At 37.6% G+C, this 288,358-nt stretch overlaps 12 protein-coding genes and 2 long non-coding RNA genes across 22 annotated transcripts in view; 7 read left to right on the forward strand and 7 right to left on the reverse strand.

Annotated features, from left to right (window-relative positions):
- Nucleotides 1–67,261: 67,261 nt before the first annotated feature.
- LOC311277630 (olfactory receptor 1J21-like) lies at nucleotides 67,262–70,190 on the reverse strand (the record flags this gene model as incomplete). The annotated part of the gene is made up of 2 exons (XM_084388000.1): nucleotides 67,262–68,324; nucleotides 70,099–70,190. 2 exons carry the CDS (start codon nucleotides 70,188–70,190, stop codon nucleotides 67,343–67,345), a joined length of 1,074 nt encoding a protein of 357 aa, XP_084244126.1. The 3' UTR covers nucleotides 67,262–67,342.
- Nucleotides 70,191–92,104: 21,914 nt separating this feature from the next.
- On the reverse strand, nucleotides 92,105–104,804 carry LOC311277235 (neuronal acetylcholine receptor subunit alpha-10). The gene is made up of 5 exons (XM_084387484.1): nucleotides 104,339–104,804; nucleotides 100,374–100,519; nucleotides 98,585–98,739; nucleotides 97,249–97,781; nucleotides 92,105–93,445 (listed from the first exon to the last, which is right to left on the reverse strand). Exons 1-5 carry the CDS (start codon nucleotides 104,397–104,399, stop codon nucleotides 92,751–92,753), a joined length of 1,590 nt encoding a protein of 529 aa, XP_084243610.1. The 5' UTR covers nucleotides 104,400–104,804; the 3' UTR covers nucleotides 92,105–92,750.
- Nucleotides 104,805–105,150: 346 nt separating this feature from the next.
- Nucleotides 105,151–126,406, reverse strand: nup98 (nucleoporin 98 and 96 precursor). 4 transcript variants are annotated; one of them, XM_084387472.1, is made up of 33 exons: nucleotides 126,190–126,406; nucleotides 124,524–124,630; nucleotides 124,330–124,428; nucleotides 123,603–123,785; nucleotides 123,335–123,474; nucleotides 123,057–123,164; nucleotides 122,702–122,885; nucleotides 122,427–122,623; nucleotides 122,178–122,312; nucleotides 121,928–122,060; nucleotides 121,682–121,774; nucleotides 121,442–121,585; nucleotides 120,731–120,864; nucleotides 119,923–120,110; nucleotides 119,708–119,827; nucleotides 119,325–119,608; nucleotides 119,117–119,230; nucleotides 118,873–119,011; nucleotides 116,795–116,972; nucleotides 116,518–116,670; nucleotides 115,353–115,577; nucleotides 115,143–115,269; nucleotides 114,124–114,541; nucleotides 113,798–114,030; nucleotides 113,206–113,475; nucleotides 112,964–113,121; nucleotides 111,428–111,568; nucleotides 109,966–110,120; nucleotides 109,634–109,855; nucleotides 107,897–108,138; nucleotides 106,707–106,861; nucleotides 106,522–106,633; nucleotides 105,151–106,327 (listed from the first exon to the last, which is right to left on the reverse strand). In XM_084387472.1, exons 2-33 carry the CDS (start codon nucleotides 124,600–124,602, stop codon nucleotides 106,125–106,127), a joined length of 5,466 nt encoding a protein of 1,821 aa, XP_084243598.1. In that variant the 5' UTR covers nucleotides 124,603–124,630; nucleotides 126,190–126,406; the 3' UTR covers nucleotides 105,151–106,124. The 4 variants fall into 4 exon arrangements, with proteins under 4 accessions (XP_084243598.1, XP_084243601.1, XP_084243599.1 ...); XM_084387475.1 differs by having other exon boundaries at nucleotides 122,190–122,309; nucleotides 126,190–126,372; XM_084387473.1 differs by having other exon boundaries at nucleotides 122,178–122,309; nucleotides 126,190–126,372.
- Nucleotides 126,407–128,846: 2,440 nt separating this feature from the next.
- On the forward strand, nucleotides 128,847–129,695 carry LOC311277252. 2 transcript variants are annotated; one of them, XR_014625189.1, is made up of 4 exons: nucleotides 128,847–128,941; nucleotides 129,136–129,164; nucleotides 129,354–129,382; nucleotides 129,577–129,695. It is a non-coding gene; the product is annotated as an uncharacterized lncRNA (long non-coding RNA). The 2 variants fall into 2 exon arrangements; XR_014625190.1 differs by having other exon boundaries at nucleotides 128,874–129,382.
- A 1,397-nt stretch (nucleotides 129,696–131,092) lies between these two features.
- Nucleotides 131,093–135,424, reverse strand: nsrp1 (nuclear speckle splicing regulatory protein 1). The gene is made up of 7 exons (XM_084387487.1): nucleotides 135,243–135,424; nucleotides 134,350–134,437; nucleotides 134,209–134,265; nucleotides 133,988–134,116; nucleotides 133,275–133,482; nucleotides 133,093–133,195; nucleotides 131,093–132,139 (listed from the first exon to the last, which is right to left on the reverse strand). Exons 1-7 carry the CDS (start codon nucleotides 135,260–135,262, stop codon nucleotides 131,299–131,301), a joined length of 1,446 nt encoding a protein of 481 aa, XP_084243613.1. The 5' UTR covers nucleotides 135,263–135,424; the 3' UTR covers nucleotides 131,093–131,298.
- Nucleotides 135,425–137,391: 1,967 nt separating this feature from the next.
- ssh2b (slingshot protein phosphatase 2b) lies at nucleotides 137,392–169,784 on the forward strand. 2 transcript variants are annotated; one of them, XM_084387477.1, is made up of 15 exons: nucleotides 137,392–137,594; nucleotides 142,077–142,120; nucleotides 157,573–157,691; nucleotides 157,785–157,849; nucleotides 158,587–158,708; nucleotides 158,796–158,861; nucleotides 158,962–159,027; nucleotides 159,688–159,882; nucleotides 160,564–160,657; nucleotides 160,772–160,900; nucleotides 160,987–161,033; nucleotides 161,195–161,341; nucleotides 162,340–162,540; nucleotides 164,129–165,005; nucleotides 166,408–169,784. In XM_084387477.1, the coding sequence occupies exons 1-15, from the start codon at nucleotides 137,532–137,534 to the stop codon at nucleotides 167,704–167,706; spliced, it is 3,534 nt and encodes a 1,177-aa protein (XP_084243603.1). In that variant the 5' UTR covers nucleotides 137,392–137,531; the 3' UTR covers nucleotides 167,707–169,784. The 2 variants fall into 2 exon arrangements, with proteins under 2 accessions (XP_084243603.1, XP_084243602.1); XM_084387476.1 differs by lacking the exons at nucleotides 137,392–137,594; nucleotides 142,077–142,120 and adding an exon at nucleotides 149,981–150,321.
- Nucleotides 169,785–172,246: 2,462 nt separating this feature from the next.
- On the forward strand, nucleotides 172,247–189,627 carry coro6 (coronin 6). Its single transcript, XM_084387488.1, has 11 exons — nucleotides 172,247–172,437; nucleotides 175,465–175,664; nucleotides 179,784–179,906; nucleotides 182,235–182,364; nucleotides 182,697–182,875; nucleotides 183,863–183,982; nucleotides 185,271–185,375; nucleotides 185,450–185,595; nucleotides 186,430–186,487; nucleotides 186,614–186,841; nucleotides 187,697–189,627. The coding sequence occupies exons 2-11, from the start codon at nucleotides 175,467–175,469 to the stop codon at nucleotides 187,817–187,819; spliced, it is 1,410 nt and encodes a 469-aa protein (XP_084243614.1). The 5' UTR covers nucleotides 172,247–172,437; nucleotides 175,465–175,466; the 3' UTR covers nucleotides 187,820–189,627.
- Nucleotides 189,628–190,092: 465 nt separating this feature from the next.
- Nucleotides 190,093–194,965, forward strand: LOC311277236 (protein ABHD15). Of its 2 annotated transcripts, XM_084387486.1 has the most exons (3): nucleotides 190,093–190,192; nucleotides 190,344–191,172; nucleotides 192,550–194,965. In XM_084387486.1, exons 2-3 carry the CDS (start codon nucleotides 190,373–190,375, stop codon nucleotides 193,217–193,219), a joined length of 1,470 nt encoding a protein of 489 aa, XP_084243612.1. In that variant the 5' UTR covers nucleotides 190,093–190,192; nucleotides 190,344–190,372; the 3' UTR covers nucleotides 193,220–194,965. The 2 variants fall into 2 exon arrangements, with proteins under 2 accessions (XP_084243612.1, XP_084243611.1); XM_084387485.1 differs by lacking the exon at nucleotides 190,093–190,192 and having other exon boundaries at nucleotides 190,241–191,172.
- On the reverse strand, nucleotides 193,699–229,099 carry taok1b (TAO kinase 1b). Of its 3 annotated transcripts, none has more exons than XM_084387478.1 (20): nucleotides 228,502–229,099; nucleotides 208,333–208,564; nucleotides 208,153–208,224; nucleotides 206,717–206,818; nucleotides 206,548–206,593; nucleotides 205,294–205,390; nucleotides 204,646–204,759; nucleotides 204,477–204,568; nucleotides 204,291–204,384; nucleotides 203,647–203,728; nucleotides 203,358–203,525; nucleotides 202,021–202,221; nucleotides 201,760–201,897; nucleotides 201,232–201,468; nucleotides 200,735–200,863; nucleotides 199,513–199,716; nucleotides 199,146–199,385; nucleotides 198,088–198,300; nucleotides 197,755–197,937; nucleotides 193,699–197,061 (listed from the first exon to the last, which is right to left on the reverse strand). In XM_084387478.1, exons 2-20 carry the CDS (start codon nucleotides 208,462–208,464, stop codon nucleotides 196,546–196,548), a joined length of 3,060 nt encoding a protein of 1,019 aa, XP_084243604.1. In that variant the 5' UTR covers nucleotides 208,465–208,564; nucleotides 228,502–229,099; the 3' UTR covers nucleotides 193,699–196,545. The 3 variants fall into 3 exon arrangements, with proteins under 3 accessions (XP_084243604.1, XP_084243605.1, XP_084243606.1); XM_084387479.1 differs by lacking the exon at nucleotides 228,502–229,099 and adding an exon at nucleotides 227,427–227,633; XM_084387480.1 differs by lacking the exon at nucleotides 228,502–229,099 and adding an exon at nucleotides 212,697–212,712.
- Nucleotides 229,100–235,002: 5,903 nt separating this feature from the next.
- On the forward strand, nucleotides 235,003–243,644 carry pdk3b (pyruvate dehydrogenase kinase, isozyme 3b). The gene is made up of 11 exons (XM_084387881.1): nucleotides 235,003–235,309; nucleotides 236,216–236,357; nucleotides 239,627–239,698; nucleotides 240,461–240,645; nucleotides 240,752–240,841; nucleotides 240,916–240,993; nucleotides 241,097–241,173; nucleotides 242,302–242,403; nucleotides 242,512–242,625; nucleotides 242,706–242,819; nucleotides 242,920–243,644. Exons 1-11 carry the CDS (start codon nucleotides 235,207–235,209, stop codon nucleotides 243,061–243,063), a joined length of 1,221 nt encoding a protein of 406 aa, XP_084244007.1. The 5' UTR covers nucleotides 235,003–235,206; the 3' UTR covers nucleotides 243,064–243,644.
- A 4,270-nt stretch (nucleotides 243,645–247,914) lies between these two features.
- On the reverse strand, nucleotides 247,915–254,806 carry pcyt1bb (phosphate cytidylyltransferase 1B, choline b). The gene is made up of 8 exons (XM_084387051.1): nucleotides 254,590–254,806; nucleotides 253,381–253,480; nucleotides 253,159–253,275; nucleotides 250,593–250,744; nucleotides 249,267–249,345; nucleotides 249,035–249,177; nucleotides 248,605–248,793; nucleotides 247,915–248,341 (listed from the first exon to the last, which is right to left on the reverse strand). The coding sequence occupies exons 1-8, from the start codon at nucleotides 254,689–254,691 to the stop codon at nucleotides 248,174–248,176; spliced, it is 1,050 nt and encodes a 349-aa protein (XP_084243177.1). The 5' UTR covers nucleotides 254,692–254,806; the 3' UTR covers nucleotides 247,915–248,173.
- LOC311276974 lies at nucleotides 248,233–261,877 on the forward strand. The gene is made up of 8 exons (XR_014625149.1): nucleotides 248,233–248,375; nucleotides 248,600–248,831; nucleotides 249,290–249,374; nucleotides 250,608–250,764; nucleotides 260,677–260,754; nucleotides 261,139–261,240; nucleotides 261,455–261,570; nucleotides 261,655–261,877. It is a non-coding gene; the product is annotated as an uncharacterized lncRNA (long non-coding RNA).
- Nucleotides 261,878–282,534: 20,657 nt separating this feature from the next.
- On the reverse strand, nucleotides 282,535–285,920 carry arxb (aristaless related homeobox b). Its single transcript, XM_084387754.1, has 5 exons — nucleotides 285,730–285,920; nucleotides 284,670–285,156; nucleotides 284,188–284,233; nucleotides 282,895–283,190; nucleotides 282,535–282,812 (listed from the first exon to the last, which is right to left on the reverse strand). The coding sequence occupies exons 1-5, from the start codon at nucleotides 285,848–285,850 to the stop codon at nucleotides 282,572–282,574; spliced, it is 1,191 nt and encodes a 396-aa protein (XP_084243880.1). The 5' UTR covers nucleotides 285,851–285,920; the 3' UTR covers nucleotides 282,535–282,571.
- A 625-nt stretch (nucleotides 285,921–286,545) lies between these two features.
- spag16 (sperm associated antigen 16) overlaps nucleotides 286,546–288,358 on the forward strand; it is a 2,576-nt gene continuing 763 nt past the window's right edge. Inside the window, exon 1 of the mRNA XM_084386408.1 lies at nucleotides 286,546–288,358. This exon is cut by the window's right edge and continues 763 nt beyond it. Within this exon, the coding sequence (XP_084242534.1) occupies nucleotides 286,844–288,358 (1,515 nt within the window). The 5' untranslated portion in view covers nucleotides 286,546–286,843.

Consider the following 288,358-nt stretch of genomic DNA (forward strand, 5'->3'; position numbering starts at 1 on the left):
TATAAAAACTCCATAGTAACCATCTATGATAACTACCAACCACCTAGTAACACCATATCAACCGCCCTGAATACCATAGCAACCCCCCAGAACACCCTAGCAACCGCCTAGCAACCACCCAAAAGACCCTAGCAACCAGCCAGAACACCGTAGCAACCACCCAAAAGACCCTAGCAACCACCCAAAAGACCCTAGCAACCGCCTAGCAACCACCCAAAAGACCCTAGCAACCACCCAAAAGACCCTAGCAACCGCCTAGCAACCACCCAAAAGACCCTAGCAACCACCCAAAAGACCCTAGCAACCACCCAGAACACCCTGGCCACCACCTAGCAACCACCCAGAATACCTTAGCAACGCCTAGCAACACCATAGCAACCACCCATAACACCCTAGCAACTGCCTAGCAACCACCCAGAACACCCTAGCAACCACCCAAAATACCCTAGCAACCGCCTAGCAACCACCCAAAACCGCCTAGCAACCACCCAAAACACCCTAGCAACCGCTTAGCAACCACCCAAAATACCCTAGCAACCACCCAAAAGACCCTAGCAACCACCCAAAATATCCTAGCAACCACCCAGAACACCCTAGCAACCGCCTAGCAACCACACAAAAGACCCTGGCAACCGCCTAGCAACCACCCAAAACAGCCTAGCAACCACCCAAAACACCCTAGCAACCGCCTAGCAACCACCCAGAATACCTTAGCAACCGCCTAGCAACACCATAGCGACCACCCATAACATCCTAACAACCGCCTAGCAAAAAACTTTCCGGTCCAAACTTTCTCAAGCCAACTTAAAGTTTGTCTCGACGAACTTTCGCATCTAGTTATTATTATTCTTCTGACCCTAAAAAAATCTATATCAAACTCGTCCTAGAGCTTTAACCCTACATACTCCAAACTCGGCTCAGACACTCAAACTGATCTGACTCGGTATGCTATATCTTTTCAGACTGATCGGACTTACGGTTTTCCTAAAAATGACGATCAAAACTCGAAAAAACTCATTCAAAAACTCCATTGACTTACATTGGGGAGTTCTAAAAAATTCAAACCGACAAAAATTTAAATCTAAACACCTTGAAGACTAAACCAAACTGCCGTTCTATATACTATATGAGCCATTGAGACTCATTTAAACTAATAAACTCTAAACTATAAACACTTATAAACTAATTAACTTATAAACTCATGAATTCATAAACTTATGAACTCTTAAACTCATAAATTAATAAACTCTGAACTCTTAATCTCATTTAAACTTATAAACTCTAAACTGATTTAAACTTATAAACTCAAAACTCAAGAACTCATACACTTATAAACTCATCAATTTATACACTTATAAACTCTAAACTCAGACACACACACTGAGTTTATGAGTGAGTGTGTGAGCGAGTTAGTGGGTGTGTGTGTGTGTGTGTGTTTGTGTGTTTGTTTGTGTGTGTGTGTGTGTGTGTGTGTGTCTATCTAACTTATTTATCTATCTGTCAAACTTCAAACTACTGTAAACTACTGTAAACTTCAAACCACTATAAACTTGTTAAGTTTAAATCTTCCAGCTCCCAAGCAACTCCATAGCAACCAAACTCGAGTACCCTAGCAACCGTTTTGTAAGACCTATATATCTGTATCAGAACATCGTATAGAGATGAGGTTTGGCTCTTTTGACTCATGCTAGCAAACATCACTTCCAACAAACTACACATGCTAGCAGTGAATAGCTACATGCTAATAGTGATTAGTTAAGTGTTAAATCATGCCAAGATCATGCTAAGAACTCTATAAAAACTCCATAGTAACCATCTCTGACAACTACCAGCCACCTAGTAACACCATATCAACCACCCTGAATACCTTAGCAACCGCCTAGCAACACCTAGCAACCACCCATAACACCCTAGCAACCACCTAGCAACCACCCAAAAGACCCTAGCAACCACCTAGCAACCACCCAAAATATCCTAGCAACCACCCAAAAGACCCTAGCAACCACTAAAAATATCCTAGCAACCACCCAAAATACCCTAGCAACCGCCTAGCAACCACCCAAAAGACCCTAGCAACCACCGAAAATATCCTAGCAACCACCCAAAAGACCCTAGCAACTACCCAAAATATCCTAGCAACCGCCTAGCAACTACCCAAAAGACCCTAGCAACCACCCAGAACACCCTACCAACCGCCTAGCAACCACCCAGAACACCCTAGCAACCACCCAAAAGACCCTAGCAACCACCCAAAATATCCTAGCAACCACCCAAAAGACCTAGCAACCGCCTAGCAACCACCCAAAAGACCCTAGCAACCGCCTAGCAACCACCCAAAAGACCCTAGCAACCACCCAAAATACCCTAGCAACCACCCAAAACACCCTAACAACCGCCTAGCAACCACCCAAAACACCCTAGCAACCACCCAAAATATCCTAGCAACCACCCAAAACACCCTAGCAATCGCCTACCAACCACCCAAAAGACCCTAGCAACCACCCAAAATATCCTAGCAACCACCCAAAACACCCTAGCAACCGCCTAGCAACCACCCAAAAGACCCTAGCAACCACCCAAAACATCCTAGCAACCACCCAAAACACCCTAGCAACCGCCTAGCAACCACCCAAAAGACCCTAGCAACCGCCTAGCAACCACCCAAAAGACCCTAGCAACCACCTAAAATATCCTAGCAACCACCCAAAAGACCCTAGCAACCGCCTAGCAACCACCCAAAAGACCCTAGCAACCACCTAAAATACCCTAGCAACCGCCTAGCAACCACCCAAAAGACCCTAGCAACCACCCAAAAAATCCTAGCAACCGCCTAGCAACCACCCAAAAGACCCTAGCAACCATCAGAAATATCCTAGCAACCACCCAGAAAACCCTAGCAACTGCCTAGCAACCACCTAAAATATCCTAGCAACCACCCAAAAGACCCTAGCAACCGCCTAGCAACCACCCAAAAGATCCTAGCAACCACCTAAAATACCCTAGCAACCGCCTAGCAACCACCCAAAAGACCCTAGCAACCACCCAAAAAATCCTAGCAACCGCCTAGCAACCACCCAAAAGACCCTAGCAACCATCAGAAATATCCTAGCAACCGCCTAGCAACCACCCAAAACAGCCTAGCAACCACCCAGAAAACCCTAGCAACTGCCTAGCAACCACCCAAAAGACCTTAGCAACCACCCAGGACACCCTAGCAACCACCTAGCAACCACCCAAAATATCCTAGCAACCACCTAAAATACCCTAGCAACCGCCTAGCAACCACCCAAAAGACCCTAGCAACCACCCAAAATATCCTAGCAACCGCCTAGCAACCACCTAGAACACCCTAGTAACCACCCAAAATACCCTAGCAACACCCTAGCAACCACCCAAAACATCCTAGTAACCACTCATAACACCCTAGCAACCGCCTAGCAACCACCCAGAACACCCTAGCAACCGCCCAAAATACCCTAGCAACACCATAGCATCCACCCATAACATCCTAGCAACCACCTAGCAAAAAAGTTTCTGCTCCAAACTTTCTCAAGCCAACTTAAAGTTTGTCTCGACGAACTTTCGCATCTAGTTATTATTATTATTCTTCTTACTAAAAAATCTGACTCAAACTCCTCCTAGAGCTTTAACTCTACATACTCCAAAATCGGCTCAGACACTCAAACAGATCTGACTCGGTGTGCTCTATCTTTTCAGACTGATCGGACTTACGGTTTTCCTAAAAATGACGATCAAAACTCGGAAAAACTCCCATTGACTTAACATTGGGCATTCTAAAAAAATTCAAATCCAAACCGACGTTTTCACACACACAGACACAAAGGGCCTGACACCCCTGCGTTTCTCTCCCTCTCTCTCTCCCTCAGAGGATTTATATTATCGAGCAGCCAATAAGTAATGGCCTAAAATCTCCATAGCAACCACCCAGGACACCCTAGCAACCACCTAGCAACCACCCAGAACACCCTAGCAACCACCTAAAATACCCTAGCAACCGCCTAGCAACCACCCAAAAAGACCCTAGCAACCACCCAAAATATCCTAGCAACCGCCTAGCAACCACCCAGACCATCCTAGCAACCACCCAGAACACCCTAGCAACCACCCAGAATACCTTAGCAACCGCCTAGCAACACCATAGCAACCACCCAGAACACCCTAGCAACTGCCTAGCAACCACCCAGAACACCCTAGCAACCACCCAAAATACCCTAGCAACTGCCTAGCAACCACCCAAAAGCCCCTAGCAACCACCGAAAATACCCTAGCAACCGCCTAGCAACCACCCAAAAGACCCTAGCAACCATCAGAAATATCCTAGCAACCGCCTAGCAACTACCCAGAATATCCTAGCAACCACCCAAAAGACCCTAGCAACGCCTAGCAACCACCCAGAACACCCTAGCAACCACCCAAAAGACCCTAGCAACCGCCCAAAAGACCCTAGCAACCGCCTAGCAACCACCCAAAACACCCTAGCAACCGCCCAAAAGACCCTAGCAACCGCCTAGCAACCACCCAAAACACCCTAGCAACCGCCTAGCAACCACCCAAAAGACCCTAGCAACCACCCAAAATATCCTAGCAACCGCCTAGCAACCACCCAAAAGACCCTAGCAACCACCCAAAAGACCCTAGCAACCGCCTAGCAACCACCCAAAAGACCCTAGCAACCGCCTAGCAACCACCCAAAAGACCCTAGCAACCACCCAAAATATCCTAGCAACCGCCTAGCAACCACCCAAAACACCCTAGCAACCACCCAAAACACCCTAGCAACTACCCAAAACACCCAAAACACCCTAGCAACCACCCAAAACACCGTAGCAACCACCCAAAACACTTTAGCAACCACCCAGAATACCCTAGCAACCACCCAAAAACCCTAGCAACCGCCTAGCAACCACCCAAAAGACCCTAGCAACCGCCTAGCAACCACCCAAAACACCCTAGCAACCACCCAGAATACCCTAGCAACCCCCTAGCAACCACCCAAAAGACCCTAGCAACCGCCTAGCAACACCATAGCGACCACCCATAACATCCTAGCAACCGCCTAGCAAAAAAACGTTCTGGTCCAAACTTTCTCAAGCCAACTTAAAGTTTGTCTCGACGAACTTTCGCATCTAGTTATTAAGTTGGCTTGAGAGAGCCAACATATTGAAATCCTATTTAAACTTATTATTATTATTATTCTTCTTACTAAAAAATCTGACTCAAACTCGTCCTAGAGCTTTAACTCTACATACTCCAAAATCGGCTCAGACACTCAAACTGATCTGACCAAGTGTGCTATATCTTTTCAGACTGATCGGACTTACGGTTTTCCTACAAATGACGATCAAAACTCGGAAAAACTCCCATTGACTTAACATTGGGCATTCTAAAAAAATTCAAACTCACCAACCGACAAAAATTTAAATCTAAATCCCTTGAAAACTAATTCAAACTGCCATTCTATATATATTAGCCAATGAAACTCATTTAAACTAATAAACTCTAATCTCATACACTTATAAACTAATTAACTTAAATTTAATAACTAATTAACTAATAAACTCATGAATTCATAGACTTATGAACTCTTAAACTCATAAATTAATAAATTCTGAACTCTAAACTCATTTAAACTTATAAACTCTAAACTCAAAAACTTGTACACTTATAAACTCTAAACTCATAAACTCTGAGTGTGTGTGTGTGTGTGTGTGTGTGTGTGTGTGTGTGTGTGTGTGTGTCTGAGTGAGTGTGAGTGTGTGTGTGTGTGTGTGTGTGTGTGTGTGTGTGTGTGTGTGTGTTTGTTTGTTTGTATCTATCTAACTTATTTATATATCTATCATAAACTTCAAACTACTTTAAACTACTTTAAACTTCAAACCAATTTAAACTTCTTAAGTTTAAAGCTCCCAGCTCCCAAGCAACTCCATAGCAACCAAACTTGAGTACCCTAGCAACCGTTTTGCAAGACCTATATCTCTGTATCAGAACATCGTATAGAGATGAGGTTTGGCTCTTTTGACTCATGCTAGCAAACAGCACTTCTAACATGCTACATATGCTAGCAGTGAATAGCTACATGCTAATAGCGATTAGTTAAGTGTTAAATCATGCCAAGATCATGCTAAGAACTCTATAAAAACTCCATAGTAACCATCTGTGACAACTACCAACCACCTAGTAACACCATATCAACCGCCCTGAATACCATAGCAACCCCCCAGAACACCCTAGCAACCGCCTAGCAACCACCCAAAAGACCCTAGCAACCACCCAGAACACCGTAGCAACCACCCAAAAGACCCTAGCAACCACCCAAAAGACCCTAGCAACCACCTAGCAACCACCCAAAAGACCCTAGCAACCACCCAAAACACCCTAGCAACCACCCAAAAGACCCTAGCAACCACCAGAAATATCCTATCAACCGCCTAGCAACCACCCAAAAGACCCTAGCAACCACCAGAAATATCCTAGCAACCGCCTAGCAACCACCCAGAATATCCTAGCAACCACCCAAAACAGCCTAGCAACCACCCAGAACACCCTAGCAACCGCCTAGCAACCACCCAAAAGACCCTAGCAACCGCCTAGCAACCACCCAGAACACCCTAGCAACCACCCAAAAGACCCTAGCAACCACCCAAAAGACCCTAGCAACCGCCTAGCAACCACCCAAAACACCCTAGCAACACCATAGCAACCACCCAGAACACCCTAGCAACTGCCTAGCAACCACCCAGAACACCCTAGCAACCACCCAAAATACCCTAGCAACTGCCTAGCAACCACCTAAAAGACCCTAGCAACCACCCAAAATATCCTAGCAACCGCCTAGAAACCACCCAGAATACCCTAGCAACCACCCAAAATATCCTAGCAACCGCCTAGCAACCACCCAGAACACCCTAGCAACCACCCAAAAGACCCTAGCAACCACCCAAAATATCCTAGCAACCGCCTAGCAACCACCCAGAACACCCTAGCAACCACCTAAAATACCCTAGCAACCACCTAGCAACCACCCAGAACACCATAGTAACCACCCAAAATACCCTAGCAACCACCCAAAACATCCTAGTAACCACTCATAACACCCTAGCAACCGCCTAGCAACCACCCAGAACACCCTAGCAACCGCCCAAAATACCCTAGCAACACCATAGCAACCACCCATAACATCCTAGCAACCGCCCAGCAAAAAAACGTTCTCCTCCAAACTTTCTCAAGCCAACTTAAAGTTTGTCTCGACGAACTTTCGCATCTAGTTATTATTATTCTTCTTACTAAAAAATCTGACTCAAACTCCTCCTAGAGCTTTAACTCTACATACTCCAAAATCGGCTCAGACACTCAAACAGATCTGACTCGGTGTGCTCTATCTTTTCAGACTGATCGGACTTACGGTTTTCCTAAAAATGACGATCAAAACTCGGAAAAACTCCCATTGACTTAACATTGGGCATTCTAAAAAAATTCAAACTCACCAACCGACAAAAATTTAAATCTAAATCCCTTGAAAACTAATTCAAACTGCCATTCTATATATATTAGCCAATGAAACTCATTTAAACTAATAAACTCTAATCTCATACACTTATAAACTAATTAACTTAAATTTAATAACTAATTAACTAATAAACTCATGAATTCATAGACTTATGAACTCTTAAACTCATAAATTAATAAATTCTGAACTCTAAACTCATTTAAACTTATAAACTCTAAACTCAAAAACTTGTACACTTATAAACTCTAAACTCATAAACTCTGAGTGTGTGTGTGTGTGTGTGTCTGAGTGAGTGTGTGAGCGAGGTAGTCTGTGTGTGTGTGTGTGTGTGTGTGTGTGTGTGTGTGTGTGTGTGTGTGTGTGTGTGTGTGTGTGTGTGTGTGTTTGTTTGTATCTATCTAACTTATTTATATATCTATCATAAACTTCAAACTACTTTAAACTACTTTAAACTTCAAACCAATTTAAACTTCTTAAGTTTAAAGCTCCCAGCTCCCAAGCAACTCCATAGCAACCAAACTTGAGTACCCTAGCAACCGTTTTGCAAGACCTATATCTCTGTATCAGAACATCGTATAGAGATGAGGTTTGGCTCTTTTGACTCATGCTAGCAAACAGCACTTCCAACATGCTACATATGCTAGCAGTGAATAGCTACATGCTAATAGCGATTAGTTAAGTGTTAAATCATGCCAAGATCATGCTAAGAACTCTATAAAAACTCCATAGTAACCATCTGTGATAACTACCAACCACCTAGTAACACCATATCAACCGCCCTGAATACCATAGCAACCCCCCAGAACACCCTAGCAACCGCCTAGCAACCACCCAAAAGACCCTAGCAACCACCCAGAACACCGTAGCAACCACCCAAAAGACCCTAGCAACCACCCAAAAGACCCTAGCAACCGCCTAGCAACCACCCAAAAGACCCTAGCAACCACCCAAAAGACCCTAGCAACCGCCTAGCAACCACCCAAAAGACCCTAGCAACCACCCAAAAGACCCTAGCAACCACCCAAAAGACCCTAGCAACCACCCAGAATACCCTAGCAACCACCCAAAACAGCCTAGCAACCACCCAGAACACCCTGGCCACCACCTAGCAACCACCCAGAATACCTTAGCAACGCCTAGCAACACCATAGCAACCACCCATAACACCCTAGCAACTCCCTAGCAACCACCCAGAACACCCTAGCAACCACCCAAAATACCCTAGCAACCGCCTAGCAACCACCCAAAACCGCCTAGCAACCACCCAAAACACCCTAGCAACCGCCTAGCAACCACCCAAAATACCCTAGCAACCACCCAAAAGACCCTAGCAACCACCCAAAATATCCTAGCAACCACCCAGAACACCCTAGCAACCGCCTAGCAACCACACAAAAGACCCTGGCAACCGCCTAGCAACCACCCAAAACACCCTAGCAACCACCCAAAACACCCTAGCAACCACCCAAAATACCCTAGCAACCGCCTAGCAACCACCCAGAATACCGTAGCAACCGCCTAGCAACACCATAGCGACCACCCATAACATCCTAACAACCGCCTAGCAAAAAACGTTCCGGTCCAAACTTTCTCAAGCCAACTTAAAGTTTGTCTCGACGAACTTTCGCATCTAGTTAAGTTGGCTTGAGAGAGCCAACATATTGAAATCCTATTTAAACTTATTATTATTATTATTCTTCTTACTAAAAAATCTGACTCAAACTCGTCCTAGAGCTTTAACTCTACATACTCCAAAATCGGCTCAGACACTCAAACTGATCTGACCAAGTGTGCTATATCTTTTCAGACTGATCGGACTTACGGTTTTCCTACAAATGACGATCAAAACTCGGAAAAACTCCCATTGACTTAACATTGGGCATTCTAAAAAAATTCAAACTCACCAACCGACAAAAATTTAAATCTAAATCCCTTGAAAACTAATTCAAACTGCCATTCTATATATATTAGCCAATGAAACTCATTTAAACTAATAAACTCTAATCTCATACACTTATAAACTAATTAACTTAAATTTAATAACTAATTAACTAATAAACTCATGAATTCATAGACTTATGAACTCTTAAACTCATAAATTAATAAATTCTGAACTCTAAACTCATTTAAACTTATAAACTCTAAACTCAAAAACTTGTACACTTATAAACTCTAAACTCATAAACTCTGAGTGTGTGTGTGTGTGTGTGTGTGTGTGTGTGTGTGTCTGAGTGAGTGTGAGTGTGTGTGTGTGTGTGTGTGTGTTTGTTTGTTTGTATCTATCTAACTTATTTATATATCTATCATAAACTTCAAACTACTTTAAACTACTTTAAACTTCAAACCAATTTAAACTTCTTAAGTTTAAAGCTCCCAGCTCCCAAGCAACTCCATAGCAACCAAACTTGAGTACCCTAGCAACCGTTTTGCAAGACCTATATCTCTGTATCAGAACATCGTATAGAGATGAGGTTTGGCTCTTTTGACTCATGCTAGCAAACAGCACTTCCAACATGCTACATATGCTAGCAGTGAATAGCTACATGCTAATAGCGATTAGTTAAGTGTTAAATCATGCCAAGATCATGCTAAGAACTCTATAAAAACTCCATAGTAACCATTTGTGATAACTACCAACCACCTAGTAACACCATATCAACCGCCCTGAATACCATAGCAACCCCCCAGAACACCCTAGCAACCGCCTAGCAACCACCCAAAAGACCCTAGCAACCACCCAGAACACCGTAGCAACCACCCAAAAGACCCTAGCAACCGCCTAGCAACCACCCAAAAGACCCTAGCAACCACCCAAAAGACCCTAGCAACCACCCAGAATACCCTAGCAACCACCCAAAACAGCCTAGCAACCACCCAGAACACCCTGGCCACCACCTAGCAACCACCCAGAATACCTTAGCAACGCCTAGCAACACCATAGCAACCACCCATAACACCCTAGCAACTGCCTAGCAACCACCCAGAACACCCTAGCAACCACCCAAAATACCCTAGCAACCGCCTAGCAACCACCCAAAACCGCCTAGCAACCACCCAAAACACCCTAGCAACCGCCTAGCAACCACCCAAAATACCCTAGCAACCACCCAAAAGACCCTAGCAACCACCCAAAATATCCTAGCAACCACCCAGAACACCCTAGCAACCGCCTAGCAACCACACAAAAGACCCTGGCAACCGCCTAGCAACCACCCAAAACACCCTAGCAACCACCCAAAACACCCTAGCAACCACTCAAAATACCCTAGCAACCGCCTAGCAACCACCCAGAATACCTTAGCAACCGCCTAGCAACACCATAGCGACCACCCATAACATCCTAACAACCGCCTAGCAAAAAACTTTCCGGTCCAAACTTTCTCAAGCCAACTTAAAGTTTGTCTCGACGAACTTTCGCATCTAGTTATTATTATTATTCTGACCCTAAAAATTTACAACTCAAACTCCTCCTAGAGCTTTAACTCTACATACTCCAAACTCGGCTCAGACACTCAAACTGATCTGACTCGGTGTGCTCTATCTTTTCAGACTGATCGGACTTACGGTTTTCCTACAAATGACGATCAAAACTCGAAAAAACTCATTCAAAAACTCCCATTGACTTACATTGGGGAGTTCTAAAAAATTCAAACCGACAAAAATTTAAATCTAAACACCTTGAAGACTAAACCAAACTGCCGTTCTATATACTATATGAGCCATTGAGACTCATTTAAACTAATAAACTCTAAACTATAAACACTTATAAACTAATTAACTTATAAACTCATGAATTCATAGACTTATAACTCTTAAACTCATAAATTAATAAACTCTGAACTCTTAAACTCATTTAAACTTATAAACTCTGAACTCTTAAACTCATTTAAACTTATAAACTCTAAACTCAAAAACTCTTACACTTATAAACTCATCAATTTATACACTTATAAACTCCAAACTCATAAACTCTGAGTGTGTGTGTCTGAGTGAGTGTGTGAGCGAGTTAGTGTGTGTGTGTGTGTGTGTGTGTGTGTGTATGTGTGTGTGTGTGTGTGTGTGTGTGTGTGTGTCTGTCTATCTATCCAACTTATTTATCTATCTGTCATAAACTTCAAACTACTTTAAACTTCAAACCACTTTAAACTTCTTAAGTTTAAAGCTTCCAGCAACCAAACAACTCCATAGCAACCAAACTCGAGTACCCTAGCAACCGTTTTGTAAGACCTATATCTCTGTATCAGAACATCGCATAGAGATGAGGTTTGGCTCTTTTGACTCATGCTAGCAAACAGCACTTCCAACATGCTACACATGCTAGCAGTGAATAGCTACATGCTAATAGTGATTAGTTAAGTGTTAAATCATGCCAAGATCATGCTAAGAACTCTATAGAAACTCCATAGCAACCATCTGTGACAACTACCAGCCACCTAGTAACACCATATCAACCGCCCTGAATACCTTAACAACCGCCTAGCAACACCATAGCAACCACCAGAACACCCTAGCAAACGCCTAGCAACCCCCTAGCAACACCATAACAACCACCCAGAACACCCTAGCAACCGCCTAGCAACACCATAGCAACCACCCAGAATACCCTAGCAACACCATAGCAACCACCCAGAATACCCTAGCAACCGCCTAGCAACACCCTAGCAACCACCCAGAATACCTTAGCAACCGCCTAGCAACACCCTAGCAACCACTCAGAACACCCTAGCAACCGCCTAGCAACCACCCAGAATACTCTAGCAACCACCCAGAATACCCTAGCAACCACCTAGCAACCACCCAAAAGACCCTAGCAACCACCTAGCAACCACCCAAAATATCCTAGCAACCACCCAAAACACCCTAGCAACCGCCTAGAAACCACCCAAAAGACCCTAGCAACCACCCAAAATATCCTAGCAACCACCCAAAACACCCTAGCAACCACCCAAAAGACCCTAGCAACCACCGAAAATATCCTAGCAACCACCCAAAACACCCTAGCAACCGCCTAGCAACCACCCAAAAGACCCTAGCAACCACCCAGAACACCCTAGCAACCGCCTAGCAACCACCCAGAACACCCTAGCAACCACCCAAAATACCCTAGCAACCACCCAAAAGACCCTAGCAACCACCCAAAATATCCTAGCAACCACCCAAAACACCCTAGCAACCGCCTAGCAACCACCCAAAAGACCCTAGCAACCACCAAAAATATCCTAGCAACCACCCAAAATACCCTAGCAACCGCCTAGCAACCACCCAAAAGACCCTAGCAACCACCCAAAATATCCTAGCAACCGCCTAGCAACCACCCAAAAGACCCTAGCAACCACCCAGGACACCCTAGCAACCACCTAGCAACCACCCAGAACACCCTAGCAACCGCCCAAAATACCCTAGCAACACCAAAGCAACCACCCATAACATCTTAGCAACCGCCTAGCAAAAAACTTTCTGCTCCAAACTTTCTCAAGCCAACTTAAAGTTTGTCTCAACGAACTTTCGCATCTAGTTAAGTTGGCTTGAGAAAGCCAACTTACTGAAATCCTATTTAAACTTATTATTATTCTTCTTCTTATTCTTCTGACCCAAAATTTATCAACTCTAACTCCTCCTAGAGCTTTAACTCTACAAACTCCAAACTCGGGTCAGACTTTCAGACTGTTCTGACTTGGTGTGCTATATCTTTTCAGACTGATTTGACTTTCAGTTTTCTTAAAAATTAATATTAAAAACCATAAAAATCCCATAGACTTACATGGTAGACTGCTCAAATTGAGCCAAGACTACGGTGGCCCATTAGTGTACAAGCCAAAAACTCAAATCTAAACTCCCTGAAGCCCTAGACTCAATTAAACTACCATTCAATGACCTAATAAACTTCTATCTATCTATCTATCTATCTATCTATCTATCTATCTATCTATCTATCTATCTAACTTATCTTTCTAACTAACTTATCTTTCTATCTATCTTTCTAACTAACTTATCTATCTTTCTTTCTTACTAATCTATCTATCTTTCTAACTAACTTATCTATCTATCTTTCTTTCTAACTAATCTATCTTTCTTTCTAACTAACTAATCTATCTTTCTTTCTTTCTTACTAATCTATCTATCTTTTTAACTAACTTATCTATCTTTCTTTCTAATCTATCTATCTTTCTAACTAACTTATCTATCTTCCTTACTAATCTATCTATCTTTCTAACTAACTTATCTATCTATCTATCTATCTATCTATCTATCTATCTATCTATCTATCTATCTATCTATCTATCTATCTATCTATCTATTTTCAAACCTTATCTATCTATCTATCTATCTATCTATCTATCTATCTATCTATCTATCTATCTATCTATCTATCTATTTTCAAACCTTATCTATCTATCTATCTATCTATCTATCTATCTATCTATCTATCTATCTATCTATCTTTTTAACTTATCTATCTATCTATCTATCTATCTATCTATCTATCTATCTATCTATCTATCTATCTATTTAACTAATCTATCTATCTATCTATCTATCTATCTATCTATCTATCTATCTTTTTAACTTATCTATCTATCTATCTATCTATCTATCTATCTATCTATCTATTTAACTAATCTATCTATCTATCTATCTATCTATCTATCTATCTATCTATCTATCTTTTTAACTTATCTATCTATCTATCTATCTATCTATCTATCTATCTATCTATCTATCTATCTATCTATCTATCTATCTATCTATCTATCTATTTAACTAATCTATCTATCTATCTATCTATCTATCTATCTATCTATCTATCTATCTATCTATCTATCTATCTATCTTTTTAACTCTATCTATCTATCTATCTATCTATCTATCTATCTATCTATCTATCTTCAAACATTATCTATCTATCTATCTATCTATCTTCAAACCTTATCTATCTATCTATCTATCTATCTACAAACCTTATCTATCTATCTATGCTACAATCAGTAAATCATACTTGAACATGGTAAATCATGGTATACTATAGTAAATCATAGTAAACTATCGTAAATCGTGGTAAATCATGGTAAACTATGGTAAATCATGGTAAACTATGATAAATCATGTTAGAATCAGTAAATCATACTTGAACATGGTAAATCATGGTATACTATAGTAAATCATGGTAAACTATGCTAAATCATGCTAAACTATGGTAAATCATGCTAGAATCAGTAAATCATACTTGAACGTGGTAAATCGTGGTATACTATAGTAAATCATGGTAAACTATGGTAAATCGTGGTAAATCATGGTAAATTATGGTAAATCATGGTAATCTATGATAAATCATGCTAGAATCAGTAAATCATACTTGAACATGGTAAATCATGGTATACTATAGTAAATCATGGTAAACTATGGTAAATCGTGGTAAATCATGGTAAACTATGGTAAATCATGGTAAACTATGATAAATCATGCTAGAATCAGTAAATCATACTTGAACATGGTAAATCATGGTATACTATAGTAAATCATGGTAAACTATGGTAAATCGTGGTAAATCATGGTAAACTATGGTAAATCATGGTAAACTATGGTAAATCGTGGTAAATCATGGTAAACTATGGTAAATCATGGTAAACTATGCTAAATCATGCTAGAATCAGTAAATCATACTTGAACATGGTAAATCATGGTATACTATAGTAAATCATGGTAAACTATGGTAAATTGTGGTAAATCATGGTATACTATAGTAAATCATGGTAAACTATGGTAAATCATGGTAAACCATGCTAGCAACATGGTAAAAAAATTCTAGCATCATGCTAGCAACATGATTATCATGCTAGCATGGTAAACTATGGTAAATCATGGTAAACTATGGTAAATCGTGGTAAACTATGGTAAATCATGCTAGAATCATAGTAAATCATACTTGAACATGGTAAATCATGGTATACTATAGTAAATAATGGTAAACTATGGTAAATCATGGTAAATCATGGTAAACCATGGTAAACTATGGTAAATCATGCTAAACTGTGGTAAATCATGCTAGAATCAGTAAATTATACTTGAACATGTTAAATCATGGTATACTATAGTAAATCATGGTAAACTATTGTAAATCGTGGTAAATCATGGTAAACTATGGTAAATCATGCTAGAATCAGTAAATTATACTTGAACATGGCAAATCGTGGTATACTATAGTAAATCATGGTATACTATAGTAAATCGTGGTAAATCATGGTAAACTATGGTAAATCATGCTAGAATCAATAAATCATACATAGATCTATCTATCTATCTATCTATCTATCTATCTATCTATCTATTATCTATCTATCTATCTATCTATCTATCTATCTATCTTTTGAACTTATCTATCTATCTATCTATCTATCTATCTATCTATCTATCTATCTATCTATCTATCTATCTATCTTTTGAACTTATCTATCTATCTATCTATCTATCTATCTATCTATCTTTTGAACTTATCTATCTATCTATCTATCTATCTGACTTATCTAACTTTTCTTTCTTTCTACCTAATCTTTCTTTCTTTCTTTCTTTCTTTCTTTCTTTCTTTCTTTCTTTCTTTCTTTCTTTCTAACTTTTCTTTCTTTCTACCTAATCTTTCTTTCGTTCTTTCTTTCTTTATACCTAATCTTTCTTTCGTTCTTTCTTTCTTTATACCTAATCTTTCTTTCTTTCTTTCTTTCTTTCTTTCTTTCTTTCTTTCTTTCTTTCTTTCTATTTCTTTCTATGCTAGAATCAGTAAATCATACTTGAACATGGTAAATCATGGTATACTATAGTAAATCATGGTAAACTATGGTAAATCGTGGTAAATCATGGTATACTATAGTAAATCATGGTAAACTATGGTAAATCATGGTAAACCATGCTAGCAACATGGTAAAAAAATTCTAGCATCATGCTAGCAACATGATAATCATGCTAGCATGGTAAACTATGGTAAATCATGGTAAACTATGGTAAATCGTGGTAAACTATGGTAAATCATGCTAGAATCATAGTAAATCATACTTGAACATGGTAAATCATGGTATACTATAGTAAATAATGGTAAACTATGGTAAATCATGGTAAATCATGGTAAATCATGGTAAACTATGGTAAATCATGCTAAACTGTGGTAAATCATGCTAGAATCAGTCAATTATACTTGAACATGGCAAATCGTGGTATACTATAGTAAATCATGGTATACTATAGTAAATCGTGGTAAATCATGGTAAACTATGGTAAATCATGCTAGAATCAATAAATCATACTTGAACATGGTAAATCATGGTATACTATAGTAAATCATGGTAAACTATTGTAAATCGTGGTAAATCATGGTAAACTATGGTAAATCATGCTAGAATCAATAAATCATACTTGAACATGGTAAATCATGGTATACTATAGTAAATTATGGTAAACTATGGTAAATCATGGTAAATCATGGTAAACTATGGTAAATCATGGTAAACTATGGTAAATCATGCTTGAATCAGTAAATCATCTATCTTTCTTTCTTTCTTTCTTTCTTTCTTTCTTTCTTTCAACTAATCAATCTTTCTTTTTCTTTCTTTCTCTCTTTCTTTCTTTCTCTCTTTCTTTCTCCTTCTTTCTTACTAATTAATCTTTCTTTCTTTCTTTCTTTCTTTATTTCTTTCTTTAAACATTTTCTTTCTTTCTTTCTATCTCTTTAAACCTTTTCTTTCTATCTATCTATCTATCTATCTATCTATCTATCTATCTATCTATCTATCTATCTATCTATCTATCTATCTTTTGAACTTATCTATCTATCTATCTATCTATCTATCTATCTATCTATCTATCTATCTATCTATCTATCTATCTATCTTTTGAACTTATCTATCTATCTATCTATCTATCTATCTATCTATCTATCTATCTATCTGACTGACTTATCTAACTTTTCTTTCTTTCTACCTAATCTTTCTTTCGTTCTTTCTTTCTTTATACCTAATCTTTCTTTCTTTCTTTCTTTCTTTCTTTCTTTCTTTCTTTCTTTCTTTCTTTCTTTCTTTCTTTCTTTCTAACTTTTCTTTCTTTCTACCTAATCTTTCTTTCGTTCTTTCTTTCTTTATACCTAATCTTTCTTTCTTTCTTTCTTTCTTTCTTTCTTTCTTTCTAGCTAATCTTTCTTTCTTTCTTTCTTTCATTCTTTCTTTCTACCTAATCTTTCTTTCTTTCTTACAATCTTTCTTTCTTTCTTTCTTTCTACCTAATCTTTCTTTCTTTCTTACAATCTTTCTTTCTTTCTTTTTTTCTTTCTAGCTAATCTTTCTTTCTTTTTTCTTTCATTCTTTCTTTCTAGCTAATCTTTCTTTCTTTTTTCTTTCATTCTTTCTTTCTACCTAATCTTTCTTTCTTTCTTTCTTTCTTTCTTTCTTTCTTTATACCTAATCTTTTTCTTTCTTTCTTTATACCTTATATTTTTTTCTTTCTTTCTTTCTTTCTTTCTTTCTTTCTTTCTTTCTTTCTTTCTTTCTTTCTTTCTACCTAATCTTTCTTTCTTTCTTTCTTTATACCTAATCTTTCTTTCTTTCTTTATACCTAATCTTTCTTTCTTTCTTTCTTTCTTTCTAACTAATCTTTCTTTCTTTCTTTCTTTCTTTCTAACTAATCTTTCTTCTTTCTTTCTTTCTTTCTTTCTTTCTTTCTTTCTTTCTTTCTTTCTTTCTTTCTTTCTTTCTAACTTTTCTTTCTTTCTACCTAATCTTTCTTTCTTTCTTTCTTTATACCTAATCTTTCTTTCTTTCTAACTAATCTTTCTTTCTTTTTTCTTTCTTTCTAACTAATCTTTCTTTCTTTCTTTCTTTCTTTCTTTCTTTCTTTCTTTATACCTAATCTTTCTTTCTTTCTTTATACCTAATCTTTCTTTCTTTCTTTCTTTCTTTCTTTCTTTCTTTCTTTATACCTAATCTTTCTTTCTTTCTTTCTTTCTTTCTTTCTTTCTTTCTTTCTTTCTTTCTTTATACCTAATCTTTCTTTCTTTCTTTATACCTAATCTTTCTTTCTTTCTTTCTTTCTTTCTTTCTTTCTTTCTTTATACCTAATCTTTCTTTCTTTCTTTCTTTCTTTCTTTCTTTCTTTCTTTCTTTCTTTCTAACTAATCTTTCTTCTTTCTTTCTTTCTTTCTTTCTTTCTTTCTTTCTTTCTTTCTTTCTTTCTTTCTTTCTTTCTAACTTTTCTTTCTTTCTACCTAATCTTTCTTTCTACCTAATCTTTCTTTATACCTAATCTTACTTTCTTTCTTTCTTTCTAACTAATCTTTTCTTTTTTCTTTCTTTCTACCTAATCTTTCTTTCGTTCTTTCTTTCTTTATACCTAATCTTTCTTTCTTTCTTTCTTTCTAACTAATCTTTCTTTCTTTTTTCTTTCATTCTTTCTTTCTACCTAATCTTTCTTTCTTTCTTACAATCTTTCTTTCTTTCTTTCTTTCTAGCTAATCTTTCTTTCTTTTTTCTTTCATTCTTTCTTTCTACCTAATCTTTCTTTCTTTCTTACAATCTTTCTTTCTTTCTTTTTTTCTTTCTAGCTAATCTTTCTTTCTTTTTTCTTTCATTCTTTCTTTCTAGCTAATCTTTCTTTCTTTTTTCTTTCATTCTTTCTTTCTACCTAATCTTTCTTTCTTTCTTTCTTTCTTTCTTTCTTTCTTTCTTTCTTTCTTTCTTTATACCTAATCTTTTTCTTTCTTTCTTTATACCTTATATTTTTTTCTTTCTTTCTTTCTTTCTTTCTTTCTTTCTTTCTTTCTTTCTTTCTTTATACCTAATCTTTCTTTCTTTCTTTCTTTATACCTAATCTTTCTTTCTTTCTTTCTTTCTTTCTAACTAATCTTTCTTTCTTTCTTTCTTTCTTTCTTTCTTTCTTTCTTTATACCTAATCTTTCTTTCTTTCTTTCTTTCTTTCTTTCTAACTAATCTTTCTTCTTTCTTTCTTTCTTTCTTTCTTTCTTTCTTTCTTTCTTTCTTTCTTTCTAACTTTTCTTTCTTTCTACCTAATCTTTCTTTCTTTATACCTAATCTTACTTTCTTTCTTTCTTTCTAACTAATCTTTCTTTCTTTTTTCTTTCTTTCTAACTAATCTTTCTTTTTTCTTTCTCTTTCTTTCTTTCTTTCTTTCTTTCTAACTTTTCTTTCTTTCTAACTATTCTTTCTTTCTAACTATTCTTTCTTTCTAACTAATTTATCAATCAAAATTTAAACTACTTTAAACTTCAAACTACTTCAAACTTCAAACTACTTCAAACTTCAAACTACTTCTAACTACTTTAAACTTCTAACTACTTTTAACTTCTTCAAACTCTCTGGTCCGGCTTTCTCAAGCCAACTTAAAGTTTGTCTCAACAAACTTTTTTTTCTAGTTATTCTTCTTCTTCTTATTCTTCTGACCCAAAATTTATCAACTCTAACTCCTCCTAGAGCTTTAACTCTACAAACTCCAAACTCGGGTCAGACTTTCAGACTGTTCTGACTTGGTGTGCTATATCTTTTCAGACTGATTTGACTTTCAGTTTTCTTAAAAATTAATATTAAAAACCATAAAAATCCCATAGACTTACATGGCAGACTGCTCAAATTGAGCCAAGACTACGGTGGCCCATTAGTGTACAAGCCAAAAACTCAAATCTAAACTCCCTGAAGCCCTAGACTCAATTAAACTACCATTCAATGACCTAATAAACTTCTATCTATCTATCTATCTATCTATCTATCTATCTATCTATCTATCTATCTATCTATCTAACTTATCTTTCTAACTGACTTATCTTTCTATCTATCTTTCTAACTAACTTATCTATCTTTCTTTCTTACTAATCTATCTATCTTTCTAACTAACTTATCTATCTATCTTTCTTTCTAACTAATCTATCTTTCTTTCTAACTAACTAATCTATCTTTCTTTCTTTCTTACTAATCTATCTATCTTTTTAACTAACTTATCTATCTTTCTTTCTAATCTATCTATCTTTCTAACTAACTTATCTATCTTCCTTACTAATCTATCTATCTTTCTAACTAACTTATCTATCTATCTATCTATCTATCTATCTATATATCTATCTATCTATTTTCAAACCTTATCTATCTATCTATCTATCTATCTATCTATCTATCTTTTTAACTTATCTATCTATCTATCTATCTATCTATCTATCTATCTATCTATTTAACTATCTATTTAACTAATCTATCTATCTATCTATCTATCTATCTATCTATCTATCTATCTATCTTTTTAACTTATCTATCTATCTATCTATCTATCTATCTATCTATCTATCTATCTATCTATCTATCTATCTATCTATCTATCTATCTATCTTTTTAACTAATCTATCTATCTATCTTTTTAACTTATCTATCTATCTATCTATCTATCTATCTATCTATCTATCTATCTATCTATCTATCTTTTTAACTCTATCTATCTATCTATCTATCTATCTATCTATCTATCTATCTATCTATCTATCTATCTATCTATCTATCTATCTTCAAACCTTATCTATCTATCTATCTATCTATCTATCTATCTACAAACCTTATCTATCTATCTATGCTACAATCACTAAATCATACTTGAACATGGTAAATCATGGTATACTATAGTAAATCATAGTAAACTATGGTAAATCGTGGTAAATCATGGTAAACTATGATAAATCATGTTAGAATCAGTAAATCATACTTGAACATGGTAAATCATGGTATACTATAGTAAATCATGGTAAACTATGGTAAATCGTGGTAAATCATGGTAAACTATGCTAAATCATGGTAATCTATGATAAATCATGCTAGAATCAGTAAATCATACTTGAACATGGTAAATCATGGTATACTATAGTAAATCATGGTAAACTATGGTAAATCGTGGTAAATCATGGTAAACTATGGTAAATCATGGTAAACTATGCTAAATCATGCTAGAATCAGTAAATCATACTTGAACATGGTAAATCATGGTATACTATAGTAAATCATGGTAAACTATGGTAAATTGTGGTAAATCATGGTATACTATAGTAAATCATGGTAAACTATGGTAAATCATGGTAAACCATGCTAGCAACATGGTAAAAAAATTCTAGCATCATGCTAGCAACATGATAATCATGCTAGCATGGTAAACTATGGTAAATCATGGTAAACTATGGTAAATCGTGGTAAACTATGGTAAATCATGCTAGAATCATAGTAAATCATACTTGAACATGGTAAATCATGGTATACTATAGTAAATAATGGTAAACTATGGTAAATCATGGTAAATCATGGTAAACTATGGTAAATCATGCTAAACTGTGGTAAATCATGCTAGAATCAGTAAATTATACTTGAACATGGCAAATCGTGGTATACTATAGTAAATCATGGTATACTATAGTAAATCGTGGTAAATCATGGTAAACTATGGTAAATCATGCTAGAATCAATAAATCATACTTGAACATGGTAAATCATGGTATACTACAGTAAATCATGGTAAACTATTGTAAATCGTGGTAAATCATGGTAAACTATGGTAAATCATGCTAGAATCAGTAAATTATACTTGAACATGGCAAATCGTGGTATACTATAGTAAATCATGGTATACTATAGTAAATCGTGGTAAATCATGGTAAACTATGGTAAATCATGCTAGAATCAATAAATCATACATAGATCTATCTATCTATCTATCTATCTATCTATCTATCTATTATCTATCTATCTATCTTTTGAACTTATCTATCTATCTATCTATCTATCTTTTGAACTTATCTATCTATCTATCTATCTATCTATCTATCTATCTATCTATCTATCTATCTATCTATGTATCTATCTATCTATCTATCTATCTTTTGAACTTATCTATCTATCTATCTATCTATCTATCTATCTATCTGACTTATCTAACTTTTCTTTCTTTCTACCTAATCTTTCTTTCTTTCTTTCTTTCTTTCTTTCTTTCTTTCTTTCTTTCTTTCTTTCTTTCTTTCTAACTTTTCTTTCTTTCTACCTAATCTTTCTTTCGTTCTTTCTTTCTTTATACCTAATCTTTCTTTCTTTCTTTCTTTCTTTCTTTCTTTCTTTCTTTCTTTCTTTCTTTCTTTCTTTCTTTCTTTCTATTTCTTTCTATGCTAGAATCAGTAAATCATACTTGAACATGGTAAATCATGGTATACTATAGTAAATCATGGTAAACTATGGTAAATTGTGGTAAATCATGGTATACTATAGTAAATCATGGTAAACTATGGTAAACCATGCTAGCAACATGGTAAAAAAATTCTAGCATCATGCTAGCAACATGATAATCATGCTAGCATGGTAAACTATGGCAAATCATGGTAAACTATGGTAAATCGTGGTAAACTATGGTAAATCATGCTAGAATCATAGTAAATCATACTTGAACATGGTAAATCATGGTATACTATAGTAAATAATGGTAAACTATGGTAAATCATGGTAAATCATGGTAAATCATGGTAAACTATGGTAAATCATGCTAAACTGTGGTAAATCATGCTAGAATCAGTAAATTATACTTGAACATGGCAAATCGTGGTATACTATAGTAAATCATGGTATACTATAGTAAATCGTGGTAAATCATGGTAAACTATGGTAAATCATGCTAGAATCAATAAATCATACTTGAACATGGTAAATCATGGTATACTATAGTAAATCATGGTAAACTATTGTAAATCGTGGTAAATCATGGTAAACTATGGTAAATCATGCTAGAATCAATAAATCATACTTGAACATGGTAAATCATGGTATACTATAGTAAATCATGGTAAACTATGGTATATCGTGGTAAATCATGGTAAACTATGGTAAATCATGCTAGAATCAGTAAATTATACTTGAACATGGTAAATCGTGGTATACTATAGTAAATCATGGTAAACTATGGTAAATCGTGGTAAATCATGGTAAACTATGCTAAATCATGCTAGAATCAGTAAATCATACTTGAACATGGTAAATCATGGTATACTATAGTAAATCATGGTAAACTATGGAAAATCGTGGTAAATCATGGTATACTATAGTAAATCATGGTAAACTATGGTAAATCGTGGTAAATCATGGTAAACTATGGTAAATCATGGTAAACCATGCTAGCAACATGGTAAAAAAATTCTAGCATCATGCTAGCATGGTAAACTATGGTAAATCATGGTAAACTATGGTAAATCGTGGTAAAATATGGTAAATCATGCTAGAATCATAGTAAATCATACTTGAACATGGTAAATCTTGGTATACTATAGTAAATAATGGTAAACTATGGTAAATCATGGTAAATCATGGTAAACTATGGTAAATCATGCTAAACTATGGTAAATCATGCTAGAATCAGTAAATTATACTTGAACATGGCAAATCGTGGTATACTATAGTAAATCATGGTAAACTATAGTAAATCGTGGTAAATCATGGTAAACTATGGTAAATCATGCTAGAATCAATAAATCATACTTGAACATGGTAAATCGTGGTATACTATAGTAAATCATGGTAAACTATGGTAAATCGTGGTAAATCATGGTAAACTATGCTAAATCATGCTAGAATCAGTAAATCATACTTGAACATGGTAAATCATGGTATACTATAGTAAATCATGGTAAACTATGGAAAATCGTGGTAAATCATGGTATACTATAGTAAATCATGGTAAACTATGGTAAATCGTGGTAAATCATGGTAAACTATGGTAAATCATGGTAAACCATGCTAGCAACATGGTAAAAAAATTCTAGCATCATGCTAGCATGGTAAACTATGGTAAATCATGGTAAACTATGGTAAATCGTGGTAAAATATGGTAAATCATGCTAGAATCATAGTAAATCATACTTGAACATGGTAAATCTTGGTATACTATAGTAAATAATGGTAAACTATGGTAAATCATGGTAAATCATGGTAAACTATGGTAAATCATGCTAAACTATGGTAAATCATGCTAGAATCAGTAAATTATACTTGAACATGGCAAATCGTGGTATACTATAGTAAATCATGGTAAACTATAGTAAATCGTGGTAAATCATGGTAAACTATGGTAAATCATGCTAGAATCAATAAATCATACTTGAACATGGTAAATCATGGTATACTATAGTAAATCATGGTAAACTATGGTAAATCGTGGTAAATCATGGTAAACTATGGTAAATCATGCTAGAATCAGTAAATTATACTTGAACATGGTAAATCGTGGTATACTATAGTAAATCATGGTAAACTATGGAAAATGATGGTAATCTATGACAAATCATGCTAGAATCAGTAAATCATACTTGAACATGGTAAATCATGGTATACTATAGTAAATTATGGTAAACTATGGTAAATCATGGTAAATCATGGTAAACTATGGTAAATCATGGTAAACTATGGTAAATCATGCTTGAATCTATTATCTATCTATCTATCTTTTGAACTTATCTATCTATCTATCTTTTGAACTTATCTATCTATCTATCTATCTATCTATCTATCTATCTTTTGAACTTATCTATCTATCTATCTATCTATCTATCTATCTATCTATCTATCTATCTATCTGACTGACTTATCTAACTTTTCTTTCTTTCTACCTAATCTTTCTTTCGTTCTTTCTTTCTTTATACCTAATCTTTCTTTCTTTCTTTCTTTCTTTCTTTCTTTCTTTCTTTCTTTCTTTCTAACTTTTCTTTCTTTCTACCTAATCTTTCTTTCGTTCTTTCTTTCTTTATACCTAATCTTTCTTTCTTTCTTTCTTTCTTTCTTTCTTTCTTTCTTTCTTTCTAGCTAATCTTTCTTTCTTTTTTCTTTCATTCTTTCTTTCTACCTAATCTTTCTTTCTTTCTTACAATCTTTCTTTCTTTCTTTCTAGCTAATCTTTCTTTCTTTTTTCTTTCATTCTTTCTTTCTACCTAATCTTTCTTTCTTTCTTACAATCTTTCTTTCTTTCTTTTTTTCTTTCTAGCTAATCTTTCTTTCTTTTTTCTTTCATTCTTTCTTTCTAGCTAATCTTTCTTTCTTTTTTCTTTCATTCTTTCTTTCTACCTAATCTTTCTTTCTTTCTTTCTTTCTTTCTTTATACCTAATCTTTTTCTTTCTTTCTTTATACCTTATATTTTTTTTTCTTTCTTTCTTTCTTTCTTTCTTTCTTTCTTTCTTTCTTTCTTTCTTTCTTTCTTTCTTTATACCTAATCTTTCTTTCTTTCTTTCTTTCTTTCTTTCTTTCTTTCTTTCTTTCTTTCTTTATACCTAATCTTTCTTTCTTTCTTTATACCTAATCTTTCTTTCTTTCTTTCTTTATACCTAATCTTTCTTTCTTTCTTTCTTTCTAACTAATCTTTCTTCTTTCTTTCTTTCTTTCTTTCTTTCTTTCTTTCTTTCTTTCTTTATACCTTATATTTCTTTCTTTCTTTCTTTCTTTCTTTCTTTCTTTCTTTCTTTATACCTAATCTTTCTTTCTTTCTTTCTTTCTTTCTTTCTTTCTTTCTTTCTTTCTTTCTTTATACCTAATCTTTCTTTCTTTCTTTATACCTAATCTTTCTTTCTTTCTTTCTAACTAATCTTTTCTTTTTTCTTTCTTTCTACCTAATCTTTCTTTCGTTCTTTCTTTCTTTATACCTAATCTTTCTTTCTTTCTTTCTAACTAATCTTTCTTTCTTTTTTCTTTCTTTCTAACTAATCTTTCTTTCTTTCTTTCTTTCTTTCTTTCTTTCTTTCTTTATACCTAATCTTTCTTTCTTTCTAACTAATCTTTCTTTCTTTTTTCTTTCTTTCTAACTAATCTTTCTTTCTTTCTTTCTTTCTTTCTTTCTTTCTTTCTTTCTTTCTTTCTTTCTTTCTTTCTTTATACCTAATCTTTCTTTCTTTCTTTATACGTAATCTTTCTTTCTTTCTTTCTTTCTTTATACCTAATCTTTCTTTCTTTCTTTCTTTCTTTCTTTCTTTCTAACTAATCTTTCTTTCTTTCTTTCTTTCTTTCTTTCTTTCTTTCTTTCTTTCTTTCTTTCTTTCTTTCTTTCTAACTTTTCTTTCTTTCTACCTAATCTTTCTTTCGTTCTTTCTTTCTTTATACCTAATCTTACTTTCTTTCTTTCTTTCTAACTAATCTTTTCTTTTTTCTTTCTTTCTACCTAATCTTTCTTTCGTTCTTTCTTTCTTTATACCTAATCTTTCTTTCTTTCTTTCTAACTAATCTTTCTTTCTTTTTTCTTTCTTTCTAACTAATCTTTCTTTTTTCTTTCTCTTTCTTTCTTTCTTTCTTTCTAACTTTTCTTTCTTTCTAACTATTCTTTCTTTCTAACTATTCTTTCTTTCTAACTAATTTATCAATCAAAATTTAAACTACTTTAAACTTCAAACTACTTCAAACTTCAAACTACTTCAAACTTCAAACTACTTCTAACTACTTTAAACTTCTAACTACTTTTAACTTCTTCAAACTCTCTGGTCCGGCTTTCTCAAGCCAACTTAAAGTTTGTCTCAACAAACTTTTTTTTCTAGTTCTTCTTCTTATTCTTCTGACCCAAAATTTATCAACTCTAACTCCTCCTAGAGCTTTAACTCTACAAACTCCAAACTCGGGTCAGACTTTCAGACTGTTCTGACTTGGTGTGCTATATCTTTTTCAGACTGATTTGACTTTCAGTTTTCTTAAAAATGAATATTAAAAACCATAAAAATCCCATAGACTTACATGGCAGACTGCTCAAATTGAGCCAAGACTACGGTGGCCCATTAGTGTACAAGCCAAAAACTCAAATCTAAACTCCCTGAAGCCCTAGACTCAATTAAACTACCATTCAATGACCTAATAAACTTCTATCTATCTATCTATCTATCTATCTATCTATCTATCTATCTATCTATCTATCTAACTTATCTTTCTAACTAACTTATCTTTCTATCTATCTTTCTAACTAACTTATCTATCTTTCTTTCTTACTAATCTATCTATCTTTCTAACTAACTTATCTATCTATCTTTCTTTCTAACTAATCTATCTTTCTTTCTAACTAACTAATCTATCTTTCTTTCTTTCTTACTAATCTATCTATCTTTTTAACTAACTTATCTATCTTTCTTTCTAATCTATCTATCTTTCTAACTAACTTATCTATCTTCCTTACTAATCTATCTATCTTTCTAACTAACTTATCTATCTATCTATCTATCTATCTATCTATCTATCTATCTATCTATCTATTTTCAAACCTTATCTATCTATCTATCTATCGATCTATCTATCTATCTATCTATCTATCTTTTTAACTTATCTATCTATCTATCTATCTATCTATCTATTTAACTAATCTATCTATCTATCTATCTATCTATCTATCTATCTATCTATCTATCTATCTATCTATCTATCTATCTTTTTAACTTATCTATCTATCTATCTATCTATCTATCTATCTATCTATCTATAAACATTATCTATCTATCTATCTATCTATCTATCTATCTATCTATCTATCTATCTATCTATCTATCTATCTATCTCTATGCTACAATCAGTAAATCATACTTGAACATGGTAAATCATGGTATACTATAGTAAATCATAGTAAACTATGGTAAATCGTGGTAAATCATGGTAAACTATGGTAAATCATGGTAAACTATGATAAATCATGTTAGAATCAGTAAATCATACTTGAACATGGTAAATCATGGTATACTATAGTAAATCATGGTAAACTATGGTAAATCGTGGTAAATCATGGTAAACTATGCTAAATCATGCTAAACTATGGTAAATCATGCTAGAATCAGTAAATCATACTTGAACATGGTAAATCGTGGTATACTATAGTAAATCATGGTAAACTATGGTAAATCGTGGTAAATCATGGTAAACTATGGTAAATCATGGTAATCTATGATAAATCATGCTAGAATCAGTAAATCATACTTGAACATGGTAAATCATGGTATACTATAGTAAATCATGGTAAACTATGGTAAATCGTGGTAAATCATGGTAAACTATGGTAAATCATGGTAAACTATGATAAATCATGCTAGAATCAGTAAATCATACTTGAACATGGTAAATCATGGTATACTATAGTAAATCATGGTAAACTATGGTAAATCGTGGTAAATGATGGTAAACTATGGTAAATCATGGTAATCTATGATAAATCATGCTAGAATCAGTAAATCATACTTGAACATGGTAAATCATGGTATACTATAGTAAATCATGGTAAACTATGGTAAATCGTGGTAAATGATGGTAAACTATGGTAAATCATGGTAATCTATGATAAATCATGCTAGAATCAGTAAATCATACTTGAACATGGTAAATCATGGTATACTATAGTAAATCATGGTAAACTATGGTAAATCGTGGTAAATCATGGTAAACTATGGTAAATCATGGTAAACTATGCTAAATCATGCTAGAATCAGTAAATCATACTTGAACATGGTAAATCATGGTATACTATAGTAAATCATGGTAAACTATGGTAAATCGTGGTAAATCATGGTATACTATAGTAAATCATGGTAAACTATGGTAAATCATGGTAAACCATGCTAGCAACATGGTAAAAAAATTCTAGCATCATGCTAGCAACATGATAATCATGCTAGCATGGTAAACTATGGTAAATCATGGTAAACTATGGTAAATCGTGTTAAACTATGGTAAATCATGCTAGAATCATAGTAAATCATACTTGAACATGGTAAATCATGGTATACTATAGTAAATAATGGTAAACTATGGTAAATCATGGTAAATCATGGTAAATCATGGTAAACTATGGTAAATCATGCTAAACTGTGGTAAATCATGCTAGAATCAGTAAATTATACTTGAACATGGCAAATCGTGGTATACTATAGTAAATCATGGTATACTATAGTAAATCGTGGTAAATCATGGTAAACTATGGTAAATCATGCTAGAATCAATAAATCATACTTGAACATGGTAAATCATGGTATACTATAGTAAATCATGGTAAACTATTGTAAATCGTGGTAAATCATGGTAAACTATGGTAAATCATGCTAGAATCAATAAATCACTTGAACATGGTAAATCATGGTATACTATAGTAAATCATGGTAAACTATGGTATATCGTGGTAAATCATGGTAAACTATGGTAAATCATGCTAGAATCAGTAAATTATACTTGAACATGGTAAATCGTGGTATACTATAGTAAATCATGGTAAACTATGGTAAATCGTGGTAAATCATGGTAAACTATGCTAAATCATGCTAGAATCAGTAAATCATACTTGAACATGGTAAATCATGGTATACTATAGTAAATCATGGTAAACTATGGAAAATCGTGGTAAATCATGGTATACTATAGTAAATCATGGTAAACTATGGTAAATCGTGGTAAATCATGGTAAACTATGGTAAATCATGGTAAACCATGCTAGCAACATGGTAAAAAAATTCTAGCAGCATGCTAGCAACATGATAATCATGGTAATCTATGGTAAATCGTGGTAAAATATGGTAAATCATGCTAGAATCATAGTAAATCATACTTGAACATGGTAAATCTTGGTATACTATAGTAAATAATGGTAAACTATGGTAAATCATGGTAAATCATGGTAAACTATGGTAAATCATGCTAAACTATGGTAAATCATGCTAGAATCAGTAAATTATACTTGAACATGGCTAATCGTGGTATACTATAGTAAATCATGGTAAACTATAGTAAATCGTGGTAAATCATGGTAAACTATGGTAAATCATGCTAGAATCAATAAATCATACTTGAACATGGTAAATCATGGTATACTATAGTAAATCATGGTAAACTATGGTAAATCGTGGTAAATCATGGTAAACTATGGTAAATCATGCTAGAATCAGTAAATTATACTTGAACATGGTAAATCGTGGTATACTATAGTAAATCATGGTAAACTATGGAAAATGATGGTAATCTATGACAAATCATGCTAGAATCAGTAAATCATACTTGAACATGGTAAATCATGGTATACTATAGTAAATTATGGTAAACTATGGTAAATCATGGTAAACTATGGTAAATCATGGTAAACTATGGTAAATCATGCTTGAATCAGTAAATCATCTATCTATCTTTCTTTCTTTCTTTCTTTCTTTCTTTCTTTCAACTAATCAATCTTTCTTTTTCTTTCTTTCTCTCTTTCTTTCTTTCTCTCTTTCTTTCTCCTTCTTTCTTACTAATTAATCTTTCTTTCTTTCTTTCTTTCTTTCTTTCTTTCTTTAAACATTTTCTTTCTTTCTTTCTATCTCTTTAAACCTTTTCTATCTATCTATCTATCTATCTATCTATCTATCTATCTATCTATCTTTTGAACTTATCTATCTATCTATCTATCTATCTATCTATCTATCTATCTATCTATCTATCTTTTGAACTTATCTATCTATCTATCTATCTATCTATCTATCTATCTTTTGAACTTATCTATCTATCTATCTATCTATCTATCTATCTATCTATCTATCTATCTATCTATCTATGTACTTGAACATGGCAAATCGTGGTATACTATAGTAAATCATGGTATACTATAGTAAATCGTGGTAAATCATGGTAAACTATGGTAAATCATGCTAGAATCAATAAATCATACTTGAACATGGTAAATCATGGTATACTATAGTAAATCATGGTAAACTATTGTAAATCGTGGTAAATCATGGTAAACTATGGTAAATCATGCTAGAATCAATAAATCATACTTGAACATGGTAAATCATGGTATACTATAGTAAATCATGGTAAACTATGGTATATCGTGGTAAATCATGGTAAACTATGGTAAATCATGGTAAACTATGGTAAATCATGCTTGAATCAGTAAATCATCTATCTTTCTTTCTTTCTTTCTTTCTTTCTTTCAACTAATCAATCTTTCTTTTTCTTTCTTTCTCTCTTTCTTTCTTTCTCTCTTTCTTTCTCCTTTCTTACTAATTAATCTTTCTTTCTTTCTTTCTTTCTTTCTTTCTTTCTTTCTTTAAACATTTTCTTTCTTTCTTTCTATCTCTTTAAACCTTTTCTTTCTATCTATCTATCTATCTATCTATCTATCTTTTGAACTTATCTATCTATCTATCTATCTATCTATCTTTTGAACTTATCTATCTATCTATCTATCTATCTATCTATCTATCTATCTATCTATCTTTTGAACTTATCTATCTATCTATCTATCTATCTATCTATCTATCTATCTATCTATGTACTTGAACATGGCAAATCGTGGTATACTATAGTAAATCATGGTATACTATAGTAAATCGTGGTAAATCATGGTAAACTATGGTAAATCATGCTAGAATCAATAAATCATACTTGAACATGGTAAATCATGGTATACTATAGTAAATCATGGTAAACTATTGTAAATCGTGGTAAATCATGGTAAACTATGGTAAATCATGCTAGAATCAATTAATCATACTTGAACATGGTAAATCATGGTATACTATAGTAAATCATGGTAAACTATGGTATATCGTGGTAAATCATGGTAAACTATGGTAAATCATGCTAGAATCAGTAAATTATACTTGAACATGGTAAATCGTGGTATACTATAGTAAATCATGGTAAACTATGGTAAATCGTGGTAAATCATGGTAAACTATGCTAAATCATGCTAGAATCAGTAAATCATACTTGAACATGGTAAATCATGGTATACTATAGTAAATCATGGTAAACTATGGAAAATCGTGGTAAATCATGGTATACTATAGTAAATCATGGTAAACTATGGTAAATCGTGGTAAATCATGGTAAACTATGGTAAATCATGGTAAACCATGCTAGCAACATGGTAAAAAAATTCTAGCATCATGCTAGCAACATGATAATCATGCTAGCATGGTAAACTATGGTAAATCATGGTAAACTATGGTAAATCGTGGTAAAATATGGTAAATCATGCTAGAATCATATTAAATCATACTTGAACATGGTAAATCTTGGTATACTATAGTAAATAATGGTAAACTATGGTAAATCATGGTAAATCATGGTAAACTATGGTAAATCATGCTAAACTATGGTAAATCATGCTAGAATCAGTAAATTATACTTGAACATGGCAAATCGTGGTATACTATAGTAAATCATGGTAAACTATAGTAAATCGTGGTAAATCATGGTAAACTATGGTAAATCATGCTAGAATCAATAAATCATACTTGAACATGGTAAATCATGGTATACTATAGTAAATCATGGTAAACTATGGTAAATCGTGGTAAATCATGGTAAACTATGGTAAATCATGCTAGAATCAGTAAATTATACTTGAACATGGTAAATCGTGGTATACTATAGTAAATCATGGTAAACTATGGAAAATGATGGTAATCTATGACAAATCATGCTAGAATCAGTAAATCATACTTGAACATGGTAAATCATGGTATACTATAGTAAATTATGGTAAATCATGGTAAACTATGGTAAATCATGCTTGAATCAGTAAATCATCTTTCTTTCTTTCTTTCTTTCTTTCTTTCAACTAATCAATCTTTCTTTTTCTTTCTTTCTCTCTTTCTTTCTTTCTCTCTTTCTTTCTCCTTCTTTCTTACTAATTAATCTTTCTTTCTTTCTTTCTTTCTTTCTTTCTTTAAACATTTTCTTTCTTTCTTTCTATCTCTTTAAACCTTTTCTTTCTATCTATCTATCTATCTATCTATCTATCTATCTTTTGAACTTATCTATCTATCTATCTATCTATCTATCTATCTATCTATCTATCTATCTATCTATCTCTATCTATCTATCTATCTATCTTTTGAACTTATCTATCTATCTATCTATCTATCTATCTATCTATCTATCTATCTATCTATCTATCTATCTATCTATCTATCTGACTTATCTAACTTTTCTTTCTTTCTACCTAATCTTTCTTTCGTTCTTTCTTTCTTTATACCTAATCTTTCTTTCTTTCTTTCTTTCTTTCTTTCTTTCTTTCTTTCTTTCTTTCTTTCTACCTAATCTTTCTTTCGTTCTTTCTTTCTTTATACCTAATCTTTCTTTCTTTCTTTCTAGCTAATCTTTCTTTCTTTTTTCTTTCATTCTTTCTTTCTACCTAATCTTTCTTTCTTTCTTACAATCTTTCTTTCTTTCTTTTTTTCTTTCTAGCTAATCTTTCTTTCTTTTTTCTTTCATTCTTTCTTTCTAGCTAATCTTTCTTTCTTTTTTCTTTCATTCTTTCTTTCTACCTAATCTTTCTTTCTTTCTTTCTTTCTTTCTTTCCTTCTTTCTTTATACCTAATCTTTCTTTCTTTCTTTCTTTCTTTCTTTCTTTCTTTCTTTCTTTCTTTCTTTCTTTATACCTAATCTTTCTTTCTTTCTTTCTTTATACCTAATCTTTCTTTCTTTCTTTCTTCCTAACTAATCTTTCTTCTTTCTTTCTTTCTTTCTTTCTTTCTTTCTTTCTTTCTTTTTTTTCTTTCTTTCTTTCTTTCTTTCTTTCTTTCTTTCTTTCTTTCTTTCTTTCTTTCTTTCTAACTTTTCTTTCTTTCTACCTAATCTTTCTTTCGTTCTTTCTTTCTTTATACCTAATCTTTCTTTCTTTCTAACTAATCTTTTTTTTCTTTCTTTCTACCTAATCTTTCTTTCGTTCTTTCTTTCTTTATACCTAATCTTTCTTTCTTTCTTTCTTTCTAACTAATCTTTCTTTCTTTTTTCTTTCTTTCTAACTAATCTTTCTTTCTTTCTTTCTTTCTTTCTTTCTTTCTTTCTTTCTTTCTTTATACCTAATCTTTCTTTCTTTCTAACTAATCTTTCTTCTTTCTTTCTTTCTTTCTTTCTTTCTTTCTTTCTTTCTTTCTAACTAATCTTTTCTTTTTTCTTTCTTTCTACCTAATCTTTCTTTCGTTCTTTCTTTCTTTATACCTAATCTTTCTTTCTTTCTTTCTAACTAATCTTTCTTTCTTTTTTCTTTCTTTCTAACTAATCTTTCTTTTTTCTTTTTCTTTCTTTCTTTCTTTCTTTCTTTCTTTCTTTCTTTCTTTCTTTCTTTCTTTCTTTCTAACTTTTCTTTCTTTCTAACTATTCTTTCTTTCTAACTAATTTATCAATCAAAATTTAAACTACTTTAAACTTCAAACTACTTCAAACTTCAAACTACTTCAAACTTCAAACTACTTCTAACTACTTTAAACTTCTAACTACTTTTAACTTCTTCAAACTCTCTGGTCCGGCTTTCTCATACCAACTTAAAGTTTGTCTCAACAAACTTTTTTTTCTAGTTCTTCTTCTTCTTATTCTTCTGACCCAAAATTTATCAACTCTAACTCCTCCTAGAGCTTTAACTCTACAAACTCCAAACTCGGGTCAGACTTTCAGACTGTTCTGACTTGGTGTGCTATATCTTTTCAGACTGATTTGACTTTCAGTTTTCTTAAAAATTAATATTAAAAACCATAAAAATCCCATAGACTTACATGGCAGACTGCTCAAATTGAGCCAAGACTACGGTGGCCCATTAGTGTACAAGCCAAAAACTCAAATCTAAACTCCCTGAAGCCCTAGACTCAATTAAACTACCATTCAATGACCTAATAAACTTCTATCTATCTATCTATCTATCTATCTATCTATCTATCTATCTATCTATCTAACTTATCTTTCTAACTAACTTATCTTTCTATCTATCTTTCTAACTAACTTATCTATCTTTCTTTCTTACTAATCTATCTATCTTTCTAACTAACTTATCTATCTATCTTTCTTTCTAACTAATCTATCTTTCTTTCTAACTAACTAATCTATCTTTCTTTCTTTCTTACTAATCTATCTATCTTTTTAACTAACTTATCTATCTTTCTTTCTAATCTATCTATCTTTCTAACTAACTTATCTATCTTCCTGACTAATCTATCTATCTTTCTAACTAACTTATCTATCTATCTATCTATCTATCTATCTATCTATCTATCTATCTATCTATCTATCTATCTATCTATTTTCAAACCTTATCTATCTATCTATCTATCTATCTATCTATCTATCTATCTATCTATCTATCTTTTTAACTTATCTATCTATCTATCTATCTATCTATCTATCTATCTATCTATCTATCTATCTATTTAACTAATCTATCTATCTATCTATCTATCTATCTATCTATCTTTTTAACTTATCTATCTATCTATCTATCTATCTATCTATCTATCTATCTATCTATCTATCTATCTATCTTTTTAACTAATCTATCTATCTATCTTTTTAACTTATCTATCTATCTATCTATCTATCTATCTATCTATCTTTTTAACTCTATCTATCTATCTATCTATCTATCTATCTATCTATCTATCTATCTATCTATCTATCTTTTTAACCAATCTATCTATCTATCTATCTATCTATCTTCAAACATTATCTATCTATCTATCTATCTATCTATCTATCTTCAAACCTTATCTATCTATCTATCTATCTATCTATCTATCTATCTATCTATCTATCTATCTATCTACAAACCTTATCTATCTATCTATGCTACAATCAGTAAATCATACTTGAACATGGTAAATCATGGTATACTATAGTAAATCATAGTAAACTATGGTAAATCGTGGTAAATCATGGTAAACTATGGTAAATCATGGTAAACTATGATAAATCATGTTAGAATCAGTAAATCATACTTGAACATGGTAAATCATGGTATACTATAGTAAATCATGGTAAACTATGGTAAATCGTGGTAAATCATGGTAAACTATGCTAAATCATGCTAAACTATGGTAAATCATGCTAGAATCAGTAAATCATACTTGAACATGGTAAATCGTGGTATACTATAGTAAATCATGGTAAACTATGGTAAATCGTGGTAAATCATGGTAAACTATGGTAAATCATGGTAATCTATGATAAATCATGCTAGAATCAGTAAATCATACTTGAACATGGTAAATCATGGTATACTATAGTAAATCATGGTAAACTATGGTAAATCGTGGTAAATCATGGTAAACTATGGTAAATCATGGTAAACTATGATAAATCATGCTAGAATCAGTAAATCATACTTGAACATGGTAAATCATGGTATACTATAGTAAATCATGGTAAACTATGGTAAATCGTGGTAAATGATGGTAAACTATGGTAAATCATGGTAATCTATGATAAATCATGCTAGAATCAGTAAATCATACTTGAACATGGTAAATCATGGTATACTATAGTAAATCATGGTAAACTATGGTAAATCGTGGTAAATCATGGTAAACTATGGTAAATCATGGTAAACTATGCTAAATCATGCTAGAATCAGTAAATCATACTTGAACATGGTAAATCATGGTATACTATAGTAAATCATGGTAAACTATGGTAAATTGTGGTAAATCATGGTATACTATAGTAAATCATGGTAAACTATGGTAAATCATGGTAAACCATGCTAGCAACATGGTAAAAAAATTCTAGCATCATGCTAGCAACATGATAATCATGCTAGCATGGTAAACTATGGTAAATCATGGTAAACTATGGTAAATCGTGGTAAACTATGGTAAATCATGCTAAAATCATAGTAAATCATACTTGAACATGGTAAATCATGGTATACTATAGTAAATAATGGTAAACTATGGTAAATCATGGTAAATCATGGTAAATCATGGTAAACTATGGTAAATCATGCTAAACTGTGGTAAATCATGCTAGAATCAGTAAATTATACTTGAACATGGCAAATCGTGGTATACTATAGTAAATCATGGTATACTATAGTAAATCGTGGTAAATCATGGTAAACTATGGTAAATCATGCTAGAATCAATAAATCATACTTGAACATGGTAAATCATGGTATACTATAGTAAATCATGGTAAACTATTGTAAATCGTGGTAAATCATGGTAAACTATGGTAAATCATGCTAGAATCAATAAATCATACTTGAACATGGTAAATCATGGTATACTATAGTAAATCATGGTAAACTATGGTATATCGTGGTAAATCATGGTAAACTATGGTAAATCATGCTAGAATCAGTAAATTATACTTGAACATGGTAAATCGTGGTATACTATAGTAAATCATGGTAAACTATGGAAAATGATGGTAATCTATGACAAATCATGCTAGAATCAGTAAATCATACTTGAACATGGTAAATCATGGTATACTATAGTAAATTATGGTAAACTATGGTAAATCATGGTAAATCATGGTAAACTATGGTAAATCATGGTAAACTATGGTAAATCATGCTTGAATCAGTAAATCATCTATCTTTCTTTCTTTCTTTCTTTCTTTCTTTCTTTCAACTAATCAATCTTTCTTTTTCTTTCTTTCTCTCTTTCTTTCTTTCTCTCTTTCTTTCTCCTTCTTTCTTACTAATTAATCTTTCTTTCTTTCTTTCTTTCTTTCTTTCTTTCTTTCTTTCTTTAAACATTTTCTTTCTTTCTTTCTATCTCTTTAAACCTTTTCTTTCTATCTATCTATCTATCTATCTATCTATCTATCTATCTATCTATCTTTTGAACTTATCTATCTATCTATCTATCTATCTATCTATCTATCTATCTATCTATCTATCTATCTATCTTTTGAACTTATCTATCTATCTATATATCTATCTATCTATCTATCTTTTGAACTTATCTATCTATCTATCTATCTATCTATCTATCTATCTATCTGACTTATCTAACTTTTCTTTCTTTCTACCTAATCTTTCTTTCGTTCTTTCTTTCTTTATACCTAATCTTTCTTTCTTTCTTTCTTTCTTTCTTTCTTTCTTTCTTTCTTTCTAACTTTTCTTTCTTTCTACCTAATCTTTCTTTCGTTCTTTCTTTCTTTATACCTAATCTTTCTTTCTTTCTTTCTTTCTTTCTTTCTTTCTTTCTTTCTTTCTTTCTTTCTTTCTTTCTAGCTAATCTTTCTTTCTTTTTTCTTTCATTCTTTCTTTCTACCTAATCTTTCTTTCTTTCTTACAATCTTTCTTTCTTTCTTTCTAGCTAATCTTTCTTTCTTTTTTCTTTCATTCTTTCTTTCTACCTAATCTTTCTTTCTTTCTTACAATCTTTCTTTCTTTCTTTCTTTCTTTCTTTCTTTCTTTCTAGCTAATCTTTCTTTCTTTTTTCTTTCATTCTTTCTTTCTAGCTAATCTTTCTTTCTTTTTTCTTTCATTCTTTCTTTCTACCTAATCTTTCTTTCTTTCTTTCTTTCTTTCTTTTTTTCTTTCTTTCTTTCTTTCTTTATACCTTATATTTTTTTCTTTCTTTCTTTCTTTCTTTCTTTCTTTCTTTCTTTCTTTCTTTCTTTCTACCTAATCTTTCTTTCTTTCTTTCTTTCTTTCTTTCTTTCTTTCTTTCTTTCTTTCTTTATACCTAATCTTTCTTTCTTTCTTTATACCTAATCTTTCTTTCTTTCTTTCTTTATACCTAATCTTTCTTTCTTTCTTTCTTTCTTTCTTTCTAACTAATCTTTCTTCTTTCTTTCTTTCTTTCTTTCTTTCTTTCTTTCTTTCTTTCTTTCTAACTTTTCTTTCTTTCTACCTAATCTTTCTTTCGTTCTTTCTTTCTTTATACCTAATCTTTCTTTCTTTCTTTCTAACTAATCTTTTCTTTTTTCTTTCTTTCTACCTAATCTTTCTTTCGTTCTTTCTTTCTTTATACCTAATCTTTCTTTCTTTCTTTCTAACTAATCTTTTCTTTTTTCTTTCTTTCTACCTAATCTTTCTTTCGTTCTTTCTTTCTTTATACCTAATCTTTCTTTCTTTCTTTCTAACTAATCTTTCTTTCTTTTTTCTTTCTTTCTAACTAATCTTTCTTTCTTTCTTTCTTTCTTTCTTTCTTTATACCTAATCTTTCTTTCTTTCTAACTAATCTTTCTTTCTTTTTTCTTTCTTTCTAACTAATCTTTCTTTCTTTCTTTCTTTCTTTATACCTAATCTTTCTTTCTTTCTTTATACCTAATCTTTCTTTCTTTCTTTCTTTCTTTCTTTCTTTCTTTCTTTCTTTCTTTCTTTCTAACTACAGTGGGCAGCCTGTTGTTGAGTTAGAGAAATCTAGTGATCAAGATCGGCCTAAAGTGAGTGATGGCTTGAATGAGGCGCAGGCATTAAGCAGTAACGTGTCTGACATTGATACTTCAAAATCGCAAGTAATGGATAGTGATTCGGACAGCGATTATTCAGAGTCGATTGCTGATGAACTGTCTGAAGCTAACTCTCAGGGAAGTATTGTTAGATTTGCAAAGTCTCGATATTATACGGTGGAACAACTCAATGACTTTTTAGATGCCACAAAAAATCAGAGAAAGCCAGAAATTGAAATGTTCTTTGTTGATTTAAGGCTTTTTGTTGAGTCCTCGCTGATGGCTATGAAGAAAGCCACTTTGGAGGAATTAGACCAGCCTAGGCGCTACCGCCTTAAGAAGTTTGTGAGTGCTGTCAGAAAAAGACTTAAAAACCCTTAAAGAGTCATGATGAACAGGAAATATTGGATTATGTATCTTTTCTCTTTTTTAATCCTGATGGCATCCTTTAACATTGGATCTTTAAATATAAATGGCTGTAGGGATGTACAAAAGAGAACTACTTTATTTAAGTATTTACATCTTAAAAAATCAGATGTAACTATGATACAGGAGACACATACCGATGCCTGTAATGAAGTTGACTGGACAAATGAATGGTCGGGGAACATTGGCTTTAGTCATGGCACAAATCTGAGTGCTGGTGTTGTGTTTTTATTTTCAAAGCGTGTAAAAAATGATCCAGACTTTCTAGAAATAATACCTGGACGCCTATTGCGTGCTGATATAACAATAGACAATACTAGTTTTTCATTTTTTAATATTTATGCTCCTAATATAGGAAGTGAACGAAGTGTTTTTTTTGGAAAACTTTCTGAAGAATTGTTGAAATGTCCTCAGGATAACATTGTTATAATAGGTGGTGATTTCAATTGTACTGTAGATCACAAATTAGATAGAAACCATGAGGAACCTCATCCTAGTTCAGCGGGTGTTTTTAAATCTTTAATTAATAGACACAATCTGTTAGATTTGTGGAGAGAGGCTTACCCTCATGTTAAACAGTACACTTGGTTGAAAATGAATTCAAATAAGGTCTCTGCTGCGAGACTGGATCGTTTTTATGTTGAAAAGGGTAGCAAAGGAAGATTTTATAGCAGTTGTATCTCACCAACATCTATGTCAGATCACCATTTTATTTCTATGTCTATGTCTGTTCTGTCGTCTAAACCCTATCAGACACACTGGCACTTTAATAGCAGATTACTGCACGATCACTTCTTTGTGCACTCTTTTGATCTCTTGTGGAAATCTTGGAGGGAAGAGAGATTTAGCTATACATCTTTAAATCAGTGGTGGGACTTGGGAAAGGTGCAGATTAAAAACTTTTGCCAACAATACACTGCACATAACACAGATAATTTGAAAATGAAAATGAAGATCTTGGAACAAGAAATTCTTCAGCAAAGCTACATCAACGAAGGTGGCAGATTATTGTCAGCTGACATCATCAAAGCGAATAAAAGCCTTTTGAAGGATTTATTGGATGAACAGGAGAAGGAAACTCTTGTGAGAACAAGATTTTTAAAGCACAATGAAATGGATGCTCCAACTGCCTTCTTTTTTGGACTAGAGAAAAAGCCAAAAGAGCAGAAATTTTTCCATAAGCTGAAACTTTCTAATGGCAGTGAAACTACTGACCAGCGAGAAATTATAGCTTCTGCTATTTCTTTTTATGAGAACCTCTATCAGTCAGAACACTGTGAGGAAGCAGCAGTTGAAGAACTTCTTCAAGGTCTTCCACAGTTGTCAGCGACTGAGAAGAAGGAGCTGGAGGGATTTCCGACTTTTGCTGAGCTGTCGAGTGCTGTGCTGGGGCTGAACAGTGGCAAATCACCTGGACTGGATGGTCTGTCTGCAGAGTTCTACAAAGGGTTTTGGAATGTGCTTGGACAAGACTTGTATCATGTTTTTCTGGAGTCCTTTAACCAAGGTACTTTACCCTTGAGCTGTCGAAGAGCGGTGCTGACATTAATACCCAAAAAAGGAGATCTTGGATACTTGAAGAATTGGCGTCCTGTTTCATTACTGTGTACTGATTTTAAAATACTGTCAAAAGCTATAACCAATAGGTTGAAGAAATGTATGGCAACTATAATTCATGAGGATCAGTCATACTGCATCCCCAAAAGAACAATTTTTGACAACCTATTTTTGATAAGAGACATTATTACAGTTGCCAAAACACATCAAGTTGATATTGGACTCTTATCTCTAGATCAAGAGAAAGCTTTTGACAGAGTGGACCATTTATATTTACTAAAGACTTTGAAGGCTTTTGGTTTTGGTCCGCAATTTATTTCCTGTGTTAAATTATTATATAGTGAAACATCTAGTATGCTGAAAATTAATGGGTGCCTGACTAGACCTTTTGCAGCAACTAGAGGCATACGGCAAGGATGCCCTCTTTCCGGACTTTTGTACTCAATTTCTATTGAACCTTTTCTGTCATCTTTAAGGAAACGATTGCATGGACTTGTTGTTCCTAGGTTTCCAGAAATTCCACCTGTGAAACTCACAGCATATGCAGATGATGTAACTGTATGTATCAGAAACACTGATGATATATCTGCTTTGATTTCTAGCTTGGAAGTTTTTCAAAAAGCAACATCTGCTAAAATTAATTGGGATAAGTGTACATCCCTGCTACTAGGTGAGTGGCAAAATATAGATCCTCCTCGGCTTCCACAACAATGTAGCTGGATTAAGGATGGTTTTAAGGTTCTTGGGGTACATTTGGGAACTGATCTTTACATGAAAAAGAATTGGGAAGGTTTAGCTGATAAAGTTACGGGCAGACTACAAAAGTGGAGGTGGATCCTTCCGAAGTTATCTTATAGAGGGAGATGTTTAATTGTCAATAACTTGGCAGCCTCAATGTTGTGGCACCGGTTTACAGTGTTGGATCCTCCTAAAGAGCTACTTGGCACAATTCAGAAAAGTTTTGTCAATTTTTTCTGGGATGGGTTTCATTGGCTTCCTCCTGGGGTTTTATATCTCCCAGTGATTGAGGGAGGACAAGGACTCATAGATTTAGAAGCAAGAATTAAAACAATGAGACTTCAAACGTTGCAGAAATTGCTATACTGTTCAGATAAGATTCCCTGGATTGCATATAGCTTGTCTATTCTCCAAGATATAGGAGGAATCGGAATAGATAAGCAGTTGTTCTTAATTGAAAAATCTTTTGTTTCAAAAGTAAGTTGTTGTCTTTTAAAGTTTTATGAGTCTGTGTTCAAAGCTTGGCAACTGTTAAAGAAGGTTAGGAAGGAGAGTGAACATTATGGGGTTTTGGAACCATTATTCTTTAATTCTCTTTTTAAAATAAACTCGTCGATTTCAAGTACAGTAGTTGATATGTTTCTAAAGACTGGAATAGCTACTGTAATGGACTTAATTGATTCTACGAAAGGTCAATGGCGTGCGGCTGTATCAATAGCTGATCAAGTTGGGCTGAGATCAGAAAGATATGTTGAAGGGTTCGTGGAGGGTCTTAAAAAATCTTTTCCTCAATCTTTCTTGACCTTTGTAAAAGCTTTTTTTGAAAATGGTGAAAAGTCCCTGACCTTTCCAGATCTTAGAGTAGAAATAGGATCTGAATTGGATGAGGATTTAAATAATATGTTGTTATTAAAGGGATTTAAAGATGTATTGTTTCAGAATGTGGAAAAAAAGATGTTGTATGGAATGTGTGTGAAATCTTTGTTCTATGCTCAATTGAAAAGACGTACTGACACTAAATGGAGAGAATACTTATCCATTTCTTCAGAACTAACTCCATCATGGAGGTGTTTGTATAAACCCCCTATTCCTAAGAGATCTGGAGATCTCCAATGGAGAATACTCCATTGTGTTGTGGCAACAAATAGTCTTGTGTCAAAATTTAATGCAAAGGTTTCATTTGCATGTCCGTTTTGTAATGTTCTTGATACTGTTTTTCATTGTTTTTCTGATTGTTTTAGATTAATTCCTTTGTTTGAACTGTTGGAAAAAATATTCACTGAACTTGGGTTTATTTTTACCAAAAATCTGTTTATTTTGGGTTTGAAATACAAGAAGGAATGGAAAGCACAGTGTACTCTGGGTAACTTTCTATTAGGGCAGGCAAAGTTGGCAATTCTAAAATCCCACACATGTAAAAATGAGGGGGAAAATATTGATTTGGTTGGAATGTTCAAATCATTAGTAAAGTACCGGGTCGCTGTGGAATATGCCTATTGTAAATTAACACATAATATTGATTTTTTTGATGCAAGGTGGAGTGTGAAAAATGCTCTTGTGGTGAGAAATGGTTTTGGAGAGTTATGGTTTAATTGGTAAAATTGTGATTTACTGTCATTATTATTATTATTTCATTTATTTATTTATTTTTATTTTGCTTTGTGGTGCAAATATTGTTTTTTAAATTAGTTGTTTGATTAAAAGAGTTTTAAAAGTCAAAAAGTCTTTCTTTCTTTCTTTCTTTCTTTCTTTATACCTAATCTTTTTCTTTCTTTCTTTCTTTCTTTCTTTCTTTCTTTCTTTCTTTCTAACTAATCTTTCTTCTTTCTTTCTTTCTTTCTTTCTTTCTTTCTTTCTTTCTAACTTTTCTTTCTTTCTACCTAATCTTTCTTTCGTTCTTTCTTTCTTTATACCTAATCTTTCTTTCTTTCTTTCTAACTAATCTTTCTTTCTTTTTTCTTTCTTTCTAACTAATCTTTCTTTTTTCTTTCTCTTTCTTTCTTTCTTTCTTTCTTTCTTTCTTTCTAGCTAATCTTTCTTTCTTTTTTCTTTCATTCTTTCTTTCTAGCTAATCTTTCTTTCTTTTTTCTTTCATTCTTTCTTTCTACCTAATCTTTCTTTCTTTCTTTCTTTCTTTCTTTCTTTCTTTCTTTCTTTCTTTCTTTCTTTATACCTTATATTTTTTTCTTTCTTTCTTTCTTTCTTTCTTTCTTTCTTTCTTTCTTTCTTTCTTTCTACCTAATCTTTCTTTCTTTCTTTCTTTCTTTATACCTAATCTTTCTTTCTTTCTTTCTTTATACCTAATCTTTCTTTCTTTCTTTCTTTATACCTAATCTTTCTTTCTTTCTTTCTTTCTAACTAATCTTTCTTCTTTCTTTCTTTCTTTCTTTCTTTCTTTCTTTCTTTCTTTCTAACTTTTCTTTCTTTCTACCTAATCTTTCTTTCGTTCTTTCTTTCTTTATACCTATTCTTTCTTTCTTTCTTTCTAACTAATCTTTTCTTTTTTCTTTCTTTCTACCTAATCTTTCTTTCGTTCTTTCTTTCTTTATACCTAATCTTTCTTTCTTTCTTTCTAACTAATCTTTTCTTTTTTCTTTCTTTCTACCTAATCTTTCTTTCGTTCTTTCTTTCTTTATACCTAATCTTTCTTTCTTTCTTTCTAACTAATCTTTCTTTCTTTTTTCTTTCTTTCTAACTAATCTTTCTTTCTTTCTTTATACCTAATCTTTCTTTCTTTCTAACTAATCTTTCTTTCTTTTTTCTTTCTTTCTAACTAATCTTTCTTTCTTTCTTTCTTTCTTTATACCTAATCTTTCTTTCTTTCTTTATACCTAATCTTTCTTTCTTTCTTTCTTTCTTTCTTTCTTTCTTTCTTTCTTTCTTTCTTTCTTTATACCTAATCTTTCTTTCTTTCTTTCTTTCTTTCTTTCTAACTAATCTTTCTTCTTTCTTTCTTTCTTTCTTTCTTTCTTTCGTTCTTTCTTTCTTTCTTTCTTTCTTTCTTTCTTTCTTTCTTTCTAACTTTTCTTTCTTTCTACCTAATCTTTCTTTCATTCTTTCTTTCTTTATACTTAATCTTACTTTCTTTCTTTCTTTCTAACTAATCTTTTCTTTTTTCTTTCTTTCTACCTAATCTTTCTTTCGTTCTTTCTTTCTTTATACCTAATCTTTCTTTCTTTCTTTCTAACTAATCTTTCTTTCTTTTTTCTTTCTTTCTAACTAATCTTTCTTTTTTCTTTCTCTTTCTTTCTTTCTTTCTTTCTTTCTTTCTTTCTTTCTTTCTAACTTTTCTTTCTTTCTAACTATTCTTTCTTTCTAACTATTCTTTCTTTCTAACTATTCTTTCTTTCTAACTAATTTATCAATCAAAATTTAAACTACTTTAAACTTCAAACTACTTCAAACTCCAAACTACTTCAAACTTCAAACTACTTCTAACTACTTTAAACTTCTAACTACTTTTAACTTCTTCAAACTCTCTGGTCCGGCTTTCTCAAGCCAACTTAAAGTTTGTCTCAACAAACTTTTTTTTCTAGTTAATTACGATTATCACAACATTGAATGATGTTTTGAATAGTTTGGCCATGGGACCCACATTTCCCCATGGTCATCAAGCCGCGACCCACCTTTTTAGGAATTATATAGGCCTATTATAATACATTTGTTTACACAAAAATTGTTGACACACAAGTTCTGTCCCCCTTAACATACAAAAAATTTTTTTACGAATATGACAAATACTGATAAACAGTAGGCACTTCGAGGTTAAGCTATTAAATAGTAGTCCCAAACTAGTTTTTGTTAATACAATCTTGGTATGAGCCACCACAGTCATATAAAAATATACAAAATAACCAGTAAGTGGCATTTTGTTATGGAAACAAACAACAATTAGGCTACTATGGTGATACACAATACTTAGAAGAACTGGTAAAGAAACATGGAAACTGCTCCTGATAAATAGCAACACACATGACGTACCGATAACGTAATTTATTGGTATTTTACTTTTATTTCTTAACTTACTAATTTACGACGTTGCATTCTCGTATGTCTTTTGCACTTTAGTGAAGTGATACAGCGCGCTCCGGCGCATTTGCGCGTGCAATTGAAGAGTGCGCGCTACTGCAGTATAGCAGCTGAGAGGACAGGAAAGTCCGTTTTTCTGAGGTGAGAGACTTTGCGCTGCTTGTTGTCTTTGCGCTGCTGCTGGTGCGTCACGCATGGCGACGACATCACAGATAGGCAGACTGAATCGAGTAACGTTTAACGCCTTTATCATTAAAAGTGCTAAGAAAAAACATCCATAAGTCTGACGTGCTTAAATCCAATGCGTTATTTTCTAGTATCGATACAATCGATTCATTAGATTTTAAAACGATGTTAGATCGATATATGTCATCCGGAAGACCAACTTGCCAAGCAAAGATCGATGTAGTTGGATCGTAGGAATATAAATCGATACATCGATGTAGTTGATGAATCGTTACATCCCTAATAAATATATATATATATATATATAATTTTCTTGCATTCTTTCTTGTGGCTCAGTCACACACCTGAATGAAAGGCTCATTATGTCTGCAGGTTGTATCCTCAGGTGTGAACCACTTATTATTCATGATGGTGTTGGATGGTTGACGCCCCTGCGCATATTGCCTTTCCAAACAAAAAGTGTCTTACAAAATTTAAATCAATGTATTGTTTTTATGTGAACGATTAGGCAGGATGATTTTCAGATCATTTTGAAGAAAAAACTCTAGGCGACAACATCCATTAGTCAAAAGTCTTATTGACACATATTTAGTATGTGTTTTGTGGGCTTATTTCAGAAACTTTAGTTTTTTGTTTTTTCAATAACCATGCATAAACATTATTCTCTCAAAAATACAAACATGAACATATATGTTGCTCACATATTATGGTAGCCCTGTTTGTGCTAAATAGAGTGTAATTATACCTTTGCCATTAATATGTTTATAAGCAACTGAAAAAAGCACAAATGTCAGGGCATGTCAAAACATCTCAAGGACCCCAAAAACACCTCAGACCCCAGAGGGTTAAATGAGACAGAACGACATCTCGATGCCGAACTGCCATCTGCTCAGATTGAGCTAGGATCAACCAATTGTCAATAAAGTATAATACGCGAATGCCCTGGAGTCTCAGAGGAGCCAGAGCTGCATCCACGCATATTGTAAAGGTGCGGGTGATAAAAAGGCCGAATTGAAGAACCCGATACTGGTATGCTTCACCCCCGAAAGCAAACCTCAGGAACCTCCTGTGATGAGGATGGATAGATAAGTAAGCGTCCTTCAAGTCTAGTGTGACAAACCAGTCCTCGGACTGAATCTGTGACACAATCATATTAGCGTAAGCATACTTTGAACCTGAGATTCTAAAACCTGCTGTTTAATTGACACAGGTCTAGAATAGGACGCAACCCCTCATCCTCTTTCGGACCAATGAAGTAACGGCTGTAAAACCCTGACTGTCTGCTGGGAGGAGGAACCTCTTCTATAGCTCCTTTTGCAGAAGTGTCAGTACTTCCTGCTCCATAACCAGAGCCTGCTCGGGGTCCACCACTGTGGGGAGGACCTCTAGAAATCTGGGCGGACGAGAACCGAACTGAATTCTGAAACCCTTTTCTATAGTGTGCAGGACCCACTGAGAAATACTGTATGTGGCAGTAGTTTCCACGCTGCCAGAAATTCTACTAAGGGAACCAGTCTCTCGAGGCTGGCCTCTGAATTTGGTTGAACAGTCACTTTGGTGCCCTTAAGCGGCGAACCGGCAGGGAACAACCGAACTGACCGTTCTACACCCCTCCTCGGAGGATCGTATGGGGACGCTGACACCTCGGTGCCCTGAACGGAGAACCGGCAGGGAACAACCGAACTGGCAGTGCTGCGACCCTCCTCAGAGAGTCGCACCCCAGAGGGTGCCGAGGAGAAACGATTTCTCAAAACCACCCCTGCCCCGGAGGAACCTTCAGAAGCCTGATTGCCTCAGCATCAGGACTTCTTGTCTAAGTTTTATTAGAGATAACGACAGTCCTCAGATCTTGCCTACCTCTAACTAGCTTTGTTCCTACGACCCTCCTCGGAGGATCGTTGGAAAAAGCAGGCACCTCGGCGCCCTGAAACGGCGTACCAGCAGGGAAACCGAACTGACTGCTCTACGACCCTCCTCAGAGGATCGTTTGGGGACGCTGACACCTCGGTGTCCTGAAACGGCGAACCGGCAGGAAAACCGAACTGGCAGCGTTGTGACCCTCCTCAGAGAGTCGCACCCCAGAGGGTGCCGAGGAGAAACGATTTCTCAAAACCGCCCCTGCCCCGGAGGAACCTTCAGAAGTCTGATTGCTTCAGCATCAGGACTTCTTGTCTAAGTTTTATTAGAGATAACGACAGTCCTCAGATCTTGCCTACCTCTAACTAGCTTTGTTCCTACGACCCTCCTCGGAGGATCGTTGGAAAAAGCAGGCACCTCGGCGCCCTGAAACGGCGTACCAGCAGGGAAACCGAACTGACTGCTCTACGACCCTCTTCGGAGGATCGTTTGGGGACGCTGACACCTCGGTGTCCTGAAACGGCGAACCGGCAGGAAAACCGAACTGGCAGCGTTGCGACCCTCCTCAGAGAGTCGCACCCCAGCGGGCGCCGAGGAGAAACGATTTCTCAAAACCGTCCCTACCCCGGAGGTGACCACCCTCAGAAGCCTGCAGCCTCGGCGTCAGGGCTTATTCTTCCAAGCTATTTTAGAGATAAAACAGTCGTCAGATCTTGCATATCTCTAACTGGCTAGACTGCATCCACCACCCAGGTCCCCCTCGATTGTGGATGAGCCCGAATGGCGAATCTCTGTTTTGCCGCACTCTATGCTGCAAGGAGCTTTAGTAGGCTGAGACTGCTCCCGCCCAGCAGTCTCAGGAACATTAGATCGGTGAGGAAGAAATCTCTGGAACGCCGCTGAAGAGTTTATTTCTTTTTTTTTTTTTTTAAGCGTAGCGTCCAGAAGAACAGACATATTTTATCTTTATTTTTCTTTACATCAGAAAAACTATATATATATCACTCCGTGGACACCAGCAGGAAAACAACCGAACTGGCAGCGCTGTGACCCTCCTCAGAGAGTCGCCCCCCAGAGGACGCCGAGGAGAAACGATTTCTCAAAACCGCCCCTCCCCGGTATGGTTTATCTGTTGTGCGACGCAATTCTCGAATAGCGTCAGTGCTGACATCCTCACATTCATCCATGTCCTTATATACTTTACCCACCAGTGCTGCTTAATAATATTTATCTATTATTTATAATGGCTGGTGGGTAACGTCGGGGTTATGATGATGCCGACCCGGGAGAGAGATAGCTCACAAGCGTCTCTTTAACCCAAGGCACTGTCATACCGTGATACTTAATACCCATAACATTACTATAGTAGAAGTTTAGGGATTAAACACCTAAATAGAAACCGGTTTATTCCACGTTCTCAACACCTCAGGTTGGAGATAGGGAAAAAACGTCATTCCCCGACAAGGAGGCTGAGATATAGAGTTTTCCTTATATTTTCACTCTCATAATGTTCGGCTGGCTAGTAATATATAACTTAGCAACAGCACTAGATAAAACCTCCTTTTATAAGCTCCTCTTTATTCAACAGAGTTATGAGCTGACTTATTTATTTATTTATTTATTTATTGAAAACTCATAAACATCTGCTTTATTTTGATACATCTGCCTTGCCTTTTTCTTTTCTTTTATAATTTTTTTTACAAAAACACTAACGATACCAATTCCTCGGAACTGGAAATCGCAGCATGAGTGCCTCATCCCGGGGAGGAGAAACCGCAGAGCGTGCTTCTCCCCGAGATAAGGCACTGGATCTAACAGGTGAAGGCAGAGATAGGGCTGGGCCCGTCTCAAACCCCGCTGTTAGAACCATTTGCGATCCCCAAGATGCGCATCGACGCCGTGCCAAACCGTCCTCACCAAACCGTCCTCCTGGAAGAACGGCCGGCGGGAGCGGAGCATCCTCACGGACAGCTTCTTGCAATGCTCACAGTCAGCCCCCTCGAGAACTGACTGTTGGCATGCTCCACTCCAAAACAAGCAACACAAAGCTGAAGTGTGTGTCCCCACCCGTGATATAACGTGGACAGGGAACAACATTTGGGAACAACGCTTGCTTGCTCTCTTTTGCCATAATATATATATATTGCAACTTTAACAGACAACAATAAATATGACAAGGACAGAATACACAGATCGCTTGCTGAAGCACAGAAGCTGTCGCAGTCTGTTTCCAGGGGTGCTTTATAATTTCCTGGTCGATGATGTCACCCGCCTATGACGTCTCGTCTTTCCATTGGACTGATTATACACGTGCTTCACGACGCAATCACGCAGGGCGTTCCCACCGCGTCTCGAAGCAACTCGAGTTCCCTTGAAAGGGAACCCATCTCTTCCGTGAGCACTTAACCTCATAAAAAAATCCTCGCTTATCGGGCTTATGCTACTCTGAACAAAAACTTCGTATTTTGAGCACTTCTTGCGTTGTTTCTTGCCTCTTCACGATGACTCGCTTAATTTAGTCCTAATCGCTTTGGACAAAAGCGTCTGCTAAATGACTAAATGTAAATTTAAATATGATATACACTGCCGTTCAAAGGTTTGGGCTCAGTAAGATTATTTAATGTTTTTTATCTCTTACCAAGGCTGCATTTATTTAATCAAAAATATTGTAAACAGTAATAAAGTAAATGTTTTCTGTTTTATATATTTTTCTTGTAATGGCAAAGTTGAATTTTCAACAGCCATCCTTCAGAAATCATAAATATGCTGATGTGGTATTCAGTTAACATTTCTTATCATTCTGAATGTGGAAAACGTCCCCTGAAAGGGGAACAAGACGCTGCGTCAAAAGTTACGATGCTATGGGAACGCCTCTGCGTGAATTCGTTTCCATATTCAATACAAGATACCTAACCCATGGCCTGATTGGCCGAACAAGTCGATCACAGGCATGCAGGAAGTATGGCAGGGCAACGCAGCATCTTGTTGCGGTTACAGTCATACCCTGAGATGTTCCCTATCAAGGGACCTCGCACTCCGTCGGAAATCATGTCACTATTGGAAGGTTAATACCCACTCTGCCATACTGACAAGTGCCTGTCTGGTGTGAATCTTGCAGAGCACAACCTAGGAGCACCCAGGACCCCGGTGCAGTGTCCAAGTCTAGGTCGTAAAACCTCACAAATGTAAGTGGAGAGGACCAGCCCACTGCATCACAAACTTCTTGTAGGGATACCCGCCATACTTCTAGTTGAATGAGCTCTGACAGCCATTGGTGAAGGCCAGGGCCGTCCCTATTGGGGTGAAAGGTGGTGACAATTATAGAAAATCCAGCAGTTATACTATATAGGCCCCTGTTGTATGAACAATTATAATATTTATATTAGTTGCATGCCTGAGATTTAAATGAAAACCACAAAAACATGCAATTTGGTTAAATATGTTTTCCAAATATCTGCTTCTCTTACCTCCCTAAAAATGGTTTAGTCTGATCTAAAGTATTTATTAATTATTCAGTCAGTGACAAACATCAGATGGACCCAATAAAATTGTAAGTCCCACCCCAACTCGTGAACAGAACCAATCAGAGTTGAGGCGGCAGTGCCTGAAGTTAACGATGAAGTTGGTGGAAGAGCAGGAGACTGACTGACTGAAAATTTCGGGGAAAAGAAAACATAAATCAGGGTACCAGAAACGAAACCTTTCAAAATTCTAAATAATAATCAAAAAATATTATTGAACAAAAATATATTACATTGGTTTTCCTGAATAAAAAAAAAAAAAAAAAGACATTTTAAGGCTTCGGTCACTTTTGACCGCGAAGGAGACAAGTGTGATTCCTAAATGAAGAAGACCAGAGGAAATGTTTTTCCACAATAAGAATGTGAATGAATTTAATGTGAAAATGTAATTATATCTCAGTATGGGAGTCTTCACAATTCTTATCCAAGAATAAAAAGCCAAATACATGACAAGCCTGAGCTATGACAATTCCTTTTTAAAAAAAATAGTAGACTTTTATAAAGAAGCTAAAAGCAACTTTCAGTAAAGTATAAGACTGATTCTTAAGTGCTGACTGAAGTGGGACTTAAGTGCTGCAAACTAAGGACTACAATGATGTCAACCCAAAATGGCCGCCCTCAACCACTATTTACAGTAAGCCAATACTGAGCCTGCAAGGGTGAGGTCACTGCAGCATCACCAATCATTTAATGTAATTATAATAAAATAATTTAATTAAGACACTGAATCTGTCACGGTGTCATTATGACCGCCGCTAGCATAGCTAGCGAAAGCGGTCATATAGGGATTGTCAAAGTTTTTTTTTTTTTTTTTTTGTCATCTACTGAATTTTTCATCAACGATACCAGGGACACCGAAACACCGGGGAACATGAAATTTGGTGGGCATGTAGCCCCACTAGACTTTTACGGAAAAATTTCGTTTGGTCCCCGGGGGCCACTCCCCCCCCGCGCTGGGCCCCCCCAAACCCAAAAAATGCAGTTTTTCCTAAATAACTACCTGAACCGTGGCACCGAGGATGAAGACATTTTTATGGTATGTTGGTCTTAAGGGCCCACATCAAACTAGCCCATAATCGATTGTCAAAGGGTTTTTTTTTTTTTTTTTTGTCATCTACTGAATTTTTCATCAACGATACCAGGGACACTGAAACACCGGGGAACATGAAATTTGGTGGGCATGTAGCCCCACTAGACTTTTACGGAAAAAATTCGTTTGGTCCCCGGGGGCCGCCACCCCCCCCCCCACCCCCCCCCCCGTGCTGGGCCCCCCCAAACCCAAAAAATTAAGTTTTTCCTAAATAACTACCTGAACCGTGGCACCGAGGATGAAGACATTTTTATGGTATGTTGGTCTTAAGGGCCCACATCAACCTAGCCCATAATCACTCATTTGTGATTTGCACCCCTCCCATAAAAAATGAAAATGCAATATTATTCTGCTTTAATCGCCCCTATCTTCAGTTGAGATGTTCAGAACTGCACCATATTTCATGTGTATGATTAACTTGACATCCTCTGGGGGTATGCTAAGTTTCGTAGAATTTCATCCATGGGGGGTATAAAATAAATTCATTTATGTGCACATTTAGTGACTGTACACTCATCGGCCTGTAGATGGTGGTGTTGAGCGAAGGGTTGCTGGTTTAGGATGATACTGTCACTAAGGTTGCCAACTGTCCCGAATTAGGCGGGACGTCCCGTATTTTGGGCCTAATTTATTTGTCCCGTGCGTGACCTCCCGTGTCCCGTTTTTTGACAAGCTGATAAACCACTGACTGATACAACAGCAACAGCAGCAGTGCTGACCACGACACTTGAGAATGATCACCGACACCTGTCATCATCCAATCACAGCTTTTTTTAATCACTGTTTTGAGACAAATCATTGTTTGATTTGCGAACATCCTCTGCCGTCTGGTCGCTTCGCTTCAAGACGGACTCGTCTCGCGCTAACAGTAATTTCCTTTCACTGTCCACGTTTTGATTTCGGCTAATCAATTTTGGCGAATGCAAACAACGTGATTATTGTTCATGAGTCTAACATCCAGCCACGCAAGAAAACATGTAATCTACCTGAGGGAATAATATGCTCAAAAAACATGTCTGATTATTATTAATGTTTTAAAGCTTTTAGAAAGTACATAGAAAGCTTTTGTAACATTATCTTAACTGTCACTTTTGATTAATGTAATGCATCCTTGCTGAATAAAAGTAGGCAATTACTTTCTTTATTTTTTTTCCCAAAAAATAATCTTACTAACCCCAAACTTTTGAACTGTAAGCCTAGTGTATAATGTTAAAAAAGCTTTCTATTTTAGATAAATGCTGTTATTTTGAACTATGGTTTGTTTGTAATGTGACTTTTTTCATGTATGACATTAAAATTATTTTTAGAATTAAATACATAAATAGGTTAAGCAATACAAATGTGTTTATGTCTGATAACCTTTTAAACACAAACTTAACTGCAGACACTGAAATGACGTACACTGTGTGATACAGTACAAATATTTTGAGTGTCCCTCATTTTCCTATAAATAACCACGATTGTCCCGCATTTTCCTTTTCTGAAGTTGGCAACCCTAACTGTCACACACACACATGCAGGAATACAAACAAACGCAAGCATGCACACACACTGACATCCACACGCACAGACACACACCCATACACACACATACAAATCCACATGCACAGACACACACACACAAACACACACGTGCACACACATGTACGCACGCATACATACACGCACAGACACACACACACACAGACACACACATACACACACACACAGACAGACATGCACATACTACTACTTTTTTTAGGTATATACATAAACACGCAATACTGCCAAATTGCTCCACGTAATTTATTTTTGTGGAAAGCCAGTGCAGGCCTGAGCGGCAGTCATATTTTGTACCGCCATGTGGTACATCTAGTTAACTTTCAGTTTGTTTTTCATCATCATCATGGACTTTCAGTTTGTTTTTCATCATCATCACTGTCTTCACCTGTTTAGTTTATTATCTTCATTATTGTCATCATTAGTTCAGTTCTGTCACCTGTGTTCAGTTAATTTACTCATTATCATTATGTTCATCCTGTCTTCACTGTGTATTTAAGTTCCTTGTCTTCACCCAGTCTTGGTCGGTCAATGTTTGTGAATAGTCACACTGTCACGAGTCTGGATCTTGTCTTTTGAATAAATAATTTGAGTATTTTGTATCTTCGCTTGGAACTCCTCTTCTTTCTACCCTGAAACGTTACAGATTGACCGACCCACTCAACGAGTCAGCATAGGCATCCTGCAAACCCCGTTCACCCCAGCTCACTCTCTCCTCACCACCTTACAGGACGGACGTCCACTGGAGGATTTTGTTTCTGAGTTCCTGGAGCTCTCTGCTGGGGTAAGCTGGGAAGATGATGTCCTTAAGTCTGTGTTCCGTGTGGGGTTGGACGATCATCTGCTCCAGCGAGCCCCAGCAGCAGCGATCCCAGGCACTTTAGCTCATTATCTCGATCATGTGTTGTGGTTGAGTGGCTCAGCCTTCACCGTTGGTGAGGCTGAGGTTGATGACATCTCCACTCAACCACACACACCAGTTCTCATTACTTCGCCACAGCCATCAGCCATCAGCCATCTTCACCACGCCACCCATCCTCACCCCAGAGTCAACCAATCTAGAGTCAGCTGATCCGGTACCAGAGCTCTTTGGGTTTGTGATTTCTCCCTCACTATGGGAATGCCCCAGCCCGATCCAGTGTCCGAGTCCTCCTCTCAGGCCCAACCCAGAACTTCACTTCACGCCAGTCCAGCCGAGCTTGAAGCCCTCTTCGCCGCTGGTTCCGTCCAGCTCAAAGCCCTCTTCGCCGCTAGTTCCGCCCAGCACAAAGCCCTCTTCATCGCTGGTCCTGTCCAGCTTAGAGCCCTCTTCGCCGCTGGCTCCGTCCAGCTCAAAGCCCTCTTCGCCGCTAGTTCCGCCCAGCTCAAAGCCCTCTTCATCGCTGGTCCTGTCCAGCTTAGAGCCCTCTTCGCTGCTGGTTCCGTCCAGCTCAAAGCCCTCTTCATCGCTGGTCCTGTCCAGCTCAAAGCCCTCTTCGCCGCTGGTTCCGTCCAGCTCAAAGCCCTCTTCGCCGCTAGTTCCGCCCAGCTCAAAGCCCTCTTCATCGCTGGTCCTGTCCAGCTCAGAGCCCTCTTCGCCGCTGGTTCCGTCCAGCTCAGAGCCCTCTTCATCGCTGGTCCTGTCCAGCTCAAAGCCCTCTTCGCCGCTGGTTCCGTCCAGCTCAAAGCCCTCTTCGCCGCTAGTTCCGCCCAGCTCAAAGCCCTCTTCATCGCTGGTCCTGTCCAGCTTAGAGCCCTCTTCGCTGCTGGTTCCGTCCAGCTCAAAGCCCTCTTCATCGCTGGTCCTGTCCAGCTCAGAGCCCTCTTCGCCGCTGGTTCCGTCCAGCTCAAAGCCCTCTTCATCGCTGGTCCTGTCCAGCTCAAAGCCCTCTTCGCCACTGGTCCCGTCCAGCTCAGAGCCCTCTTCCCCGCTGGTCCCGTCCAGCTCAGAGCCCTCTTCGCCGCTGGTTCCGTCCAGCTCAGAGCCCTCTTCGCCGCTGGTCCCGTCCAGCCCTGAGCCGCCTTCACCGCTGGTCCCGTCCAGCACAGAGCCTTCACCGCTGGTCCCGTCCAGTACAGAGCCCTCTCCCCTCGTCCCGTCTGCCCGAGGGGTTGTCTCCTCAGCCGGCTCCGCCCTGATCACCTGTGTCATCCTGGAGTCCGTGGTCCGTCTTCACTTTGGTCACCCTCCTGTCCCGGACTCCAGGATGAAAATTACAGGGTACATATCTATGCATTTATACAGTAATCTTTTTAACAAAAGTGCACTTAAAACTAAAACAATTGCAACTTTTGCTTAAATATTGGGGAAAGATACTTGTTTCATGTAGTGGTGCTTGTTACCGTCTTGTTCCATGTAGTTGCAGAGTAAGTAGACATTGCGGGCTGTAAATTAAAGTGGTGCTTGTTACCCTCTTGTTCCATGTAGTTAAATACAATATAAATACATACACAATCTTATATCCCTGACTCGGAAACCTTTATTTGAAAAACAACTTAATTCAAAACAGATTTACAATACTACTTTTTCGTTTAAAACTGCTTTTTTTTTAAATCAATTAATTTCAAATGCTTAAGTCTTGACAGAAAGTAGCACTTTTTGTCCCCCCTTTTTTTTCTCTTGCTTGGCTTCTTCCTTTTGATCCTCTTCTTTTTCTTTCTTTCCACTGATGAATCTGAAGAAGAAATCATGTCTCTTGCTATTCTGTATTATGTATTCAAATAAAATGCAGTACACCCTGAAATATGTCCTCACCATTTACTCATATTTTACCCTCATGCCATCCAAGACGTATACAACTTTCCTTCTTCAAATTAACACAAATGAAGGTATTTAAAAAAAAAAAAATAAATAAAAAAAAAACTCTCTGGGAATACTTATAATGCAAGCTCTCATGTGTTCCTAAAAAGTTGGAGCATCAAACAGCATATACTGCAATAACTGTAGTAATCCATACGACCCCAATGGATGGATCAATGTCTTCTGAAGTGAAACGATAGGTGTTAGGAAGAGAAATTGCAATATTTGTAGACTATCGCTTCAGACCAACTGGAATACGTTTTTTTTTTTTTTTTCAAATAAAGGTTTCCGAATCAGTGATATTAGATTGTGTGTGTGTATGTATTTTTATTGCACTTACCTGGAACAAGAGGGCAACAAGCACCACTTTAATTTACGGCCCGCAATGTCACACTTACCCTGTAACTACATGGAACAAGAGGGTAACAAGCACCACTTACCCTGTAACTACATGGAACTAGGGCTGCATAACGATTAATCGCAACTAATCGTTTGCAGAATAAAAGTTTTTGTTTACATCATATATGTGTGCGTACTGTGTAAAATAATTATGTATTTATAAATACACACACATGCATGTATATATGTAAAATATTTACGTTTATATACATTTTTATATTTAAATATAATTTATATTATATAATTATAAATACTTAATATATAAATAGATTTTTTATACATGCATGATTGTGTATTTATATATACATAAGTATTATACACAGTACACACACATATGATGTAAACAAAAACTTTTATTCTGCAAACGATTAGTGCAACGATTAATCGTTTTGCAGCCCTACATGGAACAAGAGTATATTTCCCAGTATTTAAAAAAATTGCAATAGTTTTAGCTTTACTTGCCTTGAAACATGTAAGCCCAAACTTTTGCTATAAAAAAAAAAAAACACTGTATAAATGCATAGATATGAACCCTGTAATTTTTAAAAAGCCTATACAGTATGTATTGGTACACAATTATTTCAAAAAGGTACACAGTGTATGTCGCTAAATTGCTCCCAAATGTAAGATTGTTGTATCATAATAGTAGAATAAGTACCCCTTAGTTCTATAATACTTACAGTATAAATATTTTTTTAATTTTCCTGGTTGTTACCCCTTTATTCCCCAAACTTTACATATTGTTCCCTTATACTTACATGCAAGTACTTTATACGTACACTATAATTACCGAAAGTTACGCTGTAAATTTGTCTTAATTACGCAGTACTTTCCGGGCTGTAATCTAAAGCGTTACCGAAACTTTAATATTTTAATTATTTTTTATTTTTTTGCTTTGCATTGTGCAAAATGATCACAAATTAGTATTTGATGCTGTGGAATCCCCTGTGGAAAAGTGAGGCAAAGGAAAATTGTCATTCACCCTTTATTCAAATAATATTAAAAATGTGTTAAAGATTTTGTAAGCGTATTGTGTAGTTGTGCCTGGAGTCAATTGTTTATTTTTGATAACACAATGAAACATTCCAAATTGTACAGACATATTTTTTTTTTAGCCATACTGCCATACAAAGAAATTATGAACACATGAAAAAAGAAGAGAGGACAATGAAATATTAATAAATGACTATGTTGCAGACAATGTATGATTTTTTTGTTTTTTTTGTCAGCTCTGCTTGGACAAAATTGTTACGTCACTTATTACCTCCTCATCTATCCATTTGTGTTCTAATACTTGTAGTATAAAAGATCGGTACTTACACGTCTGAGTTCGTAGATGCTGATGCCTACATTCATCTCCATCCTCCCCACCACCACCAGGATGGTCCCTGTCCATACCTTACAGGGGTCGGCTGCGCTTCACCTTCGTCTTCAGGGAGGAAATGTAAACTCCATACCCTCGGATTGCGAGCTACGGACGGGGCCTACGCCAAATAACTTTATAACACAATATTTGCTTGCTGGGCTGTTAATAAATGTATACTTGTTTCGGTATTTTGCCTCCCGAGTCTTTCTGGTAGAAATTAATCAACTTACTTAAGCCAGACAATGACACTATTTTCTTCTAGAGCTGCTGTACAGCCAAGACTAACTTTGTTGCATTATTTTCCTGTTAACTCTGTAAAGCTGCTAAAAAGCATTGTAGAAATAAAGGTGACTTGAAATAATTTTGTCAGATAAATACCTTCACTAAGTTTAGTGTTTTGTTCTTCCCTCATATTTTAACATGTTCAAAAAAATATATATATATATATTCCTCATAATTTGATGGTTAAGCAAACTTGTAGGGTCATTCAAAAAAAAAAACTCGAAAGACGGGTAATTCCCAAACGATATTTGCTTACATTGATAGATATCTTTAAAAAGAGCAGCTAGACCCCCACCTCTCTTAACAGCTCTGCAGACACTCATAAAAGTAAAGTTAGGAGGGGCTGTTTCATTGAGGACTGTTGCACTGCAGCTGTCTTCTAGCCAGGTTTCATTTAGAAACATAAAGTCCAGGTTGTTTGTGGTTATTAAGTCGTTGACTAGAAGTGATTTATTTTTAAGTGAGCGAATGTTTAAAAGTGCTAACTTAACAGTCTTACTTTTTGTCCCCACAGCAATCTTAGATTGACATGTAATAGGCACCAGATTAGTTGGATTTGCTGTACAGCTATTGAAGGCCTTAGTGTCACGACACACACACACACAGGGAATTAGAGATCCAAAAGCAGTGTTTTATTAAAGGGTAATCCGTACTCACAACCAGTCCAGGCAAAGGTTAAAATCCAAAAGGCAATCCAAAAACATAAAAGATAAACACTAGAAACAGGCTCGAATTAACAACAGAAGTGTGGGGACAATAGACAAGGACTCCGTGACAAACACTGAAACAGGCTCTGGACTGTATGGGATCGGCGGCGGATGGAAGTCTGGGCTGGATCTCACCACCTCAGGTTCCATGAAGGAAAAAAATTTAGCCAGCCGGGTTCCCTCGAACGACTCTCTGGGATGATCTGAAGAGGGTGTGGAAGCTTTCTTCAAATCAGCTTCCTCAGTCAATCGGGCCCACAGTGCAAAACACTCGAAGATGTTCATAAGAGGAGGAATCTCTTTAGGTTGAGAATTCCCCCTCTGCTGTTTCCTCCCCTTCTCAGTGGCTGGAGATTTCGGAGACCACATACCGCTGGAGCTCTGCATGACGGAGTCCTTCTGTCACGACACGCACACACAGGGAATTAGAGATCCAAAAGCAGTGTTTTATTAAAGGGTAATCCGTACTCACAACCAGTCCAGGCAAAGGTCAAAATCCAAAAGTCAATCCAAAAACATAAAAGATAAACACTAGAAACAGGCTCGAATTAACAACAGAAGTGTGGGGACAATAGACAAGGACTCCGTGACAAACACTGAAACAGACAGGGTATATATACACAAGTGCTAACAAGGTGACGAGAAACAGCTGTAAGGCAATGAACAATCAGTGACAGACAGGATCATGGGAATTGTAGTGAGAATGCATAGACACCGTGAAAACTGAGGACCTCTAGTGTTTAACCCAGGGAACCACCAGACACTGTGACATAACCCCCCCTCTACGGAGCGGCAACCAGACACTCCACGACAGAAATCAAAACCTTCTATCTTGTAATAGAACAACAATAGAGAAAGATACAGGCACACTGGCTTATGTAGTAGGACCAGTTTGCAACAATTATTAGTTAACAACACTAAGTTGTCAACACTTCGGAAAAAAATTATAATTCGTTGTTACACTACATCCTTATGCAACGCTTTCTGCCAGGACTTTTAAATGCTTTTCCCAAATCTCGGAAGTGACCTCGACGTCCAGGTTAGCAATAGCATGAGTAGCATCAGGCAAGTGTTATTTAAATAAACTCCTGATGCACTTACAAACTTTCCAATGCCTCGTTTTATGAGTACAGAAACTATTCTGCTTGAGATTGACCGCGGCAAACCAATTGCCCCGGCAGATTGCGCAAACCAGAGCCGCAACTGTGATTATCTTGAATTTGTACTTCCTTAAGTGCTTGTTTAGAGCATGTAAGTCCATTATCGGGCGCAAACCCCTTTCTTTCTTTGGAATTAGAAAATAAGACCCTTCTGAGTCTCCCACACCAGAACTCATCTTATAGCCCTGTTCTCTAAGAGGGAGGATATTTCTGCTTCCAACACCCAAGCTGAATCCCCAATTGCTACAGATGATATGACCCCGTCGAAAGGAGGGGGTTTTACAGATAACTGAAGCCTATAACCCTTGGTAACAATCGTGAGGACCCACGGATGCAAAGATCACTTTCTCCAAACCTCCTAATAAAGAGCCAGAGGGTTCTGTTGAACCGATTCTATAGATGGAGTGCTGGTGCCATCTAGTGGACAGAGAGAAAAACTGAGTGTGACTCAGAGACTGATTTATCTCTTGGTTCATTGTTATTATTCTGTTTCTGTCTCCCTATGCCCTCGGCATTGAGTCTGGATGCGACAGGATTTTTTATTTGCTGTGAACCCAGGGGCCGAAGTGCTTTGTGACAATAAACTTGAAAACGTGTGCTTGTACCCATCAGACAAAATATCAGGCTGAGTATTCTGCACTCGAACTTGTGGAATTGCTGTCAGCAATCCACGGAACCTTGTGTGTTGAGAAGGAGCTGAACTGCCCTGAACACAACTTAGAACCATTTTTTCACCCAAACTCCACATCCTCCGCTTTTTTTGCAGGTGGGGGAACAGACGTGGTGGACTCGGGAGAGGACATCACAGAAAACCCTAGGTGCTGTCCGTCCCTCCCATGCAGATATTGCGTCCTAGGTATCCCTCTCCTTTTTGTTGGAAGGGTTAGCAGACCTAGACTTTGCAATTGCCGCGAATGACTGCTTACCCCACAGCTTAGTGTTTGAAGAAGCGGTGGTGCAAGCCACCTGCTTTGTGCTCTGGGGTTTTGCAGTCCTAAGACGCATTCAAAATCCTCCATCCTTCTGCGTCAGAGGAACAGGACACAGGGGAACAGGAGGATGCAGTGCTCCTTCCTTCTTCTGAAGGTCGCACCTCTGTCTCATCGCCGCAACAGCCAGGCCGAACAATCCACTCAAATCCACAGAAGCCTTAGCTGAAGGAGGGACAGAAGAGAGACACAGATTGTCTTTAGAAGATGCAGCCACCCAAAGCCTTCTTTCCAAAATCCTGGCTGGCATTACACGACAGTGTGCTCAACTTTCCACAAGTGCGGCCTGAGCATGCTTAATGCCCATGCATGCAATACACATCGGATGCAGATCCCTGCCCTAGATCATAAATCCACATGTTGCCGGACACGAGTGCAAAGGAGCATCCTTCCCTTTCCCCGCGGCGACCTTGGACACCATGGTGAGTATCCTATAATCTTAGCTCACCTTAACGTGTTAGCTAGGAAATACTGCCATTGAGAGCGAAATAGAGAAGCTCAGTAACGAGCTGAGAATCCACAACAAATTTTAACTGCACTGCGTTTTGCATCGTCAACCTTGACAGTTGACCTTGACAGTTTGTGAACTGAAGCAGTGCAGCCTAGGTACTGAAGGAAAGTGTTCACGAGGAAGAGAACAAGAATGCCGTTTCAGGGATCACAGCTGTATATATAGGGAGGGGGTGGGCTCCTTGTCATGAGCTGTGATTGGTCCGTCCTTCAGACAGATGTGGTGTAATTGGTGATTCCATAGTCTATTGCCCATAGTAATAGGCAGTTTGCAGTTCCACCATTTCTAGGCATGTTCCCCGAACCATACCTTAGGAAGGTGCTTAAGATATACCTTCTTATGTGCGACGTTAGCCGGTGCGATGGTGCTGAATTGGTTGATATCGATGGCTCGAGAATCAATTATTCTCTCGTGCAGGGGCTGCTTTACTGCATTATGTGAGAAAGCTGTGTTCTTTATAAAAGAAGCACTTCAGAAATAGTTGAAATTGCATTTATTAGGACTCATGGGATATTATATAAAATAATCCAAACTATAATAGCCTATAATTGTCACATTCACCGTCTGTCATCGTCCTGTCTTCACTACAGTTCCCAGAATCCTTCTTGTTTCCACACCTGAACTCACTCCCTCATTACCCACCTGTTCATCATCATCATCATCATTTGCATCACCTGTCTTGTGTTCATCTGTCTGTGTATTTAAGTTCTCTCTGTTCATCATTCAGTTGTTGGTCAATGTTTGTGTTAGCACTCTTTTGTCTGTGCACGCACACTGTTTCGTATATTCTTCAGTTTAAATAAATATTGAGTATTTTGGATCTTTTGCCTGGAACTTCATCTTCTTCAACCTTGAGACGTTACAATAATAGCCTAGCCTACATATTTTAAAATTGTATCATATATTGCTGCCATAATAACCATTTCAAATTTTTACGTGCTTTCTTCTCTTTCCCATTTTTGTTCATTGAGGTGGAGCTGCGAAGAAATATTGTTCTTGTAAATACTTTCCAGCATTTCAGTAATAAAAGTGTACATCTTATGTACGGTGCTCGGCAGTGATCAAAAAGGATTTAAACAGTGGATTTTGAGTCTCTTCTTGTAAACTCAGAGATGTGGATTCAGACGGCATTTAAATTACCACACGACCTGTTTGTCAAAAAACAGTAAGTACTAATTTGACCAGGGATTTTTACGCGGGATGGGTGAGAAAAAACACTGATATTATGGATTCGGACGGCACTAAAATCACCGACTTTCCCCTTTAAATGTTTAAAATACCGTACGAGCCCATGAGAAACAATTAGCGTCCGAATAGGCCTAGGACTTAACTGACAATAGCCTATGCTTTCACTGGCCTTTAAAAGCGCTCTTTAATTAAATTAATAATATAATATATATATAATAATATAACAACAATCAGTGTAATGACAAGTTTATTCTTTGCATGAAAACACTTGAACACTGTATGTGTGTATTAAAACTTCAGAATTATATTCGTATAGACCTGCAACAGTGATAAGGTAAAGCTAAGAGTGGTCCAGACCAACCTTCCGAACGTATGACTTACAGAAGGTATAGGCAGGTTTTTTCTAAAAAAAACTTTTTCCCAAATTTGTTTAAACTGTCTTTATATACCAATACATAATTAAAATGTAAGTACTCTGAAAAGGAGAGTATAAAAATCGAGTGTCTGTAGTCCTCTCAGGGCTGTAATAAACACAGCTACTTATTTCCATTCGGAACGAATGAAATGATTGGCTGGGCGACTGTCACTCTCCCTCGCTACCATGGCTACCACCCCTGCTGCCACAGGAGCTGCCCACATGCGCGCACCCGTTTGACTCAAGGAGGCGAAGAGGCACGGAAGCTAGGAAGAATCACAATTATGGCAGAGAAAGAGCAGTCAAAATTCGCAGTACCTGCATATACAGTCAGCGAAGGCAAACAAGGCAAAAAAAGGAAGACAGTATTCGAAAAGGCTATGACCAAAAAGTCTTTGGATAAAGCAAGAAGTCAGACGAGAGTCAATATCGGCCAACAGTGCTTTCATCGTGGAAGCTCTTACATGCAAAACACCGTATATGTTTTGAACCTGCCTACCCTGCCTTTAACTAAGATCATTTCGGGAAACACGTATTAACGATATAAGGTATAGCTTAAGGTGTAACTTAGGAACAACGTAGCGTTAAGAAGGTTTCGGGAAACGCAGCCCATATCAAGCATTTAAAAGTGAAATGCCCAGCAGACAGAGAGATACCTGTACGCATATGTATTTATCGGTTAAAACTCTTGATCACACAATGTCATATGAATCAGACTTAATAGGTTTAAAACATCAAAAATAAATGCTAATATATATTTTTCAGAATTGCAAGATTCTTTATTTGCATTATCCACTCACAAAACCCCAGTACAGCTGCAGTGATGCTGTGGCTTGTACTGTTACATCACTGATGGTCGTTTTGGCTCATATTTCATATGATATTGTCTCCTATATTTGTCACCGCAATAGTGCTTTAAAAGGCAAAATCAGCCGTTGTGCCATGTCTTACATCGTATCTACCCCGTGCAAGGCTGTGTCATGCGAAGGTGCGAATAATTTGTCCTTCGTGTAAATTAGCGCAAGTGCGTGTAGTACTTCAGAAGAATGGGCATCCGTTTACTGTCGTGCTGCACCATGTCACGTCCAGTGTAGACAGTATCACTGATTATATAATATATAATGGGTGCTATTTGCTTTAGAGCGCTGTCACGCTGCTTGCGTCCAGTGTAGAGAGGGTTTTAATTATCATAATTTGTATATAATCCTGATTTTATCCTGATTCACTGATTCTGATGGAAATATAAAGAAGCCCTAAACTCCAATAATCTTTTGGAAATGGTGTTTTAACCACACAAACAGTACTTCAGCTCAGTTTGAACGATGCACCCATAGAATACAGTTCCTTTCAGGGGTGCAAAATTAATCTGTTCCCACCTGAGTGTAAAGCCAAACATGATAGGTTGTAACGATAACGTGCTACAATTGGTCTGTACAATGTGGCTCTTATCTGATTGGCTTAAGTAGATGGTGGGTGGAGTCCACTAATTGTGGATTTGTCTGCAAGTCTTGATGCTAGATGTGTTTCAAAATCCACTCATGCTTGCGGGGATCTACAAAAAACATGAAGCTGTTCACAAATGCATACAGCCTGAACACCACATCAGCATATTAATGAAATCTGAAGGATGGCTGTTGAAACAATTCAGCTTTGCCATTACAAAAAATATATATATAAAACAGAAAACAGTTACTAATGTAATAATATTTTACATTATTACTGTTTACAATATTTTTTATTAAATAAATGCAGCCTTAAAACACATTTGAATTTTTTTTTTATTATTATTTTCAAATCTGTGAATTCGTTATTGTGAAACTATTAAAAAAAATATGTGTGAATCTATTTATTTGGAATAATGCAACAATTCTAACCCCATAGATCCTGCATCTAATCATCCTTGCTGCAGCCATTTGTGACAATAGAAAATATTAACAAATACATAATAATTAAAATTAATTAATTAATTAAAATAAAATAAAAATAATTTATTAGAATTTTAGAAATTATAACTTTAATGTGCTCTGGCAATCCAAAATTTGGTTAAAAATTTCTGTAAAAAACTGTTTTTAAACTAAAATGTTGTTTGTTGTTTAGCTATCAACTCACTTATAACATTCTTTTTCCTGTCACTGTCCACAGTTAAAACCACCTTTGAAATAAAAATGGAACTGCGATTCTATTAAATAGTATATTTTTAAATGTAACATTTTTCTCATGAAATAAACATTACAAGACAGTTGCTTTTTATGTAATTATTGCAGCAAAATTCCAAACGAAGCATACAGTTTTAACAATCCTAAAACATATTAGACATTATAATCTGAAATCACTTTGACAATTTTTATGATTGGAGTAATAGGTAAAAATATAATATCCTAAATGGAAACAAAAGCAATCAAACAATTTATAATATCACTACAAATAGGTCTGTTGATTTCTCACACTACTGAAAATACAATGGAGTGAAAGAAATATTCAGTTTTGTTTTCAGAAGTAGAAAAATAACGTATTGTAGAGTATCTGCCTAATTAGAATGAATTCAAAAGTATTATTCAGTCTATATTATTTTTTATTTGTCATTTTTAATTTAACAACAAAAGAATTTAAGCCTAAATTTAAGATGAAGTCTATGTATTTTGTTTGCATTTCATCCATGTGGATTACAATAGATTTAACGCAAACAAACTAAGAAACTTAATAAGTTATGTGATATACATAAATGAAACAAGAATGAGATTTCTGTAATAATAATCCAGCTTTAAATGCACAATAACCAGGTTTATATATTTATCAACAATAAATACAGTTTGCTTCAGTCTCATATATTGTAACTTGAACCTAGCTTGTTCCACAAATATTCATACTTTTTAACAGATTAAATTGAATTGTTTTCACAATGAACAGCAGAATGAATGCAGATTCTAAGCAACAGAAGGAACTGTTTTTCTGGTGGTTTTAGAAGCAACAGTGCATCTACAAAACGCTCTCTTCATTGCATTTTGCAGTTCTTTATTCCTCAAGCTGTAAATGATGGGGTTCAGCAGGGGTGTGAGCACAGAGTACAGCACAGCGATGACTATACGAACATCTGGGTCAAATTTAGCTACTCGATATGAGATATACACAAAGGCGGCTGAAACATATGAGATGCACACCACTGTCAGGTGGGACACACAAGTGCCCGCAACTTTGAGCTGCTGTGACTTGCTCATTTTTCTCATAGCTTTGCCAATAAAGACATACGAAATTAAGATGAAAAGAAATGTACTGAGAAGTGCAATGAGTGCGTTTGTTAAGGACAATATGCCATTCCTGGTGGTGTCTACACAGGCAAGGCTCACTACTGAGGAGTGATCGCAGAACATGTGCCTAACAATATTAGGCCCGCAGTAAGGCAGCAAAGTCGCCCAAATAAATGAGGGCAGCACCATAACGGACCCAAAACCCCAAGCAGCAAATATCAATAGAATACAGAGCCGCCTGGTCATAATAGTTGTGTACCGCAGGGGGTTACAGATTGCTACGTACCGGTCAAACGCCATCACAGTCAGCAAAGCGCGCCCTGTTACTCCAAATGAGAGAAAAAAGTACATCTGTGAAAAGCATCCTGTTTTGGAAATGGTCTTGACCTCAGTCAGGAACACCGACAGCATTTTGGGAATGGTCACTGATGTGAACACAATATCAGAAAAGGACAAATTATGAAGGAAAAAATACATAGGAGTGTTGAGCTTGGGGTCGGTTCTAACAAGGTAAATGATCATGCTGTTTCCACACAGAACAGAAACATAGACAGTGAAGAAAATGGGCAGCACGTTTCTGTCCCTCAGTCCATCAAGGATGAAATATTCCACAGGCCCGCTGGTGTTCATTGTGGTGATATGCAAGCATGCAGATCCAGACCTGGTCAAGGAAATACTGTATATGTAGAAAATAACAGTAAAACAAAACAAAACAAAAAACTCTTACAATACTCTTACAAAAGTCTTTAAAGTATATGCACTCACATTAAAAATGATAAAGAATTCTTTTACAATACCTTTTACTAGTTCTGTGAATAAATCATAGTATAATATACTATATTTTTTTATTTATATATATTTTATATTTTATTATATATTGCTATTAATAAATAACATTGTGCCTTCAACGTTCCGATTTGTTTACTGCATTAAAAAAGAAATATATATTAAAAAATACAATTTCTGGATGTGTAGAGAAATTGAACCAACCTTACAATAAAATATGAAGTGAAATGTAAGTACTATACACTTTAGAGTACTATAGAGAGTCTCTAACAGTTGATAGTCAGGTCAGTGTTGTCACTCTGGCATCTTCCTATGTGACAAACATTAAACACAGAAGGGGCTTTAAATGCGGCAATTTTCAAGGGGTAAAACACACTGGGTTTTTTTTTTTTTTTGATGTTGTGCATTTTATATCCTTGGCAACAACTCTCATGGTAATAATAATACATTTTATTTAAAGGCGCCTTTCTCGGCACTCAAGGACACCGTACAAAGATACATAATACATTTAAAAACAGTAAAAGTATAAATAAATAAAGAATAGAAGAACAACTGAAAAAGGCAGAGCATGTGACATTAAATATGATAGGCAGTTTTAAACAGATGTGTTTTGAGTTGCAATTTGAAGTGAGTGAATGAATCAATGTTTCTGAGTTGCGGTGGTAGTGAGTTCCAAAGTCGGAGAGCAGAGCGGCTAAAAGCTCTGCTGCCCATAGTGGTGAGACGGGCAGGGGGAACGAACAGGTGTATGGAGGAAGAGGATCTAAGAGAGCGGGTGGGGGTTGGAACCTGGAGGAGATCAGACAAATATAGGGGTGATAGGTTGTGGATGGCTTTGAATGTTAACAGAAGGATTTTGAATTGAATACGGAATTGGACCGGGAGCCAGTGAAGCTGTTGGAGAACAGGAGTGATGTGGTGAATGGAGGGGGTTCGGGTTATTATGCGGGCAGCTAAATTCTGGACCAGTTGAAGTTTATGAAGGGATTTGTGAGGGAGGCCGAAAAGGAGAGAGTTGCAGTAGTCCAAACGGGAAGTGACGAGACTGTGGACAAGGACAGCTGCAGTGTGGGAGGTAAGGGAGGGGCGGAGGCGATTAATGTTTCGTAGATGGAAGTAGGCAGACTGGGTAATGTTATTGATGTGAGATTGAAAAGATAATGTGCTGTCAAGGATGACACACAGACTCTTAACCTGGGGGGATGGTGAAACGGAGGAACTATCAATAGTGAGAGAAAAACTGTTGGTTTTGGATAAAGTGGATTTAGTGCCAATGAGGAGAACCTCAGTTTTATTACTATTTAATTTGAGGAGGTTTTGTGTAAACCAGGTTTTTATTTCTGAGATGCAGTCAGTAATAGAGGTTGGTGGGAGAGTGGATAAGGGTTTGGTCGAAAGGTAGACCTGGGTGTCATCAGCATAACAGTGGAATTGTATGTTAAATTTGCGGAAAATATTGCCCAGGGGATTCGAGGGGAAGGAGATAATTGATGAAAAGTAAGGGCCCCAGGACAGAGCTCTGGGGAACACCTGAAGTGACGGTGGAGGGACTGGATTTAAAAGACTTAAATTGAACGAACTGAGTGCGGCCAGAGAGATAGGATGTGAACCAGTCTAACAGAGTGTGGGTGATGCAGATGGAAAATAACCTGTTGAGGAGGGTGGTGTGACAAATGGTATCAAAAGCTGAACTCAGGTCGAGGAGGATGAGAATGGTAAGGAGTCCAGAATCAGCTGCCATAAGGAGATCATTGGTGATTTTAATTAGTGCTGTTTCAGTGGTGAAGTGGGCGGAAACCGGACTGGAACTGTTCATACAGGTTATTATGGGATAGATGGAAATGGAGTTGAGAGGCAACTGTTTTTTCAAGGATTTTGGAAATGAATGGTAAATTTTATATAGGACGGAAGTTGTTGAAGTCGGAGGGGTTGGCACCAAGTTTTTTTTTAAATTGGAGTAATGGCAGCAGTTTTAAATGATGTAGGGACAGTTCCAGTGGTGAGAGAGGAGTGGATGATAGCAGAAATGTGGGGAACCAGGGAGGGAAGACAGGCTTTAACAAGTTGTGTGGGAAATGGGTCAAGCTGACAAGTGGAAGCCTTGGATTTCCTTATGAGTTCTGTGATTTCAGAGATAGTTGGGAGGTGGAAGGAAGAGAATGAATGTGTGGATGGGTGAAAGTCAGCTGAGTTGCTGAGGTGAGGGATAAATCCAAGGTTCTGGTGAATATTTTAGATTTTTTCGTTGAAAAATGACATAATGGAGTTGCAAAAGTCAGTTGTGTACAAGTGAGGGGGGAGAAAGTCCTGGGGTTGAGTGATATTATTGTAGAATTTAAAATAATCCAAGATATTTTAAATGCACAAAGATATTTGCTTGACTGTTTTTCTACCCCCCTCTTCCTACCGCAATGACCATTTGTAGTTCCTAAGGCACAGAGGGGCTGATAGTGATCTAGGCCTGCAGGCCAAATGTTTGTACTTTGGGGGTCGATGAATTGTCACACCTTTAGTACAGTGGTGGAAGTGTAATTATCTGATTGGTCAGTTTGAATGTCTCACATTTGGGTTTTAGCCACATGGTCAAAGAAAGGATAAAACAAGATTGAAACTGTTGCTCTGGCTCTTTGATGCTCTGGCTCTCTTCTTCTCTGGGTCCCTTTCTTGGGGCCTCTCTTCTTATTCATGGGGCTCTCTCCTTTTGCCTCCTCTTTTCTTTGTCTCTCTCTCTCAGGTAATATTTTACATGCTGGGTAAGATTAATGGTATAAGTTATCATCTCATACATCTATTTTGTAACTATTTTATTTTGTCATTAAACATTTTCAATTACAACTAATGTGCTAACTAGTTTTGATTTGGTATTGACTTTGAAGTGGTACATATTGCAATACAATATCGTCACTCTCTATAGCAACGCTCTCCCACAAATATTAAGCTATTGTAACTGCACTTATTTCCGTCGTTGGTATAAGTGGCAGTGGGTGGTATAGACAAGAAATTTGCAGTTTTCTACCATCTTGCTAATAACGTTTCTGAACCACTGCAGGAATTCCACCCTTACATTGTTAAGTAGGGAAAACAGTGACTTGGAGTTTCCTTTATTAGCAATGATTATACTGGAGTAGTAGTGGGTTTTGGTGCTAGCAATGGAGTCCTTATAACGTAAGATGTGATTATTGTACATTTCTTTGTGAATAGTGAGACCAGTTTTCCTATAGAGACGTTCAAGTTGCCGACCTTTGGCTTTCATGAGACGAAGATCGGGGGTGAACCAAGGGGCGGAGACGGAAAATGAAACAGATCTGGGGCCGTATGTATAAAGCCACTCAGAGTAAAATTTTAGTCTTAAGTCTCTCAAAATTCTAAGAATGACGTCACTTTACTTTTATTCCTAGACTTAAAAATAAGTGTGATTCATAAAGGTTCCTAAGTGTCAAGACTAGGTCTCAGCTCCTAAATTACTTAAGAGAGCTGAAGAGGTCTCCTAACCTAGTTAGGAGTAACAAGATGGCCACAGAGAGGAGGAGGCCACGCACTTTTCAATGAAAATATGATGTATTGGAGTTACAGTAAATGATGACGGAGTTGATCAAACAATAAAAGTTTGATCATCAAGGGATCCTTTTTCGAACTGACTTTTAAGAAATTTTATAGCAATGAAATTAAAGGAAAGTAGTAATAATTACATTGTTGCTGACTGGAAAAAAGCAGCAGTGCACCAGTGATGACTTGAGCTCATCAGTCCACTGTAAGTAGGGCCTCAATAGCACTATTGTGGCACTGACCACATCAAATACAGTAGTGGCTAAAAGTTATGTGCGGAGTTTTTATTTTTAATTTTTTAATGACCCTACAAGTTTGCTTAAACCATCAAAATATGAGGAAAATGGTGTTTTGTTCTTCCCTCATATTTTACAATATTTGAAATATATATATATAAAAATAAACTTAGTGAAAATATTTATCTGACTAAATTATTTCAAGTCGCTTTTTACAATACAGATTGTTTCAAAGCAGCTTTAAAGTGATAACAGGAAAATAATGCAACAAAGTTAGTTTGGGCTGTACAGCAGCTCTAGAAGAACATAGTGCCATTGTACAGCTTAAGTTCGATGATGATTCATTTCCATTGTAAAAGATCATTAGTCATTAGTTATCTATTTAGTTCATTATACAGTCGCTCTGGAGAAAACAGTGATGTCATCATTCAGCTCAGTTCAGTTCAGAGACAATGGTGTCAATGCAGGCAGATCAATAATATGGTTGAAAAAAGGGCTAACTACAGCTACAGGTAAAAAAAAAAAAAAAACTAAAGAGCTCACAGGAGAAAAAAAAATCTGGAAAGCCTGGCTAAAAATTATGTCTGTACAATTTGACATGTTTCATTGTGTTATCACAAATAAACAATTGACTCTAAGCACAACTACACAACACGCGTACAAAATCTTTAACACATTTGTAACCCTATTTGAATAAAGGGTGAATCTGACAATTTTCCTTTGCCTCACTTTTGGCCACTACTGTATGGCAGTTCATTGACTTTGCAAATCTCGCAGCAAAATAAAGCCACTTTAATGAGTATTTCGGGCTTTCCTGAGTTGTTGGATCCATTGATGGAACACATGTTTGCATAATTGTAAATGAGGAGACACATCAATAGAAAAGGATTCCACAGCATAAATACTAATTTGCGAAAATTTTGCACAATGCAAAGCATTTTTTTAAATAAATTTAAATATTAAAGTGTCTTAATTAAACGATTTTATTATAATAAAATTAAATGATTGGTGTCATGCTGTAGTGACCTCATCCTTGCAGGCTCACTATTGGCTGATTCAGTGGTTGAGGGCGGCCATTTTGGGTTGACATCACTGTAGTCCTTAGTTCACAACACTTAAGTGCCACTTCAGTCAGCACTTAAGAATCAGTCTTATACTTTACTGAAAGTTGCTTTTAGCTGCTTTATAAAAGTCTCCTACTCTTAGAAAAGTCCTACTCTTTACTAAGTATTTTCTGACACTTAAGTCAAAGCTTAAGACTATTCTTAAGAGCATTTCTTAGAAGTTTTATACATACGGGCCCTGGTTTTTAACGGAGCAAGGGAATTAATAATATTATGGAGTCCAGTGTTGTAGTGAGAAACCAGATCATCAGGGGTGGATAGATTGTGAGTGTTGGGGAGGCAGAAGGAGCGGATACTTGAAGTGAGAGTGGCAGGATTGATATTCTTTATATTCCGAAATGAAATAAGGCGTGGTACTTTAGAGATAGAGAGAGTGAGTTTCACAGTAAATGAGATGAGAAAATCATCATCATCATCATCATCATCGGGCGGGCTTTTTAGGCACGACGATATTTCTCCACAGTCCTCTTTCTTTTGACATGCTGGTCAGCTCTTCGTGCAGTCGTTCCTTATTTAGGTCTAGATGTTCGTAGTACCGATAAACGTAGTCCCTGTATGATATTCTTGGTCTACCCCGCCGGTTCGATGCGACTTCCGACTTGTAAAGAACATATATCTGCGCTGGTTCATTGTTTCCCATGCGAAGGCAGTGTCCGATGAACTGGTGCTGCCTTCTCCTGATGGTATCACTAATTGGCTGTTGACCTGTTGTACTGTATAGTTGTTCATTTGTCATGTGAGATTCTGCTTGGTTGATTCCCAACATGATTCGGTAGCACTTTCTAGCAAAGATGTTTAGCTTTTCTTCAAGGGATTGAGTGAGCGCCCATGATTCACATCCGTAAAGAAGCACTGATATGCACGATGCATTGAATAGGCGCATCTTGAACATTCCATGCGGCTTGGGTGATCTCAAGATGGTCTTGAGTTTCGTAAATGCGACCCAAGCTAAAGCTATACGGTTGTTGACATCTTTTTTGTCGACACTATGTATGATCCCAAGTACTTAAACTCGTCCGCGATTGCAATCGGCTTTCCATCAATTGACAGATTGGTCTTTATTTGGGATTTATCATTTAATTGGACTTGAATGGTTTTTTCAATGTTTATCTCAAGGCCGACGGTAGAGGCATTTTGCTGCATTACTGTTAGCTGCTGTTGTGCTTGTGTTGGATCGTTCTCGAGAAGCGCTATGTCGTCTGCAAATGCGAGGTCGTTGAGTTTTCGTTCGGTTGTTATCTCTTTTCTCTTTTTGGCACAAGATCGTTGTGGCCGTGCGTTTTCCGATCGTGCTGGGGTACCCTTGTGTGTTAGGTAGCCGAAATCGCCTACTGATTGCTTTGAAACATAGTCAATGACAATTATGAATAGGTACGGTGCGAGGACGTCTCCCTGTAGAACTCCAGTTGTGATTGCAAAGGACTTCGAAAGCTCTCCTCCAACGTATACTTGGCTTGTCGACTTGTCATACATAATTCTGATTGCGTTTACAATTTCCGATGGAATTCCGTAATGACGTAGGATGGCAAACATCATCTCTCGGTCAATTGAGTCAAACGCTTTCTTGAAGTCGATAAAGGTAGTATACATTGGGATGTCTTGTGCGCGTGCTCCATCCATGATCCTACGGAGGATGTGAATCTGTTGAGCACATCCCCGGCCTGTTCTGAAACCTGCTTGGTTGCTTCTGAGCAGTTTGTCGACCGGGCCTCTTATGAGATTGAGAATTACTCTGTTGTAGACTTTGGCTGCTATGGACATTAGGCTGATTCCTCGATAGGTCATGAGCTGTGGGTTACCTTTCTTCGGTATTGGCTTTATCAAGCTTGATGTCCATTGTGTTGGTGCTGTGAGATGTTCGTAGACCAACTGACAGATGTTGTGAAGTTGATTTACCACGAATTCACCTCCGTCTTTCAATACTTCAGCTGTCATGGCATAATCTGGACCGGGTGCTTTGTTACGGTTGAGTGTAGTGATGGCGTCGTCAATTTCTGCTCTTGTTATTTTACCCAATTTTATACATGGGATGTCCGGTGTTGGAAGTGGGCGGTTATTCGGATTGATTTTGGAACTCTTGTTGTTCAGGAGTGTTGAGAAGTAGTTGGCCCATTCTTTTAAAAGATCTTCGCTTGAACTTGGGATGTCACCATTGAGCATTCTGATTTTGCTAGAGGAGGCATCTTTGGACTTTTCACTGATGTCATGGATAAATTTCCAAACTTTGTGATGTTCGTGTTTGTTGACTGCTCGCTCTAGGGCATCGAGTTTAGCGTTGATATGTGCCTCATTGTCCATATCGAATGCTTTCGAAACCTTTTTTTTGCTTTTCACGCCATTCTTCTTTGTCTTTTAAATTTTGTGTGCGCTTGTATCTTGCCTTGAGATCTCCTTCTTCGTTGATTAGCTTGATGGTGTTGGGGCTAATCCAGCTTGGTTGTTTGGATTTCGTCCTTTTCTCCAGAATTTTCTCACAGGCTCCGATAAGAGCAGAGTCTAATGCGTTGGTTCGCTGTTTTATGGATTCCGATGGGTCTAAGCATGCTATTTCATCAAAGAGTACTTCAAATCGATTCCGAACCTCCACATTGAATGCGTTTTTCAATTCTGGGTCTTTCAGTTTTTCAACATTGAAAGCACATCTCTTGTCCGGTTTAATTTTCGATTTTCGTAAGGAGAGCTCGAACTTGGCGCACACAATTTTATGGTCAGAACCGACGTTGCAGGTATTGTATGCACGACAGTTTTTGACAGAAGTCCACCACTTTGTGCTGAATAAAATGTGGTCTAGCTGGTAAAATTCGCTTTTTGGACTTTTGTAAGTACGTAGTCTGGTCGGTCTGTTTGGAAACCATGAGTTGGCGGGGCGTAGACTCGCCATTTCACACATGCTAATCATCCTCAGTCCATTGTCATTTGATTCTGAATGATAGCAGTGGTTACCGACAACTCTTGGATTTGAGATATGACTGTCTCTCCCGATTCTTGCATTAAAGTCTCCTGCAAGGACGGTTATGGTGTGTGGGGGAATAGTCTCGATGAGTTCAGTGAGATCGTTGTAAAATACATCTTTCCCGTCGTCGTTGGCATCGTCTGTTGGGGCGTATACTGAGATTAAGCATGCCTTTGGGTTCCCTTTAAGATGTATCGCTAACAAACGTTCTGATTTAACTGTAATTGAACCAATTAGTTGAGCTATCGAGTTGTTGTACAAAATCGCGACTCCATGACATTTATCAGATGAATTCGAATGTGCCAGGGTCCAGCTATGATTTTGCTTGTAATGAATGTAGCCCACCGTGTCAGATGTTTTGAGACGGTGCTCTTGGATGGCAACAATATCGATGTTTCGCCTCTCGCAGTGTGCTATCATTCTTTCTACTTTATGCGTAATCCATACGTCGGTTTCTTTGTTGTAGGTGTCGTTCAGCGTTCTCACGTTGTGGGTGGCTACGGAGAAATATTTGTTCTTCTTGGATTTTCCAGTCTTAGCATACTTGTCAGTGGCTGGCAGATTGGTTAACCAACCACCGCGGTCCTTGATTACCTGGGCGACGGCCGAGCCAGTATAGTTTTGATTTGGTTGTGGATTCATATCATTTACTACGTGAGTTTTCCTTTTTCCAGGTATGACTGCGTAGGGACAGTGGTGGAGGAAGTACTGAATCTCAGTACTTAAGTAAAAGTACAAATAACCAGAGACATATTTACTTTAGTAAAAGTAAAAGTACCACAATGAAAACCCTACTTAAGTAAAAAGTAAAAAGTACCTGATTTTAAATGTACTTTAAGTATTAAAAGTAAAAGTACTTTCATAACAATTTATTCTCTTAATGTCTATATTCTAATAATTAGGGCTGTAACAATATGCAATATGAAACCGTTGACACTCGGATCCACGAACCTGTGTCGCGGTGTGAGTGTGAGAAGGCAGAATCGCGACACACCCCTTATTTGAAGTTAACATTATACAATACGTAGACCTGGATAAATTCTTTAAAATTGGGCAATCCCAGCGTTATGGTCGTGACAATTGCAGTAAAAACTTGAAATGTGAATTCTCAAATACCAATTGAAACTGTTTATATATCCATACTCCCTTAATAAAGAAGTCCAGACATTAGAAAAATACTAGTCTACAGACACATGCGTTTTATATTTTAATATGAGGGAAATATAAATCTGTAACGGACGTGATACAAAAAAAATCTTTAACTTTTAGGTGGCAAAATATTTTTTTGTAATTCTGTGAATTTCACTGTGCAAACCAAAAGTAATACCCACCGGATGAAGAACATATCACAGAACATATCATATTCATTTTATTTTTTGTGTTCACATTTATGAGGAAAAAACAATGTTACGGACGTGTCAGTTCTCCGTTTCGCACGTGAGTGCTCTGAAAGCGGCACTAAAATACTGCTTTAAAACGTTCACAGAGACCTCAAAAGCCCTTCTTTAAAGTGAATTTCGTTTTGTATTAATTGTATCTTAATTTTAATCAATATTTCATTCATGTTTCATGGATTTAATAAATAAGTAGGCTAAATATAGCAGAAAATAGATCAGGACATGGAGGCGCGGGCGCGTGAACTGGTTAAACTCATGAACCGAAACTCAGGTCTGTACTTGCCTCACAGACCTGAGATGTATATATATATATATAGAAAACTTGAAATGTGTACTTTTAAACAGAACAATTCAAAACGAAAGAAAACAGACTGTTTTCTGCATGTAATCCGTATGAAATGTGCATTTCTCTCTGGCGCGTTCACTGCAAAGATCGCGCATCAGCATTAATTAAAATGTCTCCTTGTTATATTTTACATATTCATAATCATTACTTTTGCCGGTTCTTTGTGACAGATTTATTGGTAGCGCCACAGTTGCATGTTACATGATCGCGTCAGCACCGAAAACATGGAGATTTTTTTCAATCCCTGTTTGGCAAGGGGAAAACTGATCAGAAAATGTAACGAAAATGTAACGAAACGTTGTAGAAATGTAGTGGAGTAGAAAGTATAATAATTGCTGCAAAAAGTAACGAAGTAAAAGTCAAAAGTATGCACTATTGATTCTACTTAAGTAAAGTACAGATACGTGAAAAATGTACTTAAGTAAAGTAACGAAGTATTTTTACTTCGTTACATTCCACCACTGCGTAGGGACACGACACCTCATGCGCAGAAAAGCAGTGGGTTCGCCTTTCCAAGGTCTCCTTGTAATTGCCTTACCCTTTCCTCAAAAGCCTTTCTGCGGTTAAACCCCTTACTTGCCTTTTGAGGTCAAAGTGTTATTGCTGCGTCCCAATAACACTTCGATAGTTACACTAGTTCGGTCCCCATAACCATATTGATTTAAGATCTTCTGGTAGGCTATCCATCTAGTCCCTATCGGGTCAGTTTAACGTCTTGACCAGGACGATGCATCATTAAGAGAAAATGGTGCATCATTAAGAGGAGCAAATGATAGTTTTGTTTTGTTGTGTAAAATATAAACATATTATTACTATCATCATAATTATAAGCTGAAAATGTTTTAAAGATATATGTAAATAATATAAAAGAAACTTATATAAACACACACAAACACATACATGCATAATATATACAGTACTGTGCAAAAGTCTTAGGCAAGTAAGTATTTTCACCCCCCAAAAAATGGTTTTAAGCCAGTTATTTATGGATTATTACAATTAATGGCTAAATGAATAATATATATATATATATATATATATATATATTGAATAGACCGTATAATATGGTGGTGGTTAAGGTATTCCCTGTTATCTATAAAGCTTTTTGAGCAGTCTTATTTTCCTTCTAAAAAAAAAAAAAAAAAAAAAAAACTTGAAACAACAAACTTTTTACAAAACACTGTAAAATTACAGTGTGCAATTGATGCAGTTGTGCAGCTTTTGGGATACCGGACAAGCACTAAGGATATATATTATAAGGTTACAGTATATATATATATATATTTATTTATTTATATGTGTGTGTGTGTGTGTGTGTGTGTGTGTGTGTGTGTGTGTGTGTGTGTGTGTGTGTGTGTGTGTATATATTATACTGTATATATTCCCATTTAATTTCAGGCCTAATTTATATATTGATCTAGGCCTTTTATTTTTAGTGTGGTAGATGTAAATAATAATGGCCTATGATGCCATCTTGTGTTGAAGAAGGAAAGTTACACTATTATATACATTCAGTATATTCAGTTCACTAAATTAATGTATGCAGGCTTTAAAACATTTTTTATATAAATCTTCCACTGCCATTTAAGCAAATTTAGCTGATTTGGCAGCACTGCTACCACAAAATTTGGAGAATGGCAAGTCGAATGTTTTAAAGAAAAAGGAGGTGAATCTTATGTGCTTAGCTGCTGAACTTGAAAGAAAGTGCTGTGGAACAATAGACATGAGCAGTGATTTATACTTCACCCTAGGTTTGGCCTTTTGAGTGGCATATTGTAAATACACCTGTCAGTTTGACTGCCTATTTGAGAAGGATCCTCTATCTGACCTTCCTCCAAACTATACTGCCATGAAACGCATGAGCACTCTTGATTACTTGAATCAAAGCTCCTCCTGAGTCAGCAAGAACTGTGGCACCGCAATCAAGTCAAAACTGCAAGGCCAGATTCCTGCTTACCAGGCAAATCACCAAAAAGTGCAGTCTTGGTGATGAGGAAACTATAGCATTTAAATTAGAATTAAAGCTTGAAAGCATAGCTAGCATACCTGTGTAACTATTACATTCATATTCTTCATGAGAAAAGTTCATTCCTGAAATGTCATATGATATACACTACCATTCAAAGGTTTGGGCTCAGTAAGATTATTTAATGTTTTTTATATCTTATCTTTACCAAGGCTGCATTTATTTAATAAAAAATATATTGTAAACAGTAATAAAGTAAATGTTTTCTGTTTTATATATTTTTCTTGTAATGGCAAAGCTGAATTTTCAACAGCCATCCTTCAGAAATCATTAATATGCTGATGTGGTATTCAGTTAACATTTCTTATCATTCTGAATGTGGAAAACGTCCCCTGAAAGGGGAACGAGACGCTGCGTCAAAAGTTATGATGCTATGGGAACGCCTCTGCGTGAATTCGTTTCCGTATTCAATACAAGATACCTAACCCATGGCCTGATTGTCCGAACAAGTCGATCACAGGCATGCAGGAAGTATGGCAGGGCAACGCAGCATCTTGTTCCCTTTTAAGGGGACCATGGTTACAGTCATAACCTGAGACGTTCCCTATCAAGGGACCTCGCGCTCTTTTGAAAATCATGTCACTATGGGAAGGTTAATAATACCCACTCTGCCATACTGACAAGTGCCTGTCTGGTGTGAATCTTGCAGAGCACAACCTAGGAGCACCCAGGACCCCGGTGCAGTGTCCAAGTCTAGGTCGTAAAACCTCACAAATGTAAGTGGAGAGGACCAGCCCACTGCATCACAAACTTCTTGTAGAGATACCCGCCATACTTCTTGTTGAATGAGCTCTGACCGTCCCTATTGGGGTGAAAGGTGGTGACAATTATAGAAAATCCAGCAGTTATACTATATAGGCCCCTGTTGTATGAATAATTATAATATTTATATTAGTTGCATGCCTGAGATTTAAATGAAAACCACAAAAACATGCAATTTGGTTAAATATTTTTTCAAAATATCTGCTTCTCTTACCTCCCTAAAAATGGTTTAGTCTGATCTAAAGTATTTAATAATTATTCAGTCAGTGACAAACATCAGATGGACCCAATAAAATGTTAAGTCCCACCCCAGCTCGTGAACAGAACCAATCAGAGTTGAGGCGGCAGTGCCTGAAGTTAACGATGAAGTTGGTGGAAGAGCAGGAGACTAACTAACTGAAAATTTCGGGGAAAAGAAAACATAAATCAGGGTACCAGAAACGCCATGAAAAGAAGGAGAGGGAGGCCAGGAGAGTTGTTGTATCCCAGTCGATCAATACGTTCTTAAAGACAGGTTGCATTGTTATTTCGCTGGGAATAAGAAAACTACCGTCAACTAAAGCCTGCCAGGTACTGTCACTTTTCATTATCGCTGCGCACCACAATGACCGAATGATTACGTGGTCAAAATGTATCTTTTTACACTATTGTACATAGAGTTAAAAAATGTACACAAGTCACGACGCATTGCATTATGCACCTGACCTGCCGGCTGGTGATGTATTTATTACATCAAGAAAACACAAATACAACACACTGCACTTGGATGAATACATTTATTAGATTTATTTAATAATATTACCAGTTCCATATTATCTTTATTAAAAAATAAGACAATAAATTATTTTATTTTTTAAATTTGACTGCATTCTTGTCAATTTCTAAATGTTTACTTCTTGATTTATGAATTATAACAGACTGATGGGGAAAAAAAAACATTATTTTGCTGTTACTTTTTTAAAATTGGTTTTATTATTAAACAATTTCTTGCTTTTTGTTAGTTTTTCTTAGTTGTAATTTTATATAAACATTTAACTTTTAAAATAAAGGTTTTACAACAACATCACCATCTTCTGTTATATTTGGGCCTCCATGCTTATCTATTTACAGTATATGATATTGGTGGAGGGGGCCCACATCAATATTTTTTCAGGGGGCTCCGAATCCTCTAGCTACGGCCCTGGTGAAGGCTGTCCTCAAGCCTCATATGCAAGAGAGATAGCCTTGACTATCCACTTGCTCATGCTTTGCTTGGTGACCCGAAGCACACACAAAATTGATCAGACTTTTGCCACAGGGAAGCTCTGTGGACATAAGCATCCAACGCCCTGACAGGGCATAGCAAATGTAGCTTCTCCTGGTTCAACGTCCGAAAGAGAGGAGGGCAAAAGGCCTGCAACACTATGGATCGCGCCACATTAGTAGGGACCTTGTTATAGGGTGTAGAAACACTTTCACCATGCCAGGTGCAAACTCTAAATAAGAAGAACCGACAGTGCCTGAAGGTCTCCTACTCTCTTTAGAGACGAAATGGCCAGAAGAAAAACAGTTTTCAAAGATAAAAATTTCTCTGTGATGGTTTCAATGGCCTCAAAGGGAGCCGTCGACATGCCTTCTAGTGCAATGGCCAGCTGGACAGCTGCAGCACTGGACCTTCACATTTAGGGTGGAAGAAACCTCTGAGCGTGCTTCCGACCCCTGAGAGTAGGTGCTGGATCTAGTGCGTGAAAGCAGAGAAAAGGTAGCCCGTCTTCAACCCCTCCACTAGATCCACCTGCAATCCCTACGATCTAAGTCGCCGGTACCCGAACTGCGAGGACCGCGTGCCTAGGCGGCCTTCTGAAAAAAAAAAAACGTCATGCATGCTCTGCCCCCAAACAAACGACGCATAAATCGCGTGTCATCCTCCATCCCCATCCGTAATGTAGCAAGGGCAGGGAGTTTTTTCACACATTTAAAACGCTGTTTGCTCGTCATTTCACAAATTTTCCAATATGTATGTATGCTTTCCTACGGGACAAACATCACCATAGACAGACAGTATGAACACAAAGCGCTCGTTGAAGGAACAGCTGACATTGTTTGGTCTGGGTGCGCTTTATAGATTCCTGGTCGTGACATCACACGCTACTAGATGACGTCCCACCATGCCATTAGATTGATTACACATGCTTCAAGACGCAAATACAAACAGGCGGTTTAAATTTCTGTGACAAATAAATTGCTGACAAATAATTTTTACTGATGGGTTAGGGTTAGATAAATAACTGATAAATAACAGTTTTGAATGACAAAAACTATGACGAAAATCTACTGACATTTTCTTCAACGGATAAAAACAAAAAGAAAATGTTAGGGAGGGACGATTTGGGAAGAGATCCAGTTGGAGCTGATGTCCTGCGTGGTAGATGCGCACATTTGAATTGTAACATGCTGATCTACCCGGCGGGACATTAGTTGGCATACACTTTCTGCATGTCTCATAAAATGTTAAAAAATTTAAATGTCTGGGAGAAAGAGAAGAGCAGACATATGGATATACCTGAAAAATTGGATGTCTATCAGTGTATTGGATCTGCGCATTCAGCCTTAAATGTAAACCTGCTGCTGTCCGTCATTATTGTTAATCAAACAACAAAAGAAAAGGAGAAAATCACTCAATGTTCTCAACTGAATCATTTTAAAGTTTGAAAAATGAAAATTACCCAATCATTTTACTCACCCTCAAGCCATCCTAGGCACATATGACTTTCTTCTTTCAGACAAATACAAGTTGTTATATACAAATTGAATTATGATTTAATTTATACAAATAAATATGTCTGCTTGAAAGAATGAAAAATGCTGTATAAGGTGTTATTAAAAAAAAATATCAATTGAAAAGGCCATGTTCTTGTTTCTTTATGAGAAGTGGTTTTATTTCATTTTAAGAGAAATAAAGACGTTAAAAGCAACTTTTCTCTATTTATGGATAGGATGAGACACGAACGGGCGAGTGACGCGAATTTCACGTGAAAACCATCCCGACTGGTCTACACACTTATAATAGGCTTACCATAGTGAATCAGAGCAAGAAGAAAAAAAACACGATGGATGAAAGCCTTGTGTCGCACCACAAAATCAGCTATTTTTTTACTGATGCAATTGAAGGAACATGTGCCTCCCTGCTGGTTGATATAAGCAACCACTGTAGAATTGTCTGTTTTAAATTTCACTAAAACAAGCTGTCAACAATATTTTGCTACAGCATTTTAACCGTCTTTGGAAATACTATCAGTGAATAAAAACAAGTGTTTCTTATACAAAGCTAATCCAGAAGTCTTGGACATATACAGCGTATAAGGCCATATGGATACTTATGTGACAATGCATGCCTTTTTGGAGCTTTACAGACATGGTGATGAGCTACGTAACGATTCTTCAAAATTGCCCACCCACAATTGTATTCCACTGTAAAAATAGTGGTAGGCCAATATGACTTTGAAGTAAATAATGATGATAGAATTTGTTTTTGGGTAACTCTTCTAATAAGCTTCAAGATTGATCAAAATCTTTCTAATAATACAATAATAGCTTCTTTAACCTACATAACCAGTGAGGGTGTCATGCACCAAATTGTATTTTGTATCATTTTTGTCTACAGGCTCTAGTCTCATTTATTGTAGGGTTATGTTTTAGACGTTCTACATTGCACTGAAGTTTGCAGCATGTAGAATCAGATTTTAAAGGGGAACTGAAACGAAATAGGAAGTAAAGGTGATATAACATGTGTTATCATTGTTATTTGTAGTAGGACACTTAAAACTGCTTAAGTAGTTACAAGGGGAGGGGGGGAAACAGTGATGTTAGTTTGTTGTTGTGTTACTAGGGTGCAGCCATCAACGGTCCGTGACGTCACTGGCATGATAGGCTAAGTTACCTTGACAGCTCCAGCAAAATGGCATCTCAAGAGCATAACAGATCGAGAGGGGGGTCTTATTGCATTGCAAAAATACAAATATGTTGATATGTCCAACAAGCGAATAACACCTCCGATGTCATCAAGGGCCGAATAACCTGTTTGCAAAATGACTGGCATAAAATGTGACCACGGCGGGTCCTGTAAACAAGTTCCCCTCACCTCTTAGTTGTTATCGTGATGTTCACCTTCACCGCAGATCACCTTGCTAAATTAATCCGACATCGAGGATGCTTATGCTATCCAATATAAGCAATATCCATCGACGACACCCGCAAGATACTTGTTAGTGTGATTTCAGCCGCTTTCTAACTGAATGAGAGACGCAGCGGCGCGCCTTGCAAGTTCAAATTTGATGAGCGCACAATGTACCGCACATGCCTAAACGCAAAGCACAGACAGCCAGCTGTCACAGCACGTGCACTAAACTAAATTCTCTTTATTGTCTCATTGCATTTAAAGTGTCAAAAACACAAGGTTCTATACATGCAGTGGTTAAATTGGGCCGGGGCTCTCCGGGGCTCAGCCCCGGCACATAAGCCTGCTCGTTTGCAGTCAGTTGCCTATAGGAAATTATGTCACATAAAATTTGATAAAAGTGATGCTTTTGAAAACATATTTCTGATTATAAATGAAAGATTTTGAAATGGCATGTCTATTTTGTCTCGGCGGAGCTGAGATGAGAACAATCGGAACACGGCCGTGCCCGTACTCTTGTTCAGCTGCTTAATCTCGTTGTCAGTCGACCATGATCGCGCACCGCTCGCGCATGCCATGCGCATCTAGGTAGGCTCAGAACTCCGACATGGATAAATGTACGCAGCAATAATGAATGTTCCTGGGAGATCCGTAGTTGCGCGGGATGTGGAAGCGCGCAAAAGTTCCAGAACCTTCTACTGCCTTGAAAAAAAAAAAAAAAAAAAACCCGAGCTGCTGGCCGCCGCTGCAGCAACAGATCAGTTTTGTCAAGTTCAGCACAACGTTGGTTGTACAAAAAGTGCCCTGGCCTTGAATAACAAGGTAAGGAAAAAATGTTTGGCACATTGTATGGGTCACTATATCATAACAAGGTAATACAATGTGTAATCAAGCGTTTTATATTTAATATGAGGGAAATAGGCTACACATGCCGTGGACGTGACACAAAAAATCTTTAACTTTTAGGTGGCAAAATATTTTTTTGTAATTCTGTGAATTACACTGCCAACCAAAGTAGCCTACTACCCACCGGATGAAGAAGGGTTGGCTCTCCACAGAACATAACATATTCATTTTATTTTTCATGTTCGCATTTATGAGGAAAAAAACATGTTACGGACGGGACCGCTCTGAATGTGGCACTAAAAGACTGTTTAAAACTTTCACTGAGACCTCAAACAGAAAGCACAAAGCCTTTCTTTAAAATTAATTTCGTTTTGTATTAATTGTATCTTAATTTTAATCAATGTTTCATTTCAAAAATAAGAAGTAAATATAGTATATAGACAATAGATAGGCTAATCACGACACGGACGCGCCGGCGAGTGAACTGGACTCTCGTCTCATAAATGAACCGAAACTCAGCGTATAAGGGAGCCTACTTGCCTGACAGACCTGATAAATATATCTATAGAAAGCTTGGAAGGTCTTCTTTTCAAAACGAAAGAAAACAGACCGCTGCTTGTGTAGCCTAATCCGTATGAAATGTGCATTTCTCTCTGGCGAGTTTACTACTGCGAAGATTGCATCGTCAACTTCATCTATGCAGGGCACTGACACAGAAAACACTTGTTTATTAATAAACAATTAAAATGTCTCCTTGCTATATTTTACATATTCATAATCATTACTTTTGATGGTTCTTTGTGACAGCTTTTAGGTGCTTTATTGGCAGCGCCACCCTTACATGAACGCGTCACCACCGCATCAGCACCGAAAACAGGACATTTTTTTCAATCCCTGTTTTGGCAGGGGGAAAACTGATCAGAAAATGTAACGAAACGTTGTAGAAATGTAGTGGAGTAGAAAGTATAATAATTGCTGCAAAATGTAACGGAGTAAAAGTCAAACGTATATGCACTATTGATTCTACAAGTAAAGCCTACAGAAACGAAGTATTTGTACTTCGTTACATTCCACCACTGCTGATTAACAGTAATGTAAATGCTAAATGTCCAAATATCTGTTGATACTACAACAATGCAAATATGCTCTTAACCTTGCAGTTTTTCACATATCATGTAAGACTCAATTTCTCCATTTCTTTGCACAAAACTCTCCAGAAAATGCCATTTAATAGTTTATTTTTCAAAAAAAATTTCCGGGGGGGCATACCCACGGACCCCCCTAGGGAGAGCCCCCCCACATAATAAATCCCAATTTAACCCCTGTATACATGTGTATCAGTAATATCAGAGAATGTCTAATAAGGCGAGAAGTTTCACTCTCAGTACACTTCCGGCTTCTGAACTGGTTGCAGTTCCTCTCTGATTCCATATGAGGGCGCTCACAGGACGAGTGCAGAATGAATGGAGGTCTATGGCGTTATACCAATAAAAATCCACTTTTCTCAGGATATAATTTTTTGTCTAGTAATTTGAATGTTGTATTCGAAAGGAGATGCAAATAAATTACACATTGCTGGGTGTTCGATTTTTTTGAGTCACTTATTTGCTTTAAAAAGTCTTTTAAAGTGTCAATGACGTCATACACATCGTACGACCAGAGATACTGCTTTACGGCAATCCTTCAGTCACTTTGGTGCTTTCGCGCTCTGCACTTTCTTTTCTCTCGAGGCATCGACAACACAGCTGACACAGGTAAACACACGTGCTAGAAGAGTTTTTGTTTTGTTTGTTTCTGGTCCCGCTTCGGATGCCACGATGCCATCAAGCGGTATCTCTGGTCGTAATCAGTCCTTCACTGACCAATCAGCGTTCATTAGCAGAATGCTAGCGTGTTATGGGCAACAACAACTCAACCTGTAAGAAATCGAAAGGACATAAGTACTCGTTCATTCAACTTTCGACCTAAAACCCATGTTGAACTTGCAAAATCTACAATCAGATCTGAGATTTCTCAACTGCAATCGGGTGAAAGAGACAAATTTAGCTCCCATTCATTTTACACTCATGGCGATCGCCCCCAGTGGAACTCTGGTGGTACTACAACCAAAATCCGGTACAACAGGACTTAATAGGGAGTGGGCAGGCTCTCCGTAGACGGGCTCTGGTAATATTCTAGATCCCTGCATAGTTCTTAAAGTGACAGCAGTCTATATAAGAATCAGTAGCCTATACGTTTCATTCTTCCAGTGAATATGCAGTGTTATTATTTCATTTGATAATTTAATTTCTTACTTAAATGCTGTTTTTAGTGTTAACTTGTACAGTAAAAAAAAAGCCATGTTTTGCCATGCCAGTGAAGTCATCGAACATGGCTGCGCTCTGATAACAACAAATGTAAAAATAATAATAATAATAAAATTTTAAAAAATGTAAATTTCAGTCAGTATTGGGAAAAACTTCATATGTTTTGTTTTTAATATTATTTTTTAATTAATTTGTTTACAATTTTAATAACCAACATGTTATCGAATTATATTTTGTTCGTTTCAGTTCCCCTTTAAAGAGTTTTATTTCAGGAAGCACAAAAATAGGCCTTTGTCTAAACTGAAGAAAGAAAAAAAAAAGAAGAAAAAAAAAGTATATATATATATATATATATAATATATTATTATTATTTATTTATTTATTTAATTTTTGCTTTGGTGCTATTTTCACAATTTTCAAACCTCTTTGCTCAAAAATGCAAACAACACTAGTAATCCAGCTAGTCATTCTTTCAAAACCTGATCCCATGCATTCAGTATACCACAAAACTGCTGAGGATGAGAGAGTGGATTATTACGATTTTACATCGCTATACCCTTACGTGCAGTCGAGTAAAACTTACCCTATCGGACATCCGAAAATAATTTAAGATTTTGAACCGATAGAGAATTATTTTGGTCTCATCAAAGCAACAGTGCTTCCGCTGCGCAAGCTCTTCCACCCCGTACTTCCATACAGGTCTGCGGGTAAATTAATGTTTCCTTTGTGCAGGACATGCGTCGAGAATCAGATTCAGACCCCTCTATGCTGTCATTCTGACGACAGTCGCTGTATTACAGGGACGTGAGTTTCCGTTGAATTACAACAAGCTATTCAACAAGATGTCACAGCAGTTAAATCTGTGTCTGTATTGCATGTTCAAACTTTAATATCATTCATATTAACAGGTTGATAAATGGAAATTCGGAAAATTTAGAGAAATGCTAAACTAACTGCTCGACTAAAACTAGACTAAAACTAAAACAATTCAGATGACTAAAATATGATTAAAACTAAATGGCATTTTAGTCAAAAGACCATGACTGAAACTAAATAAAACTGCGCAGAGGCGTTCCCATACCGTAGTAACTTCAGACACAGCACAAGTTCCCTTGAAGGTAACATTTATGCCGTTTGTGGAAATCATGATAGGCTACTTTTTTTCAGGATGCTTTGATGAATGGAGTTCAAAAGAACCGAATTTATTTGGGGGGAAAAATGGATCCTTGCTGAATAAAATTATAAATTTCCTTTCCCAAAAAAAAAAATCTTACTGACCCCAAACCTGAATGGCAGTGTAAGAAAACCAGTTTGAAAAGAATTATAGTGTTAATTTAAATTCTAAAGGGATATTTGGAAAGTTTCAGGCAGGCTCTATAATCAAAGAAGAAGTTCAATAAGCCTCAATTTGTGTGATGAATGTAGTTTTTATATCTCTACCATCCCTCCTGAGGTCTGTTGAAGCCAAGAGCTAATTAACCTTACCATTGCTGTGAAAGCACACAGAGCAAAAGGTTAGATGGTGGGGTGCAAGAAATAATGAATGTTTAATGTTGTGATTTGATGATTTATATCAAATCCATTATTTCTGACTGCAAACTTATTAGAAGTTCAGTAACTACATCGCCTCCTTAAATGGGATTTAAAATAGGCTGAAAGGGTTAATTGCATAAATCTCACCAGTAACTAATTATTGAAGGTGATGAGCATTTATTTCAGTCCTTCTCTGTGGTAAGTATGAGATTAAATCATTTAATGAGGATTTTTGATGGATTTACACTCTGTGTGAGGGTTGAAATTTGCCCACTACACATTCATAAGACCTCACAAAAGGTTTTAGCTTTCTGATTTATTCAAATAATCCCAATAAACATCCTCTGTTTCACAATGACATTGCTAAACAATTAAATACTGTATCTAAACATTTAATGATATTGTGCATTCAGTAGTGCATATAGTATTTTAAATATATATATATATATATATATATATATATATATATATATATATATATATATATATACACACACACACACACGCATACACACACAAATCAGGCAGTACTATGGCTCACATGCAGTAACAGCCAACGTTATGGAATAGTTCTATGAAACAGTCAGTGCAACTCTCCATTTGTCATTCTACTCTGCATCTCCATTTCCCCATGTTGTTTACGGAAAAATAAATCAACAGCTTTCAATTAGCTTTCCATATACTGTATGTATTATGTCCCTCTTGTGTCTCTTTTTAATATTGCAAACATAATGCTGTCATATTCCTGCTCGAAATTTAGTGTAAAGACTTTAGCTGTAAAGTAAAGAGCAGTAAAGACAAGAGTGCATCCATGTAATAAAAAACTTGGTTGGCTGTTTGCTTGGCTTTTGGCTTCAAAGCTCTATTTTCTCTAAAATCAGTATTCATTTACCTAATATCAATGCAATAAATAAAGTAAATTTACATATAAATACAAGGATTCGTTTGTGGACACAAAAGTTTATTTTTGTGACCTAACTGAGCAGGGACTTAATGCCCTGTAACAAAATCACAGGCCTTTAATGTGACTTCAAATGCACACAAAAAAACAAAACAAATGTACCGTTGTGTTTTTTTTTATTTTATTTTTTTTTATCCAGTTTGGCACACAATGATGGATGGATTCACTAACCAGATTTAAATTTTAGGATAAAAAAATATTCCTGTTGGCCTTTTGAACCTGGAATATGTTATGTAAAATTTGTATTCCTATACATGAGTTGGTAGTAGTAATTGAATTACTAAATGAACCTGCAATACATCTTACCTATTTATTCAGAATAGTAGCCGATCACAAGTTAGTCCAGGCCTATATAAAAGGTGTTTATTGTGTTCAGCTGATTTTGAGAAGGGCAGAGATGAAGACAGGTTGGGCATGTATTATACTAATTGATAATTACTGTGGGCACACACTCCCTCATTTAGAATAATCTGGATTCATCAACAATATACAACGACATGGGAACAAATTAGACTTAGTATGTCCAGCTTGCTCTTGTGAAAAGGAAGTACACTTTAGCATACTTTAAATAAAAGAGTAGGCCTATTTATTATGGATATAATATACTTTAAAATAATATACTTAAAGGGATAGTTCACCCAAATTTTTTAATTCTGTCATTTACTCACCCTCACAATGTTCCAAACCTGCATGAACTTCTTTCTTCTGCTGAACACAAAAGAAGATATTTTGAAAAATGTCGGTAACCAAACGGTTGATGGACCCCATTGACTTCCATAGTATTTTTTTCCCTCCATACTATGAAAGTCAGTGGGGTCCATCAACTGTTTGGTTACCCATATTACTCCAAATATCTTCTTTTGTGTTCAGCAGAAAAAAATAAATTCATACAGGTTTGGAACAATTTATACTTATTTAGAGATATCAGCCGAATGGTTTAGTGCAGGCGCTAATGGATCCAAGGTATATCTCATAAATTACCCTACTAATAATGCCCAGAATGCTACCAAACTTCTACAGTAGTACAAATAGTTCTGTACTCAGGAGTTTGTAAGTACATCAGGAGTTTATTTAAATAACACTTGCCTGATGGCTCATGCTACTGCTAACCCGGACGTCGAGGTCACTTCCGTGATTTGGGAAAAGCACATAAAAGTCCTGGCAGAAAGCGATGCAGAAGGATGTAGTGTAACAACGCCCAGTTCCAGGAAAGCACTAATATTTTGTTGGTAGTACCAGTTTGCAACAATTATTAGTTAACACTAAGTTGTCAACACTTCGGAAAAAATAATAATTCGTTGTTACACTACACGACTATGGTCGGTACCATTCTGGGCATTATTAGTGGGGTAATTTACGAGATACATCCTTGGATCCGTTAGCGCCTGCACCAAATCATTCGGCTGATATCTCTAAATAAGCTCTAACTTTAATAATGTTCGACCAAGGGAAAAAAGGCTTCTGGGGGGGGGTGTTTGGCTCGAGGTCATGGTGCAAAGGACCCTAGGTTGATTTTACTCCGAACCATCCCTTTAAAGTGTACTGCTGAATGTACTGAAAAGCATTTAGGGTAAACTAAAACATACCTTAATGTAATTTCTATTGAAACTTGCATTTCATGTAGTTAAAACATTTTTGAAATTGGAATTTAGTACATTTAAAATATATTAACTTTAAATGCAATATCGAATAACACACTGCAGTTAAATTATAATCAAGTACTTGACATGTGCTTTAGTTTGTCAAGCCAACACATCAATTAAAAAATTAAACTAGATTATTTAAAATGTGCTTAAAAATTGAAATGTAAAATTTTAATTGGACATTATTACAGTGCACTCTGTACTCCCTTTGAGTACACTAAGAGGCCTTTTATTTCATTCATTTTATATTATTTGCAAAAACATTTTTTAAAGATACCTTTAAGATCTGAAGTACACTACTAGTGCACATTCAATACAATTAACAGTTCAATATACAGTTCAATCTGTGTTGGTGATATTTTCTCTTTTTATTTCAATTTTTGCATTTGCAAACCGTTTCATTCGTTAGACCTGCACAGACATTTACTGTATGCATGAGGCCCCTGATGTCTTTCATATCAAGCATTCAGACAGCTTTCCCTATAATAAGCAAACTCATCAGGAAGACCATGATGAAAAATATCCACATAAAGAAGCGATCCATGACTTTGGCAACTTTCCGCCACTCCCCGTTTCGTCTCTGCGTGGCCTTCTGCTCATGATAAAAGTTAGCGATGTACTCGATATTCCTCAAGAGGCTTTGCTGATGACATAAACACTGACCTTCAACAAGTATCTCCCTTTTCTTCGCCGATTCTTTTCCAGTCGGTCCGCTCTCCAACACACTCTCTCCTGTAGCTCCCGCAACCTCTCCATGGTCAATGCTCACACAGGAACTATCTGTCCAGCCAGTGTGGCACTCATTTCCTTGCCTTAGTGATAAGGTTGGACTGACATCCTCATTTAATTGATCTTTTATCTTTTGTGAACAACCATCACTGGCTGAAATGCTTCGTACCCTCAGAGCGAAGTCCTCGCCCCTGGCAGGGCCGTTTATAGTGCAGCTGCTTCCCTTTTGCGCAGGTTTGTCTGTGTGAGCAGACAGGCAGCCCTCACCCATGTCATAGACGAAGCAAATCCGAGCCAGGTAGTGCAGGATAAAGCGACGTGCCCATGTAGGAACAGGTTGGGCCTCTGGTCCGCAGTGGTGAATGTTCATAATGAAGATAGTCAGGGCTGTAGAAGCTGTAACCATTGTCATTGTGGCAATGTAATATTTCCCTGTGGAAACATTGGAATTGGTGAATATAGACAGCAGACTTCATTTCAAAGCTTTCAGCAATAAATAGATATTTAAAGAGTCATTGATTATCTGACCTCAAGAGGAAAGTTTATGTTAATTATTCCAATGTTAACCATCGACTGGGCTAAAACTCCAATAGTGAGTTTGCTGATAAAAGGCACAGTTGCAGGCGGCCCTAGATTCATTAGAAAGGCTCATTAAAATTATTGACCCTTGGCACATTGTTTATTGCTCTAGCAGCCTATTTGCATTTCATACAGTCTGATAATTATTTATTTCAGGCCTTGTGGGTGGAGGTGTTTTCTCTTGGGTGAACCCCTTAATTGCACACCAGTGGAATCCAAGGGGGTGTTGTGCTGAATAAAGAAGACTAAACATTTATACAGCATGTGGCCAATTTTTTTGGGTAGGAACTAAAACTGCCAGAACAGATTTACCCAGCCAAAGACACTTTAACACAGAGCATGCACTTAAAATGTGATGGAAAACTATGGTTCGAATTGTCCATTATTTGATGTTAATTGAGGTCAAATTCTTTAGTTCTTTAGTACAGTTCATGCTGCATGAATTGTACAGACATACTGAATACCTGGAAAATATGGGAAAAGTAATTATCAATTCCAATTAATGATGACACTTGGGATGATATTTGGGAACATGCAAAAATAATATCAGTCTGTAATTGGGCAAAAGCTGTTCAGCTGAATAAAGTACAGATTTCATATATCCCCTAATTGTAGACATATCTTTAACAATTTCTTTTTACTCTTTTGTCTCAAATGTAAGACTGAAATTGGTACTCACTGTTTATGATCATGGTATTGATACAGAAACAATGGCAGAACAATAGAAGGCAGATCTTGAGTACAAACTTAGAATAAAATTGTTTGGTATTTCACATGACATGCGAAAAAAATATGAAGAATTAATTCAATAATGGCCACATTGTACTAATTTGTTCCCTCATTTTAGTAATAACAAGCTGTGGGAGTAATAATCACATCATGGGAACAAATTCTGGCCACGTGAAGACTAAAATGTTATTGTTAAATGTATTTTCAGTATTATTTCTTTTTGTATAATGTATAATATTTTGTGAAGTCAGAGTATGTTGTACATGTGTTTTGAGGAGAGATATGGGATGAGCTATATTTGGCAAAGGAGTATGTGTGCAATGCAACATGATCCACTGATGCAAAGGTTTTCCAATAATGTATACATCGACTGAGTTGCTGTATTCTTTATAAGGAAAGGAATGTTTTTCACTGATGCATATGTACCAAGAATGTATATACTAAAGGACAGTTTTATTTCTATGGAAAGTGGATTGTGCCACATGTAAGCATGAGGCATACGTTCCATTTTAAACATAAGCAACTTTTTGCAAGTTCCTCAGTGGTGTATATAAGCATACAGAGAAACACATACAAGATGGCATGAGTGAAGGGAGAGGAAGGAGAGGGGGAGAGAGGAAAGAGATGGGGAGAGATGACAGAGAGGGAAACAACCTCTCCTGTAACCTTACTCTTCTATGCCCCTTTCTACGGTGCCCTAGAAGTGCAAAACAAACTTTGTTTTCGGAAATGTTATTGTGTTTTCTAACTTGTTAATTTGATTTTAGTCTTTCCATTGCGTTTATAAATTTGTTGTTTTGTTTTCGGAATTGTGGTTTGTTTTGCACTTCTCGTTTTTTTAAATACATTTTAGATACGATGTTACACTATTTAATCATGATATTTGTCGGAAATCTATGGTAATACAAACAGTAATCGATCACAAAACCATGGTTAATTGTTTTTTTACCATTATTAATGCAGTACATGCTGAACTGAAAGCATCAGCCAAATGCATAAATGGGAATTCTGTGTTGTGCTGAACATTTGTTTAAAAACCAAAGGCTATGCACTGCTACATTAATAGTAAAATTATTAAAGGGGTCTTATTATGCCCTTTTACAAAGTCTTGGTTTTGTTTTTGGGGTGTACTAGAATGTCCTTTAAAAATATATATTTTTTTCACATATTTTATTATTACAGCACCTCTCTCCCCAGTCAGGCCCGAATGAATGCGTCGTTTAGTTCCGGTTTCAAAGAAGCCCCTTCTTCCGAAATGCAAAATGTGCTGTGATTGGTTAGCTGGCCCAATGTGTTGTGATTGACAGTGCTTAGCGTGTGTTCGGGAAATGTCCCGCCCCTCCATAACTGTGAGTTCTGCTCTAGTGTAAAAATTAAGGATGGCGGCAATTTCAAACCAATTTGAGCCCGATTCAGACCCTGACAATATTAACAAACAATAGGATCGTCCAGAACGTATTTCATGCACGGACTTTGCGAGCACGAATTTCGCAGGACGTTTCAGAGTGGTATGTTTTTTTGGGGGGGGGTAATTTTCGTACACATTTTAGATACGATGTTACACTATTTAATCATGATATTTGTCGGAAATCTATGGTAATACAAACAGTAATCGATCACAAAACCATGGTTAATTTTACTAAGGGGCGGTGAACAGCCTTACAAAAGCAAGAGCTTACAAAAGCTATAGTAAACATTATATCAACACTAATGTTGGAAGGCGAGCGTAGCAGCAACATATAACATTTAACTGGAACTGTTATTAGAAAACGCAACTACAAATAATAAGACATACTTACAAGTTGTGAACCACAAACAACAGATTGTCCCGACAAAGTGGGAACTGCTCCATTTCAGGAGAAGCTTTTGTGCGTAGCCTGCATTCTGGTTCTGGAAGCTGTAAACTTTGGGATTATAATGTTCAAGAACAGTTTAAAATTTATTTTAACCACTAAGTTCGTCAGCCTTAGGAAGGTCAAACGAATGAGTTGTGGAAAAAACAGTGTCTCTTTAACATAGCAGCAGGCCTCGTCCGCTTTTTTGCGTATTCCGTGGGCCATTTAAATGAGTAACATTATGACTTCACAAAGCCCGGAAAAAGTGCATTGTTGTCCAAACGTGCCGTTCATTGTAGTTCTTGCAAAGTGCATTCTGTTGAATAAAATATCTCCCTTTGGAATAGACTTTGAGCTTTGTAATCTTGCAGATTTTTTTTATGCTCAAACAGCAACATTACACACTAACTAAAGTGAAAAAGCATAATAGGACCCCTTTAATGAGCAAAAAAAACAACAAAAAAAACAGATACTGCATGTTGGAATAAAAACGAATTGTACAATTACTAGGGGTGTAACAATATATCGCAATACAAAATTGCAACAATATGTATCGTGGATAGTGATAATATGTATTGTGTATAGTTTACCCAAAATGAAAATATCTGTGTGAGAAAAAATTCAAGTTTACATTGTTTTAGTGTCAGTACTACATTAAACTACTATATAATGTTGAATATAATGTATAATAATGCAATGTGGGAATATTTATGGGTCCTGATAATGCCAAATGTCTTATGTTACCAGTAAAAAGTGGCCTATATTATTTTAAATATATCTAGTCTGTGCAAGCATATTCATCTAAAATATTTCTGTATTTTCAGATTCAAAATCATCAATGTTTTTATTCTGGGTTAACCATTTTCCTGTGCATTGGGTTACCAGCACCAAGTCCAAGCCTATTCATTTCCACTTATTCATGTAATACCAAATTTAGTATTTTAATCAACAGTAAAAACTTTTACCATGTCTTGGAGTATCGCAATAGTATCGTATTGTGAGCTCAGTATCGTGATGTATATCAAATCTTGACATGAGGGTATCATTTCACCCCTAACAATTACAAGTGAAAGTTATTTTGCAGGATCTCACCAATGAGTGGCACATTCTCTGAAGGAGGCATGCTCTCCGCGACCAGAAGCTGGAAGACGGTAAGGGCTAGTAACACTGTGACCCCTAAAGACACTTTCTCTCCAGAGTCGGCTGGCAGGTAGAAGCCCAGTGGAGCCAAGAAGGAGATCATCATGCAGGGAATGAGCAGATTGAAGATATAAAAGGAAGCTCTTCTCTTCAGGTGAAGTGTGTAGGTGATATCTGGGTAGGGGTCTGAGCAGCAGCCATAGAGAATAACGTTCTTCTTAGCAGGCATTCCCAGAACCTGCCACTCTACGTTCTCCACAAAGTCAGAGAGATCAGCACTGTCCAGGGCAATGTGAAGGTCCATCTGGTTGCCGTTGTGGGTCCAAGAGCCAAAGGTGAGGCGGCACTGCTGGGCATCAAAAGGGAAAAAAGACACATCCACTTTGCAAGAGCTCTTGGATATTGCCGGCTGGTCCCACATAATCTGGCCATCATGGCGGATCACCACATTGGTCTCCATAGAGCTGGAGAACTGGTCATCTGCACTGGAGGGCAGAAGGTGGAAATCAATAAAATCATTGTCATAGTCAGCACTTTTCTACTTTTCATAACCCTAATTAAAACCAAAAATGAATGCATGAATCATCTTTGATTATCATGTCCATAATTAACATATTCACCTGAAGTTCCTTCTTACTGGTGACTAATCTAACACTGCAAAAAAATAATTTTCTTAACTGTCTTTTTGTCTTGTTTTTCAGAAAATATAAAAAATATCTAAACATCCTTAAAACAAGATAAATATAAAAATGTTATATAATATTAGCTTTTCTTACCCCATTGGTAATTTTATTCTTTTTCATTCTTTTTTTTAACATCTGTATTTTTTGTTAATGTATGCTTAAAACAAGCACGCGCGCGCACACACACACACACACACACACACACACACACACACAGTATATATATATATATTGGTCAATTTGATTAAAAAAAAAATTACAATGTGGAGTTGCAAATATAATAATCAGTTATACTGATCTTATTTAGGTACATTTAAATATTTTTACAAGACAAAAATGCTGATTTAGGAAATTACTTTTTGCAGAGGAGACAAATAAACACACATACATATGTGTGTGTGTGTTTGTGTATGAAAAATAATGAGTTAAGACTGACAACACTGTAGTGCAGTTTGTTATGAGAAGAGGAAACAGAAAATTTACTCTACGCTCCCATGAACAAGCAGTTCATAAGAATGTACAGCATTTGCAACAACAAAGTGATGACAGGACATGACATACAATTTGTGGCTGAATCGATGAAACCCAATACCAATCCGACCTACTTGTTATATAGGACAATATCGGGTCTCCATACATAACTACTAGGTATACGGATGGTATCAAGCCCATCATAGTCTGTCTTATTCCAGGTGAGGTAGGCATCAAACCACACCTGACGAATCCACAAATATGTTGTGAGGATCTGGTTTCTTTCATCCTAGAAAATAAAGACGGATTTCACAATTTAACAAAGACATTAATATTATATAATAATATTAAAGTCCCTGTAAAGGCAATTCCAAAAAAAAAATTCTAAACACATTATAAATGTTAGAAATGTATTGATAAAACATATTACAAAGACTGTGAACTGTGAAGTACTGAATTGTGGAGTTAGACCGTTAAACAGTTTTTCACCATTGCTGTGTTCCGGATTGTTTGGGCGGGGCTAAAACGGGGGCTCGATGACGCACTTTCGTCAGCTTTCCCGCGAGTGGGCGTGGTTTCAGCGCAGCCAGCGGACACGCCCCCAGCGTTTGAGAGCAGAGACTACTGCTCATTTTTGCAAGATTTTGATAGCTTATTTTATGTACTTGCCGGCTTTTTTTATCATTCAAATTTGGCTGGGTGGCTAATAACACCTTTTTCTGTGGTGTGACAAACTCAGAAAACATACTTAATTTTGACTTTACAGGGACTTTAACAAATAAAATCCAGTCAGAAAAATAAATATCAAAATCAGTTAAAAATAGCTAAAATTGTGACATTATTTTTGTCAGAAATTGATTAAAAGAAAACATATTAAATGCAATTTATACAGACAATAGTTGTATGAATGATGACCTTGCTTTCAGTTTAGGAATTACAAGGCATTTTATTATTTTATGGGGCATAAAGTTAAAAATGTCTGTGTGGTATAACTGTCCAGAGATTGTATAAAATAAAATAAAATAAAATAAAAAGTCTCATTAAAAATTGATCAAATTTTGCATAATCTTTAATTACTATTCTTAAACAGATAAACATTTTTGTTGTAAAATGAAAAAAGAAAAAGATGTCACAGAGAGGACCCCTGTAGGCACATATAGATTCAAGGTCAGCTTTTTTTTTCCTTTTTAAAAAAAATAATGATTAAATGTGCACACTGTGTGCTTTTAAGGAAAATGAAAATATTTTATTACATTTGACTTGGTTGTAAAAGCTGACAATTTAAAATCATTCAAAAAGGTTGTTAATTTTTAATTTTTTTTTATTCAAATGGTATGATACCAACATGAATACAAATATTAAATTTCTTAGCACATTTGTTTTAATATATTTAATGCGATACACAACAAGCTAAACCATTTTCTCTCTCTCATGTACTGAGCCAGAAATCTATAATCTATATTCAGATTTTTTTTACAGAGGGGGTTGATCATATATCATTGTTTGGTTTATATAACATTTTATTCATAAAAACATGGTGAAAATCCTTTTTTTCCCCTGACTGTTGACAGGATTTTCTAATTTATGGAGTGATAAAAAGAGATATCCAAAATTCCCTTTGTAAAAACTTTAAACTCGAATACATGAAAATGAAAACCTAATTCTGAACCTGGCTTCATCTAGTGTTCCGATTTCTGTTCTAAAATACTTGGAATACAAAAATAATAATGGCCTTACTGTATTAATTAACTGGGGAATATCCAGTATGATATTTAGTTAACTAGTTTTACTCTATTCACCTGTAGTAAAAGAAATACGTATTTCCTCAGACAGCACAATTCAAAGGTAAAGAGTAGTAAAATGAGACATCAAAAAGACAGAGAGAGAATGAGAACGAATGTGTGATTGACCGAGAGTCATTACCATATCAATGATCTGGGAGAGAGTGATCTGCAAGGTGACGTTAATGATGTTGTCCGTGTCCTCCACAGGCCTCAATGCACTGGTGTAATTCACGAATAAATCATTCAGCAGCTTGAATGCATACTTCCCCTGGGCACACAAACACACTGCCGAAAAGGAAGAGGAAAGTGATTTAGATTTGGCCGATTTGTTTTATTTAGATTGACTGTAATCGGAATCCGCAGCAGCTAGAGTTCTTACCAGAACCAGGAAGTATGACCATGTTAGCCCGGTTCTGTCAACACTGCATTGGCTCCCTATTAAACATCGTATACATTTTTAAATATTGCTGACTACTTACAAAGCACTAAACGGTTTAGCTCTCCAGTACTTGAGCGAGCTCTTAACGCATTATAGTCCTTCACGTCTACTGCGATCTCAAAATTCTGGCCAGTTGATAATACCTAGAATAATATCAAAATCAACTGCAGGCGGTAGATCCTTTTCCTATTTAGCACCAAAACTTTGGAACGGTCTTCCTACCATTGTCCAGGAAGCAGACACACTCTGTCAGTTTCAATCTAGACTAAAAACACTTCTCTTTTACCATAGATTAGGACAGCCGGAACCGTGGACACTTCCTTTAACACCTGATGTACTCGTTACATCATAAGAAGAATGGCATCTACGCTAATGTTAGTCTTTCTGTTTATTCCGAGGTTTACTGAAGTCAGCCGGATCCGAGCCGTATTCAGATCAGGTGGTGGACCTGCGCCTGGACCCATCCACGACGCATCCCTGAAGTGCCAGCCTCATCAGCCCTGTGAAGGCCTCATCGACACGACAGCCATCGGCACTGGTCCTCAACAAACTCGTCTCCATACCGGCGTGACTCCGACTTCCAATCAGATGGAACTGGATAATATTCTGAATGTTCTGATCCAATCTGACTTCTGACCTGTAATGCTGCCTGAATCATAATCATACACTGTTTGTTCATTGGCCAGAGGAGAACTGGCCCCCGACTGAGCCTGGTTTCTCCCAAGGTTTTTTTCTCCATTCTGTCACCTGATGGAGTTTTGGTTCCTTGCCACTGTTGCCTTGGCTTTTGGCTTGCTTAGTTGGGGACATTTAATATTCAACAATATTATTGATCTGCCTTACTTAAGGTGGGCGATGACGCAATTTTCTTCTAGAAACAAACTTTGTTGTATTATTTTCATGTTATCACTGTGAAGCTGCTTTGATACAATCTGTATTGTAAAAAGCGCTATATAAATAAAGGTGACTTGACTTGATTAATCAGTTGAGGCACAAAGTCAAATGGTGGTTCCTTGAGTATACTGAGTAAAACGGCTATCCTCACATCCTTAATGAGCTTGGTGGTTTGGGGTGGAAAAGTTTGGTGAGTGTCTAGGGCTGATAAAGAATAATCTGAGCACTTGAGGCACCTAAGCTTATTTATGGCAATAAGCCCATCAGACCCTTTTTCATTCTAGTCAGTGATGTTGCCCTCTCAATGATAATAATTCTGGGCAAATACCACCACACCACTATTTTACTAGCATTTTATGTCTAAGAAAATTTGTATATTCCCTGTACTGATTTCCCAAATCCCCTTGATTCTTGCTGACACTTGGATTTGTCTGGCTGCCAGCTCAGGATGCCCCGATGAACGAGCATGCTTTATCAAAAAGCGCCAGTAACAGGAGAGCTACAACAACCTTTCAAACTGCAGTCCATATATTTGACTGAACTATGGCCACACTGCATGCAGCAAGGGAACTCTAGTGAACAAGCACGGTTACTCAACTACCCCCTCCTGTTGTCTGAGGATGAGAGTGGTCAGCGCTTTCACTGGCGAATCAATTCGCTTCAAGTGCCAGACAAAATAGCGCTCTAATGAAAGTTAAAAATGGATGCTGTGGTGTGAAAAGGATGTGTGAGATCCAGCTGGCAGCGCTGCTGTCCTGCAGCATGAACTGGGCAGCAAGTGTTCAGAAAGTATCAAATTCTTGTGTCCAAAAACACTGGTGTCAAAGTTGCTTCTTTAGACAAAATGCAAAAATGCTTCAAGGACTCTGTGGGTCATATATTGGGTTCCTATTTGGGCAACTGCCATAGATAGAAATAAACTTTTAAGACAGTAAATTCAAACAATACATGCGACATTACATTACAAGTTATTCAAGTTTCCAAGGATGTGTGTGGAAACCAGGAACCAATCACAGGAGTTCCATTTTTGCATAATTAATAACAATTGAAAAAAAGCACCTACAAAGGGAATTAAATAGAAATTCCGGGTAATACCAGGACTGCTGGTCTTTACATGCCTCTATGGAATTATAAACGTTTATAATATAAAGTTTTATATTTATTAAGTGTATTATTTAAGAATTCACATTTATGTGACTAAATCTACCAAAAAAACAGACAGACAAAAACATAAACAATCTCAACAGCAAATTAAATATAAACTCTGGGACCAAAAGTTGCAATTATTAAAAAATATATATTTTTCCACTTAGCCAGTTACAGTTCCACTTAGCCTATAGCCAGTATAGGGGTCAATGATGTATATAGATTTTCGACAGGCCAATTTTAAAATTCAAAAAATAATATCTATTGCAATTGTTCAAACATTAAGAATGTTGTGTACACATAAATTCATATTAACATTTTAAATTAAGTGATTTTAGTGTTTTTTCATTTAGATGAATTGGCAGTAGCCTAAAAAAAAATGTCAATTAATTTCCTTAACATGCTTAACTTTTTTTTTTTTTACAAGTTCTCCGTAATTAAAGTGTTTAGAAATAAAGTATTTGCTTTTTTTTTTTTTTTTACTTAAGAATACTGTATTAGTGATTCATATTTCAGCCACAGAAATTAGCCTAGATTTTATTTTTAATTTAATAGTTATTGATATTATTGGTCATGCCACATGATAAGTGGTCACTCCAAATGACAAGAGACTTCTATTTAAATCTATTTAAATAGATCAATAAACAATAAATTTCATACAAAAAAAAAAAGATTTAAAACAGATTCTATTAAAATTTCACTGAATTTTCATGAACAAATCTTTTATAAAAAAAATTGTTAAATAAAAATCACATCGCGCAAACATAAGTGCAACATTTCATTTAACTTGACAATTTTTTTCTAACAAATATTTATGAACTGATAATAATCAGAAATGTTTCTTGAGCAGCAAATCAGCATATTCAAATGATTTCTGAAGAATCTTGTGACACTGAAGACTGGAGTAATGATGCTGAAAATTCAGCTTTGATCACAGGAATACATTTCAGTTTACTATATATTCCCATAGAAAGGTGTAAGGGGCCGATCACACCTAAGGTTACAAACCTGCTTGCTGCTTCCATGGGTCCTTGGCAAATTGGTATGATGCAATTTCCTGTCTTTGAATGAATTTGAACATAAAAATCCCAGAGTGGTAGTTTCTTGATGGTCGATATCATAAAAATGGACATCATCGGACAACGTTTGTTTGTATATTATGATGGAAATGTAAAACAAATGATTTGCAATTTTGTACAGGATTACAAAACACTTTGGAAATCATGCCAAATAATCGTGCCATTAAGATTAATTTCAAAGACGTTTCCAAAACAGCATTTATGGCCGGATCACACAACATGATATTTTGACACTTTAAATAACAGAAAAACTACAAATAACTAATGCTTTTTGAAAATTTAAGTGAATACAAACATGGGAGAGGTAGCCTACCATATATGGTAACTTTTTATGCAACCCTTTATAGCTGATAAGAATGCAATATGTCCGAAATTGGACAGAAAATGTAGGCGTCATTGACTCATAGACTAAGACACTATGTCAGTTATATCAATAAGTAATATGATCTTGTTCAAACTAAGATATAGCCGACATATAGATGAAAACAAAAAATACCTAGTAATTTGAAGCCTGAATAAACATTCGTAAAAAGAGCGCACCCTTACCTGGAATAAAACCAATGGTGGCAATCAAATGGAAAGAAGCCCAAATGACACGTGGATTCATTTTGTGGCGTGAATGAGGAATCAAAACTCTTCTGTGGTCTCGTGAAGGCAGATGCAGGATTTCTCAGACATTCCCATAGTTCAGTACCGTACTGAGACCAAGCAGCAGCGCAAAATCCATGCGCAACTCGCGAGGCAAGAGAAGTGTCGTGTGGTAGTTAAGCGATGACGAGTTCCACTACTAGCCTTGATACTGGAGTACTGGTAGTCGACTCGAGTGTCTGAACATGAAGATATGTCTCGTGGTAGCTGTGGGAGCGTTGTGGGAGGCTACTTGTAGTAAACATGCGTGGGACTGAAGAGTGGAGACGAGAACTGAAAGGAAACTAAGACCACTTTTGAGGGAAAGTATCTATCTATCTCTCTATCTTCAGGCCGTATTTCTGCCGTTAAAGGTAGGACCTATCATATACTTAGACATTCTGCAACTTAAGACTATTATGCTGATATGAATTTGTATGCATTTTTTTTGTGTGTGTGTGTGTGTGTACCCCACTATACATAAAAAATACACAGAACATTTTCATTAGAAATTCAAAGTATTTTATTCGTAGTTTTACATTAAAAAAATTAAGCACATTCATGCACAGCAATACTCAGACAGCCGCAAACACGCACCCTTTCAAAGAGCAGAACCTTAATTATCTGAAGCATAATCTGTCATAAACCAAGTTGAATGTTTACAATGTTTTTAGAAAATAAACCTTACATGAAACAACAACATTACTAGAGGCTGGGGCATTTGTTGCACACACACACACCAAAAAAAAAAAAAAAAAAAAAAAAAGGATGAAGGGTTCACATAATGCTGTAATGTAATTACATCAGCGAAACCCGATCCTAGTCAGAAGAGATGTCAGGTTGACTTTGATTAAAGTTTTATAAGAATCGCCAGTCACATATTGTTGAACACTTACGAACCACAAAATATATTTCTATGAACTTTCTTTGATCAATAGCATTGGATTTATTTAGTTTTACATTAGGTAAACCTTTAACAATAAGGTTTTCCAGATCAACATGTTGAAAACCCTACAAAAATAGACATGCCCAAACTTTTGTTTATTGTTGCCATATTTTTGTTGTGAGGAGAGATTAGTTTTAAATAAATGGTTAAAAAAAAAAAAAAACTCATTACAGGCTGAGTAACCTTATCATTTACACAGGAGCACGCTTGCAACTTAGACTGTCCATGGGAACAATAAAAATACTGTACTTACAAAAGGTTACAACACATGGTCACACTAAGATTTAAAAACACTATGACTGAAAATAACGGTCAAAAGAAAACTCTTTTTTTTTTTTTTTAAGACTTTATGAATTGTATAAGGTAGGCCCTAAATTCAACAATATAAGCTTTGAATGGACCAGATGATACTTCACAATGTAACTGAATAGAAAAATGTAGAGTTCTCATATCTGGTATTTTCCTTCTGAGTATCTTAGGCAGATTAAATCAACAGATGTATTCAAATAGATACTTTAATTATAAAAGACACTCTCACATCATGTCTATGACTACAAAACAGGATTTGAAAAAAAAAAAAAAAAAACCTCCTACACAAACACACAAAGGAATGCTTTATTCACAAGTATCGTGCCTAAATATGCATCGAAAGTTCAACCACGGCCTGAAACAGCCATATAATTGGAGTGCTGAAGGTAATTCCACTCAAGACTCAAGTTACTTCTGCATAACTGATCGAGAAAACCTATATCTTGATATTCAGTGACTGATAACATACTCTTGCAGGTAAGACTGAGTAAGGCTGCGGAGTTCCTCTAAAGCATAGTCCTCTGGCATGGGTAGACGTCCAATGTGTGGAGCAAGCTGGCAAAGAGGGATGTGTCGGGGATCAGGGGTGCCTTCACCACCCTGCTGGAGACTCAAAACCACTCGGAGGATGTTAGCCACACGTTTGGCCATCTCTATAAGGTAAGAGAAAACCAAGGTTACAATTCTAAAGTAATTGTGAGGATTCATATTGTTAATCAATCCAATAAGGTTTCAAGCTTGTTTTCTAGCCGGTCCCATAAATGAACAAAGAAAACTATTTAAACTAGCTTTTCAGCACCATTATTTCAGTATAAATTTCCAACAAAACAGGAAAAGAATTTCAGACCTGATTGGGCAAGTCTGTCTTTAGCTTTGGAGCAGGGGAGGAGCTCTATTCTCCCACAGAGAGACGTCACCTCTGTATGCAGTCGCTCCAGCGCATAACCTGGGCTTTCAGCCTATAGATGGAAAATCACGTTAAACTTTGATTCTACTGAAGCAACATACTTTCCTGAAGCAGCAGCAGATTACCTGTTGGATGTCCTGCAGTGTCTGGATGACATGGATGTAATCAAGGTAGACCCGCCCAGATGTGTCCCAGCTCTGAATCTGAACACTGCGCTCTGGCACTGCCAACCCCTCCAGGAATTCCAACAGGTACTTATGATTATCATTAATTATGCAGTCTGAGGGAAAAAAAAAGACAGGAAGATAGCATTAGGCCGGTTTTCAGGGCAGGAATGTATTTAACTTTTACAGAAAGTTCTATACAGCAAATATGTTAACTGAGTTACACTGAGCAGTTTGGCCATAAAATCCCAAAAATCTATAGTCTAACTTTCATGAGTTGGGGACCAAATTTACATCTAAAAGGCATTTTAAACTAAACAAACCAAACCATATATTTAGCTAGAAACTGCTTAAATCATTCAGTTTTCAGACTCAAATTATGGGTTAGTAGTTTCTTCCTTGATTTTACTTTATTTCATTAAAGGAATGCTCGAAGTAAAAAAAAAAAATAAAAAAAATAAAAGTGCTGGGACTCCCGATGCTGCCTTGGAATCGCGTTCTGGAGGGAGTAAACCTCATTTGAAATCGCATTCAGGGGTTGTGATGGTCAGAGTACCAGTGACATGTGATAAGTGCGATAAGGTGCCCACTTCGAGCACTGCATTAAAGCCTATATTTCAAAAGATTGGTGTGAAAGGGGAAAAAAAAGGCTCGGCGACAAAGCTTCTTATGAGATTCGTCACTCAAGACTTTGAACATGCAGCTTTTTTCAGACACTGCAACAGTTGATATGACGTTACACTCTGCAGCATCTGTTTTAGAAACAAATTCAACAAATCCAATATGCAAAAAAAAAAAAAAACCTACTCCACTTTTCTGCAACACTACAAACTTCTGAGGTCATGCCATCACAGATTCATCTTTTAGTGGTCACACGTCTTCACGTAATGCAAATTCGCAGATGAGTTAATCAAACCCGAATTATTCAATGCGCCCGTGTTTCTCGTATCCTGCGTTTGCATGCATATGAATAGAAGTCAATGGGACGAAAATTATAGTGTGACTGACTGTACAAGAAAGTTGCACTGTAAAGTGCCAGTGTAAATACTTGTAGAAATGGCAGCCAAAATGAATAAGCGTTGTTTATATTGTCGCACACACAAACCGTATTTGAGGCATAAATAGTTTGTGTGTTTTTGGCTTATTCTAACCTGAGGCCAGGTGCTGGATGACCAGCCGATGGCAGTGATTCCAGTGTCCGGCCTTGTAAAGGTGCAAGGCTTCACTATGTTTATCTCCCTCTCTGCAGGCACGGATGGCCTTGGCCTGATGGATCCACTGGATGGGAATCAGCAACTTTTCCATAAGAAATTGCTCCTTCTCCATGGACTCTTCTGTCTCCTCAAGGGGGCAGTGTAAGTTGAGCATCTCCCGCACGGCACTTTCTCTACGTCTGCACATAATTATATAAAATAGGAATCATCTCATGTACTAGAAGTCGTATCCTCAATATGTCCTGAGTAAGGAAAAAAAAGCCCAGAAGAATCCCATTAGAGGAAAGTTTCGAAAAAGACCCAAATATAGCCTATTCATTATTTTTCTTACGTGAATTGGGTACAAATTTTAACCTTTAGATATCACCATGAAAATTACTAAGTTGATTACTTACATCAAGACAAACCAAAAAATGTATTACAAGTTTTTTTTAAATAGTTTGTTAACATGGTCAAATGGTGCATAATCTAATTACTTGTGTATATTATGTGTATACTTACTAATCTAAAGTACTTCTTCCTGCCTCTATGTATTAATGCTCATAGCCTAAATGAGTTCCATTCAGACCTTAACATTAAGTATCTTACTGTTATATGTCAACAAGATTCAACAACACATTTTCACCTGGCTATACCCAATGTTTAGATCTGTTGTGGTATTTATATGCAAATTAGCACATACGTAAATAGATTATGCACCGTTTGTCCATGTTAACAAACTTTCAAAAAACTTGTAATACATTTTTTGTTTGTCTTGATGTAAGTAATCAACTTAGTAATTTTCATGGTGATATCTAAAGGAATTTTTTTTTACCCTATTCACGTGAGAAAAAGAATGAATAGGCATATGAATAGGCTATCTTTGGGTCTTTTTCTAAACTTTCCCCTAATGGGATTCTTCAGGGCTTTTTTTTCCTTACTCAGGACATATTGAGGATACAAAATCAGTTGAGTTTGCTTCTGTTGCAATTTGTTCAACCTTTTTTCATAAAATGACTGGAATACTTTTCCAGTCAATGAATAAAATACTTTTGTGTTGTCAAAAGTACCGACTTCGGTACCAAAACGGTACTGAAATTTAAAAAACTAAGCGCTCTTGAACGGATTCTTAAACACCTCTGATTGGCCGTTGTGTTCACACGCTCAACATATATGTCTGTGATTGGCTACAATGATCAACGCTTCAAAAACATGTTGTAAATTGATGTCTTTTGCGCTCTTCTTTGACGCTCTTCGGGAGCGTTTGAAAGCAGGCAGATCTATCAGTGGATCAGTCTATCAGCTGTTATATTAGGGATCTGCTGATAGACACCTGCTTTCAAACGCTCCTGTGTGTATCTGTAAGCGCTTGGTGAAGATGTGCAACATGTTTTTGAAGCGTTGATCATTGTAGCCAATCACAGACAGGTGTTGGCGAGTGAACAAAATGGCCAATCAGAGACATGCATGTTGAGCAAGTGAAGAATGGCCAATGAGAGGTGTTTAAGAATCTGTTCTACAGCGCTCAAAATGCTAGAGCGAAATGCTGGTACGGTCACATTTTTTTAAATTCAGTACCAACTTGATACCGAAGTCGGTACTTTTGACAACACTATCACGTACAGTCACTCAACTCATCCTAATATAAAAACTATCACAAACTAAATGAGTACTCAGAACAGAGCCGTCATTTACCCAGAGTCAGGTATGTGCAGCAGCACGAAGATAGCCATCTCCCAAAATCCCGCACTCTCCAGCTGGGCAGCATAGCTGCTGTGCAGCAAGCCCTGGCATGAGGTGGACAGGTGATTGTAGTTAAGAGCCTGCAACACGTTCCACAGGTGCCAGCACAGCCGGTAGTCCAGATGATCAGCAGTTACTGTGCTGGGATCAAGTAGCTGTTGTAGGCTGTAATGCCTTATGAGGGGGGAAATAGTAGAAGAGCAAAATCAGCCTGCATACATAGACAGCCTATGGACATCACCATCAAAGAAAAAACAGGAATCAAAGAGGACGTGATTACGAACCTGTCACTGTAAAGTTTAAGCAGGTGGAAGCAGATGTCATAGAGTGGCTTTTTGGATTCAGTCTCATCCATCTCTTCATCCAAACCCAACAACTCAAGTTCATCTACATAGGGAGGTAAAGGAGGGCAAGCATACCTTTTCACTTCCTCTGAACCCTGAAAAGCATACAAATACAGCATTTTTAAATATATAATTTATTCACATACTCATAAAGGGTTAGTTCACCCAAGTAAAAAAAAAAAAAAAAAAAAAAAAAAATTTGGCATCACCTACTCACTCTCATGTCGTTCCAAACCCATAAGACTTTGCTCATCTTTGAAACACAAATGAAGATCTTTTTAATGAAATCAGATTTCCGTCCCACCATTTACAATACATGCAACTACCACTTTGTTGCCTCAAATATCATAAATAGATCATAAACCTAATCCATATAAATCAAGTAGTTTAGTCCAATCAAGTAGTTTAGTCCTTTATATTATGATCAAATTAAATTTAGGCTTTCATTCACATAAACCAGCTAACATAAACAGAAGCTCAACCATACATGCTTTCATTGGTTCTTGCAGAAGCTCAAACGTGCTGCGTAACATGAGAATGAACCTCATTGGTGAGTTGATGAATGTTTTTATGTGAATAAAAGCCTAAATTAAACCTGTTCATCATAAATCTATAATGTCTCTTCAGGGGACTAAACCCCTCAATTAGTTTTATGATCTCTTTATGAATTTTTTGAAGTGTCAAATTGGTAGTTGTGTACTGTCAATGGAGGGACAGAAAGCTCTCAGATTTCATTCAAAATATCTTAATCTGTGTTTCAAAGAACGAGTCTTATGGGTTTGGAACGACATAAGGGTGAGTTCATTGACAGAATTAAAATACTTTAACGTTACAAAGTTTATCAAGAATCAGTGGCATTTCTCAACAGGAAGGTGCTAAAACATGGTTTTTAAGCAAGCTATGGTCTTGTTGTGAGAAGTTGCCATGGTAAGTAATTCCATTGGAAGTAAATGTATTTCTTCAAAAACACTTACTGACATTAAACAAAAAAAAAAGTTGCCTAAGGGATTTTAATGTTTAAAACAACAACTTGTTCAAAAGTTTGGGGTTCAGTAAGATGATTATAAAAAAAAAAAAAAAAAAAAAACACCTATCTGGTCAGACAACGTGCATAAATTACGAAGGAAACAAGTTGATGAGTTAAAAATCAGTTAAATTTGCTACTTGGTAACATAGCTAATGTTAAGAATAAATGTTTCTTGAGCACCAAAGCAGCATATTAAGATTCAGATTTTAATATAAAAAAAATAAAAATAAAAAAAAAGCCTTTTAAAAATTTAATATTTTACAATATTACTGTTTTCTTGTGATCAAATAAATGCAGCCTTGGTGAGCAGAAGAGAAAAAAACAAAACAAAAAAAAAACTAAAATAGCTTTCAAAAATTGTGTGATGTGAGGTACCTGAAATGCAGACTCGTATTTGGCGAGGGCATCAGCTACAGATGCAGTGGGAGGCAGCATGTACCAGAGATGAACAGCAACACACCGCTTCCAGTCAAGCTCGGAGCACACGTTTATAACGCTGTCTGTTGACTGCCACACCTTTATTAAAATAAATGACAAATTAGGGCTGTACGAAAGGTTTTACTTTTCTGCACTATATATTGCAATAAGAAATACTGGAATGTTTACCAGATGACTTGAATATCTACAGTATATATGGAAAGAATGAATCACTCAGTGGGAGAGTAGTAAAACAAATAAATTAAACAAATGGGGAAAATTATGGTTTTCACTGTTTTTGACCAATTCAGTGTAAATAATAATAGTGATTATTAAATATATTAAACAAAAAAGAAATGCACTAATATTTTAACTGCTGTACTGTAAATGAAATTGAATACTTACTAAAAAGAAATTAAGATGTAAATATTAGTATTGTAATTTTAGAGTTGTCCTTTAAAATACAACTCTAAAATTATTACAATACTAATATTTACATCTTAATTTCTTTATTTTCAAACATTAATCCATCAAGTTTTTATTTGGACGGATTGTCAGCAAATGGATGTATGCATTGCCAGTTTCAGAGTGAAAATCTGGCATTAGCATCCGTGGTCTGGTGTTTTGGCCATCTCAGATTGGCTTGATTCTCCAAACTGTTCTGAGAAGCTGAAGCACTGTACGTGTGGGCTGTTACGCGTGTGGATGAGCAGTGCCACTCTGGAGCCGGTAGCACATAAATTACACACTGCATGATTTGACAATCACACTAAGCCACATCATGATATTGATTTTATTTCGAAATATATTACAAATCACTAAACCGTAACCACCTTATTTTCTAACGCAGAAGCAAGCCAATTTCTGTGAATGTCCGAGACTTCAGATTAATTAGCTGCTATAGGTCAATAACTAGAAGAATAAAGTGCAGTAAAGGGTGAAACTCTTTGCGCTATAAACCAGTGCGTTTATAATTATGACAATACACTCACCGGACACTTTAAGTACACCTGTTCAACTGCTCATTAACACAAATCTATTCAGCAAATCACATGGCAGCAACTCAGCGAATTTAGGCATGTAGACAAGTTCAAACTGAGCATCAGAATGGGAAAGAAATGTGATTGAAGTGACTTTGAACGTGGCATGGTTGTTGGTGCGTGACAGGCTGGTCTGAGTATTTCAGAAACAGCTGATCTACTGGGATTTTGATGCACAACCATCTCTACGGTTTACAGAGAATGGTCAGAAAATATGAAAATTCCCAGTGAGTGGCAGTTCTGTGGATGAAATTGCCTTGTTGATGCCAGAGGTCAAAGGAGAATGACTGGTTCAAGCTGATAGAAATGTAACAGTAACTCAAATAAGCACTTGTTACAACTGAGGTCTGCAGAAGAGCATCTCTGAACCCAAGCAGCATAACAAGCTGTTTTGTAATAACTGGAAGCCTCACACATTAAATTTACAAACTGCTGCGCCCACTCTTTTACTTACTGGTTTGCCTGCAAGCAAAGCAACGATTCGCAGCCTCTCCTCTTCTATGAAGGAGTCTGTCTGCATCCTGTTCCAGTCAGTGAGCTGCAGAGCCAGTAGATCTCTACAAAACTGAGAGCCCACAGCCTGAGACAACATCAGTGAAAGGCGATGGTCCCCTATAAAGACACACAGCCTTTGTTAGAACCACTAATGCTGCTGAGTGCATTCAGAAAAAAATTAAATATATTGTGCACACTCACCACTCTTCTGGGACAGTTTGCAGGCCTTGCTTATGCAGTGGCCGGTAAGGTAACTGAATACAGCCTCAGCATGGTTGCGCTGAAGAGCCCGGCCCACCTCCTCCTCTATACACTCGGCTGCACTTACAGAGAGCCAGTGTGAGAAGCTCCTCCGCCTCTCAAGCTGCTGCTGGTAGTCCGAGTATTGCTCAGTCTCCACGTCTCGGTCACCAAGACGACCCCACAGGGCAGCACACAAAGTCCAAATTTGCTGCCAATGGGCCAGACCAGCTAATGATGAAGATCAAAATTATTTATGATATATGCTTTTAGATAATAAAGCTGATTTTTCAGCATCATTACTCCAGTCTTTCAGTGTCAGATGATTCTTCAGAAATCATTCTAATATGCTGATTTGGAGCTCAAGAAACATTTCTTATCAATGTTGGAAACAGTTGTGCTACTTAATATATTGGTGGAAACCCATTTTTTTCCAGAACCCTTTGATGAATATAAAGCATAGAAAGAAACAGAACTATATGAAATTTAAATCTTTTATAAAAGACTTTACTGTCACACACACACAATACTAAAAAAAAAAATAACTTCATACCATTCCCTCCTCCTGTATCTTTGTTGACCTCCACAATCCATTCTGCATAACCATGCAGAGCGTCCACTCCTCTCGCTGGCTGAATGAAAGGACAGGAGTCCTCTGTGTTGATTGTGCTGTGCTTTAGACTGATCTCCAGCGGCCTGTGGTAAAGAGCAAGGCTCTCAGCCGACTGCTTGTGCTCCAGGCCGACCACCTGCTCCATACGCACTTTAAACAGACTTTCAGTGATCCTGGTATGATGCAAATATGGGAAAATTACTTACTGTCGCTCTTATAAGGTAAGTTTTATTTGTGATGATAAACTATGAAGAAGTTAAACTTACTGTTTGCTCTTGGTTGGTTTGGGTAAGAAGCCAAAACCCATGCTCTCTGCTGCCTGCTCCTTCACTGTTTCTGTGACACTAAGTTGATCTCCACAGTGCACCAGTGTCCAGTTGGGACCCCAGCCCACTCTGAAAGACCGGCCTCTGAACAGAGCCGCGTCCATCAGTAAACGGCCTTTCCCTACAGTTACGGAGCCCTCCAGAGGTACTGGCCCACCTAGCCTACGGGCCCCGACGGTCCGAAGCGTAGGTTCTGGAGTAGGGGCCGGCAACATGAAGGATGGACCCAATGATGGCCATGGGGCTTCAGACACCAGTGTCTTGCTAAGCTTCTGAGGTATTCCTCCAAAAGGAGCCTCTGGGAACTGGGGAAAAAGCCCTCCACCTGCGGTGAACTTTGTTTGTAACAGGGCTCCGACTGCAATGGAAAAGCCGTTATATCAGACATGTTCAAAGAGGTGCACTTTGCACAAGTACAGTACATGAGAAAATAATGTTTTTGAAAGAAGTTTCAAATGCTCACCAATTCTGCATTTGTTTGTATAAAAAAAAATACAGTAAAAACTAATATAGTGAAATTACTATTTAAAAAAAAAAAAAAAAAATTACCTTTTCCATTTGAAAACATTATTCCTGTGATGGCAAAGTTATTGTCATGCTGAAAAGAATCATGATTTCTACAAAAATATAAAGGAGTACAACTGTGTTCAACATTGATATGAACCATTATTAATAATTGAGTACCAATAATATGAGATTATAATTGAGCACCAAATCAACATATTAGAATGATTTCTGAAGAATCATTTGAACCTAAAGGACGGGAATAGTGGTTGCTAAAAATTCAGCTTTGCCATCGCAATAATACATTAAACTTTTAAAATATAAAATTTTAATCAAACAAATGCAGCATTGGTGAGCGTAAGATATTTCATTTAAACACATTATAAACTATTAATTATTCCAAAACCTTTGACCGGTAATGTTTGTAAACTGCATTTAATGAATTAGTGGCATACTTGATGGTCGACCAGGTCCAGAAAGCAAAACTTTGGGGGAACCCACATCCAGTATGAGCTTTGAAGAACCATGCTCTTGAAACAAGTCACATTCATCATCCTCTGCAAAGAGAGAGGCTTTCATAATCTGTGTGGAACACAAAATCAACGTTACTAAAATATCAGAACGCAACGTATTTGCAATCGATGACTCAATTACACGCACGCTACCTGTAAGGTATGAGGGTTGATGCCCATTGAGGAAGCGATCTGGCTGGATGCGGACACGGGCTCATGCTCGACAGGAGTCTCAGATCTCAGCTTGTTCTCCTCCAAAGAAGTTCTCTCTCCATCCTCCTCACCCAAAACACTGTCCGCGGGGTGCTCTTGAGTAATGTCGGCCATGTCACTGTCCAACTCCGACACACGGCTGAGCAGCTCAAGTACTGCAGTACTCTACACATATGCACACAAAGAGATCAAGTCAAGTCTTTTGTTCTTGATCCGAGTGCAGAGTACAGTTCTGCATCATCATTAAACTGATGCTGACAGACCGTTAACCAACATTTTTACCAAATACTTGGCAGGCATCGAGGATCTAGTTGCTGCCAAATCAAAACATTGCTATGAAGCATTATGTACCCATTAAATGTCCTGACACAAACATTTTATCTTTATTGTACGTTTATTTGTCAATGAAATACAAGACAAAATCAAAGATTCACACACTGTCTTTCATACATGTTATGTTTCACTGCTATACTTCAAAACATTCTGAAAGCCCACAGGCTCATATCTGTAGAATATCTCAGATCAGACACACTTTTAATCACTGCATGTAATGTTACTCAAATCACCTGTTAAAAATAATGCTAAAATACATCTGGTCAAGCAAATTCTTTGCCTGTGTTCTACAAATATACTTTATATTTTGGCAACGACAAAACCAAGCATAATTAAATACACTAATAATAATGATTGGCTGCATCTTATTCCACTTAAAACACATTCAGAAAGAATCACCCTTTTTTATTGTGTTTGAAAGTAAGTTTCATTTACGCAAGTGTAACAAATAAAGATCTAGTCTTTACACTCAAAGCACCTTCTAATTTCAACTGCTAAGGGGAACAGTCAGCTTTACAAACTATAAATATTAGATAAAGGCTCCCTTTGTTATATGAACTTCCTTTGTAAACTTATTTAAAATATGCACAGCATTTCCATAACCTCCGATCTCTTTGCATCACAGCTGAAAAGCATTTGAACCACTAAAACTCTTTGCTCTCTCCCCGCTGCTAGTGTAGATCTGGACTGTGGGGGGCACAGCAGGTATGAGTGAACTTGAGTGGCCCCCGGAGACCAATGTGTGTCAGACTCAGTGCGTTCCTCAGTCTACCTGAGCCTGTGGCGCCATCTGCTGCTGGGTCAGTGGAAGCTGTGAGATCCCAGGGTGGCCTCCTGTCTTCAGCTTCTTCAGGTCCAGCTTGGTCGGGGGGGCTTCCTCTTCTTCATCAGAATCCTGCAGGCCATACTTTGAGAAGTGGGCCACCTGTAAAAGGAGATTTCAGTTACATTCTCACAATTTATTATACATGACAAAAGATAACTGCAATACAAGACCGGTCAGAAAATAAAATGATGCAAAGTGGAGCACTTGGTGTAGGCGCTCATACCTCAAAGACCCAGGATCCAGTTTCGGGTCGATACTCCAAGAAGCGGGCACCTTGTTTGCGAGAGGCTGCCTCGAGCCGGCCCTCGTAGTTCATCTCATTCAGCCTCTCTAGACTCTTGATCTGACAGCACGTTGTCTTGTCATTGGGCCACACACCATCTAAAGTCACTTCAGCACGTCTGCATGTAACAGAAAACAATGTTATGTTGAACTAATAAGGAGAAGTGCTGTTTCAAAGACAGTGACAGAAGTGGTTGAGGAGGATGCAAAACTGATCCAGATTCGAAAAATGTGATTTAAATCTTTTTTTTAATAAATATATTTTTATATTAATACATTCACATTGACTCACCCAAATAATGTAGAAACAACAAATATGGTATCTTTAAAATATTTGTTTAATGGCATATTTTTACTAGGCACTAGAAGTCTAGTATCACTGATACCGAACTTTTTTTTAGCCATTTATTATAGCCATTCAACATTATAGTATAATTGAAAGCTATCAATTTTAACATGTAGTTGGCTAAAAAAAAAAAAACTTTTAATTTAAGTGAACTTAAAACTATCTTCAAATAAACCAATTGTAATAAAGGTCACATTTAGTTGTGCCTTTAATATATCAGGGCTCAACACCAAGGTTTTTTTTTTTATAACTGGCACACACGGCCTGTTCAGATTTTTGCCTGCCCTGCTAAAATGCTCTGAAGAAAATTTGTGTTTTAGTTGTAAACAATGCTTTGAGATTGTCAGGTAGGTCTAACAGGTTACTGAGGTATACAGAAACTGAATAATCAAACACTGCAGAGTCTTCACTGCATAAATTATAAATTGAATATAGATTAATCCATAAAGCTACAAAAGTTATTCAGTCAAGAGCAGTGAGTGATTTTCTCTTTGTCTTTTGTTATTTTATTAACATTAATGACAGACAGCAGCAGGTTTATTAGGCTGCTGTCACTTTAAGACAGTGGTTCTCAACTCCAGTCCTCAGGACCCGCTGCTCTGCACATTTTGTATGTCTCTCTTATCTGACACACTCAGTTCAGTTCATGGAATCTCTCCTAATGAGCTGATGATCTGATTCAGGTGTGTTAAATTAGGGAGACATACAAAATGTGCAGAGCAGTGGGTCCCGAGGACTGGAGTTGAGAACCACTGCTTTAAAGGAGAACTCCGGTCAATTTTAACATTGAGCTAATTTTTTTGTACATTTGGAGTGCTGTCAGTACAGAGAACAACGACAAAAATCGGTGTTTCCTACACCGTGTTATCCTCGTTTTAAAATTTGCACCCTGTTGACTTCAATGGGGCAAGTTTTAAACCTGCTTTTAGCCTCTTAACATCCTGATGTGTCATTACAAGTGCACAGGTCATGTGAGTGATTCCTTCGGAGTGAACGTGGGTGAATCTGACTGCAGTAGATGTGAAAGATATTAATAAAAAATTATGTTTATTCAGCCAGCGCACATACCTGTATTTACATCCTGTTTTCGGTCGAAGTCCACAGTAGTCGATTGTCGAGTTCATGCGCGTGATCATAGGTACTAAACCTATGCGCGTGAACTCGACAATCGATTGCATTTAATATTTTTAACGTGCTAAACTGAGAAAAACTATTTATCGCAAAATGAATGTGTTAATTTTAACAGCCCAAAATGACTTGTAGGCCTGAATAAAACAAATAATATCTAATTGGCATAAATACACAGTATTCATAGATTCGTAGAATGGGCAACAGCGTCGCGTTTTTACTTTGAAACATGCATCGCTAATATTTATTTAATGAAATCATAGCCTTTTGAAGTTTAATCAATCACAGTAGGCTGTATCTTGATTTCTGTTTTTCCATTCCCAAATTTAAGACCAATTAAATAGATAATCAAGACGTTAGTTTTACCATTTAAGAATTTTTATGACCTTCGATTTCAAAAAACTAAATTGACATTTAAAGGACCCGCAGGGAGCCCTTTAAGTCACAAACATGCAGCACGCTTCAAAATACATTTACAGTTTGAACATCTATTTTAAAGTCACAAATGCAAGTGAAACGCTTGCAATGTTGAATCCTGAGATTACCTGTTTAGTCCCTCTCCAACAGGAGGCTTGTCTTTGTCATCAGGGTACACGATTATCTCCTTACGCCGGAAGTACACAATCTCATCCAGGTTCATGTTGGTAAGATTCACCTCACCAGAGAAGAAAACGGACCCATAGCCTGCAAAACACAACAACAAAACATTGTTATGTCATGCTCCACTGGTGGGCTACTTGGAATATCATTTGTTCTTTTGCATGGTGATGCTTCAAGCAATAGTTTTACCCTTTCTGCCAACAGTGAAGTTCTCCAAAATACACTCCCCGTTTTCATTCAACATCTTTCCCAGCTCTTCCATCGATGGGATGGTGTAGTAGCCTACACGGCAAAGAACTATACCTGAAAGAGGTCAGAGTAAGAAGGATTAGAATAAGATTTCTAGCCCATCAAACACATTGTATGTTTTAAGAAACATCAACTGAGACAAGCGTACCAGCTGGGTGAGGAGGTTTCTGAGCCTCCAGCTCCTCATCTCTTTCCTCCTGAATGGAATCCTCAGCCAGAGAGATCTCCTCACTGCTGGCCTCCAAGCCATTGCGATGACTGGCAGTTCCCCGCATGTTGAACTCCGAGATGGTGTCCTGTAGCAAGGGGCTTGGCTGGCCGTGTGGAATGGGTTTGGTGATCGGGTTGGTGTAGAACTTTGAAACCTCTAGATCATCCTCCCCACTTCTCTCCACAGTGACTTCTCTAGTCTCTCCATCATCCATACTCAGACTGAAGTGTGACAGGAAAACATTAAATTTGTGGTTGCCTCTTTAATGACTGCAAAATATTACTTCACATCAAAACGGTTGAGAACTAGCGTCAACTCACCTGAGCCCATTCTGTGGGTACTCTGAAGGGGAGGCTAAATCATCAACCTCTCTGTTCACAGAGTTGTTATACAGACTGCTGTTATTCAGATTCTTCAACACAAGCTTCTTTATGCTCTTCCTAAAATGCAGACAGGAACACTTTAGTTAGTGCACTACATCTTTTGACCTACATGTGCATTAAGTGTAGCTACAGTTATGACGTCAGGCTCTTACCTAGGCATGAAGGCTCCATTGTTAAGAGAGGGTTCATCATCATCAAGCCCATCGAAGAGCTGAGATTTGGAGGAGCCAGAGGAGGAGAGAGCTTTGGGACGCACACGGGTGGCAGGACGAGGGGTCAGTTTGTATTGAGTAGGGGTAGTCAGGGCTTTCTGGGCAGCTGGATTTGTGGGCTTGAGACGCTAATGAAGGAGAAGATATATTAGCAGTGCATATACTGTGCTAAATGGTCTCTAATGTTTTATTAAATAAGTTGAGTGGCTCAATAAAAGTAGGGCAGCATGATTAATGATTAAAACTAAAAGTACGAGTGAACATTGCATCTTTTTCCATGGTTCACAGTAAATGCTGCTTCACACGAACTTCACATATGCTCTGAGTTTGGGTCACTAACATGCAATTGGGAATGCAACATGCACCAACCATCTTCCCAAGAGAAATGCTTATCAACAAAAGATAAGTTTTAAGGGCTGCCTGTTGTTGTTTAGACAAAACAACTGTTTGATGGTTAAACATTTAACAATGTAGAAATTAAGACAGCAATAAATATAGCAATGTCATTTTAGTCAGAAAACAAAATAACTATATTCTTTCATAAACACTTTTTACAGTATTTTTTATTTTCATTTAGCAATAAGAAGAAATTAATGTTTTTATTTTTTAGGCATATTGATGTATAATCAAATTTTGGATAAATTGTGCAGCCCTACAAACAACATCAAAACTGGATTTTTTTTTCTTCAAATCAAATTATTTTTCACCAAATTGTGCAGCTCTACCATGTAAACTGTAAAAATCAAACCTCTTCCTTCTTTTTGGGGTCCGACAGTGGGTTTCTGAAGAGGGGCGAGTCTCCAAAAGGAGAGTAGGCCAATGCATTGATCTGCTGCTGGAGGACGGCCTGCTGAGCGGCTGCTGCACTGGGGTCAGTCAGAGCTGTGAACAAAACACGGTATACCAGTTATTTATTTATGAGAGCTGCTGGTACATAATTCTATATTTTTGAACGAAAGTTATTTGTGATTTTTCTACAGCAAAATGTTTTTTTTTTTTTTTTTGTCTGAATGATTATATTGCTCATTGCACATAACAGGAGGATGTTGGTTAGAAGTCTATTATTAAATGCTAGAGATTCAGAATATGCTGAAGTTTGAATTCATTTACTACAAGTATGCTGCTAGTACAGGCACATTTATTTTCCTGTTGGTTCTTTGCAATGTTGGGACATATGCTGGCAAATGTAACCTTACAGTTGACTTGCCAAATCACTTCCATTTGTTTTATTAATAAAATTAATATAGGATGTATTGGACAAATTCTTTATGGGTCATCAAATACTTTGCTTTAAATGTACCAAGTAGTCACACACAAAAAAGATGCATCGATAATTGTTTTAGCATCGCAGCCCTCTGAATCGTAATCGAATCGAATCGTGAGGTGCCTGGAGATTCCCACCCCTAATGATTTAAACCAGTTTTGGGAATGAAATAATTTATAAAGCATTTGCACTGACCCACAGGCTGTTGAGGAGCGCCAAAATTCAGAGTGTTGGCTCCGGTGTTGAAGCCTCCAGTCCCAAAGGTGCCCATTGACCCCAGGGTGGAGCCCAGCTTGTTCTGGTTGTTCCCAAACAATGACGTCTGGCCAGTTCCTACAGCTGAAAATACAGATAAATACTCAGAAAGCCTGTTTTAATTCTCACAGTAACAACTTAAATTTTTTTTTTTTTTTTAACTAGCACCCTAAAACATACCTCCTCCGAAGCCAGTTCCCAATCCTGTTCCCAGTCCTGTTGCAGCAGTTTTGTTCCCAAAAAGACCCCCACCAGCCCCAGTTGCACCGAATCCTAAAAAAAAAAAAAGCATTTAATTTCTAGATCAAATCTAGGAGTGAACTGGTTGTGAAAGTGATGGGCATCATTTTAACCAGAGATGACAAAATTTGATTGCAGCAAATACTGATCAGCATTAACATCAAACAACTTCATTTAAAGACTCACCAAAGGTTGAGGTGTTCGTGTTAGCCCCTAGAGTGAGTGTGGGCTTATTTGCAAACAGACCAGTGCCTGTGCCAAAGGAGGGTGCGCTAGTGGTGGTGGTGCCAAATCCAGCAGGCTTATTACCAAAAAGATTCTGTGAAATAAAAGACACAAGTTAACCATTTTGAAAAAATGCAAAAAATTTAACATGGTGAAAATCTGACAATTGACTTTTGAAAAATCAGCTAATTGTAGCCTCTTCAGAAATCACCTGTGTACCCACATTCCCAAAGCCGGTGTTAGTTTGACCGAAAATTCCTGTGCCAAAGCCTGCAGCAGTACTCGTGTTAGTGTTTCCAAAAAGTCCTCCAGCCTGAGAGGCAGCCGTGTTGCCAAACAGCCCCTGCTTAGAAATGAAATTAATGAATTAAACACAGAATTAACTTGATTTTAGATTAATAAGATCAGTTTAGTAAATCAGTGCAGACTGCAGATATTTAGTACATCTGCTGGAACTCACCATAGTGCTGGTGTTGGGCTGGCCCATGGTATTGGTGTTGCCAAAGGAGAAAGTGTTGTTTTGGGTGGTGGTGGCTGAGCCAAATGGTTTAAAGAGACTGGAAGCTTGCTGCTGTTGCTGCTGCTGCTGCTGTTGTTGCTGCTGCTGCTGCGGCTGGCCAAACAAACTTCCTGTGGTTGTCCCAAATGCCCCAGTGCCTGCAGTGCAAGAAGTTAACACCCATATTCAAGACAACAACAAAAAAACTAAACCAAACCAATTCTTAAGGTACTTACTCGTGCCAAATGAAGTCTTGTTCTGGCCGAAGTTGAAGCCAGTGTTTGGAGCTGAGGAGCCGAAGAGTCCAGTGCCAGTACTGGGAGTAGCTGCGGCTGTCGGTCCAAAGAGACCACCTGTGCCAGCTGCCATGGGGTTTGAAGGACCCTTCCTTCCAGCCTGGTAATCCTCAAACCTCAATTCCTTAAATCAAGGAAAGAAAGGTACAGCTATTTTATCAGGGCTCCAAATCCTCAAAACTCTAGACAACAGGTTTGTTACACATTTTCTGTTTTCTGCACTGTGATTGTGACAATTTCTTCAGTAGGTCGCCACATACTAAAACAACTACCACAAAGTGAGAATCCATCCTACCTCTAAGGATTTGTTCTCATATTCCTTCATTGCAGTGATGCACTGGTGTTTGGTGTTAATGCTGGTTGTCACACCACCTTTTACCATTGTGTCACTACCAGTTGGTGGCTGTAAAAAAATAAAATAAAAAAATAAAATAAATAAATAAATAAAAAACAAGAGATTTTGGTAAAAAACCTTGTATGAAAAACAGGTAGGCTCAAAGTGCATCCATGAAGAAAACAAAAAACAAAATATATATATATATATATGAAAAGTGTAATCATGTCTAAACGAACATTGAATTTGATTGTTGTGCCAGGGGGTGCAGCAGTGAAACTTGATGCCCCAAACAATGAGCCTGACGTTCCTCCAAATGGGTTGGATGCTGTGTTGGTTGTCCCGAACAATCCACCGCTACTGGTGCTGGTACCAAAAGCTGCAAAGCAATTCAAACAGTTATTTAGTGCGTTGTTTCCAAGCTAATCTTTTAATTCAAGACACTTAAATAATTTTTTTTTTAAAACAACAACATTTATCTACACAGACATTCAGCAGGAAACTTACTGCCAAACGAGGCTGGTTTGTTGGCACCAAAGGCATTATTCTGCTGGGAAAACAGTCCTGCACTTCCGGTGTTGGTGCTTCCAAAAAGGCTGTTTGATGTGCCACTAGGGGCACCAAATCCGAACCCACTACTGGTGGAGGAGGTGACGGGCTGACTGAAAGTGCTTGAGCCAAAGAGACCACCTTGATGACAAACACAAATATTTCAAGACAAATGACACTGTTGACCAAATACAAGCTTCTAATGGGGCCACTCATCTTATGTGTCGCACATCAGTGATTCTAATTAAGTCTTCCTTCCAAACCATCCTCAAATCAGTAATTATCAGATAAGTCTTCTCAGCGAGTCACAACTTGACTCACAGCAAATTCACTTCTAAGATGACTCACTCAACAGCAAATATTATTTTGTTCCATTACAGCTCGAGTCACCATTCATTTATGCATTCACGCTCTATTTTGCAAAAGACTAACATTTAAAGTATTCTCATCGTCTTAACCTGCAGTGCTTAAATCAGTGAGAACTGGTTTTGTAACACACCAATGCGTTCATGCAGGTTGCCTCTGCATCCACACTGAATCAATTAATGCATAAATCTTAGATGAGTCTCAAATACAAGCGTATCCATCAATAGAAAGCTATTTATGTATTTTTTTAAATCACTATATCGAATCAATTAATTCTTAAAGTGATTCATTATTTTAGTATTTAAAGATTCCGCATTACCTGGCTTGTTCTGGGTGGTCCCGAACAGTCCTCCTCCTGTGTTGTTTGCCGTACCAAACGCTGAAGATCCAAAGCCCCCTGTTGCTCCAAACGCAGCATCTGATGACAAAGGTAGCAAAAAAAAAATCTTACTTTGTCTCTGTACAGTATTAATTATTGGTTCTCGAGATACTTCAGCACACATATTAACTTACTTTGTTGGCCAAATGTAGAAGAAGTCCCAAATCCTCCTGTCCCTCCCCCAAAGGGAGCACCAAAAGATTTGTTGAACATCTTGCACTGCTATAGAGCCTGCATATGTCTACACAAAAGAGAAGAGCTTTCAGGTCTAGAATAGCAAAATACACTTCAGCTGATTTACATTTACATCAATCCATTAAAAATACCTAAACGGCTATGCGTCACACCATTCTTTTGTTCACTACAATGCTGAGTGTTGCAATAAATATTTCTGAAAGGTGTACCTGCTATGGATTACTGCTGGGAATGATTGCCTGTCTGATTGTCTTATAATAACTTAGGAAGTGACAAAAGCATGAAGTCAACTGCCTTACAAAGAGTGACACAGTACTGAAATTAGCTCTTAACTTTTTACTTGATTTCCCATTTAGGCCGTTTTTTTGTTGAAAAATAATGTTACATATCAATTATGACACATCAAGCTTTTTAATAACGTTTAGTTGTACGTCTATCAATAATCATTGTATTGCATTGAATTATGTTTTGCTAAACAAATTGCATAATTTTTGCAAAGTTTGGGCCTCATGTATTCATATATAAACTCCATATTCTCACTATTTGACACTATATAAGCAAGCCTGATGTATCAAATGATACAAAACATAAAACAGATATGTAAAATGTAGACTTTTTAATATAAACTGTTCGTTTTTTTTTTGTTTTTTTTTTAAGAATTAGATTCACATACTACTACTTAGTCTCCCAACTTATTCTTTATTTTTAGGTACTTATATATATTTATATTATTTATTTTTTAACTAAGCAGCATTTATTTATTTTTTTCAATTACACAACCACAAAGACTAGTTGGACATAAGTATTTAAATGAATACTGCCTTTGCATAATTCACATTTTCATACTGTGGAAACATCCATACAGAAACAAATGAGCTTTCATGAGAAATGTGAAAGTACAAATATACATTTCAAAACAGGTAACGTTACATATGATGTGCCTTGAAAAGACAGTTGCCATGTTTTTATTTGTAATTCAAGACAACAAGTAGCGACCATAGCATGGCATAAAATAATTCAAAATGTGGCATTAATTGGTAACAAGGGATCCGAAAAGTATATCATAATATTTTAAACATGTTAAAGAAATTGTTTTTTGACCATTTCAGAGAAGACAAAACAATGTCTATTAGCAACGTTGTCGTTGAGCGCCAGAAATGTCATGTGCAAGTGAATTTACGGCCTGTGAGAATTGTTATTAAATTTCCTTTATGGTTCTATGATTGACATTTGACTGGACCTCGACAACACATTTTATTACATAAATATTTTGGTTTGTTCCGGATTAAACCTGAGCGAACCAGTCTGTACAAACAAGTGCGGACCAACGCAGCTAGTAAAAAGAAAGGTAGCCGTCATGTGCTAACATTAAAGTTTCTATTTCAAATACATTTATTTAAAGCGTCACCGAGCTGCTATCAATCGATTTTATATATAACATTTGTCAAAAATCTTTCGATTTATTTAGTCCCCCATACAGATACACAAATGCCATACGCAAAGTTTCCACTTTCAAATTTCACATGGCTCGCTAGAAATGCTAACATGCTAGCAATCGGGTTTGGAACGCAATTTGTCTAACAAGCGGAATATAATCAGTCTTACCGTTTATTATCCGGTGATTCCTAAACCAAACGTCCAATAAAGAGTTTCTCGCTCGAAAGGCTCGATATTTATGGCAAACGTGAATCCGGTGTTGTCAGTTTAGGACATCAACTTTCTGTCTCTGCTCAGTGTTGATGGAGGGAAACAACGTAGCTAACAGATAGCAATCCGCGTCATATTTAGACCTCAGACGTCATCACGCATCACGTGCTCATTTCCTTCGCTTAGGCTATTTCTTCTTGTATAATATAGCTACGCACAAAGCGGATGTTTTTATATAAATGTTCAGTCAGGAAAAGTTGTTGTTGGTATGCGTACACACTAATGGCAAGACTTTGTCAGCCAACTGTCTGACCTGGAAACCTATAAACATGTCCTTTGGACATTTGGAAAGAGTTGGTGAACTCAGTAACGCAAATGCACGTAGCAGCCAGTAGGCCTATAATTTGGTCAATTTACTGGTTGTTCATAATAAGCAATCTAGCTCCTCTACAAAAGCATCTTGATGTAGGCTACTTTTTTTTAGTTTTTAGTTTTTTTTTTGTTAAAGAATCATACATTTGGAGGCTAACAACCCAATGCTAAAGTCACCATGAAATCAAATTTCAAGGAATATTGCAGTATTTATTATATGCTTTTGAATCGCTGTACTTTGATGTCATACACTGACAATGTTGGGAAGTACCAAGTTACATGTAACGGAGTTACGTAATTTAATTACAAATAAAATGTAAATCTATTACAGTTACTTGTGAAAATGTTAACGGTGACAATGTTAAAGGGGGTTACATCTGAATATTTTCTGTAAAAAGCTAGGATATGTTGAATAATATTAAGTTGTTTATTTGCCTGTTTATGATGTGCACGATGCCTCCTGCCATATAAAGGCTGTTTAGTAAAGCGATGCTATTCTGATGCTTTTGATTGGTTCTCTTGTTTTGTGGTGGCTGCATGTGCACTTTAAAATTAAAGAGATACTTCACCGATTAGCATTAAGCTTTGTATCTGTAGAAACCCGGTAGTATTTTCGAATGACCGTGCTTCCCTCCCTCATGTCCCCCTGAGACGAGAGATTTCTGTATTGTGTGTATGGAAAAAAACCTCAGCTGACGCAAATAGAAGGCTTTTTTGGCCAGAGGCTAGAGACTACAGCCAGTAGTAGGAGCTAGTTCCGCATGTTTTCAACCCGCCCATAGGGGGTGGGATCTCACGATAAAATGCTACTTCTGCGGAGTGATTTACTCCAACTCTGAGCAAACTCTCTGCTCCTCACCACGGGGCTTCTCAGGTGCTGCGAGCAAATCACTCCGCCCAAGTAGCAGTGCCTCGCCTTCTGAGAATATAGTTCCCAGTATGTATACGGTTAGAAGATGGCTGTGTCTCATGTGACCTTGTTATTTGTACACGCTTTGACTACAAATCACAACATGTAAATAGGAAAATGATGGCGTTAGTTTGTCACTTATTGGGAGCAGTATGCTAGCTGGAGCCGTTTACCTCCAGTCTTTGTGCTAAGCTAGGCTAGCGGTGGGTGCGTCAGACAGAGTTACGGCACGCACGGAGATGAAAAAGGTATGGACTTATCTAACTCTGGGGGATACGGTGAATAAGCTGAAGTCCCAAAAAGTCGGCATGTTCCTTTAAAGAATCTGCATGGCCAACATCCCAATATTGTTAACCACATAATTCACTATCATAATTAAAAAAAGACTAATATTTTATAGGTTTAAAATAAAAGTCTATTAGATATTTAAAACTGAACCAAACATAAAGGTCATCCCAGAATTCTTTTGCGAATTTGCATAAATAAATATTCCAACGATTCTATGTCTGCTTTACAAAAGGTGCACTCATTATAACCCAAATTAAATATGTGTCTGAGGAACTCATTATAAGGATAAATATCATTCATAATTTTAAACTGAACCTCTTTTACCTTTGGAAAGTGATAAATCTTGTTCTAATTTGAACCACTTTATTTTTTAGGAAAATCAAAAACAAGGGGTCTCTTTCTAACTTTAGAAGGAGTCTCTGTATTTACAAATGTTCTTAAAACTTTAATCTTACAGCTCTCCTTCACAAAATTAAGACCAGAAATTATTTAATGACTCAGTCTTGTAATCACAGGTGAATAACACTATGCACCTTTAACCAGCGGAACCAAACCATCAGGAACAGCTTTTAACAAAGAAACACAAATAATAACACGAGTACAAATAATATGGTATTTTTCACAAAAATTTTCATAACTATAGTTATAAGTTATAAGGACATTTCCTTCCCCATCCATAATGTGTACAATGGACCAGACACCTTTATCCATCCAGTCCTGAAAGAACACAGATTTCCTATTAATAAGGATACACTTATTCAACCATGTGGGGGGAAATAGTGCTTGTATATCAGTTTCCGATATAATAATAGCCTACCTGACTATGAAAAGATGACAATTTACATTTTAGTAAGTAACAAACTAAGTCACACCTCAAAAGGAAATCAATGCCCCCAAAAGAATCAACGAAAATACGACCTGAGGTACGAATTCTAGGTTATAAATGAATCCAGTAGTTGGCGAAAATGAGCAGATCGCGCATAGTGTTTTCAATACCAGAAGAACAGGAAGGACTACGTCATCAAGCGACTCGTGTATATAAATCACGAGGCGCACGCGTGTTAGGTCTTTCTGTTCTGAAGTTGCGACGCAGTGAATATGTGTTCAGAGAAGTTTCGAAAAAATATACGACTGGTTATGGTAAGACGCAATGGACCCAGTTTATAATAATGTGCTTTCATACTGTGTTGTGATGAAATCTAAACTGAAATAGCTGGAATTACCGTCAGATGGTTCAGTGGTGATGATCGGTTTTCTGAGCACGCTTAATGTGGAAGTAACGTTACTTCCCACATGTATGATCTGTTCCTTAACAATCTGTCTGTCTTTTGCAGCTATTCTACGAGGACTTCACAAATTTCTGGTGAGTTATGCAGAAATGTTATTTAAATACTGCCCGATTTCTTTATAATGATGAAACCTAAACTGATAGCTGGAATTACCGTCAGATTGATCAGTGGTGATAATCGGTTTTCTGAGCACACTAAATGTGGAATAAGTACTTCCCACATCCACATGTATTATCTGCTCCTTAACTATCTGTCTTTTGCAGATATTCTACGAGGACTTAATACATTTCTGGTGAGTTTTACTGGAATGTTATTTAAATACTGCCTGAGTTCTTTATAATGATGAAACCTAAACTGATAGCTGGAATTACCGTCAGATTGATCAGTGGTGATAAACGGTTTTCTGACTCTAAACAAAATGTTAAGCTTTTCAGAAATATGGCCCGCAAATGTGAATCTTAAGTGGTTGTTTTTTTTGCCCACCAGATTTCAAACGAAGGGGATTGAGACGACTGCTGCTTTTAGACTTGCTTTTGTGTATTATGAATTTTTGTATTGTAACTTTAAGAAAAACCTCAATCCAATAAAAGTTGTTTGTTCACATATTTTGTGTTTTCTACTTTGTTTCTGTCAGGGGAAATTGTTGCCTACAATGCAGATGTGTTAACACCTTAAAGGGATGTCACCCAAAAATGACTCGCTCAAGTTGTTCAAACCTGTATGGATTTATTTTGCTTAAAGTAAAGATATTTTGAAGAATATGGGTAACCAAACAGTTGTGGGGCATACTATGGAAGTCAATGGGGTCCATCAACTCTTTGGTTACTGGCATTCTTCAAAATATCTTCCTTTGTGTACAGAAGACATTCTACAGGTTTGGAACGACTTGAGAGTAAACGAGACATTTTTCATTTTTGGGTGAACTATATAGCCCTTTTAACTTTCACCGTCAGTGTTTTCTCTTCCCCTTTTTTCCCAATTTTCATGGCACCCACAATATTTTCAAATAGTATCAAAAAGAACAGACCCTCTGCTTTTCAACAATCAGTTTTATTCTAGCTTCATGTATTCAACACTTGAATGTGGGTAGGTTTCATTAATAAAGCAACATTTTGAGCAAAAAGCTGAGAATTCAGAAGAATGATCAATATATTTGTAGTTCAACACCCCTAATGCTTGCGCAGTCCTATAGCTCGTCCTGGATTGACATTTCATTCGGTAACAGGCAGTTTTAATTTATATGCTGTTGAACGTTGATCTCGTTACTTTACATATGCAAATTACATCTGAGATCGCTTGTTTCTCCATCTTCGCATTTGTTTTGATCAGGAAATTCAGTATTCAGAAGATGTTATAGCGCCCCCTAGCATATATCAGTGAAAAAACAAAGCCGGAAAATTCCATCAGTGGTGGGAAGCATTTTCGCACAAATGACGGAAATTTCCGTCAATGTTGAGGAAGGAGATCGTGATCTGTGCATGTTGTATACAATGGGGAAATATCACCTTTAAATAAAGGTGAAGTGGCTAATTAATTGCCCTTCCCCTTTTCTGTTGATTAAAAGCCTCAAGTAAGTCCAATACCTTGAAGAGCACAAAAAAACATGTTACAAAATGGCTTTTGCTGGTGGTATGATTAAACGACAATGATGTGCTAAAAACTGAAGTATTTTTCGCATACAGATGACAATGTTGTCAACTATACCTATTCAACACAGCCATGAAAATAATAAAGAAATATTGATTCCAAAACCATGTTTTATACAAGGCTGTAAACCGTTTTCTGCTGTAAAGTTTGGCATTTTAACATGGGGGTTCTATGGGAATGACTCTTTTGGAGCCTGTCTCTAGTGGCCAGTCAATGAATTGCAGTTTAAGTCACTTCCATGTTGGATTCAAGAGAGAGACGGAAGGTTGCCGCTGGGCCAGAACGCACAAGTTTTCCGTTTTTAATTCAAAACGATGTCATGTAAACGGCCCCTAAAAAGCTTTGCCACAATTGGTACCATTTGAGTTTATTTTATTAACACCAATGGACAATTATACATTTAAAGTGAAATTCACACAAAAAAAAGCACCTAACAAGCTCAATTCTCCCTATGTTCTTAAATTATTTCAATGATTTGCCTTTACCAAACCAATATTTCCTGTTTCAAAGAGGGAAACATACAATGTCTTCAAAAGTGAGATATAACGGTCAATCCATTTGCTAGTCGTCTTCTTTTTCAATGTAGGGCTTCGCCGCAAAACGAGTAATTTGCCGAGCCAAGTATCTCTCTCTGGCTGAATTTACAGTCTGGTCACAGCTGCGTTTTGCAAATTTACTAGGTTCCTGTTTTGCTTCACCTTTATCTTCACCTTTATCTTCAGTTTCCATTATCTTTTCTTCTTCTTTAGCAATGTCAGTTTTCCCCTCGCTTATCTTTTCTTCATCCCCGATTTTCCCTTTGCTGTCCATTTTTTGGCTTTCTCCATCCATTTTCTGGCTTTCTCTGTCCCTCAGATCTCGCTCTCCTTTGCGGTCCCGTTCTCTGTCCTTTGGGCTGTTGTCTCTTCTGTCTCGATCTTGCTCTCCTTTCCGCTCCCGTTCTCTGTCTTTTGGACTGCTGTTTCGTCTGTCCCTCTTACCATGTCTGTCGTCTCTGTCCCTTTCCCTCCTGTCTCGGCCTCTATCCTCTTCTCTGTCCCTGTCTCGTTCCCTCTCTCTTCTGCGGTCCCTGTCCTCCTTTCTATGACTGTGCTTGTCCTCTCTATCTCTGTCTCTCGTCCTCTCTTTCTCCTTTGTCCTATCCCTGTCTCTATCTTTGAGACTTCTGTCTCTAACCTCTTTCCTCTCCCGGTCTTGCTCATCACCACTGTCTGAATGAGGGGATTTTTGTCTGTATTGGCGTTTTGAGTGGTTGCCGCTTGTGGTTGTTTTATTGAACACTGCTCTGTTATCGCTCTGGTCCTCATCACTGTGGGATTCAGCCTCGCTCTCTCTTTGTTTCAGTGTGGGCTCCGGGGTCGGTGACCTTTCTGCTGCTGCAGAGCTTGTGGCTTTTTCCTCTCTAAAACAATTTCAAGTTGAAGATTAATCATTTTATTAGAGCTTTCAAACTTTCAAATACTTAGCAATTTAAAATGCGACAGGTAACAAAGAATAAAATAGTTAAAGGGATAGTTCACCCAAAAATGAAAATTCTGTCATCATTTACTCACCCTCAATTTGAATTTTTCTTCTGCTGAACAAAAAAAGTAGTTATTTTGAAGAATTTCAGTAACCAAACAGTTGACGGACCCCACTGACTTCCATTGTATTGTTACCCATATTCTTCAAAATATCTTTTGTGTTCAGAAGGAGGAAACTCATACACGTTTGGAACAACTTGAAGGTGAGTAAATGATGACAGAAGTTTCATTGTTAGGTGAACTATCCTTTTAACCTTTTCAGATATATGATGCCGTTTGAACTGAACTCGCATCTCACATGAATTTAAATGAAATTAAATGTTCATTTATGTGTTACCAACATACAGAAAATAACCTTAATTACAGTCAGGTTCTTAATCCAAAATACTTATTTACTATTCTATTTTTATGTAAGCTTTTAATTATTAATTTTTTTTTTATGTTAAGCATATTGCATGTTTTACAAGGGGTTTGTAAACTTATGAGCAGAACTGCACGAAAGACCATTTACCTGTAACAATTTAACGTTAACCTGGGGTATGTAATTGTGTTTTCATACACTTTATGCTTGAAGTTCCTGCTTGTTTTGCACTTATCTATGATAAACATATCCACTTATGTAATGTAAGAGCAGGTGCAGCCATTTTGAACTTTTTTATCATCTGCAAGGATTCTGGTGTCAGCCACTTCCAGTTATTTTAGCAGTCAAAAAACAGAGCTTGATCATAATCATAAACACTGATATTATTATCATAGTCATAAACTCTGGTGTGTAGCGCAAATAAAAAAATATCTTGCTTCCGCATTGCAAGATAAGGTGGATATGCCTCACCTTTGAGCACTACGATCAGGAACTGCCTCTTCTCCGACTGTCTGATTGAGAAGATGTCGATAAAATCCACTGAGATCCTTCTGCTTCTTGACATCCAGTGCAGCTAAAAATGAAAAAGAAAACTATTAAGTATGTCCATTTTAATACTCATAACAACACTGCATTACACTTCAAGAACTCACCTTCTAACGCTGCTTCCCTCTTCTCTCTCTCCAACTCTTCCTGTCTTTCTTTAAGCTTCTGGCGATAAGCTGAGGTGACGAAAGCCTCTTTATCAGCAAACATCTCGCCCTCTGCTTCTCTTTCCTTCTGAATTTTCCTCTCGTCACGACGTTCTTGTTCCTTCTTTCTCTCCTCCACTGCACGGATCAGCTGGTTAATATACTTGGGCTGAAAATGTTGAAGTGAACAATTAGCTATTGATCAGGTGCTACTTTAAAAAATTATTTCAAAGCATTATATAGTAATACAACAGCTATACAGATTATATTGATTTAAACTCAAGGTTCATCCACACCAAGAACAATAACTAGAACAATAAATATAAAGTTTTAATAATAGTTCTAATTCTATGAGAATAGGGAAATCCACACTATGACGATAACAACAAAGAGAAATGATTTCACTGAAATCCCTTTCAGAACCATTTTTTTCCAGCTACTGAATGCTAAAAACATAGACAGCCAATCAGAATCCATCCTGCTTTAAAGAGCTCCACCATTTAAAGTAGCAGGCGACAAAACTGTAACATGCTTATAATAAACACAACAATATCATCCATTAGTGTGGATGCTGCTTATATAGTTATAGTTATCATTCTAGGAGTGAATTGGTCTTAAGAATGTCTATTGAATGAACAAAGCAACTTTTTTTGTTATAAAATTTTAAAATATACCTTTTTATCTGTGCCACCTAGCAATTTTTTATTGCTTTCCAGTCTCTCTTTCTGAATATCATCATACACGTTGTCATATTCATAGACGGTGCTGTCCTCTTGAAGTGCCTTTTGCATCTCAAGACGGGTCTGAGGTGGGATGTATAACAAAATAATTTCAACACCATTAACCTGGAATAATTATCCAACGGTTGTTGGGGTGCCATAGATTCCATGCTCACCTGCTTCATCATCTTCTTTTTGGCTGCCTCCTTCTTCAAGCTCTCCCCAACAGAGGTCTACAATATAAGAGATTGTGTTTTATTACAGTGCACTGATTTAAGTGTAGAGAAAGTCAAATTCAGATTCATAGAAGCTGTTACCTCATCATCAGAATCATCTCCAAACACAGAGGGGCGGGAGAGAAGGGCAGATTTTGATGCACTCTTCTGAGGCAAAATGAGCCCATACCTTAAATGCACACAAGACAGTATGAATACGACTTAGTATCCATTGTAAGTAATGGTTAAGTTTAGTTAATTTCACTTAAATGACAATTAATAGGTCATCTTCATTGCCATTTAAGTAAAATTACTGAACTTAAATATACGAGCTTGATAAAAATGATAATTCTAGAAGAAAATTTCAAATGGCACTTAGAGGCTTTTGCATCTGAGCTCTTCATATACATATATATATATATATATATATATATAGGCTAGATATAACCATTGTCTCTGCTGGGGAGAAAGATAAACCAGCTAAAATCAGCTTAAGCTGGTTGGCTGTCGATCTCACAGCCTGATCATAAATGGTTGGGGTTTTGACCAGCTAAAAGCACCCAAACACTGGTTTTGTTTTGACCATCTTAAACCAGCTATGTCCAGTTTAAACCAGCAAAGACCAGCTAAACAGCGTAGGCTGGTTTTAGTTGTTTTTTTCTCAGCAGTGGTAGCCAAGCAAACCACTCCCAATTTCATATAAGGACAGTTAGCTACAAAAAAAGCTATTAGAGATTTTAGTTAAATGCAACATGTAAATACAATTTATTTATGATTTATAATGTGGCTAATATTATTGTATTCACGTGTGTTTTGGGGATAGCAGCATTAGCTCAGAGGCTCGGACTATTTTGATTAGCTTGTTCTTATCAAGATACTCTTTAACAACATGCACACACAATCATCATTCCATCTCCATTATTATAAACTATAATTTCTTCATATGTCTTGTGTAAGGGGACGAAATAACTGTAAGTTAGAATTAAGGCACTTACTGTTTACCAGAGGTCGCCATCTTGCTTCCAAAACTATCTGGCGTACAGCAGATTCGATAACTTTAAGATCAATACGACGTTAAAGCAACAAAGCAGAATCGAATTGTAATTAATCACAATTATTTAAAAAAAACAACGATAAATTAAAATACCATATGTGTGATCACAAATTAGTCATATTGATTACGTTTACGTTTTTGTGAAAGTACCGTATACGAATCGAACGATACTGCTTGTTTTTACCATCAACTTGACCCATTTCTTTTGGGAGTGTCCATAAAACGTTTCACAAATAGAAAATATATAGAAACGTGATTATAATTGTACATTAATGGAGTTTAATCATGTTTAGTAACTGAATTCACAAAGTAATAAGGCACATGCAGATAGCCTAGTGAAAACAAATTTCTACCGACGGTATAGAAATTTGTTTTATCATTTCACTAGTATCTGCTAAAATTCTCAATCAAAGGAAAATTAAATGTTTAGATAGGCATGTAAAGGAAATAATTTAAGCAAAGTGAGAGATAAACATTTGTTGCATATTATTAATAATTATTAAAATGATTATTTTAATAGGATACATTTAATGCATGTCCATAGTCAAGTTTTTCTTGTAGGCCTATGCAAAAAAAAAAAAAAAAAAAAAAAGGAATGAAACTGTTCGAGTAGATACAGAACAGGCTGCCACTAGATGGTGACAATCTCTTTAATAAAACCCTAAATCATCAAGAACCACACCCCTGGCAAGTTGCAGTCATTCTCACAGAACAGACAGTATAGCTACTATTATATTTGTATAAGTACTATACATATTTGATTCTAGGCTAGGTGTCTATTATGTAAGACCATGTATATAGGCCTATTGCAAAGGCTGATCTGGTTAAAAGTCGGGTCCACTTTTTGTATAATTTGTAATTAGGTACAGCAGTTCTTTATTTCTATTATGTATATAGTTATACATCCATAAATTATTTTTGTCCATTTAAAAATAAGAGTAGACATTTTTGCCGATTTCTGTATGTGAACAGGTTTTCTTTCTGTAATGTGTCCTACTGTGCCATACCTGATTTGAATGTTAAATGATTTACTTAAAGTGGATGGCACTCTTTGTATTGTATCTCAGCGTTAACCCAAACTCTGTTACACCTGCAGTAATCATAATCTCATTTTCTCTACTCTCTCTACTCTCGCTGTTAATGCCATTCAGAGAGATTTAGGTAAACGCTGGATTTGGTTGAATGGTCAGAGGCAAATAGAGTAAAATAAGGTATGAGGAAGTTTCCTCTTCAAATGAAGTTGTGTGTGTCAAATGCTTTGGGTGGCTTCACATTGGTCATGAAGCAAAATAAACTGTAGGCCTACCATCTATTCATCTTTCAGAGTATCACATGACCTACAAAGAACTGAGTTGCATTTGCTTTGGCATGTGTGAAGCAGCAGTGTGGGAGTGGAGGTTACCAGCAAATGAAAAGAAAAGTCACAGCTTGTCTGTAAACCCATTTCCTGTCTGCACATTATCTGAGAAAACAGAGAGATGTGTGTGTGTTGTTGTTGTTGAGTGTAATGCATTACTAAGTAATTAATTACTGTAATTTAATTACTTTAACCATGAAAATGTAAAGCTATTATTAACCAATTAACCATAGTTGGAAGCTTTAAAGGGATAGATCATACCAAAATGAAAATGCTGTTATAATCATTTACTCAACCTCATGTGAGGAAAAACATATATTTTGAAGAATGTTGGTTATCAAAGTGCTCCGGTTCCCTTTGACTCCCATTGTAATTTGTTGTCCATAAAATGGAAGTCAATGCGAAACGAAACTGTTTGGTTATCAACATTCTTTATAATATATAATTTTATGTTCCACAGAAGAGAGCAATACACGTTTGGAACGTCATGATGGTGAGTAAATTATGACAGAATTTTCATTCTTTGTGTGGACTATTAATTTAGCTTTAAAGGCATTTCATAGCAGTTTATATAAATTTGGTTGTTGTTTTTTAGATAGACTAAATTATAAAGAGAAACCAAACCTGGACCTTTTGAAAATGCTGTTTAACTCTTTATTTCACGTGCTTGTTCAGTACACACACAGTTAACCATGGCTTGAGGCCACTGAATCTTGACAGCTGGCGGTTCCGGCGCATGCGCAGAGGAGTCACAGAGAGGAAGCGAGACAGAGAGCAGTAGCAACGGGCGAGCAGCGGCTGATCTCCTCTGACACAATTATGTCTGTCTCGCCACCACCAGTTTCTCTCAGGTATCCGTTTACCGGAGCCTGAATGGCGTTGGTAACTGTGCAGCGGTCGCCTACTCCAAGCGCAACATCCAGCCCGTGCGTTTCGGTGAGTGACTCGCATCTTTTTTTTTTTTCTCCGACACCTTCTACCGCCTCGGTAGTTTTGGGTTCATTTCCGCTGTTTCCTACGGTCCGTTTGTCCTCAGACGCTAGAGAAACACGCATGCGTGAAATATAGACTCGGAATTACATTGTTGTCCATATGGCTCATCAAATATCTGGCAAGCGTTTGACATGGACTGTATCTCAGCCGTTGAGATTTTCTGCTAAATCTACCGGTTGTTTGCAGTGGCATGTCACAGACAGGAAGTGTTTGATAATTGCTCAAATTACTTAAAGCTTCTCTTTGACAATGTATCAAATAGTGATATTCATATGCAAAGGTTACTATGACGATGTGATTGGTCTTCAAACGAAAGTCGTCTTGGAACCAGGAAATAAACACAGCTGCCCCCTTAAAAACTGAGCCAGTTGTAGTAAACGGGCTGTCTGTAGAGTAGTAAACATGTGGGATTATTAACGTCTAAAACTAGACTGATATATATATATTTTTTTCAAAATAAATATGATTTCAAGGAGAAACTCCCTAGAAAAACACAAATGCAAACTATTCTTGAACGTGTGTTGTAAGCAAGGAGGGATTGTACTTTTGTTTTTCAATTATATGCAGATTGTTTTATTTTATTACTATTAAAAGCAAGGCTGTCAATAAAAGAAATAAAATGTGTGATAAATCATCATTTCCACCAGTCTTTAGACAGCAGAATGAATATTATAAAGTTAAATACTAATGTGTTACATGCAATAATACAGATGTTACAAGAAAAACTAGCCTATTTTTTGTCTCAAATTTTCCTAACACCACCTGCAGCTTCTGTGGGTCTTTATACTCCTGTTTGACATCATTTGACCTAGAGAAATGTAAATTTTTATGTAAAGATAAAGGCCAAGAGCAATGATGAAGCAATTCATTTTTACCACTACACAGTCATATGATATTTCACTGTTGTCTATTTAGCGACTGAAACTGCAGCCGTGATGGTGCTGGTAAAGAGTCAGTATGACAGAATTCGTAGGTTTGGTTCCAGGTTGGATTGATTCAGGTTCTAGGAACCAATAGGCCTATATGCTTTCACTATTATCTTCTTGAGCAGTACACTTAACCCCAGGTTACTTCAAAGAGACTTCCTTCCAACCTGTTTGTTAAAAATCATCTGTTAGGTAACCAGTGGACAAACTCTTATAGGCAATTCCGTTGGTCTTGAATCATGTGACGACATCTGCGAGAAATCTCATGTGAGAGTATCTTCTTGTGAGACTCCTGTTTGATGTCTATGGTGTACCAATACTATACATGCAACAAATCCGGTCTTAGTTTGCTGTACAATGCTTTAATGCACAAATGTGAACTGTGTATGACTGTAAACTATTTGAACGTATGCATTGGATAGTCAAATATTTTGGAGGTCTAGATTGCCAGTCATTTTCTGCTTAAAACCAAATAATTCATTCAAACACAGATTTCATGGAGTCAAACATTTCCATAATGCAAAACACTGAGCTTTCATTTGGGTTTATGTAAAATCATGCCCATCTTGGGTAATGTCTGACTGCCATGAGTAACTTGAGATGAATTGGTTATCTGATAGCCGCGTCTTTTTTTGGTGCATTCAGTGCATTTCTGAACATGGTAAATCTCAGGCTTATTGATGCAATGTTTTTCAAATACAGATGTGGCTCTGTTACATTAAAAACAACAATGTTCCCCCTGTATTTTTGCAATAGAATTGTTATTGTCACACAACTGGTCTGGGGGAAGTTTCTTCAGAGTTTACTGAGCTGGTTGTGCCATGTGTATAAAACAAAACAAGTTTCTAAATATCCTGTCAGCCTTTATCATATTCTGTCTTAATATAATATTGTGCCTCTCGCTTTGTCTGTCTATGTTCTGGAATAAAGTTGCATCATGCTACTGCGAACTGTTCATTTTAAAATCTTTTAGGCTTTAAACTCCAAACTCTTCTTAAAACGTTCAAATGCATTTAGCATGAAATCCCCATCTCTTCGTTTGATCATCTGCTCTGATTATAATAATGTAGGTTTATGCACTGATCTGAAGTGTTAGACCCAAATAAATGGTGCAGCATTTAGGGTTGCAAAATTCTGGGAATTTTCAAAGATGGAAACATGGGAATTAATGGGAATTTAAGGGAATTAACAGGAATTTATGTGAATAAACGGGAATAAACTGGGAATTTTCAAAGTTGAGGGTTGGCTCTTCATAGGGAACTTAAATATAGTTGAGGAAAGTATATTTTAGCATAATCTTGACTAAAACAAACAGATGCCATTCAAATACACTTGAATATCCATGCCATTCCTCAATCACATGAACATAGCACACTGCTTACTGCATGGCTATTGAGACCACACCCCCTACTGGCACTTTGCATGCCTCCATCACATGTACAGAAGCCCAAAGCACAAGACTATTGAAGGCACACATTTGAGCCTGTGGACTAAACAAAGTGAAGTACGTTTTAATGATATTATGGGGAAATATATTTATTAAATGTTTAAATTGCAAATATCACATACAAATGTACTCATCTAGTAGTTAGATGCTAAATAAGCTAGCATAACTTTATTTACCACATAAGTAGGGCTGGGCGGTATGCGGGTATATTTCGTTACCGCGGAAGAAAATGTCAACTGTAACAGATTTTTTTATTCCGTGTATACCGCGACATGTAAATAAGTAGGCGTGGTTAACTCACGTGCAGCGTGCGTGAGACTGAGACACTGATATTTGTCAAAGAAACATGAAGAATGACCAAGAGGATCCACAAAAGGAATTACGTTTTCAAAATTAACGTGATATTTTCGGGGGGGAAGGTGCAGAAGTCAACTAGAGCAGTGCAGCACACTGAAAGTTTAGAGAGACGCACATGCTCGCAACGGGGCTTACTTGACAACAAGTTCATATATCAATATTCTAACAAATAGAAATAACCTTAAATAATGTATCTATCCGTCTCTTATGTGTACAGTTACTTTCAGAGTGGACGCGCAAGCGGTTGCCGTGGTAATGAATATTTCCAAAATTCCCCAGCTTAACTTCCCATGGAAATTTACCGGAAATTTTCCGCCCCTTTGCAACCCTAGCAGCATTTGAAATTAGGTCTAATAAGCCATATAAGTTGGATAGAATGTATTGATCACTGGCAAGAAAGCTGCATGAATTCTTGGACAGAGTAGGTGTACAGAACTAGACATTCCCCAAACAAAATGTGGGAACCAATTATTGCACTTGTTCAAGTTATGGGTGATTTTTCAGTGATGTCCAATTAATAGATAGCAATGCAAGATGCCAGCCTCAGCAGTACTTTTTTGTGCACAAAATAATCAGTGTATGCAAAAACCAAATTAGTATTATGATTATTATTATACTATGTATGGATTAAAGTAGGGGCCTCCACACTTTTTTTTTTTTTAAATAAATTGTGAAAATTGAAAATATGTGCAATACAATATTAAGTTAACTTCAACCAAATCTAACCTTATGAAACTTTATAAAATGAAACACTCGATTTTAGTAGGTGTCACTAATCTGTCTCTGCATGAACGGATATCTTTAAAAGACCCCTGTATTAAAGATTGATTTTGATGCTAATCTTTACATTGCATTTAAATCTTATTGTTTAGCCTCAGAAGCCGGGTTTCCATTATGGATTTACGCAAAACCTTTGCAATATTTTCTAAATGTTCATTGCGAAATGACTACGTTTCCATTAACCAATGTTATGCGACCAAAACTTTTTTTCCCCCCTCTCGCTACAAGTCATTCCAAAAACCATGGGAATGGATGTTGGTTTACGTATATCGCAGCCACTGCACTTGCTATTATTTTTAATCAAAGACATAGGCTAGGTGTATTATTCAAACATTAAAGGGATAGTTCACCCAAAAGTTCTGTCGTCATTTACTTACCCTCAAGTTGGACCAACTCCAAACCTGTATGAATTTCTTTGTTTTGCTGTACACAAAGGAAGATATTTTGAAGAATGTTGGTAACCAGACAGATCTGGGGTCCCATTGACTACCATAGTAGGAAAAATAAATACTTTTCAAAGATCTGCTTGGTTACAAACATTCTTACAAATATCTTCCTTTGTGTACAGCAGAACAAAGACATTTATACATGGTTGGAACAATTTGAGTGAGTAAACCATGACAACATTTTTACTTTTCGGTTAACTAGGCCTATCCGTTTACTGGCAAGGATGGCAGTTTTGCAACATATTTCTTTTTTCGAATTGCCTGAAAAACCTCACGTAAGCAATAAAAACGTTCTTGCAATATATTGGTTTTCCACTGGGCGTATTTTAAATTCCCAATTTCAATTTGCACAATTTGCACAATTTGAAGGGTAATGGAAACGCAGCTAATTTTACGACCAGAGGAAATATGTCATGCTACAGATTAATAAGAATAATAAATCTGTTTCCTTTTTTATTTTATTTTTAAGGAGTCTGGCAGTGGGGAAGATGACCGCCGGTCTCAGCCCAGAAGGTAAAAGAAAAATTCATTCTCAATGAAGCCTTACGTCATTTAATGCAAACTGATAGGCCTACTTATTTTTTGTATTTTAAATACAACTGACTGACTCAGTGGGTCATTGACAAAACATTTTTAAAACAAAACATCCAAATCTGACCATTTCCTTCAAATTCTATCCTTCAAAATACATTGGTATTTTTCATAATGTTGGGAAGATCACAGATGAGGAGGATCATTAGGAAACTGTCTACCTGCACACAACATTAACACAATGATTGTATACAGTATTGTCATCGAACCTATATTCAAACCGGACAATCGACCGTTTTACCTAGCGAACGAATCCAGCATTGTCTGCCATAATATCAGTCAAGTGCGCGTCATTGATCATTGTTCTCGCCAGAAATGTGTTTTTTTTTACACACGGTCTAGAGTATGCGGATGGTGCACACATCTGGTGCTCTTCGCATGTTGGTCATAAATGATTTTTTTTTAAATATAAAATGAAATGAATGTACTAGGCTATATTTTAGTTCTATAATATTTTTTACTTAATATTATGTATTTTTAGGGATTTTATGGTACTAAATTTGATTTACGCTGTAGTTATAATCCATTTATTCACTTTTTAAGCATAGACCTGAAAATGAAATTTTCATAAATCTTGAATGCTTTAGAGCACAGACTTAAGTTTCTCTTTTCAAAGACGACACTTGGCAAATTATTGCTGAAGTTGAAAAAAAGTTTACTTAAAAAAATTACATAATTTTACGTTTATATACGTTTATTACATAATTTTACGTTTACTATTTTCAATTTTTACATGAAATATATACTTTAAAATAACGGCAAGAAAATCAAAGCATAAATCTAAGTTGTGTTCCAAATTTGAGCTTTTATATCTCAAAAAATTTGCTTTCAGTACAATTTTATTGGGCTACAGTACCAAAAGTTTTCACTAGATGAAATTTGTCTCCCATTCATTTCCAATGCGGTAATTTTAACATTAAATAAACATTTAATCTTTTCGAATCATGTTTTTTTTGTGTGTGTTCACATAGCAAGTGCCAAAACCTTTTACCTATAAATCCTGATATGTGTGTGAAATGCCCTTTTTGTGCGCACACAACGTTTGTACATCAGGCCCCATGTGTAAATGCCCTCTGAATCACTTCTTGGGAGATCCGATCACCCAAACCACTTCTGTCTGAGTCTGAGACGCATTCCAAATGAAACTATACACGTGTATATGCATTTTGTTGTTGAAACCAGATGCATTTACATATGTACATTTTACATATGTAAATTTACCATATGTAAATTGTACTCCTCCCAAAATGGTTAAAAATAAACACATATGTTAATTATACTTCTCCCAAAATGGTAAAAAATAAACATGTGAGAGCATCTTATTGGCTACATGAGTTTTAACAGTACAGAACAGTTTTAACAATACAGATAGTTGTACATAAAAATGCACATACTGCTTGATGTATACTTTATATTAATCCAGTAGTTTTAAATACAGTTTTAACTGGAATGACAAGTGAATGTATTGATAGATCTTTGAGGTACCCATGTGAAGATGTTACAAAAGGCTTGCTTTCATGTCACAAAGGTTGTCCATTACGCAGTCACACAAACAAGGACCTTCACAAATTATCTCTAATGACTCCTAATTTATGACATAATGGCAATACATCAATTTAATAGATTGACTGACAAGAGTAAAAAATGCTCTCACTTTCATGATGAAAAGTTGAAAATATGTCACAATGTTACAAGATCATTTTCTCTACAGATATTATAAGCTCTATGGTATCTCAGATCTTTAGAGCTCTGTCAGAAATCAATAGCACTGTCCTTAACAAAACTGATACTTCACTTGCTCTTGTCTCATGCGCATATCATATTGTTTTCCTGTTGCAAAGCGGTGACATTTTAATCAGACATCCCTAAATGATGATTAGTTAGAGACTAAGAGTTTACTTCCATTTTTTTTGAGAGAGTATCAAATGAGATGGAAAGTTCTCATATATCAGTGTCATTGAATATGCCATCAGATATCAGACCTCTTTAATAACACACACACGCGCACACACACACACACACTGTATGCGGTAGATTGACAGATTATTGAGCTGCAGTTCTGATTTCTATGGACATTATTACCATGATAGCAGTGACATCATAGTGATATCGTCAAGTTAAGTTTGACAGTCATTTTGTGATAACATGATGTAGTTTTTCCTCTTATGTTTGCTCATAGACAGACCAAACAAGCAAGTTTTGTCTTTACTCGGGTCGGGATTACTCGGGATTTACTTTCCGTAAATCGTTGTTAATTTAGAACTTCTGCATCCTGCAATATTTCCCATTTCTTTCATCGTCAACAGTAGAATATCAAATCAGTTATACATATATCATTTAACCCCAACCCTAACAGTGTTAGTGTGCTTGCATATTTATATCACTTAATAATAATAGTTAATATAGCAGCAGAATAAATTGTATCTAATTGATGTGCATTAATCAGTATTTTTCTGAAGCTGACAATGGGAAACACCAAAACCAAAGTTAATTATACATTTTTGTGTTGTTGGTTCTTTAACATTATAATTTCAGTAAACTACAGTAGATTTTTAGAAGGCGTTTAGAAATATTGTTCTGTCTTGAGCTACTTGAAAAAGGCTAATATATTCTGATTTATGAAGAATAGGGCTGCATGCATTTGGATCAGAAAAAAAGAAAAAAAAGAGAGTGGGAGTGACAAATGTGACTTTGCTTTCCGTTTATTGCTTAATGCACACTTAATACCACAGCAAAACTACTAGATTAACTGATAAAGGCTCAGCTTACTGTATTTATAAGGTATAATTCACCCAAAAATGTAAATTCTGTCATGTACTCACCCTCATGACGTTTCAAACCTATAAGATTTTCATTCAACTTCCATGCACAAATGAAGATATTTTTTATGGAACTTTAAAGTCTGTTCCTCTAAAACTTAAAAGACCCAAAAAATGTCATATGTCATTCTTTATTTGGACTTAAACTATCGCAATAGTATCGCATCGTGACATGAGTGTATCGTTACACCCCTAGTCCCGAACCGTACAGCCTGGTCCGTACGGATCAACTGCGATCGGTTTAACCCCTAGCTGCAAGCAATGGTTTCCACTGGAGTGGTTTTGTTAGTCAATGCTGAAGGGCACCAGAAGGGTGAGTAGAGCTGCATTTAAAACAAGTCAAAATAGGGATGGAGTCACGGCTGGTAAAAACACGGGAGGGAGGGAGGGAGGGAGGGAGGGAAATGAGACGAGACAGGTTGATTCAAGATTGTTGTGTTTGCGGTTTTGTAGAGATTAGGCAAGTACTTTCATGACTGATCTAGCATACTAATTGTTTTACTTTTTATTGTAGATTTACTTTGTTAAAAGAATCTTGTACTTACTTGTCTCTAAGCCGTGATCGTTAGACTGACCTAAAGAAAAATAAGATTTGTTTAAGCAGGTGACTCTGATAGGCTGTGTTATGCCGTCTACAGACTGTGCAATTCCGGCAATCTAATAAGATCATTACAAATCACACTGCACAGACATGGATCTAATAAACTTGGGTACGAAATGTATGTAGACTGTACAATGATGGTACCTATTGAATCGTAGGCTTCAATGCAAGTTAGTATAGAATAAAATGTCATCAGCATGTGGCAGTTGTAAACAAATAGAGCAAGTCTGAAGCAAGTTGTGTGTTACCCTGATGGTGTTTTGTGTTTGTGTGTATGACCCTGTGCACCGCCCATACGAGTATTGATGACCATGTTTTATGAACAGGATGCTTACGCTGGTCTCTGATTTATCATGGCTTTCTATTGTGCCTCGCCTCCTGTATTATTGTGGTGGTTATTGGTTTATTTTGGTAAAAAGGCAGTTTTTGGTAGTTAGTTTGTTAACATTATGGCCCGGTTTCACAGACAGGGCTTAGACTAAGCCAGGATTAGACCATAGATCAATTAGGACATTTAAGTAATTTTTATAAACATGCTTAGAAAAAAACATTACCGATGTGCATCTTAAAACTAAAAAGGCACTGATATATTTTTAAGATCAGTCAGTGCAAGTTTATTTCAGTGGAAACAGCTCAGACTTACATTTTAGTCTAGGACTAGTCTTAAGCCCTGTCTGTGAAACCAGGGGTATATCACTTAATTAAATATAGTTAAAAAAAATACAGGTCGCCTATCCTGTAAAACTGCACATTGTCACAGTATTTTGTACGGTATTTCTGGCAACCACAGTTTTTAACATTGATGATATTTAGAAATGTTCCTTGAGCAGCAAATCAGCATATTAGAATGATTTCTGAAGGATCAAGTGACACTGACTGACGATTGGAGTAATGGCTGCTAAAAATATAGAGTATTATTGTTTTTACAGTTTTTTTTGATACTTAGCATAATTGCATAATTGTCCTTTTAAAAACATTTTTACAATCTTATCGACCCCAAACATTTGAATTGTGGTCATTCATATATATATATATGAATGAAGAGTTCAGATGCAAAAGCCTCTAAGTGCCATCTGAAATTTTCTTCTAGAATGATCATTTTTATCAAGCTCGTATGTTTAAGGTCAGTAATTTCACTTAAATGACAATGAAAATTACCTATTAATTGTAATTTAAGTGAAATTGCTGAACTTAAATATACGAGCTTGATAAAAATGATCATTCTAGAAGAAAATTTCAGATGGCACTTAGAGGCTTTTGCAATAGAATATAATAGAATACAATAGAAGATTTAAAAAAATAATTTTAATTTCTCTTTTTTTTTCATATATATATGAATATAAACTTTCTTCTGTGTAAAATACATATTGACACAGGGTCAGTCACGTGTGTTCTGATAACGTGCTGATGGCCTTTAGTGGAACAGCCTCTTGATGGTCTGCAGGTGCTACTGGACTGTTTTTCATGTTTGAACAGCTGTGTTTTATATGTACTACTGATAATATTCCCACAATTTCTGACCAATCCTTTTCTCACATCTATAAAAAATACATAATTGGATGTCCAAGTGTTATCCATGTTGCTTATTTAGTTTTTTTGGTTTTTTTTAGGAAAGGTGTTATCTGCTGTATGAAAAATAAATAGACTAATTCCTTTATAAGAAAAAATCAACCTATGTGAATTAGGCATGGGTCATGATAATAATGTTGACGATTTATTTATTTGTTTTTTTACGCTATAAAACCCTCTTGGAAAAGTCATGTCTCTACTGTCATCCCCTTTAAAACAACACTGCTAAAGCCATACATGCAAGCAGACGCCTTTGCACCATCGTGTACCATACGTTATATTAAGAATAATTTGCTTTAAACGTAAGAACACATACTGTGTGAACACCTGTGAAGAAGTATGTCTGACCAGGGTCATATTACCCCAAAAATAGTCTATCTACACTGTATGTGGCGCGACACGACAAATTCCCAACAGTTAACTGATGCCTTGTTCTATTTCTGACATACTTCAAGCTTCTTTTTCGTGGCTTATTGGGCTTAAACGCTCAAATACATACAAAATGATGTCAAAATGCCTGTCTTGGCGAGTATTCAGTTAGATACAGTCAGTTTTGGAAAGCAATAGTTGAGAGAAAACGCATGTTGGGTAAAAGTATATTTTGGCTTAAGCTCTTAAAAGTGACAGCAGCCTAATAAACCTGCTTCTGTAATCTGAATTTAATTTCTACAACTATCCAGTTTTATTTTACATTTAATTACTTTAATTTCTGTAGTATGTCTTACCTGAATATTACTGTTAGACCCAACCTGAAAAACTTAAAGCCATGTTTATTTCATTTGTCTCTTTATTCTATTGTATGTAGGCTATTTGTGCTATAATTTGCAATTTGTTTATTTGAATAAAATGATGAGATAATAACAAATAATCTGTATGGTGGTATATATGGCAGTTTTCCTCGTGGTATCTAAAATGGTATCTAATATCTATATTTTTCAAGGTATCGCATTGAAGTTGGAAATTTCAGTATCGTGACAACACTACTTCTGATACGAAGAACAAATTGATCTGTTTGATTGATTGTCACATCTAGTGTAGACAGCCTGAAGCTGTTGCAGCGCAATGCGACAACCGTCGTGTCCGGTGTAGACACTTTGTTAGTCATTCAGACAACTCAAAACTAGTGTAGCTGATTTAAAAAATATGTGACCCTGGATCACAAAACCAGTCACAAGTTGCACAGGTATATTTGTGGCAATAGCCAACAATACATTGCATGGGTCAAAATTATAGATTTTTCTTTTATGCCAAAAATCATTAGGATATTAAGTAAAGATTATGTTCCATGAAGATATTTTGTACATTTCCTACCCTAAATATATAAAACATTTATTTTTGTGAGTGAATGCAGCACAATCGCGAACATAAACGGACAACTATTTTCTCAATGTTTCGATTTTTTTTGCACCCTCAGATTCCAGATATTAAAATAGTTGTATCTCGACCAAATATTGTTATATCCTAAAAAAAATACATCAATGGAAAGCTTATTTATTCAGCTTTCAGATAATATATAAATCTAAATTGACCCATGTGACTGGTTTTGTGGTCCTGGGTCACTTATGTAGATTTTACCACCCCTAAAATGAATTAACCATTAAGTGTTTGACAAACAATATCACAGTTGCTCTCTGAGATCGTATCAGATTGGTCCTCATTTTCCATTCACCCATGTGAGCCATTACCTAATTAAACCAGTTCATAAAACCCCTTGTAAATTATGTCAAAAGATACCTTGACCTGTTTGCTCCCATTGATTATACTGTACAGATGATGTGAGACAGATCCTGATAATCAATATCACTGCTTATGTGCTCGGGTTTGCATTTTAGCGAGTGTGCGTTTGCAGTGCACAGAACAAAATTAGTCAATTGATAAAAATCTGGATGATAATAAAAATGTGTATTAGCTTAGAATTTATTAACTATAATTCTACAAACTATATTCTGTGATCAAAATTCATAGCAGAACTGTGTAGTAAATGCTGCACTAGAATGGACAACAAACAATGCTTTGCTAGTAAAGTTTCACTGATAAGAACGCTATTTGTGTTTTGATGGCCCTAGCGACCTGGACTGGTTTAAATACATTGTCATAGCACACTGTCACATGACGGGCAACCTAAATGTTTACACAGGCCTTGTGTTTCACCTTTGGTTTAGGATTTCATTAGCTCAGTCAGTCACAACAAGGGAAACTGGGTTGGACAAAGGGCGAGTGCGACCCATGGGAAAAGACCTATCCTTTCCCCTACCAAGGGCTCTCATGATTGCTATGATTACCAAAGGAAATTCCATCATCTTTCCTTTTTTACCAGAAGATAGGACAGCCTTGATCGAACACTGCTGTAGCACGCTCATATTCATCTAATAGTTTATTTATAAGCACTTATTGCAATTTCCTCACTTTTGTTGTAGCTTCCTCCTATTGTATAGCTTTGCTTGAGATAATTACATGCCATAGTCCCTAGTCTCATGGATTTATTTACACTAATTCAGATACAGTTTAATCTGTATAGAGACTGTCTAGATTTTATGGTTTCATCAATTCATTTTTGGTATCACAGGGCGTATCAACTTCTAAAATAGTTATGTTAGTTTTATTAATAGTCATTTGGCAGATTATTATTACTTGTAAAAGACTTGTGACTTTAAAAGATTAGTATGCGTGCACATATTAGAATCCATTTCCAGAGAGCTCTAAATCCAGCTTATGTGTGTTTACTCTGTCGGTTGATAAGGAGTCTTCTGTCCACTAGAGCACGTGTTCTGACTCCGCCCACCGTCTCAGTGTCTGCCTGTTTACTCGTGGAGCAGATGGATACACTAGAGATCCGAACTGAGAGAGACTACACAACAAGGGCTAAATTTGCTCTGAATACGTTTATCCGTTCAGTCACTCTAAAGCTCAGAAGAACCTAGTAGTTGCCGGTGTGTTTTAATGGTTTCTTCAACATGTGGTAGAAGGATGGAAAAGCTCTAGTGAGGGTTGCCTCACAACTGTCCGGCGTAAAGGATGACTTTAGGTGGTCTGGCGACTGCTTTAAGCAGCTCCACAGAATGCCTGTCTGCTCACGATGGAATACAAATACTGCTGCAAAGCGGCTTCATGTACCAGGACAACATCAACCGGTTGTAAGTTTGAAAAAGATCAGCATATGTTTTTATCATTGAAGTTTATGGCGAAGTTTTCTGTTTTCATCTTTTTTGTTCTTATTTAATTTTCTCTTGCATTTTTATTTTGAGAATTTTGGACTGTTTTTCTTTTTTCTTTCTTTTTTGTTTTGTTTTAATTTCTCTTTTAACCTTTTTTTTGTTCTATATTAATTTAATTTCTTTTTTTCTTTAATTTAATTATTTCCTTATGGGTCTATGTTGTGATTTATTTATTTTATTTTATTTTCATATCTTTTTTTTTTTTTATGAGCATTTTGGGGTCCTTTTCTTTTTTTTCTTTCCTTTTTTCTTTGTTTTAATTAGATTTTAATAGTTTTTTATTTCTGTTTTCTCTCTGCATAGATTCCAAAGTTCAGTTATATTACAATAGCATTCAGGGCTTCAGACTGAAAATGTTAATTTGCGATTCATTTTTTTGCTGAGATCGCCACTGGCGACAATATAAATATACATGTTATGGTTAAAAATTGCATGGCTTTTTACCTACATGTTCTGTGATGAGTAGCCCATCACATCTTGTTGTGTTGACGTAGTAAAATGAGACGACGCGCAGCAACGGAAAAAAAACTCAGTGAGATTATCTTTTAATTTTTGCTGTTTTCTGTTACTGCCTGAACTTCACATTATTTGTAGCACAGCCATTCATAATCGCAGTAAGATTTGTACTTAATTGGCACCTTTTAGTAAACAATTGACAAAATTTCAGCTTTCAAATTCTGTCAATTTTATCACGAAATACAAGCAATTAATGTCGTTTTGGCGCTCTTTAATGTGGTCTGGCAGATCGCCCAATCAGCATTTCGACCTTGTATTAAACAGCTTGAGAACAGTCATGTCAGGTAATGTCAAATTTACCTCAGAAAAGCCATTCAATGCCCATAAACTTGTTAGTCAACTAGAAAAATAACTATTAAAAGGGGCATTTTGCTAAATATATGCACTATATCACATCATCCTTATATTTTTACATAACCTGTTGTCTACATGAGAAAGAATGCAAGGAGCTAAAAATCACATTCAACACTACCCATATAGTTTCATGTGAAGAGCTGCCATTTACCTCTCAGATATCACTAATGAAGAAAAATAGATTGGGTGTGTGCAAGACAACGTTTTTAGTATGCATTAGGAGGAGGCCAAACTATACTCAGTGGCCAAGTGATGCTGACATTATTATAGTCTGTGACACTGATTCTGTGCAAAGAACAATTCTTTTTAGCTGTACGTAGTTCTCAAGTTGGAAAAGCAGTTCAGTTCCTACTTTAAGTGAATCTTAGTTCCCAGGACATCCACAAGATGGATGAAAATGATTATTCTGTAAAAGGAGGGCAGATGTGACAACACATGAAAAAAAATAAAAAAATTTGGTGCCTATTTTTTCCCCTTATTGGAGCCAATGGCTCCTTAATTCATTTTTTTGTCTGGAGTCCTGCCATTGAGCTCTTTATCGTTGATGTCATGACTGAAAACTGTTGTTTAGTTTATCTAACTAAATATGCATGTATTCGTGTCGCATGGCGATTGAGGCAGTCAAAACAAGCAAAGTATAGTTTTACACCTTACCTCACTCACACACCATCTTCCTGTCCTCAGTAAACAGGAAGTCCTTGCCGCGCACACATTTTTATCATTATGCAGAAACAGAACGTTCCATTCAAGCATGCTGCAGACCACACAATCTCGTTAAGTGTGAAAATGTGGCACTGTACCAGTGCAGACGCATCATTACATTTTAACAGTGATTTATGTGTAAATTCTAAGATGTGGCCTTTTTTGTCTTTACGTATACTGTACAACATTGACATGTTTTGAATGTTTCAAAGGGTTAGTTCACACAAAAATGAAAATTCTGTCATCATTTACTCACCCTCATGTCGTTCCAAACCCGTAAGACTTTCGTTCAACACAATGAGAGCTTTCTGTCCCACTTTGACGCTTCAAAAAGTTAAGAGATCGTAAAATTAAACAATATGAATTGAGCAGTTTAGTCCAAATTTTCTGAAAAGACTTGATTGCTTTATATGATGAACATATTTAATTTAGGCGAGAACGAACCTCATTGGTTCTTGCTGAAGCTCAAACGCGCTGCGTAACACAAGAATGAACCTCATTGGTTCTCGCACGTCAAGAGAACATGCTTGAGCTTCTGTTTACCACAACTGATGTGTGAGTCGATGAATGTTTATATACGAATAAAAGCCTAAATTCAATCTGGTCATCATATAAAGCGATCGTGTCTCTTCAGAAAATTTGGACTAAACGTCTCAATTCATATGGATTAGTATTACGATCTGTTTATAAACTTTTTGAAGCATCAAAGTGGTAGTTGTGTAGCTGTCAATGGAGGGACAGAAAGCTCTGATTTCATCAAGAAGATCTTCATTTGTGTTTTCATTTTTGAGTGAACTATCCCTTTAAAGCATTTAGAATAAACAAACTCTCTCAGAAACATTCTTTTGATTATGCAGACTCTTGATTCATATAAATCAACGGATCGAAATTGATTCAGAAATGTACGTGGAGAGTAACACCCATGCAGCTGGTTTCAATAATGACTCAAACCTGATGCTGTCAATAGAGACGTTGATGAAGTGTTCGGTTCAGCATTACACGTTTGTCATCTCTTCTTTCTGTCTTTCCCCTTTTCCTGCTGTAACACACAAACCACTGCTTGAATGAAACCATGTGTGTTATTATTTCAGTGTACAGTGCGAGGAGACAGTCAACCGTGGATTGAAGTGTGGTTGGACAGTTCTTGACCGCTGTAAATCTGCCACTTTATTTGTATGCTTCTTTTGAGTTAGTTACTGTGGTGGGTATTTAGTGAATAGTTGTACATTGTGAAAAATGTTTTCAAGAGTAGAAGGATTTTTGGGATTTAACCGGGAACTTCCTTATTGAATCGACTCAGATTGCTCTCAACTGTAGGTTATTATGTCCAGCTCGAGGGGGACATTAGAGAAATTTGTGTTTCTCAAACGTACTTTGTGACTTTAATCCCGTCTGAATATGCCATGTCTGTTTTTCTCACACAACCTCTGTGAAAATTTCAGAGCAAATTACCTACTGTTTTTCGGCAAACTCAATGGTCCTCTGAGAAATCGAATCCCGCCCGAATTGCGAATGTCTGTGATTGCCGATATGGTATTATACTAACGCTTTCCCTCATGTGTTTTTTTACCTACCTGAGCTACCATTTGTGCATCAATCTTCCGCATGCTTTCATTCCATTTCAACTTGGTGTCAATCGAAATAAAATTATAAAATTAATAAATAGATTTATTAAGCTGCAAAGACTGCCCATTTTAATATCAGGTACTTGTCTAGACATCTCTGCTCACTTATGTGGTTAATTATAAACAGCCACTTCTATAAACTCTATATGAAGTTTATTTAAATAGGGTTTTAATAATTAATAAAAGATTGATAAATAATTCATAAAAAAATCTTATACTTCATACGTGATGCACACAAACACAGCAGATGACCTTCTGTAATGCCCACGTTTAGAAAACACACACTTCCACCTCTGTAATAAACACTGAGATGTTAGTTTCGTCCGAATCACAGACGTCGGGTGATAAGAACTGTAATTCAAACTAGTCTTGTCCGAATAGGGCTTTAGTGTACTTTTTTAAACCAATATTAAAAATGTATATTTGAAAGGTAAGTAAAACTTGAAGAAATAAATCATCTAGAAATGAAAATTCAGTAATTATTAACTCACCCTCATGTTGTTCTAAACCTGTGTACCTTTTTCATCTATGAGTCACAAAAAATAAATGCATTCCAGTTTTCAGAAGCCGTACGGTATGTTTGTGTGATGAACAATCAGAAATATCAAGTCTGCATTTATTTTCTATTGTGAATGATTCATCCATGTATACATTTATTTATTTGTGTAATTTTTTTTTACCTCATAGTTTTTAATCAAAATGTCATAAGTTCATCTTCTGGTGATTTTATGATAATCTGTTTTACTCATAACAATAAGAAAAGATCTGTCTCAACTTCCGTTTATTCCACTATGCTGTATTGTATTTGAACAGGGCGTACATGTCATACAGAAAGTGTGAATATGTGGAAGTGCAGATGACATCTAAGAGCTACAATTGAGGGAACTTGAATTGCGACTTTAATTTTGATCTGTTCATCACACTGGATTACTGTATGACTTGCAGTGTATCATAAAACTATCATAAACTGACATGTGGGTGCATAAATAATGATATAGTAAATAACGGTTACACATTACAATAATACATTTTTGTTAACATTTGTTAATGCATTGACTAACATAAACTAACAATATGTTTATAAAGCATGTTAACTAATGTAGTTAACTAATGTTAACAAATGATGCCTCATTATAAAGTGTAAAATTTCCCTTTAAATCATTCAAATTACTGACTAGTTGTCATACAAACTTTTGTTTAAAATACATTTTTGTAGCACAGAAACAGTTAGAGCACAGAACGTATTGATTTAGTTTTATTTAGAAAGCTCTTAAGCCCAAATATGCTGCAAAAAAAAATTCCTATTAGAAACACTCCTTTATAGTAGTAATAAAAAAATAAAGTAACAGGTTCATGATTAACAACAGATCATTGAAGAGATGCAACATACTTTAGACAATAGACACACAAAGTCACATGTACACACTCCCATAATACTTCATTCTCACGTTTTTGAGCCGACACACAATAACACCCTCGTAAAAAGACATATGGTTATGCACATGACTCAAAAGCAGACGCACACACACAAATGAATCTGTGCTTCTCTCACTTCTCTGCTCTCTCTGTTATTCACACTCGCTCTTGTTTTACAGTCTGCATAGTCTGAATGTCATTGATTAGAAGGAGATATGTTGCTTGGTATTATTCAAAGAACAGAAACTCGCACACACAGATCCCCCAGCTGTCGCAGTGATGGGGAACAGAGTGTTCTTGTTTGCGTCCTGGACAGAGAGTTCGATGTGTGAGCTAATGCTTTCAAAAAGGAGTCCTCCCATATTCCCTACTGAACTCAGTGTCTCATGTTCCACTCAGGATTTAAAACACATCAGAGACATTCATAGAAAAGATAGAAATAACAATGTTTCTTTCACATGATAGACACAGTTAAGATGGCTAATTTAAAAATGAAATTAATTTCTTAGTGCCGGCAAATAGTATTTAAAATGTCAGAAGGTAACCTCTGGGAAGTGTACCCACATTATTTAAAGAGGCCATGTTATGCCCTTTTACAAAGTCTTGATTTTGTTTTTGGGGTTTACAATAGGTTTTCAAGCTTGAATGTTCAAAGACACCTTATTCTTCATATATTTTAAATTTTTGCATTTTTACTTCTCCCAGTCTGTCTGTAACACTAGTTTCTCTCTCTATGAAGCCCTTTCTTCCGAAAATCGCAGTGTGCTCTGATTGGTCAGCTGGACCAGGGTGTTGTGATTGGTCAACTGCTTTGAGCGTGTTTTGTAATTGTCAGACCCCTTACCATAATCGCAAGTTTCAACTCACGACTAACGCAACTCAGCCAGGCCTGGCCCCTTTTTTTTCCTGTATGCCTTGGCAAGGAATAATTTACATGAGGAATATTGTGATGTATGCTTCCGGAAGAAAACTCAAGACTATAATCAAGGTGTTTTAGGGAGTTCAGAAACAGTGCTTACTGAGTGACTTTGTGCTTTGTCTCTTTAAATAATGTTAAACATTCATTTCTGTAGATTTTTAAAGTTTCCTCTCTTCGTTTTAGCTTTATTTTTTTGTTCATTAGTGGGGATTTATAAGGCAAATTGTTATTTATTATAATGTGATGTTGTTTTTATTTAAATAATACAGTTTGTCTACCGTTGATGAAAAATGATGAAACTTGCCTGAAAAAGCTCTAGGCTACTCATTTCGCTGATTTTAAAAAAGAGGAGACCAAACTACATTTCCCATCATTCTCTGCTGCAGCATGGGAATGATAAAATACACAGATAAAGCATAATTTCCACACCTATTGTGCATCCTTTGCCATTCATTGTGCTATTCATTGTGATTAATTAGCTAAACAAGCTTTCTGCGTTTTTAAGGAAGTGAAAAAGAGTGAAACATTGTTCAATAAGTCCATTGTATTCCACCCAAAAAGTCTTGACACACATCCCAGGAGCGCTTAAGTACTTAAGAAGTTCAATTCAATACACATTTATTTGTATTTAAGCAAGCGCTTTTCACAATACAAATAGTTTCAAAGCAGCTTTACAGAAAATGCATGTGTCTATATTACAGTTTGGAGTGATCTGTTATCAGAGGCGACTGTGTCCAAGTAATGGATTTCAGAAATGTAAATATACAAATCACGCCGTATGCAGTTAGACTTTCACCTGATGGAGGAAATAATGGGAGGAAAAAAAAATCGCACTAATTCATAGTTAGAGACCAAGGCTGTGTCCTAAACCATTAATGCACATTTTAAGGGGACAGACATTTGTAGTAGTATCCCAAACCATAATGGATGTTATAAACTGATTTAGTGTACTCATTCAATCCCATAATGCACCTAAATAACGAATTTACAAACAATGTTAATTCAATGGCCAGCTACTAGAGAAAACCCATTCGAATTGAGAATTGGGCCTAATAAATCCCCACATCTCACTAGAAGAGAGTCTCCCATCTGCAGCACTTCAGGCGCAAAAGTATAGGCTACTTCGGCTGTCCGGGTTCTGCGACAGTCCGCGCAGTTTGTTTCCGAGACGTAATTTTCACTATCAGGAGGGTCTGTGGACATCCGTTCTGCACTGTCCACGTTCAGTCCGATTCAGTCCGACGGTGCGCGAACAACAGCACATGTGCGAGTGATTTGAGCACTTGAAATCTAAGACTAGATAGTGCGCACGCGCCGAACGCGTCTTTCCGCGCTCACGGCCAGAGGCACGTGCACTCAACTGTGCGCAAGACGGAGTGGAACGTAGAAAACAAAGTATACCTGGGCCATTAGTGTCCAAATTCACTCTTCATTTTCATTAACTTATTTTTGTTCACACTCACTCAGAAATCATTTTCATGTACTGATTGGGTGCTCAAGAAACATTTGCTTGGTGAATAAAAAAAATGTATTTAAAGAAAATCTTACTGACCCCAAACTTTTGAACAGTAGTGTATTCATATTCAGCAATACAGCAATACACATGATCTCTATTTCTGTCTCTTTCTCTGACCTCAGCATCAGTGAGAGCTTTCTAACAGTGAAAGGTGCCGCCCTTTTTCTTCCACGTGGGAATGGCTCCTCCTCTTCCTCATCCTGCTCCTCCAGAATTACAGGACAGCGCAACAAACATGCAGGTATGGGCATCCAGTAGACAACACATGCAAACAAGCAAATAAAAAGCTAATGACCATTTTTGATTAATGAATGATTTTACTTTCTTTGTGCAGGGGACCTTCAGCAGCACCTGCAGACCATGTTCACTTTACTGCGACCAGAGGACAACATCCGTCTGGTGAGCTCCACACACAATCTCACACACAGTTACAAGCTCTCTACCAAAACCTAGTGAGCTGCCCATGTAGGCAATAAAGTTTTGGAAAAAATCAAGCCACAAGCTGAATTTTCAGCAGTCATATATCCAGTCTTCAGTGTCACATTTTTGTTTAAACTGTGTCTAAATTGTGAAAAGAAAATTGTTTTTGTTTATTGAAATGTTTTGTAGCATTATAAATGTCTACTCTCCTTTTTTCATCAATTTAATGCATCCTTGCTCAAAGGCACACTATGCAATTTCTGTTTTTCTCGAACAGCGACCCCTAGAGTCGCTGTAGAGTACTTGTATTTAACGTTACTGTCGTAAATACCACTCACGCAGAGCCGTCTCTGCTCTCTTCCGACCGCGCTTTCTTCGTTTTCTTCGTCGACTCTGCCATGTTTCACGTCTGAAATGCGTGCTAGTGTCTTCCGTAGAGGTTGCTTCATATGTTGTTGATGTATGTGACGTCATGCCGTAAAGCAAGTCATGATTCTCGCGGGATTTGTCGGGGTGCCACTCTTTTTTGCTATCGGGATGAATCGCCCTCCTACGAGTTTGTTTACCATCGAAATTATTTCGAAGCTGTTATATTACGGTACAAATCTTGCATAGTGTGCCTTTAATAAAAGTGTTTAAAAAAATTCCATAAAAAGCTAAAAGGCTAATATATTCATGCAATGTTTTTCTGAATGGACTCTCTGCCTTCCCTACAGGCTGTGCGGTTGGAGAGCACCTTCCCCCAGTGCACCCGCTACATGGTGGTGGTCTCCACTAATGGTAGACAGGACACAGAAGAGAGCGTGGTGCTGGGCATGGACTTCAGCCCTTCCGACAGGTCTGTGTGTGCTGCTGCTTGTACTGTTAAGTTAAACCAATCAAATGTTTTAACAGCAAATAAGTAATTTTTTGGGGGGTGTTGCAGTTCCTTTTCCATAGGCATGGTGCTTCCTCTGTGGAGTGACACACGGATCCACCTGGATGGTGACGGGTAGGTGTGGCATATCTGTTAAAAACTGACAAATGCATTTCTGATTCTCCTGTACTGTAGGTTGTTCAGATAGTGTTTCACCCCTCTGTTTTCTTCACAGGGGTTTCAGTGTGTCTACAGATAATAGGATACACATATTCAAGCCAGTCTCAGTCCAAGCCATGTGGTGGGTGCTTTTCTTTTCTTTTCTTCTTGAGATTCATTAAAATATAGTTTTAAGTAGATATATAGTAGAAATATAGTTTGATGTACTGAAATTAGTTTTTGTTACCGAAACAGTGAAATTGACATTAAGGCTTTCATATTTATTTCGTGCTGTTACTATAAGTAAAGAGGAAGAAATTATTAGTTCACATGTGCGTGCACGTGCTGTTGCTTGAATTGAGGCGGACAGAGCGATCTGTCACACCACATTAAAGAGCACCAAAAAGACATTTATTGTTTGAATTTATTGATAAAATTTACAGAATTTGAAAGCAGAGACTTTGTTCCATATCAAAAGTAACAAAGCACAAAGATTATTGTGTTTATTGGATGAAAGGCGCACTCCAAATAGAGTTTAGTAACATTTTGTTTTTGCATATGATAATTAACTGTATGTATCTAATTTAATATGTGATTATGATATATTTTGAAAGAATTCTAATTATTAATATGAGTGCTTTGACATTAACCTTGATTTATTGAATCACTTGACCCTCATTTGTTACTTAAGGTTTTGATTAAAATCAAAACTGGGCTATTATTGTACCTAAGAAAGAATTTTGGTATCAGTCCAACCTTGATATGGTGGCATGTTTTGATATGGAGCACCTCTTTTTCTCAGGTCAGCCCTGCAGTCTCTTCATAAGGCCTGTGAAGTGGCCCGCTGTCATAACTACTTCCCCGGCAGCCTCTTCCTGACCTGGGTGAGCTACTACCAGAGCCAGATGTCCTCAGATCAGTCCCGCATCAACGAGTGGAATGCCATGCAGGACGTGCAGTCCCACCGCGCAGACTCGCCTGTGCTCTTCTCTGATGTGTGAGTACTAATTTGTCAGTGGTCCTGCAATTTGAGCGAATTGAAGCCAGTTTTGATGCATCACGGGACTTCATATATATTTTAAAGTGCCCTGTAATGCTTTTTCGAATACAACCTTTCATGTAGTGTGTAATATAGCTGATTGTGAATGTAAAAGGTCAGCAAAGTTTCTAAGATCAAATCGCTTTACAATGTTTCATTATTGGACTCGGGCTTGAATTGATACGCTAAAACCAGGACACACTGTTACTGTTCATATCAGGTGCTGAGGAAGCCTCTGGAGCTGAAATTTAATTTATAGTAATGGGTGTTTTGTTTCTGACACACACTGTAAGCAGTAGATCAATCACAACAGATTGTGCCATCTGACCAATCAGAGCAGAGCAGGCTCTTGAAAAGGAGGGGTTTAGAGAGACTGAATCCTTGATTGAATTTCAGACACTGTGAGAAAAGAGGTGATGCTGCAAAGAAAACGAAAGTGTTTTTTGACCCTGGATGCATGAAACCCTATTGGAGGAGACCCTCGAAACAAAATTAGGAACCTTTAAAATAGCATAATAGAGGCACTTTAAAATAAGACACTTTTTTCTAAATACCATTCATTAATCATATATTTGGCCTGCAAAGTTGTACTAGTGGATGCGTGTTAGATTTGAACAAAAAAATTTTTTTGGTCTCCAGGCCAACTGAGCGAGAAAGAACAGAGAGACTCATCAAGAATCGCTTGAGAGAGATCATGATGCAGAAGGACCTTGAGAATGTCACCTCAAAAGATGTATGATGCAAATACACATCCTAAAAATCACTTCCTTGATGACTTTATTAATTCTGTAGAATCTTCTCACGTGTACTCAGCTCACGCTGTACCTGCACACACACTCCTGTTTAGATCCGCACGGAGCTGGAGATGCAGATGGTGTGTAACCTACGGGAGTTTAAGGAGTACATTGATAACGAGATGATCGTCATCTTGGGGCAGATGGACAGGCCCACAGAGATTTTTGAGCATGTTTACCTGGTGAGAGTGATGTCACACACACATTTTGATCATACATTTCAGTTACGTTGAACCATCAGTCATTTTTGAATTGTACCTAATTATAGGGTTCTGAATGGAATGCATCTAATCTGGAAGAACTACAAAACAGCGGGTGAGTTTTGTTGACATCCTCGTCTCTGAAAACACTCTCATGCCTGCAAGTAGAAGATACTTTTAGCCATAAACCTGTTATCTTTTATATTCTCTTTGAAATCTGTTCCTGGCGTTAATGATTAAACAGATTTTCGGTTATGTCTTTGTGTTTACCATCAGGGTGCAATACATCCTTAATGTGACGCGGGAGATCGATAACTTCTTTCCAGGGCTATTCGAGTACCACAATATCCGGGTTTACGATGAAGAGGTCACAGACTTGCTGGCTTACTGGAATGACACTTACAAGTTCATTTCTAGAGCCAAGTGAGTGGGAATAACCTCCTAATGCTCACTTTGGAGTAAAATGCACTGCTGTTCTAGCTGTCATTGTTATAAAGTTGTTTCAAACTACTTCTGCTACGTTTGTTATGTCAGAATTATCACAATTGTGAGTTGACAACCCTGAGATTCTACTTTGAATCATTTTAGCAATGCTCATAATGGATCCATCTATGGTTTTGTTGTTAAATACAAAGAAAAATACTTTACCACTACATTATTCTAGGGATATAACTCAATTAAAAATCTGGATGATACTGATAATATAACCGATAACTAATACAAAGATTATAATCCTTATTATATATAATATTAATACAATATTGAAATAAAAAATATTTAAAAAATTGTATTTGTTTAAAATGCTACAAGTTAATTTAGGCATCATAACATTGTAAAGTATAAAAAATGTAACATTGAGCAAGCATTTGTCAGTATATTGTGCAACCCTTATTACCATCCTTTATATGCACTTAAAAAATAGAACAAAATGGCACACTTTGTAACACTGTCTATAATAAAATGGCATATTAAAATATGTTGAGGTGTCTAACTAAATGACGACACAATCAGAATTCTTTTCAACAATTTGTTTTTACTGAATTTTCTACAAGGAAACAAATGAATAATACAAATGCTCACAATCCAAATGAATAAGAACTTAGAAATCAAATAACAGCCAGAAAAATTATAAGGATATAATAAAGTCTTTTCATCAGAATTCAAGTTTGACAAGGTATGAACAGTTTTCAGTCAGAAACTCGAAATGACGGTCATTCTGATATAATGTGAGCACAGCATTTGTATAAATGAATGGTAGTTTTAGTTTCAAAGTCTCTTCTTTCAGAAGAAAGGTTTCTAGGTTTCAGATAAAGTCTTAATTCAAATTAATTGTTAACCTATGTTTTAGTTTTTCTTTACCAACATGTACTAGCAGCACTACATCCATTTTTTTTTAAACATGACTAATCTGATACCTACAGGAAAGCAGGGGCGAAGTGTCTGGTGCATTGCAAGATGGGCGTCAGTCGTTCGGCCTCCACTGTGATCGCATATGCTATGAAGGAGTACGGATGGGACCTGCAGCAGGCCTTTGAGTATGTTAAAGAGCGGCGGGCCGTCACCAAACCCAATCCATCGTTCATGAGACAGCTGGAAGAGTATCAGGGAATCCTGGTGGCAAGGTAAATGTGTAATTTGAAAGTGTGTGAATAGTAGGAAATGTCTGTGTGCATTCAAATATTTAAACATGTAAGTATGCCACTCACTTAAATGACCGTAGACATGTTCACCTCCATGTTAATGACACTGTTCTTTACACAGTTGATTATAGGGCTCTGATTGTTTTCTTTGAGAAGTTACAGTGGCTGTTCGACCACATTCCACTTAGTAACTTGAGCGTCTTTGATCGTGTGCTTGCGTCTCAGAGATTGTAGGTTTGTGCATGTGGGCTTTGGTGTGGGTGGGTATGCATTTGCAACACAATGCACTTTGCACTTCCTGCAAAATTACTGAATGGGGTTATTCACATTTTTTTAAGGTCTGATAAAACCACTCAATCCAAAGATGGATCCATATTATACACATTCGTAAAATTTTCCCCCTGGAGTTTATATTTACATCATTTTTTTCCATTCTCTCTCTGACCCAGTTAAAACAGTTCAAACTTTTATTTGTCACATACACAATGGTGGCGGGTCATGTTGCTGAATACTGAATGTGTAAATGTAGGCGACTAGGTGGTAATATGTTTATTTTAAAATCATAACATTAATATGTAAAAACCACAATCGTGACTATTTCAGACTGACCCATTTTTGCAGCTTAGTTTTAATAAATTATCTGGGTTTATGAAACTTAAAGTACACTACCGTTCAAAAGTTTGGAGTTGTTGTTTTCTAATAAATACATTATTTTATTCAGCAAGGATGCCATAAATTGATCAAAAATATGACAGTAAGACATTTAAAATTTTACAAAAGATTTCTATTTCGAATAAATGCTGTTCTTTTGAACATTTTATTAATCAAAGAATCCTGAATAAACACGTATCACGTTTCCACAAAAATATTAAAACGATTTTTAAAGGATCATGTGACACTGATTGAAGACTCTAGAAATGGCTGCTGAAAATTCAGCTTTGCATCAGGAATAAATTACATTTTAAAATATATTAATATAGAACACAATTATTTTAAATTGTAATAATATTTCACAAAAATAATTATTCTACTGTGTTTTTGATCAAATAAATGCAGCCCAAACTTTTAAACAGCATACTCTTTTATTTCAGCAGAGCCAGAAAAATCCTGTTTTCCATGGTTTGAGATGAACAAATTCGAATTTTTAGTAGTTATTTATACCAAAGTTGACATTTCTTTTGTCTGATACCGCAAGCTGTCATGTGTACTGTAAGTCTGTAAATAATGTGTTGTCACAGTCAATAGTCGCTCAGCTGATTAGAGCAGAGGGTGTGAAATAAGACAAATGTGCGAGTGACTCGTTGCTCTTCTGCAGGACTGTGTTAAACTTGTTATCTTAGAGATGCACTGAAATTTCTGGCCTAACTACAATGACCAATAATCAACTGTTTGTGTAGTGTGAAACACACAGAATATAAAAATGGCATGTTGTTACTTACAGCAGATGATCTCACTTAAAACTAGCCCAAACACAATGTAACATTGTAACATGCCTCCTTTTTGATTGTATTGGTTATTGCCATTCCCTGCATGTTTTGTTTACTCTACCTTTTTCTTTTCTCCATTCTAGCAAACAGAGACACAATAAGTTGTGGCGTTCCCACTCAGATAGTGATCTGTCGGACCACCATGAGCCGCTCTGTAAAGCCACTGCTGCACAGTCTCTCGGACGCTCCAATTCCCGTAACCAGACCTTTGGCCAGACGTCACCCTCGATACAGGAGCTACTGCAGACTCTCACACCCACTGGAATTAAGGAGCAGACGGCGCCTGATACCACACCCTGGTCAGATACTCACATTTACAACGGCCTGGGGAACACAGACGACAACCTCCATGAACCCACAGACACCCCCTTCATCCCAAGACCCAGGGCTGCCACTGTGGTCCCAGAGGCCAGGTCTGATGTCACCTCTGTGACCGTTACCGAGGCGGTCTCGCTATGTCGTCCTCATCCTCCCGCTGCTGTACATCACCCACCTTCGTCCCCCAGGCTTCTCTCAGATGCAAAGGCCAATCAAGTACTGCCTGAGCAGCCTGAGGTGTCCAATCTTGTGCCTTTGGAGAAGTCTAGTCCAAAGGTCCTCTCATCTATAAACGTTAGGAGTAGGACTCCTGAGCCATGCACAGAGGCCCCGGACTCCTCAGAGCTGCAGGATATCAGCCAGCAAGTGCCTAACACGGAGACGGACTGTGCGGGGTTAAGTCACGGCAGTGATGAAGACCACCACCCCAGTGCCACATCTACCACCCCTCCCTCCACTCTAAGCACAGACCGCATTGACTTCTTCAGTGCCAGAGAGAAGTTCCAGGGCCTTTCTCAGGAGGGTCAGATCCGCGGGACTTCTGAGCAGGCGTCGCAGCAGGCACCTCGGGACAAAAGTCCTAGCGTAGAGACCAAACGGCTACTTCCTGACAACCCTATTAAAGAGGAGGAACAGAAAAAGGTAAGGGGTAATGAAGAATGCTGGGATTGTGGAGTGTTTGAAACTTCCCGTATTAGTATTGAAAATTTTGTCATCGTTTACTCACCCTCAAGTCGTTCCAAACCTGTACGACTTGCTTTCTTCTGTGGGACACAAGTAAAGATGTTTTAAATACTGTCCATAAAATGAAAGTCAGTGGGGAAAGTTTTACAGTTTTGGAACAACAGGGTGAGTAAATGATGACTGAATTTTCATTTTGTGGGGCCTTTCCATTAAAAGAATCAGCAAAACTTTTTTTCATGAACTTTAAAGTATAATGATGCATTAATGTGCTACCATTCTATAATTTCTATAATTTTAAGTTTAATTAATTTCTTACTTGCAGAAAAAAACAAAAGCACAGTGTTAACCATCAATGAAATAAATAAATCTCTATGAATGACTTAAAATGTTTATTTAGATACCTGGACAAATCTTTGAATGTATCTGTCTTAATATTATGTTATCGTCCTGCAGCAAGGCAATAACGTTCCAGAGAGTAAGTGTCAAACTTTATTAAAATCAGGATCCGTTCTCATATCGTGTCTCACCATAACCATGTTTGAGTGAAGTCTCATGCCCCACACTGCCACCCACTGTTGATGAGAAATGTTGCATGGGATCATTCATCTGTCATGGTGTTGATCAATCTGCTGAAGTTGCATTTCAGTTTTATGCACACGTAGAGTGAAAGGTGAATTGTGTAATTTTGTGACATTTAAAATGCTTTTACCCATTCCAGTTCCATGTTCCATGTTCCCGTTTACACTAAAAGAACACCAATCGTATATTAACTAACTGAAAAGTTCTAACAGTAGCTGTTTCCATCCCAGTTGCAAATTTAATTTATACCAAAAATCTGAAAGTCTCCAAAACAATTTGGGAATAAAGCAGCGTTTCCATCCGATGTGTTCAAAAGAACAAAATTGTCGCAAAATATTAATGCAAATGAAAGTTGGAATCACTGGAAAGCCACTATGGCTCTTTTATTAAATGTACTTGATGGTTCAGTAATAGTAGCCAGTCATCTGTCAGGTTTTGGCTCCCGCATTTTAGAATGACCAGAGAAACATGTTTTTGAGGAGCTAGCTCCTCAGTCACATGACTAGTTGAAACAAAAGTCACATGTTTTTTTTATATGAGTCTATGAATTTATTCCACCACCCAGAATGCCATAGCAATTACTTGGTAACGCCCTGGCAACACCCTAGTATCAAGGTTTAGTACAGGCAAGCATTGTTCACATTTTATCTACTTATTTTTGCAATTCTGCTTAGTGACACTAGAGGCACAAAAATTATACACTTCACCTTTAAATCACAAAATAATGGACATACATATTCAATACAACTGACCACCCCATGCCCCTGTGTTTCTGCTACAGGAGAGCTGCAGTGTCTCAGTCCATAACATAGTTTCAGAAATGGAGTCCATACAGCACAGCGTAACCCCTCCCCCCCTTCCTACCAGCCAACCTGTTTCCAGTAGCAGCAGTGAGGAAGAGGAGTTCACTCCAGTCACATCAGCAGAAGCTGAAACTGAGAAGGTGGAGCATGGGAAAGATTGGCCAGAGGGCACCGTGCGGCGAGCCACCAGGGAGCTTGAGCAGAAGATCAAGCAGGTGGTCTCGTCAGTGGCACCGGTGTCCTCGGCCCCCGCATGTCCCTCGCGACACTCCCCCGTCAACACCAGCAGCAGAGAGAGAACTGAGGAGACCTCAACCCACACACACCTCACACCTGATCCAAGCACTGTGTCAACACACCATCACCAGCCTCAGAACAACACGGATAAGATGGAGAAAGACGAGGGTGTTTCGGCGGAAGAGGACCGAACAGGAAGCGAAAGTGAGAGACGACTCAGGGAGGGAGAGCACAGGAACACCGGCCTCAGACACTCCAGACTAAGCCATTCCGATTCATCTAGCTCTTCTCCAGGTGTGGTTCTCCAGCTTGAGGGAATCACCGAGCAGGAGAGTTACACTGACTCTGACTGTCCCCTGGTACGCTGTCCAAAGGACATGAGAGAAACCTGGGAGACCCTGAAGGAGCTTGGGGCGTTCCTCTGGCAGGTGAGTGGCTGCTCGGACAGGAGGCTCAGCCAGCCTTGGTCAAGGAGGGAGCATAGAAAGGGCCGGGCGACGCGAGAGAGGACCAAAGAGGTGGAGGCTCGGATCCGGCAGGCTGGACTGACCCCACCCTCAATGATGAAGCGCTCGGCCTCGTTGGCCAAGCTTGGGTCGTTGGAGCTCTCGACCGTTGACCTGAACGAGCTCGACTTGATTCCCGCCTTACTCCCTGCTCCCACCAATAAGCCACGGCCCCACTCGCACAGTGACGATACCTCAAAAAAGAAGTGTGTTTTGCCCCGTTGCACTCCTGCTCTCCCTTCCTCCTCTGCCTCTCCTGTTTCGTCCACTGGATCTCATTCGCCCGGACACGAAGAGAATAATGATGAGACTGAAGAGGCGGAGTATAGTGACTGTGATGTCATGCCCATGCCACTGCCACTCTCCTCACCCTCCAATCAATTTTGGAGGGAGGATAATGCACAGGAGGAGGCAGGTTACGCCCCGTTACCTGCTCCTGCCTCGATACCCGTGGCAACACGTCAACAGTATGGGAGGACACATCCCCTGCGGAGGCTGAAGAAACGAACTGTTAACCCTTACCACACTATGTGACTTTTATTCTGTATGTGTGAGTGTGTATGTTTGTGAGTGCAAGAGTGAATTTGTGATTAAAGGGATAGTTCATCCAAACATGATAATTCTGCCAACATTTACTGTCAGTCCACACCTGTATGACTTTCTTCTGTGGAACACATTTTTTTGTTTTTGTTTTTTCACCATTCATTGAAAGTCAATGGGGTCCAAAACAACCAATGTTGGACCTCAATGACTTTTATTGTATGGATAAAAACATTCTTCAAAATATCTTCTTTTGTTTTTCCGCAGAAGTAACAGTCTTCAAGTTTTGGATAAATGTGAGGGTGAGTAAAGGATGACAGAATTGTAATTTTTTGGATGAACTATCCATTTAACTTGCCACGCATACCTCAGTGGGCCTTATCCAACCGGAAATCAAACAAAATGTGGACATTTTAGAGCACAATGTGATTTGAATGTTTTTGGTGGGATTGATGGCTCAAAAAATAGGAATTGTGTAATCCTGACCCATCATTTGAGTAGAAAAATTGCTGCTCTGTTGGAACAATGAAGTGCTGTGACTGATATTCTTTTTGCACAGTGTCTATCAGGTCGCTCTTTCAATACTATGGTAGTACATTACCACTTCATCCTTTACCTGTCAGTTTATGAACGAAAACCACAATGTTCTCTGCTGAATTGGATTCTGGAGGTGTGTGTGAGTATATGTGTGTGTGTGTGTGTGTGTGTTGGGGATTGAAGGAGAGCCATAGATGAGTGTGTTTAAATACATACAGAAAAGAATGACATGTAATTGTGAGTGTAACATTATTAAAGATGTGAGATTAATATGTGTATGCATGTTGGTTTAATGAGAATGGGATCAGTTCTGTGGTACTCGTAGAATGTAGAGTTTATGGGCCTCAGTGTGCGTATGTATATTTTGTGGATGTGTATGATATGTATACTTAAACATGGGCGTATGTGTATTTCTGGTCTGTTTTCAGTGCAGTTTCTTTCTTCAGCATTTTCTGTTTTATTAAAGGGACAACAAAAAAGAGACATGGGGTATTTTAATATGCACTTTTTATTATTGTTTTACTTTTTTTTTTTAAACTGTGGTTTGTATTCTGGAAGCATGCTCACAGAGTATGTATTTAGAGTTGCTTGTAAGGGTTTTTGTTGTACAGTGCAGAAAAGAAAGAAAACTGAAATGTGTCTTTCTGTTTGTTGTAAGACTGGAAAAAGATTTTCTCTTTTCATTGTGCATAAACTGTGACAATTAAAGAAGATTTCAAATTCACAAAGTATCTTTTGGTATTTTGGGGGAGGGGGTATTTTATGACCAGGTTCCCACGGTCCTAAAAATAAAAAGATACCAGAACACTTCAATTTTTATTTAAAAAGTATATCTTACAATGTAATGGTAAATTAATTTTCAAACAATTTTTGTAATGAATATACAAATAGAAATTGCTCCTTGTGAATCCAGTCTCTATAAAATAATAATCATTATCCAGTAATCATGAATGACAAGAAAAGTAATGGAAATCTACTGGTCAAAAAGAGTGGGAACCCTGTATTAATCTTAATGTTTTACTTGTATGGTGTTATTCATAGTGTTCAAGACATAGTTAATAATGTTTAACTGATGCTTGCTACACTTTAAAAACTGAAAATGTACATCTCCTCAGACCTACCAAATGTAGTCCCTAGGATTTTTTTTAGTCCTAGTAGATAATATTTTGAATTAAACCTAACAAAACGGTTTTACTAAGTACAGTAATGTATGTAAAGCTATAAGGTATAAATAAATGGCAGGGGGATACATCAGAGTTGATGCCTGACATCCACAGAACTGATGTATACCCTCATCCTTCCCTAAATTAATAAAATAAAATAAAATAAATATTGAGGTCCCAGACCTTTGGACTTTTGTCGCTCGGAATACACACACACACACACACATACAAAATTGACTCTAAACTGAGTGTATGTGGCTGAATTTAAAAAAAGGTAACAAACCCTTCTCTCACGGGTCAATTTGACCCCCATTGGAATGAATGGAATGTGAGGATTTTTTTTTATTTGACAAAAAAAAATAAAAAAAATAATATATATATATATGTAAAAGATCTGCCACAATCCAGAACAAAAAAACACAAACAAGGCATGAGACTATACATTACCAATGCAGAACACACTCACATGCATACACACACCTACGAGTTTCCATTCAAGTGAGTGGGGGTATATAAAAAAACAATGTTTTTTTCTTCTTCCATTTTTTCAAATAAAAAGAGATACGAAGTGATATGAAGTGGTTATATTTGAACACATTTACACCACCACCCCACAAACATGCAAAATAAATGGTGAAATTATAACAGCATTTTTTTTATTCTGAATTAAAATAACGAATATTAATTTATAATGTCTAAGTAGATATGTGAATGCATATATGCTGTATATGCTGTCTTTGGGATCCAGTAGAACAGTTAATTTGCTCCTTATACAGCTATAAGGCCATCTAGTGACAAGAGTCATGAAATATCATTTTATTAAAAAAAAATTCCACAAGAGGTCGGCAGAGACACCTAATGTAAGATATTTAGAGCTGAATTAAAATGGTTATGCATGAAATTGTATTTTGAATTTAAGTTGAAAGAATGTGAAGAGTGTGCTTAAATTATTATCTATTGATAGAATCTAGTAATTTAAAGGTAAATAAAAAAAATATCTCCAAAAAATTGCATTAAAAATAGAAAAAATATAAAAATGAAATGGAATAAGCTTTCTGGACAAAAGAAATAATTATAATTTTAGGACTTCGGGTCATTTTGACCTGCGAGGGAAGGATTTGTCACAAAGTGCGAGAGAAGGATGAGGGTTAAATCAAAGGAAAATACAGGGATTTATGCTGTGCCTCAGTGAGTGCTCACTGCAATCTATAGCCCTGTCACCGGCCTGAGAGAAATAGCCCGACACCGACAGCCACTTCGAAAATAGACAGACCGCCTTGACCCCCCTGCTCATACTCTATGGCAAGCCATTTTCACATTTAACTCTTTCCCTATCATTGATGGAATTTCTGGCTTTCCGTGTTTTCACTGTTATAAACCAGGGGGCGCTATAACGCATCTGCTGAAAGTTTTTGTTTTGTTTAAACTTTCTTTTGATATATTGCATGTTCAGATATTCATACAAAATAGAACAAAATATTCTGGGGGCGATAACATTTTTGTGAAAATGATCATAAACGCTGGCAGTGGCTGTCAACTTTTATCTTTTTGTTTTTAAACGCTGGCGGGGAACGAGTTTTTATTAACGAATTTTAATGTCTAGTTAGTAAATAGTATATATTCAGTTATTGCACAGCTCTCTAGAATACTTGATTGTGATTGGTTTGTTATGACATTCGAGGTCTTATCATTCCTGATAATGAGCACTGTATCCACCATATTTTCTCAATGTGCCAGACTTCAGATTCATTAGCCGATAAGAATAGTGCAGTAAACGGTAAAACTTTGTGCTACAAACCAGTGTTTATAATTAAGAGACAATACATTAAAATAATATGCTAACTAAGAAATAACAGTTTGCCATATCAAGCAGCATAATGAGCTGTTTTGTACAGCTAAAAATGACTGGAAGTGAATGACACTGAAGCTATAGGTATTAAACCTATATGACACCTATGTGTCCTGGCCACATTCCACCCATTGGCCCTTAACAATCATGGCCTCCTAATAATCCCCTTCCATTGAATTGGCTATATCACTCTCACTCTCTCCTCTCTCCACCTATAGCTGGTGTGTGGTGAGCGCACTGGCGCCGTTGTACTGTGGCTGCCGTCGCATCATCCAAGTGGATGCTATACACTGGTGGTGGTTGAGGAGAGATCCCCTGATATGATTGTAAAGCGCTTTGGGTGTACAGTAGTACATATGAAAGCGCTATATAAATGCCTCATTCATTCATTCATTCATTCATTCATTCATTCATTCATTCATTCATAAATTTACAAATGGCCGCGCCCGCTCTTGGGAAAAATAAGGTGGATAACAGACTGTATGTGAAGCTGTCGTATGTCTCTCATATCACAGTGCAAATTCGCTCTCTCATTTCATACAAACACAGTGGGTGGTAGTTTGCGTCTCAGCTATTGTGTATACTTCAGTATTAATACTAGGCTACTGTAACATTGTTGTATTGTTCATCTTCAACGTTCAACTGATGCCACGAAAAGTAAGTTATGCCGAATTTTAGGATTTATTATTGTATTATTGTAAAATCACATTTACATAGGCCTAATGACTGTCAGTTGTTTGTGACTGTCTGCTGCAAAAGGGCAAGCTGTTTGAATGTGGAGATTTTGTCAACATTTGTCAACACACATTTAAACACATTTTGTTTTTCCTTATTTCATATGTAGCCTATAGGCTATAACAATAAGGAAAAACAAAATGTGTGTAAATGTGTTGTCAAAATGGCTTGCCATACATAGCCTATACACCCCGTCTGTGCACTCATCCAGTCCCCCCAATCCACCTCTCTCTCTCTCTCTCTCTCTCTCTCTCTCTCGATGTTCAGGAACAACTAGTGAGGACGAACTCCTGCTAGTTCTGCGAGTCCGAAGCAAGTTTGTGAGCTGGAATAAACGAGACGCTTCTAAAAGCGCAGCGTCCAGAGGAGCCGTTAACCGCCTCGAGAAAGGGGGAGAGCAAATTTAAAGACAGAATCAGCGAATATTCCCCAAAGACAGAGGTAAGTGATTCATTTGATTGACAGTTATGCAGTTCCTCGTGATGGAATGCTGCATTGTGACGACACGCGCGTTGTCTAGTTTTGTAAAGTTCTATTCTGTTATAGTTACGTACAGGCTGTGACATCATCATAACATATCAGTGCAGCACGTTCTGCTTGATCATTGAGCTGATGTAGGAATATCTATAATTAAAGGCCAGGTGTGCGCGGAATAGCTGAGGCGGTATACACTGACATTGGCATATTTTCATTCTGTCCCTTTGTAAATTTGGAAGGATCTTGTCTGGAGGGGACAGAGTGGGAGACACATGGTTAGTTTGGCATGACTATATTAGGAAAGTGACCGTGTCTGAAGACAGTGAGAGGGCCTTCTCACATGGGACACACTGTTGTGTGGTTTAAAGATACTGCATTCTGAAGGGGGTTTAACAATTTTTTTGTGGTGTAGTATCAGTGTCAATTACGTTTAATTGTGTGTCTCAAACTTTGCGCGCTGCTGTTACAACTTATACCTAAAGCCAGTAGAAAACATGGATGTTTTAAATTATGAATATGAATTGTGGTAATCATTCAGATATGCTTGTTTAACATAATTATTGTCATCCCCTTGCCACCTAGAATTTTAATTCAAAATGGTAAACCTATGGCAAATGTTTTAATTAAAAACAGCCAAAATTGGAAACAAATATAATATATATATATATATATATATATATATATATATATATATATATATAGGCTACACTAAAAGTTCTAAAAACACAGCAATACATTTCTGGTCATCTACTTTGTAGAATCAGATTATACCAGTTCTGTTCTGTAAAAGTTAACATGTAAATCTTTTATCAAAGACCTCTCATACTTTGTTGGTTAATTAACATGATTATACATCATTGTCAGCATACTAATTGCAATCACAATTAATAAAAGGCTGGATTTAATCGTAAGAACTCAAAATAACACTTCTCAGAATACTGGATACAAAAACACGTAAAACAGAACATACAATGCAGTGCTGGTCCTAGACTTCTGGGGACCCTAAGCATAACCTTTTCAGTGCGTTCGTAAAAAAAAAAAAAAAAAAAAAAAATTAACCCCCAACCCCTTAATCTGTTCTTTCAGAGCAGTTTCACTGAAAGTGAGCTGAAACAGTCAGTAATATAACTTTAAAAAATGACAAACAATAGGACAAATACAAAAGAAAAAAGATACAAATTAAATTATTTTAGCCTACTAATAATACGTCTACTATACTGAAACTGAATAAAGTAATCAAATGTAAAAAATAAAAACACTGCTTAATCTTCACCGTATTAATTAAATATACACTGATTCTTATTAAAGTAACTAAAGTTATTCAGTGAAGAGCAGTGAATGATTCTCTCATTCACTTTCCCAACTGTTTATATTCACTCAGGAAATAGCCTTACTGACTTTGTTTAAGTGAAAACTCACCAAGATGGACCTTTTGACATATTTTTGTGTGTATTTGTCTGTTTAAACATACGTCCAAAGCCCAATGTAGCCTATTCTTGTCCGTGCTCTCTTCGTCTCAGATCGCGCGCACAGAAAGCCACCTGGGGAACAGCGTCTCCTTCGTATTTGTGTGTATCATGTACGTCTGACAGGAGACTGTATATTATGACAGTCACATTACACGATTAATCGCACAGCAATAGTCATTAAATCATTTTTGAGAGTAAAGGGGTTTATGAAAAAAAAACCCGGTGGTTCGTGAGATCTAAGCAACTTTGCGTATATGGAGGACCAGCACTGAGACAATGAACTGAACAAACTCAGGGTTTAAATAACACACGTCAAACTAATCAATGAAATAGAGAACAGGTGTGCTTCATCAATGAAAAACCAAGGAAACCAAACTCAAACACAGGAAACTGACCTAAAACAAGAGCAAAACCCACCCAAAACAGACAGAATGGTCTGTAACAATCATATTATTAATCCATTTTACTTTCTTACCTCAGAATTGTTTTTTTCTTTCCTGTAAATCCTGTAAGCTAACGTCTGCTGTCACCGCAGGAGCGTCAAACATGATAGTTATTTCATCCCTGTACTAATTTCTAATTGGTTAAACTGATGGGGTTATCATTCAGTCTGTGTTAAAACACTCCAATGTTTTTAAGCTCTTGCCCAGCAATGACTTGTTACTTGTTGTTCAGTAGGCGCTATTTAGGGTACCTTTGTGTTGATGATGTGGAATGTGTGTTTGTTTATGTCAATGATCTGTTGAAACTTCCACAAATAATATTCTCTCCTATTACAACTGGGTGAAAAAAATGGGATTTTAAAAGGAAAGATAACTACAGTGTACAGTAATGTTTATCATTGTTATCCCTGTCTCCATAATATTTCCTTATTATTATTCTTAAATTATTATTATTGTTATTAATAACTATAACAATGTGACTAATGCTGTATTACTGTAATCTTTTTTTTTTATTGCTAAGAAAAAGCAAAATTGCTAAAATTGCTAAAAATTGCTTTAAAAAAAAGCAATTACATTTTTATTATTTTAATTTGTTTATTTTACTGTCATTGACATGATACATTTTTTAAATAAAATATTACAATATCAAAGTAATTACTATCATTCATATATATATGAATATATATATGTGTTTTAGTTTAAAAAATCACAACATACAGGTTTATAGGTTAGTGTCTCATCAGCCACACATTTCTCATTTATGCTGTACTAACCTTATAGTTGCAGTATACTTGTAATTTGGCAAAATCTGTTTCATAAACTCACATTAAAAAAAAAAAAAAAATCCAGCATGTATTTTAATGACATATTAAAAAGGGAAAATAAACAACAGACAATAGTCAACACAAACAAATAACAGTGTGATAGTGATTCCTGAACAGCTTTACTATGGAGTGTACTCAAAATAATAAATATTAAATATTGTATGTATTATAAAGGCTATTTCATTATATAAATATAATTCATATATACACATATATTATACACATATCTTTCTTACCCTTCTCTGTTTTTCACAGCCATGAGTCGCAGCATTGTGCGCCAGAGTAAGTTCCGGCATGTTTTTGGGCAGGCGGTGAAGGCGGATCAAGGTTATGATGATATTCGGGTTTCCAAAGTGACATGGGACAGCTCATTCTGTGCAGTTAACCCAAAGTTTATGGCAGTTATTGTGGAATCCAGTGGCGGCGGAGCATTTCTTGTCCTGCCTCTCTCAAAGGTAAGTGACTTGAGGAGAGAACTACCAGAACATGTAAAGTTCAGGGCTCTGCTTTGTCTTTAGAGGTAGTGCATTGTCTGTTATCTGTTGTCCTAAATACAATGGAATTTATACGTTATATGTAACCTTTGTCAGTAACACTTTATTTTGACGGTCCACTTTAGACATTCTACTAACTATAAGTAACTTTGCAACTACATGCCAACTAACTCTTTTTAGAGTATTAGTAGACAGTCTGCTTAATATCTGCTAACATTTTAATTTTGATGGTCCCCCAACAGACATTCAATTGACTATCTACTATCAATTTATTCTACTAACCCACACCCTAACCTAAAACTCAGTTTACTAATACTCTGAGAGTTAGTTGACATGTTGCAAAGTTACTTATAGTGAGTAGAATGTCTAAAGTGAACCATCGAAATAAAGCGTAACCCCTTTGTCTATTCTTTTATCTTCATGGGACTATATTTATGGGTATGTTTGTTCAAGAGTCTCAACCGTGGCTGATGTTAGAGGGGCCCATCCCCCACAGGGCTTCCATTTCACCCTCATAGAGGCAAAGGTTTGGATCCCATGGAAACAGGGTACACAACTTGCATATGTTGTCTGAAACTACTTCTGTGACATACCGCAGCTGAGTTTAGAGATGATAAGTAAGCGTTTGTGAGTTGATGTAATCCCTACATACATTGCCATCTCTTCTTATCTGTTGAACTTTAGAAGCTTGCATTGCAATATCAGCAAAGCAATGGTAATCATTATGCCAATATGAAGATCTTATGTCCATGTATCTTATAATCTGTAATATTTTATCACAAGTTCTGATGAAAATAGTACGTTTTTTTCAGTACCAGATTTCTAATACAGTTTATTAAAGGGTTATTAGTTCACCCAAAAAATGAAAATTCTATCATTTACTCACCCTCATGTCTCGTAAGACTTTCATTCATCTGAACACAAATGAAGATCTTTTTAATGAAATCTGAGAAAAACATAATTTACCACTTTATTTACAAAATATCAATCTCCAACGCACATTCATGCATCAACGTCTGCTCTCGCGTGTCTACTCTCAGCGTCTGCTCTCGTGTTTCAGAACCTCTGAAATCTGCCGGTTTCTTCAGAATGCACCCATACTTATATCTACCTTCTGGAAAACTCATCATTAAACTGACACTGACAAATGTAAGCATATGGTGCTCCTATTGGGATTTCACAGGTGGTTTCACAGTGGTTTCAAAAAGTATTTGGACACACAAAATGCCTAAATGTCATCACATCAGTTTATTGTTTAAGACCATGGCTTGTGTAATTTTGTAGCACTAAACAATTTATAACAATTTAAATAAAAATAAATAAATAAATATTTTATTTCCCATAAATTAAAAACAATAGTTGTTTGATTTTTTTTTTTCTTTGGTAACAGGGTTGACTAGTTGAGCTTGATGAACACAGCCTTCCTAGGTGACATAATTGTAATAATCTTTCATTTATCAATGTGGGAAATGATGCTGTGTCAGGGCTGCATGCCAAATGTGGGATGCAGCTAAAGGAATCACAAAATACATTATTGTTCAAAATTTCAATAAATCTTTTTTTTATTTATTTTTTTATAGAAAGGAATACATTTTTATTCACCAAGGAAAATGATCAAAAGTTACAGTTCATAAATGTATAATATTACAAAATATTTAGATTTCAAATAAATGGATTTCACAGATACATTGCATATTTGGACACTTAATATTGCCTAAATGTCATTGCATTAGAGAACACTTGCCTACCTGTGTGGCCAGTACCTGTCACCTGTCCTGTTTATGTAACACCTTAAGAATCAGCAAAATGGTCATAAATCAAATGTATTATGAAACAAAAGGCAAAAAAACTATTTTGTTCATAGATTAGTCCTATTCGGTGTCTACTCTGCGCTTCTTGACTTGTCTCTGGTATTCATTAAATGGAGCATCTCTTGTCTCTGTCCAGAAACAGTGAAATTTCTCGCTGTGCTCGTCACTATAACTTCTCTGCAGCTCGGTGGAAAAAAATCTAGATAAGAGTGCAAAAAATGTATCTTTATTAAAATTTTGCAACCAAGGCTTTTCTATGCCTTGAGAAGGTTTTTAACCAACAACCTGTAGTTGTCTGCTTTGTTGTTTCTGAGAAAATATATTGCCTCTAACTGGAAGGCTTTTCATGCCATCATTTCATAGTCAAATGCATAATCTCGAAGAAGTTCACAAATCCGAGGCCTAACAAAGGCAACTTCCTCTATCTTGGCTTCACTTAATCTTGGAAATCTTCCACTGAGGTACTTGAAAGCTGCTTGTGTTTCTTCAATGGCCTTGACAAAGTTCTTCATCAGACCCAACTTGATGTGTGAGAGTGCTAACAAAATCTTCCTTGATTTAACAAGTGTTGGATGCTGAACACTTTTCCTCCCATGTTTCAATGATTGTGGGAGTGGGCAATATTTCATGATGTAATGGGAATCTCGTGCACAACTATCTCATTAGCAGAGAAAACAGCAGTACTTATGTATTCAAGACAAAGACCAAGCGAGAGAGCAGCAACCTTCAAATCGCCACAAAGCTGCTACTGATGTCGGTCAGTTTATCTGATAAGATAATCTGTAGAACTACAAAGATAATCAGGACTTGTCGGAAGGGTAGAATTGTATTTTGAATTGGGCTTCAAATATTCTTTTGAAGTAGGTATATACACTATAAAACATGTAGGACTACTCATGTGGAGATTAAAACATCTTACATTATTTTTAGTTGTTCCTAATGCATGTGCAACCTTTGTCAGACGACTCAGTCAAACATAATATATTGGTCCACAGCATTGTGTCACATCGGTGGGTCCATTTTTTTGAGTTTGTCTTGATTCTCTAAGGGTCCATCAGTGAATGCCCTTTAGTGTAGCCTCTCTGCCGAGTCACGAGCATATATCAGCAGGCCTGGATAGACACGCTATAAATACCCAGCTAGCCATCTCCCCTGTGCTCAGTCTCAGGCAGGCCAAAAGAAAAACTCTCTTTTCAACGCCTCATCACAGGGTTATAAATACACACCAGGAGTATGAGGGGAGTGACTGGAGAAGGAGCAGCCGAACACAGAGCCAACACGTGCTTACATTAGCTCAACACGAATAACAAAATAACATCAAAGGTACATCAGAATCCTTGTAGAGTTCCTAGAATTCCTTATAGAATAACAGCAGTTTAGAAATACATGCTATAGGCACTTTCCAAAATGAGGGTGGAAAAATAAACGAAGAATTTTTGTGTGTGTCACTGAAAGGCGGAGCTTAACCTTAACCAGAAAGTTTTATTGTCTATTCATTTTGCAAAACTGTGCAACAAAACCTGGGATACATTTACATGTTTTAAATGTTTAAAACCCTGATTTGTGTGATTTTGCATTAAAACGATCGAATACATTTTTTTTTAAATGAGCTGGGCTGTAGAAAGGGGCCAAATTAATGTACTTTCTGAATCCTGTGTGTCACAATTATAATAATCTTTCATTTATTGATGGGGGGGGGGGAAATGTGGGATGCAGCTAAAAGTTTTTAGCTGTATACACTACTGTTAAAAAGTTTAGGGTCAGGAAGATTTTATTTGAAAGATATAAATACTTTTATTTAGCAAGGATGCATTAAATTGATCAAAAGTGACAGTAAAGAAATGTAGGTTAAGAAAGAGTTCTGTTTCAAATAAATGCTGTTATTTTAAGCGTTCTATTCATCAAAGAATCATGAAAAAATATATCATGGTTTCCAAAAAATACTTTCAGTGTTTTCGACATTGATAATAATAAGAAATGTTTCATGAGCACCAAAATAATATTTTTTTCTCCCTATATCAGAATTATTTCTGAAGGATCATGTGACACTGAAGACTGGAGTAATGATGCTGAATATTCAGCTTTGCCATCACAGGAAAAAAATATTATATATTATAAAATAGTTATTTTAAATGTAATAATATTTCACAATATAACTGTTTGTTACTGTATTTTTCATCAAATAAATGCAGCCTTGATGAGCAAAAGAGACTTCTTTGAAGAACAAGTCTTAACATTATCCTTTGTTCCTTGTTTTTCTAATCTATAGATGGGTCGAGTGGACAAAAACTACCCTCTAGTGGTTGGACACTCAGGGCCTGTTCTGGACATTGACTGGTGTCCACACAATGACAACATCCTGGCCAGCTGCTCTGAAGACACCACTTCCATGGTAATCATCGTGACATTCATAAACATCTCCACTAGCCTTATAGTCATAAACATGTTTCAGCTGCCTTTTTTTGAAGCATGTCTCCATATACCCGCTCACACTGGAGGGAAAGATCACAGTGACTGTCAATAGTGTTAATATGAAGGGTGATGACTGGAGTTAACGTCCAGGCATGGGACGGGAGCTGGTATTTATAAACGCATGTTAGAAGGGAGTGCTTAGCCAGAAACCTGTTCTCAAATAAGCCAGTGGCAATGACAGACAAGGAAAGATGGGCCTGAGGTGTCTATAGGGATGAGTCATTTCATTTTCAGCACACACTGGAACATGTGCATGTCCTCATGCTCAAACACTTCTGTATACAGTGACCCTATAAAGTATTTGGACACTTAGAGTATGCTGCGTTCACGCCATGTCGTAATTACCGTAATGACGTTCTACTCAGAGCTGTTGACGTCTTTGTACTGGGAATTATGCGTTTCTGTGGTAACACTGTGGTAACGTGTGTTGTGTTCTGAGGCAGGTTGAGGTTGAGAGTGAGGAGGAAGTGATCTGAGGTGTGCAGCAGAGTGACCAGTGTATGGTCAGTGGAGCAGTAGCACGTGTAAATAAGGTCTAATCGGTTACCTGATTTGTGAGTATCTGCAGTAGATACTCGTTTGAGTATACTCGAATGAGGCAAGCAGAGTGTGGAAATCAGCAGTCTGAGGCTTTTCTAGGTGGATGTTGAAGTCTCCAAGAACTACGAGAGGAGTACCATCCTCAGGGAAGGATGAGAGTCGCACATCAAGCTCCTCCAAGAAACTGCCAAGTTGACCTGGTGGACGATAGATAACTACAAAATGGATTTTAATAGGCCTAGTGAGGGTAATTGAATGCGATACTAGTGTCCTCTGGTTTGATCCAAGTCTCAGTCAGGGCCAATAGGCTGAGACCTGAATGACTAGAAATAGATGTAATGAAATCAGCTGTAAATAAAAGATTATTGAAGTATGTTTTAGACAATTTCAGTCTTTTTACGTTTAAATTTGTTACGTTTAATTCTGTTACTTGCCGTTTCATTGTAATTATTTGTGAAATTGACAAGCAATTTCTGAGTGATTTTTTCAGTGTATGTCACTGTTCAAAATCAAGACAAACGGGATTTGGACACTGCGACCTTACAAGGACATGTTCATAGTTAAAGTGATGAGTTATACCTGTGTGAACCTGAGGAGAACTCTAGAAGTACGTATTTGCTTGCAGATGTCACTTGGTTTGATGTATCTACTGACATTCAGACATTTTGAAATGTGAGTATAAATACTAAAAAGTATTATATAATATATTGAAAACTAGTTTCAGAAGCATTTCCCCAAAGTTGAGCAAGACGATGTAAAGATGTATTATAAAATATGAATGCTATTAGAGCTATTTCATTACACTACATTACAAACGTGAATGGCATGCACTGTATGCACTGCTGTTAGAGGAGGTTAACTGCAGCTGTCATCTGTGCTGGCATTGCTGCTGTGCTCACTGAATACCAAAGGAACGTTCCCACTACATATTGCAAACATATATATATCTATAAGTATACCCAAAAAGTTGAATCGAGAGGCTGATTATGCTTTTTTAACTGTTCTATTATGTTACTACAGCAAAATTTAAACAAAAATGATTTACATTAGACATATTAACCAATTTAAGCAGATGCAAATTAATGTATATTTTTAACTTTTTTTTGTATTTTAATTATTATATTAATAATTATATTCATACAAATTTAAATAAGTTCTGTCATGAAACTCTAGATGGCGAACACTGATGGGTCCTTAACTCAATCTGCTAGCAATCACATCATTCTCTATAGGGCACAGCTGATTGGTTCCTGCTGTATCAGTGGCCAATGAGCTCGCTGTTCAACCATCAAATACGTGTTCAGCATTTGCTATAGCAGTGCAGCGTGCTTTCAGAAACCCTCCACCTTCCCCAGCTCCACCTGTATAGATCTGCTACGGGTAATTCATGTACACTATACTGTACAGCAGCAGCATGTCTTACTTGCTCACAGCAGCGTGTCGTGTATGTACTGGCAGTAGCAAGTCCCGTACAGCAGCAGCGTCGCAGATCTATTCCACCAAGACCAAACATATCAACATTGTCATAACCATTACCATGCTAACACATGAGAGTTGTCATGACAGAAATAATGTATAATAAGTCATACAGGTTACAAGATGATCTAAAAATATTGCAATTAATCATATTAAAAAAATTACATTCTTGAAAGTTTGCTGAGTCCCCCTGGTTGAGAACTATTACTCTAATACAGTTGTGTTTACTCAGGTATGGCAGATCCCTGACCACACTCCCTCTCGCCCCATCAGTGAGCCCATTGTGGTGCTGGAGGGTCACTCTAAACGTGTGGGCATCATCAAATGGCACCCAACTGCCCGCAACATACTCCTCACTGCAGGTAAAGATCAGTCTGCATTACTGTCTTAACTTCTCACTTTTAACAGATAGACCAGGGTTCCTCAAACTCGGTCCTGGAGGGCCACTGTCCTGCACAGTTTAGCTCCAACCCTGATCAAACACACCTAGCTGTGAGTTTCTAGTGATCCTGAAGACATTGATTAGCTTGCTCAGGTGTGTTTGATCAGTGTTGGAGCTAAACTCTGCAGGACAGCGGCCCTCCAGGACCGAGTTTGAGGAACCCTTAGATAGACTAATATATATAAAAATAAGGTTACTTAGTAGTTTTCCTGCCATGCAAGATGGCTTCAATTCAGTGTGCTTGTGTCTCAGGCAGTGATAATCTGATCATCGTATGGAATGTGGGCACTGGAGAACCCTTGATCACAATGGATGACCATCCTGATCTCATCTACAACGTCAGCTGGAACTACAACGGTAGCCTGTTCTGCACCACCTGCAAGGACCGTCGCCTCCGAGTGTGCGATCCCCGGAAAAGCGAGGTGGTGGCGGTAAGTATTATGGCATGTATGTAGGGAAAACCACAGACCTGTTGGTACTCTTGGACCAGACATATTAAAGGGTTAGTTCACCCAAAAATGAAAATTCTGTCCTCATTTACTCACCCTCATGTCGTTCAAAACATGTAAGACTTTCATTCATCTTTGGAACACAATTTGATGAAATCTGAGAGCTTTCATTTAACCAATGAGGTTAATTCTCGTGTTAACCAGTACGTTTGAGCTTCAGCAAAAGGGTTGTTCTCGTGCGTCAAGCAGGTTCGGTTAAGCTTGTGTGAGTTTAAGTTTATGTTCGCTGATCAATATTTATATGTGAGTAAAAGCCTAAATTAAATCATGTAAAGCAGTCATATAAAGTCTCTTCAGAAAATTTGGACTAAACCATTCAATTGATATTAGGGGTGGGCAATCTGACGATTTTATATCGTGATCGATCTTGAAGACATCTACTATTTACTTTTCATGCAAATCGTAGAGATTGTGATATTTTAGGTCCTCGTAATAATGTTAAAATACAACAATGACTGCCTACTAGATGGCCGTGCTGACTGGCCAAATTATATCATGTGTCTTTCATGCGTGGTGATGCATTTGAAAAACAATTCAACAGCAGTAGGGCTGTGTGATGAATACAATTTTAGTTGCGTCGATTTTGGCTTCCAATGATTATGAAAACGTGATAATCAGGATAAAATGATCAGTGCTGCATGCCGTTCCTTTCCTTAAAAGCGGTGTGTTTTCACCCCTCCTTAAAAGCCTAAACTTAACGTCCAAATCAGGCAAATCATGTAACGTGACTGTCCTAAAATGCAGTCTACTGCGGGACATGCCTAAAACGCATTAAACTGCGAAAGAGACTGATCCCCACGCGCTTTCTGTGCGCACTGCAAGATGGCTTTTTGGGTAAACTTTTTCTTTAAGATGTCAAGATTAACAGAGATGTGGTGGTTGAAGTGAACTTTTTTTTTTCTCCTGTAGGAAAGACTGGCCCCACATGAGGGGATCCGGCCAATGAGAGCTATTTTCACTAAAGAGGGCAACATTTTCACCACAGGTTTCACCAGGATGAGCCAGAGGGAGCTTGGCCTGTGGGATCCGGTAATGGAGCAAAATTAAAGTGACAGTTCACTCAAAAATCAAAATACTGTCATCATTTACTCACCCTCATGTTGTTTCATACCCATAAGACTTTGGTTAAAGGGATAGTTCACTTTGAAATTAAATTTTGGTATGTTTTAGCTTACCTGAAGGGCATCCAAGATGTAGGTGTCTTTTTTTCCTCAGTAGTTTCAATTTTGATATTTTAGGTCAAACCGTTCTTGTCTGTCAGTCATATAATGCAGGTCTGCGGTCACTGTCTCAAAACAGCATGCACAAGTCCAAATTAAAACAATTCCCCATCGTCCAAATGAAACAATTCCCCATCGTAAGTACACTTTGATGGCCTAAGACACGAAACGAGCGGTTTGTGTGAGAAAACGAACCGTATTTATATAGTTTTTGCCTCTTGAACAAAGCCGCGTCCAACTGATCTGACGGCGCGGGCGGGTATAGATATATACACTGATGTCGCCTTGGCTAATGAACTGCAATAGCGAAGGCGACATCTAGTGCTAGTGTTTCTATACCCGCACGCGGGTGGATATAGATATAGAAACACTAGATGTCGCCTTCGCTATTGCATTTCATTAGTCAAGGCGACATCAGTGTATATATCTATACCCGCCCGCGCCGTCAGATCAGTTGGACGCGGCTTTGTTCAAGAGGCAAAAACTATATAAATACGGTTCGTTTTCTCACACACACCGCTCGTTTCGTGTCTTAGGCCATCAAAGTGTACTTACGATGGGGAATTGTTTCATTTGGATGATGGGGAATTGTTTTAATTTGGACTTGTGCATGCTCTTTGAGACAGTGACCATAGACCTGCATTATATGACTGACAGACAAGAACGGTTTGACCTAAAAATATCAAAATTGAAACTACTGCGGAAAAAAAGACACCTACATCTTGGATGCCCTTCAGGTAAGCTAAAACATACCAAAATTTAATTTCAAAGTGAACTATCCCTTTAATCTTCAGAACACAAATTAAGATATTTTCACTGGTAATCAAAATTTGGAAGATGCAAAAACGGTTATAAAGGAGTTGCCAAATGAATCCTTATGAACTGAGCAGTTTAATCTAAGCCTTGTGACTTGATACGATTTATGTATATGATGAACAGATATAATTTAGACCTTTATTCACATTTAAACACACATAAATAAAACAGGGCTCATCACATATTGTAAACATGGAAGCTTGTTTTTACCTGTATATGTTTGATTTCACATCCCTGGTTTTCTTTCAAATAACTGATGCTGTTAATTTTTGTCATTTTAGACTAATTTTGAAGAGCCCATAGCATTACTGGAGTTGGACACAAGTAATGGAGTTTTATTGCCTTTTTATGATCCAGACACCAACATTGTATATCTCAGTGGCAAGGTATGAATCCATGTTTCATCTTCATTTGTTATGGTACTCCAGCTGGCACTGTAGCGTTGTCTCTGTCTCCACAGGGTGACAGCAGTATTCGGTATTTTGAGATCACAGAGGAGCCTCCCTATGTTCATTACATCAGCACATTCAGTAGCAAGGAGCCACAGAGAGGAATGGGCTTCATGCCCAAGAGAGGAGTGGATGTCAGCAAGTGTGAGATTGCCAGGTCAGTTTTGCATGATTATACTTGTCGATTTGGAATATTGATCCATTGATATGTGTTAGCCGAGTTAAAGGGATAGTTCACCCAAAAAAAGAGAAAATTCTGTCATTAATTACTCACTTTCATGTCGTTCCAAACCTGTAAGACTTTCGTTCATCTTCGAAACATAAATGAAGATCTTTTTGATGAAATCTGAGAGCTTTCTGTCCATCCATTGACAGCTACACAACTACCACTTTTGACACTTAAAAAAGTAAAACTAATCCATATGAATTGAGCGGTTTAGTCCAAACTTTCTGAAGAGACACGATCGCATTAAATGATGAACAGATTGAATTTAGGCTTTTAAAATAAATGACAGAATTTTTATTTTTGGGTGAACTATCCCTTTAATATATGGTATATTAAAATACCTTATCATTACACTATCATTAAAAAGTTTTTTTTTTTAAAGAAAGATGCATTCAATTTATTAAAATGTTATCAATGTATTCTATTTCAAATAAATGCTGTAGAATCCTGAACAAAATGACTGTTTACACAAAAACATTTTCAAACTATTTTCAAAATTGATAAGAAATGTTACTTGAGCAGCAAATCAGCATATCAGAATGATTTCTGAAGGATCAAGTGACACTTAAAATGTAATTTATTCCTGTGATGGCAAAGGTGAATATTCAGCATCATTACTCCAGTTTCAAACATATCACACTAGAAAACAGACTTTTATTTTTTTCTCAATACACATTTTGTGTGTTCTTGTGCATAATTCATCAATGCATTATTCTAAACATTCACATTGAGCATTCCTGAACATTTTCTTTTTTCATCATATAGATTATATAAACTCCATGAGAGAAAGTGTGAGCCTATCATGATGACAGTACCCAGAAAGGTAATCACTTGCTCATTGTTGAGGGTTGTTTTAATTCTGAATGACCCCCACAAAACAGAAGTATTGGAGACAAAAGTAGGTTACTGATGATGAAGAAGTCAACTCTTTCTCTTTTTATGATTCCAGTCGGACCTGTTCCAGGATGATCTGTACCCAGACACAGCCGGTCCAGATCCGGCGCTGGAACCTGAAGAATGGATGGTTGGACGAGACGCAGACCCCATACTAGTGTCCATGAGGGATGGCTATGTTCCTCCAAAGAGCAGAGAGCTAAAGGTGGCTAAGAAGAACGTTTTAGACACCAGACCTGCAACACGTAGAAGCATGTCTGCTGTAGATGGAAGCAGTTTGCCAGTGAGTAGAATATCTTGCTTAATCTTGGTCTTGAAATGTCTCTTTCATGGCTTTTGTTCCTTCACCACCTGCTTTTATCAACAGTTCTTCAAAAGCAAAAAGGGCTGGGAATCTTATTTAGAACCGGGTTTATTGGAAGAAGAAAAAAAGGCAGATGAATGTTTTCGCTGTTGCTTGATGTCTGATATGATATTATTATGACTAAATTATATAATTACACTACATTGTCCATGCAACAACAACAAAAAAAGTTCAATGTAACAGTTTAAGGGTACGTTTACACATCGATGTACAAAAAAAAAAAATTCCTTTGCGTTTTCCGCGTAAATGCGTCAACATTGTCAAAATGATCTCCGTTCACACGGATCCACGAAAACTATTAAAAACGTTGTATTCTGCTGCCAGGCCAGTAGTTGGCGATGTCACTTTGTAAAGAAAAAGACTAAACACGTAATATGCATGCGCGTGACGTCGCCATTTTCACAAATTCGTGTTTTTTTAGTACATGGAGACAATATCTATCTATCTATATATACAAAATATAGTAAATGCTATAATACTGTTTGGATCAGTTTTTAAAAAAATCTAATTCGGTCCTTCCTTGATTTCTACGAATCGTAAAAGAACCATTAAAGTGTTATCTGAATCAGAATCATTCAAATCTTTTCGATTCCCATCCCTAGAAGCTAAGCATGTCTTTCCATTTCCTGATTCCGTTTGTCCTTGACTTCCTCTTGCTTTTTCCCTCTTTTTTGCTCTTATTCATCCTCCTTCCACTTCTCTTCCTTTCTATTTCCTCTTTCCATCTGCCATCCTTTCTTCCTCCGCTTTCTCTTCGTATCTTTCAAACTCTAGCCGCAGTTGTTGGAGAAGCTTGTTGAGGAGATCCAAAATCTGAAGGCCACAGTTCTCTCTCAGGAGAAGCGAATCTGTGACTTGGAGAATAAGCTCTCCAAGTACACTAATGGCACAGTCTGAATAAAACTAACTCATCCCGTGCACACTGTCCAATTCACTGCTAACTCTCACAGCTAAAGTATGAGCACAGATAGGCCAAGCCACCTCAACTCACCCCAGCTATGATTTAGTTTTATCAACACTGTAACTACAGTTCAAGTGGCTGTACTGCCACTTGACTTCACAGGCTCTTTCTAAATGGGAATAAATCACTTATAGTAGTTACATTTTGGAGCATTAGGCGATATCATTTAGCAAAGGCACTTATAATTCTTTCCTGATGCTTTGTATTAACATTGTTAATATTGTGTAGTAGTACACAGTATTAGCTATATTCCTTAAATGCTTAAGGAATCATATCAGAAACCATTTATGTCAGCTATGTAAAGGGTAGGCAAGACCACCTTCATTTTAGGACTTACAAATCCTTGTATGCACTTACCGCTTTTTAACCTTGAAATGCTGACAAAGAAAGACAGAAGAAATGTAGCTGCAGCGGTTAACAGCCACAGTGTCTTTGGTAGTCTCTGTGTGAACATACCTCATTGTAAAGACCAGGACTTGGGATCAGATGGTTGCATACGTAGCTCTTATTTAGTCAGCTCTGGCCAAACAACATCTATGGCATGACTATGGGCAAATTCCATTCGGAAGTGAGCATCCCTATGCCCTATTCACTTCTAAGGGCTGAACATGACCATGAATGATTAAATCACTTCCTTGAAGTGACCATTGCATGTTCCCTTCGCTACCGGACCTGTGGAAGGGCCCTTCGCGAAGGGATTCAGTTGTTCACTTTCTTTTGGAACGTGCCTAATAATGGCGTCCCCTTCCCAAACTGCCCTTCAAGGGTGCAAAAACGCTGTTTGGAATTCGCCCAATAATACGTCAGGACAGTAATAATGAGCTCAGTAAGTGTTCTGCACATCCCTTCCTACCATTTCATCGGAAAGGAACGGTGCACCCAAAAATCTAAATTCTGTCAGGATTTACTCACCCTCATGTTGTTCCAAATTATGTTTACTTTTCAGTAAAATATAAAATAAGTTTTGTAGAATGTCCAAGCTGCGGTTCTCCACACAATGAATGTAAATGATTTTTTTTTTTTTAAAGCACAAAAAAAAATGTAGCATAAAAGTGGTTTATTATGACTCATGCACTATATATTCCAAGTGCTCTGAAGCCATACGATTGCTTTGCGTGAGGCACAAACATGGCATGTTGCATCATGCCATCATTTTGGTCTATAAACTATATATAGACCATAACTTCAGAAGAATTGGAATTGTAGTGCATTGTATTAGTATTATACAGTGGTTTTTTTCCTCCTTTGTGAAGCTTGACAGCATCAAGACACAATAACATTTATTGTATTGAAAAACAGCCTGAACATTATGTTAAAACTCTCTACTGAAATCAGGTGGGCTTTAAATGACATGAAGGCAAGTAAGTGAGAACAGAATCTTAATTATTTTATTTTTCCTGGGCAAAACTTTGTTCGCAGATATCAAATCTTATAAATCTAAGTATAATGATTGGACATAGAAAGCAAAAGAATGTTAGCATAGAAAGCATGTCTCCATTTGTCCCTCTTCTGTAAGGAGTGCTTGCATTATTGATTCTTAAATTGCTACTCTCACTTTACACGCCTCTGCCTTTCCAGCTTTGACCAACAGAACTAAAACTCATGTGGCTTCTGATTAACATTTCAAAATGTAAATATTATTCTAGGGGGAAAAAAACATCAAAATATCAAAACCAAAGACATTGTTTTGTTTTATGTAGAGGATCATTTGAGTATTGTAGTTTGAATAAAACCCTTTTTGTACAAAATGTTGCCGTTGTTACATGCATTGTCACACACACCACACATTTACCATGGGTAATTACTGTTCCTGAGACTAGCTAATTTATGTCTAGTCACAGCAAACAGTTTCTCTGTCCAGTTTTTAGTTATGGGACCATACAGCTATCTCATTTCTATTATATAAACAACCAAGAAACAAAGGGTACTGGTTTGGGTGTAATATCCTGAAGGTCTCCAACCTATTTCAGACTGTTAATAGTCAATGTGTCCCACCTCCACAGCACTTGAAGTGGGTTCAGATGGAAGTAAAGGAAAGAATGGCTTGAATCTCAGACATTCAAGTAGCAAAACCTCCATTAGTTCGCTATTGAACTGCTTCTTATAGCTAAAAACAGTCTTTGGACCAAAGTATTGTTAATGATTTCTGAAGGGGGAGTAGAGATGTTTGCTATGGGGAGGGGGGAGGTGCAAGTCCATTTAGGTTGACGCACTAGTGAGAGTAGGACAGAACATTTGGTTTAAAGCTCTTTTGAGTTTTTCCACTTGCTCACTTGAGGAAACCATTGCCTACCAACCTCAGTGCTAAGGTATGTTCATTGTTCCATTGGATAGACCTACAGGTTACAGACTTCGGAGCAATCGCTGAAATGTGGGAATTCTTTCTCTGCCTGCTACCTTCTCTAATGCTGATTCTGGTAAAGCTTTTGCTTCGATTGAACTGGATCTGTCATCTTGCAGATAGTACCGTTCAGCTGTTGGGTCGCTGTATGTGGATTATGGCGTGTAGAGTCCTGAAACTGCCGCATATTCCAGTCTCCAAATCCATAGGAGAATGCCAGACAGAGGTCAGACTGATCTGTAAATCCACGGCCCTTGCCAGCCACCTGAAGAAACACTGCTATGCTTTGACCCAGCCTCCATTGGCACGATGGCCTCAAGCCGACCCTCATATTCAGATAATCACCCATCTCATGTGGCCCACAGAGGAAGGTGCTGAACTCCAAGGAGGAGTCCGCTTTAAAAGGGATAACCTTCTCCTAGAGGACGGGGGTATTGTGGCCCTGGACTGGGCTGTGAGTCTGATGGAGCAACAAGTTCAGGCCAAAAGGGATCATCATCCTGGTGGAAAAGTTCTGGGCCTTCACTCTAGCAATCCGGCTATTGTTGTTATAATTCCTAATGCCCTGGGCAGAGTGACGCCACACTTGATCAGATTGTGCCACCAGGCTTTGCAACAGGGTTTCTATCCAGTGGTGTTCCATCGACGTGGTCAAGGTGGTTGCCCGCTGACCACTCCACACTACCAGGAGTTCGGAAATCCTTCTGACCTTGTGCAAGCGGTAGCATACTTGCGGAATCATCATCCATCCTCAACTTTGCTTGCAATAAGTGAGGGCTCGGGATCAGGGTTGCTGCTGTCATATCTGGGGGAATGTGGCTCTTCATCCTACCTGACGGCTGCTGCTTGCATTTCTCCTGTGTTTCATGGCCAACTGTGGTTTGAGTATGAGCTTCCTTGGCTCTATCACTGGATAGTCCTCATCTATCGCAAGCTTCAAATAAACAGGTAGCAAATTACACAGAAATGTAGACATTTGATCTTTAATGAAGGGGTTATCTTGCATGTATATTTACTTTACTGTACTCTACTCTTTCCTTGTAGTACTGTTAAGGTACTGGTTAAAGAAAGCATAATAAAAGTAGTTTATTCAACAACAGCATTTCAAGAAACATCCTATGCCACAAGGCAACCTTGTGTGACACTGAATTTTGAGAGCCTAAAAGGGATAGTTCACCAAAAATTTTTTAATTATCCCATGATTTACTTACCCTCAAGCCACCCTAGGTGTATGACTATCTTCTTTCAGACGAATACAATCTGAGTTATATAAAAAAAAAAAAGTATCATCGCTCTTCCAAGCTTTATAATGGTAGTGAATGGCAGTCATAGCGAATGGCATCATGCATTGTGTCGGGGTTACTCTTTTGACGCAAGTCGACTTGCGTAGGCCGTTTGTCGGAAGCTAGGTATTTTAATTTATGAAGTTTTAAATATGGATATTTTTCTTACACAAATGCATCACTTCGCTTTAGAAGGCCTTTATTAACCCCCGGAGCCATGTGGAGTATTTTTATGATGGATGGATGCACTTTTTTGGCCTTCAAAATCTTTTTCCCTATTCACTGCCCTTATAAAGCTTGGAAGAGCCAGGACATTTTTTTTATATATCTCCGATTGCATTCGTCTGAAAGAAGAAAGTCATATACACCTAAGATGGCTTGAGGGTGAGTAAATCATAAGGTATTTTTCCTTTATTGGGTGAACTATCCCTTTAATAATGATCTTGCCACAACTTGGCACACAAATCATATGGATTACTTTTATGGTCATTTTTGATGGTTCCCAATCCTGTCCCTGGAGATCTACCTTCCTGAAAAGTTCAGCTCCAACCCCAATCAAACAACTGAACCAGCTAAATAAGATCTAAGCACTTGATAATTACAGACAGGTGTGTTTGATCAGGGTTGGATCTGAACTTTGCAGGTAGGTAGATCGCCAGGAACAGGATTGGGCACCCTTGGCCTACAGCATCAATCCATTCCATTTTCTCTTATGCTGCCCACACACAACATTATTTTAGCTCTGATTTTCCACTTGCGACAGTCAATGGAGATTTTAGACAAAATCCGTGATCTGCGATTCAAGGCCTGCAGTATATTCGTATATTGGATGGGCAGCATTATGGTGTTCCACAAAAGAAAATCTCTGGCTTGGAACAATAGTAAAAAAAAAAAAAAAAAAAAAAACTTCTTGTGAATGGAAAATTACAAAATCTGCAAGCTAAGTTAGGGTATTGTAAGATGTCTCAGTGCAAACCTGCCATATTAAAAGGCAACTAGGATTACACACTGTTTGAATTTAAACATTTGACCCCTTCCACAGGTACGCCACTGCTTTGAGCTCTGTGATGGATGTAGCAAAAATTCTACAGTCCAGCTCTTTGCAAAATATAGAAGAGCTCATGTTCTGTGCTACTAAGCAGTCCGATCACAGAATGTCAGACTCAATAGACCATGTTGGAAAGGACCGTTCAAGATCATCAACAAAGCCTGATTGGGCAAGTTATTGGGAGAGGAATGAACCTTTGCGAGATGCAGACGAAGTGGCAGTGCCAGTGCTCTGTTTGTGTAGCCGAGATGATCCTTTACTTCCACCTCTCTCCACTGTACCCAAGGCACTTTTTCATAATAGCCCTTACTTTCTGCTGGCCATAACAGAACAGGGAGGCCACTGTGGTTTCCTTCATGAGGATGGACATGGAGGTACATCTTTCTGGAGTCATTTTGTGGTGTTGGAATACTTTAGGGTAGTTGCCGATTTCTTTGGGGTAGAGGAGAAGAATGGGTTCAAGGATGATGTTGAACAACGCGGCAGCCAGGGCCTGAGGCATAGCGCCAGTGCTGTGCTGTCCAGAAGGAGGAGGTCAACCTTGCTCCGCAAAGAAAGGCCCATCTTAGGATCACGAAGACGACAGATCTCAACTCCCTCGGACAGATTCACATTTGAAGAAGAGCAGGTGGATTTTACTTGGAATAGATCCTACACTCGCTGAGTGAGAGAAGCAGGTGGTATCATAAGATCATAGCAGATTGGCAGTGCTAAACTTAATACCAAGAGGCACAGAACATGTTTAAAAACCGTTTCCCTCAGTTAGGAAACCACAGTTGTGTGGAAATAAGCAAGAAGGAGATTACAATAGATACAGATTTTAAAAAGCGAAGACATGTACTGACTGGCATGGGGCTTAATCAGCCAATACCATTAGATGCTATATTTAGCTATTCCATTTTCTTTGTACAAACTAATCACATGGAGCAAGCAAGTCAATTTCTCCTCCACAGTAAAGATCTCTATAACACATTTTTGGACTCAATATCTGAATTCAAGAGCACCGTGTTAAAAGGAATCAATATTGTTAATTAACTTGAACATTGACCATGAAAAGTATGTACAGGAAAGACTACACTTTTTAAGTACACTTCGATTTTAAACATACACAAATGTGTTAAAAGATACAAATGACAAAACCAATATATACTAAAATTACTTTATTACAGTTGATTTATTTGTCCAGTAGCCCCCTGCCAACAAAAGGAGTAATTACAAACAAAACATTACATTTGTCCCCTTAAGTTTTCATATTTTTTGTATATTTTAATTCACTTGTAAGTGTTTTTTGTTATGAATAGTCATAACTTTTTGTAATCTCTCCGACATTCAGTTTTGCACAATCTATACATTTTAATACAGGTTATATATGGATTGCTATGGTAATGTTGAAAGCCGGAAAAATGAGAGGATGACCATCAAAAGAAAATGGTTGAAATACTGGTAAACGCACTGTACAGAGATGTACCACCTTCCTTGATTATTATTTATCCTGTTGTTTTCACACTTTTTCAAAGGCTCATTAAAACAAGGATGCTAAGAGCTTCCAAAGAAATGACTCTCATATAACGGCACACTGCTCTCCTTTGGAAAATACTGCATGACCCTGTTTGCACGAGTAAACACGATCACATTTTGAGTCTATGGCTGTTCCTTAGATCCAGTGATTCCATTAGAGTACTGAATGTGATTAGATGATTGGCATGTTATATATAATCTCATGTTAATTTGTTACACTTGGCCCAAATCTTTAGGACTGGCTATGCACTGGCTCAGTTGGTTTAGTTAGTCTAGACTGAGGTAGGCAACTTCATGTAATCTGCAATCCCATGCATATACCAGAAGTGTGCCAAAATAGTGTTCAGAATTGATAAATATTATAGACAGCACTGACGTTCCAAACCGGAATTTCTTTTCCTGGAAAAAAAAAAGTTTTTGAAGCTCTTCTGTAATAGGCATGATGGCAGTTGAAAATGTTCTCGTTTTTTTTTGACCGAAACAAAAGAAAACCCATGGCATTTGTGTTTCAGAATATTAAAGTTCACTGTTGGTTCACAGATAACAGAATATGAGTACTGGCACAAGTGAATATGGTAATTCATACCTTTGAAAGCAAGGAGAGCAAGAAGCAAAGAGAGGACGATGGAAAATCCATATAAAGAGTGATATCCTCTGTGTGAATCTAACTGCAGGGAAAATAAAATCTTTTTTGGCTTCGCTTGACACCTCTGTAATATATGTATGTATGTATATGTGTGTGTGTGTGTGTGTATATAATTTTTTCTCTTTTTAAATAGTCAATATTAGAAACCAAGTTATTTTTTTATTTTATCTTCACATTCAAGCAATTAAATTTTAGTCTAGTTTTAACTTGGGTCTCTCTTGATTTCCATTTATTCATTTATTTAAATTTCTAAATATACAATATACACAAATGTTTTCCTATACATCTCACTTAAAGCTGTCTTCTGGCTGTATACCCTTCCACCATAATGTTTTCTATGCTATCTAACCTTGTTTTTCCATTGCATTTTTAATCACTTTTTGTTTTTCTACATGCTGTGATAAGTGTTCGGTTGGAGGGTGGGCAGCAGTCACTGGAGCTCTGGGGTGGGCATGGAAGAAACCAAGGCAATGCAGGGACGACAGCAGCGGCACCCACCCGCCCGCCCAGCAAAAACATTCAGCGGTCTCAAGCCTACCCAACCTAGACCTCCCCACCCTTAAAATCCACACAACACGCTCTTGTAAAACCAAGCCTGAGAAAGGGGAGGAGGGGGCACCCGAGGTCCAGGAGATCTGCTCGTATATGATTGTAGTGATCAACTAAGAGTAGAAAGGGATGGTAAAGTGCTTTTCTGGGATGTTACGCTCAGTGAAGGAAGATGTGAATGTGACAGGCTATTCTCCTTTTGCATAGTTGTGATTGTTACCTTTGGCATCACTAAATCAAAAGACTAAAACGAACATTAATATACTTTCAACAGCTTTTGTCATACTGGTAATCCAGAAGTGAAGATCTACCTTGCCGACATGCTTTAATGCTTATGTACATTCACATAGCAAACCCTGTTTTTTAAAGTGTCATTCTACATATTCACTTTTCAAGACATTTTGCACACCTAACTTATAACCACCTACTACTACTGTATGTCCTTTTGGCATATAGAAATGGAACAAACCTGTTACACTTATTATCAGAGTTTGAAGCTTTGTTTTCAAAAAGCAAAATGGCATCCTGCTCTCCACAGTTTTCAGTGGAGGGATGGCAATGCATGGCAAAATTGTAAAATCACGATAATCCAATAATCAAAATAATACTCCTAGCAAAATCTTGGAATTTCACAGTATCTTTTCATAGTTAAAATTTGTTCTGGCACAAAATAGCATACGGTTTATTAACACATTAAAACATTCGTGCTTTATAAAAGAATACGCTAGACAAAAATCAAGTGCACTGTAAAGCTTGATTCTTTCACATTCTGCTATCCAACCTATTCCTATCATTTCTTTTTGGATTCATATGCATTCAACTCCCTCTCTTTGCAAACGAAGCCAGCCGAAACAACCTGCTAATAAGACCGTGATAAAAACCCACTGCATAAAGACTTGCATACAATACACAGCATTCATTTATTCATTCTTACCATCACTAACATTCTCATCAAATCTAACGCGCTCTAAAATGCACATCGCATCACTGCAAAAAATGACTTAGTCATTCTGGATTCTAGCTGAAGTTTGATAAAACAGGCCAGAATATTTTGACATTCTGACTAAACATATAGACATTCTCTAACTGGAACTTACAGTGAATGCATTTTGTGCTTGCCATGTGTATAAAATATGTATTTCGAGGACTAGAAACAAAGGAATGGGTGTTAAAAAAAGAAAAGAAAAGAAAAGAAAAAAAGACCATGGTGCCCCTTTATCCCTTCCCCTATGGCATTTTAGGCCAAGACAGGTGTTGTGGGAGAGCAGCGGGGGATCTTACGTGTAGGACAGGTGCGAGCCATTGGAAATCTGAGAGGCGATGCTGGCACTCCTGCTCATCCCCTGCTCACTGCGGCCCCCTGAGGTGGCCCGCCGTACCGCCTGGGGACTGTTCCGTAGCCCACTGCTTCCCACACTCGAGCGCTGACTGCCTCCAGACCCGTGGTGGCCCCAGGGAGGCGGTCCCCCTGAAGACAGGCCGTGACCCCAGGGCTGCTGGATAGAGCCGCCGTGGCTTGGGTGTTGGTGGTGGCCGTGCTGGCTGCCGCTATGTTGCCCTCCCCAGTGTGACCCCTGAGAGCCTGCACCGTGCTGAGAGCCCCAGCTACTCTGTGCCCCTGGAAAGCTGTGGCTGTGTCCGTCGGACGAAGCCAGGCTGGAGAGCACCATGTTGCTGAAGCCCAGACGCATGCTTTCAGAGTCAAACGCCTCGATCTCCCGGGCCTGCTTCTCGAACAGACTGCGGATTCGTTCTGATCGCTCGTTCTGCAGGGCAACCATCTCCTCTTCAATCTGACCAAAACCAAAATAGAATCAGGTAACGCTTCAATGATGACATGAAATCTTCCCAGCTGCTACAGGGATAGTTGAAGCTGGAATACACTATACAATGATTTTTGCCACGATCTGCAGTCTGGAGTGTGCCGAAAGTCAGAGCGATTCTGCAGATTTTGGGCAGTCAGAGTTGAGAGATTGCACAGAAAATTGCGTAACATCTTTGATATTTTGAGCAGATTTTAGAACACATTGTTTTCATTTGTCATGCATCTCCAAGGTTTTTTGTGGTTGGAACCTCAGTCGGCAAGTGTATGATGCCTCGAGTTCAGATTAAAGTTATGTAGTGTATTCCAGCCTTGAGTCAAAATACTGTCTCAACTGTTGACCCTCATGTCATTCTAAAACTGCAACAAAAGTAGAATGTCTTATTTTATGTTCTAGAATCCGTAGAACATAAAAGTAGAATTTGTTTGGGTAGAACATTGCAGGGTCAACATCCTTAATGGCAAAACATAGCAAGTGAATTTGACATGAATTTAGGCTAAACACGTTCCTCGATTATTATTTTTTAAATGCTTCTGAACTTTCAACCTTTGTATATTTTTTTTTCATTTTTGGGTGAACTATACCTTTAATTCTTATTCTGGAACGTCAAAAGCTCTCCCCCTGTAATTTCTGTAGTGTGCTGCTTGGATTTGTATCAGTTACCTTCTGTTCAAGAAGAGCCCTCCTCAGCGAAACCCTCTGCTCCAGCTCTTTCCTCTCACGATCGTGCTGCGAGTCCGTCTGCATTTTGATCTTGCTCTGATAGGCATTTAGCAACTCCAGCTCCTGCTGCAGCTGCATCTTTAGCACCTGACATTCGGCCTCCTGTGCCTCGTCCAATCGCAGCTGAGGATCAAGACGGGCGGTGGAGTTACATTTAGAATCAGTGCGTAAAAGATTTTTCAATTAGGATAACATTTTCGCCTTCTGCATTACAGAGGCTTCCTTCTTTGATGGCTTTACAGGAAGATATACACATAAGATGGGAGGACTCACAGCTTGTGTGGAGAGCATGTCATTGATGGAATGGTCATACTGCTCAGCGAGGATGGCTAACTTCCGTGTCTGCTCCTCCTTCAGCCTCTTCAGCACAGCCTTGTGGTCGGCCTTTGGTGTGGTTTCCAGGAGGTGGTTGCGCAGGGCTTTATACTGCCGTGTTTGGATCTTACACGTGTCCTGGAACTGCTTCTTGATCTGCGTCTCTTTAGACTGATACAGATCAAAGAGGAGGAAAGGCTTACTTGCACCACAAAACTAGAATGCACCAGCAGCGTAAACTTTGGCGCTAGTTTATGATACACATTTTGTAAGCTTTATATTCTAATCACTGAACATATCAGATATCTTTTGGTAGAATTCTAATGTCCTTGCAGTATGCAGCCTGAGGGTGGCGCTCTTATGATGACTGACAGACTTTATTATACACGACAAACCTATAGATTGCTATCTTAATATTGCCTTAATGTAGCATTTATTGCCTCCAAATGTTGTTTTAGAATGTTGTGTAGGAATTCCTGTGAGGAAAACAAAGTCATATCTATTCTCAGAACAAACACAACAGAACAACTGTATATAAATGAGCACATTTAAACTAAAGGATTTATACATTCATTAATTTGATACACTACTCAACATAGGAAAAACAGACACACTGTTCTTCGGCACTGATCCACAACAAACTCGTCTCCATACCGGCGTGATGACTCCGATCTTCAACCAGATGGACCTGGATAATATTCTGAATGTTCTGATCCAATCTGACTTCTGACCTATAATGCTGCCTGAACCATAATCACATGTAACGTGAAAATAAGCGCCCCAATAGCCCCAATGGCAGATACATGGTGATACATGCCTGCCGAATGCATGCGCTAAATTTTAATATCCTGCTCACTTTACAACTCAAAATAGTCTAGAAAATATTATTAATTCAGTGTATATAGACATCCATATTTGGATGAATATTTTGGTGGGGCGCTGCCCCACAGGCCCTTACAGACAAGCTGCGGCTGGTATGCACTACAGAAACAAGCATAGGCTAAAAGGAAACGCACCTTAAGGCTCTTGGGCTGCTGCCGGACCTCCATGACATGTTTGCGGCGCAGCTCTCGCTCTCTGCGTTTGTTGTACTCTAGCTGGTTGGTGAGCTCCGTCTGATGCTGCAAGCGGGTCAGCTCTGAACGCATCTTCTGGATGGTGCCCAGCTGCCTCACCTCCAGCTCCTGCATCGACTCATGTTGGCGGAGCAGCATGGCATGTTCCAGATCTTTCTGCGTCTGCCGCTTATTAAGCTCCTGGATCAAGAAAACCTCGTCATTATATTTGTTTTCTTTGGTTTTAATCCAATTAATCGAAGGAATCATGGATAGATTAGTCAATAATAAAAACAGACATTTGACAGTTTAGGAAAAGCAACATTACCTCCCGCACGAGGTCTTGCTCTACATTGTGTTTTGCAATGAGGATTCTGCGTTTAAAGCGGCGACATTCGAGCTCCAGGTACTGGCGCTGTCGGCGGAGAAGGTTGGCTTCCTCTTCTGCCTGGTAGTGCTGAAAGTCCTCCTTCCGCTTAGACAGCCACTCCTGCTTCTCCTTCTTGGGGGTGGACTGGTTCTCATTCAGCTCCTAAACAGTGTGGGAAACATTAATGGGAGTTGTTAAGCGGAAATAATTAATAAATAAAATGTAGCTACTTATATTTATATAAATATAAAATGTATATTTGCAATCTACTTAAATATACTTAGTAACAATAGTCCTTCTCATCCTCTAGGATGTATACTGAAAATTGTCAAATGGCTGAACAATAGAGAAACATTACTTTTTAGTAGTGATGCTAAGAATTTCTTTTTTTTTACTGAAACCAAAGTCAAAAATAATTTTATATAATTATTTCAAATGCATATGAGGCTCTTTTATATTACATTTTTAATTGATTATATTATAATGTTTTTACTCTGATTTGTTGAAATTTAAACAGTGGCTATAATAAAGATGTACATTTGCATGGCAGATTTATTCAAACATACATTAAATAATGAAGACAACATGTTGAGTAAAAATAATGAATAAGCGCATATATTTAGCAAAATGTTCCTTATCTAGAGTTGTTTTCTAGTTAGCTAACAAGCTACAGACATTGAATTGCTATCTTGAGGTAAATATTAAATTATGTCACATTGTTTACAAGCTGTTTTATTGACGTTTTCCAAGACTGAAACACTGATTGAGCGATGACATAAGACATGATACATTTCAGTAACTTGTTTCTTCCAACATACCTTCTGATGTTCATTCATGTTTATTTTGTGCTATAAACAGAAAAGTTTACCTGTTGTAGCTTATCCACGAAAAAGCCAGCCTAAGGAGAAGTACTAATTAAATGTCAATGTCTCAGTCAATGATTTTGGCCCTTAAAAATAGTTTCAGCCAAAAACAAACAACATTTTTTAGTTTGAATCTCTAATTCAGCTGTATTGACCATGCCCACTTTCCTGCTTTTTCACTTATCTTGATTCATTTGCACTGTTCATGCTAAAAGATCTCATAATAGAGGTCAATCTAGGTGGAATTACACCAAGATGAAACACACAATTGGTGGATTCATAGGTGGGCAAAAAGCCTTGCTGAAATATGCCTATACCTCTTTCAGTTGCTCCTTGCGTAGCTTGTACTCTCGTTTCTGTGACTCCAGGAAGCTACTAAGCTCTTTCTTCTGCTGGGCTTGAATGTGCTGTTGGAATTTCTTCTCATCATTGGCAAATGACTTGGCCTTCAAGACAATATTCATGAAAATGTATAATAAATAAATTAAATATTAATAGCTTTGTGCACAGAACCTTTTAGTCATAATGAAGCAGAACAGGAACCTCCCCTTGCAACAAAGTATGAAACACATCATTCTCAAGAATGTAATTTTATAATGTAACATTAAGATTTGTCTTCACTGGAATTGAGGGGTCTTGCTTACAGTTAATCAGAAAGGGGCATCACATACTTTTGGCCAAGTTATGTATGTGAAAGATATTATTACTTGATTAAGTAACTGTTTGAACGGCATATGAGGAAGAGGGGAATTTCCGATTCCTGAGCAGTTTTCAGGTGGAATTCCGTCATGTGACACGTCTCGTGCGCACTTACATCTTTCTCAATGGCTGCTTGGTTTTTCTTCACAAGTTTCTCTATCTCACTGGCAAAGCTGTTCCTCTGGGCCTCCAGCTCTTTGTCCAGTCTCAGCCTGTGTTCGTCCATCTCCGCTTTCAGTTTGTTCTCCAGGGCCATAAGGTGCTTCTGGTGCTGCCGTCTCATGCGCTTGTAACCGGACATCTGCTCCCTCAGCTCAGAGTCCTGCTCGTGTTCCTGCATCTGACGTGTTACCTGAAAGAGGCAAGAGGAGGGACACAAGGAAATGAAGGGACAGGGAAGAGGAATAAAAATGATCAAGAGACGTTTAAGAAAAATTCAATGAATGTTGAACATTTCAAGAATCTCAGACTGGAAGTGAACAATAAATTCTTGTGATGTCATTCATTTTACACTGTGTCTACACTGGAAGCGACCAATGCCACGGTTTATCGATTACAATATGAGCAATTAAGTTTTGACAAGTCTGATGTGGACACTAGGGTTGTGAAGCATTTCAGTGCAGATTCGACTTGACTGCCTCACCAGTGAGGCTGTGCGGATGGTGGCAAAGTGCTCAGGGTTGCGATGGTGTTTGCGCTGTGGGAGCTGTGCAGGTGGCGCCTGGGCTTCTGAGGGACGAGGATGTGTTTCAGGATCCTCAGGGTAAACCTCCTCCCTTTCCTAATGGACACAAAAACAGGAAAATGTATATTAACCATTCACAGTTACTTAGTATAAAGAATCTCTGATTTGGGTTATACTGAAGGTTTCTGTGATATTTTAAGAAGAGGTGTGTGAACGTACAGGTTTCAGATGTATGACCGAACTGTTAGACATAACGGTGTGGTCTTTCTCCAGATCAAGTTCACTCTTGTCATCGGCAGCATCAGGAAGGCTGTTCACTGAGCTGCTCTGAGAGCTCGCACTGATCGACATGCTGGGAATGGACTGATTACTGCCCACACTGCTCACTGTGCCTGTGCGACCAGTATTGTGCTCCGACTCCTGAACACACACAAAAAAAACAGCAGTTCAGAGCACAGCAAAAAAGTAAAAAAACATTGAGTTGGCTTAAAAAGACAAATCATGACTGAAAGTTTAAAAAAAACAATTAAATAAACTGCATATCTTCATAAGTTTGTGTTTAACCTGATAGTCATGTTATTTACCAGGATTTGAGAATGACCCAAAGATCATCCTGTACTTACAAAAGAAGAACATCCGGCCTTTTTTCAAAAGTGTTCAGTTTTAAAGGTACACTATGACATTTTTTTTTTTTTTTTTGTTAAAAATAAATTTAAATAACTAGTCAATAAATCATCAATCTTGTTTTTATTTTACCCTGATTTACTGTGGGTAATTTCATACATGCATCACTCACCCATCTCGTCATATCCGTAAATAGAGAAAAGTTGGTCCCCCTACTTTTACACATGTGGGAACGGCATAGGTTAATTGTCACAACGTGCGAAAAAAGGTTGACGTGGAGCCGCTGAATCTCAAACCTCAGAGGAATCACCTCTGAATCACACCGAACAGAGGAGATTCGCTGGCAAAAAGAGAACGCAAAAGAGATCGCAATAAAAAAAGAATCAACATTGGCTTGGCTTTTCGGAGAGGGTGAGACCTGAGGGATTTGAAATGTTGCAAAAGCGACGCGGAGATGGAGGTTTTATTACTCAACAGGTCAGAAAGGTATTTTATTGAACAGATAAATTGTCATACGTAGCTCTCTAACAGAGTTCATTATAAAGCATCATCTATTGTGAAGGGTCATTTCATTATGGCGTAGCGCTGTGCTGGAATGTATTTTCAAGGAAGTACCATGTCTATTAATGGGTATAGCTACAGTAACATTTGGGATCTCTAGTCAGCTTGAGATCCATTTTCATCTAAATTGGTTATATCTATTAAGCCTAGTTTTGAATGTTTTATGAGCTGTAGGATAACCATATTATATAGCTGAAGCACAACCAAAACAACGTTCTTCTGCAAAATGCATGCAGTTTTGTTTTTTAACCGCTAAAGGGCCAAAGTTATATAGTGTACCTTTAAATTTGATTTTGAACACTCATTTGGACTAATTTATATGAGCCAATCAATGTTAAAGCACTGGAACTAGGGATGGATTGAGATCTGACCTCATCTCCCTCCTGGGTCTCAGTGGTCGGCCCATTGTGGGACTCTTGAAAGAGGATCTTCTTCATCTTGCGATACTGCAGGTTGTCCAGCTCTCGGACTGCATCTTTTGTCCGCAAAATTAAATCCATCAGAACAGATTCTGGCCTCTCTCGCAGGACGAATGCATGCTATTGTTTTTGCAAAGAGTGCAGAAAATAAGGCAGTTAACTAAGTATTCAAGTGGATTATTAAGACTAACAAACAAAAAGGTTATTTAAATTTCTTGATAATTCAATGCAAAGTGAACACCTGCAACAGATCCTCAGAGTGTGGTCGGTCTTGGGGGATTTTCTGAAGGCAAGAGTCAACAAAATTTCTAAAATAATCCGTCCTGAGGAAAGAATAACACAGCAGGTTAATCGACTCGCTAATGCAGAAATCGCTCAATATTTTTAAATAAAGTTAATTAAATTCAATCTGTTCCTCATTTAAAGCGATCGAGTCTCTTCAGAAAATTTGGACTAAGCCGCTCAATTCATATGGATTAGTTTTATGTTCTCTTTATGAACTTTTTGAAGCATAAAAGTGGTGGTAGTTGCGTAGCTGTCAATGGAGGGACAGAAATCACTCAGATTTTATACAAAATATCTTTGTGTTTCAAAGATGAACGAAAGTCTTACGGGTTTGGAACGACATTAATGATAGAATTTTCATTTTTGGCCGAACTAACCCTTTAAATCAGAGACTTAATAAAAAGTATGCAAAAATCACCCCAATATTTGATTTACTACCTAGCCTTAATGAAAAAATGTTATATAAAAATAAAATAATTTAAATAAGTAAATTGATATAAATAACTAATACATCTAACTGTACAGTACTATAGTACATTTTAGGATGAGACATATTTGGGGTTCATCAAAAAGATTGAAACCCTGTGTTAGAGGACTCACCATTCACTTGACTGCAGTGTGGGACTCTCATTCTGCGCTATATGGTATAAGGCACTCATCGCATTCATGTTAAACAGAGGAGGCTTCCTTTCCGCTACAGCAAAAAGGAGAGGCAAAAGTAAGCTCGACTTTCACACTGTGACAGACGCACAATTCAATTTACGATGAGCAGCACTTCTTCGTCACCTAGTTCTACGCAGGTGATCCCAAGAGACCAGATGTCAACCTTTCCATCATACTGTCCCTCGTCCATGGCTAAAATCACTTCAGGGGCCATCCTGAGAGGAGACGTGCGTGTTAGTAACCAGGCTGTGTCAATGGAGTCATTATTATTAAAGATCCTCAGTGTGCTCACCAATATGGTGTCCCCACAAAAGAGTTTGCTGGAGAGGCGATGGAGGCAGAACCAAAATCTGCCAGTTTGACTTGTCCAGGCTCGGTCAGTAGGATGTTCCCAGCTTTGATATCCCTGAGTTAAGATGACAATGTACACAGAATAATCAACATTTTCTTTGACACCCACAGGTAATGCACTGTGAAGACTTCCCACATCTCAAAATCCAATCAACAACCCATGCACAGAACCAAGTCCCTGTCCTACATTTTATTTTTTATTTTTTCATAATCAGTAATACTCGGATGTACCCCACAATATGGAAAAAAAGGTCGATTACTAATGTTTCATTGTAACTTTATTTGTGAGACTTTGTGACCATAAGAACCATATGTTTGTGAATCAGACAATAGTGGTCTGTATGTTTGTCGTCCCTTGCATTGAATTCAATGCAGACTTGCTAAAACAATTTAATTAGAGACTGCACTGTGCCGCAAATGAATAAATGTGCAGGAGACCCTCCCAGAGTATTCCAACAAGGTTTCCTGTCTTCAGAGCAAGAATGCAAAACCTTTTAGCGGAAGCAGTCATGAAATTAATTTGGTTCCTGTGGAACCAGTTCTCGATGCCCAACACTACTAGGAAAAAGAAAAAGAAAAACCCACAAACCTGTGAATCATGTTATGGGAATGAAGGTATGCAAGGCCCTGCAAAGCACCATGTGTAATTGCTGCAATCTCAATTTCCTGAAGGGGCTTCTTGTGAACTAAACCAAAAAAAAAAAGTAAAGTTGCATGTTCATCAAAGTGACAATGATTTACATTACATTAATGCATTTGACAGACCTTTCATCCAAAGTGATGTACACTGCGTTTAAGATATACAGTACATTTTGTCAGTTAATGCATTCCCTGGGAATCAAACCCATAACTTGGTGTTGCTAGCACTATGCTCTATTATTTGTAATAATAAATGTTAAAGACACAATATATAATTTTTGCCGCTACAGGTCACATATTCAAAACAATAACAAAGGCATAGTTTGATGATGCTGTGAAGGAGCGTGGAATGATGGGAGTTGACAGGACTCAAATCATGTTCATGAATGAGGTATGAAATTAAATAGAGTTTTATAACCTTTAAATTTGATCACATGATTTTATTTGATTTTAATTAGCCGCAAGTAACGAATTACTACTCATACATGTCACTTTATTTGTCGAATTAAATGGTGGGGTAACGCAACGCAGTTTTACGTGTACAAAACTATTAAACTAAAAGCACATTTAAGCGTGCCCACAGCATTTGCAAAAAGGCTGACTTACTATTTAAGTTATGTTTAACACATACTGTGTGTTTAATTACACTGCCATAGACTTGTAAAACAGTGTTAGGAAATGCCACACTGATATTGATCCTTGTTTTATTTCTCATCTTGTCCAAAACTCTTCGACAAAACCTGCTGCAAACAATAACGAATAATTGAGGTCCATGATGAAACAACAACAGGAGTGGCGTGCCAGATGCTAAAATGACTACTTCTGCATTTTTTCATTAGACTTGCTATGTTGCCATGGTTTCTACGGCACCAAAAGCGGAAACCGAGGATGACGGCATTGACAGGCGACGCAATGAGGAGGGACGTTACACTGGTAAAAATTGCGCATTTCTCTGGATTTAAACGTTGTAAATATACGTTGGATAATGTTAGTACACAAGCAAATAAAATATATGACACTAGTGGCTAGTGGTTTTTGGATATTTTAATGCAAAAATCTTACATATTGTGTCTTTAAAGCTTAGATTTGATCATAACTCATTTTTGAAGAAATAAACAAATAAATAAATAAATACATAAACACACACATTTTGGATAAAATACTGATCATGCTTCCACGTGAAGCCAAATGTTTGGCATCTCACCTTCAAGGAGGTCCGAGGCTGAGCCCAAACAGTACTCCATGACAAGCTGAAGAGGAGGGGGAAAAAAGATGATAAAATGAATATTGTGTTTATGCACTCATTAACATGTCATGCCAAAGAGTGATAGTGAGAATGAGTGATTCAGAAGAGAAAAAGAAAGAGATCTTACCCATGCTGTGTGTTCCCGCAAGTAGCATCCTTTATACTCTATGCTGTTTGGGTGTTGTATTCTCTGGAGGAACTTGACTTCCTTAATGATATCCTGCCATTTCTAAGTAAAGAGAAGAAAGCATCAAGTCAAACAGTCTTCTTTCAAACTGGTCGGAAAAGCATACAATGCATTCCAATTTTCCACTGGATCACTGTATCCACTATTGACAAGAGCAGACTGGACATATCGATTTACTAGTACAGGTCCTGAAAAAGAAAGTCAGTCCTAAAGCTTCTGAAGGATTCTTTGCAGAGATTATGTGTAATCCGATTACTGCTAATCTGAAATTACAAAGGAAATGCTGCCACCAGCTAAAGTATGAATGGCATTGGTGCTTCACTTCAGTCTGAGGTGTTACAGGAGATTTAATGTGACTTCAGCAATTGACTTTAATTTGCTCGTATGATACTGAGCCAAGTCACTGTTTGAGAGCCAAGCCATAGTTGTTTGTGAGTCTGAAACAGACTAAAATATATATTAGTTTGGAATAGATAGATTTCATGTTTTTCATACAACTGTCTTTCACCAAGACAGCATTTGATCAAAACTAGAGTAAAAAAGGTTATATTGTGAAATATTATTTCAATTTAAAATAGCTTTTTTTCTATTTTAATACATTTTTAAACACTCCTGTGACAACCACTATTCCAGTCTTCAGTGGCACATGATCCTTCAGAAAATTGTAATATGCTGATGGATTATTTTAAGTTATTAATAATTGAGTACAATTAATAATAGTTATTATTATCAATGCTGAAAACAGTTTTTGCTGCTTAATATTTTTGTGAAAATCATACTTTTCTGAATAGAAAGTTCAAAAGAACAGCATTTATTTGAAATGGAAATCTTTTGTAACATTATAAATGTGTTTATTCGTTGTCACTTTAGATCAAATTAAAGTTCCATTAATTTCTTTGCTTTTTTTTATATCCTACTCAAGCCAAACTCTTGAATGGTATGGTTTCCACAAAAACATTAAGCAGAAAAAACTGTTTTCAACATTGATAATAATAATAATAATAAATGTTTCTTGAGCAGCAAATCAGCATATTCAAATGATTTCTGAAGGATCATGTGACACTGAAGACTGGAGTAATAATGCTGAAAGTTCAGCTTTGCATTACAAGAATAAATGACATTTTATGATATATTAAAATAGAAAAAAAGTTATTTTCAATTGTAATATTTCACAATATTACAGTGTTTAATGCATTTTTGATCAAATAAATGCAGCCCTGGTGAGCATCAGAAGTTTCTTTCAAAAACATGAAAAAAGTCTTAGAAGTGTAATGCAATCATTTCTATCACTGTGCCCACCCAAAAGGAAAAGCTGAATCCACAACCAAACCGTTGCATGACTGTATGTAATGACTCTGGAATGTAGGAAAACTGACCTCATTAGACTGTTTCCCACTGTAGGACATCTTCTTGATGGCCACCACCTCTGCAGTCCGCGCATCCCGTGCCTGAGCAATATACACATCTGATATTTCACAACTGAATCTCCCAAACATTTCAGAATGTACTGTAACATGCATTAAAATGACAAATCCTATTAAATAGATAAAACATACAAAATAGACCGCGCCAAAGCTGCCATGACCGATCTCACGGAGGTCTGTGAAGAGCTTCTCGGGGTCCTCCTTGAAGAAGAGATCTGAGATCTCGGGGTCCTTCAGACTCCCTGCCCTGCTGGTGGAGGGCATGCTGCGAGCCGGGGCCGCGCCGCGCTCGCAGGGGACTATCTGGCCGTCAGGCCCCGCTGGTTACTCATCTGCCAGAGGGAGGCAGTGTACGCATAGAGACCTGCAGGTAAACAAATACAGGCCTAATCAACATTTGTAATAGAGTTGATACCATATCAGGCTTTCAGCTATAAGACATTTTGAAAAAATAAAAAATAATAAAACCGTTCAGCGTTTTAATAAAATTATTCATTCATTTCTTTTTAGTTGTATACTGTTTTGACAATGAATCACACCCAAAATAGAAGACTGGGTGTCTAACACCCCATTGTTTTTTACAGAATCTATTTAACTGCTTTAGCCTATATGACGAACGGATTTTAATTTAGACTTATATTCACATATAAATTGATTTTTCAGACCATTTTTTAAATAAATGGCTCACACAGAATTATTTTCAGTGAATAGTACAGTCATCTGTAGATATATATAAATATAGAATATATATAAATATAGAATAAATATTTTCTCTGTTTTTCATTGGGTTCTCGAAATGATAAGATGCTTGCATGATGAGAAGAAAGCTATAAAGCTTTATAATCTGCATATATTATCACTTTGATACTGTAAATGTGGTCTGATGATGCATGATCACCAAACAGCAAAGTACAGTCTGATTTATGTGCCGTTTGGGCTACATGACACCAAATTCAATTAAAAACTTTATGCATTTTGGCCGTTCAAGATATTGTGTTTTGGGGGGCTTGAAAATGAAAACTTTTGAAAACATTTATTTTAAAAAAATATTTTTTATTAAGAATAAGACTATTCATTACTTATATATATATTCTTTTTAAAAACTGAATAGGGGTCAATGGTCTGGAAAAACAAATATTTTTCCATACTTTTCCAAACTGCATGTGATCAATTACCATAACAATAATCTCACCTAGCCTCAATGTTTGCTCACTCAATTGTTTTTTTTATAATTTTGTTGTGCTGTGTGTTTGTTGTGCAGTAGCTTACACACAGCACAAAGCAGCTTGATTTCAAACTTTGAATTGAAAAAAAAAAAAAAAATAGACAGTCAGTAATAAAATAAGAACAAACAAACAAATTACAAATGATAGCACAAATACAAACAACAGAATAAAGAAAAAAAATGAATAAACAGTGCTTTAGGTTTTTCAGGTAAATCTAAAAGTAATATTCAGAAATACTACAGAAATTGACCAAAGTAATCAAATGTAAAATAACACTGGATTGTCTTAAGTGTAAAAAATTAAATACAGGAATAATCCTTTACAGACCTTTAAGACCAAACGCATGAAATTTTGTGTGTATTTGACAGTTTAAGAGCAAAAGCAACGTAAAAGAATTCAATTGGGAAATGAAATCCCAAGCAGTTTGAGAAGCAGCTTTATGTGTGTGAGCAAGAAACCTGCAGAAAAAAATAATGTATGCCGAAATTCAGGCCTTGTAGCACCAACTCTATTCAACCGGAGCAAATGAAAGAGTGATTAAGGCTTAAGTTCAGACTGCAGGTAAATGTGGACTAACCCTTTTGCTCATACGTGACTCAGATCTGTTTGTCAGGACAGTGTGTGAACAGTAGCCTAGAAATCTAGACGCACCCTAGCGGCAGCAAAATCTATTTTGCAGCCAGTGTGGTCTAGCAACTCTCCGTTGACTTTCGAGCTGGAAAAACCAAACTCAGGTCAGGCCAATCACATCGTGTATAGAGTAGGCGGGGCGGGCTTCACATAATGACGACAGAGTTGCGACGGTTCCCAGCTACTTGAAAACAAAGAAGAGCTGCTGCTGGCGAACAGCGGTCTTTCGAATCGGCTTTGTCCGTGACTCTGGAGGACTTGGAGTTAAGCTTTTCTTTGAGAAAAGAACAAAGAACGACACTTGAGTCATTCTTAAAACAGGAAGATGTGTTCGTAGTTTTGCCGGCCATATACGGAAAAAGTTTAATCTATCAACTAACGTTAGCTCCGCTGTTGGGAAAACGCTCTGGTTGGTTGTAGCGCTGTCCTATTGCATACATAGGGAATTTGAAAGACAGCCGTTTATCCCGCCCCTCGGCTTGAGCCCTGACAATGGTGAGTTGCCAGACCTAACATCTTGATGTAGATCTGGCTTGCAAGGCTATGTGTGAACAGCACAAACCACATAGAATTTGATCTTTTCAATTCAGATTTGGGCCACTTCCATATGTGGTCCTAAATCCAATACAGGTTTTGTTTGTATCTTCTAGATAGGCTACTGAATATGATCGAGTGAAAGCACATTTTAAACAGGTAGCACTTATTCACAAACGCAATCAAAAAATGTATCTGATTTCGAATGAGCAGAAATCTGTAACAAATGTAGCGCCCCATGGATAAAATGCGAAAAGCAGCAGTGATATTTAACGTTTAATGCTGATCACCATGTAATAAGCTTGGCATGTCCTAGGAAAAAATAATTTGCACTTTCTAGCACTAATTTCCAATAAACCACATTGAAACTATTCTCCTAGTATTTATTATGTTATGAACAGATTTTGGGTGAGATTTCAAAGCATATAAATATTTTAGCCACAAATTTCCTCAGGGAGTGAAGATGGAGCAGTGTTTTTGATATCAGTAAGTGAGGAGTGGAGCGGGAAATGGTGAACCAGGAGCGTAGTGATTATTGAACGCTTAAGAGCGCGGAGGGGAAATCGTTGGCGCTCCACTCCGCACACATACTCTGCAGCCTGCAAAGTCCTATACCTCGTCCTGGGTCAACAATTCATTCAGTAACGTTAGGCAGTTTTGATGTAGGCCTGTATGCTGTTTAATGTTGTTTAATGTTTACATATGCTATCGCTCGTTTCTGCTACTACTTCACATCTTTTGATAAAGAAATTCAGTGCTCTTTCTGATGATGTCAAAGCGCCCCTACCTTATAAAAGTGAAAACACGGAAAGCCAGAAATTTCCGTCAATGGCGAGGAAAGAGTTAATGTCATCTGACATCTGTATTTACTTTCGTACACTCTCAGAAAAAAAAGAGCAGTACCTTTTCAAAAGGTACACTTTTATACCTAAAGGGTGCATATTGATAACTTAAAGTTACATATTAATACCTGTCCTAAAGTGTACTAATACCTAAAAGTAACAAAAGTGTACTTTTTGAAAAGGTACCGGCCCAGGGACAGCTTTCGTACCTTCTAGGCTTTTCACACTTGAAATAGCCTAGTTAACCCTGGGTCATTCTAAACTCCGGGTAAACGGAATCCTGGGTTATCTTTATTCACACCTTTTCACACTGCTCATACTATACCCGGGGTTAACAGTTAATCCTGGGTTTTCATAAATTGCCTGTTCACACTGAACATTCCTAAACCCTGGGTTAAAGGTTTAAATTTGTACTCACTGGACGAACGCAGCATGTGACCCGTTTACATAAAGGCTCTAGCATTGCGCGTCCTGATTACACATTGCTGACTGTAATATCAAGTTTTTTTCTAAGTGAACTTTTCAACAATAAAAGTTAAGAAAGATGGTCTATTCAACACTCCAATTGTCAAGTTTTCCAACGCCGTTTGATATTTTTCTTATCATATACAGAAACAACTGTTTATATGCATCGCGCATTGTTGCCATGACTGCCTAAAGGGCGTGAATATAAGGCATGCGATTGGTTGTGGATGCTAAGCATCTAGTTGTAACATTCTAACACCGCATCGTTTCACACTGTACAAGTTTGGCAGAGTTAACACCGCAAAAGTGATGCTAACCCTTTTCTAGAGCAGGGTTAAAAGCGATAAAGGATAAAAAGCGGCGCTAACCCCGCATCTAAATTACAAGTGTGAAATGCTCCTTTACCCGGGGTTAAAAGTGGCGCTTAGAACAACGATAACCCGGGGTTAAGCGCAGTGTGAAAGGCCCTAGAGTGTATGACAGTGTGCTGCGTGTCATCTTTTTATTGTTCTTTTGCGCATGCGGGTCAGTCAATGCGGGATAGACAATGATCTGTTCACACTGAAATCTGATATTGGCCACATTTAAAACAATAATGTGAACAGCTATACAAAAGATCTGAGCAATAAATCAGAACTGAGCACTAAGGCTCGCAGTGTGAACGTGGCCTAAAAGGAGGCGGGTGTGTCAGAGATGAGGAAGCGCAGCTGGTGTCCGTGTATCGATACTGTGGAAAATGAATATCAGAACCGTTTCAAATATTTCAGGAAAAATCTATATTTTTGACAACACTAGTTACCTGCCCAGATCTTTATTTTCCTTTTACGAATCTGTAGGTTGAGCTGCAAATACAAGATAAGCCAGATGAGCGTCTGTGGATTTGTTAAACAGGAACAGACCATGAGGCCACAGTACCTGTCTTATCTTCAGATACTAATTCCAAACAACGACCGGTGACCTGACCTTTGTTTACAGGCTGTAAATACAGTAATGTCGCAGCACGACAGCTGACGTGCTCCCAGCTTTCACATCGACCTGCTCTGCTGCATTCTTATCACCTCTTCAGGCTCATACAGGTTTGGAGGGATTTGAAGCAATGTGTTGAATAACAGTCAAACTCTGGGCGTATTCACGAACCACTAGAGCTGATTAGCTGGATAACTGAAAGACCAATTGTGGGTAGGTTACCTCTTTTCCATTCAAATGGAATTTCCACTGACTTGAGGGCCGAAGCGATGACATAACTGACTACATTCCAACAAAACACTTGTAGATGTTTATCTGTAGGGAGGTTATGAGTTTTTATGCCATGACAAGCTGCTTTTTATGCAACCGTCAGACATAAAACTCAGTACTGAATTTATCAATGAAGTGGCTAGAGTAGCTGTCTAGCATGTCCCATCATCGCTGCAAATCATATTTCTACTTTAAGGTGCTTTGTTGATTATAAAGCACGATATTGTTGATTTTTTTTCAGTTGTTGTTACGTTAAAAACTTTAGGCTAATTGGTGTCGACATTATACCTCCCTCAGCACTCTGTGAAGTTATATTCCTGGTCGAGACCAGACAATTTGTCAAGTGCAGAACCTATTATTTTGGCTGGAAATGTGTGGAAAGGGTTTAGGCTGGGTATTGGCACCCTGTGTAGACACTTCTTATGTAGTTGCTCAAAGCAAACATATTCCAAAAAGTCCATTGTGCGGTCAGTTAAGACCACTGGCTTTTTCACCATCCTTTATCTCTCCTGCAGTGACTGCATTAGTCAGAGCATCTGTGGGTAAACAACAGATTTAGCCCTTCAAAAAGTATTCCTTAGACATGTGATAACAGAGAAGGGAAGCTCGAGTCACAAGACAGGCCGTAGAGGGTGACTACTAAACACTTAATGCTCTGACAGGTTGGGATTTATTATCTTTCTCCTTTAGAGAACTACATTTGTAGATTTTCTAAAGACAGTATTAGAAGTAATTCCTACAGAACTTTAATGCCAATTCGCTGCTTTTCTATAATCTCTCTACGTAAACGTGCTAGACGGACATGATTGACCACTGCATGTCTACTGCAGCTTCTTGCACACTACACTGAAGTTTAAAGTAGCTAAACCTGGGGCTGATCGATTATGGCAAATGATCAACATCCGTGAAGATGCAGCACTTGCGCAATGGGGCAAGTGACAGTTCCGTCAACTGGCCCGAGTGTCTTTCACGCTGGACCCGGACAATCAGGCAGTCCTTATTGTTGAGTCCTGAGTCAGAAATTCAATAAGAACAAAGAAACTAATTACAAAATAAATGGACAAATAAATACAACAGAATGAATATGCAAATTAAATAAACAGACACAGTGTTTTACATTTTTCAGGAAGATGTATACTAACAGTGGTATTCAGATAAGTAATAGCCTACACCAAAAGAAATGGAATAAGCAAATGTAAAACAACTGCATATAACACTGCAGTCTTATTGTTCACATTAAAGGAACACGCCGACTTTTTGGGACTTTGGCTTATTCACCGTATCCCCCAGAGTTAGATAAGTCCATACATACCTTTTTCATCTCCGTGCGTGCGTGCTCTGTCTGACGCACCCACCGCTAGCCTAGCTTAGCACAAAGACTGGAGGTAAACGGCTCCAGCTAGCATACTGCTCCCAATAAGTGACAAAATAACACCAACATTTTCCTATTTACATGTTGTGATTTGTATAGTCACAGCGTGTACAAATAACAAGGTCACATGAGAAACAACCATCTTCTAACCATATACATACTGGGAACTATATTCTCAGAAGACGAAGCACTGCTATTTCTGCGGACTGATTTACTCCAATTCTGAGCGAACTCTGCTCCTCACCACGGGGCTTCTCAGGCGCTGCGAGCAAATCACTCCGCCCAAGTAGCAGTGCTTCGCCTTCTGAGAATATGTGACCATGTTATTTGTACACGCTGTGATTATACAAATCACAACATGTAAATAGGAAAATGTTGGCATTATTTTGTCACTTATTGGGAGCAGTCGGGTCAATTATTTTATTTTTTATTTTTTACAGATTGGGCTTTGGTCGGACTCGGGCTCATTGAGCTTTTCTCCTTTCATCGTGACCATAATATACGTGCAGAGCGCAGGCTACTGTATGAAATATTGTTATATTGATAATATTATAAATATGCAACGCAATATGATATGCGATCATGCGAGTAACGCGAGGCGCGTGCAATGCATTAGGTGACAGTTGACCATGCAGAGCATCAGGGAGAAGTTGGAGCGTGGGGAGTTACTAAAAGTTCCCAATACTTCAGGAACAGCTGCATTTTGAAAGAGTTTTGATTTGATTACCGAGCCTGAAGCCTTCAACAGTGGATGCTATTCTTTTTCTTCACAACGATCGCGAGTAAACAGTGAATGAGCCTACTCAGTTCAACGGATTTTTTTTTTCTTTATTATATTTTTATTATTATTTAACGTTAGCCAGTTGGCGAAGAGTTCTTTGAAACGTTGTTCTTCAGTAAAGTTACTTGACATCAAAGAAAGGTAGGCCGTAAATCTTTATTTACTGCTGGATCACATTTGGCTATATAATATTCTCTACTGCATGCTTATGCTTCTCTGTAATGGACAGTCTGTATTAATATTTGTGGGCATAATTGTTGGTGGTGCTAGTTATGTTTGAGGCCTATAATAAAATTTTACCTAGTAGCGTGTGTGTGTGCATCTAGCAGAGACAGCGCGCGTCAGAAAGAGCTCAAAGGGATATTGATGTTGGTCTCTGGTCGGGTTCAGGCTGAAAAATTGCAGACGTTTTCGGGCTGGGGCCGGATTAGGGCTTGAACACCACGGGCCAGGTCTCGGTTAGAGCTGGATGTTTTGCTCCGTGCAGGGCTCTAGGCAGTATGCTAGCTGGAGCCGTTTACCTCCAGTCTTTGTGCTAAGCTAGGCTAGCGGTGGGTGCGTCAGACAGAGCACGCACGCACGGAGATGAAAATGGTATGTATGGACTTATCTAACTCTGGGGGATACGGTGAATAAGCCAAAGTCCCAAAAAGTCGGCGTGTTCCTTTAAATATAGATTAATCCTTATTAAAGCTAGTTATTCAGTCAAGATCAGCGAGTGATTATTTGTCATTTGTTGTTTGTTTATTAATAATGACAGACAGCAGCAGGTATATTTGGTATCTGCTGTCACTTTAAGAGCTAGGTAATGCACGGATCCAATATAGTGTTACACACGCGTTTTCTTTCTCAACTGTGTACGGATAAGACTAGGGGTGGAATGGTTCATGAAAAAAAATCCGGTCCGGCCACGCGCCGCGTAACGTGTTTTTTATCATTTGGCACAGAGGCGAATGTCACACCGTGTCCTAACCAGACGGATGCGATAAGCGATAAGCGACAAATAATTTGACTGTCCACACCAGACGTGATGCAACTATGGGACGAGATGTAGTCAATCAAAACTCACAGCTGATCAGAAGAGCGTGAGTGAGTGGGCTCTCTCGGCAAGCTCCTGGCACTCTCAACTAAATGGATAAGTACATAATCAAATTCATGTATTTTACACCATTTTAATGGCGCTTTTCCACTACACAGTACCAGCTCGCCTCGGCTCGGCTCGGCTCGACTCGACTCGGCTCTGTTTGGTTTTCCACTGTGTAAAAGTTGTACCTGTACCTGCTTCCAGGTACTTTTTTTCGTACCACCTCCGGCGAGGTTCTAAGCGGCTGAGGCGAGCTGAGGCGATACTAAAATGTGACGTGAAATCATGGCAGACTGCTGATTGGTCAGAGAGAATCGTCAATATTCACTGCGTCATCATTGCACGCGCCAGACGCAGTATCCTGAATAAAAAACAACAAAAACATCCAAAAACAGCATACACTCGATTTCCTCCATTGTCCTGTGTGTGTAGGTAGCGGGGGTTTACGCGTCTCGCGTAAAAGATTAAGTCACGGCAGTTTCCTGCGGCGTCGCTATGACGACCAGGTACTATTGTGGAGGTACTATCTGCAATGGAAAACGGAGAGAAAAGCGAGCCGAGCCGAGCTGAGTCGAGGCGAGGCGAGCTGGTACTGGTAATGGAAAAGCGCCATAACACTATTAAAAATACATACTGAGTTGCTGAAACAATCGTTGTCATAGAATACACTTATAAGTTAACAGTTTGAACGTTCTTGTTCACTTTTATTTATTTAGAAGATCTGAGGTGAATTGTTGCTTTCAGTACGGCTATAAAAAAAACACAAAATGATATGCAAACTTCACACAGATGCTTTTAACATTAAATAAAGCAAATAAATAGTAGCCTACCTGAGAAAAGCATACTTTCTGTTCTCCGCGACGTCGCAGAAATAGGAACCGTTTCTAAAATAGAATTGTCGTGTGTCGCCGTCGCGGCTGGTTAGAACAAAAACTCAGATTAATTCTACCTTTTATCGCGTGTCGCGGCTGTTTAGGAACAAAGTGTTCGAAAGCACAACGCTGTGAAGGAAAGGAAGGTGCGCTAGACGGAATGCAGCAGCGGCACAATGAACATTTTACATATCTTGTTTTCATAATCGTTGACAAAGTCAATAACGGAATTGAAAATCAATTACAGTTAATCACACAGCCCTAGTTCAACCTATGAAAAAATTTCTCTAGATTTAGCAGGATTTTATTTAATTTCACTGCCCTGCATCTCAAGTTTTAAAGCTGCATTCAGTAACTTCGGGATTTCTTCGCTGTATTCTTGCTTTTTGCTCGCAGGTTTCTCTCTAGAGCTCCCCCCACAGCTTCGGAATAGATATTTGACAACACTGTTGTAAAAACTCTTTGGCTATTCTCAGACACCAGAGGCTAGCAGATCAACGACATCAAAGCAGATGGGATATTCTTTAAAACGTCTTCTTCATTCGGGTTCAAACAGCGTGAGGGAGCGCAATAATGACGGCATTTTAGCAGATTTCTTTTGGCCGTAAAGCAATTGTTTACATCGCGAGACCTGATATCACGCGATACTTCCTGACGCGGCGGCCGGTGGCCCGCCACCCCAAAGTTGCAAGTGCGTATTTTCCGCTCACGGGCACCAGGGGGGTGCGAAACGACCACCATTCAACCCGAAATAAGTAATATAACCATTCTAATGACTCCGAAGCTGTTCAGTTAAGGTAAAAAAAAGTTACTTAGTTCACCTTTAAATGCAAAAACTGTTTCTGTGAGAATGCCCATTGTTGTGCTTGCCCGTACAACAGTTGTCACCACGATGCCAGGGTGTTGCTATATAGGGCTGAAACGATTAGTCGACATTGTCGACAATGTCGACAATAAAAAATTGTCGACAAATATCTTTGTTGTCGAGTAGTCGTTTGATCCCACGTGACCTAATGTAAGGGCCTGCAATATCGCGATTTGACCGCTACGGCGCTGTAGCGCTAGAGTGTAATGCGGTAGAAGAAAACACAGCGCGAATTATGACGGAGTGCAAACGAATCCGAACTAGTAAGGTGTGTGAAAGTTGCACAAATCTTCAAACCTAGAATGCTGTCGTATGCAATACATGCAAGGCGGAACTTGCTTTTCACGGGAGCACAACATGCATGTTAAAACACTTAAAGAGGAAAAACCCGGCACGAGACGAGCCGGTGAGAGGTGAATATTCTCCAGCTGAAGCTAAATAACTAGCAGTAAATCTCTTTTTAGAGAATGCAATACTACTAATAATAGCAATAATATTAACAATAATAATATAATTACAGTAATGTGATGATTCATTTTTGCATAGAATAAAGCTTGATCGAGCTTAGGAGTCGGGGCTGTTTTTATTATTGTAGCTCTATTAGGTAACGTTATTACAGTCTTATCCCTTGCCTGTATTTTGTTACATATTCATGAAGACTTACAAAAGGAGATGTTATGAAGAATATCATGTCAGTTAATTTTTTATACTGTAAATTAAAAGGTGAATGAGAATATCTCTGTCAGCTCAGCTCAATTGTCATATCAATTAAAAAAAAAAAAAAGATTCTTATAATAATTGTTTGCAGTTTAAGTGTGTCTGTAATGCAGCTGATATTTTTTTTTGTTTATTTTTTTCTATTGAAAGAGAACAGAATATTTAAACAATGCTTAGAGAGCATTTGTGTGTGATTTGAGTTGGACAGAAATCTGAAAACTTAAAGAGAATGACCTGTTTAGTTGCTCAAAGTTCATTAAAACAACCATTTCAAAAGCTGAAGTGATTTTCTTTTTTTATATTATAGTTAGAATATGTATAACTCCGTGTTTTAACTAATTGAAAAGGCTGAATAATCGTTCCAAACGTACTGATTAGTCGGCGAAATAGTCGATGAATAGTCGATTAATCGTTCTAATAATCGTTAGATTAATCGATTATCAAAATAATCGTTTGTTGCAGCCCTATTGCTATACAGCTTCTAAGGTTTTCTAAATGTGGTTGCTAGGGTGGTATGGGTTTGCTGGCCCAAGTCAAGAGAGGACATCCTTGATATTACTAAAACATTTACATTTTTGGGGGGTGGGGGTGTGCAACCTACTAATAGTTAACCTTCTATCTACATTAAGATGGGAGAAAGTATATCAACATAAAAATACACTTCTTTAAAAATGATTTTTTGATGGCTGACAGCAAAAACAGTCAATATTTCACATAAATTCCAAGCTTTTCATGTACAGTAATGACTTTTTTGAAATCAGACAAACAAGCCCCACAGGGCAAAATCTTGCCTCACAAGGCTGAGTAAGCCTAATTAACCAAGTTGACTTCATTGATTGATTCGGTTCATTAAAGAAAAATCCCTTCATAAATATCAAACACTATCAGCCTATTCCACAGATAACTGAGAAAGAAAATGCTGAATTACTCTTTACTGATGCTCCTCTGGGACCAAACAGAAAACAGCTCAGCATTCATAAGGCTGTAGGGAATATTGTTATGCGCCAGAGAATATTTATAATGTACAATTTTGATCTTCACACTGTCATTTGCAATCCAGCTTCCTAAATCTGCTTAGTGCTTACATTATAATTATAATTACAGGCTTCACTTTTTATAGATAATGTCTTTAACAACTGTACTTCAGCGTTGGAGAATTTCAGACAAGATCTAAATGGAAATTAAAATGATCATAACTAAACGTGTTATAATCATAATCATCATAATCAGCAGGACAATATATCATTAAAAAGAAAAAGAAACTGGGCTGCATGGCATGCTGGGTAGCAGTACACTAAGTAAAGCTGAGCGGTTAACTAGAAGACTATGCCGCTTTTTAACTTAGGCTTGGGTCTTTAAGCAACATTTTGTTGTGCTGCAGGCCTGTACATGACAGAACAGAAGCTCAGCAAGAAAAGTCTGGGACACAGACTAGTAACTCCAGGAACTTGGCCATGATCTCTGGTTAGTCTCTGTGGGAATTCCCTTTATCATGCTTAAAAAAAAAAAAAAATAATAAGTGAGAGGGGTCTATTGGGCCTTAATCTCCAATAAGCAGTGCGGATTTAGAGTTTGGATTTGCCAGGTCTTAACCTCTGCAAGGAATTCACACCACGATTAAATCGCCATCACATAACGTGCTGTTTATTTCTCATCGACACAGTCAGAAGAGAGTAGACATAGAGAACAGCTTTCACAACACTTTTCCGGCTAATTTTCAAAACCACTGAAAACAACAAACTAGGACAGATACATTTTTTGGAGCATGTCATTTACTCTGAGGTCACGCTACTGCTGAATGATTGCAACCATACTGACATTCTTCCAGACAGCACTAACAGGAAATGCATAGATTAAAAACTTCAATAGCCGAAAAGAGATTATCCATCACATCTAGCCTACCTGAAGTTACAGGCGTGATTCAAAACCAAAAAGAACTGTTGGCTGATAAATATCCAGGGAGTGTAAATGAACGAATCGCTAAATGACAAAAATCAGTGGCGTCTGTTTGTTCCAGCGAGTTTTGAAATAGATTGAAAGTTAGTATTTCATAACTAACACAAAGTTTTCTGCTGTGCTGTTTGGAAACCAACTATAACAAAGAATAAAGAATTTACTTTTATACAATATATTGCTGAAAGAATAAAAAAATAACTCCAAAGAGCCAAAGAAAAGGTGAAGTCTAGCTGAGAGTTTAAGCTGATTATTTGGTATTCTTGTGTGTACCAGCACTGACATTCAAATCACAGAGGCATTTTAATTAGCCATGGTATTCTAACTCAAACTCATCTTATACATACTTGCATTGCTTCCTTAAAGGAATAAGTTCGTTATTTACTACCCTCATGTCATGTAGGAGAAATGCTGCAGAATTTACACAGCCCTTTTAAAGGGATAGTTCACCCAAAAATAAAAATTATCCCATAATTTACTCACCCTCAAGCCATCCTAGGCGTATATGACTTTCTTCTTTCAGCCAAACACAATCTGAGTTATATTAAATAATATCCTGGCTCTTCCCAGCTTTGAAAAAAGGTGTTGAATAGAGCTTGAGTTTTTGAAGCTCCAAAAAGCACATCCATCCATCCATCATAAAAGTCATCCATACAAAACCAGTGGATTAATAAATGGCCTCTGAAGCGAAGCGGTGGGTTTTAGTAAGAATAATATATAATTAAAAATGTATAAACTATAATCACTGGCTTCTGGCTTCAACGGCCGACCTCGGACCCGACAAATTAAAGGGTCTTTAATCATTTAAAAATTTTGGGTGAACTAGGCCTATTAGCCCACTGGAGTCATATGGATTACTTTTATAATGGATGGATGCGCTTTTTATAATGTTATTATTTAATATAACTCTGATTGTGTTTGGCTGAAAGAAGAAAGTTATATACACCTAGAATGTTTTGAGGTGAGTAAATTATGGGATAATTTTCATTTTTGAATTAAAAATTCCTTTAATACAAAAACATAGGGCTGCTCAATTACGGCAAAAATTATAATTATTATTGTCTGTTGGTTTGGAGTCTCCTATAGGTTTACATGCATCAAAGGTCAAAGGTTTCATTCTCTCATAATACACATCACCACATTTTTCAACGACTCGATGGATGAATCAATGTCTCTAAATCCCTCCTTTCTGCGAGCTACTCTGCTCTGATTGGCCAGACAGCTCAGTCTGTTGTGATTGGTTGCTTACAGCTTTCCTGTTGGAAACAAAAACGCCCATTGCCATAACTGAACGTCAGCTCCATCCGGAGGCTTCCTACAGCTCAGCGACTGTACACACCGTAAACTAAAGACAGTAACGAACAATGACGCCGATTTTTACAATATCGACCCGAGCTCGAGTCCGATGATGAAACATTGGAAGAACTAGTTATTCAACCCGAACCTCCATCGCAAGGACGACTTGAGCAGAACGTTTCTCAGTGATACGCTACTTATTTTGAGGTACATTATGAGATGTTACAGCTGTAATTCCTCAACCATCAGCATTGACAAGTGTATGTCCATCAACAAACTGATGTGTATATTTCTCATGTATTGCGGTGCACATGCGGGAACTGTATCAATAACGGTGCATAATATGTTCGCCCAGCACTAACGTGAATGACTGATGTAGCATACATGTTTGTAAAAACAAATCTTGCTCGAACGACAGACAATCTCCATTAATAGATGCAGTTTTAGGTAATAGTGGCACACAGCTGATTAGCAGAAGTATTTCAGTAAGCCAGTAATAACATGATTTAGCCAGTTAGCCGGAAACTTACACAATATCAAACACAAAACTAAGTATTTTGAAAGGTAATTTTCAAAAATCCATAATAGGGGCACTTTAAACGGAAATGTTGCATCCGATAGGCTAAGTCAACTAGTTTAAACTTCCTTTCTGCATTGTCCCTCATAACCGGTTAGTATAACAAGCCTATAAGCAAGCTTTGTTATATGCTAATTTGACATGACATTGAATAAAACGGAAAAGTTGTGTGTAGGCTTTCAAAATACGTCTTCACCTTGCTCATCTTCGAGTGGACATTTCTCTGAAGCCGCCACGAATGCATGCAAAATGATTTTGTTTTCCGTTCCGACATACATTTTAAAATGTATATATTATTTAGAAAAGTGTAACATTAATATGACGGTAATTTAACCGTAGTCTTTGTAAAAATCTAAAACAAAACATTAAATGTGCAAAATAAAATGTAAACAACTAGTATTTCCAAGTCGACTAGCAGCAGCAGTATCGTTTGATCGGCTAGTCGAATAGTCTCGCACATGAGTATGACCAAAATGTAATACGAGTAGGCCTATAGTTTTTATTTTATGATAGTGCTATACATCAAATATATTTTTCTGGAAATAAGGTTATTGGGGTATCTAAATTTGATACCAGTGCAATTTCACAATACCAAAGCAGAAACCAATACTCTGCAAACTAATGCAATTAGAAAAAGTCCTCAAACAATTATTGAAAAAAAGTGAACATGTAAATTTATGTGAATACTCGCCAAAACAGGCATTTTGACATTTTTGTGTATTTGACTGCTTAGACGTGTATCCGAACCCCAAAGTATGCTTCGCTTGTAGGCTTGCTGCGGTAATCTGTGTTACAAGGTATTCGGCCATACAATGATTACATTCCATTTTAATGGAAATAAAAACCATTTAGTTCAGTTAGACAACGGACGCTACAATTAGAAACTGAAAGCTCCTGCTCTGCTTCATATAGCACGAGGCACGAGCTGTAGCGTCGCAGCACAGTGCAGACGGAGCCAGATTTCTCTGATCACACATGACAAGAGTAAGGAGAGATGAGATGACTGGCAGGGCGATGGCGGAGGATTTGAGGAAATTAAACATCCCTCTTTTCTACCTCGCTTTTAAATCACATATGAATGCCGGCCTTGTGCATTTTACTTTTGCTTTCAAATTAGCGGCTTTTTGGGGGCGGCAATAGCTTGAATGGTGGGTTCATTATTTTTCTTAATGAAAAACATAACAAAACAGTACAATGAACCCGCTTGTATTAAACAGAACTTTTATCAACAAGCACGACAGGCTACACCATGCAATAGGCCTAATATAAAATAACAAATAACTTACAGAAAATTTGAATGAAAAACTGAAAATCAGCAAAACCAAATGTTCCACCACTGTCAGTCAGCTCGCCTCGTTCTCGTCACGCGATAAATGAAATCTGACTCCTGCTGCTGATCTGTGCTTCGACTCACGCTGAATTGAGCAGACGCGATCGCAAAACGTTAAGTGAAAAGAGAGCGTGCATTCAGAAGTGATTTCAGCACCCCGCATATTGAAAGCAGCTCCCTGTAATGCCCACGAATAATAGGCCTATACACAGAGTATGCGTATTGCAAATTCAAAAGTGGAAAGCAAACACCCGTTCAAAATAACCCCCCTCCTCCTGGTGTTATCGGTAAGACCGGTGTTGTCACAAGTTTATATACCAGAGTGAAAAATTCTTCACCGTGACATTCCTATTCGCTGGTCCATGTTTCGCTACATCTCAGAGAATCAAACTGATCCTGTAGGGGCAAAAGCGCAATAAAGGGAAAGCAACGAAATGTGGCACAATAAACATTTGTTTTCTCAATGATTGTGTTTTCATAAGCCAATTTTAAACAAAATTTGTATTAATCGTAACAGCCCTACAATGACAGTTTGGTGACCGCTCTGTCAAGATCCAAAATCTAAGTTCATACAATTTGTGCAGTACATTCTTGGTTTTCTGAGGATGAGGACCAAGCTATTTGAGCAATTTCCCGATAAAGTTTCCCTTTGTGATTAGATTAAATGTGGCGTCAGCAAGTTTGACAGCTATGGTCATCCTCCTGGTTCCCTTGTCACATTAATAAATCTACACTCACCTAAAGGATTATTAGGAACACCTGTTCAATTTCTCATTAATGCATTTATCTAATCAACCAATCACATGGCAGTTGCTTAAATGCATTGAGGGGTGTGGTCATGGTCAAGACAATCTCCTGAACTCCAAACTGAATGTCAGAATAGGAAAGAAAGGTGATTTAAGCAATTTTGAGCGTGGCATGGTTGTTGGTGCCAGACGGGCCGGTCTGAGTATTTCACAATCTGCTCAGTTACTGGGATTTTCACGCACAACCATTTCTAGGGTTTAGAAAGAATGGTGTGAAAAGGGAAAAACATCCAGTATGTGGCAGTCCTGTGGGCAAAAATGCCTTGTTGATGCTAGAGGTCAGAGGAGAATGGGCCGACTGATTCAAGCTGATAGAAGAGCAACTTTGACTGAAATAACCACTCGTTACAACCGAGGTATGCAGCAAAGCATTTGTGAAGCCACAACACGCACAACCTTGAGGCAGATGGGCTACAACAGCAGAAGACCCCACCGGGTACCACTCATCTCCACTACAAATAGGAAAAAGAGGCTACAATTTGCATGAGCTCACCAAAATTGGACAGTTGAAGACTGGAAAAATGTTGCCTGGTCTGATGAGTCTCGATTTCTGTTGAGACATTCAGATGGTAGAGTCAGAATTTGGCGTAAACAGAATGAGAACATGGATCCATCATGCCTTGTTACAACTGTGCAAGCTGGTGGTGGTGGTGTAATGGTGTGGGGGATGTTTTCTTGACACACTTTAGGCCCCTTAGTGCCAATTGGGCATCGTTTAAATGCCACGGCCTACCTGAGCATTGTTTCTGACCATGTCCATCCCTTTATGACCACCATGTACCCATCCTCTGATGGCTACTTCCAGCAGGATAATGCACCATGTCACAAAGCTCGAATCATTTCAAATTGGTTTCTTGAACATGACAATGAGTTCACTGTACTAAAATGGCCCCCACAGTCACCAGATCTCAACCCAATAGAGCATCTTTGGGATGTGGTGGAACGGGAGCTTCGTGCCCTGGATGTGCATCCCACAAATCTCCATCAACTGCAAGATGCTATCCTATCAATATGGGCCAACATTTCTAAAGAATGCTTTCAGCACCTTGTTGAATCAATGCCACGTAGAATTAAGGCAGTTCTGAAGGCAAAAGGGGGTCAAACACAGTATTAGTATGGTGTTCCTAATAATCCTTTAGGTGAGTGTATATGGACAGACAATGTTGTCAAAATCCCTGCAGTCGTTTATCAGATAAAGAAAAGGTTGCCTCTCTTAACTGGTAACGTCATAATGAAGCGGTTTACACGAGTCAAAACGATACCAGACAACATCAGACGTGTTCTTTCCAGCTTGTTTGTGCAAAACAGCATAACTGTTCTTCACTGGAAGCCTCCTATATTGATCAAGATCTCTGCTGTTAAAACTGTTCACATGACAGAAGGTTCCTCCTTCCTGGTGCAGGTATCCAGTTTGATTCTCTAAAGGTGACATTCTCACACACTCATCAAGTTTCCATCTGCTAGGCTAGATAAATGCATGCGTCACTAAACTTCAATGGCATTTCAGAATAGCCTATGTGAGATTGTGAGACAGAAATATGCTTATTTACGTACAATAAAGCAAAATGGTTAGATAAACTCAATCAAATCACGGCAAGGTCATGATCTCTCATAAATAACTGTCATGCTACAATTCCCAGAAATGTTAGTTCTGTCAACAGAAATAGTACTACAAAAATAGGATGATATAGTCTAGCATTAAGCAGGCCTAACTTGACATGTTGTAAAAATTGTGCAATTCTGAATGACTATTTATCTCAGAATTTTAGCCAAAGCAGTGTGACTTCAGTTTCCATTACAGAGATAACTGAAAATGAGTCTACTCCACACATAACAAGTATCAAAATATTAAAGGACAGAAGATATAAAGCACATCATTAAGATGATACAACATTGAGAAAGGGCTGCAAGTGAACGAGGAACAATCAGAATTTGCAATCGAGGCCAAGGGAAAAAAAGGAGAACTGATGAACAGGAGTTCAAACAAAAAGTGATTTATAATGGATAATCTAGAGAAGTAATTGCTGTTGCTTACTCGTGCCATTGCAATAACTAGATGGTAGCCTACAGCAGGAGATCCTATTACTGAAAATATAATTATTGATCATTAAAATGTATCCTTACAGTAGGTTGAAAATGCAGCCTGAATGCTTAAACTGATTACATTTAGCATTAGCAACACTTTACACTACTATAAAATAATAAAAAAGCAAGATGCGGTTCATAAAAGTATCATACAAAATAAAAATGTTACTTGGGCTAGAATATATAAAATATGTAACAATTTCTCCCCCCCCCCCAAAAAAAGTAACATTACACGAACATGAATATGCCACTTCACCACAAAGGTAAACAAGGACAAAAAAAATAAGTGTCAATGATAGGGACACAAAATTTGTACTCAAAATTGCTAGACAATCACATCCATGAAAACGCACTAAGTATTCAATGCACAGCATAAGCAGTAACAGCACATTCGAAGGGCTTGCAACCAGATACAAAACCAAGCGCATGCCCCTTGTTAAGCAAAATATAAACAAACACTATCAATCAGACACTATGTGATATGCATTTAGAGATATTTTAACATGCAAATGCTAAACTCCACATAAGCACATCGAATCTCGTAAATATACAAACCGATAGATTCACATTGACAAAGAACGGGAAGAGCAGCGCAGACTCAATAGGCGATCAATATTCAGGCTGAGCTCTGAGACGATGCTGTTTGAAAGTGGTCTATTAAATAGCGGTAACTACGCTGATAGGTGAACTGTATTGTCCTTAGGCCAGGTGACTATCATGAATGACGCTTTAAATAGGTATGGAGAAGAGTACACGGGCTTCTGGCCAGTCCAGTGTGTGTTACGCAATGTCAACACTGTGAGAAGAGGAATGCGGCGCTGAATGCAGCTCACAACAAGGGAATACCCAGCTCGATAAACCAGCACTTTAATCAACTGCTTACTTGTCATAACAGAGGCATAATTTATATAATGAGGAAGCAAATTATACTACAAGCCCCTAAAAGGCTTGTTTTATATAGTTATCAAAGCCTGCTGTTGGAAACAGTGCAGTGAAACTGGGAGGGAGTGTCATTGCAATAATATGCGACACTGGACATTGTCTTGTAAACAATGTGGTTAACTGATATTATTACTGACAAACTGAGTTAAAAAAAAACGAATGCTAAATCAAAAAAATACATTTCATTGGAAAAAAATCATCATGTTTGCCCTCATCTATTGGTTTAATCCTTAATCCTTCAAAGAAGGGCACAAGTTTGCCAAGATTAAACATTTGGCAAGTTAGCTAAAGACTAATTGAGCAGTCCATTCGACATTGAGTTTTATGAATGCTAAAGTAGTTTCACCTAAATAAATCAAGTTAGTTAAACCTGCAGGCTGGCACAAATAAAGCTGCCATTACCTAACCAGCAACAAAACTCTCTCACATTAGTGACACCGGCTATTTGAAAGAAGACTCATTTAAATAGGGTATATTTTCAGTTTGGCTGTTCCACAGTATTAAACAACGTGAAAAGTTATAGACCAGAACCCAACTTAGCTATATTAGCCACATATTAGCTGAGCAGTTCGTGGAATGTTAGCCAACTTCATACGACGACAAAATAACGACACAACCGCAACGAGACATCTGTAAGGTCCTGACAAGAATAGATAAACGGCTCGTTTGAGGGTGTAGTTGAACTCACCCGTCCACCAGGCCAGGTTTGATTGGACTCCAGGAGAAATCCTCAGCGTGCTAATGTGGCTAACGTAGCCCACACCAGCAATCCTGGGAGGAACAGTTAGTGAGAATTCAGGAGAAACGTGTAAACAAATTCTCTTCTTGTTTATTCCTTTGGACCTTCGGCAGCTCGTATAGTTGAGACGAGTCGGTGTATTTACAATATCCAGGCCGTCCGGGCTGACAGTGTCGAAGGTGATGACTCACAGGGAATATAAACTAAATCAGCTGTGGCCAGTTTACAGCTAACTCTCCACTCCCAGTCAGTCACTTCCAAAAAAATGGCGGCGGGTAGTTTTCACCTCCTTCCCTTCGTGGAAAACACGGGAGAAATGCTGTGGGTGGCTCTTTAAACAACACCACGGGCGCTCTCTGTATCCACCCGAGATATGACAGCCCTTCAATGTCGCCTCGGCCGTAAAAGTTGTTCATGCGTGGCCCGTCTGTCTTGTGGCCGGGCAGTGATTTTCATCTCTCTACTCTCTCTCTCTCTCACCTCACTCTCTCTGCTCCTAACCTTACTGCAATCCAACCAGCACAGAGGCGATGTTCGATTCGTGAACGAATCGTTCTTTTGAATCGGGTCTTTTGAATCGGATCAACCGATTAAACTAGTTGTTCACGAATCTGGCTGAATCTGTCAGAGCGGATCTCAAGTCATATTGAAATGATGGAGCAATAAATATAACCTATGTAAAACGTTGTAGCCTACAATTGTTAACTGTAATTGTAAAATTAGATAAAATGTACACAAACAAATAGCTACAGTTTACAAAATTATTTGTGAGTAATTTACATTTATTAATAAATGTAATTTATTCATTCAAATCTGCAAGCTATACAAGTTAATAGCCGATTTACAGAAAAGTTTAGGTGCAGTCACAAAATCTGCGAGGGGAAATTTGCTAAATTCCAGATTGAGTGAATTCCTATGAACGAATTTCACGAATGAAAATTCACTGAACAATGGTAAATATAAATTTCTCCTGCGAAAATGTTAAGCAAAATTTCACTTCAGCCATTTCAATGGACCCTTTTCACGGAATATGATAATGCTGCGTTTCCAGAGTTATCAACATCGCAAATCTAGAAAAGTCTTTCTCTTTTTTGACTGCTGTAATCAATCTCTCTCTATATTTGTTTTTGCGGGTGGCTTTATTGGTAAGTTTTAGAGTAGGCTAGCCCTAGGCTATGTTACGCTGGGATCTGAATTGCTCAAAAAAACCGATTTGTGGGAATGAGTCAGACTTCACATAGTGTGAAGCATTCACAACAGGCTGGGCGCGGTCAAAAGAAGTAGCCTACCAAGTTGTAAGGTGTCTTTTTCAGTAGGCTGTTACTAAACTAAATGATTTATTACAGAATCGTCATTGACATGGAATCACAGAAGGCTAAGGTAAAAAGCTCTGAGCAGTTAATCTATCCATTAACAAACCAGTATGTTTCCAAATCAATATTATAACTTTAATCAATATGCCCCAAGCCCATTAGACATTACTTTCTCTTTCTGCATGAAATGTTTGGTTGTGTATAGAACAGAGGACTCCTTCGGTGTTTTTATCCTTGGTGAGAGTGAGAGACTGTGCAGTTGTAGTGTGCTGAGCTTCTTAGCTGATTAACATGTAACTTTAGGCTTGGTTTCCACATATAGCTCTAAGCCACCTGCCGGTCATCAAATTTATATGTTCCCACACTGCCCAGATAATAACCCACTCAAAGAACCAAACCCGAGAAGCATTGCTTTTCTGTTTCCTTCTGCTTCACCGTACACTAAATGTGGCATGACAAGTATCCATACCTATATGGAAAACATGCCCAGACTGTCTCATAACTGTGAAAGACAGGCAAAACTGGTTTTATGGTTAACTCTAGATCTGTTGTGATTGACACAGATGGGCACACATCCTTGTCTTTATTGTTGACAGGCTTTTTTGTGTGTTAAAGCAGCCTGTACTCATTATATATATATTTCTGGCATAGATTCAACAAGGTGCTGGAGATTTTGGTCCATATTGACATGATACTGTAGCATCACGCAGTTGCTGCAGATTTGTCTGATGTGAGTCTCTCATTCCACCACATCCCAAAGGTGCTCTAATGGAATGAGATTTAGTGACTGTGGAGGCCATTTGAGTTGTGAACTTATAGTCATGTTCAAGAAACCAGTTTGAGATGATTTGAGCTTTGTGACATGCTGCGTTATCCTGCTGGAAATGGACATGGTCAGCAACAATACTCAGGTAAGCTGTGGCATTTAAACTATGCTCAATTGTTACAAAGAGGCCCAAAGTGTGCCAACAAAATATCCCCACCACACCACAAGCACCAGCCTGAACCGTTGATACAAGGCAGGATGGATCCATGCTTTCATATTGTTTACGCCAAATTCTGACCCTACCATCTGAATGTTGCAGCAGAAATCAAGACTCATCAGAACAGGCAACCTTTTTTCAATCTTCTATTGTCTAATTTTGGTGAGCCCGTGTGAATTTTAGCCTCAGTTTGACAGGAGTGACACCGGTGTGTCTTCTGCTGCTGTAGTCCATCTACTTCAGGGTTCGACATGATGTGTGTTCAGAGATGCTCTTCTGCAGACCTCAGTTGTAACGAGTGGTTATTTGAGTTACTGTTGCCTTTCTATCAGCTCGAACCTGTCTGGCCATTCTCCTCTGACCTCTGGCATCAACAAGGCAATTTCGCCCACAGAACTTCCACTCACTGGGAATTTTGTCTTATTCTGTCCATTCTCTGTAAACCCTATGATGGTTGTGCATGCCGTGAAAATCCCAATAAATCTTCTGAAAATGAGCCCATCTGCAACAACCATGCCACGTTCAAAGTCACTTCAATCACCTTTCTTCCCATTCTAAATAGTCTTTTTTTATTTCTTTCCACATTTGTTGCTTTATAGCTTCAACATTTGTACCTTTGATATTGTTTTTAATAAGAAAAAAAAACTATTCACTTTAAGACAATGATTATGTTATACAATATTATATCTGTATTTTTTTGTCTGTATAAGGTGTTTGACAGATTGAGGTCATAAAAAATCCAGTGAGAAGATATAATAAGCTTCTTGGTTTATTTCTGATGTAATTCTTTTTTTAACAGCAACTGACAATGAATAAGTGAGTGTGATAAATGTGATAAATGTAAAATGTGAACTCTAGAGAACGCTAAATACACCAAAGCATTCTGAGCTTTGGGGTAAAAAAAAAAATGGATATAGGCAGATTGTTATTTGTCATACACTGATATAATATATTTCTCTTCCGTATGATGCTAAAACTGCTCTGAACTTCAAGTAAATTCATAACTCAGAGGGAATAGGTAGATCGTTATGATTCTGGGAGATTTACTTTTACTTATTTATATATAGATAGATAGATAGATAGAAATGTGTAGATGCATATTGTAGATATTTTATATGAAAAAATTGACTTGTGGAGTATAACAAAAAATGACAGGTGGCATTCTAGCTGGTGGCAAATATAGTATATTTATTTTATAGTATATATTTGATTAGTGACCTACACATAGCGCAGCATCTACAATATTTCTGATTTACTTTATTAATGTAAATCTAATTGTGCAACACCTTATTGCATCACCTAGAGTTGTTTGACACATTGAACTCACTTCACACAGATTACATCTGGCAAACACTTCCCATTAGGAAATAAGAATAATGATTGGAGAGATAACCTCAAAAATAGTATAACACAAAGAGAAAGACAGTCAGCAGAGTAGAAAGGTTGAGGAGAAAGGCATGTCTTGAGTTTTTGCTGGCCCATACCATTTGTAATTGGCAAAGGCCTCACTGGTGTGAAATGGTAATAAAATGACCTCAGCCCTAAGCTTGTAAAAAGATGATATCTGGAACAGTTTGAGAACAGTTTCCACAGTATTTTTAGTATTTCAAACTACAATATTGTGTGTGTTACAAAGGTACACTTTTATGCAAACAAAAGCATGATGTTTGTGCTGTCCATCAGATCAATATAGAGAATCTGAGTGTTATCAATCCCACCTGTTTACAAACACCTCCACTGGCTATCACTGTCATAAATAACAGCTGACCCTTATTCTATCATCTGCATCTGTAGTTCAGTGAGGATTAATGGTTGCTGACATTGCAGATAACAGTATATCAAGTTCTATTGACTGCCTAGCTATCACCTCTTATGTAACCGCTTAAATTGCTATAGAGGATGTCTTGGGATTAATGTAATAGGCTTATTACATTATTCATTATTTTAAGCATATAGCTAATAGATTTTTCATGTCAGATTTAACCTAATATGGTTTCAAATAAAAGTTGACATAAAAGCAGACATAAAAAAAAATGACATAAAAGCAGATCATCATTCATTCATTCATTCAGAATCAGCGCTGTTGCTGCTGCGGTGTGTCACGTGACAAGCAATGACGCGTCACCAGTTCAAAGCCTGTTTTATACTTCTGCGTCGAACTGCCGCCGTAGCTACGTCGTAGGCTGTGTGTAGCGCGCGTACCCTTCGGCGTACCCTGACGTGCACCTCTCCAAAAATGTAACAACGCGTCAATTCTACGCGGACACAAGCGCTGTGATTGGTCTGCCAGAACCCCTCCCTCGGGGTTTCATGCTCCCCAGGTGCGCGTCAACGCGGACAACGACACAGATTTAAAACCAACACGTTGCCTACGGCGTATAGGCTCCGGCGTATGTCCGACGCAGAAGTATTATAGGCCTCATTATACTTCTGCGTCTTTGTTGTTCTGTTTTCTTTCAGGATCAAAAATACAACAAATGAAAGCGTTTATCTGTATTTCCTACTGATGAGAACTATGCATATACATTCATAAATCAGTCAATTTTGTATGTTATTATGAGATATTTTATTCTAATGTGATCAGTGACTCAAGCACTGATGGACCAAAGAGCGCGCATTTTGACATTTGCAGTAAAAACTTGAAATATAAATTCTCAGAAAATGCATTTAATAGCAATATATTGAAACGTCTGTTTATATACTACATTAATAAAGGAGTCCAGACATTGGAAAAATATCAGTCCACATGCGTTTTATATTTAATATGAGGGAAATAGACATGCATGCATGCGTGACACAAAAAATCTTTAACTTTTAGGAAGCAAAATATTTTTTAGTAATTCTGTCAATTACATTAAAGGGATAGTTCACCCAAAAATGAAAATTCTGTCATCATTTACTCACCCTCAAGTTGTTCTAAACCTGTATGAGTTTCTTTGTTCTGCTGAACACAAAGGAAGATATTTGGAAGAATGTTTTAATCAAACAGATCTCGGTCCCCATTGACTTCCATAGTAGGAAAACATATATACTATGGTAGTCAATGGGGACCGAGATCTGTTTGGTTACAAACATTCTTCCAAATATCTTCCTTAGTGTTCAGCAGAACAAAGAAACTCATACAGGTTTGAAACAACTTGAGGGTGCGTAAATGATGACAGAATTTTCATTTTTGGGTGAACTATCCCTTTAAGGTTATTACATTGTCTGCTATATATTTGCTTCTTATTTATTAAATACGGGCAATTGATTGATCATAAAACATTGATCAAAATTAAGATACAATTTATACAAAACGAAAATCTTTTAAAAAGAGTTTTCTATAAAAAAACTTTAATGAAGTCGTCAAAATCATGTTTTACCAAAAACAGCGCCATTGCCAAGAGGGCGCCAGCGCCTCTGCCTTTCAGCGCCTCTGCCTCGCGAGTGGATGATAGCCCTGAAGACGCCTAGCAATGATATACCTTTAGTGGAAGTATACCTTTAGTTAAGTTGTACCTTAAGTGTCTTTGTAGCGCGCTAATGTTATCGGAAAATGCAGCCCAGGTATGATGCGTAATGGAGATTCCAAAGCGCTCTTCTTTGGTCAGAACCACGGAGAGCGATCGCGGATAGGTCTGTCCTATGCACCGAAACTTTTAACAATGCAACAAAATATTTAAAGAGCATCACGCTATTAAAATTATGTATACGCACTGATATAACAGTAGGCTATATTAGTCAATATTTTTTTTACGTTTTTAATTTAAGGCCCACCCAAAATTGGTCTGGCCCATCCAAAACTGGAATCCTGGCGCCGTGCCTGGGCCACAGCTGTGCGTAACGCCCACATACGTGAAGTGAACGAGCTGTCCGGTACTGTCTGAAATGGTTAACTCTGTGGCGATGCATGTGCAAAACAGATTTAACTAATCATAAAGTCAATCAGGATACATAACACAGACCTACACTAACCCCCCCCCCACACACACACCCCCAAGAATCCCACAATATGTTTTTATCTTCAAAACCAAAGTCACTAATTATTCATATATTATCTCATATGGATCTCCCCGTATAATGGAGTACAAGTTAACACAAAATAGAAGCTTAAAGCAAGAATTTAGCACTATTACTATATATTTATATTACATATCAGATCCATGTCTCAATCCATCCTACAGACAACCAGTGTAATCAACTCTGCAAGTGATAGCACGCTCTGTCATGTCACGTGACGAGAACCACAAGCTTCTGCTCGATAACAAGCGCTACAACAACGCTGTAGCTATAGAAACTAAATAGATCGTAAAGAAAGTGTTGAATGAGTGAGCGCGCAGCGCGGGACTCGAGCTGTTTGGAAGTTGACAGACCTAAACATGAAACTGTTTAACTACTTGCTGAAAGATATCAGGCACAAAATCGAATATTATTCAAGGTTTTCGCCCTCACCGATGTCAATCAAGCAATTCCTGGATTTTGGTGAGTAATGAAACATTGGGATAAAACGCATTGAGTTAAAGAACCGCCAATGATGCAACAAATTGTAATTTTGATGTAGGATTGTCTAGTGCTGAACTTGAATCAGCGATGTCTGCTGTGTGTCTCATTATGAATAAATTGTTTATAATTTCACCACATATTGCGCGTGATTAAATCAACACGTTGACTATATTCATAACCTATATTAACTTTGAATGTTAAGGTCAAGTGAAAGCTAAAGCTCAGCATTGGCACAGCACTGACATCAAATGTATAAAAATAGACTCGCCGTTACATATCAGAACATCATGAACCTGGTCCAGTTTTGCAAAGGCTAAATAATACGTGCTTTATGAGTATATTAGATACATAATCTATCTATCTATAATAAATACATTTATTATTATTACACAACTTGTATCTCAAGAGTCCAATGTGTGTGTGTGTTTTTTTTTATGCATGATGTCAAGCATACACTACCAGTCAAAAGTTTGAAAAGACAGAGAAATATAACCTATATTACCAACCTAGTCTATTAAACAAAACTGGAGTGTGCAGACAATTCACTACCTAATTCCCAACTTCCATTTGTGTTATTTCACCGATTGCGTGACTTCATTGTTATCCTAAAATATGGGAAATAGTAATTATAAACTTTCTACTGGTATAGTATATATAATTTATATGTTAATATACTTGAGGTGTCACATTCCTTCTCAGTGCCCTTAATTGATTGATTGATTATTGTAACTCATGGTCATGATCTACTTTATTATATTTATTAATGACCGAATCTTTGGCATTAAACAATGGTTGTAATACTGCTGTATCACTCATGCACACAGACTAAACAGGCGCATCATTGGATAACAAAGAATAACTTGTTCTTGCTTCTTGTTTAACCAGGCAGGGAAAATGCATGTGAAAAAACCTCCTACATGTTTCTGCGGAAAGAACTGGCAGTGAGGTTGGCCAATACGATGAGGGAAGTTACCTTGTTGCCCCCCAATCTTCAGAGCCAGCCGTCCGTCAAACTGGTGGAGTCCTGGTGAGGAGGGCAGGGCTCAGTGAGGGCCAGGCAGGGACGGATAAACGCACGGGCCAACCGGGCACTAGTCTAGAAGGGCGGCCCGGACAAGCTTCCGGGGGTGGGAGGGTGATGATAGAATCGACTCAACCCTCCCCACCACCAGCTCAATGACAAATCGGAGTGCCGTGCTGCACCGCTAAACCCATACACAACGAGAAATCAGAGCACTGGGGGCCTTTTGACAGGCCCAGGGCACGACTGCGTCATCCGTCCCTGTGGCCAGGTGTGATGATGAGTGTGAGCTGTGAGTAAGCTGTGAGTAACAGTGACTGGGTTTGCTGTAAAGTGCTCAGAGTGAGTGTTCTGAATACATATGTGACAGTAGTATCACGTAGGTTATAAAGCAGAAAGTAAATGCTGGATGAAGTCCTGGAATACTACACTATTTTCTGAAAATAGTTACAGTAGGCATTATTCCATGATTGATTAATAGTAGTATGTGACATTGTTGTCAAGTGCATGGCGTCCAGTGATCATTTTAAAAATGGTTTAATTCCATTTTTGTACAAAAATATCTAAAAGTCTGGCTGTCTGAACAGATATTGAGATCTTAAAGGGATAGTTCACCCAAAAATAAAAATTCTGTCTTTAATTACTCACCCTAATGTCGTTCCAAACCCGTAAGACTTTTCCTTCATCTTCAGAACACAAATGGAGATCTTGTTGATGAAATCTGAGTGATTTCTGTCCCTCCATTGACAGCTATGCAACTACCACTTTGACGCTTCAAAAAGTTCATAAAGAGATCATAAAACTAATCCATATGAATTGAGTGGTTTAGTCCAAATTTTCTGAAGAGACTCGATCGTTTTATATGGCGAACAGATTTAAATTAGGCTTTTCTTCACATAAGACAATAAAATTAAGGTTTTAATATTGTTTATATGTCTATGTGGTGTTTTTAATATGATTTATGACAAACCATGTGCAAATTCATGTCAACAGCATTGCTGAGTAATATGTTCTCCATAAAACTGCGTGAACCAAAGACAGTCTCAAGATTGTGGTTTGAAATCGCTGGTGTTTCTGACGTCACAAACTACTTTGTAACCAATCACGTCAATGTGTGATCATTAACGAGTGGATCTCTGAGCTGCTGTGAGTGAGTGGAGGCGGGGCTCATTTGCATAATCATAGAACCGCCTATACTAAACGAGGCAAGGGTGTAGAGTTACATTCAAGCTATTTTAAGGCATGAAGCAAAAAAAAATTAAATATGTAATTTTGGTGATCAAAGATGAGTTTTAAGGGATAACATTATTGACGAAAGGGGGACTTTCACATATAAACATTCATCAACTCACACATCAGATCTGGGGCCTGTACCATGATGGTAGTTGAACAAACTCAGGGTTACAGGATTAGTTTTGAGTTGACAAAACCAAACCAATCCAATCAGGCTCTGTTGGTACCATGATGCTGATCATCAACTTTCTGTGTCAAATCAGGCTTTGATCCTGAGTTTAGGAGTGACATCAGTAGCAAACAACCAATCACATGCTGAGAAAGAGTGAAACTGCCATTCAGTCCTCGAGAGAGAAGCAGCGCGATTCACTTCTCTCTTCTGCAGAATATTACGAGATTGAAAAATATTAAGAATTTAAACAAATTTACACAGCAAGAAGAAAATAGATGTCTATGAAAGAGGACAACTAAAAGAAAAAGTATTGCTATATCAGTGTAAGTAAAAGTTGTTAAGTTAGTTTACAGCTGATAAAGGTATAGAGTAAAATAGTCATTTTATAGCTTTATCTGTTGATTCTTAAGCGTATCTATATTACCTTTTTATATTTATTCATTTAAACTGTGCGTAATAATACTTGATAAATTAAAATTGTACATGTGTGTGATCGATTAGGGGTATAATAATTACATAAATAATATCTAAATCATACAAAATTATTATTCTAAATAAGCATTACTAAAAGCCAGACGATTTTGTCTTTAAAAATTATTTGCTATGTTGTGACCTTTAATTTGGGGTAGAAACAGGTGGAGTGACGTTATCGCATCAGACATGTGTCACTTTGCTCACAGCTGATTGGTCTAAGTTCGGTTTGCAACCTCTTACCTGGAACATAACCTGCCCCGGACCAGGTTAGCCGTGGAGCGTAAGTTACTATGGCAATGAACACTGCTAAAAGCCAAACCACTTTCATGGTGCCTAAAACCCAGGGTTGGCACAAACTAAACTGAAACATACCTGGCTAGCCACCTAAACCAGCTTCATGGTATAGGCCCCAGGTAACCGGAAGCTCAAGCATGTTCGTTTGACGTGAGAACCAATGAGGTTCATTCTCATGCGTTACGCAGCACGTTTGAGCTTAAACAAGAACCAATGAGGTTCATTCTTGTGTTACACAGAACATTTGAGCTTTCGCAAGAGGATTGTTCTTGTGCATCAACATCAAGCAGGTTCGATTGAGCTTCTGTTTATATTCGCTGATCAGTGTTTATATTTGAATAAAAGCCTTAATTTAATCTGTTCATCATATAAAGTGATCAAGTCTTAAGAAAATTTGGACTAAACCACTCAATTCAGATTTCATCAAAAAGATCTTCATTTGAAAAGTCTTACGGGTTTGAACGAGATGAGAGTGAGTAATTAATAATTAATGACAGTTTTCATTTTTGGGTGAACTAGGCCTATCCCTTTAAAAAAAAAGTGTCTCAGACTGGAAAAGAAAGAACAGGTTGAGTACATTGAATTATGTGACACAGCACATCACTGAATGATTTTTGTGAATAATGTAAAGATTATTGGAATACATTTACAAGAAAATACTAGTTCAGTCTTTCTACGTCAATTAAAAATGTCTCTTTTAACTCAATGTGTTGCTTGTCATTTATCTTTGTAATTATTTGTTCACTTTACTTCCGATTTATGAGTGAAAATCAAAGGAAATTCAAAGGAAATTTGCAGTGTTGTAGTGCAGTGCTATCAGTCATCTAGATATTCAGTGCATGCTGTGCAGACTCCATGGGATCTTTCCATTACACAAAAAGGTTCTTTATAGCTGAAAAAGGTTCTTCACGCTACAAAAAAATGTCTTTTAAGAACTGTTAACTCTCACTGAGCAGTGTTTAGGTTTATTGAGCCACATACGCCACTTAGTGGTTATGAGAGGAATGACAGAGTAGCTTTAGCAATAAAGTATAGGGAAGAGCCAGTTGTTATATAATAGTTTTTTTTTTTTTTTTTTTTTTTTTGTTTTTTGTGGTATCAGGTACAGCCAGAGCTTTGAAGAGCTGTTAGAATACGAGACAAGAAGTCCAGAGGATCCCCACACCCTAAATGAGTGAGTCTCCAACCTTTGCAAACGTGCTGTCCTGTTTTTCAGCAAACACAATTTTGCCAGGGAAAGTGTAAAATAATAGATTTTTAATTGAATATTATTTAAATTTTTTGCCTAAACTAAGGTCTGTGTATTTTTACTAAAAATGCACATTTAGCTCTATTAATTTTAATCAAATACTGCAGTATAGTTTACATAATAGATCAAAATAATAGATCAAACCTGTTTTTTGGGGTGTTCACACTTGGCAGGTTTGGTATGAATAATACGATCTCTGGTGTGACTGCTCTGTTAATGCGGTTCATTTGAATACGCGTGAAAGCGGAGCCGAAAACATCCGCTTCCAAATTAACTCTGGTGCAGTTCGACTGAAATATGAATGCAACAGACTTAAGACATCTAAATTACCCAAAACAAGATCATTGTCTATTACAGTTTGTTACAATTCCTGCTGCTGTTTTGTCTCCTTTACACATTTTATAAGCTCTTTGTGAGTTCTCAGCTGGTAAAAATATGTACGCACATACAACAACAAGCGCATTTAGTCCAGTACACAGCATTGTTTTGGATTTTCGGTAATTTCCGTCAAAAAATACATCTTAAAAGCCTTTTTTCTTTCTTTATCTTTAAGTTTTGTGTTTAAAATGCTATATGAACCAGAACTAATTATATCGTTGTCTTACTAAACTGCAAGTGTAAACCCAACCTATGTCTCCTAAGTCTTAAGTCTTCTAGTAGTAAAGAACTTATTACTGTGGGCTTCAGCTTCCTAGAGATCCTGATTAAGATTCGGAACAGGCACAATGACGTGGTGCCCACCATGGCCCAGGGCGTCATCGAATATAAAGAGAAGTTTGGTTTCGACCCCTTCATCAGCAGCAATGTGCAGTACTTCCTTGACCGCTTCTACACCAATCGCATTTCTTTCCGCATGCTCATCAACCAGCACAGTGGGTGACATCACATTCATGTTGGATAAATGTCCTGATACCGTTTAGAACTGGGACCTCAAGCTACTGAAGTATGGCAATAAGCAGCTCTTTTATTCTGTTTCAGCTCTTCTGTTTGGCGATGCCACTTTTCTTGCACAACCAAAACACATCGGAAGCATCGACCCAGCCTGCAATGTTGCTGAAGTGGTCAGAGGTAAGGTAAAAGATACTTAAAATGCACAGATGCACAACATAATCCATTTTGAAGATTCTGATATCTCCTTCCAGATGCATATGAGACCGCAAAGATGCTTTGTGAGCAGTACTACATGATGGCGCCTGAACTAAAGATCGGGGAATTCAACTGTGAGAATGTGATCTCTCTTATTGTCTTTATAACATATATCAAAATCATAGTTGGTTTTTAATATATCTGTGCCTTCTTGTCTTATCTCACTCTATCTGCTAGCCAAAACTCCAAAGAAGCCTATTCAGGTGGTCTATGTGCCCTCTCATCTTTTCCACATGCTGTTTGAGCTCTTCAAGGCAAGAGAAATAGACAGTGGGGTCATTTTGAAAGGAGAAGGAAAACTGGGTAACACTTTACAGTAGGGTTCATTTGTTAACATTAGTTTATGCATTAGGTGCAAACAATGAAAAAATTTACAAACAACATTTACAGCATTTATTAATCTAGGTTAAAGCTAATTTATAAATATACTATTTTTCATTATTCATTTGTGTTTAGTCATAATACATTAGAAGAAAACGAAAAGAAAAAAACTCAATTATTTTTTCAAACATTTGAGGGCAGATATGCAAAGTTCTATCATGAAACTCTAGATGGCACAGGCTGATAGGTCCTTAACTCAATCTGCTTGCAATCACATTGGCTGCATCCGAAATCACATACCGTACATATAGTACTATATAGTAGTATGTCCAAATTCACAGTACAAAGAGTAGGCGAAAAGTACCTGATGACCTACTTCTTCAGGTGAAATTCTGAAGTGTGCATATGGACACTTTTTCTGTCCCATGAGGCCACGGGAGAGGATTTGTGAATGGGAGTAAAGCGTGACTGACACTGGTAGGTCACGTGATAATGACTACATGGAGAATGTAGTATGCCTGGATTCAATTCATTTTCGTTTTGACTGACAATCATCAAATGACACTAAATTATCATACTAATTTAGAGCTAACATAGTGCGCTTTCTACGTTTTAACCGTATTGGCTCAGGCACAAATAGCATAGGCCATTTACTGGTACGCATGCTCTGGTATGTTGGCACATATGTAGCTAACACCATCACTAGATAATTGTACAATAATTACAATAACTCATGTTATGTATTTTAATTAAAAGAAAATTATTTTAAAAAGGCATTACTATATGTAGAAATTTAACTCGAAATTGTAAAAAATTATTAGTATATGTAGAAATTAACATTAACCTAGATTAATAAATGCTATTCAAGTATTTTTCATTTTATGTAATGCATTAAATAATGTTAACAAAATGAACCATATGAAGGAAATATGATTTTTAAGTGACGTTTTAAGTGGAATTAAATTAGGTGTTTCTCAAATGATCACACTTTAGGTGGGCTTTTGTAAGCCATTTTATTCCTTTTAATTTAAATTTAGTCAGTATATTATGTATTTGTGCAGAATTCCATGCGGGCAACGGTAGAGCTCTATGAAAAAAACAGTGAGGGGCTTCCTCCAGTGAAAGCAATGGTTACTCTGGGAAAAGAAGACCTCTCCATAAAGGTTCAACACATGCCTATTTCGCAAAAACATAAATGTTGATGGAGACTTGCTTAAATCTCAAAACACGTGCACTTTATTCATTTGATGCCAATGTGTCCGTTTTCTAAGATTAGTGATAAAGGTGGGGGTGTCCCTTTACGAAAGATTGATCGTCTCTTCAATTATATGTATTCCACTGCCCCAACACCACGTCTGGACTCCTCTCAAGCTGCTGTCCCACTGGTAAATACCCATCACACAGCTTACGTCTGTGTTTATATGTATGTGTGGTTTCAACCAACCTGTTTACATTGTCTCTGCAGGCTGGATTTGGCTATGGGTTGCCAATCTCTAGACTCTATGCGCGCTACTTTCAGGGAGACTTAAACTTGTACTCGATTGAAGGACTCGGGACAGATGCAGTAATTCATCTTAAGGTAATTGCATTGATGTTTCTATCTGTGGGACACTTGGATTACAGTGAGTAATAATATTAGCTTTGACTAGAAAGAAGTCGCCTCTCTCCACTCTCTCCAGGCTCTTTCGAGTGAATCTTTTGAGCGTCTTCCAGTCTTCAATAAGTCAGCATGGCGACATTACCAGATAGGTCCTGAGGCTGATGACTGGAGTAACCCGAGCAGTGACCCACGAGATGCATCCACATATAAAGCCAAGAGATGACTTTATTAAACCTGCTGCACTAACTAGTAATGAGCTGCTTACAGCTGCCAAGCTATACTGAACACTGCCAGATAAGGAAATTTGATTCTAGGCCTTTTTAGTACTTGCTTACTACCACTTCTAACTGTCTGAAATTAATACATTAAGTCGTGATGTAAGGAATGCTGTATCCGGGTGCAAGCCTCTACTCGTTTCACTTGAGAATACTATCTCAAGAGCCATTTATAGCCTATTTATTCATATTACACATTTAAGATAAGCATTTAAAAACTCAGTGTACACACTACAGTCTCTGTGTAGTCTCATGGCATCCCGGGCATAAATATTTTAACAATTTATAAAAGCTGAATCACTGTCCGGCCTTCTGGGATTTCGGTATGGAGATAAAGGTTAGGATCATGATTTTTTGGTAGTATTACAACACGCTGTGAGTATATATTAGCAGTGTTTGTTGTTTTCTTTGGCATCTGATAGAGCACTGAGAACACGTCAGACTTAATGAGTGAATAGTTTTACATCAGTGAGGGTGTGAAGGATGTTGGAAGAATGTTATGTGGAGAATACAGTACATTGTTAGTTTGATGTACCATGTGTCTTTTTCTAGCAATTTGCTTTATACACTGTAAAAAAATATTTTCCTGATTTATCACAAAAAAATTTATTTTGTCAAATCAACTTAGATGATTTATGTGGTTCAGATAACTCTATATTTTGAGTTTCTCCTTTATTGTATTAACAATTTTTTTTACTTCGATAAACTTACATTTTAAGGCATCCAGGTTACTTTTTGAAGTTAAACCAAAAATATATTTTTTTACAGTGTATGATAAATAATATTAATGCTACAAATTATATAAATAAATTATTATACATACACTACTGTTCAAAAGTTTAGGATCAGGAAGATTTTGTTTTCTGAAGAAATTATAAATTTTATTCAGCTTAGACAAAAGATTTCTACTTTAAAAAAATGCAATATTTAAATAAATAAATATTTAAAATAGAAAATAGTTATTTTTAATTGGAATAACATTTCAGTCTTGTAAATGTAGTCTTGGTGAGCATAAGAGACTTATTTTGAAAACTTCAAAAAATCGTACTGATCCAAAACATTTGAATGGTAGTGTAAATTATTATTAAATTAAAGTTACTATCAAATATGTTTGTACTTATGCAGTGATACTGGCAAAGTAAAGAAACAACAGAACTTGTTTCTTAGTTCCCTTTCGATATGGTTCACTCTCATTGCGTGAGAAACACTATGGGAGAATACTGAAGCTTCTTACGACTTTCCGGCGAAATCACAGAAGAGCAAATTTCTTCTAAAAAGAAAGAAATTTCTTTCTTCTTCTACAGCGTTTTTTTTTTTTTAAATGCCCATCCCACCAGCCCAAATCACTTCTCACTGTTATAGCGAACCAAAAAAATATCTATTTTACATTCTCACGAAAAGAGCATTCTTCCTCCTCTTAATGTTGTAACAGGTGCTTTTCTCCCGCCTCAGCGCGGTAATACTGTAATACTTTAACCATTTGCCACCCGACTCAGGGCATGGCAAGCCATCTCTGGAGTGCCATGCTGGATAATAGCATGTTATAATAGGGGGATAATAGAACGAGGTTACTTGCTCCAATTTGCTCGTATCCAGATAGCCCCCCCCACCACAGACCGCTCTTGAGATTCACATTCGTGGGGCTGGTTCACCAATATACAGTCCTACCATTCAGACAGTCTCTGGCTCCATGCACCTTTACGAAATGCGTGGATGCAAATTTCTCCCCGCTGAGTCAAAGTGGAGTCCGCCCCCAGCCAACGCATTACGTTCCTGGGGGCAGTACTCGACTCATCCGAAATGCAGGCCTACATTTCGTCGGATCGCTCCCTGAAAATTGTCCAGCTGGCACATCAACTGCCTGCCTTTAAGGAATTTCAGCGGGAGCTCAGGGGGCACCATGTCCTGGTCCGGTCAGACAACATGACAGTGGTAGCCTATATAAACCACCAGGGTGGTCTTAGGTCCCGTCTACTGAACAGACTGGCACGATGCCTACTCCTGTGGGCACAGAACAATCTCTGCTCAATACAAGCTTTCCATGAACATGGGAGCAGATATTCTGTCCCGGAACGGATCACCATAGGGGAATGGAGACTCCACCCCCTGACGTTCCGCATGATTTGGAGCATTTTCGGGCCAGGCCCAATTCCTGTTAGAAGGGACCTCCTTTCCTAAGCGAAATGGTCAATTTGGCACCCCCAACCCGAGTTGTGCAGCCTCCACCTATAGCCTCTCGACAGGAGCCTCCAAGACTCCCCCGGAGGGTCATGAACACAAACTACCATCTACATCTACTATCCTTCTACCCGGCCCCTCTATTGATAAAAGTGTGACATATTTTCCGGCTGGTGCTCAACCCGGCTTATAGACCCCATATCCTGTGAGATCGAGTCCATCCTCTCGAGGAGCTGTTGGACGGCGGACACACTCCGTCCACGCTCAAAGTATACACGGCCAGTCGATCGGGAAACACAACCTCTGATTTCTCTGAGGGGCCAGAAAGCCATATCTGCCTCGTCCCAACACAGTCACGAAGCAGAGACTGTCCTATTTGATAGTGGATGTGATAGTGCTAGCCTACAAGTCAGTGCCCCATTGGTGTGAGGGCCCACTCCACCAGAGGAATGGCCTCCTCTTAGGCGTGGTCTGGTGGAATATCCATGGATGACATCTGTGCGGCGGCTGGCTGGTCATCGCCGTCCACCTTTATCAGGTTCTACAACCTGGACGTCCTGGCCCTTCAGGCATGGGTCCTCTGTCGGCCTAGAGTGGGCCCCACCTTCAGGGCAGGGTTTTTCTAAAATAACCACACCTTCAGACTCCGGTCACCGAATCAGAGTCTGCCCTTTCTGGACATTTGAAGTCCTTGACTCTTGTAGCCTGCCTGGAGCCCTCCTCACTGAGTGCACATGCGCAAGTCGAGACTGTCATGATTCAGTTGAGAAAATCTGAGTAGATGGCCATTTCAGTGCGACTTAAATAGGCAGTCGGTCTCGCCCATTCTGGCGGGCTGAAAGGCCATTTGTTTGTGAAATTCAGACGTGAACCAATCAGGCTTCAGTATTCAGAAAAAACTGAGTTTCCCATAGCGTAAGAGAGAAAATCTCTCACGCAATGCTCGTTCCCGTTATCTCAGGGAACCGAGGCTACGTCAGTAACCGGATCGTTTCGGTGTTTGGCTAATGTATTGTGAATTTCAGTTTCCTGTTTTGCTCAAATATTTTCATTTCAGTGCATTGCTATATATTCTTCTGTTAGAAGAATGCACATAATGCACAAACACTGATATTACTTCAGTGGATTAGCTAATGGATTAACGCTCATTTGTAAGATCATGTGACTCATAAATGGGTAGTAACTTAGTTAGTAATCTTATAGCAGTCGATGCTATGGTTTGCATGTGTACTTGAGAGCAATGTTTCAATAATGCCTCCCAATACAGGCTTTTATAATGCAGTTATTTTACACTAGTTTCAAAATATTCCTGTTGCACTGTAGACATAGTGTGAGTATCCATCTATCAAATTTATCTGCAATTCTCGGCCACCATAAATTAGTATATTTGTTATGTTCCTTATATGATTGTGTCATGCCATATTTTGCAGTGTGCTTCTTAGCTCATGTTAAATCTAACCTAATCAGTTTATTAAAACACTCTAAAAAATTAGGTCAAATGGTACACCATTCATTTCATTCAGAACAACATCCCAGTTACAGGGGACATTCTCTGAACTTTAACTAACGTTCTTCTGGCAAGGTTCTCTCAAAGTTATGAACATTATTCCAGTAACTTAAATAGAATGTTTTCCCAAAGTTATCTGGAGCCTCATTTATATAATTTATTTATTGCATAGAAACCGTCCTATATTTGTAAACGAGCGTACTCAGAATTTTTTTTGCATACCCCTCTATTCCAGAAGTGAAATTATAAATTGCAAATGATCTCGAAATTGTGCACAGCTGAATGGTTTCAGACTTCCGCCTTGTTAATGTCATTTATTATTTGTCATTACCATTAAAGAGCAACAGTCAACGTCCAAATCCTTACTTGAGAACGGCTTGCGACAAGAATTGATTAGATTTCCAAATACCTACAGTACTCCGACTCTCTGGAAATATGAACGTTGGCCTGGATTTTAGCATAGACAAAGTCTTCAAATCTGTGTGTACGCACGTTTTATAATCTAGGACTGTGGTCTTCAATAATGTTCTCAAAACATTGGCATAAAAACATTATTAGACATCTTTCATGGAACGCTTTTTTTTTTTTTTTTTTAAATGTTACTACTTGTTTCAGAATGTTCAGCGAACATTCAAAAGTAACAATCTCATAATGTTTGCAAAATGAAATGTTCACATAACCAAAGAAAGTTTTTAAAACATTGAAAAACATTGTGGACTGCACATGGACATTTTGAACATTCAGAAAACATTGGCAAAACATTCTTAGAACATGTTTTTAGTTGGGTGTTTAGTTTAGTTTAATAAAATACATAATTCATAAATATGTTATATAATTACAACCATAAAGTTTTACTAATCACTCTAATTCTGTGAGAATAGTGACATCTACATCACAGCTATAATGATAATGACACAATTATCCTTATACAATTTTTTTTTTTCATCTGATGAATGCTAAAAACATTGATAGACAATCAGAATCTACCCAACTTTAAAGAGCTTGAGCATTTAAAGCAGCAGATGCAGATGACAACTAGTGCTGCTGACTTTTAATAAACAGAACGTTAGGGTCCCTTGATGTGGATGTTAATATAGTTATTCTAATCTTTCTAGGGTTGAACAGGCCTTAACTTGACAGATAAATTATGAAGTGCACAGTTCTGTTTAAATGGTATTACAAATCATGGCATTTTAATATTTGTTTTTCTACAGAATTATGAGGTCAGTCTGGATCTTTGAGCAGCATGCCATTGTAGATCTCAATTATGAAACATTTTGGTGCATAAAATACAGTAAACAGAATGAGAAGGTGACTGCATGTGCAGGAGGTAGAGCCAGCATCCATCTACATTCTCCTCCTTGTCACCCTCACTACTGCTGACTGAGGCTCCTTTGGGTGGCGGTGAATGGAAGCGGGGGCCAGTGGGTGACGGGCGATGTTGAGCGCCTTCTGGTGGGACTGGAGCTGGGCGACGTACTTGGAGACTGATAGGGAGACAGAGCCTGGAGAACACGGCCACTCCGCTCCTGGATCATGTGCTACAGAGCACAAAAGAAATCAATTTGAAAAATGGTAAATAACACTGTACATTTAATGCCTGAGTTTTGTTAATGTCCTTCATGATTAAGTAATAAATAAAATAAAGATGAATCAAGATTGTTTCACAAGGAAATACTCTTCAAACTTTTACTTTTAATTCAGTGTGTCACTTGCCATGTCTTTGTAATCATTTGTGAAATTTACTAGCAATTTCTGAGAGAAATTTGTTTCTACACCACTTCTTTCTTTTTTTTCAGCGTACCCAGGCTTTATCTGGACCGAACAGCTCCAGGAAGTTTCCGATGAACTCGCGAGATTTCTCCTCCCATTTGTGGATGAGGTCATGGCTCTTCTCTTCAACACGGTGCACTAAATGTTTGGACTTCTCCTCCACCGTCCTCACAGTCTCCTTCATTTTGTCCACCTGCTCTTGCAGACGATATTTCTTCTCCTGTCAATCAAAAGAGTTGGAACAGATCACCTAAACATGTAAATCCCATCTTCATTTCCTCTTCCTCATACCGTACCAAATTTCTTCCGTTGAACGCTGAACAGAACACACATTTAGCAAATTTTGGAATGACCTGTCAACTCTTTTGCTGGCGACGTGTTTCAAAGATCATATAAAAGTAGTAAATGCCACTTTTCTAGAATATTCCAAGTGTTCTGAAGCCATACAGTTTCTTTCTTACATTGATGAAGCCCACGTTGAGTTCCCGTGCTGTGTATCCTCTCTGCAGATTACGCCTGACATAGACGTCATAGTCTCGAACAATGCGCGTGATGAGATCAGAGGTGGAGATCCCCTCCGTTCTTTGAGTAGCCACAAACATTCCTTACAGATCATGTAGAAGAAGTTTATTCTTATGAGTCCTTCGACTCAGCTCTAAAATTGTGCAGTTTGGTTGCTGTTAAAGTCTTTACCTGCTTCTTTAATATGTTTGTAGACATCGTCTGATCCAGCAGAGGTGTATGGGATATCATCATGTGCCACAAAGTCAATCTGAGGACAACAGGAAAATAAATGAATAGGTATGACAAATATACATAACTTTTCCATGAATATGGTATAAAACAGTGTGTTCCCCCCATTTTTCAATATGGAAACTGAATGTCAAGTTCATTTTGAAATGAGCTGTTTTATTTTCTATTATTTATGTAATTTGCAATTTTTGCAACCCTGTTAAAGTTTTGGACAGAATGCAGTTTAAAATCTTGTCTAAATGTAGTTAAAAAACGTGATTTTGCAAGTGTCAAGCAAAAACATTAATTAAAAAAAAAGTCAATATTGTGTAAATATAATACTGTACCGAATGTTTAACAGGCAAGGTTATTAACTGAACATTAACCGAAATTATATAAAATATATAACAATGTGTAAACTTATTTTATTTTAGCTAGTTGTCAAGGCAGCATTTCTCATTTTCATTTAGTTTAAAGTTAAGACAGCAAAATAACAAACTAAATAAACAATTTTTTTATAAAAAAAGGAATAAAAATGACAAAATATTAACAAAAATTATAATCAACTACTAAAATAACACTGGTAACAGGGTTGCAAATGCAGTCTAAATTAAGGTGTCACTCAGTAGCTGTCAGTCGCAGTGTAGGCTTTTGTAAGTGAATGATCATAAAGGATAACAAAAGGAGTCTTTAATAGTAAATTCCTCTAGGAAGGCGTAGGAGAATCACAGGGAAGAAGCAGAAAAAATACATAAACAATACCAGACCATGAAACAAAGGAAACTGAGAGCTTAAATACATGGAAGAGTAATCAACTAAACAGAAACAGGTGTGTAGAACTAATTAACAACCAAGAAAATTAACATGGGAACACAGGCAAACCAGAACAGTGAAACTAAACCAAAACAGAACACACGTTACATTAGCATCGAGCTGGCTACTATTTGGGACAACAAATGTTGGCTTGTAGTTATTAATAAACTTATATCAATGTAAATTTATTTAAATTTAAAAATATATATTTCTTTGATTATTTTTTCATACAATAACTTGACAAATGCAGTCAACAGAACAACTTGTGTAAAAATTGAGAAAATGGAATGAAATTATTTTCTTGTCCTCTCGTCCAAATTGTGTTAATTCTTGGATGTCAAGATTTTAAAGAATGTTATGTTAATAGGAGAAAGGTTTTGTGGTAATAGGGTTGCACACAAAATGGACATAATAAAATAATACATTTTATGTAATAATGTTTTTTTTACTACAGTGAACTGAATATTAATTTACCTTGTGTTTTTTAAGGAATTCAGGAGTGAGGGTCCAGGGAGCATCACGGACCACCTCGTCCACATAACGACAGTGTATGAGGGCTTCATATCGCTCGTCCTCCGTCATCACTGTGTAGCCTTTATACTTGTGCGTCAGAGCATCACTGCAAACTGACAGAGATACACACAAGGTATGGAGCAGTCATCAGGCATGGTTTAAGACAATGAAAAAGAGACTAAAGACTAAAGTCAAATGAACCTTTGGCTTGTCCAAATTTTGGACATGAGGCTTATAGACCTTAGTCAGGATAGCGCCATAGTGACAGGAATGAAAATGAGGCTGTGAGAGTGTTAGATGATATCTTTATTTCTTAGTGCCGCCACAATATTCTCAGTCCCCCTTCGCTCTGGAATGTATGGGCCCATGTGAAGAGTCATGAACATGGAGACGAGTTTCTGTTTACGAAACTTCTTCAGCTTTATTTCTGCACATCAGCTTTTAGGGAGGTGGAGAGATAGAATAAAGTGCGTTTAATGGATTGTACTGTTGTTTAACAACATACTGATTGTTCAGCTGACAAAACATCTTTCCAACTGGAGTTCCCAGTGTCACAACTTCCCAGTGTCACATCCACCAACTGGAGTGCACATGATCGCCACCAGAGGGCACTCCTCCCATCTCCTTGGATTTCCTATCATGAACTGCATTTCCCATTACCCATTGCCTGGAATTATTATGTTTGATTACTTTCAACTGTGTCTCATTATTTTGTTAATAATGCCTGCCTATTTAGGCCCCGTTTACACGTACATGGTTATTTTGAAAAACTGAGACATTTCCCTTCGTTTGTGCCCTTCGTTTACACGCAAACGGAGAATTCGCGTCTGAAAACGATTCTTTCTAAAAACTCCGGCCAGAGTGGAGATTTTGGAAAACTTTGTTTGCATGTAAACTGAGAAAAACTGAGTTTTAGGGAGCCGACATCACAGTATGTGACTATTTTCGGGATTCTGATTGGCTAACGGTGAAATGTCCGTTTATGAAAATAGCCGGCCACGTGTAAACGTAGCCTTAAAGCTACACTGTGTAATTTTTAAAGTTGATTCTTAGCAAAAAACCCTTTGTTCTTTCAAAATGATATGTGCTCATTAATGTGTAATTACATCTACCAACTAATCAAGTATTCTCGTAAGCGTAGAATCTGCCATTTAGAATACATACGAGCGAGTCACTCGAATGGCGGCAGCCATGTTGCGCCTCCATCTTGAAAATACATTAGCCAAAGAGGGACATACCTAGAAATTCAAGCTTCGCCTTTCGCGTTTTTACACTCAGTGGCACCGTGACGAATGCAAGGGGGAGATTACTCGTGACTGCCGGCAGATTTGAAATAATACGGCCACCGTAGGAGTTAAAACGCCCTCGGAATGGGAGGGGCTAGAAAGTAATATTCAGTTGGTTGTCATAAACAATTTCACCGCTAGATGGGAGAAAATCCTACACAGTGTAGCTTTAAGCCCTGTGTTTTCACTCATTCTTTGCAAAGTCTTGTAAGTGTCACTCTGCATTTCTGAGTGTGTGCCCTCTGATTACCTGTGTTTTGGTTTTGACTTTCTGCCTAGTTTCCTGAATTTTCCTGTTTGCCTGTGTTTTTCTGCCCTGCTGTCTTTTTGGATTATCTTCCCTGTGTTTTGATCAAGCGACAACTTTCCGATCTCTCTCTTGAATCCAACACGGAAGTGGCTTAAACTGAAATTCATCAACTGGCCGCTAGAGACAGGCTCCAAAAGAGAGTCAATCCCATAGAACCCCCATGTTAAAATGCCCAACTTTACAGCAGAAAAAAATATGTTTACAGCCTGGTACAAAAAGTGGTTTTGGTGATTTTTATAACTCTTCCATTTAAATTATATTAAGCCTTAAAGTGCATAATTAAGGCCAATTGTCTGCTGTCTGTTAGCCGTCATGTCATCTCAGCTAATCCCGCCTCTTTGCCCATTTTCGTTTATCCGGGAGTGACGCGCGTTGACACGCTGCCAAGATGGCGACGGCCGGCTCCGCCCACTTTGTGCTTCAAAAATGCTCTTCAGAAACCTACAGGTGACGTCACAGACACCTTTTTTTTTTACAGTCTATGGCAGGGTTTCTCAAACTCGGTCCTGGAGGGCCGCTGTCCTGCAGAGTTTAGCTCCAACCCTGATCAAACACACCTGAGCAAGCTAATCAATGTCTTCAGGATCACTAGAAACTCACAGCTAGGTGTGTTTGATCAGGGTTGGAGTTAAACTGTGCAGGACAGTGGCCCTCCAGGACCGAGTTTGAGAAACCCTGGTCTATGGTTTTTGACCTATTGCCTGTTTTATGGATTATGATTCTGGATGCCCTAATAAAGCTGCATTTGGATCCTTAACTGTCTCATAGCAGTTTGTGACACTAGGACCAATGGACAGTGTGCGCCATTGTAAAGACTGTTTCACTCACAGCCTCATTTGCGTTAAATTCAATATGGCGTCTAACCTGATGTGTTGATATGGTTTTGTTGCAAAACTGGACAAGAGTCTGTGCATACATCAGTGTGACTCACCACCAACAATCAGTTGTGTGTTTGGGAACAAATTCTTGGCCTGCATCAATGCACGGGCATGACCCGAATGGAAGAGGTCAAAGATTCCATCGGCATATACGCGCACGGGCCGATGAGCTGCACAAAAAAACAAATACATACTTCAAGTACAATTTGGATTCACCAATTTGTATGAAAATATTTTCTCTTACCGGTATCACTACACTTGACTCTTTCTCTCACCTGGAGTGCCACGGCGTGCCTGGGCTAAAGTCACTTTGTCTTGTGGGGTGTCCGAGGCACTGCCTGATTGTTTAGCAAAAATGGCTGGTTCTCTTAGAGCCTATCAGAGAAATATTGGCTGTTATTATAAAAAATTACTGGAATCAGGTCCTGTAAAGTACATGAAACTGTCTAAAAAGCTCTCTAAAGCTGCCTGGCAGCAGAATACAGCGTTTTTAATTGCTATCGTGGATCCGTGTGAACGGGGATCGTTTTGACAACATGTTGTCTGTACGCGAAAAACTCGAAGGAATAAATGTTTCCATTTTTAGTACATCATTGCTGTGTAAACGTGGCCTAAAATACTTTACAAAAATTTGATTGCAAAATGTACAAATTCGTTTTTTGTACCTCCTTGAGCAATTATCTTGTCCTTGTTTGATAAGAGGAGCTGAGCAAGCGCTCTATAAATATGCAGGTGTTCAATAAACGTGCATGAATGAGTGTATGCACAAATTCCCAATAATCTATGATGTTGGAATTGCCCTTTAGAACCATCAGCTGTTCGGGAGGGAACCCCTCAGACAGATATAGATAGTTATAATCACACCACACCACTGCTTGATGGATCTGATTGGTGGATATGAATTATGATGAGCTGTATATAAAATAAATAATAATTGCCGTGACTAGAGGAAGGCATCAGGCTTGGAATCTGTACCATGTACTCAGATAACAGACTTCATAGATTATGTAAGAGAAATACCAATGATTGAAAGCCATGTGCTGCTCTTTTGGTTTCATATTTCCATCAAATCAATTTTCAGTGCATTTTAAAGCATTCATTCATACAATTCATAGATTTCTCCATATAAAGTGGATACATATTTCACCGCAGTAAGTTATTTTCTGCATGGTTAAGACTATTGGTTACACTTTACTTCGATGGTCCACTTCAGACATTGTACTATAAGTAACTTGTCAACTACATGTCAACTAACTCTCATTAGGGTGATAGTGAGCTGTAATAGAGTGTTAGGTTAGGGTTAGGTGTTAGGGTTCGGGTTAGTAGAATAAGTTGACATGTAGTTTTAAAGTTAATTATAGTCGGTATAATGTTTAAAGTGGACTATCGAAATAAAGTGTTACCAGAATATTTTCGAGAGGACAGAAACAGATGCTGCATAGTCAAATTATGAAATTATAATATTATTAGTTGTTCAAACTAACCTTAATAGGTGGCCGCTTGCGTTGCTGCTGTTGCTGTGGTTGAGCTCCTCCTCGACCAGCACGACCATTCGCACGGGATCCATTTCTTCTCCTGTTTGCCATGGCAGAGATTTTTAGTTTACTCTTATTTGGCTTTGCACTAGTTGCACTCTCCCAGATATGTGACAAGCCTTTGCATTTACTCCTGTACTGATAACTGGCCAGTCACACTGACCCTTGTGACGAGGCAAAGGAGCAAAGGTTGTTTTTCATGTGCCTTTAATACTTTCTAGGCTCAATCAAATGTATTGTTTTAAAAAAATATTGTGTGCTGTGCTCTTCCTATTTGTTGTCGTGAGTCTCTGTTTATTTACTGGAAGCCTCTCGACAACTTCTGCACATGGGGAGTCAAAGTTAGATATACTGGTCACGCTTTATATTTGGTGTCTTTACTATGTACTTGCCTTAAAAATAATTGTTTGGTACAGTGTACTTTTTGTGTTCATGTTGTATTACAAAACACTTTTGCTGCTATTGTGTGCTTTTGTTACTGTGCTTTTATAGTTGGGTATGTAGCTGTGTTCAGAATTAACTTATCAAGCTCATGTAAAATTGTACCTGTCTTCACCTGAAGTGACTCAGGTTAACTCCAAATAAATTTCAGCTGTTCTTATACCATTTTTTTTCCAAAATTGTTTAGAAGATAAAGAGAACTTTTAACCTTTCAGCATGACAGTTCTGTCATGACAACTCTCTGAGTGTTTGGCATGGTAATGGATATGGCAATGTTGTATGTTTGGTCTTGGCAGAATAGGTCTGCTACGCTGTTGCTGCTGCTTTTATTGCTGCTGCTGCAGAGCAAGTACATGACTTGCTACTGCCAATGCATACACAGACATGCTGCTGTGAGCAAGCAAGACATGCTGCTGATGTACAATATAGTGTACATGAATTACCTGTAGCAGATCTATACAGGTGGAGTTGGGGAAGGTGGTGGGTTTCCGAAAGCATGCTGCACTGCTATAGCAAATGCTACCTATGTATTTGAAGGTTGAGTAGCGAGCTCATTGGCTACTCATACAGCAGGAACCAATCAGCTGTGCCCTATAGAGAATGATGTGATTTAAAGGACCTATTAGCCTGTGCCATCTAGAGTTTCATGCCAGAACTTTGTATTTATCCAACACACACTTTTGATAAATATGAGCAAAGGCGGCGGTGAAAATAAATCTGCATTGGTTTTCCTTTTGATCTTTCATTAAAGAAATTCACTAAATTCTACCTTTTCATTTTTGGCCACAATTATTGGCACCCAGTTATTGCAACATTCTTTTACCAAGATAACAGCTCTGAGTTTTCGTCTATAATGCCTGATGAGTTTGGAGAACATCTGACAAGAGATCAGAGACCATTCCTCCATACAGAGTCTCTCCAGATACTTCAGATTCCCAGCTCCATGTTGGTGCTTCTTCTTCTCCCCACTTATTTTCTATTGGGTTTCAGGTCATGGAACTGGGACGACCATGGCAGAAGCTTCTTTTTTTGCTCAGTGACACATTTTTATGTTGATTTCGGTGTTTGTTTTGTAACACTGTCCTGATTAAAAGACTAAACCAAAGCCTATTCTTTCTTGTCAGGGATCACTGTAAATAACAGGACCCAAGCGCAGAGATGAGTGGTGAATGGTGTTTTATTAACAATAAAGTGTGTAACAGTTGCACAGTCCAGAGATCTAGACAGGAGACTTGGGCACAGGATTGAGCAGCCCGCGAACTAGCAGTCAGTGCAGTCTCAGGCTGGGCAGGACAGGACTCGAACACACACAGACACACAACACAATGGGAGAAACAAGACACAAGAACAAAACCACTAAAACATTAAATAAATATAAGGCAGGGCAAACACAAGAGTTATGTGACTGAAAACCTAAACCTATACATATAAGGGAAGAAAACTAAACAAAACACTTAAAGGAAATAATTCAAGTAAAACAAGTACACAACAGGAGAAAGCTAGATAATAGATGAGTGTGAACCCAGGCTAAATAATAAATCAAAGAGAAAACCAAAGTAACAGAAACTAAATCTATAAATCCGATTGACAAAAACTAGAATAGCTCAAGTGAAACAAGGCAAAAGGCTAAATAATAAAGAGAAGTTAGAATAAGAAAACCCCAAAGGAAAAACTGCAAGGATACAAGAAGCTACAGAGAGAACTCTGGACAATCACACCTGGGTAAGAACATGATACTAAACAACGGTTTAAGGGTACGTTTACATGACAACGATATGCTTAAAACGGAGAATTTTTTTGCGTACAGACGACACCATTGTCAAAATGATACCCATTCACACGGATCCGCAAAAACTACTAAAAACCCTTTATTCTGCTGTCAGCCCATTAGATGGCGATGAAACACTGTAGACCGAACACGTAATACGCATGTGCATGACGTCATCGTCTTCAGATATTTTCGTTTACGCAGAGACCATTTTCAAAAACATGCACTTTGGAACCCGTTTTCAAAAGTTTGCGTTTTCAGGCACCCAAAACGCTGTTGTCGTGTAAACGAACGGCCAAAACGCATAAAAAGTTTTACGTTTTTACAGCCACTAAGACATGAATTCAACACAACAATCCAGCAAAGACAAGCAAGGAAGCACAATATAAAGGAAGTGAAGCACACAAGGACCAGTTGAGCACAATTTTGTTGAGGACCAGACCAGGACAAAAGAGGGGGCAAGACAAGGGGAGCACATGGCCAACACAAACAAAGACAAAGCCATGTGCTCAAGCACAAAACAAACACGGAAACATTAAACAAACACACAACAGACAAAGCTGCCAGGGCAGAGCCAAATAGTCAGGTTTTTTTTTATTTTTTATTTTTTATCTCTTAGTATTTACTAGAATCCATGATACTATGTCTCTGAACAAGATGTGCAGAACCTCCATCAAAAAAAAAAATAAGCCCACAACATTAAAGATCCAGCAGTAGATTTAACCATGGGCATGGGCACTGAACCCATCTGCCAAAAAGCTCTTTTTGTAGTTTAATCTGTCCATAGAACCAGGGCCCGTTTGAAGTGGAGTCTTACAACTGAATATGCTGGAGTTTGTTTTTGGATGAGCAAGGAGGATTTTTCTTGAAAGCCTCCCAAACAACTTGTGGTGGTGTAGGTGCTGTTTGATACCTTTTTTTAGGCTTTCTGACCCCAAGACTCAACTAATCTCTGCAACTTTCCATCTGTGATCCTTGGAGAGTCTTTGGCCACTCAAACTTTCCTCCTCGCCGTGCATTAAGACAATATAGACACACGTCCTCTTCCAGGCAGATTTGTAACATCTTTAGTTGATTGGAACTTCGTAATTATTGCCCTGATGGTGGAAATGGGGATTTTCAATGCTTTAGCTATTTTCTTACAGCCACTTGCTGCACATCAGAACTATATTCTTTGGTTTTACTCATTGTGATGGATGATTAATGGAATTTGGCCTTTGCGTTTCCTCATATTTATACTCCTTTGGAACAGGAAGTCATGGCTGGGCAATTTCATGCTCCTAGTCACCCTAGTGTGCTAAAAATATGAATGGGAATATACTTCAGAGATATTTCACTCATAAGAATGTCACAGCCGCCTTTGCTCATATTTACCAAGGTTGCCAATATTAGTGGAGGGCACTGTAAATCAACAAAAGAATGACTTCAGCAAAGAAAGATGAATGTTTTGGAATGGCCCAGCCAAGTCTCAGACTTGAATCCTATGGAAGATCTGTGGAGGGACCTGAAGAGGGCCGTGTATGCAGGCGACCCTCCCAATTTAACAGATCTAGAAAGTTTTTGACAAGAAGACTGGGAAAATATTCCAAGTCAAGATGTACAAAGGTGATAGACTCCTATCAAAACAAACTGAGTGCTGTGATAAAATCAAAGGGTGATTCAACTAAGTATTAGTTCAGGGGTGTGCACACTTATGCAGTTATTACACACAATACAGTATTTTGTTTTTATCTGAAATGTGTCACTTTGGTTTTCAGTGGCATTGCATAGGTTGTAATTTTTACATTACACATGCAAAAGGTCTGATATTATTTTTCTTCGTTTCGTTTTTTTACATTACAAGAAAAACAGCAGTTTTTACAGGGGCGTGTATACTTTTTATATACTGTACATGCAAAACCTTACGCACTGTGGGTTGTGGTAGACCAGCTTATTAATCACCCAGCGTGATTGTTATCTTGAGGACACACACGTAAACTGCAGAATTATTTGAATTTGTAGTTATCTTCATTAAAGAAATACATATTGTAAATATTTGATGTACCTCCTAGTATCTTTTATTCACTGCAAAATGTAGGATTTACTTCCTACTGCAGGTAATTTGCAAACAGGCAAATGTTTGTCTCTCTTTTTTCCATTCATTTGCCTTTGGTGGCCCCGCCTGGATCATAGTTTCCTTTATACAGTGTCATCTTGCATTGCATTCCTTTAGTTGTGAAGCCTGCCAATCCTGTTGTACAATTACTTCAGAAAATGTGAAGAATTTCATAAAAGAGTCATAAAAGGTGTTGGAGTCAGGAGTCAGACTTCTGTAGTCACCTGTGGATACTGTATATGCTATTTCATTTGGGCTTATTTTTTGTCTGGATATTTTACTTCATTGTGGAGTAGATGGATGTCTGGAAATTCACAATGTCAAGCCTTCCCTTCACAATGCTGAGCCCAGGGACAAAAAGGTGATATGAACTTTTGCTGTGATAATTGTCTTTTAGAAAGCTGTAAATTGTTGACTTCTGTTTGGTTTCGGGTGGCAATAACTTTTGTAATAACTTAACAGTAATACACTAGACATCAAATATGCCTATTATAGTGACCTTTTTCACTTTATGCAAACTTAAAAATGTATTAATGTTTTTGCATTATATATCAAAATATAAAGCCAAGTTATTGTAAAGAAAGATAGCACAAGAAAAAATTATAAAATGTAGGCCTATTTGTTAGGTTTCAGATCCTAAACCAATGGATATATCAATATGGATATAGATAGATATTCAAAATTGGATAAAATGGATATCCAAAATGTTTAATTAAATCACTTAAGTGTCCAAAAACTTTTAATTACTTAAATGTATTATAATGATCTTTCAAGCATCAGGCCTATATAATGTAATAATGTTTGTTCATATTATTAATTAATTTTATTATTAGGTTTTAACCAGGTGTATGTTGCTGCTAAATATAATGTATTAATAATCCAATCATCCATAGGTCTTATATAATTTCTTTATGTATTTATTCATGTAAATGGGTTATTTTTCCACCAATCAGAATGAATGCTTCGCACTACGTAACATATCTCCATACATGTTAACAATCGAGGGTTAATCACGTTTAAAACGTAGCTAAGCTAATCACATCATTACATAGAAAAAATCTGGAACATCAAGAACAGCAACATTATATTTCAATGGTAAGTATGTTTGCAACTATTTATGGCTATCAAGGGTGTACAAACTTAAAGAATTTGCAGAGGCTAAAGATCTGGCAAAGATGTCCGACCGGACGGAAAAAAAAAATGGAGATGAGCATGCTAGTGGCAACAAGAACAGAAATATAAGCTAAATATAAAATAGTTAATCTGAACAATCAGTATGAACTATCTACAATTTAATTTAGTTTTTAAAAATTTCTGTACAACGTGAAAAAGTTGTAGAAGCTCTAGTTGTGCTTCATGCTAGCATGTGACACAGCAGTTTCACGATCGTCACGTTTCCTCTCCCCTGTAACATATAAAGGTTATAATACTGTTATATTATCAGATAGTATAACCAGTCTCTTTCATTAGTTAGGATTAATAAAGATTAAACAGAGATTTTAACTTGCAAATTTAATTTAAACAATGGATTGCAAATATACAATTACATTTGTTTTGGAATGCAAACATGCTAGCATTGCAGAACAGGCACACAGTCTCGTAAGGACTGCATTGCTCTTGAAATAAATATATTTTGTGCATCATATTTTTGGCATTTTACATTAATTATATACATGATCATATTTTTTTAAATGTTAATATATAAAAAAAATATATATATATTTTTTTTTAGGGCAACACATGCTGCAATTTCTCCTGGTTGACGGATTTGGAGTTGTGTCCAACTGCCATTGCCTCTTGGCAGATTAAGGTAGTTTATCCCAACTATTTATTAATTAAACATCTAAAAACTATCAAACTAACAATCTAAGTTTTATTTTGCATATATCCATTTCATTATGTTTAGTATCCTGTACAGTGTGTGGTAAATCATGATGGTCGAGATAGACAAGTGGTGTTTGACTCTGAATCATTTCCCAATTATTTCCATTTCATCGGTCAACCAAATGTAGGTCATAATAATTCACTCAACCTGATAATGCTCAAATGTATTATTTAAGCAATTTGGTATAAGAGGCCATTCTATATTGTGAATAAAATCATGGGTAAACTTTATATGCTTTAAAACGGACAAAATTAAATAACGTTGAAATGCTTATTAAGTCTTGCTTATCAATACCATAATTTGTTTCAGGTTTCTGTGCAATGCCTGGAGAATCCAGAGGGTGAAGATGGAATAGTAGTGTTTGATTCTGAATCATTTCCTAGTAATTTCCAGTACATCATTCAACCAAATGTATGTCATGATAATTCACTCAACCTATCATGATTGATTCATTTGTAATGTATGCTTTCATGCGATTTAAAAGCTGGACCTGAAATTATAATTATGCTGTTGTCAGTGTAAACAAAAAGTGTGAAAAAGTTTAAACAGTTTAAATGAAATTAGTATGGTTAGGAGCAGCTTAGGTGTTGTTTTACATATTTAAAACCATTGTAATGTGTTTCAGGTTTCTGTTCAATGCCTGGAGAATCCAGAGGGTGAAGGTGGAGTAATACCGATTGGCCATGAATCATTTCCAAGGGTCCTGTCACATCTCTCAAATGGGAGACCTGGACAAAAATGGTGATGTTCATTTATAATTGAATCACATATGCATGTAAACATGTATATGTAATTGAAAATGTAAAAATGTATTGTGGCACGCAGAGCGAGGCCGAGAGTCGTGGGAACCACACTGGCCTCTAGTCACACGGAGGAATTCCGGAAGGATAAAACAAGGAGAGACGACAATGCAAGACGAGAGAGGACCAGGCCTGGGCTTTACGTTGTGTTTTGTCTATGTTTGTGCGGCAGTCGTCTGTAAGGGGATGACGCTTTACTTTTGTTTTGTTCTTTGTTTATTTTTGGATTAAAGTTTATGTTGAACGTTCGAGATTCCCGCCTCCTTTTTTCCTGAGCTTCTAACTTTGTTACATGTATATTGTTGTATAATATCAAGAAAATGCAATTACCCTGCCTACTTGTTTGTTGTTTATTTTGGATCCCTTTTTTCCAACACATATTTAGCCAATGAACTGAATAATGTATTGCTTACAATGCTGTTATTTATTTTTGTTTGTATCTAACAAATGCCTTATACTGTATGGGCAGAGATGTACAGTAATTGCTAATTAAGGACACTTAACTGAACTGTGGTTCTACTCCAAGGGGTCTGCAGCTAATACTAAACCTCTGTTTAGTTAGTTAAATGTATGATACTTGCAGTGCCTCAACGAGCGTCCGGATGCAGTCTCAGGAGAAAGTCGTAATGGTTCCGTGATGCACAAAGTATCCTGACAAAGCAATAGTGCATAAATAATATGACAATACTTTAAAAATACGAAGCCAGGGAGGAGACATAGGCAAGAATAGCCAGGTTGGGACCCATAATACAGCCAGGATGAAAGCCCACAGCGGAGTTGAGGGAGGGAGGAGCCATGGCAGATGAAACCAGGGGGACGACAGACTGAGATGGAGCTGATGGAGGTGAAGACCCAGGCGGAGCAAAAGAGCCGATTAGACCTGGCGACACAGAAGGTCCTGGAGGCCATGGCAGAGCCGCGGTAACAAGCGGCCAAGGTGGAGCCAGGGTGACCAAGGACCAAGGCGTTGCTGAAGGTAAGGCGGAGCTCGACAGAGCCGAAGGGGTGGAAGGGTGAAGCACAGCTGAAGGCCAGAAAGTCTGTGGTGCAGGTAAAGTGATGACTGACCAAGGCAGAGCTGGAGGGACAAAGGAGCCCAGTGGAGCCGTATAGACGAGAATCAAAGGTGCAGTCGAAGGGGCGGGGAGCCAAGGTGGAGCTGACTGGTCAAAGGGCCGAGGTGGAATGACAGGCTCTGCGTCCAGAGATGAAGCCAGGTGATCCACTTGCCAAGTAATCCCCTGGCTCCACTGTGATCCGTTGTTCAGCAGCGGCCACTACACATGCGGTGAAATTCCCCTGAGGACCAACATCAGGCAGGCGTGCCTTGAATCACGATCTGGGTAGTGGGTGAGACAAAAAATGTATTCATGTGGTCCTTAAGGGTTTGCTCCTCTTGCTCTAAGCAAAGCAGATGGACTGCTGGTAAGTCAATTATTATAAATAATAGTGTGGGGCTGAAGTAAGCGCACAATGCTGGAGATTAAGGGAAATAAACAATCTTTAATCATAAATCCAAGGAAAAACTCAGGAGAACACAACCATGTTAAATCATAGACAAGACTTAAAGAACTAAGAGGAACGAAGGGCTTTGGACACAGAGTGAGGTAATTAACTGGAACAGAAATAGGTGCGTGTTTACAGGAAAAAACAAATCACAATGAAACTAAACAGACTTAGGGGCTGTTTACACTACACCGTTTTCAACTAAAACCGGAAAACTTTTTATGTGTTTTGGCCATTCGTTTACAGAACAATGCGTTTTGGGTGCCTGAAAACGGAAACTTTTACAGAAACGGTCTCCGTGTCAACAACACAAACGCAAATCTCTGAAGACGATGACGTCATGCACATGCGTATTACGTGTTCGGTCTATAATGTTTCATCGTCATATGGCCTTGCAGCAGAACACAGGGTTTTTAGTCGTTTTCGCGGATCCCTGTTAATGGGGATCGTTTTGACATTGATAATGGTTTCGTCGCGGAAACCGCAAAGGAAAAACTTCTCAGTTTTAATCATAATCATTGTTGAGTAAACGTACCCTTAAACATAACCCTGATAACTGCTAGTTGTCATCTAGTTGCAAAGTAACTGAACTACAAGTAGGCTAACTAACCATACCCTAACCTTAAACCTATAGTATGGACATGTTTATTAATATTACTCAGTACTTATTTTTGTGATTACACTGTAACCATAAAGTCATACAGGTTTGGAACTAAATTATGACAGAATGTTTGGGTGAACTATCCTTTTAAGGTCTTGCACGATGGTCTGCTAGTGTTTTCATTCATTTCAGATATCACATAAAACTGTGGTTGGTCATTGTACTCTTTGGTCAGATGGCCCCTTCCTGTTTACCTGAGCAGGCTTAGGCCAGAATTAACTACCATATACACCAGAGTCTATGCTATGCTAGTGTTTCCTGCCAAGTTCCTGCCATTAGAATGTAACTGGCAAAACTTTACAAATAATTAAGGAGTGTGCAGCCACATCATGACCAGCAGAGGTCAGCATAACATTTTAACTTAAAACAGGCTAGATTTAAAGTTTCACCTCTTGGTGTGTCCCCTTTCATAATGTGAGGTATCTTTTTGTTAATCTGTCTATATTCTTCATTTTTGAGTTATAAGCTGAATTTTATACACGTCTGGCAGAGATAGTTAACAGTACAGACAACCACTTTTACCATGGATCAGTTAAACAAATACCAGGTCCTACATAAGCTTCTTTTGGCAGCCGATCTAGTGATCTCAGTGATTTCTGTTTCCACCATACAGAAATGGAAGAAAATAGTGAACAAAAATTGGTGGGAAACCTATCAAACTTTGTGAGTGACACAATTCTTCACAAATGTGCTGTGTTTTCTACATATGCATAATCTATTTTTGTAAGTGCTTTTGAGATCTTTGACAATTTGAAACATTGTTAAAGCATGACGCTTATTTGTTAGCGGGAAAAGACGAAACAGGAGAAGGAACTACTTTAGTCTGTCCCTCTCCATGGGTGTCCAAAAGATTACAGTCACCTTTGTATGAACAATCACCTCTGGCATGTGTGCACCTGTTTTTAGTGACCAAACATGATCATACTATCCAAGAACAATGATTTCATTTGAGTTGTTGTAGAGTGTTATTTAATGCAATGAGGCAGTTTGGTTTTCAGATACAGAATAAGAAAATGCCTCATTTTGAATTAGCAATATGATTAATTTAATCATGTGGCCATTCTTACCTTGTCCTTGAACAAAGAGGTCAACAACAGACGTATATGTCTGCCAAAATAACTGTTGTGCTGTTTGAATAAGGTGTTAAGAGTAATAAATCACTTCATTCACCACTTGCAACTCTATAAATACATGGTAGGCCACTCATTTGTCTGAAATGAACTTAGTCAGCATTTCAAGCTCATAGTCAACGGCCTTGTGCAGGCTACTGTCCAGAAGCAAAATGGCAAACAACCACCTCACTGTTCTCAGAGGCATGTCTGAAGCGTTGGGCATTTAGTGGACAGATTATCCCAATTATCTGCCAAAGTAAATCACCAGCTAGATTTAGCCTCATGCAGGACTACATAGGCAACCTGAGGCACTACCAGTTTCAGGGAACTGTGATGAAATCAAAATCAATAGAAACATATTCTGGTGTGTTACCAGGAAGATGACATATATGCAATATCAGCTGTTTCTTTGGAAGAAATAGTTGAATGTAATTCAAGTTTTTCACAAAAACTAATTTGCCCATGTACAGTATACATTTTTATAATATAATATAATATAATATAATATAATATAATATAATATAATATAATATAATATAATATAATATAATATAATGTAATAATTGTCAGGGTTATGGACTTTTATATTCTGTTTTGTTTAGTTCCTGCTTCTCTGCTCAGTTCAGTTCTGGTTTTCTTGGTTTCTGATTATCTCCTCATTTGTTTCCATGGTTATGTATAATTATCACCTGTCAGTCATTATGTTCATCTTGTATTTAAAATCCCTGGTTTGTTCAGTCCCTTCTCCCTTGTCAATTCTCATTTCAGTTTGCGTTTTTGTTTATATTTCTCCTGGTTTTGTGGATCACAATAAAGACTGTTATTCCTTATGATACCCTTCATCGTGCGATTCCTCATTAATATCATGACCCTGTCCCTGTCAGAGAAAATATGGATGAGTTTATCTCTTCAACTGGATGGCATTTATTGTCAGGTTTAGTAAGGTGGTAACAAAGAGGCGGCAAGTAAGCACTTTAGTCTTTTAAAGAGTATTATTATATTGCATTTTTTTTTTTCATGTAGGTTTATGTGCTATATGATGAGTCATAAATATGTTAGCTAGCTTATAATTGAAGTTTCCTCTTTGAAATCTTACCCATGTGTCATTTTAAGCCTCAAGTATTTTGAAGAGCAGGTGCAGAGTTAAATGAGCACCATTATCTGATCAGTTGTGTGTGTGTGTGTGTGTGTGTGTGTGTGTGTGTGTGTGTGTGTGTGTGTGTGTGTGTGTGTGTGTGTGTGTGTGTGTGTGTGTGTGTGTGTGTGAATGCCTTGTAGGTCTGGGGTCAGTTGCCGCAAGCATGAGCGGATCAACTATGCAAGTATGGAAAGAAGATGGCTCTGTATAGTGCTCATACATAGTGCTCTATATTCAGTGACAGGTTTTTCATAACCACAGGCAGTGCTCTCTAGGTTTCCAGGAAGATAAAATGGAGTTCTAGAGCAAATCATAAGTTACGTCATGACAAACAGCTTCATTCCCTCTTGTCATTCATGGAAAGTTCTGGGTGTGTAAAAGGGTGGTCACTTTGATTGACATTTTCCTAGAAGTTGATGGAAATTATTCAGGCTGTTAAGTAAGGGATAATGTAGAACGAGGCTGTTGTTATAGCGAATACAACCCCGACAGGCTGATCAGTCTTGAATCAGCCTGAAGAGGTTGTATTCGCTATAACCACCGCCTCGCTCTACATTATCCCGCTTATTACATGGCTACCTACTAAGTAAATCAATAATTTGACACAAAATATTGATTTAAAAAGGAGTTTATTGATTTAAAAACGATTGTATTGCTTCCGCTAAAGAAACGGTTAGAATCCTGCGTCCATAGCAACGGTCTGTTTTTTAATGGCAACGGCAAGAAATAACAGACCGCATTCTACATTAGAATTCAACCAAGCCATGTAATAATACTAATTATTACATGGCTAGTAATAATTTGTATTATAATGTAATACTAATTATTACATGACTTGGTTGAATTCTAATGTAGAATGCGGTCAGCCTGTCGGGGTTGTATTCGCTATAACAACAGCCTCGCTCTACATTATCCCTTACATAACAGTCTGAATAATTTCCATCAACTTCTAGGAAAATGTCAATCAAAGTGACCAGCCTTTTACACACCCAGAACTTTCCATGAATGACAAGAGGGAATGAAGCTGTTTGTCATGATGTAACTTATGATTTGCTCTATAACTCCATGGTTGTATTCGCTATAACAACCACTTCGCTCTACATTATCCCTTACATGTCACTTAAGCCATTATAATTATCTCCAATAATAAATACATTGAATGCACTATTTAAATCTGGGGTACTCAAGTTCGGAGGCCAAGGGGGACGCATTTTAAACCACATAAAATGCAAAGGACCACAAATTACAACTTGGATCGTAAGACTTTTATCTACAGCAGGCCTACTTAAAGCAATATTTGTCGTTTTACTGAGTTTATTATCTAGCTAAGTCTTACTAAACCTGTAATGGTTGTCCTATTTAAAGTGTCACTAAACATGAAAAAAAAGGTCAACATGCATAAAGAAAAATTATTGAGCAAATAAACTTAACAAGAACTGATGAAAAGAAGTCCTTATTCCTATAGTGAAAAGTCTGTATTGTTTTCACAAGTAATTTCAGGTCTGGCATTTGTCTGAGATTGTCAGCAAGACGAAAATGTTGCACCTTTTTATAGTCTTTTTTTCCTATTTAATAGTTCCTATTTATACTCAGGGTCGCTTTACAAATGTTTCATTATTATTATTATTATTACCTCTAACTTTTAATTATAACCAACATTGTAAACATGTTAAATAAGAGATTCTCTGTGAGCTCAATGAAGTGACTTCAGCTCTGTAATGGGAGCACTCTCTGCTTACATTCTGTTTAGAATTACAATATAACACATTGACATTAAGAATAAAAGTTTTGTTTTTCATGTTTCAGGAGTGTCAACTGCATTAAATGATGCAAAAATAAAGTTACTTCATTTTTAACATACAAGCACAGTCTCACGCATTTGACAAATCTGAGGCGGGCAGGGGGGTGTGTGGGGGTCCATGGCCGGGGCTGTGGTTCCCTGAGGCGGGCAGGTGGTATGGTAGGGAGTCACTTGTTTATTTTTGAATGAATCAGTGTTTTTAAATTAATTGGCTGAGTGAATGATTCAATGACTCACTCATAAGGCCAGTCACTTGCTTTGTTTTCAAAAGAATCAGTATTTTTAAACAAGTTGGTTGAGTTGATTCAATGACTCACTTATAAGGCCAGTCAGTTGTTTTGTACTGAATCAGTGTTTTTGAACGAATCAGTTGAATCAGACCATGAATCAGCTCAGTGGCTGTCTCCGCAATCACATATATAGTAGGTAAAAAACAATATGTGAAAAGAGTAGTAAGATCTCTGATACTGTTATTTGATACATATTTGACCTGAATTAGAAGTCAAAAAGCTGAATATTATTGAATAATTGTTGTGGCATTCCTACAATGTGGATGTTTGCTCTTTGTGCTGGGTGTCAGATCATTGTAAAATATAGAAGCATCTTGATTTATTGAGGTGTCAGTATCAGCATGCCAGTATGACCATTACTGCTATCCGGGGCAGCTGTATTAAATAAGAGGGGGCTTTCTGGGGATTTGTGGAGGCACGACAGGTTTGGGTTCCATGAGAACACTGCCTAATCACGCACCTAATGGCCTTTTACTGCTCAGCCAGAGACATAGACAAAGAAACGGGTAGTTGTGGGGTTTGGGGATGCTGAAATGACCCGAAAATTCTCTGAAAGGGATTTTCAATGGTAGAAGTTCTCGGATCTGCCGAACTCTGGAAGAATTTTGCTACCAGCTGAAAATGTGCAGTGTTGCTTTATTTTGTGTACGATTTAGTCCAGTAGTAGTCCACTATAAGGATTATAATCATACGCATTTAGCATTTTCTGAAACATTTTCTGAAAATTTCAGAAAGCATAAAAAACTCTATGCTTAAATACAGTATCTAATATGTGTGCATCCACTCTCCATATCATTTTAAGGCTTACAGTTTAAGCCTGAGTGTGTGAGTCCCTTTGGATGTAGACATTCCTGTCTGAGACAGCGACATGTGGAGCTTGTGTCAACGTGTCTTTCTTCAGTCCGTTGTGACCGTTTTGTCTGTTGAGGACGTGTCAGTCGTGCATTTTCAAAGTAACATCACCTCACTGACCGGTCAACCAACCGCTTGTCTTTCAGTCTCTGTTCATTCTCCTTCTCAGAAGCGTCACACTCAAACTGGACGACATTCAAGGTGTTTCGGGGAAGCTGCTTACTGTATCTTACCAAGTCACAAGCTAATAACTTCAGTTAATTAAACTAAAGCTACTGGTTTTTAAAAAGATTTAACTACAAACAGAACTGCACAAAAACTATGAGGGGGTTTGAGTGAAAGTAACTGAGTGACCATCTAAATTAGGTATAGAAAATACAACAATACCCTAACATGAATCACCGAACACTCTCAGAAAAAAAGGTACAAAAGCTGTCACTGTGCCGGTACCTTTTCAAAAGGTACACTTTTGTAACTAAAGAGTGCATATTAGTCCCTCAAAGGTACATATTGGTACCAAAAGTGTACATATTAGTACCTAAATGGTACATTTTAGAACCTTTTTGAAGGGTACTGTCCCAGTGACAGCTTTCGTACCTTTTTTTCTGAGAGTGAAGTTGAAATAAAAGTACAGAGACTTGAATCAGTGAATGGATTTGTAATTGTTAATTTACAGAACAAACAGTTTCACAAGAATAAATCAGACTTTCTTTTTGTTACTTTTAACAAAAAGTTATTTATTTCCTGCTCAACACAGTAGCCTATTGTTCATTCAGAAAGACCTTGATCATTGTTTGCTTTACTTATCATCATGCCCTATTTGTTCATATATTAAGTTTAACCTCTCCACTTATTTAGGATTGTAGGCCTACAGTATCTGACATCTGTTTGTTCCACTGCCTGCCCCTGTGATCCCTCTCATATATCATTCTCCGTTTATCGGTCAAGTTAAAAGCAGACATACTCCTACTGTGTGCAATGTCCTGGCAGAGAGCAAAAGGCTGTAAACATAACTGCATTAGTCTAACAAGAGACAGTAAAGGTGTTTAAATCAGACATGTAGACAGATAGTCTAACATTCCTGAAGTAGCTGCAGGTTATGCAGACAGAACAAAATATTAGATTTGAATATTACCCATTTCTGAATAGTCAAAATTAAAATGTGCCAATGCTCTCTGTCTTATTCAAAAACATCCTTTCATCAAGGTACATGGACTTATCCAATGACTGTTTTTCTAAAGTATTGTGATCCTGTTTCCGACTGGGGAACAGCCTTGTCCTAATCAAACAGCATATTTGTCTCACTCACTCAGTTGTGTTTGTCCCTAGTGTGGTTTTCATGGACACTCATCAGATCATCTCACCTGTTCGTTACATCCTCATTATCACTGTGTATTTAAGTTCCTCCTTTTCCTCTGTTTGTTATCCGGTCACGTCTACGTTTAGTGTGTTGCTCCTGCCTGTTTGCCTGTTTTTTTGGAACATTATTAATAATCTTGGTGTTGAACTTTATTCATCGTCTTCGTCTGTTCACCTGCAACCACCCATGACAAAATTATAATGAATTTTAATTTCTGAATGTGTGTGTTTATGAAACGATATGCTGAAAGGTAGTATTGAATGTGTTTCAGAGCAGGGGGTTTGCAATCTTTTAGATGTCACGGACACCCAAATATGATCATCCTGTGCAAGCCCCCCCCCCATCCTAAAATTTAAAAGGCAGCTATATATTTTCATGTATAAAGAACAAATTTATTCTGTAAAATTCTGCAAATATGCATAAAATAGTGATTGGAAAATATTTCGTTTCTATTTTGTTACATTATTTTGTTTTTTCCTACTCTATTACTGTGTTGTACTGTAGCTGTATTATTTAATGTTTAAAAAATCTATTCAATTTAATAGATTTTTTATTTATTTTATTCAATTTTATTAATTTACTTTAATGTTCTTATTGTTATTTTTGACACTTTATCTTCGAGTATGTGTGTGTAGGCTATGTTAGGTACTGGAAGTGATTTGTTTACATGTGGTGACCTCTAAAGCAGAGGGATTTGGACAGGTGGTATGTGTTTGTTCAGAAATAATGGTGCTAATCTAGTGCCTACAAATGGACACATGAACCTCTCATGTGTTGTCAGTAGCAATCGTCACAGGCGTTTACTGCACACAAACGCTCCTGCACACAATATCCATCTATCCTAAACTGCTGATTTTCCAAACCACTTTTACAGGGATGCTGGAGCCCATCCCAGCATCTTGGACCATTGATAGCATTCTGAACAGATGGCTAGTGAATCACAGGGCTAGCATATAGCCTACGCAGTCATTCACTACTCTCACACATAACTTAGGGGAGTTTTACAGCGTGCGCACAAAATGACATTGCAAAATAGTGATATCTGAGGTTGTTGTGCTTTGAGTTTTGTGGAGCTCAATGTTATCTCCTTCCCTGGCCTAAAACATTGAATATACCATAAAAATATACCAATAATGTTTTGTTTTCAAAGTCATACATAGCCCGAAATGTTCCAAGGTCACCACCAGGGGCCCCTAACTTCATAATATTACTGTGCATTATTTCAGTCTTTACTTGCAGCTGTTTCTTTTTAGATTTTATTTTATTTTATACCCTTACATTCCACATGGTAAATATTTTATTTGCTGATTGTTTTTGCTTATTTCATCTGTGGGAAAATATCTGATGATAAAGATTTTCCTAATTTTCCATCTCTTCACAAATACTGTGATATCCTGATGCTCTTGATCGATCTTCTTGGAAGTGTCCGGCTAGTGCAAGCTCTGGTAATTTTTTACATAACACACTATCATTTTGAAACCTCGATTCATCGCAAATCAATATAAACGTGGTGTTGGATTCTCTGTGCTGTATTGTGTAGCTTTTGTTTGTTTTATTGTTCACAGTAAAGTTGTAGGCAGTATGTAACATTATTTCAAATACAGCAATTGTGATCAAAGGAATAGTTCATCCAGAAATAAAAGTTGGTTATCATTTACTCACCCCCATGTTGTTCCATACATGTATGACTTTCATTCTTCTGTGGAACATAAAAGATGTTTTGAAAAATGTTCCACAGAAGAAATAAAGTAATGTGTTTTGCAAAGTTTGCAGCTTCAGTTGTTGTGGTTTTGATTCACATTATCTATTGATCAGATGCATAATTGCAAAAAGCTTCATTGACCAAAAATGTTTACTTTATCGCAAAAACCCAAATACATTTTTTTCCAATTTTTCCTTCTTTTTCTTTTTCTTTTTCTTTCTTTCTTTCTTTCTTTTTTTTTTTTTTCTGGTACAAAATTACCAGCTTACATCATTTTACTAATCACATCATCAGCACATGGGAAAGTATGAACGAGTACAAGTCAGTATCATTCTGATTGGATTACAAGAGTAGGCTGATTGCTATAAAAGGAGGGAATCGTTGTGTTCTTGTGTTAGCAATTGTTACCTCCAAAAAAAGATGTGCAGCCATGCTTTGCATCAAAATGGTCTCAAGTGCAAGGAAATTGCTGCTAAGAATATTGCACCTGAAAAGAACCATTTACCGGATCATCAAGAATTTCAAGTAGAAAGGATCGTGAAGATGGCTTCAGGACGTCCCAGAGTGTCCAGCATGAGCCAGGACCAGCAGTCTCCTACTGAGGAGTCGGCTTTGGAGTCGTGTCACCAGCAGTGCAGAGCTTGATCAGTATTGGCAGCAGGTGGGTGTGAGTGCGAAGACCTTTGGACAACGGCCTTGTGTTAAAGAAGGGTAACAGCCACTTGTCTCCAAGAAATCCTGCAGGAAGTACAAGGATTGGACAGCAGAAGACTGGTGCAAAGTTGTTTTCTCTGATGAAACCCCCTTCCAGCTGTTTGGGACATCTGAAAAATCGTTTGTCCGGTGAAGAAAAGGTCAACGAAGGATGTCTCAAAAGTCCTATGTCGTGCCAACAGTGAAGCATCCCGAGACCATCCATGTGTGGGGTTGCTTTTCATCCAAGGGAGTGGGCTTTCTCACAATTCTGCCCCAAAACACCTCCAGGAATAAAGAATGGTATCAAAACATCCTGCAAGAGCAACTTCTCCCAACAACCCAGGAGCAATTTGGTGATGATCTGTGCATTTTTCAGCATGATGGAGCACCACGTCACAAGGCAAGAGTGATAATGACGTGTTTTGGAGATCATAACGTTGAAATTTTGGATCCGTGTCCATGGAGGCAACTCAATCAAATCTTAATCCCATAGAGAACCTGTGGTCAATCCTCAAAAGGCCAATGGACAAGCAGAAGTATTCAAATTGTGATCAACTCTGAGCACTGATAAGGCAAGAATGGATCACCATCAGTCAGGATTTGGGCCAGAAGCTGACATCCAGCATGCCAGAGTGAATTGCAGAGGCCATGAAGAAGTAAATATGAATTATTTTCATATAATTCGTTACATAATTCGTTACATTTATATAGCGCTTTTTCTGAGACCTCAAAGCGCTTTACATATGGAAGGGGGGAATCTCCTCAACCACCACCAATGTGCAGCATCCACTTGGATGATGCGACGGCAGCCATATTGCGCCAGAACGCCCACCACACACCAGCTTATATTGAATGTTTTTACAAAGAAAAGCCTTTAAAACTGAAGCAGAAAACTTCATGAAACACAATGATTGGTCTCTGCCAATACTTTTGGCCACGGCTGTACATTTACTCTCGTTTGGCAGACAAACAGCAAAGAGAGCCATCCAAGCGCTATTGCTATAAGACGAATTGTTTCTCCCTTAGCACATCCTTCTTTATTTGACAAGAAGACAAAAGTAATCTTCATAGCGCTGGCTGTATTTGCATAGCGACAGTAAGTTTCGCTTCACAAGCACGCTGTCTAAACACAAGACTCTCATTAATCAGCATTGGTATTGACTGTACTAGACGCATGGTTACTGTTCCTATTAGCAGTTCTCTGTTCTCTAGTAGGACTAAAGCAAATTTACATTAGAACGTGTACATTCCCGAGCCCTATGTATGTCGGTCTTGAACATCCATAAACGTCTTGCACACTTGGAGACATATATTTACCTCTGGGCCTAAATGGAGGTTGCCATAGCGCTTAACAAATTACTGCAATTATGCTTACTGGGCTAATTGCCCGTGGGCACCAGCTGGGCAGCAGTGGTTGGGAAAGGAGATATAATTCCATTTGAATGACATAGTCAGTGGGGGACAGAGAGTGAGGATACTAGAATGGACAAGTGGTCTGTCTCTAAAGGAAAAGTGTTTCAGTCACAGTGGTTAGAACAGTCTAGTATATATAATGTCAACCATCAGAAGTCGGTGATACATAATTACCTGCAAAGCTGGAGGAAGGGGTTGTAATTGCAATAGTGGACAATGGGTCTATATGTTGAAATAAAAGGATGTAGAAAGATGCTCAAACTGAATGCGTTGATATATAATATAAATTAAGATATAGAAGAAACAACCAAACTATAAAAGATGTATTATTAATTCAATACAGTTCAGTTTGCTGCCTGCCTGCTTCATATCTGCTATGGTGTATGCACAGTATAGCCATGGAGCCACCACTGGCTGGAATTTATTTATTTATTCATCCTCTTTCTTGCATTTTTTCTTCATTTCAGTCTGTCAGACCAGAAATGAGCTTTGTTTGGCACTGCAACCTCATATTATAACATTTAAAGGCCCACTGAAGTGCCTTGGAAAGGGCAGCTCTGTATGATGCGTTGACGTAATTTCCACTGAAACAGGAAACTAAGACATATTGAATGGCTCCTCCCTGTTTTCAAATAGCCAATAGCGTTTAGTTTACCTCACAGGCTGCAATTAGTACTTGACAGCACCATGGAAGCGAATACGAACGCTGATGATACGTTGGATTCAATAGTAAAGGTGTGAATAAATTCTGGCTATTTCATTCTTAACCAACGTACAGTTGGAAAACGGAATAAAACTTGAGCGTTTTAGCAACCGAACACACATCTCCAACTCATATTGCTCTGTGATGTGTTAACGGTGGCTTTAGCCAGGTGGTATTTATAGCATAGGAGGCGGGATGCTTTAGATTTTAGATTGGACAAAAGATGTGATGAGAAGCTGAAGTCCGCAGTGATGTCATAAAAATCCGTGATCCATTTTAGTGGAAGTGAGAAACTGTAAGTTTTGAATGCTTATATCTCCTAAATGTGAATTTTGTCATTGTTTTGGAACACAACAGCTTATTTATAACCTTAAGGCCAACATATTCATACTAAAAGCTAAAAAACTTACATTTTGATTTCAGGGGACATTTCATTTGATTGTCAGTCACTTTCACACTCAGCAGAATACTGTGGCCAGTCTATTTGAGACCTTAATACGGATACGTTCACACAAAGTTAGCCTATTTACGAATCCCGTAAATAGGCTAACTTTATGTGAACGTATCCGTATTAAGACAACCACATTCTATAGCCAAACTCACGTTTTCAGGACTCACAACACAACAACATCTTTAGCGAAGCCCTGCTCTGTGAATGGACTGGACAACTTGTCGCAGTGCGAGAGAGATGCATATACATGTGTCTTGCACGTTTTCATGTGTGGGTTCGTTAACTTATAGGAGACGCAAATATGTGCAAATCAGTGGCACTCTGTGTTGTTTTGGACCCAATTGCAATGTATGGACAAAAACATTCTTCAAAATATCTTCTTTGTTTGGAATGACAGGAAGTTGTTCCTGTCATAAATAACAGTACTAAATATGATTTCCAACATATTTGTCCTTAAATCAGTTCCCTCAGGATGGTGCCAGTAGCCTACCACAGAATTTCTTCACAAAACCTGAAGAGAAATTTACTGCAAGTAATCCAAATTTTACACAGCAAAGATGATTGTCGACCACTGACCAACGAGGGAGTAACGAGGGAGTGCTTTAAAAGTCCTAAATGAGCAAGCCATGGTTTTTTTTGTGTGTCATTTCTGTCTCTTTCACACTGAAAAGGCCTCAAAAGAGACACATTAACTAACCGTGGCAGAGCAGTGGCTAACCCTGTACACTTCACACTCTCAGCCAGGTAATCACACTAGAGTCATTTTGAGTGCTGAAGCTGATTGACTTCCTATCACTGATTTTCAAAAGCTAGCAATCACTTTTACAATGACTTTATATAATGGAAACTGACACAGAACAGGGCACGATTGCGGAAGGAGAAGGTAAGAGAGCGAGGGGAGGGGGAGAAAGAGATTTGGTCTTGTGTGGAACAATTGCATAAAGGTGATGAGGTTCTGACCTCTGACCTGAGATACGACCAGCTGAAGCAAGACACAGAACGCTAAAACACTTATAAAACTAGAAAATCGCCTTTCCATTTTTTAAAGAACCTTAGTATCGTAATAGAGCAACAAAATTATTTTAGAGACCCCAGGGCATCAGCCCCATTGGCCTGATCCATAATCTAAATCTTGATTTCAGTCAGCTGATCACTGATTGGTCCATTTGGAGTGTTTTCATGTAGCCATCTATATATAATCGCCTGACCATTATGGTGATGAAATATGATGATTTTTTTTTTTTGCTCTGTTTGCTACGAACTGCCCAATAGTTTCAACCCAGCAGGAGTCACATCAGAATTCAAATGGCTAGAGGTACCGCTGAGAGAATGAGCGAAAGCTAGAAAACACGAGTAAATGACCGAATAGTGGAATGATGGAGCTGAGAATGCAGCTTCAAAGCAATCAGAATTTAAAACACAGCAATACGGAAAACCAACTGTGGTTCTAGCCAATCAAACACAGATGAATACGCATCAGAGAATCATAAACGGAGCATGGCGAACTGTAAAAGAAAGAGGGATATCATTTTTGAGATATATCTAGTATAAATGCTTAAAACTCATCAAATTAGAGATTAATAAAACTCATTAATCATATTATTAAGTCTGAAATAAACCCTTTGAAATGCAGAATTCAGAATGAAATAAAAATGTTTGCATATTATTCTTTTTGGTACACAATTTATTATCAGCCCAGAGCACTTTGACTCTGATCGTCACACAGCAAATCATCTTATGTCGAATTTACTCAAATGCAGTCCAGTCGTAAACTAATGAAGTGACAGCCATAAGCACAGCTCCACAGAGCAGGACATTCATGAAGAAAAAGCCTATTTTATCCAGAAATCTGAAGTGCTCAAAGAACAAATAATAAGAAAGGGTCCATCCCCTAAAACTTGAGTAAAACTTATGCTATGAGCCAATTTATGTTAATCTTTACAAAGCAAACAGTCATGGGAAACAAAGACATTTAACTGAAGCACACGTTGACATCTCCACACTGCATGGTAGATCATTTCACCCCTTTCAAAACATAATGGCCTTCTATTTAACGATATTCAGGCTCAATTTTCAACAATTAATTACACTGGATTGGCAGCGCAAAAAATGTCAGTAGGCATGAAAAGGATTTGATTTCAATTATCTCGCCTCAAAGGGGGTATGATTTCCGAATACACTTAAGCAAAATTATAACAGGACTTTGCTCCCTAGAAAATTGGGTGTGTTTAAAGAGTGATTATGTGGTGAATGGACGGGTGTTGAATGGGAGTGAATGCTCCAGGCTCCCTCTGAAAGGCACTCAATTATCCCTGATTGCTCCCCTTCACAGTGAAGCCAGTGGAGATACCTGCTATTGCTGTGATTGAGGAAAATTTACATGCAGCACTTTCTGCTGAGGGAAACAGAAAGGGCTGTGGGGTTAAAGATTTTCAAAAGACAGCCGAGGGGTCAGTTCAGCAGATGTGGTAAAGCGGTAATCGAGGAAAAGTAGGCTTAACAGGTCAATAAGAGGTGGTGGTGAATTAGATGACTGTGAAATCAAAAGAGAAAGGAAATTAAAGACTTGTTCCATGCGGCACTAATTCATGTACAATTTCAGGACATTTGAATAAAAACCTACAGTCTGTCTAGTCACGGTTTTCAATCCTTCATGCTTTTTTTCCCATTTAAACATATCTTTGCTTTAAGAAGTATAGGGTCTTTTCTTCCAAGTTAGAAAGAGTTCTGTTTCTTTGCATTTGCAATTCTCTATCTCTTTCTTTTTGACATGTGGGGTTGACTTGGCTCATTTCTTAGTAGGGAATGAGGAATGAGTTTTCATTTCAACAAGAAAACAATTTTAAAGTAAACATTTTAGGATCGAGGTATTGCGACTGTTGAAATCACACTGTAAAAAGTGGTTGTGGGCCTATTTCTATCTACACTGATCTAACCTTTAAAAGTGACTTTTGATGCTGTAACCTAATGTTGTCAGGTTGATAGTCTTATTATATATTGAGTTTTTTTTTTCTCTGCATGATATATATTGTGAATAATATAATATAATATAACATGTTCTGTAGTTATATTATATAATAGTGCTAGTTTGTTTTTAACCTGTTGTTATGTTCTGTTCATGTCTGAGTTTCATTGATAATCTGATTATTTACTTGTTCATTACTTCAGTTCTCCTCTGTTCCCTGCCTGTTTGTTTCTATGGTTTCTGATTGATTTGAGTATTCTGTCCTGGTGTGTTTTGTTAAATTTATCATCAGCTCCTTTGTTTGCTCTCATATATTTAAGCACTCAGTTTCTGTCTGTTCCTTGTCTTGCATTGTTTTTGTTTGACATCACTGTGTTTGTGGTTGTTATTGTGAGTTATTCTCCTGTTTATTATTTTGATTCCTGGATTAAAGATTTATTTTGAGTATCTCCTTCGTTGTGCACTTCATTACAGCCAACGACAGAATGCAAGACCGTTACAGATGGACTTACAGCATTAACAGCATTGTCTAGACAAATGGTCACATGCTTCCAGTGAGTAATGTTCCCGAGTCTGTTCCAGTGAGAAAAATTCCAGAGTCCATTCCAGTGAGAAAAATTACAGAGTCCATTCCAGTGAGGGAAATCACAGAGCTCAACCCGGAGAGCATTGCACTGTCCATAATGGCTCTAACATTTATGTATCTGGGCCACACACAGATCCACACCAGCCCCTGAACACAGTCCAGAATCCACTGCAGCCCCTCAGTCCACTCCAGTGTCGGCTCCAGCCCCTAGTCCGCTCCAGTGTCTGCTCCAGCCCCTCAGTCCACTCCAGTGTCTGCTCCAGCCCATCAGTCCACTCCAGTGTCTGCTCCAGTCCCTTAGTCCGCTCCAGTGTCGGCACCAGCCCATCAGTCCGCTCCAGTGTCTGCTCCAGCCCCTCAGTCCGCTCCAGTGTCGGCTCCAGCCCCTCAGCCCGCTCCAGTGTCGGCTCCAGCCCCATTCAGTCCGCTCCATTATCGGCTCCAGCCCCTCAGTCTGCTTCAGTGTCAGCTCCAGCCCCTCAGTCCGCTCCAGTGTCGGCTCCAGCCCCTCAGTCCACTCCAGTGTCTGCTCCAGCCCCCTGAGTCTACTCCAGTGTCAGCTCCAGCCCCCTCAGTTCGCTCCAGTGTCGGCTCCAGCCCCTCAGTCTGCTCCAGTGTCGGCTCCAGCCCCCTCAGTCCGCTCCAGTGTCTGCTCCAGCACATCAGTCCACTCCAGTGTCGGCTCCAGCCCCTCAGTCCGCTCCAGTGTCGGCTCCAGCCCCTCAGCCCGCTCCAGTGTCGGCTCCAGCCCCTTAGTCCGCTCCAGTGTCGGCTCCAGCCCCTCAGCCCGCTCCAGTGTCGGCTCCAGCCCCATTCAGTCCGCTCCATTATCGGCTCCAGCCCCTCAGTCTGCTTCAGTGTCAGCTCCAGCCCCTCAGTCCGCTCCAGTGTCTGCTCCAGCCCCTAGTCCGCTCCAGTGTCGGCTCCAGCCCCTCAGTCCGCTCCAGTGTCTGCTCCAGCCCCCTGAGTCTGCTCCAGTGTCGGCTCCAGCCCCCTCAGTCCGCTCCAGTGTCGGCTCCAGCCCCCTGAGTCTGCTCCAGTGTTGGCTCCAGCCCCCTCAGTCCGCTCCAGTGTCGGCTCCAGCCCCTAGGCCGCTCCAGTGTCGGCTCCAGCCCCCTCAGTCCGCTCCAGTGTCTGCTCCAGCACATCAGTCCACTCCAGTGTCGATTCCAGCCCCTCAGTCCGCTCCAGTGTCGGCTCCAGCCCCTCAGCCCGCTCCAGTGTCGGCTCCAGCCCCATTCAGTCCGCTCCATTATCGGCTCCAGCCCCTCAGTCTGCTTCAGTGTCAGCTCCAGCCCCTCAGTCCGCTCCAGTGTCGGCTCCAGCCTCCTGAGTCCGCTGTCCTAGAGCCGCCCGGTCTCCCATGCAAGGCCACCCTGAGCCTCCCTGGCTCTCTGAGCTGATGCACCTCCCTGGCTCCCTGAGCTGGTGCACCTCCCTGGCTCCCTGAGCTGATGCACCTCCCTGACTCCCTGTGAATCTGGTCCCTCCCAGGCTTCCTGAGCCACCTCCACCTCCCTGGTTCCCTGTAATGTTGGTACCACCCTGGAGGCTTCCTGTTCTGCCTGAGCCGCCTTTCGTCAGGCTCGTCGTTTGTTTGATGTCAGTGTGTTCGTGGTTGTGTTTCCTCCGAATTATTCCTGTGCTTATAGTATTGATTCCTAGATTAAAGATTTATATTGAGTGTCTCCTTTGTGCACTTCATTACAGCAACCGACCGTGACTATGATATTTAGTGCTGTCAAATCGATAAAATACGATTAATCGGATCTAACATAAACATTTGTTAATATCTGTTAGCCTATATACATACACATATCACACACAAATATATATTGTATATATGTAAAGTTGTATGAGAACCCAAGAGATTGGGGACACATTATATTTAGTGCTGTCCAATCGATTAATCGCATCTAACATAAAAGTGTGTAACTTTTATGATGCGATGATTCGATTTTACAGCACTAAATATAATGTGTCCCCAATCTCTTGGGTTCTCATACAACTTGATCTGTAGGTGATTCAGTTTGTGATTGAAAAAAGGCTTATAAAGACACCTGCACTTCCATAGTAGCCTAATACTTGCTAATCCTCCTACTCCTCAAGTCACCATATAACCAGAGGTCTCACAATAGCAAGCCCCGAAAAAATGTTCAGTTCCTTTCTTTATAGAAAGTGTCTTAATCCGTGGTTGGTAATCAGTGGTTTAAATTGACCATTCAAACATTTTAACACGTCAAAGCCCTACGTCATCAAGGGCAGACCTCTGAATGGTGGTTTCTGAATAGCGTTTCAGATCTTAATTAGGACATTATAGGCTATTCTAGCCTATATTATTCATTGCTTTCAATGTTAGGTCAAAGATGCTGGACATAGTCCCACGCTGGTCCAACGACATGCTGTTTTTCACTGATCAGATGACAAATCACCGTATACACCAAACTAATTGGATGAAGCTTAGTTCGAAGGAGTTAAACTAGTTTTTTTTTTAAAGAAAGAAAAGTTTTTACGAATGGCATCGACTTAACAACTGCCTTTGACAAGAAAAAAGGACAGTAGGAAGCTGAGACAAGCGTAAGCCTCTTAATTTGCGTGAATAGTGAAAACAAGTTTGGGCATTAATGCCCAGATTACATGGACACCTATGGAGGTGTTAAAGCTTTACATTTTGCCTTTCTTCACAGCAATTCCCATGGCGGCATAAGACCCCTTGTTCTAATGAAGGTAACAGAAGGTAATAGAAATCATTTTAAAATAAATGTTTATTTTCTCGAATTCGTCCTCATACTATATATTTGTTTGTTTCAAATACCTATAAATATATTAAAAAAGCGCTCAATCAGATCAGCGAACTGTTGCCATAATTAAAAACAAACGCGTCTGCTTGTTAGCCAAATCTGCATTAAATTAATGTACATTTTGTAGTTTCTGCAAGGTTGCTTAAAACGCTGTTTTGTGCAAACAATCTGTGATTTAAAAAAAGATGTCTAATGTAATGCAAAGGGGGGAAAACACTTAAGGTCAGAAATTGAACAATAAGACTTTATGTATTTTTTAACCTGTCCATTTATTGAATGCATTAAATACATAAGAAATGTTAAGACAACACAAAGCATTTTCGATTCAGTTCATTTTATTTTCACATTATCTTAATATTTCCCTGGCTAATTCATCAATATAAGCATATGGTTATTTTATTTCCTTCCCTGAATTGTGGCTCATAAGTTTAATAAATATAAATAAAACTCATGGTATAATACATGGCAACCATAGAAAAACTGTTTTAGTAGTCTACTATTCTGTGAACAGAAAGTGCAGCCTTTTTCAAAAAATCCTAATACTGTATGTCTGATGTAGAATAAATACTTATAGAATAAAACACTGTTACAGAACAAACCTTGAAAAAGTGTCGGATGTGTAGCAGTAACAGTAATTTGCTCAGATATAGCTGTTACTTTTGTTGTATCCATTTACAATTGCGAAAATAGATTGAAAATCTAGATGGTTCATTCAACAACTGTTGAAAACAAAAACTTTCAGCACTCATCAACAACCAGCAATAAACAAAGAATGAATTATTAGAAGGCTACAGTTCAACTTCCAGAGACTAAAGAGACATGTGTCTATCTATAATAACTCTGTAGTAGATATTAGTGCTTCTGCTTGACTTTGGTCTTTTGCCATATCTCAAGTGAGATGAGTCTCAGCACTCCTCTTTTCCAGCTATTCCTGCCACGGTGATATGAGTCAGTTGAGCAGAATGCTCCTTCGCTTTGAGACGCAGTGCTGCTATGCTGGAAGTACGGAAGTCCACCGTCGGGGGGGACGGTAAGGGTGGTGAAGAGGAGAGAAGGTTGTTGGTGAGGTGGGAGCGTTGAATTGGACTCTCGATGGCAGGAAGGGGTATCCTTTGCAGTGCCATTGGACCTAAGCTTGTAAACAGTCTGTTGAGAAATTTAGAAACAGAATATTATAGTGTGAAACGGAACTTAATGGTTTTGTGTTGAACATGCAGATGAGGCTCACCTTCCAAAAGGGGGGCTCATGAAAGCGGGATGTCTAAACATGGCCGCCCCTAACAGAGCACTGAAGCCGTGAGGGGAAGCAGAGTTTGGGGGTGGCTGAGCCAGTCTTTGGAGGGGGCCAGGCCAAGCTGAATCAATAGCTGGATGCGGGTTTGGGACAAAAGGATTCCCACTCAGGTAATGACATAAGGACTGCGGAGCAGAGGGGGTTCCAGGATAGTGTAGGCTCAGAGTGTGCGACTGAACCCCCGCCTTTTCCCGTTTCCTCCATTTTGCACGTCGATTCTGGAACCATACCTTGAGAGGAAAACAATGCTTTTGTCAGTTACAAGTAATAAGTAAAAAGAACAGTTTGTACGTTTGGTAAAGAAATCTTGTCCCAACCACCATGAAAGCACATCAAGCTATTGATGTGCTTTCATTTATATTTTTCTTTTCTGTGTGACATTGTAAAGCACATTGGTCAACTTGTGTTGTTTTAAATGTGCTAAATAAATAAAGTTGCTGTTACTGTTGCTATTGCTATTGTTCCCTTAGTCAAAGAAAAATTAAAGCTAGACCACAGGCTCAAATAGAATATTCTTGGATATCACAAGAAATGCAATGTTACAGAACTTGTATTATTTCTGCATCTCATATCTGTGATAACACATGAGTCATGACTGAGAATAACTGTATACCTAAAGATTTAAATCCTGTCATTTACTCATGTCTTTCTAAAACTGAATGACTTTCCGTCTTCTGTAAAACAAAATGTGAAAAAAAAAATAATAATCTAAAAATGTCTTATTTTGTATTCCGAAGAAAAAATAAAGTTGTGAAACAAACAACTATGAGGGTGAGTAAATGTCAATGATAAAATACATTTTTAAAGAGCTAAATAAAAGAACCTCGAATGTTTCTATATTCTTGGACATTTTTTTATCTGACATAATAGCTTATCTAATTGCCCACTTCTCACTTAGATCTGCAGATCTAGATCTTAGTTGCTTTTCAGTGTATTGAAATAAGCTTAAATCCACAAGTCGTGTAGGCTGTCTGTATGTTCAATATGAATCTTATATTTTCGATATTTGTCCCGTGAATTGATGCCATTGTGTAGAATTGTACTTTAAAAATGCCACCAATATTTAGGACAGGCTATATAGACGGTTACCTATAGAATCAAGAATCCAATTATGTGATTTTGTTAATGTTTCATGCTTTTTAAGTGGGCCCAGTCATGAAGAGTGAAAGAGAACTGGTTAATAAACTGAATGTTGAAAAAGGTGAGATGAATAAGAAAGTGACTTACTTGCACCCGTGCTTCTGTAAGATCAAGTCTCATTGCTAATTCCTCCCTTTAATTACAGAGAGAGAGAGAGAGAGAGAGAGAGAGAGAGTTGTAGGTCGAGTCTTGATCTCTTATTTTTACTCACATTGACAATGAATTTGACTAAATTAAAAAATATATGTAGGCTATATTTATTCGTTTACATTCTTGTGAGCAAATATTCAATCTATTTATTTTAAACATTCCCTATTGAAACGGCTAATGTGAATTTAGGCAGCCTGTATTGCAACGAAAATATATGAAATATAAATTATGATTTATAATAAAACATTAAAAGTGTTCTACTGAAAATGACTGTTGTGTTAAATGAAGATGTGACGGATAATGCCATTTAACCAAAAAAATCACTTTATTTTATTATTATGTATTATTGCATAACCTTAAAGCATTAAGGTCTAGTAGCCTACATGTAAGGCAAACTATTTGCCAGGTGTTGCCGTTACCTTGTGAACACATCAGGGTAGTGTGTCTTTTGAAAAGCTCTTTCCAGCTCCTCAAGCTGATAGCTGGTAAATGTGGTCCGGTATCTCCTCTGTTTTCGTTTTAACATCCCATCTTCAGTGTCACTTCCCGCTGATAAAGTAGTTTCCTCACAATTCTTCAAATATGCGTCTCGTTCTTGCAGCCCCAATAGATTCGGATGCACATTTGTCTCTCTTTTGGCTTCTTCCTCCTCCGGTCTTGGCGTGGGACTGGACGCGTTTTTGCAGGACTGTAGAGACGCATGTTCCTGATACGACCTAGCACGAGTGTTGCTTAGAGAGGCTTCAGTAATTTTTATCTTTTCACAAGCTGTGTGTAGCAGTCTTGCCTCGTTTTCGTTTGTGTGAATGTCTATGGTGGAGGAGTCTGTCAACCCGGCGAAGGGGCGGCGGAGCTTCGGCGGCAGGTGCATGTCTGGTTGAAGGGACCACAAACTGCTCGGTGATGCTGTCAGTAAAAATAATGTATCTAAACTATTATCAATAGGATTAATTAAGCTATAGATAAGAATATAATTTAATTACACTGGGAAGACTATATACTTTTAATGTCCGTGCAGTTTAATTTAACACGATTTGTTCTTAATGAGTATTTAAGCTGCAGAAACTTTCAGTCATTTCAACTTAAATTACACTAAACTGACTTAAATTAGTTGAATCTTGTTTAACTTACAGCTAAAAAAAATATGAAAATTGCTTAACTTATTTTGATGAGTTAAAGCAACGTAAAAAAACGTGTTGTCATGCATTTAAAAACTTTTTTTTACAGTGTACTTAATATGTAATTACTCTGTAGGCCTACTTGTAACAGCACATTGTTATTGTAATTAGGCTAATTGTAATACAATATTTGCTACACACTAGTTAATTGTTATAGGCCTATTTCAAGTCCACAGAAATAAATTCTTATTTAAAGCAGAGGCTTCATCTCTTGAATACCACTGAGTTTAGAAATAATAATTCAGTTCACAATACATGTGAAAACAACTAAAACAGGAATGCGTCATAATAAACGACTTACCTTTAACTTTTAAGGAACTTTTCCTTCCCAGAATAGTGTCGATGCAGTACGAGGACAACATGTGTGATTTATATTTGCAGTTTGTTTGGTCTGGATTTTCCCCCTCTGCTTCTTTGCTCATATCTCTGGCTTTAATGAAGGCTATACAGAAATCAAAAATCCATTGAGCGCGCGCGGGACGCTCTCGCTGACTGATCGCTGCAAAAGCTCGCGCACGCCGACCTTTGTACTGATGCTTCAGCTTCCAAAACTGATCTAGAGCATCTGATTGGTTCTCCGATAAAAGCCTCTGTCACAGGCTGTGTCCTTCAGTTTAAAGACACTTTCGCTTTATCTGGCCATTTACACATTTATCCAACACTTCAGATTGAAATTGATTACTTAAGAATGTCATTAATAATAACACTAATAATAGCCTAGCCTAATAATAATAGCTAATAATAATAATAATAGGCTAATATTTAATATTTAATTTATTAATATTGGCTAGAGAAAGAAAGAAAGAAAGAAAGAAAGAAAGAAAGAAAGAAAGAAAGAAAGAAAGAAAGAAAGAAATGAGAATGCTATTCCAAAGACACATTTTTAAATTAACATTATTGCATAGCTGGCTGTCATATTTTTTATAATTGTATTTATGATTTAGTGTGGAAATCAAGCGTGGCACGCGCTCAGTAGGCTACAAGTGCGCCTTGAGCGCCATCTACTGCATGAAGCCAACACATTTACCTTTTTAAATTGAATAAAAAGTGAAAAGGAGAAAATTATAAGTAAATAATCACAAAGAATAGCCAAATTACAACGCTTTCTCATGTGCAAGGTCAAGTTTAGTTAAAAGTTACAGCTTTTTTTATATGTCTGAACACGAACTATTTGTGTCCGTTGTATGGTTAATTTAATCAGTAGGTTTCTCATATCTTAAATAAGTTTAAAAAAAGAAGAAAAAAAAGAAGAAAAAAAAACAAAGAAAAAAAACAACAACAACATCAACAACATGTCATTATATTTTCATGGTATCGGTGTTTACACGAGGACAGTTCTCATGGTCACGCTCTCATGTTCACCATGGAAACAGTACACAACTTGGTAAAGCACAACAGAGCGGCTGAAGTGAAAAATGGCAGCGGAAGAATCCGTCGACGGTCCATATTACCTCGAAAAAGTTTTAATTCCAGAGGACTCCGAGGATGAATATACATACGACGAAGTGAGTGTCGACGACGAACTCAGCATAACTGAGGGGGAAGAGGACTTGGAAACTGCCGTTAAAGCAGCGCGGGATCAAACCAAATGCACAACACAGAGTGTCAGTACAGCCAAACATCCAGTTCCAAAAATACCTGAAGTGGTGGACGACTTTCTCCGCAATTATCTGGTAAAAATGGGCATGAAAAGAACACTAGACTGCTTCCAGACAGAGTGGTTTGAGATGATACACAAAGGCTTAATTAAAACAGACCAAATGGAATTCGTACCTGATGCCTATACACACAACCAGCTCCTGGAGAATGAGCTAAAAAAGATACAAAGAGAGCGGGATAGCTATAAACAGGCTGCTTTTGAAGCTGGAGAAACCATTGTAAAGCTCCAAAGAGAGAGAGACTTCCATAGGATGCAGCACAAGCGTCTTGTTCAAGAGAAGAACAGACTTATTGAGGACATAAAAAAGCTGAAGAAACACTATGCGTCCTACGAGCCTGCTCTTAGACAGCTAAACGATAAGTATCAGACAGCTGTGAGGCAGAAGATGCTGGTTAGTCTGGAGAGAGACAGAGCGTTCAGCCAGGTTCAGAACCTAGACTCTCTACGTACCACGCATTCTTCCCCAGGAACTCGAACAGCTCTAAAAGCTGCAAACCCTCCACAGGAAAGAGAAAACCCCCAGAAAGGAGCACACCCGCCATGTGACAACATTGCATCATACGACGCTATAAAAGACCCCAACAAGAACACAAAACATCCTAAGGATTCGGAATTCCCAGCCAGCACTCGCGTCAATCCCTACTTGCCTCAAATCAAAGCTTTCTCTTCTGTCAACACCAAATCAGCCAACTTCTCTCTCTCAAAGTCTTTTAAAGCACACACAATGGCAGTAAGCTTCCTCGCTCTCCATCCCCGTAAAATGATAGTAGCCTCCTCAAGTGATGACCAGCTTTGGAGATTATGGGGAATACCAGAGGGAGAGATGATCATGACTGGCGAGGGTCACACTGATTGGCTGTCATCCTGTAGTTTCCATCCCAGTGGTGGTTACCTGGGTACCACAAGTGGGGACGCCACAGTAAAAATTTGGGACTTTGCCAAAGGTCGTTGCATGCTCAGTTTGGAGGGACACATCCACGCCACCTGGGCCTGTTCCTTCCATTCCTGTGGCGATTTTGTGGCCTCTTGTTCTATGGATAACACTGCTAAAGTGTGGGACTTGAATAGCGAGCGTTGCCGCTGCACTCTGCGTGGACACGTTGACTCTGTGAACAGCATTTCTTTCCTGCCCTTCTCAAATATTCTACTAACCTGCTCGGCAGACAAGACCCTCTCTCTTTGGGATGCCCGCGCTGGATTGTGTGCCCAAACTTTCTACGGGCACAAGCATTCGTGCAACCACGCAGCCTTCAATGCCACCGGTGACACA

This window comes from Rutilus rutilus (genome assembly GCF_951802725.1).
Source record: "Rutilus rutilus genome assembly, chromosome: 18".
Lineage (NCBI taxonomy): Eukaryota > Metazoa > Chordata > Actinopteri > Cypriniformes > Leuciscidae > Rutilus > Rutilus rutilus.

Coding starts and splice junctions, on each gene's coding strand:
- LOC311277235 (XM_084387484.1), bottom strand. CDS start 104,399: ATGAATCCACGTGTCATTTGGGCTTCTTTCCATTTGATTGCCACCATT. Junction 100,520..104,338: donor CACCATTGGTTTTATTCCAG/GTAAGGGTGCGC, acceptor CCTTTTCGGCAG/TGTGTTTGTGTGCCCAGGGG. Junction 93,446..97,248: donor AGAGAATGTGCCACTCATTG/GTGAGATCCTGC, acceptor ATGTTTCCACAG/GGAAATATTACATTGCCACA.
- nup98 (XM_084387472.1), bottom strand. CDS start 124,602: ATGTTCAACAAATCTTTTGGTGCTCCCTTTGGGGGAGGGACAGGAGGA. Junction 123,786..124,329: donor GACCACCCAGAACAAGCCAG/GTAATGCGGAAT, acceptor TTTGTCATCAAG/GTGGTCTCTTTGGCTCAAGC. Junction 115,578..116,517: donor AGATGGCGCCACAGGCTCAG/GTAGACTGAGGA, acceptor GCATATGTGTAG/AGTACTGCAGTACTTGAGCT.
- nsrp1 (XM_084387487.1), bottom strand. CDS start 135,262: ATGGCGACCTCTGGTAAACA. Junction 134,266..134,349: donor GAGATGATTCTGATGATGAG/GTAACAGCTTCT, acceptor CTTATATTGTAG/ACCTCTGTTGGGGAGAGCTT. Junction 134,117..134,208: donor AAAAGAAGATGATGAAGCAG/GTGAGCATGGAA, acceptor ATCCCACCTCAG/ACCCGTCTTGAGATGCAAAA.
- ssh2b (XM_084387476.1), top strand. CDS start 150,203: ATGACTTTAGGTGGTCTGGCGACTGCTTTAAGCAGCTCCACAGAATGC. Junction 157,692..157,784: donor ACAGCGCAACAAACATGCAG/GTATGGGCATCC, acceptor TTCTTTGTGCAG/GGGACCTTCAGCAGCACCTG. Junction 160,901..160,986: donor TTTTTGAGCATGTTTACCTG/GTGAGAGTGATG, acceptor ACCTAATTATAG/GGTTCTGAATGGAATGCATC.
- coro6 (XM_084387488.1), top strand. CDS start 175,467: ATGAGTCGCAGCATTGTGCGCCAGAGTAAGTTCCGGCATGTTTTTGGG. Junction 183,983..185,270: donor AGCTTGGCCTGTGGGATCCG/GTAATGGAGCAA, acceptor TTGTCATTTTAG/ACTAATTTTGAAGAGCCCAT. Junction 185,376..185,449: donor TTGTATATCTCAGTGGCAAG/GTATGAATCCAT, acceptor CTGTCTCCACAG/GGTGACAGCAGTATTCGGTA.
- LOC311277236 (XM_084387485.1), top strand. CDS start 190,253: ATGTGGGAATTCTTTCTCTGCCTGCTACCTTCTCTAATGCTGATTCTG. Junction 191,173..192,549: donor CGCAAGCTTCAAATAAACAG/GTAGCAAATTAC, acceptor CCCCTTCCACAG/GTACGCCACTGCTTTGAGCT.
- taok1b (XM_084387478.1), bottom strand. CDS start 208,464: ATGCCCTCCACCAGCAGGGCAGGGAGTCTGAAGGACCCCGAGATCTCA. Junction 208,225..208,332: donor GCTTTGGCGCGGTCTATTTT/GTATGTTTTATC, acceptor TATATTGCTCAG/GCACGGGATGCGCGGACTGC. Junction 205,391..206,547: donor AGCCTCGGACCTCCTTGAAG/GTGAGATGCCAA, acceptor TTTTTGGTTTAG/TTCACAAGAAGCCCCTTCAG.
- pdk3b (XM_084387881.1), top strand. CDS start 235,207: ATGAAACTGTTTAACTACTTGCTGAAAGATATCAGGCACAAAATCGAA. Junction 241,174..242,301: donor TGCTGTTTGAGCTCTTCAAG/GCAAGAGAAATA, acceptor GTATTTGTGCAG/AATTCCATGCGGGCAACGGT. Junction 242,626..242,705: donor CTCAAGCTGCTGTCCCACTG/GTAAATACCCAT, acceptor TTGTCTCTGCAG/GCTGGATTTGGCTATGGGTT.
- pcyt1bb (XM_084387051.1), bottom strand. CDS start 254,691: ATGGCAAACAGGAGAAGAAATGGATCCCGTGCGAATGGTCGTGCTGGT. Junction 249,178..249,266: donor CAAACATATTAAAGAAGCAG/GTAAAGACTTTA, acceptor ATGATCTGTAAG/GAATGTTTGTGGCTACTCAA. Junction 248,794..249,034: donor TCAACGTGGGCTTCATCAAT/GTAAGAAAGAAA, acceptor TTTGATTGACAG/GAGAAGAAATATCGTCTGCA.
- arxb (XM_084387754.1), bottom strand. CDS start 285,850: ATGAGCAAAGAAGCAGAGGGGGAAAATCCAGACCAAACAAACTGCAAA. Junction 285,157..285,729: donor AAGTTCCTTAAAAGTTAAAG/GTAAGTCGTTTA, acceptor TTTTACTGACAG/CATCACCGAGCAGTTTGTGG. Junction 284,234..284,669: donor TACCCTGATGTGTTCACAAG/GTAACGGCAACA, acceptor CTGTAATTAAAG/GGAGGAATTAGCAATGAGAC.